At 48.3% G+C, this 288,358-nt stretch overlaps 2 protein-coding genes and 1 pseudogene across 3 annotated transcripts; 2 read left to right on the top strand and 1 right to left on the bottom strand.

Annotated features, from left to right (window-relative positions):
* Positions 1-50,982: 50,982 nt before the first annotated feature.
* On the bottom strand, positions 50,983-87,534 carry UBE2QL1 (ubiquitin conjugating enzyme E2 QL1). The gene is made up of 2 exons (XM_036104217.2): positions 86,228-87,534; positions 50,983-52,296 (listed from the first exon to the last, which is right to left on the bottom strand). The coding sequence occupies exons 1-2, from the start codon at positions 87,008-87,010 to the stop codon at positions 52,165-52,167; spliced, it is 915 nt and encodes a 304-aa protein (XP_035960110.2). The 5' UTR covers positions 87,011-87,534; the 3' UTR covers positions 50,983-52,164.
* Positions 87,535-135,286: 47,752 nt separating this feature from the next.
* MED10 (mediator complex subunit 10) lies at positions 135,287-271,415 on the top strand. Of its 2 annotated transcripts, XM_078066542.1 has the most exons (5): positions 135,287-135,502; positions 136,678-136,761; positions 139,986-140,088; positions 195,423-195,532; positions 271,355-271,415. In XM_078066542.1, the coding sequence occupies exons 1-5, from the start codon at positions 135,381-135,383 to the stop codon at positions 271,398-271,400; spliced, it is 465 nt and encodes a 154-aa protein (XP_077922668.1). In that variant the 5' UTR covers positions 135,287-135,380; the 3' UTR covers positions 271,401-271,415. The 2 variants fall into 2 exon arrangements, with proteins under 2 accessions (XP_077922668.1, XP_035960085.1); XM_036104192.1 differs by lacking the exons at positions 195,423-195,532; positions 271,355-271,415 and adding an exon at positions 142,252-142,894 and having other exon boundaries at positions 135,293-135,502.
* Positions 170,170-170,254, top strand: LOC118543641 (U6 spliceosomal RNA; annotated as a pseudogene).
* Positions 271,416-288,358: the final 16,943 nt, after the last annotated feature.

The following is a 288,358-nucleotide window of genomic DNA, read 5'->3' as shown; positions in this document are numbered from 1 at the left end:
TTGCAAACCAGCAGCCAGCAGGGAATTGATTAAGTGGAGGATCATGTGTCCCCCATTGAAGAGTATGCCACAGTTGCTAAAAGAATAGAATGGCTCTATGTTATCAATATATATTGTTTTTTAAATTTTGGATTGTTTTTCTTACACTTGGGTATAGAAGGGATTTGGGGTGGGGGAGGGAGGCGAGGAGTTACATGGATAACCCTGTCTCTTCCACGTCCTCCGAATCAAGGGGAACTGACAACGTGTTGCACGTGAGGTCCTGTACCCATTATTCATTCTGTAGGCTGATGTCCAGTCCTGCATCCGCACCCCTCGGGCAGTCATACGAGCTGCGTCCCGGCCTCAGTTTCTCTTCTATAACAGCAGGACTGGCAAGGGGCTGGGGACTTAGACCTGAGAGCTTCTCGTGAATTCTTACCCAGTGTTCTCTCACTTTGGGTGGGAGGCTGGAGGACAGGGCTCTTGTCCCCACATGTTCAGAGGGTGGCTGAGGGCCCGTTGTGTGTGTGTTTTGCGGACTAGGGGCAGCTCGCACACCCGTGCTCCTGATGTCAGGCAGCTCATGAAGGTGGGAGTGATGCCTGCTCTGCTGGGAAGGTTAATTCTACGGTGTTTGCGGTGGTCCATTTCATGTGATGCCCTGGCTAAGCTATCACCCCCAAATCTAGGTATTGCTGTGGAGCTGCTTTGTAATCAACGAGATTACTGTCCTGGTGTGTGTGGGTCTTGTCTAATCAGTCGAAGGCCTTAAGAGCAAAACTGAGGATTCCCTGAGAAAGAAGAGATTCTACCTCAAGACTGTGGCACCAGCCCCTGCCCGAGAGTCTCTAGCTGGCCCTTCCTGCTGGCCTGCCCTGTGGGTTCCACATGTGTCAGCCCTGTGATGCAGAAGCTGCTCCTTTACCTTTCTCTCCTGCCCCCCCTTCCCTCTGCACCCTCTGTATGTATCCTATTGTTTTCTTCTCCTGTTTCTCTGCTGGAACCCTGGGTGATAGAGTCCTCCCAAACCGTGAGCTTTCAAGCTTCATCTGTAACCCAAGGTGCAGCGTGTTTATTTCTGATATGTATTTCCCCTCTAGACTGCTTTTGGAATCACTTAGGAGGTGAGAAGTGCAGGGAGGGGAATGTTTCTCCTTCTCACAGGGAGTGACTGGAGAGAAAGAAATGGTACAAGAACCTTGAAGAAGGCCGATGGGGCAGAAGAGAAGAGTTTGAGAAGATACTTTCTCTTCTAATGTCCGATGGCTGAGATCTATGAAAAACCAGAGCCTTGGGGGAATACTGTTGGGCTCTTCATTTTGACTAATGCTTTTGAGGGACAGCACAATTTTGCTTCCAGGAGCTTTGAAATAGCCTCTCCCCACAGCTGGAGCTTAGGGCCCCAGGCTACCTGCTTCAATGTTCAGGGAGGGAGCGGGTACATGGGGTCCAGGGGGGCTGAGCACTAAAGCCCCGGGGCTGACACTCGAGGTGGAAACCCAAGTTGGTGGACAAGCTTCCAGTTAGGTGCCAGCTCCCAGGCTCCGTCCACCACCACTTGCCCCATGCCCCAGCAACGCTTCTTCTGTCTTTAAAAACAATGCTTTTATTTGAGGGCAAGACGAATATCATCAGCCTGTAGACTAATCGTGATGTAGGTGCTTTACTGAACGTGGGATTTTCTTTCTGACATGGCTTGATTCGAAGCCTACGTAATACCTGGTAAACACCAGTGTGTCATCATGAGGTTCAAGTATAATGTCAAAAATTTCAGAACATGAATTAGACAATTACAGTGAACACGGATCAACGACTCATGGGCGACTAACTCAACTCGGGAGTGCGGGGAGCAGCGGGGTGGCCGAAACGGTGAGCATTTGAGGAGCAGAGATTGATACGGTCAATTGGACAAGAGATGCTTGAGAAAGCTGGATCCGGACATTCCGAACTGGGAAACAGGCCACAGGGCAGTGACGGTAGGGCCTCTGAGGACATCTTTTCTACCAGACAAATGTCATTTGCATTTTAATAAGCTAGTAGCCAGTATCTGGGAGTGTGGCTCGACTCAAGGCACAAGCAGGTGCGTCCCGGGCGCAGAAGGTAGCTGTTGGCAGGTGAGTTAAGCGCTCGCACACTCAGCGGGGCGGCGGGGGGAGGGGGGGTCTTCCAGCCTCTGTCTTCTCAGCTCACAGCCTGGATGCATCAGGAGGCTGAAGGGAAGCTGTGTTCGCTGTTACCACTTGGTCTCCTGGGCAAGGTGGGCACCCAGTCCGATGATGTGGTCAGAGAGTGGGTTGAGCCCTGCTGTGAGCTCAGTTTCCCCATCTGAACCGTGGGGAAACATGACCACACACTATTGTTTTGAGGATCAGACTCCCGACATATATGTGACCGTGTGACTCTTGGGCAGTAGGCAGGGCCCCCTTCCCAGCTTTGGGGGAGTGCAGACGTGGCGGGGATCACCCCCGGCAGCTGTGAGTGTGTGTGCTCCGTGGGGCGTTTCGGCACCCTGCCTTTCCTTCTTCCGTGAAGTCTTGGGGGTAGTGGCTCTGTTGTCAAGGGCTATCTTTTCTTGTCCCAAGTCCTCACGGGACTGAGGGGTACAAGTTTCCTCTTGGCGTGCTGGAGAAGAACCTGGAGAAGCGCAGGCGGAGGGGCCAACAGGGAGAGGCACAGCCCAGGAGAGGCCGGGGCTGTCTGTCCGTCCGAAGTGTCTGGACATGGCACCAGCAGACAGGCCAGATGGGAGAGCCTTGGGCTAGGTCTCCGGAGTTAGCAAATAAAACTCCAGGACACCCAGATACATTTGATTACCAGATAAACCATGTCTATTTTTTTAAGCATGAGTGTGTCCCATGCAATATTTGGGATATACTTATACCAATACATTATTTTTTATTTCTCTGCAATTCAGATTTAACTCCCATCCTGTATTTTATCTGGTAACTTTAGTCCTGAGACCAGCAAGGGCAGAAAGAGGAATAGGACCATGGAGGGAGGGGGCAGGTGCTTTGAGGAGGTGCCCCGGGGTGGTGGGAATGTGGGGCAGGTTTATCTGGTAATCAAATGTATCTGGTGCCATATCCCTGTCAGCCCCTTCGCCTGCGCTTCTCCAGGTTCTTCTCCAGCATGGTCAATAACTTACGGAAGCTGTGAGTTATTCATCAAGTGCAGTCCACGAGCCTCCTGGGCCGTCACTAGCGACCGCAGGCTGACTTCCCGCAGGTCTGATCTGGAGCCCCGCGTGGGGGCGGCGCTCCCAGCCGCACGCGGGGACTTCTCGCTCGTGGCATGTGACGATGCTCATGGTTTAGAAGTTCAGTGTTGCAGAGGGTCTTGTCATCAACAGTGGTCCTTGGCCTCCCTCTGAACTCCGCTTTTGCTTTTTTCATTTACCTTTGAAGTTTTAATTGCAATGTTCTTCTTTTGCCTCTTGATTCAGCAATTGAATTGTTAATTTTTTTATTATGGGAAATTTCAAACGCACGTGTGTGGGGAGGATGGTGCAGTGACCCCTCCTCGCGCGAGCATCATCCAGCTCTGACAAGTGACGTTTGGGCTCGTCTTGTTATGTCTGCACACAGACCCTTCTTCCTGATGCAGACAGACACACGTACACACACACCTGCCCCGGGTGATTTTAAAGCAAGCCCAGGAGAGTCTATCCTTTCCTTCATAAATGTCCTGGAGACACAGGTGCATGGTTCGTACCATACCGCGATACGGTTTCCTTGCCTAAGAAGTGCAAGGTGCTAGAGTTGAATCCTGTAGTGCTGCGGTTAGAAAAAGCCAGCCAGGCTCGTAGCAGGCTCCGGGACGCATTGTGTTGCTCCTGCACATTCCCGGGAGACCGCCAGCTCCATGAGGGGCCGTGTCGATCTCGTGCACAATTGGCTGTATCTCGAGCACCTGCACTGGGGAGTGCGCCTGTCCCGAAATAAGCCATTTCCTCCCCGATGTGCACTGAACCAATTTCTTCCCAGACTGCATTAGCACTCCCTGCAGGACTTCGCTTCTTGCTCTAATAAGCTGAATACCCTTCAATGAAATCAGCTTGAATTCTAATTTTTATCTTATTAGGACATGTTCCCCAAATGATTATCCAACCTACTGGTTCTCCACCCTGGCTGCCCGTTAGAACCACCTGAGCAGCGCTGAGAACACCCTGGAGAAGCTGGTATCGCCGGTCTGGGGGCGCGGAGCTCAGTGGCCCTGCCAGGCAGCCTGGGCGGGGGCCGCTGTCCCTGGGTCCTCTGAGCACTGAGTGTCCGGACCACAGACCCAATGATCAACAGAAATACTGCTCTGGATGCCTAAAATCATTTGTTTGGCCCAGTTTTTTTTCCTTTCGAGCCCAGGCAACAGCTGGAGCCAGATTATTAAGCCGGCCAGCACAGCTAATTGAAAACCACCAGGGGCTCCCTTTCCCAGAGAGATGGAGCGGTTCTCACTGGCCCTCCCAACAGTTCGGGGCTTGCATTTGATGCTCCCGGCAACTCCGAAGCAGGCTGGGCCCTTCAGAAGGGTAAAGACTCATTTTTATTCCCTCTGCATCCCTCAGTGAAGGCACGACAAGCCAAGCAGAGAACCTCAGTGGGCACCCGTCATCACCTGGTTATCGTAGGTTAAATCAGATTTAGTGAGACGGCCAATACACACGGGAAGGTATGGTATGCACAGTTCTAAGATGACCCCACGAGTCCTGTCCCCTGCTGGGTATGCCCTTTATAGTCCCCCCTCTGGATTGCAGGGACCCAGTGACTATGAGATATGCCTTTGAGTAGGTTACTAATCAGTTGACTTTGAGTTAATCAAAAAGGAGCTGATCCTGGTGGGCCTGGCCTAATCAGGTGAGCCCTCACAAGGGACTGGCACCTTCCTGGAGTGAGAGCTTGGCCGTTTGAGGGGCTTATGGAGGGGACCATGTGGCAAGGACCTGAGGGTGACTTCGAGAAGCTGAGCGTGGCCTCTGGCTGACAGCTCGCAAGACAACAGGGACCTCAGTACTGTGACCACAAGGAAATACATTCTGTCAACGTCCTGAGCAACACCGGTTGTAGATCTTTCCCCAGTGGAACTTTGAGACAGGGACATTGTTGGCTGCAACCCCGAGCAGAGGATCTGGCTAATGAATGCTTGGGCTCCATGGAAACCGTGAGATAAATTTGTGGGGTTTTGTCTATTTGTTTAGGTTTATTTATTGTATATATATATATATATATATATATATATGTAATTTATCATTTAAATCATCTGTAGGCATAGAATTCAGTGGCATTAAATGCACAGTACTGTGTAACTATCAGCACTATTTCCAGAAATTTTTCATCTTCCCAAATTGAAACCCTGTTCCTGTTAAACAGTAACTCCCCGTTCCCCATCCCCCAGCCCTGGCAACCTCCGTTCTCCTTTCTGTCTCTATGAATTTGACTGTTGTAGGGATCTCATACAACTGGAATCATGCCGTATTTGCCTTTTTCGTGACTCGCTTCTCTCCCTCAGCATAATATCTTCAAGTTTCATCCACGTCGTAACAGGTGTCAGAATTTTCTTTCTTTTATGGTTGGATGCTATTCCATTCTGTGAATGGACCACATTGCGTTTATGCACCCACCTACTGATTGTTTCCAGCTTCTGGCCATTGTGAATAACGCTGCTGTGAGCTTGGGTGACGAGAATCTGCTCGAGTTCCCAGGTTGCTGAATGTTTTATAGGTTGGGACGCAGCCCTAGAAAACTAATCCAGAAGGGAAACTCGATTCTAGAAGGAAGTCTTCATGTGGCATGTTGTGTTTGAAGAACATACGCATTGTCAATGCTTCAACGCTTGTATATGTTTTTCCTGCCTTACCTTGCCAGTACCAAGGGTGAGGGGCATGAGCGGGAGTGGCCCGTGTCCAGCTCTGGCACACTGCTTTGCAAGATGGTACTCGTGCAAATAGTCCCTCTGCACCCTGCGCCCCTTCCTCCAGCCTCCCCCAGCCTCTTCCAGACTGGTATGTCCCTGTGACTCCGTGCTTTGTGCTGGGGACAGTGTGACACGGCGTCTTCCCTCCATCCCCGGTCTGTCAGGGCTCACAGCCGAGTAGGCTCCCGCTTGAGCCACGACCCACAGGAGAAGAAAGGGCAGCATGTGCGTGCTCCCCAGGCTGGAGCGCAGGCAGGCTGCGGGGGGCAGCCGGCAGCTCCATCTCTCGGGGGGCACAAAATCCCGGCGCTTCATTCCCCAGCGTGATTATGATGACACCTCTTTGAAAACAGTTCTTTTGAACCCTTGGAAACAGCCAAGGGATAAATGACGTGTATTTTTAAATCGAATGGAGAGCCTGTTCCTAGAACACCTTTCTACGGGGCACGGCACGCTCGCGGGATGATGGCCACGACGGCTGGTGATGTTTCTAGAATGAGTTTTGAGGGTGTCCGTGCATTTTAACTTAGACTAATGTCAGTCTATGGAGTTCTTGCCCATGAGAACGGAGAGATTTTCAGCGTGACGGGTTTATGTATGGAACTGCTTCCCAGCTCAGAGGGAGGAGGATGGAGGGGCATGAAGGCTGGTTTTGCCCCAGGCAGTCAGTCTCTCTCCAGTTCTCTTGAACCGGGGACGGGATGAGCTTTGGGCATCCAGCCCGTCCCAGGGCTGGGGTCGATTGGCCGGGCTGGAGAAAGCCTCATGGCTTGAGGGCGCTGTCAGGGGCTGCAGGCAGGGGTTGTGGGGGTGGGGAAGCGGATGCAGGTGCGGCGGGGAGGCGGCCGGCGCAGAGCCCGGAATGTGCTCACGGGCTCCCTGGGTCCCAGGAAGAGCACACAGGGTGCTGCCGCCTTCGCCAAATGTATCGGACCCACAGTACTTGTGCTCTACAGAACTCTGGCAGAGAGCATCTCCTGGGAACAACGTTCTAAGTTCTGGCCTTAGGAAGTGTGGCTGCAGGTAATGGGGAAGCACGGAGGGGCTTTGAGGGGCTTTGAGCAGGGGGCCGGCATGGTCAGGCGGGCGGTCTAAATGGTCACCAAGGCTGTTTGCTGACCTGGGCCCAAGCGCAGAAGGTATCTGAGCAGGCCTGGCATCTTAGGAGTCAGTGCGGTCATGCAGGACAGACCGGGGAGGTCCTGCCCCAGGAGGGGGCTGTGGGAGCGGAGAGACATGGACTGACAGGTGCATAGGAAGTGGAAAGCAGGAGGGAGCTGAGCTGGGGGGCACCTATGCCCCGAGGCCCCATGTGGAATCCCAGAGGAGCGCAGGCTTGAAGGGAGAGGTGCAGGAATGCAGTTGGGGTACCCTGAATTTGAACATGGAGGTTGGCATGCGCCCCCCGACCTCTGTGCCTCATGCCCCTCATCTAGAAGTGGGGACAACAGTGGCCTCAGTGGGTCAGAGAACTCAGTGGGTCAGCAAGTACGAAGACCCTGCCCAGCAAGGACTGGCTCAGACTGAGCGCTCGATGAACCTGCCAACTGTGGAGGTACGTTCTGCAGAGAGCTGGAGAAAGGGGCTCGGTTTTCCCTCTGCAGTGGGCACCCACTCCTGTGTATGTCAGTGCGTCCAGCCCCTCTGTCTCCTCGGGCGGTGCTGGCCAGGACAGTCACATCCAGACCCGTGGTGACGGCTCAGCGATGGCAAAGGTGGAGGGCCAGCCACTGCCCTCCCCAGCCTCATGCTCGGAAGGGCCCTGGGTCCTGGTCCTCCCGCATCCAGTTCCTCCATCTGTCTTCCAAGGAGCCCATCATCTTCCCTGCAATCAGCCTGCCTACCGGCGGGACCCCTGGACAGCCAAGGTTGGTCCACGCTGTTGTGCCCTCACAGAACGTCCTGGTTCCCATCTGCCCACGGGGCAATGCTGAGGTCTACTTGCACATCATAGTCATAACACTTACTGGTTTATAGTGAACACTTGCTGAAAATTTTTAATGCAATAAGTACTTCGCTAGAAAGGTCATTCTCAAATATTTGAGGTGGTTCTGTTATGTCCCTGGTTATAAATGACAAACTAAGGCTTGGGGAGGTTGGCGACTTGCCTAAAGGATGGCACTGGAGTCAGAAGATCATGTGGCCGAGACTAGCGTCCGAGGCCCTCCACGGCGGACTATGTGCCTGGGCAGACTGGACTTCCGGGGGGCCCGAGGCAGGAGTGGGCTCTTGGAGACAGCGAGACAGGAACCCAGACAAGGGGCTGCGCCTGGATTTCCAGGTCGTACGTCCAGGCCAGCTTGACTCTGTTCCTGTCTCCATGTCTGTGAGATTCCCGCACAAAACCCCCTGCCTGCCAGACCCTAGCGTTAACACGAACCAACTTCTCATAACACAAGTGCCTTCAGTAAAATAAGTAATTCTGTAACTGTCTCATTACATTTTGCATTTGTTTTTCTTCTTTTTGCATAAGACATTTGTATGCATTTCAAACAGGCTAGGGGAAACAAACCCCATAAAATCAAACTAAAACAATTCGTGATTTCAACATAAATCAGCTGACGTGTTTATTTGTTGCTTATCCACGCAACTTTTCTCTGTATCTAAATATTTTATAACTATTTTATGAAATGTTATGATAGCACCTACCGGGTTGTCATCTGCGTGAACTGGAGATCAGTAACATCTCTGTAAAACTTTCTTTGGGTGGCTGCATAGATTTCATTGAATTAACGAGCCACGGTCTATTTGCCTGTGTATTGTTGAGTGTTAGTTGTGATCAGCATGCCGGATGTGCCAGCAGTCGGCAGATACTGGATGATAGATGGACGGACGGATCCACTAATAAGACGGAAATCTGTGAGACCACCTAATGGGAAGAAAAATTCAGAATCTTATGTGCCACTATTTCGAATTCTGGCTGCAGATTAGACTCACTTGGGGGGTTTTTAATAAATACTGGTCCCAACCCAGGAGATTTTAATTTAACTGGCCTGTGTGTGCCCGTCATATTTTTTTGTTTTGTATTGTTTCTAAAGATTTTGTTTATTTGACAGAGAGAGAGAGCACAAGCAGGGGGAGTGGCAGGCAGAGGGAGAGGGAGAAACAGGTGAGCAGGGAGCCCGACACGGGGCTCGATCAGGGATCCTGATGTGGGGCTCGATCCCAGGACCCTGGGATCATGACCTGAGCCGAAGGTAGCTGCTGAACCGACTGAGCCACCCAGGAACCCCATGTTTTTTGGGGTTTTTTTAAGGCTCATTCTAATTTGCAGCCAGGGTTTAAAAACCGAAACAGTCTTTTTTTTTTTTTTTTTTTTGATAGCTTTAACTTAATTAAAACATTGTTAAATTTTTTTTCGTCAGGCAAGTCCGTGAACACTGCCTGATGACATAGGCAGTTTTTATAAAACAGGTGCTTGTTCATAACTTAATAACTTGTAAAATGCCCCTGTTTTGTTTTTTTTTTAACTCCTTCCCATCTTACTTACTGGGATGGCCATGTTAACTTGAGGAGGTCTACCAGCCGAGATAGAAAATTTATTTGAGACAACTGTCCTTTGCTCATTTAGGAGACAGGTATGACCTTGAAACCAAACTAAACAAGGATATAGCAAGACAGCCAAAGGGCATGCCCAACTCCCTTATAAAGATGGACCCCTAACAAAATAGCAAACTGAACCCCAGAGCATATGAAAATGAAAATGACCAATACCTAAGAATTGCCTAGGGATGCAAGGAAGATTTAATATTAGAAAGTCTGAAATTGTCATTTGTTTTGAAAGAGAATCTCAGTAAATGTAGAAAAAGCACTTGGTGAAGTTAAGCATTCGTGACAAAAATGAAAACTTTCTTATTAAACTAGGAGTAATAGCAAATGTTCTTCACCTGATAAAGGATACCTAAAAATATACAAATCAAATCATTCTACTAAGGGAATATTGAAAGCATCCACTTTAAAATCAGTAACAAGACAAGGACGTCCTATATCTCTATGCTCCTTTTTCATATCATATGGAAAAAGGAATTAATAGCAGAGGATAGAAAAACAAGGAAATTTGTCAGTATTTGCAGAAATAACACAGGTCTGTAAATTATTAGAAAAATACATGTTTATCATGTGGCTGGACATAAAATTGATTTACAAATATGATAGAAAAAAATCTGTAAAAAAAAAAGAGAAAAAAATCTGTAAGGTACTTTGGAACAAATTCAAGAAGTCATCTGTAAAACTCTTACACAGAAAGCTCATGCACACAAAAACAGTAAAGAAGGACCAGATACATGGATGCATATCTATGTTGATGAGTAGGGAAACTTAATAGCATAAAGATATATACTCTCTCCAAAGAGATCTCTAGGTTCAATGCCACTCCATTTAGAATCACAACAGGTTTCCATGAACTTGACACTTGAATTCTAACATGTATAGTGAAGATGAAGGGACGAGAATAGCCAGGAATATTCTAAAGAAGAGGAAGAAGGGGAGGAAGATGTGTCTAGCAGACGTCAGGTCTTACCACGCATAGCACTTAGCAGTAATAAAGCAGTGTGCTGTTGGGCTAAGCATAAGAAATTAACCCATGGGACACAATACAGAACCACAGATGCACAACCAGTTGATACGTGACAAATGAGATGGAACATCATTGGTTGAAGGGGAGAATGTTCAGTAAATGGAGCTGGAAAAGTTGGTTTTCCTTTGTCCATACAGAAGACAGGAAAATGGGATTCCCTACCTCACACCATACAAGAAAGTTAACTGTACTTTGAGCTTCCACAAATGAATAAGAAAAGACAACTGACTTTAAAAAAAAAATGGTTAAAAGGCCCAAATAGGCATTTCAAAGAAGAGGAAATACATGGAGCCAGTAGGCTAAGAGGAGATGGTAAACTTCATTAGAAATCAGAGACATGCCAGTCACATGGTGATTACCATTACACACCATGTTTGATTGGCAAAATTATGAAGCCTGATGGTGCCAAGTCTTGGAGAGGAAGTAGATCAAGAGTGTATTTTGTTCCCATGGTGACTCTGTTGTACATGTTAAATGAATGTAACACTGTGTGTCAACTATACTCAAAAATTTTTTTTTGAAAAGATTATATTTTATGTGTTGCTGGTGAGATTGTAGGTTGTTATGACCACTTTGGAAATCAATGTTGTACATTGGAACATTAGCATACCTTGCAATCTGGTAATTCCATTTCTAGGTATAGAGCTGAGACAAACACCGATGCATAGAAGAAGTTATGAATGAGAACGTGGATAGCAGTGCTGTTTCTAATACAAAACTGGAAACATCCCAATGTCTATAAAAATTGGAGTCTATTCGCAGAATATAGTACTAGATCTGTAGCGGTGAAAAGGAATAAAGTACAGCCACATTAAAAACATGGTTGCCTCATTGGGAACATGGATGAAAAAGCATGTCTGAAAGGCTTCATATAGCATAATATCCTTTTCATATATTATTTTTTTGAGATCCTTTTTATATAGTTTTAAAAATGCACAGCTGAACAAAATATGTTTAGGCCTCCATATATATGTCCTAATAGTTTTTTCTTAAAGCAAAGCAATGATGGACCCCAAATTCAAGGCAGTGGCTGCCTCTGGGGAAGAGGCAGAGTGATAATGAAAAGCGTGCCCTTGAAGATAAATTAGTTATCTGCGGTGTTCTCAGCCTTGGGCTGGCTGCTGAGTTCAGGGTGCTCGTACGTAATACAGGCGGACGGACGTTCATTAACAAAGAGGGCCATGCATGGACCAGCACTGATATTGTAACCTGAATCCAGGATTATGCACAGACCTCAATTCTGTGCCTCTGAGCCCCAATTTTGTAAAAAAAGGAAAAAGAAATTTTACTTGAATTGAGCTCCCAGACATGTCGAGAAGCCCAGGAAGAAACACACTGTTTATAAATCTAGTGGGTTGGTCTCAGGTTGCAAATCTAACTTAAATCTACCTTCCAGGAGGGACAGATGCTGTCAGTCCAAGGGTGTGTTGTGCAAGACTGAAAGGTCCTGAGACATAATGCCACAAACATCTTTCAGGCAGTCTTGGTTATCCCCGCCCGAGTAAATGCCCATCGTGTTCTGGGCCGCTCCAGGATCTGGGGAGAGAGTCCGCATGGAGACATCAGGGAGCTGTCGACAGCTTCCTCTGGCCCAGTTTTGGTTTTGTCTTTCTGGCAACTGAAAGTGGCATTTTGTTCTAGAGCCTGTGCTCTGGAACATTCAGTGTTTGGAGAAGCTCCTGCTGCCATGCAAAGAACTTCCTTCTCGGATCTTGAACCGCTCCTTGTTTGTCGCCTGCTCTTGGCTGACACCCTCTGAGCCTCGGCTTAAGACGTGTGAAGTGACTGTCCTCTGGCCTGCTTAACATTAGGGGATTTCCATCGCGATGCTGCTAACCTCCCTCATTTGCATTCAGGCATTTCTCTTGTGCTTTGCTCTGACTTACATTCACTATTGAAGTTATTCAGTTATCAATTATTAAAGCAACCTGTTCATGCTCAAACACTGGGTCCTTGAGCAAACAGTTTTATGTTGCTCAAAGAAAGCCTGGAGGAAAATACTGTATCAGTGAACAAACTGAATAGACTCACGGAGGTATTTGGTTTGTATAGCCTTCAGGGCATGCATGGCAAATGGGCTCTTTAAAATTTAAAGAACCCTTAAATGTTCTTCTTTCTGCTTCTTTCTGCTTCTTTCTGCTCTGGCACAGACTGCTGCTGATGCCCAGTGGTATCTCTCAAAAGAGATTCAAAGGGATGAAAAAGAGGACTGTGATTTGCTGAGAAGTACGGCTTACTTGTACTTACGACGTCGAGCCGCTGAGTGGGCTTGAAGATGCCCAGGAGATGAGCTGCTACCACAACTTGGGAAACCCTTCTTAGCTGTCCCCTTGTTTTAGTTTTATTGCTGAAAAGCCAATCATCCTAAAACTTAGTGGATTACAGCGAGAACAGTGATGTTGTTTATTCATATGATTGCCCCTCTTTCTCTCCCTTGAGGGGGTAACCGGGCTCAGCTGGCTGGCTCTTGGGACCTCTCGCATGACTGCACTCGGACAGTAACTGGGGCAGGTGGCCTCAGTTACGTGGCTGGCGGTGGTCGATGCCAGTGTTAGCTTGGACCTCAGGTGGGGCTGTCGGCCGGAACAGGTCGTGTGGCCCCTCCACGTGGCCCGGGCTTGCTCCCAGCATGGCAACTGGGGAGAACTAAGGCCCAAGATATAGAGAGTAGAAGTTTCTCTTTCCTGGGGCCCGGGCTTGCCAAAACTGGAGCTCGGGGTCATGTTGCATTGACAGGATGTAAGCACACAGTGAAGGGAGCATTTCCACGGGGGCTTGAGAGTTGACAGAAAGGGGGGATGCACTTCCATCAGCTGAGTCACTTGAATGCTGGCCTTGGGGTGGGGGGGCATGAGCAATGCAGAAAATGGATCTGGCTTCATCTCTTCAGGGAGTTCAGAGCTTCATTCATTCTCTCCCTCCGCCCTCCCTCCGGGAGCATGTGGAGTCTGTGCCCACTGGCCAGGCCAGGCGCGGGAAGCACAGCAGGGGTGGACAGAGCTGGTGCAGGGGGCCGGCGGCTGCTTCAAGTCCAGCGTGCGAGAGAAGAGCCGTGCATCCTCGCTCCCAGCAGGTGAGTTACACTGTACGCGAGGGCCCAGCAGGGAGGCCTGGAGCTGGCAGCTGGGGTGACCATGCAGGGAGACTCCGCCTCGGGGGGCCTCACTATGGCTCAGCCTGGGGCGTGGTCAGCTGTGGCCGCAACGCTCCCTCCTAAGGCTGGTTCCCAGTCAGCTTCTTCCCGGCATCTTGTCCCCCCGTGGAGGAAGGTTGGGGGCCCCCAAATTAACATTAAAAACAAATCAGGCAATGAGATGATCTATTAGGTCCAGGAGCCAAACGGGAGGTAACGATTGAGCCCTGCTTCCCTTGCTGTCATCGTGCGAAGCCAGAAGGAGGTCCCGGCACCCAGGGTGCGCTTTCTCGGGGGGGGGGGGAGGCTCGGGGGACCACCTGCTGCCAAGGAGCCCCAGACCAGTAGCTCTTACCTCTTTGCAGACTCAGACTCTCGGGGAGGCTGGGGGAGAGGGGAGGGGAGGACGGTGGTGAGTGGGAGTGAAGAACAGGGCCCCGGTGAGGCGGTGAGTAAGGGCACCTGGGCTGGGAATTCAGCTCCGGGGGTCAGCACGTCTGCTTGGGGGTTTCAGTCCCAGACTTCAAGTCCCTCCAGGAACCCGATGCCCCACCCGGTCAGGTGTGGGGGCAGCTCCCCCGCCCCAGGCCCATGGGCAAACCCTCGCCACCTCCATGGCCTGGCCTGAGAGTTCACTGGTAGGATTTCAGCCCGGGGCTAGATCCTCAGAGACTGAAGCTACCCCCTCCCAAGGTAGGGCTGCCAAGGGTGGGATGGGGAAGGACCCTAGCTCCAGGGCTGGCGGCTGAAAGGAAGTCGGAGAGAGTGGGCAAGACGCCCCGGAGGTGGGTTCCACAGCCCCTCTGTCCTTGGGATGTTACTCATCAATTTGCCATCCTCCCGCCCCCCCAGCAATCTCCCCCAGCTCCCTGCCACCACCCTAGTATGAGGCCTTGCTCCTAAGGAGGCACACAGCCTTCTTTCTCTTCCCCACTCTGCAACCTGAGAACATTGCCTGCACCCCCTGCCTGCCCTTCGGGCCTGGCGTCCCTGCCCCCCCCACTGCTGCAGGGTCACTGGGCCCCCCGTCCTTCCGAAGGACCTTCTCCCCAGGCGCTCGGGGTGTGCGCCAGGGCCGAGCGCTCACCTGGCAGGGCCCTCCCTGCAGACAGCCCTGTCCATCAAGCGTGGCCCCAATCTCGGGGCGGGGGGGCGATGGGGTCCCCGGAGCTGTTTGGTGACAGGTCGGGTTTCACCTCTTCAATGTGTCACCGTGGGGGACTGTCTGAGCGAAGCACCTTCCCTGGGAAACTGGGCTTCCGGAGGCTTTGCTGGAGGGACCCCCTCGCGCGTGAGTTTGAGTGTCCGTTGGCCAGCAGTGTTGCGGGCAGGGCTGTGGGGTGGACGGCCACTCTCTCGTCTTGGCCAAGAATGCGACAAGCTCTCAGAGAAACAGCCTGTCTCGGCCAGAGCCCTTGGCGTCCAGACAGCCAGCTCGCCGGGACCCAGCGCCGGCACCAAACGAAATGAAGGAGGCGGCAGAGGGCTCGGATCTCGTTGCACAGCTCGTGGTGCGGACTCACGCAGACGCTCTGGGCCAGCCAAGGCGCCCTGGGACCGGGCACGCTCCGGCCGCGCGAGCTCAGACTGGAGGACAGACTCCCCACGGGAGCGGGAAGCCCCTGGACTCGGCAGCAGGTTTGGTGTTCGCCGGAGCTGGTGTTCCAGAGCCCTGGGGCCGGGGGGCGGACTCCCCAAAGAGGGGATGAAAGTGGGAAGCGATGATCCAGACAGCTGGGGAGGCGAGAGTGGGGTCTCCTCACCTCCCCAGTGCCCCTGGTTGCCCCCCGACATTGGCACTGGGGCCCCCACGGAGACAGGCCTCTTCCCTCTCAGAAGGGCAGCTTCGTGGGGCCTGCCAAGAAGCGGAGGGGGGAGGGGCTGACCCACCATGTTTCCAGAAGGCAGGACACAGAGCTATCTGATGAGGCCGTTTGCACGCTGGTTTTTCAGCCTGTTGAGCTGGTCAGGGCTACCGTTACCCCGGGCCGGTGATCAGCGAGTTGGGGGAGAGCCAAGTCACAGCGGGGACGGGCCGGCTGGGGACCCAGTGGGCTTGTCCTTGTGCTAGGGGTTGCCTGCCCCAACTCAGGGCGGCACGTGCTGGTCCCGCAGGCCCCAGAAAGCATCCTCTCTGCATCCCGTCCTCCCTCCTGCTCCCACCCAGGACAAGCCACCACCATGGTCCCTGGCCACCAGCCTGGAAGCTCTGAAACAGCCAGGAGAGTCCGTCTTGATCGGCATTTCCCTCCCAGCACAGAACACAGAATCGGGTGTGGGCCACCAAGCCACACGAGAAACTCCCTTCGAAATTAGTTTTCTTGGACAATTTGGAAGTGCCCCAGATGCAAAGCACTGACCATTTTATTGAAGTAAACATTAAAATGTTAATATTGGGGTACCTGGGTGGCTCAGTTGGTTAAGCGTCTGCCTTTGGCTCAGGTCATGATCCCAGGGTCCTGGGATCCAGCCCCGCATCGGGCTCCCTGCTCAGCAGAGAGTTTGCTTCTCCCTCTGCCCCTGTTCCCCCTGTGGTGTGCTCTCTCTCTGTCAAATAAATAAATAAATAATCTTTTAAAAAATGTTAATACTAAACACATAGTGCTGCCCTAGAGTTTTTAGGATTGTTTAAAAGAAATGATCTATAGCTTTTCTTGGACATTTACTCATTTTTTCCTAAGCAATCACTTCGAGCCCCTCTCAAGTACCCGGTGGCTTGCTAGATGCCCCGTTTGCCAGGGTGTGAAATGAGCAGGCTGATCACTGCCCCCGGGAGTCGGGGCTCATCTGGGGACAGGAGAGGAAGAAACCCAGAGCCACAGCTATGAAGGAGATTTTAAGGTGCGGCGTGGAGGCATTTACACTTCTGTCTGGTGGGGACAGCCAGGGAGGGATGGAGGCAGCCCCAGTTCAATTATGTCCCGACAGACACAGGCTGTGTCAGGGTCTGAGCCTCAGGGTGGTGACCATGAGATGTGAGGGTGAGGAGGGGAGCGAGGCCGGTGACGATGGAGGGCCCGTGCTGGGGGGGAGAGGTAGTTGGTGAGGGGAGCACTGGGACCACCTCGGCAGGGGTTAGCAGTGGGAGCATGGTGGGAATGGATGGGCGCGAGAGGTCGTGTAAGGCAGCAAGGACGTCCGATGTCACTGAAGGTGGGGCACAGCCGAGGAGAGGCTCAGGTGGCCTGCGGAGGGCAGGGGTCCCGGAGGAGAGAGGGGTCCCCAAACAGGCACCAATGTCCTCGTGACATGGAGGAGGGCCCTGGAGACACAGCTGGTCCTTGAGCCTGTCCTCCCCAGGTCCCACTTCACCGGGGACTAGATCTTCCCTCCTCTGTCTCCAGGGAAGGACCTGCCTCTCTTGATGGAAATCCAGTTGGGTGAAATCATCTCCTTCCTCCTCCCTCTGCCTGGTGCCCCTTGGCATCCACCCATCCCGTCAGAACCCGTGGCAACCCCTCCCACCGCGTCCAAGCAGCCCCTGACCACCCACAGGGCCTCACCCTCCACATGGCCTCTCTCCCGGGTGGGTGCCCCTCACGCCAGGCCTGGGGCTGTGGACTGAATGATTGCGGTCCCCAGATTCCTCTGTTGAAGCCATAACCCCGATGTGCCGGTGTTTGGAGCAGCCTTTGGGAGGTGATCCAGTTTAGATGAGAGGCACGGTGGAGCCCCACACTTGCTCCTCTCCTCCCTCTCCGCTCCTGCCCCTCCCCGTGCAGGGCATCACCCTTTGGGACAGCCTCCCCATCCTCCCCATTCCAGGCCTCCCGGGACATGCTGCCCTCCAGGCAAAAGCTTTTTCACCAACTTACAAACTGTTAACTAGTCACAGTAAGTTTGTGGTCTTTGACCCACTTCATCCTCCCCCCCCACCCCCCGCCTCTGGCCACCACTGATCCATTCTCTGTATTGTTGTTTTAGATTCCACACTGCCTCCCTATCTCACCTAGCAGCTTGCCCTCAAGGTCCAACCAAGCTGCCACAAAGGGCAGGATTTCCTTCTTTCTCTTGGCTGCGCGGTACCCTCCCCCCCCCCCCATGTGGTTCCGCCATCCCTCGGTGGGACTTCAGTTGTTTTATGTCTTGGCTATCGTGAATACTGCTGCTGTGACCATGGGGTCCCAGAGAGCTTTTCAAATTAGGGTTTCCTGTGCATAAGTGCCCAGAAGTGGGATTGTTGGATCGGGTGGCATTTCTCTGTCCTATTCGGAGGAGCCTCCGCGCTGTTCTCCAGCGAGCTTGCACCTGTTTTCCTGCCCACCGACAGTGCACAAGGGGTCCTTTCTCCATGTCCCTGCTCCCATCCTTTCTTGTGTCCTGCTTCTTTCTTTGTTTTCATCTGTCTCATTGGGAATTGACGGGGAGCTGGCCAGCAGGCAAGGCCTCGAGTAGACGCCATCTGCATGCCCCACACTAGCTGGTCCCTCTTCCTAGATCCCTGAGAAAACAAGATGCGGGTGAGGGGGCTGTCTGCTCTGTTTCCTGCCTGCTTCTGTCCATAGCGGGCATCACGGAGGGCATGCTTACTGCCTGGTCGTTCCGCTCCACATCGGGGGGCAGGGATGGTACAGACATAATAAGATAAAGTCTGGAGAAAGCCACTTCTTCACTTGGCTTATTGTGACAGAAAAGGAAAAAGTGCGATTTGGAAAATGTTGGGGAAAAATGCCCTGCCTGCTCCAAGTGTCCAGTTTTTAATACAAGTTTTCTCTACTCTCCTCTGCTGCTGTTCCGCCGAGTGTATGTTCGAGAGGCCCTGCCATACCCTCGACAAAGGCTTTTTACTAGCACTCAGCAATGTCCAAAGACGTGGCACTGTAAATGCTCTATGGTAACTTTTGTTGATTGCGTTCTTCGCACAAACAGGTCCCCGCAGGATCTGTGTCTGCGACCTCCGAGGCAGAGCGAGAAGGACGCGATGGCAGAGGGAATGGCTTGTTCCCTCCAGGTCGGGGAGCGAGCCGTGCTGTAGCCACCCCAGGGCTCCGGGGCGCTCAGGTCCCTAAACCTACCTGTCACTTTCAAAGTGCTTTCCTGCCCAAGCCCCGAAAACATCCAGATGAATGGGGAGCCCCTGAGATTCGTACATTAGGTGAGGATGAATTTCTCCTCTCTCATCCAGCTTTTGAAATGCTGAGATTCTGCTTCTGCAACCTGAGTCTCACACTTCGGTTTTCTGTGGATTCGTGACTGTGTGTATTCTGGCTGTGGGCTGATTTAATATCTTATTTATCTGACAGAGAGAGAGAGAGCGAGCGCGCACAAGCAGGGGCAGTGGCCGGCAGAGGGAGAAGGAGAAGCAGGCTCCCCGCTCAGCGGGGACCCCCATGTGGGACTGGATTCCAGGACCCCGGGATCATGACCTGAGCCAAAGGCAGATGCTTAACCGACTGAGCCCCCAGGCGCCCCGGCTGTGGGCTGATTAACTCCACATTTCCTGCGCTGCCTGTTCTTGCTCTTTCTCTTCTGTCACAGAAGCAAAGGGCTCGAAGCTTAGGGTGCATTAGCCAAAAGATCAACCCACGTCCTCATCCTCTGGGTTTGAGCAAATAGTTTTTATTACGACAACTAAGGGGACAGGGAGGCAGCTCTCAGAGCCCTGCCTCCCCTCGGGGTTAGTGCAGGAAGCCTGTGGTCAGTACCCAGGGGCTGGGAGCCTGCATATGCCTTAGAGGATTTACACGCCTTCTATTCCTCAGGCATCCAGGTTAAATGTGCACCTGCTGCTGTGTGCATCCTGTCTTCAACAACTGGCAGCAAACTCTGCCCAGAGGTGGGGGTCTTCGTACTATCAGGAGCTAAAGGTAACTTCAGGGAAACTCAGGGAGGCTTCTGTGCAGGTCCTCGGCTCCAAACCTGCTCAGACTGGCTCCCATCAGGGACCACCAGATGAAACGCCTCCTGGGGGTCTCCTGGGCAGGAACTACTGGCTCTGCAAAACAAACACGCCGCCTTCTTTCCCTGCTGCCTCCCCCTCTCCCTCCCCCTCCTGCGCGTAGCTCTCAGCCTCTGATGTGAGCAACTCCCATCGCATTCCAGGAACATTCCCTGCACCTGTGTTTACTTTGGAGCCCAGCAGGCTACAGGCCCGAGGGGGACTGGGGGAGCCTGGAGAGAACAGGGCAGACGCCTATGACCCGGGAGGCAACGCCTATACCTGGAGGGATTCACCTTCTGCCCTTTCCATCTCCCAGAGGCAGTTTTTCACAAGATTCTGCCAATGCATCCACGGGAATGACTTTTTTACCACGGCTTTATTGAGATATAATCACATACCATACACTCACCATTTAAAGTGTAAAATTCAATAGTTTCAGTGTGTTCAGATATATGCCACCACAATCAATTCTGGAATTTCATCACCTTCCTGCCCCCACAGTCCTCCGCCCCGAGCAAACACTGATCACTTTTGTCTCCCTGGACTCCCCTATTCTAGGCATTTCCTATAAATGGAATCACACAATATGTGTCTTTTTGTAATGGCTAATGCACTGAACAGAATGTTTTCAAGGTCACCCACGTTGTCATGTGAGTCGGGGTTTCGTCCCTTCTTAGGGACAGATACTCTGCCCCCGCATGGATGGACCACATTCCATTTGGACAGGTTTTTGCGTGGACATGTGTTTTCACTTCTCTCCGCATCTACCTAGGAGTGGAATTGCTGGGCCACAAAGCAATTCGACGTTTAACCATTTTATGAACCACCAGATGGTTTTCCACAGTGGCTGCACCATTTTTCATTCCCACCAACAGTGTATGAGGGTTGTGATTCTCCACGAAGTGACTCTTAATCGCATCCAGCCCTCATTCACTCCCAGGGCCAACATCTGAGTTGAGGTCCTCCAGGCTCATATTCAGAGGCCCGCCAGGGCAACTTTGCTGCTGGACTCGGCATCCTTCCCTGTAGTCCATGACACCTGCTGTTCTGTGGTGGCCGTCCCACAGGGCTGACGTCCTCCCCGCCATGCCCCAACATTTGAACCTCACTGGGGAAAACGGTGACCCACCAATCATGAGCCCCTGTCATCTGGACCCACTTGGCCAAGGTCACTCCAAATCTTCCCTTCCCAACCTGCTTCTTCCCCAACATGACCCTTCACTTCTAACCCACCCTCCCACTCACCACGTCATGCCTGTTGGGGGCTCCCACGGCCAGGATAAGAAATTCCTAGCATCTGGGAAGCGCCTCTGTTTCTTCTCCCTGTCTCAACACCTACGCTGCCCAAAGTAATCACTCTCCTTACCTCCAACACTGTAGTTCTGCTTGACTACATGAAGTGTGCGGTCTTGATGTTGTTTGTTCTGCTGCCCTGTCCTTGGCCACGAACACGAGCTGATGGGTGTGTCCACCCACTTCTCTCTCAAAGCTCAGTTCCCTCTCTGTTCCAGCTCACGCCATCCCTCATCTGTGAGACCGCACAAACCCCACCAGTGATCCTGCGCTCCCTCTAAGTTCCTCACCATTACGCTTCTACTGACACGCCCTCTAATACTGCACAAAATTTTATGGTGCCAAAGTATTTTTGGGTCTCCTGTGTACCACGGGGACCCCCTTGCAGGTAAAAACGGAATCTTTTTTTTTTTTTTTTTTAAGATTTTATTCATTTGAGAGAGAGCGCACAAGAGAGAGAGAACACAGAGGGAGAGGGAGAAGCAGACTCCCAGCTGAGCAGAGAGCCTGACGCGGCACTTGATCCCAGGACCCCGAGATCATGACCTGAGTCAAAGGCAGATGCTTAACCAACTGAGCCACCCAGGCGTCCCAAGATTGCATCTTATGGAAACTTTACTCCTGTCATGGTGGCAGAAAGTGAACATAGTAAATTTGCAATGAATATTTAGTGAATTTCACCAAATCACACCGAAATGAACTAAATGTCCTATGTGAGAGCCCCGGATAGAGCACATCGGAAGCTAATAAAATGGCTGGGAACTGATCTGGGAGAACCTCTAGTATGGGAGTTGTTGCATACTGGTGCGGGACGGGGCTCGGATCTGAGTTCAACCCTCTTGTGTTTCAGGTGGGGCTGGGCCCCAGCTGGGCCTCAGACTGAGCCCAGGTCACACGGCGAGGAACCACAGCTGACTGCCTTCTCCCACGCAGGGACTCAGGACACTGTGCTAACCCGCTCCCTGGGAGCCAGGGCCCTCTCCCTCCATGCATCCTGCTCACCCCAATACCCACAGCACCTCCTCCACGTGCAGTACAAATCCACATTTGTGGGACAAAAACGATTCTGTGAAGAAAGCCAACCACGACGCTGTACCAACTACCGCACTGATTTGACTTCTTAGCGGGAAGAGGAGGTGAAGCAGAGAGGGCGGAGAAAGGGCTCTTCATGGTCACAGCTCACGTTCAACAGGGACGCACCAGGTGCCCAGCACTGCTTAAGCACTTTACATGAATGAACTTATTTAACATGTCAGCAGCCCCAGGCAGTCCTGACCCTGAGGACACCGAGGTACAGAGAAGTGTAGACACCTGAGCAGGTCACAGGGCAGACAGGCGGTGCCTTGGCATGCTCCCTCCTCCCTACTCACCTCTGTCACCTGCTTCCTTGTTTGCAAACAGAACAGAAAGGACTCATGAAACACCCACAGCCTTCGTTTTGGTCCCAGTTGACGTTACGCAGCTGAACATTAAGAGCTCTGGGTCAGTTTCCAGCTCCGCGTCCACGATGCATTTTCATTGAATCATTGGTTGGAAATCGGCTTCCTGCAGTCGGGCAACAAAGAAGCCAAGGCTGGCAGGCACCTCTCTTGTCTGATGTTCTCGCCTGGCTGTCCTGGGAGGGCGATGCTCCTGAACCCACTGGTTCCCTGTCGTGGCGACCGAAAGTGAATATAGCTCCAGCGTTGGGACATGAGATGAGAAACCAGCAGCTTTTCTAGATGCCCAGATGTGTGTGCAGGGCTGCCCAGGGCTGTTGTCTATCTGACGCTCTGTGCTGCTGAGATCCATGAGGTTCTGGATCAGTTGTTGCCCCTCTGTGCATGGGGACTTTTTGCAGAGTCTCTGTGGGCCGTGGGGACAAGGTTTCAGTTGCCTGTGTGCCCGACTCCTAGGGCCTGTGAGCAGAGGCCGTGGAGGCTGACTAGGAAGGAAGATGGTGAGCTGCTGCCCAGTGCGGTGACCTCTATAAACTCTTCTCGTCTCTGCAAGGGTAGGGTGTGCAAACTGCAGAAGAGCACTGGACCAGGAGTCAGGACCGGACAGCCCACTCCAGCCGCCTGTTGGCAAGTCCTTGCCCTGCCTGAGCCCTGCTCTCTCCATCTGCGCAGTGGCCAGCATTCACACCGCACCTCAGAGCCCCTCGGGAGTCTTTAAAACATACCTCCCCCCACAGAACCTTGCTTCATGGGCTGGACAATGTCTGGGAAGCAGCATTTCAAAGGCTGCCTTGTGCAGCCAGCCCAGACGAGCTTCTCCAGCTCCACAACTAGACACTGTTTTATTTGGAAAAATAAACAGGCTCCCCAAATAGCAGATCTTGTCTGGCAAGGAAGAAACATCAATAAACTTATTTATTCAAAAAATATTTGTCAAACGTCTCCTGTGTGCAGAGTCCTAGGTTGGGTGCTGGTGGTGGGAAGTCAGAGGTGACAGATCATGTTTATCCAGGGCTTTCTGAGCACCGAGGGTTCTGCTAAGCACATCAGGGGGCTAGTTTATCTAACCTCCACAGCCCTGGCAGAGGAGCCCTGATCCCCATCATCACCTTCCCAAGGAACCACGTCTCTGCCAGAAAGTAGGAAATCACCCCGAGTTACAAGGCCAGTTCTGAGCGGCACAGGGGTGTACCCTCTGTGTCAGGAGCCTCAGGTTACCTGAGCATCATTCTGTTCTTCCCCTTGGCATAAAGAACAATGTCATTCCAGAAGAGTTACCAAAATTCTGCAGGGAGTGGGGCTTTCATCATCCTGAGACCTGAACCTTCCTGTTCCTCTGGACTGAGTGACTCTATCATCCTAGTGGGATGGAGCTTAAGCAGTCAGGCAGAGAGCCAGTAGACCTTCCCTTCTTCTACCTTTTTGTTTTATTCAGGCCCTCAAAGAATTGACTGATGCCCATCCGTATTGGGAAGGGCCATCTACTTTACTACAAAGTCTACAGATTCAAATGCCAATCTCCTCTGGAAACACTCTCATAGGCACATCTAGAAATAATAACCAGGTAGCTGAGAACCCCATAATGTGTCAAGCATTAACTATCATACCAACCAGCCAATTAAACATCCATCCAATCCATCCATCCATCCATCCATCCATCCATCCATCCATCCATCCAGTTCTTCATGCATCCATCCATCCAACAACTTTGCACTGAGCATCTGCTATGTGCCTGTCATTATGCCAGGCCCTTGATAGTGAGCAGTGGACAAAGCAGACCAGGTTACAACTTTCAGGACACTTAGAGAAAACGTTAGAAAGGAACAGATGTGAATGATTATTATCCTTACTCCTTCCTGTTAGTGATGTGTACAATGAGGCCAGGAAGGTGACGTGACCATCAAGAAGTAGGAGCTGGTAAAGGTGGAGAGAATGCATGTGTCCTGACTCCATGCCTGATGCCCTCAGAGGTCAATGCGAACTCACCAGCACTCTGCAGTCTTAACCAAGCCAAATCTTTCTGAAGGCATGAAACAAAGAAATTGCTGATGCTCTCTATTAGAGATCTCCAGAGAAATAGAACCAATAGAGTGTGGATGGATAGATAGATAGAAAGATAGATAGATAGATAGATAGATAGATAGATAGATAGATGATAGATGGATTTATTAGAAGGAATTAATTTACATGATTACAGAGGCAGACAAGCCCCAAGAACTGCAGGGTGAGTCAGCAAACTGGAGACTCAAGAAGAATTAATGTTTCAGTTTGAGTCTAAAAGCAAGAAAAAGCTGATGTCCCAGTTCTAAGACCCTCAAGCAGGAAGAATTCTCTTACTCAGGGGATGATCAGCCTTCATGTTCTAGGGAGGCCTTCCACTGACTGAATGAGGACCACTCACAGGAGGGAGGGCACTCTGCTTTACTCAGTCTACTGACTGAAATGTCAGTCTCATCTACTTGCCCTTGGAGACACACCCAGAATAATGTCCAACCAGATGTTTGGGCATCCCATGGCCCAGTTAAGTTGACAGTTAAAATGAACCATCATCTGCTCTGAGGAGATGCATTCCTGTCCAACAGGACCAAGTCGCAGGGGTTGCGAGATGTTGTTTAAGATGGGGGGAATTTTGGGAGCTGAGCTTGAGGGAACAAGCTCAGTTGATGCCATGAAAGCTGAACACATCCTCCTTCCCTTTCTGGTGGAGGATGCTATGAAAATCTGGGGTGGGGAGGAACCGGTTTTATGTATGAAGGGGAGAAAAGTTTCAGATCTCCCTCAAGTATCCATGGGCTATATTCTATTGTTCATAAGCAGAGTTCTGTGAGGACCTGGGTATTTCTCTCCAGAAGAAGATAAACGATACATATTACATAGGACAGAGAACAGCTCACATGTGCAAATTTCTAACAAGAATCTGCTTTGCCTGGAGATCTGACCTGTTAGTATCGGTACATCACAAAGCCAGGTGTAGGATTGCCGTGCTGTAGGACGTCCACCTGGGGTTACCAGCAGAGTCTCTGCCACAGACGGGGCACTCATTTCTCATTTTCCCCCACAGACTGAGAGACCGAGCTCATTCAGACATCCGGGACAGCTTGAGGACTGTGGATCTGCACTCTTGGGCAGAGGAACAGAGCGGGCCATAACTAGGTGTTGCTGGACATGGTATTCTGTAGGAATAAGGTCCAGGATAAGGAAGACCACTGGGCTCGTCCTTGTCCCTTGGTATTCCCCAAATGCCCACTTGTGATAACAGCAACTCCAAGTTCTGAATGGCCCAAGGAGAGGAGAATCCCTCATTTAGAGGGTCCTATAACATGAACAATGGAGAAACAGGGGACCTGGATGACTGGAGGCAGGACAGAGACAGTGGGACTTGCTGCAGCTGACTTCAGCTCTCCGTCCCCACAGGGGACTCCGTGACACACTAGGATCCCAGCTCTGGGCCTTGATTTGAAACCTGAGATGTTAATGGGCACAGCGGAAATCTTTGTGGAGGCTGACATGCCAGGCCGGGTTAGAAGACCCCATGGGGAGGAAAGACACAACAGTGCCCCAGCCTCTCGTCCCTCCATGTGTGAGAGGCATGCGCTTGCAGAGGGGGCCTGTCCAGCCAGTCCTCACTGGATTCTCAGGGGAGTAACTGTCTTCTTCTGATCACCAGAACAAACAGCAGGCCGGGGAGGAACAGGACAATTGGCTGTTCTTGGCTTAGGGGCCTAGAAGACAAACAGGGCACAACCCTGCCCGTTCCAGCGTCCATCGTGGCCCCCTCCTTGGCGCTCCAAGTGCTGCCGGCCAAGACCTTCCGACAGGGCCTCACAGGTGTCCCCAGGTGGCCTACCACCAGAGGTGAGCTAGCCCTGGTGAGAGCTAAGGATGTTGGCCAGGTAAGTGTTTCTGGGGAGGAGAGATGAATGAGAAACCCAAGTAGATGGTTGAGTAGAAGCATTCGAATGGGCAGTGCTTGCTCAGAGCTCTGGGACTGACTTGCACTATTTATTTCAACTATTGCAAAAGTTGCAGTATTGCTACTTATTTACTCGTCCTTTGTCTTTTATTCATCTGTCCATACTGTCTTTATGCCTGTTGATTTGACTATGGTTTCTCTTTTATAATAAGTCCCCAAAGATGCGGGCTCTGAATTAGATTCAATCAGACACCCATGACAGCCGATTAGACATGTACGTGTTTGCTCAATCCAATTTCAAAACCCAATTTGACCGAATTTTTCACTTCTGAACGGTCTCAGTATATTCAGCACATTCTTTTGATGACGTATCATTCATTTATACATCCGGTAACTATTAGTCAAACATCTCTGCACGTTTTTTTGGTGCCATGGTGGTAAAGCATGAGTCATGCATGACTCTGCCTTCTCCAAGGAGTCAAATACATAAATAACTTTGTAAGATTGGTGTTTGCAAATTATATGATCACCTTGCAAACGAAACGAAACCAAACGAAACCAGTAGAATCAGCAAAAGATTACGATGATAAGGCTTAGCAATGTTATGGTTACCTGATTATGTTAAAAAATGAAGAGCATTTCTTCACTCCAGAAATAATCAACTAGGAAATAACATAAAGATATTACCCACCATAATAACGAAAACTAGAAAGTGTGTAGGAATCATTCTGTCATCTGGGATGTGAACGTGATGCCTGGAGCTCAAGCAGCTATTTTGGACAATAAGGCAATGCACTCAAGATGGTGGAGGAGCTAGACCGAAGGAGCCTGGTCCCTGACATCCATGGGGTCACGATGCCAGTCACCCAAATAAGCCTCTGGTGGGAACCCCAGGCTTTTAATGCCAGACGCTAGGTCAGAAATTCTGCCAGAGATGAAATCTCTAAGTTGATTTTATGTGAGAGAAGGAAGACTCGTGTTTAGTTTCTGTTGTTCGGAGGTTTTCTGTTGTATGTAGCTGAAACAAATCCTAGCACCCTTGGGGAAGGGAGATTAGGGTTAATGGTGATACATCTTGGTAGCACAGGACACAAGTCTTGATGACTAATTGGTACAGAAGGTATGAGGAAAAGAGAGAGGTTTAGGTGTGGTGCCCAAGTTTTGGGCTTGATGGCTGGGAAGGCGGCAGGAGGTTCACATTAGGGACATTTGGTCGATTCTGGGCAGAGATCCCTCAGGCTGTTGGAAGTGGGGCTTAGATATTGAGGGACAGTCCTGGGTAGAGATGGTGCCCACTGGTGGGGAGCCATGATTAGTGAGGTGACCCAGCGGGTGCAAACCGTCAGCGGGTAAGCACTGCAGCCAGCAGGCAGGAGGGGCGGGCGGTGGGCGGCAGAGAGGCAGGAAGGAAGGGGCAGTGGGATGGGGAGCTGGCATGCCAGGGGGGACGGGACCGGGACCAGCCGGCCACCTGGCATAGAGCTGCTTGTCCCGTAGCCAGTGGTTGCTTATTTTTTCTGGCAAAACCCCAGAGCCTGAGGGGGCTGTAGAGAGAGGAGGTGGGTACTGCAAAACACGGAGAGTGGCAGAGGCCCCAAGGGCCACCAGGAGTGGAGTAGAAGGGTCCTGGGTGCGGATGGTGGGATTGGGGGTGTAGCTCGGAGGGGCCCAGGGAGAGGGTGCCTGGAAAGGGCAAAGGTTGGGCAGAGGATGCCATGGGTTGGGGAGCAGGTCTGGGAAGGAAAGAGGGAGGGAGGACGGGTGGAGGTGTTCGGGGTGGGGTCAGAGCGCCAGAGCTTAGCAGTGGACAGGGTTGTGGATACAGGAGCTCAGGGCCATACCCGACCCCGAGCAGTGTGCACTCTGGGGACATTTTCCTCGGGGAGGCAGCAGGCCCCACAAGAGGCCATGCTTGTGGGTGTCTGTGTGGAGAGACGAGGAAGGACCTTGTAGATCAGGGGCATTTGCAGGAGTGGTGCCCCCTCTCCTGGGACTAGAGGCTGCTCCTTCGAGGGACTCCTGTCCGTGACCTTGTAAAGCCAGGGGCTCCTCCAACCCCCAACCACCTTCCCCACGTACAGCAGTGGCAGGTCATACAACGAAAATCAGGTGCATGCTCCCTTTTTCAGACCTTACCTTATGAGCATCAGTACATCATAAGAGAGATAAGAGGTGCAGCTCTGGTTACCGTGTGGTCAGGACTAGAGCCCCCGGCCCCCCGCCTTCCCGCCGCAGCTCATCAAGCCGCAGCACCATCCTGCACAACGAGAGGGGCTTACACCCCCAAGCCCCCCGGCTTTGTGAATTGCAGTTTGAAAGATGCTGGCTCCGTGGGCTGTTCCTGAAGCCCCTGCAGAAGAAACAGTGACAAATAAAAGCGCGTATTCTGTTCTCTCTTCTGTGTCCCAGACTGGACTCTTGCTCCCTTCCGTTCCCTGCCTCAGTTTCTCAGCTCCTCCCTTCCCTTGGGTCCCAGCATCGTCTTCACCCATCTGGCTGACTTAGACCTTGGGTCCCTCTGGGTCTCAGCACGGCCTCGGCACCTCCCTGGCGGGTCCTGCGGACAGGTGGGCTTTCCAGCTGGACCTGTGGCCCCCCGGTGCCTTCCGGAGCCAGCCCGGGTCACACCAGGTACGGATTCCGTGTGTCCTTTTGGTGTGGGCCCAGCATCTTCTCCCGAAGGACTGCCGAGTGTTCCGCGCGCGTTCACTGCTGTGGTACAGACCCGAGTGGGGACTGCCCGCCAGGCTCCTTGTTAGCAGGAGCTTTATGGGCATGTAACTCACATACTCTACAAGTCTCTCACTCAGTTTAGATTCTGCGGTGTGATGGACAGTGTTCTGTGTCAGCCTGGCTGGGCCACCGTGTCCGGAGAGGTGGTCAAAGTTTATTCTGGGTGTGTCCGTGAGGGTAATTTTGGGGATGAGATGAACATCTACATTGATTGAGCAAAGCAGATTCCTTAAAATAAATCTCTCTTTCTCTCTCTATATATATCCTATTGGTTCTGTGTCTCTGGAGAACCCTGACTGATACAAGTGGTCTTTGGTATATTCACCAAGTTGTGCAACCATCGCCAATTTTAGAACATTTTCTTCACCCCAAATGAAGGGCCGTACCTTTAATTATTTCTCTCTCCAGGTTCTCCCCCTTCCCCAGCCCCTGGCGACCACTGATCTACTTTCGGTCTCTATAGATTTGCTTATATTGGACCTCTGATATAATTGGAATTGCCTGGTACAGGGTCTTTCATGACTGGCTTCCTTCACTGAGCTTATTTTCAAGGTTCATCCAGATTACAGTGGACATCAATACCTCATTGCCTTTTATCGATGAATAATGTTCCATGGAATGGACAGACCATATTTTTTATCCATTCATCATTTGGTGGACATGTGGGTTGCTTCCACCTGCTGGCTATTATGAATGTTGCTGTGAAGGTTCTGCATGGATGTTATGTCTTCATTTCCCTCGGGTGTATCCCCAGAATGGAACTGCTGGGTCATTGGGTAACTGTATTTTCACTTTTTGAGGAAATACCAGGCTGTTTTCCCAACAGGCTGCACCATTTTACATTCCCACCGGCAGCGTGAGACCAGATTCTTGATCCCGAAAGTGCTGGGGATGCTCTTGGGTTTCAGTGTCATTGAATGCTGCAGGGATGGGAGGAACCTGGGGCCCTGAGTGTGTGTGTGTTTGTGTGCACGTATGCACACACGTGCATGTCCATTTTCTGGGGACCTCCGCAGGTAAATGGATCAGGCCCTTGAGGGTGGGGACTGGGTGACTCCAGGTGAGGTGTCTTGGTGAGCAGCTGGGCTATCTGGGAAGCCTGGGCTGGAAATCTTTGCTGGTCCCGGTTGTGGACCCAACCTGCAGCCCCACTGGGATCTCTGCTCCTGTCGAGCCCCTCATTGCCTTGTGAACTCATCTTGGTGCTGACCAGGCAGGACTTGGACTCTGCTCATGCCTTGCTCTGTGGAGCTGAACCTGCCCCAAGGTGATGCTGGAGCCCCCCATGGTCAAGGAGAGAACACCAGAGTGGTGACGTTCAGCAGCCTGCAGACAAGGGTCTCGCCGTCGGGAGCCTAACTGGGTGCTTTAACACTGCAGAAAGGGTGGAGCGCATAATTTAGTTTAATTGCCTTCTTATAACTCTAATACTGGAGACCCCAGAGATATTCTGGGGCCATGACTGGAGGCTAGGCTGCTTTCTTGCTCTAAGCCACAGCTGTTTCCACACAATGACAACGTCTTGGGAACCAGCTCCTTCCCACTCAGGGCTATGTCTACACTATTTGACTGGAGAATTGAAACCCAGACAGGCTAATCCAAAGACCAGAGTCCAGAGGATCTTGTGAACCCCTGTTGGGTGGGGGTGGCGGGATGTTATTCGTCATCTGTGGCTGCGTAACAAATGATCCCAAATCACAGTGGCTTCAAGCAACACCTTCTTATTTCATGACCGTCTCTGGGGGCCAGGAATCTGGGCCCTGCTTTGCTGGGTCCTCTGCTGCCATTGGGGTGTTGACAAGGCTTCAGTCACATTGAGCTTTGCAGAAGGATTGGCCCCAACACTCTTGGTGGTTGTTGGCAGGATCGCATTCTGTGTGGGCTACTGGCAGAGGGCTGCCCTCAGGGTCTTGCCACGTGAGTCCGTCCAACATGGCAGTTTGCTGCATCAGAGTCAGAGAGAGGCTGCCAACAAGACAAAGTCGAAAGCTTTTGCAATCCAATCATAGAAGTTGACTTCCCTCAACGTGGCCATGCTCCTGAGGCTTGAGGCTGTCCCTCCAGGGGAGGGGATGACACATGGCCATGGATGCCGGGAGGCGAGTATTCTTGAGCCATCTAGAGGCCACTGCCCTACGGCTTAGAGCAATGCCATTCAACAGAAATCTGATGCAGCCTGCCTATGTGTAGTTTTAATTCTTTCTGTAGCCACGTTAAAGTAGTAAGAAAAAGCTGGTAAAATTAACTTTAATAATATATTTTATTTAATCAGATGTATCTAAAATATAATTTTAATGTGCAATCAATAAAATTATTACAGAAATATTTCACATTCCTCTTTCCTTTCCATACTCACTCTTTGACATTTGGTGCGTGTTATAGACTTTTCAGGCACGTCTCAATTTGGACAGGCCACATGTGACTAATGGCTACCATATTGGACAGGGCAGCCTAGACCAAGCTTGCAGGTATTAAGTGGGTCAGTGGTGGACTGAGGTGGACCCAGGAGGTTGGCTAGGTCCTCAGAGCCCAGGGGGATCCCTCCCTGGGAGAGGTCTAGCGTGGGGCAGCCATCTGGCTCTGGCAGGCTGACCAACCACCATTCCACCCACAACTCTATCTTCGTCACTGCTGTGTGCCTGCAGACCCTTCTCGCCACTTTTAGAAGAAGTTAAGATTTAGGCCCTAGGAACACAAGATCCAAAAGAACATTTTCTGGTTGTTAAAGTAAACCCATCTTCCCCTAACAGCACCCTGGGACCTCAGGCATTTTGAAATCTCAAGAATGGATGAGTAACTGTTGGAACAGGACTTCTGGGGGAAGGAAATCTCTCTTAGACTCCAGATATGTCTTCTTTGTTCGTTTGTTTGTTTTAGTGACATAAAATTATCTTTTTCTCTTTTTCCACTTTTCTGTCTTAGGATGTGACTAACCATATGCCATGAACTTGGCAGATGGTGATGTTTGAAAATCAAATACCCAGTTTTCTCTTTGACTATTGCAGTCCAAGTAAATGGTCCTGTGGACCTCCCCTCCCCCTGCCGTCTAATGGGTGGCCCAGCTGAGAGCCGTGGCCACTTCCACACCCTCCCTCTGACTGTCCCCAGCTTGGTGCTTGCTCCCTCCCTGAGCAGAGATGCCAGGCTGGCGACAGAACATGGCAGGATTGTTCCAGAATGTTTCTCTTCTTAAAACCTTCCATTAGAGTGATGCAATGCGGGGATTTTCATTCACCACTTAATACCACGTCTGAGTGGCAATTACAGAACAATGAAGACAGATCAAAACCTGTCAGTAGACACACATTTTAGTGGGGAAAAAAAATCCCTTTCAATATTTCGAAAGAAAGATAAACAAGACTGGAACCAACATACACCCACACAGAGTGCCATGTGCACCTCTCCGCTGAGCTGGCCTGGGGGAGGGCTTATGGTGGAGCCCTGAGCCAGTGCGCTCCCAGTGAAAGCAAGGACGCCACAGGCGGGGTGAGGGCTCCACTTGGTGACCTCATGCATGGAGCCTGACGGGGTCCAAGGCTCATTACCATCTGTGGTCCTTGAAGTCTGGTCAAGGTTGTGGGGTGCTTGGGAAAGCACCCCCATGCCACCCACATAGAGATGGGCGTCTGGTCAACGTGTTCCAGAGAAACAGAACCAGCAGAATACAGACGCAGAGGACTCGATGGTGTGGTCCTGGGTGTGAATCCCGCAGGGCAGCTAGCAGGAGGGTGAGGCGGGTTTTCTCTGGGCCAGTCTTGAGGCCGAATTGCTTCTCCTTTGGGAAACCTCAGTGTTCGCTGTTGAAGCCTTCAGGTGGTTGGGTGAGGCCCACCCACGTTATGGAGGGTCATCTGCTTCACTCAAAGTCGGCGGATTTAAATGGCTATCCCAGCTAAAAATACCTTCAGAGCAACACCTAGCTTGGCATTTGGCCGAACAGCTGGGCACCCCGGGCAAGCTGACACATAAAGATAGCCATCTTAGTGGACAGCCTGCATCTCTGGACCACGGCCTGGTAGGCAAGTTTTCTCATTTCATGTCCTCTTCTGGGAAACCTTGGGCAAGTCTCATTGCACAGCCACACCTCCCTTTCCCATCCCCAAATGGGGTAATGACCGTACTGTACTCGGGGTTGTATAAGGGCTGGTGAGGTGAGGCTGACCAGCACTCGCCCGTGGCTTCAGGGGCGTGGGCTGAGTCACCTGACGTGGTCAACAGCAGAAGCTGTCCGCGAGGATCCTCCCTCCCTGTATTTGGGGAAAGCTGAGGCTGAGGGTGCTCAGAGGAGTGGGCCTCGTAGACGGAGGACTTGGCGTCCCTGGGGAGATGGCTGGGTGGCAGAGGGAAGAGCTACAGGCCCTCGAGGGGGACCAGACCCAACCAGGGCCACTGGGATCCCTGTTTGGAGACAGCAGAGTCTGGGGCCCATGGTGACCAGTGCGGGGGACTGAGTGAGGTTCTTTGAGGACCCCCAGAGTCTCATGGCCTTGGCTGAGACCCAGTGTCCTGCCCCCACGGCAGACGGGCGACCCAAGTCAGGATTAAACAGAGTTAAAGAAATTTCTGCAAAGAAGTGGGTCGGTCTTCTGTGCCCAGGTTCATGGACTACAATGTCTGTCTGCTTTCACGCAAACGCCACACAGAGGTTTGTGCTGAATCGTGCAGACGGTCCCCTCGCCCGGCGCTGTGGCCTTGTCTGTGGCTTCGTGGGGGAGCCCCGTGTCATCGAGACCAGCGCCAGGCAAACCCGCATGGAGAGGTGGGGGTGCTCTGCCCACCCCCTGCCTCAGGGCCCCTGGCTGAGGGCCTGCTCTTGCCTGCTCCTGCCAGACAAGCCAAACAGGGACAGGGCTGCCACCCGCGGAGGAAAGCTGGTGAACACTGGGAAGGGGGTTACCTACTTACCTTCCTCCCGAGGGCACACCGATGGCTTGCACTCTGCAGGGCACCAGCCCCGCTCCTCTGGCTCCCCTTTCAGTGTGTCTCTCTCTAAATCCCAGGCTCCCTTGCGTGCGCTCCCTCTTTCTCCCCACGCCCAGCAGCTCCCCGTGAGCCTGTGCTTGCTGTTTTCACCCTGTTGTGGTGTGGAGGCCGAGGGGCTGTCTTGTCCTGGCTCCTGGAGGTGGAAGATCCCTGGGGCCTCCCTCACCCCCCCACCTTCTAATTCAGAGACCTCTTTAACACCCCTCCCTCCCTCATGGTTTTCTAGCCATTGAGTACCCTCCAAGTTAGGGAGCTTCCCGCTACCTGAGGGCGATTTCTTCCTGGGCAACTGCTCCCTTCCTCTGAAAGTTCTTCCTCACATCGGCCGGGGTTATAATGGGTCTCACTTCAGACACCTGAAGGGCCACCCGCCTTCAGGGGGCCGTTCCTCTAGTCCTGAAGACGCCCAGTGCCTGCAAGGAGGAGGTCTCTGGCCCGCGGCCGCGCTGCTGACTGAGGACATGACCCCAGCCGCGGAGCGAGCAGCAGAAGGCCCCAGCGCCCACCTACGAGCACCCTGAGGATGTGCGGCTGTTCCAATACCTAGAGACACTTGATGTTCCTCTCTGCCCAAGTGCACCATGTCGCAGAGAGCAGAGTCTGAACACGCGTGGCTGTCCCCGGGACAAGGGCATGGAACCAGCCTGCGGGAGGATCGGCACGTGCTCCGGGGGGAAAGCAGCCCAAGTGTCCGTGGGTGGAGGAACAGATAAACACAAGGAGCTCATATGTACAATGGCGTGTTATTCAGCCTTCCGAAGGAAGGGAATTCGGGCAATCAAATTGAAATTGAAATAAAAGGGAAAAAAATCAGAAGTTAAAGAATAAAACAGAAGAAAACCCACCAGAGGGAGCGTCCCTTCGAAAGCAGGGTAGAAATGCTCTCCCTGGTCCTGTGGCAGGTGGGTGAGAGCGCACGTCCCCCGGGTCACGTGGCCGGGACACCGGGACTAGGCTTCAGCCGGGGAGCAGTGGAACCAGGGCACCAGGGTGCGGATGAGGGGCAGAGCGTCTGGCCCGGGACAGGCTGGGGGGCATGCGCCATCCTGGGGGCAGCCCTGTCAGCCCCACTCAGGGCTTGCTCAGGATGCTGGAGGGCCGAACTCTGCTGCGCTGTATTGGCTCTCAGCACCAGGCCATCCGGGGCCCACCCTGACCCCATGTCCTCTGCCTCAGCCTGTGTACAGACCGAACTATTGGCCCCCAAGTTCCTGTGTTGAAGCCCTAAGTCCCAGCGTGAGTAAGAGGAGATGGGGCCTGGTGGGCGGTGGTTAAGGCTAATGTGGGCTCTGAGGCTGGGCCCCAACCCCGGAGCACGGTGTCCTCCTAGGAAGAGGAAGTGAGAGCGGGCACGCGTGCAGAGGACCGTCCGTGTGAGAAACAGGAGACCGTCCCCTGTGGGCCAAGGAGAGCGGCTTCCGCAGAAACCAAGCTGAGCCTTGATCTTGGGCGTCCAGGCTCCAGACGATGAGAACATGAAAGTGCGTGCTGCTGACGCCACCTGGTCTGGGGTGGTCTGTTGTGGCGGCCGAGAAGCTTCCTGAGACAGCCCACCCCCGGTGTCTTCCGCTGGAAGCTCGCTCCCCGTCCTGGGCTGGTCTGGAGTGAAGCACGCTCCACCCATAAAGCCTCAGACGCCCGTGTGGGGTCGAGTCAATCACATCACGTTCTCAGCTCTGCTTCCAGCTCGAGGGCCCCACTGGGACCAGGCCAGTCTCGCTGCTGCCCGTGCCCGGGGCCCCGTGCACCCCAGCCCTGCTCCCCATCTCCTCTATCAGCCCTGCCCATGGGACTTGTCCCGCTCAGAACACCCGCTGGGGTCTGCTGGTGCATCCTCTGGCGGAACCTGGGCCCCCTGCCTGAGCCCCTGGCCCCGTGTTGAGCCCCACATTCTCTTGAAATGTGATGCAAAGTGTGTGAGACCCTCAGAGCTTGGACGTCACCCCGTCCCCCTCCATCCCTATACCCAGCCGGGCTGGTGACCCCCACCTCCACCGACGACCTGTTTCCTGCCTCCTGGTGACAGAGCCCTCCGGCCTTCGACCCCAGTGCAGCAGATCCTGGGATTTCTCGGGGCGGTGGCGTGGCCTCCAGCGTTGGTGCCCTTGGCCGCCATTGCCGAGTACCCTCCGGTGGCTCTGTCCCCCCTCCCATGCCCCTTGAGCCTGAGCTCTCTCCTCCCTGCCCTCCAGGAGCTTCTCCCAGGTGCCGCTCAGTGCGTCCATCACTCAGCTTGGCCTCCCTCCCCTTTACCGGAGGGGAGTCCCTCGGGCGTCCGGGCTGTGGGCAGGTGTCTCGTCAAGGCTTTGAGTCCTGTCCCCACGGATCCAGACAGACACCTCCGGGGACAGGAATCACGCAGGGTTCTGGCTCAGGGCCTCCTAACTTCTCCAGATTTGGGGTCTAGCCTTATTTGTTTCTTCTGAATTTTTCCTTATCGTCTTGTAAGCTCAACCACGCATTGGAAAACCACGCGCGGCGCAGGCTCATTGGGTGCGCTGGAGCGGGAGAGGTTTTAGGATGTCACCGCTCCTGGACAGCACGAGCAGGGAAGCATGCGGTCTGGACTTAAAATCAACTCCCTTCCTGTGGTCCCGGCAACGCAGATGTGGTGGCTGTTTCTCCCGGATCCACGTGGACCCGTCTATACCACGGCTGCCAGCATCGGCCCGGGAGGCGCGAGCGTGTCTCTGTCGGATGCCATTTCCTTCCTCCGTGAGTGATAGAGTCATCCACGTCACCTGCATCCAGGAGTCCACGCAGGCGCCAGCTCTGTTCCAGCCAGCTTGCTCTGCAGAATCCGTCTCCGGGCCTTCGCTCTGCGCCGCGTGGAACCAGCTCTCGCAAAGCTCACCGTGCTCGGCGCCTGGCTCCCGGCGGCCCTGGCCACCAGGCTCCCCGGGGGGAGGCTTGGGGCCAGCACCCCTGGAGGTGTCAGTGGGGAGAAACACCTTGAATGGATAGGGCGCACTGGGGGGCACTGGAGGACACTCGGGGCTGACATCAAGCTGGTCATCAGCACTCCTGGTGGTTGTCCCCGGCTCAGACACCACTGGCCCGACCCTGGACACCGGGACCTCAGGACCTGGGGAGAGACTCGGGAAATACGGCCCCGAAGCAGACGTGCCCTGTCGGCCTCACGCTACCTCTAGACGTATCGCTCAACAGAGGACGGAGGTCATGTTGCGCTGACTTGTGGAAGGACCACGTGGGCCTTTGGGAAATCATCAGAAACGGTCACAGGCAGGCCAAGGTTCCAGAACTGTGCTCTGGAATTACAGGGCGCCAGTGCCACATGGAAAGTGAGTCTGTATTTGCTCACTTCTGATGTTCCTGGACAGCTCCTGCCACGGCTCCTGATTCTGGAAAGTTCCTAGCAGTGACTCTAGGCAGACACATAGGTTCTTTAGGAGAGCCTCACTCCATTACCCTCCCTGTGAAATGGGTCCTGTTGAGAGGTCTGCAGGACAGAGAGACACATGGTCATGGGGTGTGGAGGCCTGGGGGGGAGGGGGGACATGTTGGTCATGGGGTGTGGAGGCCCGGGGTGGGAGGGGAGACAGGCTGGTCATGGGGTGTGGAGGCCCAGGACAAGGGGGGGCATGTTGGTCATGGGGTGTCGAGGCACGGGAGGGAGGGGAGACAGGCTGGTCATGGGGTGTGGAGGCCCGGGGGGGGGGACATGCTGGTCATGGGGTGTGGAAACCCAGGGGAAGTGGGGCACGCTGGTCATGGGGTGTGGAGGCCCAGGGGAAGGGGGGACACGCTGGTCATGGGGTGTGGGGGCCCAGGGGAAGGGGGGACACGCTGGTCATGGGGTGTGGAGGCCCAGGGGAAGGGGGGACATGCTGGTCATGGGGTGTGGGGGCCCAGGGGAAGGGGAACACGCTCGTCATGGGGTGTGGAAACCTGGGGTGAGGCTGCCTGAGCTCAGGAACTGTGGGCCCATGATGCTCTTCCTGAGCAAGAAGAAACAGCCTCAGTCTCCTAACTCACCACTGCTCCACTCCTGAACATGGCAGAGGATTTGGGGTCCTGCCTTCTCCCACTTCCAGGGCCGGGTCTCAGGATCTCCCCTCTGCCGTGGGGAGCATCAAGGTGACCAGAAAGCAGGGCTTGTGCTGACTTCAGCTCGCTCTGCCAGGCACGCCGCACCGAGCTTCATGGGTCACCTGCTGCCCCTGAATTATCCCAACCGCCTGCTGTAGGCACTTTGGGGCTGCACATTTTTTAAAGGTAGCTTAGGGACTTGCTGCCAGCCCCCCTCCCTGCACAGGGAACAGGATGCAGAGTGGCAGCCCAGGTCCAGGGTGCGGTGGGCAGAGGGGCTTACTGCAGCCAGCCTGTGGGTGCCCTCAGACCGAGCACTGGGACCTGGTGCAGGGAGGGGAGGGCCCTCCGTCCTGCTGTGCTAGGGAGCCAGGGCTGTGGGGTCAGACAGGCAGTGAGGCGGGAGCGGGGGACGGAGGGCGAGCCAGCCGTCCTGTCGGGGCAGGGCCTGAGCTCAGCTGCTGTTAGACCTACGTCGTCACGGCGCTTCCCGAGAGTCTTGCTTCTGCCCGTCATTGGGATGCACTGGGGGGACAGGTGAAATAAATTGCCAGATAAAATATGGGACACCCAATTAAATTCAAATTTCAGATTAAAAAAATTTTAATATCAGTATTTCCCATGCAATACTTACACTAAAAAGTTATCCATTGTTATCTGAAGTTGAACTTTTAACTGAGCTTCCTGTGTGTTTTCCTTTTTTTTTTCCACTGGATCTGGCAACCCTCCTGGCTGCGAAGTGCATCCCTGTAGGAAGAGATGTGGTTTAATAATCCAGGAATCCTTTTCCGAGTTTCTATAGGGCCAGCCCTCTCTGCGGCCCCATCAGAACCCCTGGGAATTCACTTCCTTAACCTTTGTTCATTCTTCTCACAGACGCTTACTGAGCACCCGCTGTGTGTTGCCAGAAGGGAACCCCCACGGTCCCTGCCAGGGTGGACGCTGTGGCCTCCAGGTCAGGTGCGGTGATGGGCGGGGTGCCGGAGGAGCGCGGGCAGGAGGGCCCTGGGCGTGGGGAAGACGATGAGGGCTGGAAGGGCAGGACCAGCCAAACACGTGGAAGGTGGCCCACAGCCCCCACTAGGGATAGAAGGAAGCCCACATTCGTAGGGAGGCAGACAGCCAGAGAAGGGGTGAAGTGTAGGGAGGCATTCCTCCAAGCCAGGCCCTGTTCTGGGCTCTGGGGGTGCACTGTGGACGCACCCCATTCTAGAACCCCAGTGAATGCTGTGAGGAGCACAGCCATCAGGAGGGGCCCAGGAGCGGGGCGGTGTGGAGGGAGATTGTGGTTATAGATAATCAATGTCTGGGGGGCCTCGCTGGGCAGATGAGGTTTGATCCAAGGCTTGCAGGGAGGGCCCTTGGCTCTCAGGCAGCTCACAAAGAGGTCGCACCCTCCACGGTGGCCTCCTCTATCCGACCTGCTCCCCTAGGTTTGGGCTTAGGGGCTGACAGCTCAGGTGTTCCTAGCCCCGGGTCCCAGAACGGTGCCTGGGCTCCCCTCCCCCTGCCCCGTCAGCCTTTTCCTGGGATCAGCCTCCCCTGCACGTTCCTGTGTCCTAGGAGCCCGGCTGGGTGACAAGGAGAGCATCACGGACGCGCCTGCCCGTGGGGGGCACTCCATGCACGGCCCGGGCTTGCGACTGTCTGGGCCCTTCCCCGAGCCGGCCACGCTGCCCCGGACACCCGCGGGACCTGCAGCTTTGCCAGTGGGCTCTGGTGCACCCAGGGGTGTTGGTGTCCTGGGGCTGCTCTAACAGGACCACATTTGTTATCTTACACTTCTGAAAATCAGAAATCCGAAAGTCAAGACACTGGCAGGACTGTGACTTCTAAAGGCTCTAGGGAGGAGCCACATCCTGCTTGTTCTGGGTTCTAGAGGTCGCCTGCCCTCGTTGGCTGGTGGCCCCTTCCTGTGTCACTCGCGCTTCTGCCTCTGTCATCATCCCATCTCTGTGATGCTCCGGCCCCTCTTATAAATCACACTTTTGTCGCACTGGACCCACCCAGATAATCTGGGATCATCTCCAGCTGAAGGTCCTTGACTGATCACAGCTGAGAAGTTGCTCTTGCTGTGGAAGGTCACAGAGCAACAGGTTCCGGGGTTAGGACGTCCTCTGGCACGTCTCAGGGGGCAGTGATTCTGCAGTCCCACTGGCTGGGCTCTGCCCCCCGGGGGCAGGGTGTGCCTGACCCACAGTACAGGCGTGTCCCCTGCTTTAGCACTGAGCGGTCTGTGAGCCATCTTCTCATATGCCGGGAATTCCACCGGGGCGGGGGGGCGACTGACCAACGGCTGCCCGTGGGTAAATGGGCCCCGAGACTGCGGACCGCAGGCTGGCCTGGGCCTCGGGTGGGGACCTCCAGGCGTCCTCCCCAGGCTCGCCCCACCCCTGCACGAAGCGCACGCAGGGCCGCAATGTTCCTGCAGAGGCCGCTGGGGAGCGAGGAGGATCTCCAGCAGGAGCCTTTCTTTATTTCCTTGTCCCTCAGCCCCCTACCAGCCCGGGGTAAACCAGGGGATCTCCCATCCTTGCTCCCCTTTATTTGCCTGGTTCAGCAACAGCACCATAAGTACTCCGAATTTCTTCCCTACCCTCCTCGCTCAGACAGACGCCCTCTGGGTGTCCTGTCACATTGTTTCCTGTCCCCATCTCCTCTCTCATTGCTCTGGCACCTTTTCTTTTCTTTTTTTTTCTTTTGCTTTTAGTAAAAAATTATAGGATATATATGGCCTTTCCCTCTACTGAAATGGAAAAAAGAAAAAAGAAAAAAGAACCCACGCGAATAGAACCTTAGGAAGCTCCCGTGGGCACCATGGGCCCGTTCCGTATGACTTCTGTGGCTTGCAGGCCCACGCAGCCGTGCTCCCTGCCAGGGCTCATGTCCTGATGGCCCCGTCGGCCCACCTGAAGTGTGGGTCCCAGCCCGGCAGCCCCAGCAGGACAGCAAGCCTTTGTTGGTGCATCTCCTACTCTGCCCAACATGTAAATTGTGGGAAGGAAAGAAAGCTTTTGAAAGAAACAAAACACAGTTCTCCACGTGAGCGAGGAAGTAATTACAGGGTGAGCTCTGCACAGGCCCTGCTTATGTGGCTGGTTTGTGGGCTGCGTGTGCTTGAGAAATGCCAGTCCTGTGTGTCAGGCTTGGAACCGACAGGCAGGTGCCCTCCCACGGCCCGTCTCACCAGCAGACCCCGCAGGGCCAGGGGGCCTTCGTGCCAGGTGCACCCCTACCCCTGGGCCTGCGAGTGGGCATGGTCGCTGGGACCATCGGCTCCAGAGGAACCCGTCAGAAGCAGATCCAAGTCTGGAGGCACTGCTCCTCCCTCCTTATCTCAGTGAGAGAATTGGACCCGACCACAGTTTGATGATTTCACCAGTACTCAGTGCTTCATTTAGCGCCACCGGATCAGCTTGGGGAGGACAAGGAATTAACATTGCCTAGAACCACCCACGCGTTCCCACATGCCCCTCAAAGCTGCCAGCTGCAGAACAAGGGGGATGCCGAGCCTCTCTCCTTCCCTGGTCCCTATTCCTGACCTCCCTCTAAGCAGAATGTTCTCTCGTCCTGGTTAACCCTCCCCCAGGCCTCCCAGCGTCGACAGGGGCCCATCAGGCCCTCAGGACTATGCATAAGGCTGAGTGCTGGCGGGCAGGTGAGAACGGGTGATGGCTCTGAGAGCCACGGAGTGTGGGGGGCACATCCCGTGTGGGTTCATCCTGGGAGAAGTCCGGAGTTTCTGCTGGTGGAGAGAGGAGAGCGAGTAGCAAGGGTGACCAGGAGCACGTGAGGGGAAAGGGGAGAGGGGCCTTAGTCTCCGGGTCTCGGGCAGCGCCGCCCTTGGGGTCCTGGTGCCTTTAGGCCCGGCGATGGGTGGGCCTGCAGTGGGCTCGAGGGGCCTTCCGGCAGGTTTGCTTCTCAGAGGGCAGCAACGCCTCCTAGCAGTTGTTGGGGATGAATTTATAGGGCTGGCGGTTTTTCTTCCTGGAGGAGATTTATCTTTTTATAGCAAAATTAATGTCCTGCTTCTCTTTCTCCTGATGTTGTCATGTCCCCAAGATGTCGTCTGTTCACAGCCAGGTGGGGGGCCGGCCGCCGAGGCGCTGAGCCAGGACCGTGGGAAGGCATCTGAGGACCCCACGGCGGGACGATTGCCCTCAGCTGGTGACTCAGTGAACACCTCTCTGCAGGTCTGCATGACTCAGAGCAATTTGATTTGGTCGAGGAAAATCCGCTTAAAGGGAAGGTGCACTTGGGCAGTTGGTGATTCACTCCCCCCAAGGAGTTGATGTGGGGTTTCCTAGTAAAATGAGCTGACCTGGGGTTGCCTTTGGTGGATGCTTACTCAGACCAAGCAGAACCATGTCAGCTTCTCTTCCTGCTTCCTCCCCAGAGAAGGACCCCAAAGAAACCACAACTACACATCTGGGCAAGGCCCACCCTCCTCTACCAGAACCTTCTCTTCACCATGGAGTTCCATGTCTCCGGGTAGGGGTAGAGCAGGGCAAAAACGTGAGGTTTGACTGATATATTCATTCTTTATTACTGTGTAACTTTCAGCAGTTAAAATTACACACATGTGTTATCTCACAGTCCCCGTGGTCCAGGAGCCCAGGCCTGGCTCAGCTGGTCCCCGGTTCGGGGTCTCACCAGTTTGCAATCCAGTTGTCAGCTAGGCTGCATTCCTTTCTGGAGTCTGGGGTCTCCTTCCAAGCTCAGGCAGCTCTTGGCAGACTGTCGTCCCTTGCACCTGTGGGACTAGGACCCCTGTTTCTTGTTGGTGTCAGCTGGGGCCTCTCTCAGCTCCCAGAGGCCCTTGCGTTAGCTCCACGTGGACCCTCATGACTTGGCAGATTACTTCTTCGAGGCCAGCCGAAGAATCTCTCATTTCAGGGAAGATCTAGACCCCTGTCTCCTTGCCGTATAGCAGGAAAGAGGACTGTTCAAGAGTGTGACCCTTCAGGTGGCTGACTCAGTGGGGGTATCTTTGTTCCTGGTCTGCTCTCCGTAAGCCTTTGACTTCCTCCGGCTCTCTTCCTTCCACCCCTGGAGCCCACTGTCACACCATGGTGACCTTTCCTCCTTACTTAAGCACCGATGTCACTAACATCTTGGTACTTAAACATTTTGGGAGATTTAAAGAGAAAAGCTCAAAGGGATAGCTTTTGGTGAGAGAGCATCAGATAAGCTGCCAATCCATGAAGGAGGGACACCAGTCCCAAATCAGGCATAGTTCCTTCTGGAGGGTCGGAGGGCGAATCCATCGGATGCTTCCCTCCTGGCCTCTAGCCTTTCTGTCGATCCTTGGTGTTGACTCATCCCTTCAGTCTCTGCCTCCCCATTCATCTCACCTTCGCTGTGTGTCTGTGTCTCAGATCTCCCTGTGCCTTTCTCCTATATGATGCCTGTCATTGGATTTGGGCCCCAGCCAGAATCCAGGATGATCTCGTCTTGGGACCCTTACCTTAATTGCATCTGCAAAGACTTTTTTTTTCAAATAAAGTTGAGTCCACAGGTTCTGGGGCTTAGGATTTGGACATATCTTTTTGGGGACCACTATTCAACCACTACTATGTACTTATACATATTTTTTCCTTCATGCTCTAAGATAGCCCCTAGTTCTTCGATGCATCACACGCGTGTGCACATGTAGATATATTTTACACTTCCAAGGTAACACCACTAGAAATAACAAGGCCCCCATTTCTGGCCCCAGGTTTATAATATGTTAGATGAAGACCCTGGACTCTGTAACTTCTTGCGCCTTAAAACACCATCTGAAAAATGAGGTCTCTGGGTTATAAAGTCCTTTCACTGTTAGGAGTCTTGGAATAGCCTCATTTAAAAACCTCTGTGTGCTGGGAAAGAAGTGTTTGAACAGACTCTGAGCTGAGGACTGAGCCGGGGGCAGATGGAACTAAAGTAAATGACAGGGTTATTTCCAGTGATCTCTGAGGCCCTTTCCAGTTCATTTGTTAAATAAATCATTGGCACGAAGACTGGGAGTGGGAGCCTTTGCTTTTATTTCCGACACTTTCTAGAGTAAATTTAGCAAGCTCCAAGCCATCATTTACTAAAAACAGCTTTTATTCCCCCATTTAAGTGTGGTGGGAAGCTCTGACCCTGGATGCCATGAAGTCCAGGGCTCCAGGGACAGGACAGAGGACACCAGCTCCCCAGCAGGTGACAACAGGGATCCCAGGGAGGTGCTAAAGGCAGGAGAACGAAGGAGCAGCATGGGATTGCATGGAACTGTACCTCGTTTGGGAAGCTACTATGCTTTGTGGAAAAGCAACACCGACAAATGTGGAAAGCAGAGTCAAGTGAAAAAATCTCTGAAACAATGAGCATCAGATTTCATAAATCAGGCGTCTTCCCGTGTGTGTACGTGTGCGCACGCGTGTGAATGTGGTAGAAGTAAGAAGTCCTGTCACATGAAGAGTGATCTGCATTACTTCAAAGGGGCAAACTCTGGAAAGTCACAGCCAGAAATATTCCCTGAAGTTAGAGACTTAAATGTTGTTTTAGGATTGACTTCATGTAATGTTTTAGTGACACGGGAAACAAATTGACCATGTTTAAGTAAAATCAGATTAGAAAAATCAATTCACACTTTTCACACCTGTTTCCTGGCTCTGAGCTTGGCCAGGGCTGCCTCAAATCTTCCTCGCAGCGTTGCCTACGGAGAGGATATGAGAAGGTATTTCTAAGAGGTCTTTGAGAAATTAAAAGCTTTGTAAATGTAGGAACAGAAAAAAAAATAGGAATGGTTTGCTACGGGAAAGTTTATTCATGTTGTCTAGAATTATTTAATTGGTTTAACCTTTAAAATCATTTATCAGAAAACCTTTCATGGCCCTCCCAAAAATCTTTTAAAAATGCTCTGGGAGGGCACTTGGGTGGCTCAGTCAGTTAAGCATCTGTCTTCAGCTCAAGTCATGATCCCAGGGTCTTGGGATCGAGTCCTGCATCGGGTTCCCTGCTCAGCGGGGAGCCTGCTTCTCCGTCTCCCTCTGCCCCTCCCCTCCGCTTGTTCTCTCTCTCAAATAAATAAATAAATAAATATTTAAAAATATAAATAAAAATGTTATGGGATAAATTTAAACAAAAAAAAGTTATACTTCCAAAACCACCGTATCCTGACCCTGTTGTCTCTACCCTGGCCAATCCCTGCATGGTTGTCCAGGATCCCTCCCCATGTAGGCAGAGCAGACTAAACACCATCCGGCTGATAAAAATCTCCGTTTTGGCAGTCAGATTGTGTAGAGCCACATCAGTATCTCTACCACTTCCCCGTGGAAACAAGGAAAAATACCTTGTTTCTATGAATATGTTGTGTTTATTCTGGCAGGAATAGAACTCTTTAAGATAAACACTTAAGGGACAAACAAAGCAGAGGTCAAGCACATGCATTGTGTGCGGTTTTTTTTTTTTAAAGATTTTATTTCTTTATTTGAGAGACAGTGAGTGTGAATAGGTGTGGGGCGGCAGGGGAAAGGAAGAGAAGCAGACTCACTGCTGAGCATGGAGCATGCGGCCCAAGGTGGGGCTCGATCCCAGGACCCTGAGATCATGACCTAAGCCAAAATCAAGAGTTGGATGCTTAATGGACTGAGCCACTCAGGCGCCCGCATTTTGTGCTTTTTGACCAGCCCCTACCTATAGACTCAGAAACCATACCTTAAATTCTTAGTGTCAGGGTCCAGGTGCAATCCTGTTGGGTCTTTAACTTCTGCCTTGAGAAAACTATGTCCCTGGACAGAGACTACCCAAGCCGCTGCCATCCACTCCCCCACCCAGCAGGAGCTTAGTACGTTCTGGGGAGAGTGTCCAGTCACATTCTCACCTCCATTGCCCAAGAGAGATTCAGAACCAACAGCCTTTTGAGGATGGCTCTACCATGCCTTCCCCCAAAGGGATGACATGGACAACCTCAAGTAGATTCCAACATGCAACTCAAGCTGTTGATTTGGTCATGCCAGATCACTCTCACTGTTATCTCTAAAATAACATATTGAATATCACTTCCAGGCCATGCACAGGCTTCATGCTTCCTACGTACTGCCTGTCTCATCATTGCCACCCTCCACAGTGGATACTCACTTCCTAGTTTAGGTGAGAAAGTGGCAGCTGAGTGTCTCGGAGGCTAAGTTCCTTGTCCACGTGTGAGAAGAGGCAGAGGGTGGATTCAAGGCTGTTTGATCCCAGAGCCCTCACCTACTCAATACTAACACAGTCACATTTTCAGATTTTAAAAGAAGAATGTGCTCTTGATTGGAAAATGATTTCAATATTGACATAAAGGCTGGGAAATTTCTCTGATAAACAGTTTAAAATAAAAACTAGAAGCCAATTTATATACTAGTGTGAAAAATTAGCTGTAATACCTTTTAAACAGATTGAACTTAGGGTGTGTGAAAATTGTCACATTCTAGAATTGCTACTCTATAACAGTTTTTCAGAGGAATGTCTCTGTAATTGAGCCTTAGTTTAGGCTACAGTATTGTGCTAAGCACACAATTTCAACTTTAATGGGACTCTTTGGCAAACATGTTCAACGATCTTTATAATGCAAATGGAAGCTGAAGGAGAAATCTAAATCATAGTGATGCTTAATTAGATGTGGTTCAGTTATATTTCATTGATTTTTGTAGAGAATACTCGTGACATGCTTCAAAGTTCTGAGTTAGCAAACCACAAGTAAATCAAGCACAAAAGATCAGAGGGCAGCACATGATTGGAAGCCACCCGAGATGGACCACGTTGGAAAATGCATACGGAGACTTAGAGACATTCCTGCGAACACTGAACATAGACCAGGCAAGGACTTCAACAAACGTTCAATGGAAAGACACTTATTGGTTTTAAAGTCTTGCTTTTCTGAATTGTTGTTTTTCCCCTGAGGGCAGGGCCTCTAGATTGACTCATGCATGCATTCACCCTCTTCTGAAAGTCAACATTTCTTTCCTATTTCCTATTTCCTCCCCCTCCTTTTGAGGACCACAGAATTGGACAACTTTAGAAAGAGTATACACCAAAGCTTCAGTGTGAATTGTGAGGACAGTCTGAGAGTTCACAGGAGCCCAAGATGTGTAGATTGGCATCCTACTACGGTCATAATGGAGACAATGTGCATGAAACAAGGTCATGTTGGTGGAACAGGTGAGTAGGAATAAAACCAAGCACATCCAGCTACAATGGTTCTATTGTTGCTCAGTTATTGACATCACCAAGATCTATCGATATAAAGTGAATGCATGTCTACAAAGCAGACGACCACTTAATTTACCTCCAGTGGAAGAAAAGAGGAAGCACCCTCTGTAGGAGAAACAGGGTCAGTCTGCAGTGGGAAGCAGTGCAGATATTTACTCCTTCAACACATACCGCCTTACTGACCCAAGAGGATGACCTTGGAACCTGACTCCCTCCCCTGGGCACTCTGCTATTTGTCTAGCCCTCTTATGACCTTGAAACTAAACCTTGCTTCCCTTTGTATCTACACTCTATTCAAGTACTCTGCCTTGATTACATCTCTTTGCCAGCATACTTCGTTCCTCTGTTTTTTCTGGAACCAAGGGAATATCGTTTATTGCCTCCCTGGATGCCAACAGTGTTTGTTTGGCCTTTCCAGTTCGTTGGCCACATCGTGTGGGTCAGATGGATCCTGGGGTTGAGTGAAACTCTGTATTATGTAAACTGGAGGTTGCAAAAATCACAAAGATAAGGTAGAGCATAACATAAAGCTAAGGAAAACTGCATATTATATTAATGTCTTTGGAGGAAAAGAGTATTAATTATGATCCCGCGGGCTGAGCTCCAAGCCATAGCTCCCTAGAGCACTTGGAAGTGCAAACTGCCTTCTCACCAATTTGGTTTTGTTGTGTAATGGATCATCACTCTGGGTGCTTCCCAACTAGCTGGGAAGGCCTGTGGCTCAAGGTCAACCCAACGGTGAGCTCAAAAGTGTGCTCTTGAATGTGGGCCATGTGAATTGCCTCATGGTCCTTGGGGAGCATCAGGGAGGATCAGAAAGCACCAGGAAGAGGGTGGCCTTGGCTTCACCCCTCCAGTCGACTTTGGAAACGCCACTCAACCCATCTGGGCTTGTTTCCTCCCCTGCAGAGTGTCTGAAGGTAGACTAAGTGACATCCCAGATTCCGTGGTTCAACCCTCACTGCACTTGGGAAGCCAGTTCTGCCCCTCTAGAAAGCAAATTCCATTAAAATTTTGCATGTTGTTAGAAGGGTTCAGATAAAACACTGAAATATAATTCTAGAGAAGGGGCCAGCCCCACACCCCAGGTTAGGCTGTAAGTTTAGCATGTGTCTTGCCTCCTAAAATCATATCTATAGAGAGGCCACTGCAGGTGAGAGTGGCAAGGAGCTGCCCAGGCGTCCCCTCCAGGGCCAACGGGGACGAACATCGTGTCCCCTACAAGGGCATCCCTGGCCCCCCCTCACTTCTACACCTGTCCTTCTTCCCTCTTGCTCAGCTGTCCCTCAGCCCTGACTTCTCCATGGAGCCTGGCCTGACCACCTTCAGGGAACCTCTGGGCTCGGACAAAGTCTACAAGGTCCACAGTGCAGTGTAGCAGTTAGCTGCCTCAGGTCTCCACTCATTCGTTGGTGGCTCCTGTTATTCTTTTTTTTTTTTTTTTTTAAGATTTTATCTATTTATTTGACAGAGAGTGCATAAGCAGGGGGAGCGACAGAGGGAGACGGAGAATCAGGTTCCCCACTGAGAAGAGAGCCCAACCCGGGACTCAGTCCCAGGACCCTGAGATCATGACCTGAGCCAAAGGCAGATGCTTCACCGACTGAGCCACCCAGGTGCCCTCCTGTGTGTTATTCTTGTCTTTTAAGTTCCTCTAGGGAAGGAGGCATGTCTAAAATTTGTCTCTTCCCTATGTCAGAGTGAGTGGAGAGATGGCCAGTAAGTTTGGTTGACTGACTTACAGTAGAGGACTGGGGACAAAATACCACCATATGATCACAAGTTAATTCTATTTGAATCATTGTAATTATTCAATTAGAGCTTTTATTTAAATGTGTTCTAATTAAAGCCCGTTGTTTAACATAGAGTTCCCCATACTGGAAAAGTGACACACAATGTTCACGTGACAATTTCTGGATTTCCCAAGCACTTTCCCTCACGGCTTAGGTCAGTTCTCACACAAATCCCATAGGAGTTTACAGGCCAGGAAACTGAGGCTCGAGCAGGTGGACTTACCTGCCGATTCACACAGACACGGAGGGCACCTGTCCTTCTATCGGGTCTTTGTCACTAGTCCTCAGATTTCCCTCTCAAGAAATAAGGTTGAATTTTGATAGAGTGAACTTGGGAACTAAAACAGTGGGGCCTAAAGCCTCTTTTTTTTTTTTCCTGAGTCATGGATTTTAGAGACTGTGAGTCTTCCAGGGCATACGTGTGCGTCCTGTGTGCGTGTGCGTGTGTGTTGGGGGGGGGGGTTGGGCCAATCATCTTCCTGCACACGTGGAACTTGAACAGCCCGTGGCCTGCAGTGGAGGGGCCACCCAAGGACGGCTGCAGGAGGCCCAGGAAATCCTCCGGGTGCGCAGGAGAAGCATGCATGACTTTTTCCTTCCTCCGGCTCTGTAGCCTCTGGTGGACATGAATGTCTGCAGCCCCGTCCAATCGTCCCCCGGCTGTCTGTCTGAAGAAGGACGGCGCTCTCGGCCTATGTGGAAAGGAGACCCCCGCCAGGCGCTTGCTGGGTCTGCAGGAAGCCTCCCTCCACCCTGGGCTCCGAGGCAGGCAGGCCCCTCATGCGGGGTCAGCGGGACACGGCCACGGCCAGGCTCCCCTGTTGGCTTACGATGCCTCCAGCCGCTGAAAAGGGAGTTCTTCCAGCTCAGAGTCAAAGCAATAGTCGCATTTTTAACTATTCTCCACTGCTTTGAAAATGAGAAAAACTTACCCATTTAAGTGAAAAATGGCACTTCTTTCACTGAAGAATAGTTCTTCTACAGCTTCCAGTGCCTGGCAAACTTAATGGAAGTCACATGCAAAAGAAATCAAATTCAGGGTGTGCGGGGGTCTTGGGATTGGGCGGGGTGTCTCCCCCCACCGCTGTTGGCAGCGACCGAGCCCACCCTCAGGGGGTCACGAACCTCCTGGCTGCCCCTCAGGTGGGACATAACCCACAAACTGCTGTGGACACGTTCTCTAATCAGCTAGCAGCCAGCCTGGAGATACGCTGCATACGGTTCTATACACGTTCTATACTTTATGTGTCTATACACATCCTATACTCTCTATATATCCAAATGCATCCATATGGTTCTTAAAAGAAAGTTGCTTTACATTTTGCATCAGGAGAGGGAAACATCTGGAAAGAAATAAGCTCAGGTGCTTTCCCCAGCAAGCTGCTTCTGTCCTGTATCTTGGGAACCCACAGAGTAATCCCATGACCACAAGTAGCCCGAGGGCCCAAGACCATGCGCTAAATGTCAGGTTTCCAGGATGGAGAATTCCACTCGGGAGGATCAGATGAAGGAGTGTCATCGAATTTCGTAACTATTATTACTCAGAGGGAAGGTGAGCAGGCAGCCACGCATCCTCAATACGCTGCCATCTTGTCCGGACAGAGCTGCGTGTGAATTAGGGGCACATGAGAAAGTGTTTAAAAATATAAATAAAAGCAGCGGGAAAGGGTAGATTTGGTGAATGGCCGGTCGTGCTGGGAGCTGACCCCTGTCCTCTGAGGGCAGGTCTCTTGGACCTCTGACAACCCTGGACAAGTGAACAGGTCCCTGATTTAGCCAAAACTGCCCAAAGAATTGTATGTAATCAGCAAAGATTTCTTTTCCCTCACAGTGGGAAAATATAATCAGCAAAATCCAAGTTTGGCCAAATCAACCCTTCACACTTCCTGTTAACTCCCCGGTTGCTGCTGGGGACCATGTTAACACACTGGAGTTTTGCTCGGACCATGGGTTCCTAAGACTCATTTTTTTGTAACTTGCGGGAAAATGTCATCACGGTATTTGGAATATTGAATTTTAAAGACAGATGGAATGTTTTAAAGGGAAGGCGAGCCCCCAGGGATTGGATTCTCGAAGCAGTATGTCAGGTATGGATGATTTTATTTAAAATGCGTCCAATAAGGTTTTCCACCTGGGATGAACATTTTACCTCTTCCCATGTATTGTTATAAACAGTGTTTCCTCACTTCATGGAGTTTCTTAGAAAGTTCTAAGTAACTTAACAGAAGAGAAAAATGAAAGTGTGGGCGATGGAGTAACGGGGAGTTGCTATCACGGCGAGGGTGCTCACGCATCACGCAGCCCAGCCCCCGGGGCACACAAGTGACAGGAGGGTGAGGAACAGACCCGGTCATGCAAGTCCTCGGACCATCCCTTGGTGTCCTTTGGCAGTCCTGGCATTCCCTGTCACTAGCATGGAGAGTAAAATGAGTCCGATGACTTCAGGGAACGGGAAATTGTCTCTTGCTCGTGGTGGTGGGTTGACCAGCTGGGAGGAGACAGGAACACGGATGCGGTGTCGTGGGAGCGTTCCAGAATACCGAGGAGGCTGTCCCACCGCGGAGCCCCGGGGAGCCCACGGCGGCTCCAGCAGCCCTGCCGTCCGTCCCCGGGCCCTGCCTTGCCAGGGGACAGCGGCTTGCGCTGCGCCGGCGGACAGAGCACATTTTCACGAAGGGGGCAGTTGCTGTTCTAAATCACGAGAACCTGGCGATATGAAATTTGTGTTTTCAGGAGCCAAAGGTCATAGCACGAATGAGGTCTACATGTCGTCACACGGGGCCACAGAAAGACACGTCTCCAGGTTATGTCGACCTGCCCGGGAGAGAAACAGAGACAAAGGGCACAGCGATGCAGGGCGTTCCTAGTACACGGGAACGTGCCGTGCACAGTAAGTGGGTCGAGCAGCAGGCCCTGGGGCTCCTGCCTGCTCTTTGGAGCTGCGGTCTGGGAAGAAGCCAAGGGCAGTGTGAGGGGGCGGGCGGAGGGGCAGGCGGGCTGGGGAATGTCACCATCTCAACACCGGTTCTAAAGTGACTTCGAGATGGCCGCTCATTTACAGTCGAAACCTAATCCCGAACAGCGTTGGCTCCCTCGTTCTCCCTGTAAACACATCTGTTCATAAATAACTTAACGTCTCCTTGGCATTCAGGATTCAGTTCCGGCTGGAGTAGAAAAGGGTGAGGATGCTCGGCGTTGAGGAGGAGATGTCGGGAACTCGTGTGTGTGGACAGGTGGCTGGAGCGTCTCCCACACGTCGAACACATCAGCCATCGGACACGGGCGGGGTGACCCAGCCGTACTTTTCATGCGTCTTCACCAAACTCTTAAAGGTAGCTTCGGCTTCCTTGCGGCTGAAGGACTTTTTTGATTTGCCCGCCTTTCTACAGATCCGCCCCTGTGGGAGAGGGAAAGAAAAACCAGGTCAGAAGCCCCCTAGATGGCGCCAAGCAGAGCAGGGGCACAGGCTGGTGGGGAGGGAGGGGAGGGCCCGGCTTCCTCCGACACCTCATTCCGGGGGCTGGGAAGCACCTGCTCCTCACCACCCCCCCACCACCCTCCGCTCTCTACGGCCTGGGAAGGAAGGCCGGCTGTCCCAGGAGGGCACCCGCCATCCGCAGAGACGGTGGGGTGTCCCTGGGGCAAAGTGGGGCTCCCACGGCCTCTCCCCCACCGGAGGATGCTGCGCTGTGACTTCCAGCCCTCTCCCACAACAGTGGAGACAGAGATTCACAGTTAGATGTGTACATTTATATATTTACACACACATTTCAAAACTCTTAAAACTCAAGCCCAGGAACAATGGGTGAATTTCTTGTAATTCACGTCACGTGGGAGCCACTTCGTGAGAAGACAGGCGGGCGGGGGGGCCATTTTCAAGGAGGAGGGAGGTTGTCCAGGGCTCCCAAGAGGGAGCAAAGGTGAGGGGCCAGCGCTCCTTACACAATCCCTGGAGAGGGGCAGGGGCCCAGGCCCACCCCCCTCACCGGGAACAGGTGTTTCTGGCCGGAAAGATGGGACATGAACGTCTGCAGTGGACAAGAGCGTCTAATCCATCTTGGAACGGACACAGAAGGCTCTAGATCACGAGGGAGAGGGAACCCAAAGGCACACCTGATGTGACCGTGTCTTGGGCCAGGCCCTCCTTTCCAGAAAACCGTGGGAATGAGGTTTATTTGGCAACCGAGGGAAGGAGCAGACTGAAGGAGAAGAGGAGCTTGCCGCAGTGCGGGGGCCTCCGTCAGCGAGGGCTGTCCCCCCCGGTCTTACCCCCCAGCCTCGCCACCAGCCGTCCCGAAAGAGGCGTCCTGATGAGCGGGCACTCCTACAGCCTCTCCGCACACTTCCTCGGGCGGACTCCCCTCAGCCCCCCGGGGGGTCTGCGTGTCTTCCTGAGCATCTCATGCACGCGTTCTGCAGGTGGGGGGCAGGAGCTACCCCAGAAAGACCTGGCTGAGTTTGACCCTCCAGCAAGCACGCGCACTCTCCCCAGCAGCCTCCCGTTTGCAGACCTTCACCAGCAAGTCTCTCTGCATGCCCAGCACGGAGCGGCTTTGTTACAGCGCACCTGTGGGCCTGGGCCGGCACCAGGCCTCGCCACCAGTGGCCGGGCTGGTGCTTCCTTGGACAGGCATCCGGACGACAGCCACCTGGGCCTGTGTGACCACAGGCAGGCAAGGCCCGCCCAATCTCAGCCGTCCCGGATAACCCACGGACAGTGCTGCTGGGCACACAGCCGTATCGGCCTTGCCATTCACGGGGAAAAGGGCACCCAATCACTAAAACTAGGAACGGAAGACTGTTCTGTGTTCTTAAATTCAGGACATATGGTTCAACATCTGTCCTTTCAACACTGGAGACGGAGACCCACGCCCAGGGAAGAAGCCGGAGGTCCCGGGTTACAGCTGTGTCCTGACCCCTCTGGACATCTTTCTGGCTGAACTTGTCCATCTGCCGATGAAGGGCAACGCCACCTTATCTAATCTGCTGCTCGGTTCACACCAGATGCGCTGCTAAAGGGGCGAAGGAAGACTGGGAGAGAAGAAGGCAGGAGATGGCCATTTACCGGCTTCCAGAAACTTCCCCATGCCTCTCCAGGATATGACTCCTAGTTTTAATTTTAGAACTTCCTACTTTGCTTATGTGGGATCGTTATACTTGATAAAAAGGGACCACGGAAAGCTAGTACACTTATAATTACCATGCTGATGGGTTGAGATCAAAGTCTGAAGTTGTTTCATTAAACACAAGCACATGCATTTTGCAGGGGGGCTGCATCAATCTCCACATCAAGGGGGAGCAAATATCAGGCTATATTCTTGTGTATAAAATGCAAATTCGAGCCATCTCTATCATTCTTGTCTAGAACACTGGAAGTTTGTGGCATGCTTGGTAATTCTGAACTGAAAACAGCCAAATACAAGCTTACGATAATCTTGGAATATTCCGTCGTTTTTGGCGTGAATGCACACTTTGCCTGTTCTTTGTGGAAGTCCCAACTATTACAAAAAACAACAGACAAAATGAACCCCAAATGAACAGACCACTCTTTGTTTCCCTTTCTTCCCAGGAAATAGTATGAAAATAAAGCCGCAGCACTCAGTCAATTCAGCGACCAGGAGACAGAGCCTGTTCTAAGCCCACCGGAGCTCTCTGGGACTCCACTGCCCTCAGTTGCCCATGAAGACTTTCCCCTCCTCTGTGGTCTCTGGCATTTTAGTTTATAGTTAACAGATCTCTTTTCATCAATTGCCCGTCCTCTTCTGATGGGCTGTTTAAGTATCACCCAGGGAAACACTGAGCTTGGAAAGCACCACTTCCACTGGCTGGTCCCCCGCAGGGTGGCCGAGCTGTTCTTGCTGAGATGATCTTGAGATGCTCACTGCACCAAGAAGGGGGGTGCTCCATCTGCCCGGGGCCCCTGATGTTCAAGGCCACTCTGACCGTGAGCCAGCTCCCACTCTTCCCTCCAGCTGCAGTCCCTTGCAACACGGACTTTGGGGAAACCTTTGGCCCAGCTGTTGTGACCTCTGTATTTTCCTCTATAAAGCGGGGACAGTACTCGCTGCCCAGCATCATTATGAATGTCACATAAGATCCTGAACTGTGAAAAACGTAAATTGTGTTACAATTAATTGAGAACTGTTTTTCTCATTGTCATGACATTCATATTTCTTCCTTGTCTGTTTCCATTTAACTAATAACCAAAGAGTCTTTTCTGGAGGGTTTCCCGGAATAACTCTTGTTTCTCCACTAAAATACCTCTACTTGTATTTAATGTGAAAAGACCTGGATGTGACAATTTACTCAACCCACTGTGAAATTGTGTGATCAGTAAGAATTTAGATGAGTAAACACCCTCTCTCTCCCGAGCCCCAGACAGTAAACCAATAGTTATGAGCAACCAGGGAGTTTTTCCCTAACGACCTTAAAAACCTCAGATGCAGAACAGGGCTAATGAGAATACAGTTCTCTAGGGCCGTGTTTGTCAAACCAAACCATTAGTGGGTACTTTGGTTTGTCTTTTTTTTTTTTTTTGACCTCATAGCTTTTTTGGGGCCAATCACAATAATCCAGCATGAACAATTCTATACAGACACACACGTCTACACTTTTCTACACAGCTAATAAGCAACTCCAAACTCAGGTCCTCAGTTCAATCCCCTGATCTTATGTGGTTTCCATGACCCCAATGTGCACACTGAGTTTTATTCGTCCATTCATTCATTCATTCATTCATTGTGTCAGGTGCACGGTCTAGAAAGACAAAGTAATAGTGGCCCCTGCCTGTAGGGGCTCCCAGCCCATCACGGCATGGGTCGCTGAGACAGAAGGCGCACATCGGGGCTTCCCAGCCTCAGTCCTGTTCGCATCATGGGCAGGTCCTTCTCTGTTGGTGGCGGTCCTGTGAACTATAGGATGGTAAGCCGCGTTGCTGGCCTCCACCCACTAGATGCAGTGGCCCCCCCCAGAGTTATGACAATTGAATTGTACCCAGACACTGCCAGATGTCCCCTCGGGGGTAAAATCACCCCTTTGGGAATGGCTGGCGTACCGGATAAAGATGGCACAGAGCAAGGAGGAGTCCGTTCGTTATCTATTTGTTTGGCAAAGGATTGCTACAGTCTTCCTCGAGTTAGGAGCTTCTGGCTCCTGGGACTGCAGGGTTTTCTAAGGTGGAAACGATTCTGGTCCTCATACAGCTCAGAGGGGAGGATGGGTCCCACCACGGGGCTGGGGCAGGGGAAGGGGGGTAGAGCTGGTTGTAATCGAGAAAGCCTTCTATGTTTCATGACATTTTAGCTGAGCCTTGACATGTGGGTGGCAGGCATAAGGGGTCCCAGAGGAGAAGCTGAAACAGTTGGCTATATTTAGAGAACAATGGAAAAGACACTCGGTGAATTTGGGGCATGGAGCCTGTGTGTGTGTGTGTGTGTGTGTGTGTGTGTGTGTGTGTTGGGGTGAGAGTGCAGAGTTCAACAGACCTGGCTTCAAATCCCTGCTCCAACACTTCCTGGCTGTGTGACCTTGGGTGAGTTACTTAACCTCTCTGAATCTCAGTTTCCTCATCTGTAAAATAAACCTAAGAATAGTGTGATATGACACTGGATTTTTATAGGGATTTAATATGTTAAAACATGTAAGATGCTTGGCACAGTGCCAGGCACAGGGTGGACACAATAAATGGGGCTTTTATTTTTGGAACAATCACAGAAGATCTCACCCCCTGACAAAGTTAGCTTCGTTCTGGACTCTTGAAAACACACACACAAAAGTTCTGTCTTTCGTGTGGATATTATGACTTGGTTTATTCTGTCACAGAGTGTTCTTCAGGCAAATCCAGTATTTTGCATTTAGGTGGCTCATTTCCCAGCTTTTTCAATAACGTCTATTTTAACAGGTGGAGATAAATACACTCATTCTATGTTTCTCCCTTGATTAGATTTTTTTCTTACTACTTTATTTTTCTTTGCAAACCTACTTTTGTGGCATTTCTGTGTTTCATTTGCCCATGAATTATAGGCTTATGTTCTTTTAAAAATAGAGTTTCCAGACGCCTCATGTGAAATTTTGGGGTTCTTTCACTCATTTCCTGGGCTGAATTACAGAGCGGCTACTTGTTTTCAAAGTCTTTGAACATGTAATTGTTAGTCTAAAAGCGCTCACAATCCTTAACCCCTCCAACACGGGCTTCTAATGTGTGCTGTGTTGGGGCGGCCTCGCTCCCTAACGTGGCTCTCTGCAGGAGAAACTCGGAGCAAAGGAGGTGCTGGGCGTGGGGGAGATGAGAAGGTGAACCTCCGGATCTTTGAAAGGAGCCCGTCCTGGAAAAGCAGCCATGATTTTGCCTCTCTTTAAGCCTAAAGTGCAAAGCCGATCACCTTACAAAATTCTAGAGCACAGATAAGACCCTACAACAGATAAGGCAGCTTCAAAGAAATGATTCCAAATCCAAACAGTTACAGGAGCTGCTGGTCAGCGAGGGAGGGACTTGAGCTTGATCCTGTCCAATGAGGCATCAAACAGAAGCTGGGAGCGGCAACGCGCTGATGTGATTCTGCAGCATGTACCACGGGTCCGAGAATGTGTGTGTGCATGAGTGTGCATGTTGGCATGCATGCATGCCTGTGCACGCATGTGCTCACACGTGGAAAACTGGGTGTGTGTGCGTGTGCTCACGTCCGAGTACATGTGTGCACGAGCACGTGTGTGTCTGTGCACGAGCGTGCACACGGATGCTCGTGTGTGTAGTGACCCGTGTGTGTACGTGTGAGTGTGGCTGTGGTGGGGACTTTCAGACTGCAAGCAGGGCTATGAGGGTCCCTGCGGTGGAATGACCGCTGACGGAAGCCCACAGTAACCCCGAGGGAAGCCCCAGGCCGCATGAGCCCGTTTGCAGGGTGGTCAGTTTATAGTGGGAGATGCCCCCCGCCTGCCAGGGAGTCTGCCCAGCACCAGCCAGGGCAGGGAGGGGGAGTGCTGAGGGGCTGGCAGGGCAGAAGGGGAAGGGGCAAAATGATGCAGTCCTACAGACATCTGGGGCTGGACTGTTCTCAGCTGTGGGGTTGAACCACGCACTGTAGGATGCCTAGCAGCGTCCCTGGCCTCAGCCCACCAGATGCCATAGTAGCCCCATGCCAGTTGTGATAACCACGATGTCTCCACAATGGCCAAGTGTCCTCTGATATCCCCCACTCTGCGCTGAGCAGGAAGCGTGCTGGGCGAGTGCACACGGGTGCACTTACCATGGTCTGGGGGCTAGACAGGCAGGGAGGACTGCCTGGAGGAGGTCCTCAGGGGGTGGACTCAAAGGACAAGTCGGGTAGTGTGTCCAGGTGGTCCTGGGAGGACAGAGAGGGAGGTGGCGAGACAGGAAGTGTATTCGTTCCTGGGGCTCCTGTAACAGAATGCCAGACCAGGGGCTTAAATCAACAGAAATTTATTTTCTCACAATTCTGGAGGCCAGAAGTCCGGGATCAAGTTTCCTGTTTCTGGGGGGTTTTTTTAGGAGAGAATTTCTGCCATGGCTCCCCTAGCTTCTGGTGGCTTGTTGTCCCTCGTCAGGAACCCCTGCCTTGCAGATGTATCACCCCGATCTCTGCCTTCATGTCCATGTGGCTTTCTCCCCATGGGTCTGTTTCCAAACTTCCCTCTTCTTACCAGGACACTGACCATGCATCAGGGCCTACCCTAATCCAGCATGACCTCATCTTAACTTTATGTGTGCTAAGATCCTTTGTCCAAAAGAGGACACATTCATAGGTGGGGGGTGGGGTGGTCAGCACTTCAGTATATGTTTGGGGGACACAATGCTTCTCACTCCAGAGATAAGCGTGATAGACCTCCAACCACCATCCTGCAGTGTCTGGACCTCTCCCGTGGGTGGCAAATCACCAGGTCAGGTTTTCTTTTGGGATGCGTCACTCGGGAAGTGGGTGGCTGGTCAGGTGTGAGATGTTGGTCAATTAGAGAAGAATCTGTCCTGTGGCTAAGGAGGCCCGGGGCACTCCAGGAGGAAACAGGTTTCCAGGATCAGATTCTGCGTCCCTTTCAGTTGGGGTTTCAGGATGTGTATCAGAAATGTAGCACCCAGGGCAGGAGGAGGCTGCTGGACGTAGTGCTTAGGGCTCTCTCAACACAGGGTCCAAATGATAGACGTGGGGAGGATCCCCAGGGGAGAGAGGAAGGAGGGGACATGGCCACTGGCTCTTGAGTGACCTGCTTTCCCTGTGCCTGTCTCCACACTTGAGTCCCACGCACACTGACACCTGCCTCGGGGGGGAGCCTTTGGAGAAGGATAACCAGGAACTGGACCGTGTGCAGTGGGGCATGGTGATGCGGAGGGGGTACCACACTGTCTTAGCACACGCCCCAGGACAGGGAGAGGGAGAGGGGGCGGGCGGGGGGTCAGGCGAGACTAGAAGCAAGGAGCTGAGGCTTCAGTGGGCGGGGGCAGGTAAGGGGGGCGTCAGTCGGCAGTGGGCATGCAGGTGCCCGGTGAGTGCTGGAAAACCACCCACGGAGTGTGATGCTTCCTTGATTTGTCATGAAATTGGAACATAAAAAACTCTTCTTGGCCTTACACTTAAGCAATCTCTGTACATCGATATCAAACAAGCCTGGTTCGTAAGTACAGCTTGGCTATAAAAAAGTCCCAAGAAAGTAACCTGTATTTCCCAAAGCTTTATTAAGTGCCTACCACCCAACAGGTCTGGTGCGGGTTGCTGGAGGCACCAGGTGAGACCAGGTGAGGGGGATGCACAGGGCTTAACCCAGGAGCCTGGGGGGCAGAGGCAGGAGTAAATGAATAAATAAGCACTTCTGGCCAGAGTCAAGCTCCCTGTCCCGGTAAGACCACTGACCGGCTTTCCCATGGCATTAACTCTCACCAGGGCAAAGTTCCAGAATATCGCCCAGGATACAAAGCCTCTTCACTCAAGAAGAACTGTTTACTTAGTGGAACATTCCAGAATTTTCCATTGAGAAATCTTAGGTAACCTATTCTCTGCTAGAGTTTCTAATATTTTCCCAATGAACAGGTAATAAATGTACTCAGATATTTTCTCTCAAATTTGAGAACATCTCAGGATGTCAAAGCCAGGATCAGTTTTATATAAACTCGGGTAATATTCAGGAGGAATTAAACCGGAGCTACCTTATTGAATCTGATCGTAAGACATCCTCAAGCCCCTGGCAACACCAAAGCCATGGTTCGTGGATATTTTTGATGCTTGCAAAACACAAGCATCTCTTTCCTCTACACTTTAAAGAAAGTTCTAGCAATTACTGAATCTTTTTTTTGAGACAGATGGTCTTTTCCTGGAAGAAGTAAGCAGAGAAAAAGAAACTTTTTGCTAAAAATTTAAATTATTTCAGATAATCATTTCAAAAAAACATTTTTTTTGGAGATTCCACTAGTACTTATACTTCTGCTTAAGCAGCTGGGTCCCCGTGGGTTCCATTAGCGGCACCAGAACACAGTAAGTGACAGCTAGACGTACTTATTAAAGGCAGTCAGGGTGGCTGTCTGCCAGACATCGTTCTCAGGACGGGGTTTGAACACACGGGTTAAACCCTCCCCGAAAGCCCACCAGGGAGGCTTCGCTATAATCAACCCTGGCTTTCAGATGAATAAGCAGACACAGAGAAGTCAAGTAATGTGCTCAGAGTCACACAGGATTTCAAAGCAGTGCTGGAGCCTAAGGCAAGGCCGGCTCTCAGAAACAAGGAGAACGGTTGCGGATGCAAGTGTAGGAAAACAAGATACTGACCATAGACTCCATAAAATGCTGCCCAGCCTGGCCTTCTCCCACTGGACAGGGGACGGGCTGAGGTCACTGAACCCCCTTCGTCCCTCTGCACCCGCTTTATAAAATGGGGCTCCAGGCCTGCCATCCCATAGTTACCACGGTTTGTCTAAACCCCGAGCTGATCAGTGCCCTGGAGCTGCCCATTCTTCCCGCCACACTGTGGACCTTGGTCCCCTCCTCGACTCTGGTTCCTCTGTGACCCGGGCAAGTGGGCCTTCCTCAGGGAGACACCTGTTCACGCACGGTCGCGGTCCCTCAAGACGGCTGGCAATGTGTAGTTTCCACCTTCGCTAGACAGAGAAGGCAAAGGGAGCTCGTGGGCGGGCCAAGCCAAGGACAAGGTGTTCCATGTTCAAGGCTAAAGGATTTGTTCAGCACAAAACAGCCACTCCTTCAGCGTCTTCGACTTACGAGCTAAATCCAGCTGCCTATGTGTGGGGTTCTAGCGAAGTCCCAGGAGCACGCCTCTGTCCCTGCTGTCAGGGACACTGGTCACTGGACGCTCCACGCATTGGCATATCTCCATTCACGTAAATCTCCCTCCCGAGGACCTGGCTCCCCTGGGACGAACAGGTGCGTGTTAACTGTATCAGCCTCAGCAACCCTGGCCTTCTTACGGACAATTGCTCTGCATCCTTCTACCCTGAGTGAGCGACTGGCAGGAAACGTGGCATTTTCCTACCAGCCTGACCTTCCAGGTCAGAATCCAGGTCACTCATCAACCCCACACCCTGGACCTTCCTTAGGGCACCCTATTTCCCCCTCTTCTTGGAACACAGTTTGAAAAGGATGAGGATCAAAGTTCTTCCCCCAGGGCCCACAGGTGTCTTAGTGCACCTGTTCATTCCTGGTGGCTCAGTCCTCAGTGCACCCTCCTTTCTGGGGGCCGGGACCCCACTCACGCTGACGTGTGGCCACCCACCTTCTCCAACTGCCCGAAGCTGCAGGAGCAGGCCCTGGGGACCCGGAGCCTCTCGGCTGCTGCCCAACAGGATGAGGAGGGAGGCACTCGGGGCTGGGGGGAGCTTGGTGGGAGAGGCCGGGTCGTCCTCTCTCCATGGCTGACGCCCACTCTGCTCTCCTCGTGCCTGCCGACCCACAGAAGCCAGGTCTGCTGACATGGGTCCCTCAGTCCTCTAGCTTTACCCCACGACAGTGAGAGGTGACCTGCCTCCGGCCCGCGGTCTTCTTGACGTTATGACCCCCCCGGAACCAGCAACACCCTCCACCCACTCCCGCCGTTCAGCGTCGCGTGGAAGAGCGCTCTCTTGCGAGGACAACAGTGACAGCCTCACGGCCCTGCAGGGAACTCCAAAGAGATGAGGGAGACCAAGAATGTCACTGGGAAGTGTGACAGGAACCATCACTGGGGATTCACCTGTCAGAACAGGGGGCAGCCGTGTCCCACTCTCAGGGCCTACTGGCAGGAGGTCCATGAGTCTGACAAAATAATCCCAAATTGGGTTGTTCTGGAACAATCACATCAAGAAGTAACACAAGGGTTTCACAGGCGACCGAGGTAACACATGCTTTTGGTCTCGAGACGGTTTCCGGTTCCAGGAGGCATGCGTGTCTTTGCGACGTAACGGCGGCCCTTCGGAGCTCTGCAACCTCCCCAGGCCGTGCCATCTGTGAGAACAGAGGAAGCTCCAGCCACATAACACGGCGGGCACCGGACCTTCCAAACCCTACAGGAAATTCTGCAACACTAAATAAACAGAGCTCATGACACTTTGAAATCACTGGGAACCTTGGGACTATCTTCCAGAAAAACTTAACCATGAAAAGGCTACGATTTGGGCTCTGATTCTCTGAACTCCCTTCGAGGATGGGTGGAGGCGGGCATTTCTGAGTCCCTGGAGAACTGTTAATATCCACACACCTTAGAGTAAGTAAGCTTGAACCCCGCCTGCATTTGCCCTGAGAACACAATTTTGACTGTTTTGTGCACTGGTTGTAATGAGGTGTTAATGAGGTGCCAGGGCGGTGGATGGGAGGAGGCAGGGCTCCCTCACCTCGCGGCCACTATTAGACCGAGTGCTGCGGGGAAAGCAGAGAAGGGGGAGGGAGACCAGCTCCCCGGAGATCTCCAGACACTCACCCAGCACCTGGGCAACACCGGAGGCGCGTTGCCAGCCTGATCCCAAGGACTGCCAAGTGTTCCGAGCCACGTCAGTCCACAGTGGGTGATGAACTTTCCCCCTAACTCAAGCAGTCCTAATGCACTGACTTAAAAAATGAAGAGCATTTTCATACATCACACATTCTGGCAGGTCCCGAGGTAAAATCCAGCACCCATGACAGAGGCAGGTTCCGGAAAGCCTGTGCATTTCTGCACCGTGAACATGAATCCACCGGATGTCAGCATTTTGCTCCCATGGCTGGGCTCTGCTGCTCCTTGCATTGCAGTCCCTCTCCCACCCTGGCCTCCTGTGCCTCCCCGCCGGCTCCCACCCCTCCATGACCCCTGAGCCCTGCCTTCCTACCCCCACCCTCTGCTGAACACTGGTCTCTCATTAAATTAAGAGCTCTGAGCATTTAGAGTCCACTGGCAGTGTGCTATGCATAATGGGATAAAAGTAAAGGATTCAAACCATTTCAGGCTACACACCATCATCCCAGCTTCCTGTATCTGATGGTGCATTCAGGTAACAGTCCCGACACTCACGTTTTCTGTTTGTAAGAAAACGCAGGGCAAAGATACGGCATAAAATAGCTAAGTGTTGAGAAAGCAAGGAGCAGGGATCTTTCTGGAAAATGCAGTATTCTAATCATAAAATAGTCTTAAGATTGCAATCAAGAACAGAAGTTGGTTCTAAATTCAAATTTCTAGGCTCTGGCTGAACAGCTTAGAAAACCGAGGGACTGATTTTGGCTGACCTAATAAAAATCAAAAAGTGATTTTCTATAAGCAACTGGGATGGCTATTATTACTTTTAGGTCATTACTTTGGGGATGTTCTGATTTCCACTCTTTTATTTGTATAATGGTGTTGCCATAGGATCTTTTCTCTCTGATTAAGTAAAAATTATAATAAGCGAAGAATTCAATCAGTGATTTTATATACATCACTGGGGATCTTCAAACAGTGCATACTTTATAACACAATATAGGTAAAGCTTGTGCCAGTCACTGTCCTAAGAGCTTGCCACGTATAGACTCGCTCAGTCCTCATGGCTGAGGAACTGCTATGACTCCCCTTATGATGGGGAAACCAAGGCCGAGTTCAATTGCCGAGGTCACAGAGAAGGTAGGTGGTAGAACTGGACCTTGAACCCACGAAGTTGGGCCCCAGTGTCCATGCTCCCAGCCACTCTGCTGTGCTCGAGACAGCAACACCAGGTGATGGGAATAGAAATACGGGGTGCCCACTCTAGTGGCCCACACCCCAAACGTGCCTAGATCATGAGCACGTTTGTATGATATTGGCACAATTTTTAATTGAGCATTTCCTAATCGTATTTAAGTACTACATAGATTTTTTAGGCAGCATATCCAATTGTGCCAGTCCCTTGAGGGAAAACAAAGGTCACTTTATTTACTTACATCAGACGCACAAGTCCTTTTCTAGGCCCACCCCAGCCCCACCCTACCCCTAATCAGGATTACATTTGACTCATTTCCTGTTTTCTCCAAACAAAGTTTCCTCCTCTGTAGGAGGGCACTGAGCTTTGGGGCCAGAGGAGGTCTTTCTCTTCCTCCAGTCCAGTCCCTTCTGTGGTGACACTGAGTTGTTGCACACATGGGGGCGGGGCTCATCTCTAATCAAAACCCAGGTGGATGCTGAGCACCGCAGCCTCAGACCCCGGGGGTGGAGGGGCACATCCTTGCTGTGGAGCGAGCACGGGAAAGCACCAGTGGCCGGAGTGGCACGCAGATGGAGTGGTGCCCAAGTTCTCACCTCCAGCCTCGCGCCGTACATACCCAGCACCCAGTGGGTGCGCAAGCATGCTTCTGGAGGGGCGAACGATGAATCTTGAAGCATTATCAACGTTGACCTCAAGGCTACTTTACGTCCCGGCTAGAATTCCAAAGCAAAGGTAGTACACACTCCCCAACCCCGGTCCTGCGTGGTATTCTGCACACGTTAGCTCATCTACGCCTCACGCAGAGGCACACTTGTTGCAGTTTTGCAAATGACCGGGTAGAGCAGGAAGACGTCTCAGTGGTGTAGAAATGGTAAATGACAGTGTTCCTCCACACCCCCAGCCTACTTCTGGAACAGGCTGGAACCCCATGATGCAAAATGCTGGGAAATGGTGCATTCTACAAACTGTGATTGGATAGTCACCGGACATGCCAGCATCCCATTGGCTCTAAGAATTGTCAATTCCTCTGCGTAAGCCCAGACATCCCAACCTCCCCTGCAGTGGACTGCCCCGTTCCCCCCACCCCACCCCCGGCCCACACTCGTCGTTAGGAAGAGCCTAAGAACCAGTGTTACGTGGAGGACAGGTGCCCCCCACGGATGCACAGAAGGTGACAGTGGGCGGTGCCTGTTAGACCCCGTGTCCACTGGCGCTGGCAGGCTAGAAACTTCAGCCCGCACCAAATTTCCGGCACAGCTTTCCATCAAGTGTCATTAATAACGTGAACATGTTCAGAAAACTGGAATTTCAAAGTCAAATCTCTCCTGTTTACTGAAAACAACTCCTGCAATATGTTGTCCTGTTTGCAGTCAAAACGTCTGTGGGGGCTGGTCACAGGGCATGCTAACGAGATGCGGAGGGAGTTAGGAGCAAACCACCCAAACGATCGCTCCTGGCGACACAACAGTTGACCCCAGGTAGATTCTGCAGTGATGTTTTAAACGGTGGAAGGACAGTTTCTCAAATGAATCGTCCTGGCTTTGTTATTTCATATTTATGTTGGCTTGTGTTAAGATCCAAATACACAAAAATCAAGCTTCTTCCGTCTTCATATTTGAACTGGCGAAAATAATAGTTTTGCTCTGGTTTTGTTTATCTGCCTCTCATGATATTGAGAGTTTTTCTGTGCCACCAGGATGGAGTATTCCTCTGACCTCATTATTTGTGGATGGTACAACTGCCCACACAGAAAATCCTAAAGGCTTAGCTATTTTTTTCTTTAAACCACTTATTGAGGTATGACTGACATACAAAAAGCTGCATGAATTTAATGGGTACAACGTGATGAGTTTAAAACATGGCCATTTTTGATGAACTTGACGTGGTGGACAGGTTAAAGCTTTACAAACAGCCATGTGCTTCCCAGCTCCCACCATCAGCTTGTGGCCCCATGGCCAGTGCTGACCAGTGGACTGAGGCAGCAGTGACGCATGTCCTTCTGGGTGGGGGCCGTTAGGAGCGGATGTGCTGGCCCATTCTCGTCCCCTGTCCCTGTGAGCTCAAGGGCACGTGCCCCAGCTGGAAAAGGGCACCAAGCCACATGAGACCACGTGCAGGAAATATGTGTCCATTGGGTCATGCTGGATTTCAGGGGATGCTCTGTTGCGGGAAGTAAATCACCACTATGTGCAAAACTCTTGATGAGTAATTGAAAAAAACTTACATGGAACATTCATGATTCATAAAAAACAAAGAAGAGCAAAGAAGAGGTCTTGTGCTATCTGATGTTAGATTAGGAGGCTGTTCCTAAAGGCAATACAGTATTTGTCCAGGAGTTGGCAGTTAAGGGAGTCATATTTATGTGGAGACTTGTCACAGGATAAAAATGGCAAAACATAAAATAAAATAAAATAAAGTAAAATAAAATACAGAATAAAAGGCAGTGGAAAAGGGTCAGGTGGGCCGGTAGACAGGGCTCAGGAAACGTGCTCACTACACAGAGGGAAAGAAAGTTGGACTTCTACCTAACAACACGCACGAAGACAATGGGCTAAATTTAAATGCAAAGGCAAAGGTTACAAAGCCAGTGGAAGAAAATAGAAGGGCATATCTCGTGATGTAACGGTCTTCACGTGAAATACAACTTTTACCATGAAAGGATGGAGAAAGGAACAACTTCAAAAGTAGAGGGTTTTTTTTCTTCAATAAAAGATGAGAGAGACCAAGGCAGAGAAAATGCGTATATTGGGAGAAAAGATTCACAACATCTAAAACCCACACAAGAAATTACATCTGGAAATCAGAGAATTCCAAGAAAAAGCCAGATAACCAGAAACCCAAAGAAAAGTAGGGAAAAATATTCAGAGAAAAGAATCAGAACAGCTGAAATTTATAGAGGGCAACGTCCAAACTGACCGATTATCAGAGAACTACCCTTTAAAACAGAGGTAAGATACCACATGTTACCTGTCGAGGGCAAGACTCAGGATGGAGGGTAACACCAAGGGCTTTTGAGGAGGGACATGGACTGGCCAGGGAAGCCATTCTGGAAGATTCTGGCAATCCCTAGAGAAGGTCAGTATGCACAGGCCTGATGCCAGTGAGTCATGCCTGGGCATCGCTCCCAGGAAAGTCTGCATGTGTGTTCCTAAGAAGGCCAGCCTAAGGAGGTGAGCTGCAGAAGTTACGTGATAACACGAGCCAGAGGATGGCTGGGGTCTTCCCCAGACAGCGGATGAATAAACGTGGTCGATGACCATCCTCAGGTGCTTATTTCTGGCTGGCAGAATCACGGAGCTTGCAGTCTCTACTTTGTAAATTCAGGTACTGCACAAATTTTATACAGTAAGCATGGCTCTAATCAGAAAAAACTCGTAAGAGCTCTAAAAGTTAGACAGACTAAACATACAACATTACATTGTTGTGTGTTATCACTCAATCTATGCTTTTTCTGGCCCCTTCATGAAATATAGAACCAGTAATATTAACGGCAAGAATCCCAAATCATGATGATGATGATGATGATAAAGGCTATAATATTATAGAACTGGCTCATCGCAGGCCCTGACTCAAGTGGACCATCTGGAGATGGAAAAGGCCCATTTCCAGAACCGCCCTCTGGGAAGGGCAGGCGCTCTGAGGGGCCCGTCCAGGTCATTACACCATCCCCTGTCTCAGAAGGACCTTTGTGTATCTGGACTCGACGCTGGTACACAGTAACCGACCTGCAACTCAGTCCCACCAGGACAGCTCACTCGTCCCCGGCGCTTGCGGCCTCCGAAGGCCACTGACCGATGCAGGGTCTGGCCTGAGTCTCTACCTACGATGTCTCCTGTTTTCACTTTCATTGCAGGAGGGCATCTGATTCCAACTCAATAAATGCTGTGAAACTGAACTGCATTAGAGCTATCCATTTCCCTAAGACACCATTATAATCGAGAAGGCAGATCAAAGTCAACAGAAACAGAGAAAATCAGTTTCTTTCTCACTTAATTGCTTTGTTTGGTTAAATGCATGTAGTGGAAGAAAAAAAAATACCCTATAGACCATTTTAATTATGATATTGTGAAAGTCAGGGATATCATCCTGAAATTAAAATGTGAACATCAAAGTGTATACTGTTTGAATAAGAAAACTACATAAACACTTTAATATGCCTTTTTATTTTATAAAAAGCCTTGGATTATATATATTAAGGACCCAGTCTTTTGATATTTTGCTGGGCTCTGATATTTGTGACATTTACGGAAAAGCCCTCTGCTCGTGGAAGCTGTGGGATCAGCGGGCCTCTGCGGTCGGGCGTGGGAATGATGCCTGCGTCAGCTGTGAGTCTAGACGCAGAAATGAGGAGCTCGTGACTGAGGAGCTGCGGGAAGCCTCAGATCACGCTGCTTCCCACCCCCCAATGCTGGTGACAGAGCCAGGATGCTTACTCTAGGGTCCAAAGTTCTGGGAAGACAAGACAGGAGGGATTATTTAAGGGTGGACCGTAGCCCCACAAGGAGTCCCAGGAAGCTGGGAGAGAGGGCCATGTCTCTGCATGTCAATTTTGTTAGCTCTGCTGGGGAATCCTCCTGGAGGGGGATCCCTGCCTGTTCTGGGGTCTTGGCAGCAGGCCAGTGGAGAGATTTGGGCATATTTTGGTGGATTCCTCTTTGAATAAAATAGGAAAGCATGCAAAGTGCAAACCACCCTCCCCATAAACTCTACGATGGACATCATGTATCACCAATACCAGCCGAGTGCTTGTTTCAAACAGTTTGATCAATAAAATTAACAACTAAGAATCGTTTCCTGATGCAACTCTAATTTGAATGAGTAAAATTACTCTAAAAATGGAATTGAGGGTTTTCAGAAAGCATCCTACATCTGGGTTTGATGAGGACCTCTAAAATGATAAAAGTAACTTTTGATTAAAAAACGCATCCACTTGGGTGTTTCAGAATAAAAACCAATTGGCTTAAAACATATTGACTCTAGCTTTGATCTTTGGGCGTCTACTACTGTGGAGTTCCTGGATCACCGACTCTCAAGTGGATGTTTGAAATAACCATCAACCTTCTGGTCCTCCTGAATTATCTGCACCCCATGCCCCCTCCCCACCCTCTTATTCACCCAACATCCTCTTTCTCTGCTGCCCCAGACAAACGCATGTGCTGGGGCGTCCCCTCTCCGAGCCACCTGCCCCCAGGGCTGAGCTGATCTGGCTCCCCTGAGGCAGACACAGATCCTGGGGGAAGAGGAACACAGACACGCGAGCCAGAGAGGAGCCACAGGACGGGGGACAGTCCAGTGATGGCAGGCTTGTTGAGACAGTATGGACTGGAGAGAGAGAGGCGAGAACACGGGACACACGGGGAGAGTGGCATGGAGCAGGGGTGCGGCGTCTACGGAGACTGCAAACCAGTCACGTGGGGCCAAACAAATAGGGCCGAGGAATGGGGGGCCCGGGGGGAGTGCCCCAGCGGATGGATGGGGCCCCTGCTCCCCAGCTGGATAAAAATACAGGGAGAAGAGTCCCTACAGGTGGGAAGGAAAAGGAAAGCGTGGAAAAGTAAAGACAATCAAGGGGCGCCTGGGTGGTGCAGTTGGTTAAACGACCGACCTACTCCGATCTCAGCTCAGGTCTTGATCTCAGGGTCATGAGATCAAGCCCTGTGTTGGGCTCCATGTTGGGCGTGGAGCCTGCTTAAGTTCAAAAAAAAATAAATAAATAAATAAAGGCAATCATGATTATCAGGAAAAAGTAGAAAAGAAAGACATTCTCGGAAAGTCAAGAGAAACAAAGTGTTCTGGAAAAGCTGGAACTCATGAGGAGGAATGTGAAGTTACAGGAGCCCAGTGGAGCCCAGTTATCCCACGCAAGACCCCAAGGCAGCGTGGCCCCAGCACCAGGCCCCTGGCAACCAGGGAGGTGACACTCCAAGTTCACGGCACAGTGGATACTCATGCATGCTTTGAAAGAAAGGTTCTGTTTTGGGCTCAGTTGTGTCCTCAATATTTATATGTTGATGTCCTAACCCCCAAGGACTCGGAATCTAACTGTATTTGGAGACAGAATCTTTCCAGAGGTGATTAAGGTAAAACGAAGCCATGGAAGTGGGGGGGGGGGTAGCAGTCCAATCTGACAGGTGTCCTTGTAAGAGGAGATCAGGACACAGACCCACATAGAGGGGCGCCCAGGTGAGGACACAGGGAGAAGAGGGGGTTGACAGTCAAGGAGAGAGGCCTCAGGGGAAACCAAACCTGCCCACACCTGGATCTCCATGTTCCAGCTTCCAGATCATGAGAACATAAATGTCTGTTGTTAAAGCCACCTGTCTGTGGTACCTTGTGATCCCAGCAACCTTAGATAATACAGGCTAATACAAGCTCCAACCAGAAAAGTTACAGCCTAATGGAAGGAGGAGAGGAGAGGAGACAGAGGAAGGGAGGGAGAGAGGAGGAAGGGACAGAAAGGGAGATGGAGAGGGAGGGAGACAGAGGGAAGGAGGGGAGGAGAGAAAGGCAGAGGAAGGGAGAGAAAGAAAGGGAGGGAGGAGCAGAGAGAGGGAGGGAGCCAGGGGGAGGGGAAACAGGGAGGGAGGAAGGAGGAAGGGACAGAAGGGAGGGAGATAGAGGGAGGGAGGGAGGGAGAGAAGAGAGAAGGAGGGAGGGAGAGAAAAGGAGGAAGAGGGAGGGAGAGAAAGGGAGAGGGAGGGAGGGAGGAGCAGAGGGAGAGGGACAGAATGAATTTACACAGTGGCACAGAAACCTCCAATCAGGACGAGGCCAGGAAGAAACGAAGGAAGAGATGTTGGTGGACAAGTTCTTAAAATCACACCCTTCACATTAAAACTGCTGGACAAAAGGAGCAACCACCGGGAACAGGATGGATGAACCAGGGACGAGAAGCAGGGTCCCTCACTATCTTCTGCAGCCCAGACCCCAGCCTCCGTCAGGCGTCCACCTCCTGGGTTTTCTGGCAAGTAGCATGATGACATTTCAAGGGCACGTGATTAGAAACAAAAACAATAAAACCAATTCTCCTTTCCAGAATCACCATGACCAGTAAATTTGGCGTTGAGAGAAGAAAAGAAAACTCAAGTCATGTGGGATGCACACGGTGCTGGGGGCGAAATTATTTTGGTACTTGGTGTCAACGAGTGAACGCCTTTTGATTGAGTGTCATTTTATTGCTAAAAATGTCCACTTTCCTGACACTGCAATTACAGTGCGCTCAACACCCGTAATCTTCCTTTGATGATTCATGGTCCTGCAGTACCTGAAGGTCATCACCTCAGTCTCTCTGCAGTCGCTGTGGAGTGACTACCAGCTGCAGGGCTGGACCGTCTCCCTGGTCTCTACGTGCCCCCTGGAGCCCCACCACGGTGCTCCTCCGCTGTGGAGGTGCTCCCCCGGGGGCAGGTGCTCCATTTATGGGGAGGTGCTCCCCCGGGGGATCCCGCTCCGCAGGCTGGGAGACACCGCAGGGATCGCTGGAGGAAGCATGTGCCCAGCAAGCGGGGAGCAGAATGCTCTGGGGTTTGCACAGAGAAGGGAGACGGCAGGGTGTGAGGCGCAGATGAGCTTGCATGGATGCTGGGATGCCAACAGGAGACTTGGCCTTGGGGTGCCCGAGGGGAAGCCAAATTCCTGCCTGGGGCAGCTCACTGAGTCCTCCCACGGACGGTTCCAGTGTGTGAGGAGGACGTGCGGAGCGGAAGGGACAGGCAGACCCACTGCTAAGACACTGAGCTGGGTCTCCCTAATCCAGTCCCTCAGTCAGAGTGCTCACCGCCTTCCAGCCTCCCTGCTGTCCAGGGACCTGAGAGGGTGGGGAGGGGGCAGGGGAGAGGACTGGGAGCAGAGGGGAGGACCTAGGAGCAGAGGGGAGGACAGGGAGCAGAGGGGAGGCTACCCTAGGCCTGAACAGCAGAGAGCGACAGCTGGGAGTGAGCCGGGAGGTGATAAACACAGCGGTGGATTAGATGAATGCTCAGAACAGGAGGAAAGAGAGAGTTCGAAGTTGGGGAAATGATGAGTCAAGACTCCATTTTCACTGAAGCCCGATGGGGGTTAACTTGGGAAGTCCGAGTGGGCGTCATGTGGTACAGGAAGAGCTCGTGGGGAGACCAGGTCTTGGGTTTCCATGCTGATTCCCACGTAGGACTCGAGCTGGCTCCTGGCCTCCAGCTGTGGCCCCCCTCCTCACCCTGAGTCTGAGCTGCTAGGTCCTGGGTCCTGGGGGAGCGGTTGGGGGGCACGGAGAAGCACCTCAGGGCGCCCCCCAGAGCACTGGTGGTAGGGGGAGTGCAGGGTCCCCCACCCCCCTCAGGCTCCACAGCACCTCTCCTCTTTCGGGGCAGTGGAGGCCAAGGCCGAGAACACTGGGTCGTGGGACAGCAATTTGGTGAGTTCCATTTTTCTAATTTCCTGGTGTTCTGTTATGAAATTAAAATATTCGCTCTTCTTTAGACATAATCTCAGTATTGCTGCTACCTCACCTTGCTCTGAAATTCCAGTACGAGTATGTGTGAAGAAGACTCTAAGGAATGACGCCGGCATGACGTGAGGTCAGCTACTTCCTATGACGACCTTACAGTCAGACAGAGAACGTGTGCTGGAAAGTTCCTTTGTAATGGACTGGGGGCTATTTCTCATTTCTTTGCCATTGATGGGATAACAACTCACCACTCTGACCTTGGAATTTAGGAATTTTGGAATTGTCTGGTGTAGGATTTTAAATCTCTTGCAGAATTCGATTTAAATGGCAAAGAAATGCCCATGTTGTCACAACTCAATAAACATCGGTGAAATCTTTGTTTACGGGTGAGCACGTTCACTACGCCGACTTTTCCCAACCCTGCTTAATGATGTGATTCTACAAATTAAAACAACAACAACAACCTTAGAATATTGTGGAAAAAAACGTCAGTTTAAACTCACAGCACAAATGCTAAGCTTAAGCTTGGGCTTTGGGAACTCTTTGGCTCAAGGCTCAGCTCCAGGTCCCTTGTGTCCTGACCGGGGCCTGAAGCCCTCGGAGTGTGGGAGGGGGTGGTGGCCACACCACGAGCCAACAAGCTCTGATGTCTACACCAGCATGGAGACACGGAAGGGTGTCCTGCCCGAGGCACCCTGCCCAACAAACACCACACTCCTGTTCATCCATGTGGTTCTTTCTCGTCTCTGCAGGCATTCCCAAACCTGCATCTTTCCCCAGATTTCTTCAGATTACCATGTTAGAAGTTTAACATATGGCACATGTGTAAGGTTTTATTTATTCAACCTGAGTGATACCTTCTAGAATTTTCTGAAATATTTTCTAAAATGCGACCTACACATAAATATTGGGACTTACTGAATCTGAAGAATAGCAGAAAGTAGTGAAATCAAGGAGACTGGCAGGAGATGAAGGACAAGAAGACTGGGTACACACACAGTAGCAATATTCACTGGGGCCGTGTAGACAGGATCACATGAGAAGGACAGGACCATGTGGACCAGCCAATAAATGGATGATGGAGAGAGTCATACTTCTGAAAGCAAAGATGACTGGAGAAAGTCTCCCTTCTTGTCATTCTCTTAAACTATGCCTGACTCCTCAGGCTAGTTAGCATCACTGCATCCTTCTTCATAAGACCAAACACACTACAAAATAATAGCCTTTCCTGGTAGATTTAGGAGCCGGAAATGTCAGAAGCATTTCCATCCTGCACAGATCTTCACATTTCCCTGAACCCTCCGGGGCAACTTAATTTCAAAGCACAGAGTGATGTTTCCATTGGGCCTATGGGGGCAGCCCCACAGGGATTTTGGATGAGGCCCATTCTGTCCTGAGTGAAGGCATTCCTTTCTTCCTCAGGTCCTGTCACCAGCTGCTTCTGCCCAGGCCTTCACGGAGGCCACCTCCTCTCGAATCAGTGGTCTCTCCAACTTGGGTCTTTGACAACTCCTATTTGATGGTGCTACAGAAATGAGACAACAGAGAGGGAAGAAGATGCGCCTTGGAATTCTAAGTCCCCAGTTCCTGCTTGAGAAGCAGTGGTCTAGTTCAATGACGTTACCAGCGGGAGCTCTAGAAAACAGGCATTTGCCTGGCCCCTCCTGGCTGCCAGCCCATCGTCTTCCTCATGCTAGAATCCCTCCCTGTCTTGGACTTCCAGAAAGCCATGCCCGTGGAAGGCCTCTGGAAATGGTGAAGGTGAATGCCAACAATGCTCTGGGATGGGGGTCTGTCTTGCTCCCGCCGGCCCACCCCAGACGCTGCCCCTGGCCGGCACCTGTTGGCGGGACCTTCACACCTTTCCCCTGCACTAACGCCTCTTAGAGACGTCTCCCTCCTTCCTACACCTCCTCCCACGCCTGGGTGTGAGAGCCTTTCCTGGTTGGGTGCTGACCTTGACGAGTTCTGAAGTGGCACCCGCTGTCCCTTTTCCCACAGGCCTTAAATGTTAAACAGGGGCACCTGCCCTCGTGCAGCTTACGGCCCCGTCAAGGGCAAACATCAAGTGCTGACTAACAGCGAGCACACAGCCTGCTGGCTTGTCCCTCCAGTGAAGCCTGGAGAACCATGTGGCACCTCTGATCAGGAGACCAGCAGGCCTCCGGACGCAGGGGTGTGTGGTCGGGGCCAAGGTGTGGACTGAGGTCCTTTCATAATTTTCTCAGGATCGGGCAACTGACATGATCTCAACCAAAAGAGTTGATGACCAGAGAGAAAAAGAAATATACAGAAATGTGAAAAATCGGTCTGAGCCACAGTGGGTAGAACTGTTTCTGTTTGCTCGCTATGATGCTGAAGACGGTCCACACCCACCGAAGCCCATCCACCGATTTAGATATTACAGATTCACTTACAAGAGAACACCCCTTCTTAGACCGGCGTGGGCAGCAGGCTGAGAAACACGGGGTGGAGCACAGTCAGGCCTCTAATGACCTCAGAGGTTGGGTTTCAGATTTCGGTGTGGCTCAACTATGGGAAAATCATCAAGAGTACAACAGAAACAGCGTATAGATCCTGGGGGATCAGCGAGCTTCTGCCATCCCCTCTCCTTTCAAGAATGTTGTTCCTTCCCACTGGAGTCTTAGGGGTCACAAGGATCCTGGAGACATCCAGGTGCTCTCCTACCCAATTCAGGAAGACTAACCCTAGTTTTGGGGCCAACACTCGGGGCCCTAACTGAGCAACGAGAAAGTGAGGCAGACACCGTTTTCACTGTTGGTTCGATTCCAACAGTCACAATGTCACGTATCCACTCCCGGAGGTTTCTGAAAAAAATGCAAATCCTGTGGGTTGAACATTTCAACTAGATTTCCCTTAAATTGCACTGAAGGAAAAGCCTTTCCTGAAGGTATTTAGAAAGGCAAAGCATGCCTGACTACAGTGAAATTCTCTGTGCATTATAGAGAGGTGATCCAGCTGAACTGTGGCCACGACTGGCGTCCACAGCATTTTACACAATTTTAAATTTCACTTCTGAGCCAGGTCTTCATCTTGAAACAAAATGGTAGCCCAAGTGTTCCAGTGGCTATCATATTCCGTAATGAAGATAGCATCTCCATATTTAATGGCTAACAAAAACATTTGGTGTGCACCGAGATACGATGAAATAAATGTATTAAATAATGTTTTCATGTGTAATTTTTTCACTTAGCAGCGCCAAGAAAATTAAGCTAATTTAATGATACTGATAACAAACAGGATTCTTAAGAGAGCAGTCATAAAGATGAACGGTAGTCCTCAGACCTGTGGTTGGACAATAAACAGTCACGGTTATGATCAGAAATCAGCTCCCCACGGAGCATGATGACTCAAGGATGGAAAACCAACAGACGCCATGACAAGAGCCCGCAGTGAGCGGCAGCGGCAGGCTATCCTGAGATTTTTGTGATTATTTGTAAGATCATGGGCAAGCGTGAAACAATTTGAGCCAAATGAATGTCAATATTGCCCTGAAATGCTAAAAGTTATGAAAGCAGATCCTTGTGTGTAATGGATCTGAATGTGAGTCCAATTCTGGGTCTTTGGTGATACTTCCCTTGTGTGTTTATTTCACTACTTAGTCTACTTCTGTGGAGGAAGAACCAGCTACTGATCAGCTCCTCTGCTTGGGGCGCTTGTGTACATCATTCCCTTTGGGCATTACGATTCACCTGGGAAATGGGGTTACAGTTCTCATCTTCAGGTGAGGCATCTGAGGCTTGAGGAGGTGTCTACCTGCCCGGCAGCAAAGCAGGTTGGAAAGAAGGGATGGCATGGGAGCCCTGTGCTTGCCTTGCAGTCCATGGCTTTATCCCCACTCCACCCAACAGGATGATGGTGGAACTGACATCCATGCTGGACTCCTCAACCTCAATCCCAGTGTTCTGGCCAGAAGCTGCATTATAAGCTTTCAGAGCTTTCCCAAGAGAGCAATGGACACTGAGAGCCACGTGCTCTCTGGGGTTCCTGACCTGGGGCCATGCCCGCATCCCCAACGGTACAAGGGTACCTAAACTTGGATGGAAAAAATGACTTTGTTTTCACCATCTCCTAATTGCAATCCAGCACTTCATTTAATTATGATTGAAGGTAACAAACCCCAGCAGTGTTAGCAATGCCTTGACTTTGTCACTAACAGAAAACAAGATTTTAAAAGAAAATCACATTCCAGTTGGTGTAGATATCTTGAAATGCCACTGCTATGTCCAATTATAGGAGCTGTCAGACCTGTCTCTAGATCTCAACATTACATATGTTAATAAAGATGTGCTTCTTAATGTCCTATTTTAGTCCAACACTTTAAAAAATGTGATAATGTATTTCAATATAATTGATTTCCTTTGAAATTCTGTGAATTTTATTTTGTGCATTAAAAAAAATTATTCTGAGGAGGGGTCCACGGGTCTCCCCAAATGCCAAAGGGGGCATTCAGTAGGCCTCATCAGAGACAGAGTTGGCAGGAAGGGGTTCTGAGGTCTCTGGTTCCTCTCTGACCCATTGGGAGAATAACCAACAAGAGACCTTTATCTTTCCTGACCATGAGAAGGCAGAGGCCAGTATTCTTCTTTCAACAAAATTACTTTAAAAAATCACCTAATTCAATCCAGCAGACTTCAAACTCACTTTTTATTAGATCTGGTTTATTTATGAATGATAATAATTTCCTTTAAGCTTTATATAACTCCACTGGTGGATCCTACAGTTAGAGAAACTGTCTTCCATGAGCTAAGATGATGATGTTTCACCATATACATTGTACAAGTGATCAAGAAGAAATGAGCAGCTCTGTGAGGGGTGGGGTTGCTGGGACCACTCTGGGGGGCTCCTCTGTGCTAGTTTCAGGTTGGCGGAGGGCACTTCCCCAGAACCCTACCCCAGTGTGCTCTGCTTTCCCCAGGTAGGACTGCAGGGGCTCCCAGCCCAGGGGAGTGTTCTCTGCCTGTGGGTGCAATGCTGAAGAGCAAGCTTCCCTGAGAAGCAGCCCCCGTGCACAAAGGGAGATGAAAGCAATTATTATTTTGGTAATCTGATGACTTTTAAAAGTTACATTTTAAAGGCTTATAATATTCAACTAGTTACAATGAATTTAAGCTTGTAACAAATTCAATTCCAAGTTTCCTCCACAATATTTCTACATTTCCCTGGCTGGGAAGCAGAGTGAAGTAGGGTATGTCATTATCCTGAAAGACCTCAACACAGATTAATCCTTGCAGCAATTAATATTTATTTTGTACCATTACATCCAATTTCTGACTGGTGTCTCCTGGGAAGCAAAATGGGCATCCAGCCTGACACTCAAAATTCACCCTAATTCGTATGTGTCAACAAGGCAAAAATAATTGTTTTAATAATTATGTGCACAACACATCCAAATTTATAAAATAGTAATAACTGCTTTTTATTATAACCAATATATAATCAATTCTGTAACTCCATATTCTGATTTTTGGAAATGTCTGATTTTCAAGATCAAAAAACAGAAAGCACTACCTTAATATTTTTATGTAAATTCTTCCTTTGATTCCCAAGTGAGCTGAGTACCTTTCAACTTAAAATGTAACCTAATCCATCCTAAGATAGTATTTCCTTACCTCTCTCATCAAAGAACTTTTAATAATAATAATAAAAAACTCTCGGGACTGCCTGCCAAATATTGTGATGGAGAATTAGTATTTATACTACAGAAATTATTTTTATAGTAGTAATTCCTTCAATCTGAGTTGTTTCACCAATGTAGCAATTATATTCAAAAAGCATTTCTTTCTTGAGTTTTTCAGAAATGACAGCAGCCTGTCCATAGTGAGTACCCAATCCATAGTCACAATCTTTTTTTGCAACCAGGGACAAAGCGAAGGGAATGGGGTGTCTGCTCGGATCAGGAAGTTGCGTGACCAACAATTCACTTGGCACACAGGATGCGTGGGGCATTGTGCAATGGGAGGGGCAATACAGTTGTCATATGTAAATGCAGTCTAGCAGGATAAGGACAGAGAACAGTGTCCTCCGGAAAATGTGAGGTCGTTGAGAAGATGGCCTGGGTCTCACCGGGTGAATGTTGGGGAGGGAGCTGGCCTGTGAGCTAAGGGCTGGGAGGGGCTGGGAGAGGGTAGACCCTCTTGGGGCCAGGGCAGGTGGGTCGGGCCACCATGCGTGGAGAGCACCTGGGGGCTTGTGGGGTATTCCATAAGGGTCATAATGAAGGATGTGAGAGCGCCAGGTCTGTGTCTTGGAGGAGCCAGGAAGGCTGCAGCAGGGAGGACGGAAGGGGACAGAGAGACTGGGTGGGGCACCGCAGGAGTCCAAGCAGGAGGTGACAAGCATCTAATGAGGCAGGAGAGCAGGTGGAGAAGAAAAGGCAGGTGGGAAAACCTGAAAGGAAGAGTCCCCATTTATCCTGCTCCCTGCCCATGCCCAGGCCTGTTGTGCGGGGAAGAGGTAGGTCTGGTGACTTCTCTCGGCTCCACGATCATGCCCTGCCCTCTACTTCCAGTCCTTTGCCCCTTGGTGGGTCCCAAATCAGTTTCCTCCCCCAACGTTCTCAATTTGGGATCCTGGGTCCTCCTGCACCACTTACTCCCCCCCGGCTGGGCAGGGAGCCGGCCGGGAGGAGGGCCGGGGATGACACATAGGATGGTGAAGGAGTGCCACGGGAACACCAGGGACATCATGGCTGGGGGGGCCACGGCATGGTAGACCCTCCACAAATGGGAATGAAGGAACAAACCAATGAATGAAGTGTGATGAGGCAGAATTAGTGAACAATTAACCCTTATTGTAGTCTGCTGACTTGCTGGGTAGGAAAGCGTGGAGGTTACTGGAAACATTTCTGCCATTACAACGACTCCTTTGTGTGTTTTTGGGAATGCCTGATCTTCCTATTTCTTGGCAATGGAATAACACTCAGAAACACAGGCGAGCCCTGAACGCTGGGGTCCCACCCGCCTGGAAGGAGAATGTTCCCTCTGCGAACATCACGCAGAAGGTTTGAAGACCCTGCTGACCCCAGGACTCCACCTCTCGCAAGTCCCCAGTGCACACACGGGCCACTGCCAGTGGTCAGGTCCATGGATACTCAACGAATGGGCACTTATCCATGCAAGGTCTGACTGGCATGGCCCTGGCATGCCGAAGACAAAGATGAATGGGTTTCTCATTGTCCCCACTGGGTACTTCTCCGTGGCAGCCACTTGCTGTGAGTCTTAGGCACCACTGTGTACCCAGGAAATGTCTAGTATACAGTAGTCTGTAGGCACTCAATCCCGTGCCGTAAGAACTGGTTAGTCCCTACTGGTCACCTCTGGGTAGCCTGAGCTCCCGAGCCCTCCCAGCTGTGTCTAAGGGGTCAGTGAACTCTCTTGAGCACACGCCCTTCTTCCGGGGTCGCACTCCCCCTCGGTCCAGGGAGGAAGGGCTTGGTTTTGTGATGGCTCTTCTAAAAAGGAGGGCTTCCAGGGGGCTCCGCCAGGGGTGGCCCAGGACAGCGAGTCCACCAAGGCGGGAGGAGGGAAGGAGAGAGGTCGATTACATCCCGCCACCTGCAGGTCCTGTGTGGCTGCTCATGGGGAAATGTACGCAGAAAGTGGACACGTCCTGGTCCTCGGCGGCTTGTTCAACCCCAGCCACACATTAGACTCACACGGGAGTTTTTCCAAGCCTCTACCGGGGCCCGACTCTAGACCCATGACGTCCCACTCTCTGAGGGTCGGGTCCCAGCACTGGAATAATTTCAACCCTTCCTGGACATCTAATTTACCGGGGGGCTAAGAACCCCTGGCAGAGAGGAAAGAAGTGACACCTGCCACCATCCCTCCTTCTCACCTCCCCATTACTTTATCAACCCAGCGAAGATCACACTTTCACCAGATCTGAAATGCAGCTCCAAGAACCCACTATTAGTGGGTGCTTTAAAACAAAACAAAACAAAACCAGCATGAAAGCCATTTTGCTGGTTCCTTAGGGGTCCCCAAAGTGGTCGGGCTGGGTCTGCCTTACTTGTAAACATGGATTCATACACGCCTGTTCCTAGGGAAGGAAAAGGGCAGAACTCTCGGCTGTGGGCCTCAGGCTTTAAAGTGAACTTTGAAACATTGTTAACTTATTGGCATTTTCTATTAACAAATAACCCCCCACCCAAACTATGCTGTCCTTTAACTAGAAAAACAAACCTCTCACATCCCTTCATCTAAATCAGAAAAATAAACAGAAACGCACTGACATTGTCCTCTCGCAAATTCAGATTCTCGAAGGTCCCCAGCTCAGGGTGAAGTGAGTGGCTCCTATTATTAACCATGCCCTCAGCCACAGGCTGTGCACATCCCAGGGAGCGAGCTGTGGGAGCCCGCCAACTTGGCATGGGGCTATTTTTAGGATACAGAGTCCTGTCTGTGTCCTCCTGCCCGTCCTACTTGATATCAGAACAAGCTATTTTTTCTTCAAACAGTCAAGCACATGGCTACTTCAAGCTGCAGAGTCATCCTGGGTGGGCAATTATCTCTGTCACCTACACTTGGCAAAGGGCAAAATGACAGAGTGACTCATAAGGACTCCCCTCCAATGCATTCTCCTCGTTGAACCCATGGCTTCACCCACCCCCTGGTTGTCACTGTTGACACTCTCCCCTCCCCCCACCGCTTCCCCTACAGGGGCTGCCGACTCTGTTCCAAGTTGGTCCTGCTGGGCCCTCCTCAGTTTGGTCCTGTGTTCATAGGGATTGGCTTCACTTACACTACTTTGCAAACCAGCCAAAGCCTCTAGGAGGCTGAATTAGTTACAAAATTCCTGTTTGGGCTTGTTCTGGGCTGCACTGTGGCCCCACACAATTCCCGTGTTGGAGTCCTCATCGCCCGAGCCTCGGAATGTGACTGTATTTGGAGACAGGGTCTTTATAGAGGTGATCAAGTTAAGCTGATGTCGTTAGGGTGGGCCCTAATCCAATATGACTGGTGTCCTTATGAAATTAGGACACAGACACGCACAGAGAGGGACAGGCCTCTGAAGACACAGGAAGGAGACAGCCATCTCTCAGCCACGGACCGTGGCCTGGGGACAGATGCCCCCTCACGGCCTCACAAGAGCCCTGCCCTGCTGACACCTGATTTCCGAAGGCTGCCTTCCAGAACCGTGAGACCGCGAATTTCTGCTGGTTACGCCACCCAGCAGCCCGAGTAGACTAACACAGGCCTTCAAACCGTGTGTCAATGACAACAGCTTGGAAGCCAATACACGTTGGGACCCAAAGGGCTGGTCACCTTCATCGCCTTTTCTGACCAGAACTGGAGATGTCACAGTCCTAAGTAAAATGCCGTTCCTAGGCCTCGTACTTCGGAAGACGTTCTGAAGAAGGTGGTATTTGTGTGTGTGCACGTGTGTGTGCACACAATTCTCAGCGACACTCATGATGCACAGCACCTGAAGTCCTGAGGTCGAGCTCAAGAGATGCACCGTCTCATCAGAGGGCCGATGTGCAGAGCCCGTTCCTTTTCTACCACATTCTGACACCTGCCATCTTCCATTACTCAAAGATCCCAGAGACTAACTCGGAGTCTAACTCTGAGACGAACTCTGAATTGCTTACCAGTTTGGAGTTCGAACACTAAGATCTGAGGATGTTTCAGTCCCGCTGCTCTCGCCATTCTGCTGACACCTGACCGGGTATCTGGTCTCGGCAGACACACACGGTTATCGCGCTGGCCACAGGGAGCAGACCACTGCCCGGGGACAGCCAGCAGCTTAGGCGGCCCCCGGCTTGACTCTGCCCTTCCTGACCGGCTTCACGACCGGGGCTCGCTTTCCAGCGCCTTGGCACTCATTGCTAGAATCAGAACAGGACGTATTGGTTTCACCTGGCTGTGTGGAGCTATAGCTCCCTCCCTTTACAGAGACCGTCGGAAGAGGGGCACCGAGTTGGGTGAAGCGGCCTCGGCGCTCGCTTAGCCGGCGGGGGCCCGGCGAGGGGCGCGTGGCAGCTAGCCACGGTGGCTGCCTGCTGGCTTGCGTCGTGTGGCTGGCTCTGGGAAAGCAGAGGAGGAGTGAGGAACAGCTTTCCAAGAGCCATCTGGTTCCCTGCCCCTGGCGATGTCTAACTAATTGCAAAGGAGACACTCAGGAGGTACGGTGATGAGAAAACAGAACGCTGAGCTAGAGCCCCCCTCGAACGGCTTTTTGGGGACCCTTCTGCTCGAACAACTGCAAATAGAGGGTCTCTGTGCAGTCATTCAATGATCCCAGGCTCCAAACCCGGTGTATGAGCCAGGGAACTCCGCCGCACTTCCCAGGCCAGGCCCCTCCAAGGTCGGTGCTAGTGAGCCTAGGCTTCCAGAGCCTGTTCTTGGAAATCTCCGCAAATGGGTCCACCCGTGGGGCTATCTACTAGGTGCAAACACAGCGCTCACACTGCAGCTGACCAACATCTTACTGCTTCTGAATGTGGAGAATCCTAGCCTAGAGCTAGGGATCTTCTTCTTTTGGTTCAGTAAATGATAAAGGATATAAATAATGGCCCAAAGTTTTAACATTTTCACCAGTTCACTTTAAAAGTATGGGAATTTTTCATTCAATTGCAGAAAACCAAAAGAATTACCAAAAACGTCTCCATTAAGTCAAAAGAAGGATTTTAGTAATAGCCAAAAAACAGGCAAGGCAGGTGAGTCACTATCTCTGCATAGAATACAGCATCCAAGCAACATATACGAATTTCATTTAAAACAACCACAATCCATAAAGCAGCACTGAAGAGATTGATAACACGGGCCAACAGTCAGGTAAAGTCTCGTGAAATGACTGAATTTATCATATCATGTGATAACCCCAAACTTTTTATTTTGTGCACAAAACTGTTAAGCAAATCTTTTGCTACTCTTACCAATGAAACCTTTAAAAGATTTTACGATTTCTCTGAAGGGATAGAAAGAAAATCAACTTAGTGTATCCTCAATTCAGAAAGTTAAGCTGAGTAGTTATGCAAGAGGAAAACAAGGCTTTCTTAATTTTGTCGCTTAAGAAAAACGAATCCTAAAAAAGAAATACCAACAGATGGAGGAACTGAACTAGAAGAGAATGATTCTTTCTTTTAAACTAATTATTGGTTTGGTAGCAGTCCCGGTTCTCTTTGAATACCTAATCAGGTACTTTGATTCCTTTCCCAAAGCCTATTACCTTTAACTATGGAAATAATTTGGTAACTACAGTATGTGCACTAACAATCTGTGGGCAGGGACTTCATAAAAGGAAATGCTCGGGTCCCTGAAACGCTATTAGAATCCCTTTGCATACAGAATCTTGAAGCGTTATGACTTCATTACTCTTATTCTCACACTGCATTCTGGAGAGGTTATGTGTATCCCACACCAGCGTCTTTTGGGTGTTGAGGTCAGCGCAGAAAATGCAAAGAAACTGAACTGGTGTTTTCATAAGTTGCTGCGTTCTTCCCTTCGGTTTAGATCTTTCATACACTAGAATTTAGAACAGTTGATAATACAATATGCTTGGTGGAGGGCCCTGAGTTCAATTAAGTGAGATTTTGAAAATAATAAATAAAAATGTTGATAATTACTTGCAACACTGAAGTCTCTAGCTTGCAAACTGTGTGCAAGACTCTTAATTTGAATTATGCAGGAAAGGAATATAGACCCAAGGACCTGCTTATTTTAAGAGAAGTGCACAGGCATGCATTCAACTATTATGCATAACATTAATTTAAACATGGAAACCATTTAATTTACAAAGATATATCTCTTTTTAAGAAACTTCCTCATTTCCCATTTGAAATTTTTATTTTCCTACATCTTTCAAAATGTAGGCTGTGATCCAAGGGATGTCTAGGATCTCTTCCAAACCTAAAATGTCACGATTCTGTGGCCCTGTAAGGCAAAACGACATTCCTCTTTCCCTGGTCCCTAAACTCATCTCACTGTGGAGAACAAAAGAAGGTAAGAGACTATTCCAGAGAGTTCTGATTAGCAATGATTTAAGACATAGATAACAAAGGCATTTTGCAGAATATTCTTCCACATCATTTGTATAAATCGTGTTCAAAAAATAAAGTGACCCCCCCATTCCTGTGGTTCGTATTAAATTTCAGTATCTTACATCAGAGCCAGCATTGAACGGAAAGAATTCAGAATGAACCTCTCACGTTAAAGCATTAAAGCTCTCTCAGTTAAAGATGTCTTTCCAGAACTGTCATATCCATCCTTTTCCTAACTCAAGAAATAAGTGGAACCTAAATCCCAGAAAAGATAGAGTGGCAGGATAGTTACTTGGTAACAAAAGACTTCATTCTTGACCTAACTCCTCCACTGGAGTTAGGATGCTATTTGAGTGGAATCCCAGGGGCTCCACCTTCAGTGAACTTGGCAGAACAAGCATGATTTGAACAGTGTGAAAGACCCTGCAGTAAAAAGGACAGAGGCAGGTGACAGGGGACTGATGACTTCTGATACGCTGGCTGCAGAATGATCAAGTCGAGAGGTCATTCAGGGTCTTCTAAACAAAACAACGATTCTCCATAAATCTACAATTGCCCATATAAAAATATGACTTTATTAGCTGTTTACTATTGATTTGGAGAAAATATCAACCAACTCAAGCACGATCAAGAGCACACAGTGTGGAAAGACAAAACCATCATGCCCCTTTCTGCAGCCAGGTGGGAACACATTTCAGAAGATCCATTCATTCTTTGCTCTCAGGTTCCCTGGATTTCTTTTGGTAAAGCTGCCCTCTGGTGCAATAGGCAAGGAGACTCAGACATCCAGCTCCCGCCCCCCTCCCCTGGCCCACATTTCACCACTTAGTTAAAAATCTTTAGCCCTGATAAAGGATTTAACTCCTGGAGGCATGAGGAAACCCAGGGAAGAAACAGATCAGAGAGAGACCAGGAGCAGAGGTGGTGGTTCTGGAAGGGGGCAGGTGCCAGGCATTTCCTTGACAGAGTCTGGCCTTGTCACTTAAGGAACCACTCAAACCACACCTCTGCTTTTCCAGTGAAATTTCTGAAAAGCACAATTTTCACCTTTGCCCTAGATGCCGCTCAGAAGGAGCCAGCAGAGCAGGGGAGCAGGTTCACCAGCAGGCCAGGTCTCCGCAGAGCACCCACCTGAGATGTTGGGGAGGAGAGCTTCCTGTGTGTGTGTGTGTGTGTGTGTGTGTGTGTGTGTAAGCGCGCGCGCGCACACACACACACGCGGGGAGGGGAGTGATAAACTCGCTTGGGCATTCAGATCCTGAGGTACATGTAAAGTTGCACCCTCAGGAGATTATGGGGGTCCAAAATGGGGAGAAGTAGATGAGGGGCAAGGGTGGGTGGGAGTGGCGAGCAGAGGGGGAGATTAAACGGGGCTGGGAAGGAGGAAAGGGAGAGAGGAAGAGGAGATGGGGGAGATGGTGGAGGGCAAAGATCGAGGAGAAAAAGATGGACGGGAAGTGGAGAAAGCCATAAAGGACAGAGGGTGCAGGGATGGGGCGCGAGGGAAGAAGGGACGCGTCAGGCGCACCAGAAACAGCGGAGAAAGGCAGCGGAGGGCCCGGGGGAAAGCCGGGCGGTAAGCGAGCGGTCGCGCCGCCGAGACAGGGCGCGCGGGCGACAACCCGCGGAGCCCCGAGACCCGCTGGCACTGACGGGGGAGGCGGCCCGCACTCCGGGACGCGGCCCGAGGCGCCCGGCGCGTCGCCCCGTCGGAGCCGGGTCCGGAAGAAGCCGCCCGCCCCGCCCCGCCCCCCGCCCCCCCGGGCCGCCCCCCTTACCTGGCCCTTGACCAGGCTGGCGGCGAACTGGCGCATGACGGCCTCCACCGTGTAGGCGCTGGACCAGCCGCGCGGCGTGAGCAGCTCCATGCAGATGGCGCCGCCGTCCAGCACGTAGCCGTTCTCCAGGCGCGGGCTGAGCACCCGCATGAAGGGCGGCGAGAAGGGGAAGTTGTCGGGGAAGGTGAGGTTGAGCAGGATGAACTCGGTGTTGGTCTCCTTCATGTCCTGCCACAGCACCGAGTCCTTGTCCACCTGGTGCAGCTTCACGTTCCAGTCGAAGAGGCTCTCGTCCACCAGCTCCACGGAGATGAAGCGGTCGCTGAGGCGCGCGATGTCCTGCAGCTCCTTCATGAGCCGCCGGCTGCGCACCTGCGTGCAGTGGTGCTGGCGCGCCGCGGGCACCAGGCTGCCGCCCCCCGCCGCCGCCGCCGCCGCCGCCGCCGGCCCCGGCCCCGCCCTGGCGCCCGCCGCCCGCTCCCGGGGGCCCCCGGCGCCCGCCGCCCCCGCCGCGCCCGCGGCCGGCTGCGGCGGCTTGTCGCGCGGGGCCAGCTCCGCCGCGCGCTTGCCCTTGCCCTTGCCGGGCCCCGGGCTCGCGTCGCCCGCGCCCCCGGGGGGGTGCTGCTGGGGCTGCTTGTGGCCGCCGCTCTTGGCGCCGCCCTTGCCGCGCAGCGACGCGCTCTGCTGGCCGCCGCCGCCGCGGTGGTTGTGGTGGTGCTTGGGGTCCTCGGTGTCCCGGTTGTGCAGGCGGATGAGCCCGATTTTGCGGAGCAGCGTGGCCATTTTAGGCTCGGCGCCGGCGGGGGGCTCCCCTCGGCTCCTGCCCCCGGAGCCCGCGAGCCGGGGCGCGGGGGGCGCGGGGCGGCGGCGACGGACGAGCACTCAGCGGGGCGCGGCGCGGGCCACCCCCGGCGCCGGCGGCCGTGGCGCAGCCGAGTGGGCAGCACGCGCGCTCGCCGGCCGCTGTGTCGCCGCTGTCATATGACGGGGCCCGCTCCGGCTCGGGCTCCGGCCGCCCGGCGAGGGCAGGCGTGCAGCGGACGCGGCGCGGCTGGCCGTCTCCCGGCCGGTCCCTGGGCGCAGCCCCCGGAGCCCGGTGTCCGCGGTCCTTTGTGCGCGGCCGCAGCGGGGCTGGCCTCGAGTCCGAGCGCCGCGCCGGGGCGCGCAGAACCGCCCGCAGCGCCCCGGAGGCAGCGAGGTGGCCGCGGGCTCGCGCCGTGCGCGCCCGCCGTGCCGCGCTGGCGGCTACCGCGGGGCCCCAGCCGCTGCCGCTCGCGTCGCCGCCGCTGCGGCTGCTGACATTGCAGAGGTGGCTGCTCCGTCTGAGCTGAGCGCGGCGCGGAGGGGGCGGCCCTGCCGGCCGTGGCGCGGGGGGGGGGGGCGCGGGGCGGAGCCGCGGGCTTGCCTGCGCCGTGCCGCCCCCGCCGCCCGGCTCCCGCGGCGACACGCCACGGCCGCTGGGGGGAGACAGTAGCGCGCGGCGGGCTGGCCGGCCGCCGGGTGCCGGGGAGCGGCGCGGGGCCGAGCGTTTCGCACGAGCGGGCCGAGGCCCGGGAGCTGCGGGAGAAGGGGCACGCGCGCGCACCAATGGGCGTCGCAGAGGCTCAGGGTCCTTCGGCCCGTGGCCCGAGCCTCCGACCTCCTTTAGCCTCGTTAGAGCAATCCGGAGGGGAAGGGGTGTCGGGAAAGGGTAGAAAGCAACCTGTTTATGGATTCCCTGGGACCAGATGGAGCTCAGTATCCCACACAGCAGTCCTGGGCCGGCGGAGGCCCAAGACTAGGGGACAAGCCGCGGGGACGCTTTCATAAAGACCCATCCAGTAATCAGGGCCTGGCGGGGAGGATGCGGGAAGCGTGCCCGCCGCAAAACCCCTAAAGAATAGCCCTCTCGAGTCATGACTTTAAGGGGTGAACGTTACGCGAATTCACCCCCTCCAGCCTGGCTCCCCTCCTGCCGCACACGCCAGGGGATCCCTGCGTTCAGAAAAGGGCAGGAGAGGCCCGCTGAGCATTGCCTTTTGGGTCTTTCCCAAAACTGCCGGAAACAGGGAAATGCATCCAGCGCTGGTGCCGGCGAGTGCTCAAGGCGCAGGGCGGGCCCCTCTGCGGCCCCCCCGGAGTCCCTGGCACCCGCGGCTAACCCTGGGATCCCCTGCGGTAGGGAAGGGGATCCTCCTCCAACCTGGAGGCTTCCACCCCTCTTCTCCCTTTCTGCCTTTAACCCATTGAAACTTATTTTTATCTGGTGAAATTTCAAGCAAAAAGCTTGTTCAGTGCTCCAGAAGCTGGGACGACCCGAAGACCAGGGAAGCTCAGAGGTTTGCAGGAAGCGCGCTACCACTCAAGCTCCAGTGTGCGTGGCCAAACTGCGCAATGGTGAGAGGCGTGTCCATCTCCTTGAAATACTGGAGAAATTACCCCATAAACTTCAATGGCTAAAAACTATAAACTTCACTGCTTTCCCAGACTTAAGCCTCTGAGTTCCTCAGCAGAGCGTGTTCATTCAGGTACCACCACGGTTTTTTTTTAAAGCCTCTTTATCATTTTCAATTTTTCCAAATTATTAAATATTTTCACCGCGAAAAATAACTCTTCAGGTCACTGCGGGAACTAGTAGAGACCGAATGGGTCTGGAGCTCAGTTTTCTGGGGTTGCCTACAGGGAAAAAGAGGTGTTAGCCTAATCCTCACCAGCTTGGGGCAGTGAGCTAGGTGCCTGCACCCTGAGGCAAGGTCCCCTGGAGAGAGGACTGTATACAAAGGTACATATCTTGGAGGCTGTATTCAGGTGGGCAGGACTCAGAGCAGTTCAGGGGTCCAGGCAGGACCAGTGGTGGTGACCTAGTCTCAGCTGCAACTGACTGAAGGTCTCTTTGTCTGGGTCTCGTGGGCTTTTCTGGTGACCTCATTTTGTCCAGCTCTGTTTTGTAAGGATAGGTTGAGAAGGAAGATGATGATGTCTGTCTGTAAAGTACTGTGAGTTCATTTAATCTGCAAGAAGAGGGGTATGCGGTGGACGGTGACATTGGGGGGTATGGGCAGGCATTACACGTTTTCTCATTTTATGGCCTCAGAAGCCCTCTCGAGTTTTGTGTGACCCATTGTACTGATGAAGAAACTGAGTTCCAAAGATGCTCAACAACTGGCCCAGCTCAGCCTTGTGCTGCGACCTACACCCTGGTCCCCTACCTCCCAGCCTTGTAGTCTGGGTTGACCAGCTGTCCCTGACAGCACAGTGCACAGCCAGGACTCTGACTGGGTGGGGTATCAACATCAGCCCCTGGCAGGTGAGAAAACCCCCACCAGAATGACTGTGACTGTCATTGCCATAGTCAGCTGAACTTGGGTGAGGGAGGCCTCAGGGAAACATTTGTGGCAGCGACAGTGATCATTTCTACCTGAAGCAGGGAGGTCATCCAGTGTGATTTGGGAATGGTGTAGCCAAAATCCCAGGTAGCTATCATAAAACCTTTATGTTTGAATGGGATTATTACTAGGGTGGTCACATAATTTATTATCTGAATGCAGATACTTTTTGAGAGTGAAATGCTGGCCAAAGCAGGACCGACCAACACCCAAGATGGTAGTCATCTATCCATCATACTTATAGCAGGACCGACCAACACCCAAGATGGTATCTATCCATCATACTTATAGCATCTCCGATCAGCTCTTGAAAGGGCTAAAGCCAAATGTTAGTGAAAAAAAAAGGAAAAAAACCCTAGATTTATAACAAGAGGGGAAGCGGTAAGTAAATTATACCTAATCCACTTGAGGATGTATTATGCAGCAATAACATTATAGTTATGAGGATTATATAACAAAATGAAAATATTTATGATCTACATAATAATTTTAAGTGAGAAAGCAGAGCAAAATTATATCCACACTGTAGCTACAACAACATAAAACTATGCATAGGACAAAAGAGGAGTTGGAGAAAAATTTACATAGTAACAATTATGACGGATCCAAACATTTGCTTCAGAGTCAGCATGGTAGGGAGATGCAGGGGTGGGAGGAGGACTGGTATGGTTTGTAAACCTCCCTCATTCTTTTGTCCCAGAAGATTCTAGAAAGTTCTACCTCCCAGCAATGTGTAGAAGTTACCTTTTGTTGATATAGTTATTTTTTTACTTTGATTTTCAAATATTCTGAAAAGGAATATATTGCAGTTATAATGAAAAACTGTTAGCAAATTTAAAAATTAGCTTATTGAATACGTTTACATTGAGACAGTTGAACTGAGAGCATTTAGTTAAATAAAATAATCTCTAAGGCAGTTGTGGGTCTCTTGCTTCTCTGTTGTCAAGTAGTTATGGGGTGGGGAAGGGGATGTTTTGGGAATGTCTGCAGAAAGGGCCTTCCCAATCTACCATGGAAGGAAGGGAGGGAGGAAAAGAAGCTGGTTGTCTTAGTCACTGATCGTCTGGGAACTGCGCTCTCCCTGCCAATGACTCTCCCATGAGCATTTGAATCAATGGTCCTAGGGGCCAGCTTTTGCCAGTTGTGGTTTTTATAGAGAGATGACGAAGTGGGGTTTGCCCATTTACTCTTTGCCTCAGAAGACTACATCCCAGTTTGTCTATTTCTTCATGAGCTCCAATCTTGTCGTCACAAAGGTGTCAACCATACCACCTCAAAATACCACTCCCAGCTCACACACACTGTTCATTCTCTCAAGCGAAGGTGTTAAGATTAGTATCAAAACTCAAAAACATTTCCTGCCAGAAGAGTTCACTCCAAGGCAGCATAGTGTGGATCTCTGATGTTAGCAGGTCACAGGGCAATTTATGCCATTCATTTATGGATCATCAAAGCTAGCACTTAGATGCACTCGCCACATCCCAAGCACTATATATATTCACTTAATTTTCATTAAGTCGGTACCTACTAGGATGTGCTATATTAGTCTCCACTTTATAGATGAGTAAATCGAGGCACAGAGACATTGAGGTCTCAGCGAATCTGATGGAACAGCAGAACTTTGGGTTAGAAGATAGCGGCCCAATGAGGGTTCGTCTTGGGGAGGGAGGGAGCCACTTCAGAGGCAGTGACCACTCCTGGGGGGCTTTGGAGCGCTCAGGGTTGACAGTTCCCTCTACATGCTTGTACCCCAGCCAGAGCAGGAAGATCTCCCTTGGGACGGTTCAGCAGTATAATTCGGGTGTCATTCAGGCCGTGTAGCCTCCAAAACAAATTTCTGACCATCCTGGAGATTCTTCGAGTGACATCTACACATTCCTTTTTGGTTGATAAACTCTATAGTTGGTAAGCAAGAACTCTGACTTCTCTAACTGGGATCTGAATGTGACTGCCCCGGCTTGGAATGGTGTCCCCACAGAGCACATGTTCTGGGAGCGTCCTTCGCCACATGCTCTCCCTCACTCCTAGCTCGTGGGGCCCTCACACTGCTCTTAGTTTTCAAAGCTTTTCTTCAGTGACCAACCCAGCTCGCTGTTCTTCCATCCAAACCTAACTCAGGGTGGTGCGTGGGTTTTATGTCCTCGCCAACTTGGATCAATTAGTAGAGGCTGCCAAGGGTGCGGTGAGGGGGGCTAACGTCGGGCTTGGAGAACGTGGTCGTCAATTACAGTTGTCTGCCGCAAGTGCAGGGCAGGCGGCCTTGCAAGTACCGGGCTGTCTGACTTAACATCAAGAATTCTGGAAGAAAACACCTTGGTTAAACGAATTCATATGAAATTTTAAGTAATGCATGGTTCCCTAGGAGTATTTATAATTTAAGAGAGTGTGTCTTGCACTAGTTAGAACACTGGTTAAGTTGCTTTAACAAAAAGTAATCCAGAGGTTCCAATAAGAAGTTAATTTCTCTGGTATGTAATGGGACAGGGCAGTTACCACATTGCTTTCTCAGTAGCTTCAGTTGCTGTCTTCTCCTGGTTTTGGAAACGATTGTCCTTAAATGTCCTGGAGGTTAGATACACCACCTTTACTCGTACCCCATGCCACACCTGCCCCAAGGGAGCCTGGGAAGTGCAATCTTGCCCTGGATAGCAGGTGCCAGCTTCCACTCACTAGAAGGAAACAGGGAGGTCTGGACTCTGGGAGTCACTTAGAAGTCCCTACCACGTGCATTCTCCTAGTAGAGTTTTTAAAGCTCAATTTAGGAGAGTGGAACTTGTGGGATGAAGGGTTTCGGAACATGCATGCAGGCAATCTTGGTTTGGCATTTCCTCTGACCTGCACCCGAGCAATTCCCCACTCTGCCCTTCGGATTGGGACACAGGTTTCTGCTAGTACAAATTAACACCATCTTGCAATTCCTTTGGGGTATATGATCTCTCCTCTTGGATCCAACATGGCATGTGTCCCCTCAGGGTGAGCCATGCTCCAGGTTTGGTGACAATGAAAAGTGGTGGCTGAGGGCTGAGGACAATAGGCCCTCCCTTCACAAGGCAACTTCCCTGGGCAAGATTATTCTGGGTCTTCAGGCAAATGGAGGTTAGTGTCCTCAACCCGGTGAGGAGAAAGTACTTCTCCGGTAAGGGACAGTCAAAGGACTCTAGGGTCGTAGGTTCTCAAAGCTTTCTGAGTCAACCCAATGGACTCATTTCATTTGTCAGGGTGATATTTTTCCCAGTTGATGCCCTAACTCTCACATCAGAGGGTCAGCAAGGCCGTGAATTCAAAGTAATATTTAATTCTGCAACTCCAAGAATCAAATTTGGGGATTGATTTTCGGTTGTACCAGTCCTGCAGCTGTAAGAGTCAGGATAGCCTTTAGGGCAATCACTGAGTGTCCTGCCGGCTCTGACCGTTCTTGAGCTCAGAGTTCAGATCCCGAGGCTCGCTGTTTTTCTCCTGTAAGCTGTCCCCCGCAGTCAGACCAGCCCTCCCGTGCATGCCCAGTGGCGTCTGCATTCCTGCTCCGAAGGCCAAGGACATAGTTACTTGCTCCCTGCTCCCTGTGTCCTTCATCTCAAACCCCAGAGGGTATGATCACAGAGTGCTGACGCTGCTACTTTACAGCATGGGTATGGAGTCCATCACCGGGCTCAAGCTCAGTGCTGTTAGGGAGTCTGCCCAGGCTTGGAACCTGCTCCTGGGTCTTAATCAAGGTCTGATGAGGAACACGGAGACACGCTGTGTTTCCATGCAAGAGGTTCAATCCAGATAACTGGTGACAGCATGCTGAAATGTTTGAGAAACAAAAGAAGAAACGGGGGTCCCAAAGAAGCCAAAAGAAAGCGGGGTGTTACCCTATGGTGTGAGCTGACCACCTCCGGGAGAGGGAGCTCAGGGGCGACAGGCGAACTGGGGAGCTGTGGGAGCTGGAAGGGCAGCAGGTGCGCCACCCCAGGGCCCCTAGTCCACAGCTGCTTGGCCTCCACTGTGGCTGGAGCATCCCTGGGGAGCCAGCCTCTCATCACAACGCCTTGGTTCATTCGGGACCTCGGAGAGTCAGGTGATCCCGTGCATTGGTGGTTCGCGTGTGCGGCTTACCTGGAGGCCCCGGGGAGAACCTCACCCGCGGCGATCTCTGCACAGCTCCTCTTGGGCTATGCTTGGCTTTTGGGCAGAGAAGGAAGGGTCTGAGACAGCTTTTGTAATTACGGAATATAGACCGGCAGTTGAAGGAATGCTTGAGTGATGCAATGAGTCATGCATTCTTTTCTGAAGAAGAAACCACTTGTCGTAAAGAGATTTCCAGAGATAATCATCTCATTTTTCCTGTCCTTTTCATCTTCGCTTGAGGCAAAGGCAACTACTTTCTGGTTGTGTGGAAGTGTGAAATGACAGCTGATATTGTGTGTCAAGGTGGCATCTCTATTCAATGTTACCTTAAATATTTGGTCTAAATATAGGTCGGAATATAGTATTCTGAGAAAGGAAAGTCAGTTCTGCTTCCTGGCACAGCTGAGGGGTGGTGAGTGGAATATTATAATTAGCTGAAACTGAGAACATGTATTATATTTATCTTAGGCATTTTCAAAGCATTAGAATGTAATGGGATCTTTTGAGCCTCTTTGCTGTTTATCTCACCAGCAGTGTAAGACAGTAAATGTCTTTTTGCCTCATGTCAGCTTTGAAAAATATAATTGAAAGTAAACCATGCGTATTTCGTGCTCAAATATAGCATCTTATTTTAAAAATTATTTTAAATAGGGGATTAATTTACATACAGTGAAGTGCACAGATCTTAACTGCACATTTCAGTGGATTTCGAAAAATGTACGCACCTGTGTAACTTACACCCCAATCAGGATATGGACTTTGGTTCCTTTCTGGTCCAGCCCTCCCCACCCCACCCTACCCCTCCACCAGAGGCACCTCTGTAGTGATTTTTATCACCATAAAGTAGTTTGTCCATGTTGTGTGTGTGTTGATAGTTCATTTTTATTGATGAGCAGAATTCATCGCGCGAACGTTCCGCGACCCGTTTATCTGCCTTCCTGCGGAAGGACCTTGGGTTGCTTGCAGTTTTGCATACGGTGCACATAGCTTCTGTGTACACTCCCGGGCCAGTCTTCCTGGACATGTTTTCACTTCTCCCGGGTCTGTGACGAGGCGTGGCAGCCTGTGTCAAAGGCCAGGCATATGTTTGACTTTACGAGGATCTTCTAAACGCTTTTCCAAGTTGACGGTACCAGCGAACACTCCCACCAGCATGACTGCCAGAAAACAAGAAAGAGGCTCATCTGTGAACATGAAGTTTGGAGGAGCCCTTGAAAGACAATAGCAGATTGGAGCAGACTGTCAGAGAATGGAGAATCCACCGCACAGAAGCTCTGCCACAAAGCTTGGGGCTGTTCCAGAGTGAGTGGAGATAAAGAACAGGAAGGGGTTCCAGAGACTCACCAAGCTGATCCTGGCTGTGTCAGCAACAGAAAGTGTTGGAAGACGTCCCCAAACTTAGGAGAAAGTGTAGGTGTACCTAGAGACCCCAGGATGAGGGGGGAGCTGCTCACCTGGTTGACCAGTACCAGCTCAGTCCTTCTGGAAGGATACCCCTCACCCTCAGTCGTGGGAGACAAGAAATTCAGATCAGCTTCCCTCAGGATTCAGGCAGGAATTCCCGAGGAATCACAGATTCACAGTGAATAAAACTCCGCCAAACATTTGAGAGAAAGCGACTCTAAACAAAGAACTCGCATCTGAAACAATGATAAAAGAACAAAACCAGAGATTTTAATATACGCAACGATTATCTTCAAGAGCAACGGGAGATAAAATTCGGTCTGCTATCTTTTAGTGGATAGCATTTTTTTTTTTAAGGATTTTATTTATTTGACAGAGAGAGACCCCGAGAGAGGGAACACAAGCAGGGGGAGTGGGAGAGGGAGAAGCAGGCTTCCCACGGAGCAGGGAGCCCGATGCGGGGCTCGATCCCAGGACCCTGGGATCATGACCTGAGCCGAAGGCAGACACTCAAGGACTGAGCCACCCAGGCGCCCCTAGTGGATAGCATTTCTGAAAGCACTCTTACTGAAGGACTGAATGCGTGTGCAGATGAATTAATCCAGGATTGCGTATTTAAGTAGAAAAGCCTGTGTCCTGATCACAGCAATCCCCACCAGGGACGCTGCCTCTCCGGAAACATGTTTTGCAGGTTTCCTTGTGTAGAAATCCAGGCGCTCCAGGCAGGGAGGGGCAAGAGTCCCACCTGAGTCGTCATTTTATGGTGGTGGTTGTTGTAGCGGTGATTCAGGCCCCCCACTGTCCTATGTATTTGCTTTTTAAGCTGGGGATTGATTCTCAATGGCAGGTGGGCAGCCAGCCTCTGAGAGATCCCACGTTGCTTGGAGCCACGTGACCCCACAAACTGTAGGACCACATGTGGGAGAGACACCACTGATTGCCCCACACTGGAATGAGCCATGACTGACGTTTGCCAGCCAAGACCAAGGCCATGCCACAGGGTCGCTGAGCTCAGCTCCTTTCCTGGAATCCCTGGCGGGGGGTTAGGGAAGGGTTATATCCATAGCGTGTGACAAGAGCCCCTGACGGACAGACAAATCAGCTGCCCGGGCGGCTCTGGTGTGGAAGTCTTTCAAACACACAGAAAGGGCTAGAGGTGGAGAGCAACAGCTTAATTGAGAGTAAGTGTGAACGAGGGGAAAAAAGATGGGACGAGTCAGTGTCCAACATCATGACAATCTTGATGGAATGCAGAGACCCTAATTAAGGCCTAAGGCTGTGACTGTCTCATCATGATTCTAGAATCCCACAGTATTCCCAAAGTGCAAGAGTGTTTAACTGGATGAAAGCAAGATATTTGGGGAATGACGCTGGTGGTTCAAGACTTCAAATATTTATTTCAGGAGCAAATGGTATTTTTGGATTTCTGTTGCTGACTCTGAGTTGCCTCTCTACCGCTAAACCCATGTTTGGGTTTCATTTTGTCCTTTATCTTGTTAAAAATGTAAATTTTAATTATAAACATTTCTGCAAGAAATGTATGTGTTTTGGACAGATGGCTTATGTGGGTGGGCTGTTACATACACGGGCACCATGACAGAAAAATCTATAGTAATTCATTAGAAGCAAGTGGACCCTTTTAAAAAAGTGTCTCAAATGTCCCATTACCGTGTTTGCAAGGGTGGTGTATTTTAGTGCACAACGATGTTGTGATGACCCTTTTCTCTTTGCTTTAGACTTGCATCTCTCTGTTGAAACCAGCTCTCTGAGTCACCAAACAAGCCTCGGCCGGGCTGTTTGTTGTTCTGTGGGCAAGCAAGCCAGGATAGCGAGGCTTTCTCTTGTGAGCATGGGCGCTGCATCCCACAGGACTCCCTGATGCCGGATGCCACCCTTGCCGCTCTAAGTGGCCTTCTTTCCCTTCCAGCGCCTTTGGTTTGGGCCTGGATGGCTCAGGGGCAGCACTCACCCTTCCTGCCCTGAGGGTGGGTGACTGGTGAGTGAGCATCCAGGCTGAATTGGCATTTAACTCTGAAAGTGTTCAAGGTTTACCATATAGCCTTTACCCTTTCTCCATGCGTGGCATGGGGCTATTTGCTTATTATTGTCCTGCCCTCATTTGGCCTAGTCTAGTCTTGTCTCTCATTATCCAGAAAATGCTAAATTGACTTCACTTCTTTCTAGTAAGCTTTGACCTACAGCGTTAAAATTCTGTCCTACATTGTCCTCCGCTAATGAAAGGTAACCCCCTCTCTCTGCCACAAAATATTCGTTTCCATGAAACATTTTATAGGCAGGAAGGCATTATTCTGGGCTATGGCTGGAGCACTTGATAGGAAGCCATCTTTTAAGGAAAGGGAATGATCCTCTAAGTCTTTGGGAGTAACCAATACTTGACTATTCCAAAAATGGCTGGAAGTCCCCCTCCCCCTGGGATGTGGCCAGACCCGGAGGCCACTTGCATCCCAGCCTGCCCGGTGTGCCGCCTGCAGACAGCCCAAACCTTACTGCTGCCCTTTGCCTTCGCGAGTGGGGGATGGGGGGGCGTATTCCACCTCCCTCTGGAGCCGTCACTCTGCAACCTCATCTTTTCGGAGAATATATTCTATTTTCCTAGCTCTGCTTTTTCAACTCGGCAGCAACATGTTTCTTGAAAAGAGATCTTATTCAGAGTTAGCCTCTGCAGAATAAAATTTGAAAAGATAGATATCACTTCCTCAAAACAGATAACTTAAATAGATAAGCCACGCATTGTACACACACACACACACACACACACACACACACGCACGCACGTATTTTAAAAAGCAATTACCATCTGCCTGATAGAGAAGAATAACTCTGTGGGAATTGAGGTTTATTGTGTAGCTTTATAATTAGGATGCCTCTGAACAGACTAATATCCTTATCAGAATTCATGAACAATGCCTTCTAATATTTTCCTTTTGTTTTCAAACTCATTATACAAACAACATTTTGGTGTTTGGATAGAAGAATTTAGAATGTTGTCCTGAAGGGCAGAGCATTTTTTGCCGATATGTTTATATTTTTTGAGAGTTGGAGGAAACACTCAAGCTGAGGTGTGGATCGTTCTCGATTGGTATCAGCCATTTTACTCTCATGAAATGTGTGTGTTGAGCTACCTGCCCAGTCCGAGCACGGGGTTCAGGTGTGGGCTGAGAAGCAGGGGGGATCCAGCCCTCCTGTTCACCTCACGGCCCCCAGGGCCCCCTCCCTCGCCTTTCTCTGTCTCTCCACCGCCCCCTGCTTCCCTCCACCCCTTCTGTTCTCTGTGCTGGAAAATGATCTCTCCTTCATCCTGAGGGGCTCACCCCCCTGAGACTCCCTTCGCTCACCTTCCTCAGTTTACCTGTGGTCCCCCAGAGTGTGGGTTATTTGGATTATTCAGCCACGTGTACATGAGTGTGGTTCAGGGTGAGGGGAAGGCTGTGTCCCTCCTCACCCCAAGACACACATCTGCAGATGTCCCTTGTTATGGGCTGAACTGTGTCCTCCCCACCTTCCAAACCCACACGGCGACGTCTTAACCCCCAGGACTTCAGACTGTGTTTGTATTTGGAGCGGGGGCCTTTGTAGAAGGAATTAAGGCAAAATGAGGTCATTTGGGTGGGCCCTGATCCAGTCCAAGCGGTGTCCTTGTGAGAAGAGATTAGGATACAGACCACACCACAGAGGGGAAAGCATGGGAAGGCAGGGAGAAGCTGACCGTCTTCGAGCCCAAGAGAGAAGCCTCCGAAGAGACCAACCCTGCTTCCAGGGTTGATCTTGGATTTCTATCCTCCAGAACTGTGAGAAAATGGTACTTGGTTACGGCAGTCCCAGTAAACTAGCGCACCCTGCTCACGGAGTGGACCCAAACGGGCCTGCGCTTGTGCAGAGCGGGGGGACACCTCTGAGTATGGATTCCGTGTCTACTCGAGGTGGCTGTGGCTTCCATTCCCCACCCCCTCTCCGGCTAGCTTGGGAAGCACTGAGTTGTCAAGGCTCACTTTGCTAGAGGGCGCCTGCCTGGCTCAGGTGGTTAAGCGTCTGCCTTTGGCTCGGGTCATGATCCCAGGGTCCTGGGATCGAGCCCCACATCAGGCTCTGTGCTTAGGGGGACTCTGCTTCTCTCTCTCCCTCTGCTGCAACCCCTGCTTGTGCTCTCTCTCTCTTGCCATCAAATAAATGGATAAAATCTTTAAAAAATAATAAAGTCTGCTAGAGCACGGAATGTGGTTGTCCTTGAAACAGTCACTATTGTGTGTGGGGAAAAGGCGCCCAGTGGCCTTTGAAACTTTAGCATATGGAATGATTTCCTGGCCATTCATTCAGCACTTGATCTCACCATCCCTCAGACAGACAGATACACACACTGAACCTCTGTCCCCAGAGGGCTCACTTGCTTTTTGTTTTGCTGGTACCACTGGAGCTTCCCCTTGCTTATCCCAGGATGTGGTGCTGGAGTTCTGGGTGGAACTAGGAGGGAACTGGGACAGAGGGGGCAGGAGAGGAAGCTGAGTCCTATAGCTCTTCATGTCTCTATTGGAAAGCGCATCACATTAATGGATGGTTGTGCTTATTCTTTTCCCCAAGTGAGTTGTGAACTGCCTATGAGCAGGGACCTCACCTTCCCTTCTGGAGCTCTCAACACTCAGCAGGACACCTGGTACCCTAGGGGCTCACTAAGGGCTTAGGGATTGTGCTGATGGGGACTGTGTCCTTAGTGGAGGGTGTAAGGGGCAGAGGGGACCTTCCCCCCAAGAGGGACCTTCCCTCCTCTCCCCTCTCCTCCCCTCTTTTCTCTCCTCCCCACTGCCCTCCCCAGCCTTCCCTTCCCTTCCCCAACATAGGCAATGCACCTAGTGAGATAAAAAGGGTTTTTTCCCTTCCCTGTCCCCTCACACCATTATTGAAGGGTGGAAGGGTCAGGCCCCCAGGGCTCTGTAAGGAAGGAAGGGGGGAGGAAGAGCAGGGCCAGAGGTGTGGCCCAACTGAGCTGAGCTCGGCACCTGTCGGGGTTGTGGAGGCATTATGGGGCTCCTGGCTCCCCTGCTCCCAGCTGGATGAGCCCCGAAGACAATCTAGTCCAACCCCGGGTTTCAGAGACAGGCTCCTAAGCCGCAAGGCCTCTTGGAAAGGCTTCAGGGATAGGAACAAAAGCAGTCCCCTGGGCCTCCGGTTAGCTGTCCCTGAGCCTAGGGCTGCATCAGGTTTGGCTGGAATCTGCAGTCTCCCACACATCTCTGCCGACCCTCCAGCCTGGGCATCTCTCCAGAGAATGCAGAAGCAAATGAGGAGCCAGCTCTGGCATGGAACCAAAGTGGGCTATTTTTAAAAGTAATACACAAAAGCTGTGCCTGGGACATAGAACGGGTCTGCATGCAGAGCGGAAAGTGTGATCCATCTCCTGACGATATGCAAACGTCACTGAGCCTGAGGTCATGAGGACAGGTGAGATCTGATTTAAAGGTCGCAGATTTGCTGAATTTTATAAAACAATAAAATTGAAAAATATTCAGGTTGGGGACAAATATTAATATATCCAGATTTGAAAATTGTGTTAAAATAGAAATAGATGAGTGGAGAAATCTGGAAACTCTGCCTGAATATATTACCCCATCTTCAAAGAGATTTCCCTGAATTGGTGGTTGAGATATGTTTATGTATTCTTAAATGTAACTACCCCAAATCCTGTCACTTCCTGAGCTGGCTTCATCCACTATCAGTTTCATCTGCTTTCTTCCTTCCTTCCTTCCTTTCTTCCTTCCTTCCTTCCTTCCTTCCTTCCTTCCTTCCTTCCTTCCTTCCTTCCTTCCTTCTTCCCTACCTTCCTTCCTCCCTCCCTCCCTCTCTCCCTTCCTTCCTTCCTTCACCTATTTCTCTTAGCTAAGAACATCTAAACTTACAAATTATCAAGCCTGGGAAAATCTGTGGCCCATTCAGTTGAATTTTGTCTTTGAGTAGAGTACCAAGAATTTCACATTAATTTGACAAGCAATTGTTGATTGACTGTTAAGTGAGAGACACAGAATTAGGCCTAGTCTCAAGGTAGTTTCTAGAAAGATATGACTGTCCTTTCTAATGTTAATTTCAGAAACATGCCATGAACAGCTTACTTTCCTATAAGAATGCCATTAACAATATTATTAATACATTTGTATAGCATCTTGTGAAGCAGTATTTATTCTTAGCTTCGAGTAACTTTTGTGAGCATTGAATTCTGTATATCTACTCATGACCGTATGAGGCTGTCTGTTCTTCTTTAAGCCTTAAACTTGCTTTTTTCATGCTTTGGCAAGGCTTTTTGATTTTATAAGTAGAAGCATTTTGGCGAGTAGTCTATTGGATTGATTCTATGGACACCATGAAAATTTGGGGCACATTATTTAACTTCAGGAAACTTAACTTTCCTCATCAATAAAAACAGGGTAACAGCCTGCCTCCCAGTGATTGCGGCGAGCATTCGATATAATACATTCTCCCAAATTCCTGGCACATATTAGTCACTCAGTCAATATTTGTGGCTACTCCCTTAGTGATCTAAAAGACATTGATGACACTCACCTTTACCCCTATTTTCATTTCAGGTGTCTAAAGCTTCATTAATTCAACCCAGGGTTTTCCAACTTTGATATTATTAACTTTCTGGAAGTTAACAAATACTTCTTTGTTGTGGGGCCATCATGTGCATTCTGGGGCGCTGAGAAGCATTCCTGGTCTCCACCCACCAGCTTCCAGGAGTAGCTCTTGCCCCAGTTGTGAGGACTACAAATGTCTCTGGATGTTGCTGGATGTTCCCTGGGGACAAAATCACCACTGGCTTTGACCCCTGTTTTAACCTAAAAGGATTGAGTTTCTAGTTAGGGACCTTCAGGCATATAGCGAGTCCAGAGAAGCCTCCAGACGCCAGGACTGCAACTCCCCATCTTGTCTCTGTGTTCACCTGTCTCAGCCCTAAGAAGGATGGGCACTTAGCATGGAAGAGACCCTGCCCAGACCTACTTTGGCACTGAGTAGTATTATTAGAGACTTGGGTGAAAGCACGTGGTTTTGAGGCTGTGACCACCCCTAAGGAAGCTATTGGGTGCTGGGAATTTACCAAATCCTCAATTCCTTTGACCATTCAATCATAACTTTGGTGAGTATTGAATTCTATATATTTACTCATGACCATGTGAGTCTTTCCTTCTTTTAGTCTTAAAAGAAGACTTCAAAGAAGTCTTTTTAGAGAAATGTTGGGAGAATTTTATGAACTGTAGTTTTATCAAGCGTGTTAACTTTTTTATAGTTCTCCTATATTAAAATGTCATTTGATTCAAGATATAGGTCTATATATCAATAAATCCTTCCATCCTTCCATCCATCCATCCATCCATCCATCCGTCAAAGATCTCTAGGGGAAAGCTCTCTAAAAAGGCAAAAGGCTAATTGTGTCTTAATCAGGTTCAGAGAGACTTCAGGGTCTCCAATATGATATACTTTTAAAGATTTTATATTTAGGTATTTATAAATATAATTACATTGTATATACATATTATGATAAAATTATGATTATTCTATAATAATTAAATAGTATAAAAATAATTATGTTTAGTGCAATTATAATATGCAATATATAATATATACCATACAATATTATTTATATGTCATTTACATACATGTGTATGTTGTCATAAAGGACATAATTAGAATAAGATGCTCTAGGTATATATTCCCCAGTAGGATGGCATTAGGCATTGCACTAGTACATGTTAGGAAGAAGGAAAACATCATTCCTGTTCTCAAGGACATTTTAATCCAGTAGAGCACAACATATGAATTAACATAGCACATTTTTAATAAAAAAAGAAGCCTAATGTAAAAACATTATTAAATATATTTTCTTGAGTAAAAAGATGGATTAGTAATAAAAAGGCTGTTATTTGCTTTATGAAAACTTATTTCCCTCTGTTCTTCCAGTCAGTGCTTTCATCATACTTTTTTTTTTTTAAGATCTTATTTATTGGGGGACCTGTGTCTCTCTCTGTCAAATAAATAAATAAAATTCTTTAAAAAACTCTTATTTATTTATTTGACAGAGAGAGACAGTGAGAGAGGGAACACAAGCAGGGGGAGTGGGTGAGGGAGAAGCAAACCTCCCACTGAGCAGGAACCCCAATGCGGGGCTCGATCCCAGGACCCCAGGATCATGACCTGAGTGGAAGAGGGACGCTTAATGACTGAGCCCCCAGGCGTCCCTCATTGTACTGTTTACCCTCTGAGAAAATGCTTTCATCTCTACCTGTGATCGGAGGTTTCTCTAGATCCCATTCCATGAAGAATCCTACACTGGTTGGTTTCACCTAACTTGTGCCTACTTTCCTTCATTACTTATACATTTTCAAAATTATTTCTTAATCTCTCGCTTGTCTGAAGGGTTTTTCCCTACTGTGCAAAGGTTTGAGTCCAGTGGGTTGAGTTTGATCAGACGCTGGAGTTTTTACTGAATGAAGACGCACCCAGTGTCACAGCGACCCCTAAAACGGTTTCGCTGGACCCCCTTTCACTCACCGCTTCCCTTTGCTTCCTGTTTACCAGAGTTGTGGCTTTTGTCTACCACCCTCTATAATCTAATTCTGAAGTCAAATTACTCTTGCTTCATTTGAGTCAGACAGGTTTGCTGTTAGTCAATTTTGCAAGTGTGAAAAATACCTTGTTCACTTTTCATACAGAATTTCCCCTTTCTTATCAAATGACAAATTCCAATGAATTAAAATGTAACAGAAAGTAACCACCTTACATCCTTGGGATTAGCAGACTGTGTTTAAAACTCTTCCTCTCAACCTGAGGAAGCCACATAAAGATTTCGTTCACTCACTCCTCCATTCACTCACTCATTCATTCATTCAAGGGACATTTGTTAAATGGGATAGACTATGCTAGGATTTATAATTGAAAGAAAGAAAGAAAAGAATGGGATGTAATACTGGGAATTCAGAGGTTTATATTCTCGTTCAGCTCTTCTCAACCTGGTGACACACAGACTCATCTGGGCGGGGGTCTTGGGAAAATCAGATGTCCACTTCCTGAGGGAAAATTAGACAGAACCTCTTGGGTAATGCTCAGCCATGGGTGGTTGAAAATCTCCCCAGGCGTACTGTGCAGCCAGGCTGGGCTTGCTGGCCCGGGTGGACAGGTGGTAAACAGCCGCCGCTGTGCCGAGCGTCCTGACTCAGGTGTAGCACGCTGGCCTTATCAAGGGGGCCCGCACCCTGCCTGGGAGCTCGGAGAACCACTCTCCCTGGCAGCAGGCATGAACTCATCATCCTCCTAAGGAGCAGCCTTTCCACACAGTCTGCCTGTCCTCCTGTTCAGTGGCCCATCCACGGTGGTGCTGTGGACAGCGCCCGAGATGGCCCGTTTGGCCGACTGAGTGGCTGGAGCAGAGCATGGCCCAGTGTGGACAGTGCTCTGCTCCAGGGCCCTACGCTGGCTCTTGCACCCCAAGGGCACCTTGCTGGTCACGGGGCACGTTCTGAGAGAGGGCCGACCTGGGTCCCTTGGTGCAATAATCCCGGGAAATGTGGGACTTGGCAGAGTCACCAAGGGTCACTCCCAGGCTAGACTCGGCTTGGTGGTAAGACAGCCATAGTCATCCTGGAGGGTGTCAGAGGGTCTCCTGCAGGACTCACACACCTGGCTGGGACAGGCAGCAAGCTGACCACCACTGCCCCTGATCACAGACTCCTGACGGGAACTCCACAGAGAGCCAGGGCTGTGGGGCTGGTGGGTCCCTGTCACCCTTGAGAAGCCTGCTTAGAAGCAAAGCTAATCACAACTTCTTTCTCCTCTGGTTTGTTTCAATCCTCTAGATTGAAAGGCTTGGGCCATTAATGGCCATTATTAAAGCAGATTGATGGGGACGCTCCTGCTTCATAAAACTCACGCTTTTTAGCTCCCGGGAGGATCCAAAGTAGTCTTAAGTGGGGCGGTAGATGGCTGCGTGTCGAGGTTTTGTCTCTTTCCTCTGGGGTCTTCCCCTCCTTGGCCCTCCAAGTGTGTGTCCTTAATTGTCTCACGGCCCACGCACGTTACCTCTCCCCAGTGAGGGCTTTGTGTAACGGAAGGAGCCGAGCCAGGCAGATGAGCAGGAGTTCAGGGAGCTGCTGAAGGAGAGAGGAGACAGCCGGCCGGTGGCGATACAAACCTCAGGCTGGACCTGCTAGCCTGGCGCCCTCGCTTGTCCCACAGCCGGCCGGGTGGCACGGGGCCCGGTGTCGCCCTGTGCCGTGGCCTGGTCTCCCGCAGTGACCCTCCAGCCCGCACTCCAGCTGCTCACTCCAAGTCCCCACTCGTGGGCAAATCAGGCGGGCAGGCAGAGGGAGGCATGTCATCTGGCCTGCCCGTAAAACTGAGGAGCTCATCCGTTCTCAGAGGAGTTTTGTTTGTTTGTTTTGTTTTTCGGCCTAAAATGAATTCAGCTTCTTACCATCAGCAAAATTTTGCTGGGATGGGTTTTAGCTAAATGGGCTGTGCCTCGCCACGGCACCCCAGCTGAATCACAGCTCGGAAGACGCCTGGCTCAGTGTCCCCGGGCTGCCGGAACAAAGTGCCACAATCCGGGTGGCTTGAAGCAACAGGACCTGTTCTCTCCTGGTTCTGGAGGGCAGACATACGGCATCAAGGTGTTGGCAGGGCTCCGAAGCCCGACCCTTCCGTGCCTCCCCCTGGCTGCGGGTTCCGGCTGTCCAGGCATTGCTCTGTTTGCAGCTGCTGGGCTCCGGGCTCCGCCAACATCACAGGGTGACCTCCCTGGTGTCTGTCTTCACATGGCATTCCCTTTTCTTATAGGGACGCTACTCTTCTGATTAGCACTCACCCTCAGGGCTTCCTGTTAGCTCCATCACATCTCTAAAGAGCCTATTCACAAATAAGGTCACATTCACAGGTACCAGGGGGCAGGACTTCAATCTATCTTTTTTGGGGGGGGGGGTCACAATTCAACCTGTAACAAGGTGAGAGAAAATAAGCTCGAATGCTTGTGTGGAGACGTCAGACCCTGAATGAAATAGTAAGAAGGGGCTGGTGCTGACGGTGAACGCCATCCTGGGGGCCCACGAGCCAACCCTGTATTCTATTAATTCGCTGATGATCACAAGCCTCTGTCTACCACTGTTGTTCCATGAAATACAATCCAATTGCCGTGAGACTGCTTTTGCATTTGTTAAGATGGTATTAAGTCATGGACATCATTTAAATTGACAGAATATGCATGTCTTGATTTGTAGGGCAAAGCACACAGTCTGTCTTGCATGAAGAGTTTTGGCCAGACTGGGAGGTGGACGTGGGTCAAGGTGAGCAGGCCGAAAAATGAGGAGGGAGAGTGATGACTTCATCAGGAGTTTTGACTCAGCCACAAGCTTCTGAGTCAGGGTCCTGGCAGCACACGGGTCCTCTGGGTCCTCATTCATCTGAGGTTCATGTGACGAGGCTCATTGCCCTTGAAGCTGTCTTCACCAGGATGAAAGAGGCAATTTACCCATGCAAGTTGTGCAGGGTCACTGTGTGCTTCAAAGACAAGAAATTCTGTATTGCGAACAAATAGAACACAAATAATCAGATACAGGATCTCCAATACCGTAATAACAACACTCAGAAAAATCACTACAATGCCAAAGGGCTGTGCTTGTCCCTTAATTGAAAATATAAAATTGTACGTGAAAGCAAGTTTCCCAATGACATGTTTGTAACCCACCAGGGCTTTCTGGTTTTCTCTAGGGTAACGGTAGAGCTCTTAGAGACTTAAAAGAGCTAAGGTAAGGCTAATCTACTGTAATTACAAGGATAAAGAGAGGTGACTGGCGGCAGCAGGTTGGGCTAGGAAAGTGGCACGTTGGAACTGGTCAGACCTCCAGCACCCCACTGTGTGGGCAAATTGTTTCAATGTCCTGCCTGCTACCTCGTGCAAAGGGGAGTAAATGCAGCCTGTGCCTGGTTGTGCAGCCCTTATATCTGAGGTTGTGCACAGAGAATTTTGCTCCACCCTCATGACCTGAGCACCTCCCAAGGCCCCCCCCCATTTCATCACACTGGAGGTTTAGGCAGGCGTCTCGCAGGTTCGGGCTCTTTGCCCGGTTGGAGCCACGTGGCGCCCCCCACAAACCGAGCATCCACTCCCTGAACGCCATGGTGCCCGAGGACCAGGGAGGGCACGGGCATTCAACGCAAAGAGGCCCTTTTAGCAGCTGCCCTGCTGTTGCTTTCTCTGTTTCTATTAGTTAGATCTATAAAAAGACTAGAACATCTTGAAGATCGGGAACGCGTTTGGGTGCAGAACAGCCACTGAAAAATCCCCCCAAAGCAGAGTTGGGAGTGTGTCTCTGACATCACAGCCTGTAACAATGTATAATTATATGAGATGTTATTAAATTGTAAAATGTGAAGCAGGAAAAGCATGTGCTTGGGAAGCTTGGTCTCCTGCGGCTGTAATCACCCACCTCTCTGCTGGGTGACATTGTATTTACAGAAGAGAATGTCGGGCGGGCTCTCTCTTGCTGTCGTCGTAATGGGAGACCCGTCCCCAAAACATGCCGAGGTGACGAAGCCAGAGTCAGAAAGAACACTCGTCTTATTTGGTAGCTGCTGTTTTGTTTGCACGATGATGTGATGAGATTAATCGTTTGATTATAATAAGCCCCCCTGGAAAGCTAATGATTCCTTCTTTCCTTCCTATTTTCTTCCGTGACTTTCTTCTGGTCTCTACAATAGAATTATTCACAGGCTTCAGCTAATGATTGGTTTAGTTGAGGGAAGCTGGGATTTGAAAACATCATAGCGACTTACAACTTGAATCTGGAATTTAAGCAGGTTTCTCAGCCCAGACTTTGGGGCAGGGTCACTCTGTGTGGACGTGGGGTGGGGGGCTGTCCTGTGCATTTAGTGGCCTCCCTGTCCCCATCAACCAAAAGCCAGCAGCAACGTGCGCTGTGACAACCAAAAGTGTCTCCAGATATTGCCAAATGACCCTTGCTCGGTAGGGGACAGCAGTGCTCCCAGTTGAGAACCCCTGAGTTATAGGGAGGGCCGAAAGGATTACGCAAGGTCAGAAGAGTTGAGGTCCATCGTGAGTGAAGTCTTGACTGCTAACACCCACTCTCAATGCTGCAGTGTGAGGGACATGAAGTCCAAGTTTTATGTCCGAACAGTCCCACTTTCGGAAGTCAATCATCTTGCTTATTTTCCCAGGTTTACTTGACAAAATCAAACACATAGTTATTGATAAAGCAGAGACGAGTGCTGAATTAGTCTGCTCGGGGCTGCCAGAGCAAAGTTTCACAGATAGGACAGCATAAACAACAGAGATTTATGTTCTCATGGTGCTGGAGGCTGGAAGTCTGAGGTCAGAGTAGGTTTCTGCAGAGACCTCCTTCCTCAGCTTGCGATGGCCCCTGTCCTGCTGTGGCCTTTCCCCTGTGTGTGGAGAGAGAGCTCTAGTGTCTCTTCCTCTTCCTATAAGGACACCAGTCCTATTGGATGAGGACCCACCCCTAGACCCCCATTTAGCCTTAATTACCTCCTTAAAAGCCCCATTTCCAAATATAGTCACATTGAGGATTAGGGTATCAACATACGAATTTCGGGAGACACGATTCAGACCAAAACAAGTGCTAAGATTGTAATTCTGTCCAGAAATTTCCAATCAATCATAGGGAATCAGGAGAAAGAGCCCCACCCTCTTTAAATAAGGTCTGCTCTTTCTAGCCCCTCTCCATCATGGCAGCATTTATTAATATCTTGTGGGGCGCTTTCTGACCCCTTCCACTGTAGCATGTCCCCTGCTTTGTGTTTGAGCATCTTGAGCAATTCCAAAGGGAACAAACCAAAATCAAATAGCCCCACGGGTGCTATACAACCAATGCTCCTGAAATAGCAGCATGCACATGGGTGTCCAACGGCCCACAGGGCCCCTGATTTCAGGCGCAGCGTGTCCCCCCTTTTCGGAGAAGCCTGCTAAGGTGGGAGCAGGGACACATGCTCTGCTCTCTGCAGTAGGAGGACTAGCCCTGCTCATTCAATGACTATGTCAGCCTCTGGGCCAAGCCCTGGGGATACAAGAGGGAGCCACCTACCTGGCTGAGTCCTTGCTGGACAGAGAGGAATCAGATCAGCCAGAGATCAAGAGCTGCAGGCTCTTGATTGACAGTGAGAAAAGTTTTACGGAGCCAGAAGGCCCTTGACCAGGGGTTTCATTTACTTTGGGGGAAGTGACAGAGGGCTCCCTGGAGGAAGGGACAGTTGAGCTGACATGCTTTTATGTAAGAATTTGTACACTTGCTTTAGAAATGTAAATGGAGGCCTTGATTTCCTCTGGGTGATTCATATTTACCAGGGCACTTTAATTACAGTGGAACAGGCTATGTTAAAATGTAATTTGGGTTTATTTATTTTAAAGATCTAATAAAATTGCTCTAATTATGAATGCCCCTGAACACAAAGAGGAAACATCAAAAGGGAAAAGATGGTCTTTCTCCTCTTTTTTGTAGAAGTGCAGATGCCACCAATGAATGAGCTTTGAAGAGAGGCCGGGCCGGGGGGTTGACACTGGGAAGGCATTTCTCATGGGAGGGTCATTGGTTTGCTGTGACCCAAAGTCAGAAGAGGTGCAAGAACCCAAGGCTCATCTCGTGTCATTCAAGGGGGGTGGTCTGTGAGCAGCAAAGACCCAAGCCATCCCAAACTACTAGGAAGAGTTAACTCACCTTCAACCCTGGAGTGAGTTCCCACCTGACAATTGTGGTCACCAATTCCAACATGGGAGGGCTCCTCACCACCAAGCCATCTGGGACACCAGCTGGGGGTCCTGCAGCTCAATTCTGACACTGTCTACCTGCAGACACCAATCACAGTGCAGGTTATCACCTGCGCTTCTGATCAACCCACTGCGGATTAGAGGGTCCCCTGACTGCCTCCCCGGGGTTCCCCTGCTAGCGTGGCACACAGAACTCAGAGGAACATTTTACTCACTAGATTCCTGGCTTATTAGAAAAAGACCTAATTCTGGAACAGCCAGGTATGCTGAAGAGATGCAGAGGACAAGGTGGTGGTGGGGGGAAGTGTGTGAAGCTTCCCTGCCCTGTCCAGGTGCGTCCCTCGCACCAAATCTCCAAGTGTTCACCAATCTGGAAGCCCTCTGAACCCTGTCCTTTTGGGGTTTTTACAAAGGCTTCATTACATAGGCACAATTGGTTAAATCGTTGGCCGTTGGTGATTGAACTCAGTCTCCAGCCCTTCTCCGCTTCCCAGAGGCCAGGGGATGGGACTGAAAGTTCCAACCCTGGAATTTCAGGGTTGGCTCTACTGAGAACCAGCCCCAGCCTTAGGTGCTTTCCAAAAGTCACGTCATTAACATAAAAAAAGACACCTTAACTGCTCTCAGCATTTCAGGGAATTCCAAGGGTTTTCTGAGCTCTATGCCAGGAAGAGAGAAAGACCAAATATTTATTTCCTGTTGTAAATCATAATATCACACCACCCCAATCCCATCTGTGAGATCATTCAAGGCCAGGTTGGGACAGCAGCTCTACCTATTTGAGAATAGAGCATGGCTTCTTATCCCTTGGTTCTTAACCCAGACTGCACATACAAATTCCCTGAGAAATAATAATAATAATAATAATAATAAGTGATTTAGCGAGAGTATCGGAGACCTCACTAAATGATTTAATGTGCAGCCAGAACAGTGAATCCTGCACTAGACTGACCTTCGGAGACAAATGGGTATTTTGGGGCCGGACAACAAAGAAGCATTCTCCCAGTGCAGAGAGTCAAAGAAGGACAGAGGCTCAGAGAATCACCTGGAGGAGTTTTGAAGACCTCAGCGTCCACGCCATAGCCCATATTAACAGAATTATAAACACTGGTGATTAAAATGTGTTTTTTGTTTTGTTTTAATGTACATCCCATTTGAGGACCAGGGTTGTAGACCAGGGTTTCTGGCACTTGATCATGCATCAGAGTGACCCAGAAGGCGTGTTACCTCACAGGTCACTGTCCCTGCTCTGGCTCCCAGCTCCTGTTGTGCAGGTCTGGGGGAGGGGCGAGGATGTGCCTTTCTAGTGTGTCTCAGGGAATCCTGATGTTGCAGCATGCCCTTAGAGAACTAAGTCCTGGGTCATGCTTGACCTCCTGGTCCCTTGAGCCCCGCTTCGAGCTGGTTCTGACTGGCACCGCAAAGGAGCCCAGAACCATCCAGGTGGGTAGGTGTTCACACACCCCAGACTAGGGGGCTACAGGCGCTGGCCTCCTACTGCTGGAGGAGTGAGTCAAGGTCTTCCTGTGGCTGTCCCATGGCCCTTGGTTAGTGGCTCCTCAGTGGTTTCAATCAGCCTTATCTGACCTTGGCTGTGGGCTGTGACTGATGAGTGGCCAGAGCCAATAGGATATCAAACAGACTACCTTCCAGCCATTAGAATTGGCACTGCCAGCGTGAGAGAAGGTCAAGCCTTTCTTTCTTTTTATTTTTTTTTAAGATTTATTTTATTTATTTTTTTAAAGAGAGAGCCTGTGCGCAGGGGGAGGGGCAGAGGTAGAGGGAGAGAATCCCAAGCAAACTCCCCGCTGAGTTGGGATTCCCAACTCAGGGCTCATCCCATCACCCTGAGATCATGACTTGAGCCAAAATCAAGAGTCAGAGGCTCATCCCACTGAACCACCCAGGCACCCCCAAAAGTCAAGCCTTTTGAAGCCAGAATGATTTTCTCGGATGCTTATTGCTGATGATGCCTTCCCCCAACCCTTTAGACATGCCCCCCCCCCCCAAATTAAGCAAGGGTTAATTAGTTACTCTGGATAAGTAGAGATAAATTAGTCAGCCAGTTAGTTTGACATTTAAAAAGCTATTTATAAAAATGATTATTTCTCAGGCAAATAAAAATAGCGAGAAACTCAAAATTGGCACTTCTAGCAGAGGGAGATAATATTATGCAGAAGGCATTTTGGGGTTTCCTTAAAACATATTTTGGGTTTATTCAGTGCTCTTTTCCATCATGGACATTCAGCTCTTCCTTAGGCAAGATTCCTCAATCTTGAAACTTTTCCCACCTTGTCAATTAAAAAAAAAAGAAAAAGCTTGTTTGTTCATTGTTATGTCCGCATGCTCATGAGCATAGGCTGCTTCCAGGGGTACTGGCTCCCCCGGGCTCGCCCTTTGCCCGGCAGCTCAGTGCAGGAGGAGGACGAGCAGGAACGTGAGTGCTCTATGCGTGGGCGGTCCGTGGCTTTACACCGGAAATGACGTAGCACTGCATGAAGGGGAGAACTTATTTTAGCTCTCAATTCAAGGAGGAGGTGACTCTTCTCCCTCAAAGAATTGAAATCTCCTTCCTCCCTCCCTCCATCCTGCCCCGTGCCTGGCTGCAATCTGTCAAGGACACAGCCAGTGAAAATGTTCATCTTTCAAGAAGACTGCAGGCATAGAATGCCCAGGGAGGGAGAGAGGCTTGTAAGGCTATGTGGCTCCTTATTGGGGTTTTTAGTGAAGGCTCAGAGTCTCTGTGGTCAGCAGGCATGGGGCCGCTAGGCAGGAGTGCCCTCCCAGCCGGTCCAGACCGGGTGTGGCCAGGATAACACAGGTCTCACCCAGGTCAAGATCCAACTGGACAATGTCCACCTTGATTTGGGGCTGGTGTCACTTCTTCAGGGATTCTTATCCGAATCCATACTGTATCATCCCCATTCGGCTGTAATTGGGAGGATCAGCCCAGGACTGACCTGCCATTTGCTTTTGTTCTTCTTTGTGGCAAGATGGTGATATCTTGAGGTCAGGAGGCAGGGTTTGTGCCTTGATGGTACTCAGGGGCTGGCAACATTTAGACATTCTATTTTTTTAAGATTTTATTAATTTATTTTAGAGAGAGAGAGAGAGACGGCACGAGTGGGAGAGGGGTAGAGGGAGAGGGAGAGAGAGAATCTCAAGCAGACTCCATGCAGAGCGTGGAACCCTATGTGGGGCTCCATCCCAGGACCCCGAGACCATGACCTGAGCCGAAACCAGGAGTCGGACACTCAACCCACTGTGCCACCCAGGCATCCCAACATTTGGACATTCTGTTGTCAAATCATAACTGTAAAGAAACCTACACGGTGGCTCTGTTCACCCCTGCTTGATCAATACTGCCAGTCTGGGCTAATTTGTTTTTCAGATCAGCTTGCTCTGGAATTGGAATATTGAGAGGAGTCCCTGTGAGGCACGGTGTTGTGCAATCCTCAAAGACGCCACCCTGATGGCGAGAAGAAACACAACTCTCTGTAAGATCTGCCAAATGTCTGCAGTTACAGAGTCCAGAGTCGGAGAGGTTGGCTTATTTCATCTCCGGGATGTCATTACTGTGTTTTCCATTTTATCAGGGAGCCGGTGTGTTCCCCTGCCTCCCTCCCACTGCCCTGCCCGCTTTGTCCGGGGAGAGGGAGCAGAAAGGCCGCAACCATGCGGGCGGGAGGGTGCGGGGCCGGACGTGCGGGCTCCGAGATCTGTGCCCTGGATTTTATTCATTCTGCCACCTGAAAACACATGCCCTTCTTCTGCATGACCACCAGCTCATTCCGAAGAGTTTTCTGGGCTGACGTTGAAGTAAATACTCTTTTCTTTCAAGACCCATGTCTTTCTTCAAAACAGAATCCTGTGAACACAGGTTGAAATGAAGGCCCGGGAGGGTTACAGGATGCAGAGAAAGTGGGGAGGCAGTCACTCTGGTGTCCTGGCTCCCACCTGCCTTTGCTGTCTGTTGTCGTGTGTAACCAGGTCACTGCCCAAGCAGCGGCTGGCTTTGGTTGAAACTGTGTTTTTCCAAGGAAACTCTGGCTTAGAACAGGCATTCCTGCAGCCGCTGGAATCGTGAGGGGGCAGGAGGCTGGGACCAGATTGCCTCCTTGCCAGTGTCCTCGATGAGGAGCGGGGTGACCACAGCTTTGTGACCTCCGGGGGCCGGCCCCAGTCCCCAGGGAGCAGAGTAGGAGTTGTGTCTGAGTCTCTGTGCAAGTCAGCGGTCATGGTCAACTGTGCCTGTGCCGAGGAATCAGGTTTACTTCCCCGTTCTCAGTGCCTGTGTCACAAACAAAGGTCGCATGTCAGCTGCGAATGCTGAGAACAATGTCTACGGGTCATGCAGGAGGTCTTTTTTTTAATCAAACTTATTTATTTAAACAATATTATCCAACTGTATTACACAACTGAAACTGCGTATTTGCACTTCCAATGTTTATAATTCAATGTCAACATCATAACTCAAGATAAAATATGACCCTGGGCTGGAGAAACACTGAAGTGGACGTGAATGCTTTTAAAAGATCTCTGAGGCACTTCTCACCAAGGCATGTTGGATCTTCCACTTCGGTGTGACGTTGGTAAAGAAGCCTGTAGGCTTCTGTTTAAATGCTCTGTACCCAGAGCCAGAAACAGCTTGTTCCTGAACTACATTTCAGAAACTTCTTTTTTTATTCGTGACATAGAAGCACAGAATGTTGGGGCTGCAACAATCCCTGGGGGGGTTCCCCCATGCCTCATTTCACAAGTGCATGACCCGAAGCCCAGAGGAGGGCAGGTGACTCACGGAGGCCACCACTAACGAGGGTGCAGAAGGCATGGCAGTGGGGTCACCATTTCTACAGGGAGATGCAGACCTCCGCTGGTCTCAGGAATAACATCTGGATCGTTTGGAGCCCTACCTCCCCTCCCAAACCCTGTTATTCTCAAAGATCCTTTTCTCAAACCTAGAAATTTCTCTCTTACAGTTTTCAATATCCAGCTACTTCTGTCAATATCCAGCTACTTCCTAAGAGTGCTGGGCAGAAATAAATCCGTCAGAAGTTCCGTTAACACAAGCAGCTTTGATCATTACCTTTAGCTAATGCAGTCCTGCTCCCAAACCACCTGTATCAAAGTGGGACGATGGCAAGGGGCCCGCTTGATGGAAATGGGACCTCTTGTGTGTGTACCAGATGGTCTGGTGAACAAATATTTGTTATTGAGATTCTGCATCCTGATGAACAGTTTTTTAAAATCAACAGAACGTTAAAGTCATTTGTGGAACGAATGCTTCCTGTTAATGTGCACCATGTAGATCCATGAAAACACTCCAAAGGAAAGGTGATCTCCCCAAATTAAATTCAATTAAGTCAAATCCTGGAAACATCACCTTTTTTCCCCTACTGTATTTCACTGAAACCCAAATAGAGGAAAGTTAGTAATAGAAGTATTTTTTTTTAAAATTATACTTAAAGCTTTGGAATCTGGAGTACATTTCTGAGAAAAGGGGATGAAAATAATAATTTCTCAAAGCAGCGGATTTGAGGAAATTCCCATCTTTAAGATCTTAAGAAGCACTCGAAGGAGCTCATCGCTACCAGAATAGTATCAAAAATCATTAATTATGATCATCTCCCACCAGCTGGTGGTGTGACCTCTGATACCACACTTTGAAAATTACCTTGGGCTTCAGTTTCTTTGTTTCTAAGATTAGAGCTTAAATTGGTGACTGCTAAGTCACTTCCATGTCTAAGACTGCACACTAGCAAGGAAAGCTGTCTGTTTTTATACATAGCTTGAGGAATGTTGATATAAAGAAGCAAAGGAAAGCTGTAAGTAGCAGAGAACACATTTGAGGACAGACTACATCCCCATATTGATGTGATGAAAGAGTTCCGTTTTTGGGGGGTTCAAATCTTTTCACGCTAGGAGCATCCCCCATCAGGGATGCCAGTGAAGTCTCATGTTCTCGTGAGCTGCTAAAGCCACACCAGCCCGCGCGCGAGGCTTGAGCTCCACTGGTGTTGTTGACATCACAGAAATATCTGATTCAATTTCCTTGCTCCTTCCTGTAAGGGATTTTGACATGGTCGCAGGAGACGCTGTACTTCTGTGAGGGTCAGATGCTCCTCTATCTCCCAGGAAGACTATCCCATCACAAAAAGAATTTATTTCCTAGTTAACAACAATAAGAACAGCACACAGTCCCCATAATCTCATCAACTTCCCTTCTTCAAAGTACAATTATTTTCAGAAGACAGTGAAACTTCCAAAGAGAAGCCGAGCTAGTTAGTTGTAGGAACTGGTTTCCCAAGCAATGTACTCTGCCTTCTCACCTTGTGGGGTAACCCCCAGCTAAACAGAGCGAGCAAGCTACCCCCACATGCACTGAACTTAGAGGGGGCTTTGTACTTAATTGGGAATGGGAGAGTAGGGTTTTCCACATCCAGGTGATGTGGAAATCCCTGCTAGTGGCTAGAAAGACCAAGCCATAGGAACAAGAAGAGACAGAAAAACCAAAAAAATATATTAAAGCAAATAAAGCTAATATAGGAAAAAAAGAACACTTTTTTTTTGTGAAAATAAAACCCCCACTATTTTGTATTCTCAGAGATTCTATATATATTGCTTCTGCTAAGCAAGAAAAAGGTTTTGCAAGAAGAGGGAGCAATCAGAAAATAAGAAAAAGCTTTTAAAATACAAAATAATTGTTGAAATTCTTCAAAAATCAGGGAAGGGTAGGGGGATAGAGTAGAGACCATCTCCTCAAGAGAATAAGAAAAAAGAGACACAATATATAAGAGAAAAAAACAAAAGACCTGAAGGAAGAATGTGTGAGGTTCAGTATGTGACTAGTAGGAGTCAATAAAAAAAATAAAGTGAAGTCATTATGTAAAAAAGAAAGACTGAGAATTTTCCAGGATTAAAGGACAAATGTCTTCAGATTGAAGCAGCCCACTGATTTCTCAGTGCCACGAGTAGGAAGACCTATGCCCAGATATATTCTTGAGGAATTTCAGAAAACCGAGGCTGCAGAAAGCCTCTTCCTAGGAATAAGAACAGGTTTGAAATAAGATCTCTTCTTATCCACAGTGGTGCCAAAAGACTCCCAGTTCTGACAGAAGATGACTTGAACCGAAATTTCTCTACCCAGCCAAAATATCAAAGTATAAAGCACGAAGGCAGGATGGAAAATGTTTCAGATGTGTAAGGATTCCAAAATCTTATCTAGCAGTCTTCTTTCACAGAGAGCTCCTTACGTTTGTACTCAAGCAAGGAAGGAAGGTCTGGGAGACAGAGGGTCCTGCCCTGTGAGACGGATGCCCTGGTGTTGCAGCCCAAGAGCAGAGTCGAGGAGTGGGAGGCTGGAGAGTTCCTGGAGGGTGTGCGAGGGATAAGGAGGACTTGACCTCAGAGCCCAACTACTAGAGAGTTTGAGGGAAGAAAGAAGAAAAAAGATATGAAGAAGGTAAATCCCTGAAAAGCATTTGAAACTCCAGAGAGAGCAATGAACAGTAGAATAAAAGGAAGCAAGTCAAAGCAAACTACCTGGCTGCACGTAAACATGATTTTGTAGTCTGGGGCAGATAATCACTGCTGCTACTTTGTGACAATTGGATCCAACTCCGCAGAGGAAGCCCCAAAGGGGTGCCACATCAGAGAGTCAGGGTGTGCAGTTTATACCAGATGGAGTAAGAAGGGCTGTACATTCCTTAGAGTTGCAAAGGAAACAATAGGAAAACTAGAAACAGCGATGTACTTGGTTGGGAGCAGTGGTGGAGTACTTAAACCAAACCCTCTGATTGCAAGGCATGAAACTGATACATAATATGGAAACTGACAACTGAAGTACTATGGACATTTCCTAGAGATATGGTGGTAACCGCCAGAAGAGGGAATGACAGGGAAGGGGTTTGGGAACCACAGGGCGGGGGGCTGCTTCTCTTTATAAGTCTTCCTGCACTATTCAAGTATCGTATCTGTGTAGTGCATTATTGGATAACAATTATACAAATGTATTCAATAAATTAAAAAAAACAACTAGGAAACCTTTACCAGGTTACCCTGGGCTGGGTAAGGGAGCAGATGTGAGATCCTCTGCTCTAAAGATTCCATTGTGATCTGAGTTTTGGTCTGAATTTCACACCCTTTCTGTCTCTTGCCCCCTCCTCTCCCCTCTCTAGGAGATGCCCAGCTTCTCCAGGCCATGACCCAGGGATGAGGGCTGCTTCAGTTTTGCAGGAGACTATTAATCCCCCAGGTCCTGGACTCGGGCCTTCATATCTCACCACAGGCCCTCCTGGGGACATGGGCCTTGTCTTTTAGTGTCTGACTGGGCTCATCACCCTTGCTTCTGAGTGAGGGGAAAACTAACCCTAAAGTTAAAGATTATTTCTCATGCAAGTGTTTTGTGGCTTTCTCTATTCTCAACATTCTTATCCACACCCCCCCCCACACACACACACATTCCCATCTACATACATACACACTCCCTTATACTCTCTCACACAGATTCACAAACACACATATGCATATTCACACATTCACACATACACACGTTCACACACGCTCACACATGATATCTATACATGCACCCACGTGCACATACCGAGGCATCCCTTGGGTCCCCCAGGGCATGACCTGAGGGGACTTTCCAGAACTCTGTCTGACTCACGTCCCAGTAAGCCAACGCCAGGGGTCCCCGGGGCACCTGCATGCAGTAATTCATCAGCTACGAGTCTTACAACCCCAGGGTTTACAAAGAGGTTCTGGCGAATCTGTGTGGAGAAACCACTGTCTCCACACACAGCGATCCCATAAAGAAAGAAGCAGTTACAGAGGAAAGAGAATATAAGAATGAGGCCAAGACGCTGCACCAAGTAATAATAAAAGGAAAAACAGATTTCTAAAATTAATTACAGTAGCATATGCAAAAACGCCTGCCATACAGCGGGTTCTTCAATACTGTTCACTTAAAAAAAAGTCCCTGTCCCCAGTTTAGAATCTATAAATAGTGCTAAGCTTTGAGAAGTGTTAATTCACCCTCTCAAGGGATGGGAATATATATGCTATTCAAAAAATATGGACTTTTAAAAGCCAGCAATGATTACAGAAGCCAAAATAAAATATATACCTTAGAATAGATTATTGATCAGAGTGGTTTATGAGTTAAGTACAAAAGTCCTTTGAGAATTTAGGGGCCAGGCAATTCTTCATTCAATTTACTGTCATGATGATGCAAAAAAAATGTTATTTATACTTTTAATCAGAGCCAAAGCTGGATAATTTCTGCAACGATAATGCTTGTGAAATATATTCTATTCAGATCAACAGACTGGAGATTAACATGTAAAGAGTAAAGGCTAAGAAATCACAGCTCCTGGGCGATGATGTTCTTGCTGTGAATTCATATACATAATTCAGCAGAGCAGACACCACAAATAGGCCCATAACTCTATTTTTATGATGGTTTTTAAAAGCAATTTTACATGGTTAACAAATTATTAGATCTTTATCTAAGATTTGGAAAAAGTATTGAAATGAGCCAATGCCCAATGCTTAACTACCAGGTTAGCTGCTGCGGAGAGTTTACAAGGCACTGGGAATGTTGTGTTAGTCGGGAGGGGACACTGTCCCCTGTGCGGAGAGGTCTTGGGTCCCATCAGGAGGGGTCCTATCCCCGTGGGGAGGGGTCATGTCCCATCTGGTAAGGGGTCCTGTCTCATGTGGGGAGAGGGCCCTGTCCCATGCGGGGAGGGGTCCTGTCCCATGTGGGGAGGGAGTGCTGTGACCCAGCCCCAGTGCCTGGGGGACACTTCAGGGCCAACTGGTGGGAGGTAGGCAGTAGAGGACAATAGGACGGGCCGTCTCCTTGAAGGCTACCCATTTCCAATCACTTCTCCTGCCATATGGCAGAGTTATTTCACATGATAAGAGTGGGTTTAAGTGATGGGAATAAAAGTTGTACAATATAAACAAAATTAGTTAACATTTGAACCTCACCAAATCCTGCACTCCGTCATGGCCTGGCCATCCTTGCTAATGGACAAGTTGACACGAAACCCCACCTCTTGTGGGTTCCTTAAAATCTGAAAGTTGTTGGTGCAATTGTCAGATGGCCAAACACTCAACACTCCTACAGAGGTGTTCCAGGTTGGATATTTCAGTTTGGGATTCCTGCCTGTGGAATTTTAAATACTTTCTGGAGACCCCACTTCCTCCTAGAATTCCAGGAGTGGTAACAAGAGCAGTGATGTTCAGGTCTCATGTGAGCAGTGTATGAACTCAGGACAGATCCTGGGACATCCTAAATGGTTTTGATATGAATGTGTTAGTCTTCTCCCCTCACGGCACTCACCCGAGATCTGCTCTGCTTAACAGAACTCACTGACCTTGCGGGGATGGGGCCGGGCCTGTGTCCGCATTCAATTTTTCTGCTTTCGTAAAAGTAAGATGGTTGTGATGGTTAATTTTATGTGTCACCTCAGCTGGGCCATGGTACCCAGATATTTGGTCAAACACTATTTTAGGTGCTTCTGTGAAAGTATTTTTAGATGAGACTAACATTTAATTCAGTAGACTTTGAGTACAGCAGTTCGAGTCCTGTGGGTCGGCCTGATCTAATCCATTGAAATCCTTAAGAGAAAAAAGACTGTTTTCAGAAAAAGAAGGAATTCTGTTAGCAAATGGCATTTAGGCTTTAACAGCACCAACTCTTCCCTGGTCTCCAGCCTACTGGTCTACCTGCAGATTTTGGACTTGCTAGCTTCTGCAGTCATGTGAGCCAATTCCTTAGAATAAACTCTATCTATTTGTGTATCTGTCCGTCATCATCTCTCACTCTATCCACCCGTCCTATCAGTTCTATTTCTCTGGAGAACCCTGACAAATACAATGGTTACAATGGTGTAAACATAGGATATTATGTTAGGTCTGGTGCAGCACCTGGGGGTCAAATTCATTTGTACTTTTTAAGAGAAATATATAAATGACACACAAGTTCATTCATATTGAAACAGACTATAACTGTCCCTCTATTGGTTCGGATTCTGCTGCTAAATGAGATGACCACAGCCTTAGGGATTCAGGCACCTTGGGATTTGGAACTGTGTAGGAAGAATGTGGAGCTGCATTCCTAGTTCACAGGTGACCCTCAGGACATCTTTGCCACATGGCCTTGTGCCAGTTTTCAGAGGAGAGAACTGAGGGTCAGAGAGGCTGATCTCCCTGCCTTGGGTCCTAACTAGAAGGGACAGAGGGAGGCTCCAGGGCTGTGGCCTCCCCTTGTGCTCTGCTGCGTCAGATCTGCAGCATGGATGTCCTCCCACAGTTTGGCTATCACCTCACAGAGACCACCCCACCCCCAGCCCTGCTGATGAGAAGGGTCCACAGCTAAGAGGGAAGGGGTATTGAGAGTACCAGAAGACACAGGCATCCATGTATCTTGCATTCCACTGCCACAAATTTGGGGAGGGAGAGACTCTACCATGTACTCTTCAACCTGAAGCACTTCTGTCTGGGACCAACACTCAACGGAATGAGACCGGGGTACAAGCAGGGCAAGTGGGGCTCTCCTGGGCCAATGGGAAGGTGCACTTCTTCCAACTTAGGGGGAGCTAACTGGCATTTGGGCCGTGGTGTGGATGGCACCCAGGTAGATTTTGCAATAATGACCGGATTATTGTTGCTAATCCTTAGCTTGTCTCTATAAAGAATGATCCTTCCCCTCACTGTCACATTTCCTACCAGAACAGCCCCCTGGGAGGAGCGTGCACTCCCCTCGCTGGGCTTGGTAGGCCATGTAAGATGCTCCGGTCACTGGGATGTGAGCAGCCAAACATTTGCAATGGCTGAGCAGAGGCTTTGCATATGACCCTGTGGTTTGGCCCAGGCCCTATAGCTCCTGCGGCTCCTGCCTTCCACCTTAGGAACAGCATGTCCCAGAACGCACTACATTTTTAGCCTGAGTTCTGGAAGGAGAAGACCCAAGTTGCACCAAGCTGAGCCCAAAAGAGCCAGGTGAGGCTAAGTCATGGCTGCCCTGTCGCCACCTCGTGTCTCATGAGCAGGAAATAACTGTTTCTGGTGCAAGCCATTGAGATGTTGAGGCTGCTTATTGCCACAGCAAAAGCTGACAAATACAAATAATTTTGTTGAAAGTCTTGTTTTTTCCTGGTTGTTAGTTGTTCTTTTTCCCGGACAAACTCTGTCAATTATCTCCCATGACTAATGAGGGGCTGACTGATGTCATGTACCGTATTCTCACATCCTCAGATTCTACATTCTGTGTGTCTTACACATGCTAGTGGGTACGGATGCAAAGGTAAGTACCATCTTGGTGAGGTCCTCTGCTGGAGACCCCCCCCCCGAGCCCTCGTTAGGGTTCGACCATGAATGTCCTCCAGCTGGTGAGCAGGGAAAGTGATTGAATGCAGGGAGTGTGGTGCATAGAATCTATGGCAGAACTGCTGGAGGACCCTCTAGGCAGAAGTCCCAGAGCCAGCTCCCAAGCCCAGAAGCCCCTGCTCTGTCTTGCTCTGGAAGGCTTGGCCCCTACAGCAGACAGGTATGGCGTGGGAAGCTGTCCACAGCTCTAACACTCTACTTCCACTCAGGGCTGCCCAGCAGCGTGGATGCCACAGGCACGCCGACTTTCTCCCTACTGGACTCAATTTGAAATTGATATCTCATGTGAGTGCTTTTCATGGATGGGATGTGTTCTTCTTCAGGGTGTCTGGGAATTGCAATTCCAGCTTTCCAGTCTCTGCGTGAGAGGGTGGCAGACTGTCTGCACAGAGGTCCACCTTGTTTCTCTTTCTCTGGGTATCTCTTCTTCTTCCACTCTCATTCTTTCTCTGATGCTGTAATTACTAATGGAGAGGGCACCTTGACATACAAAGCTAAGCTACCCCTCCTTCTCTGCACTGCTACACACCAAGCATCTTGGATTGGCAAGGCTCTAGCTGTGTTTCTAAAGAGGGCACTGTTGGTCTTCTGGGGGAAAACCCTTCATTGTGTGGGACAGTCTCATGGTGATTAGCAGCTCTAGTCCCCCACCTACTGTGTGCCCACAGTGTTCTGGTAACAGAATACTGCTTCCCTGCAAAGATACCCCAATCCTTGGAACTTGTATGTTAGGTTGCATGGCAAGGGGGAATTGAGATAGCAGGTGGGATTAAGGTTGTTAATCAGTGGACCTCACAATAGAGGGGAGTAGCTCAGATTCTCCAGGTGGGCTCAGTGTCATCACTGGGTCCTAGAATGTGAGAGCAGGAGGCAGGAGGCTCAGAGGTGGGGAAGGAAGTGCGAGGACAGAAGGAGAGGTCAGTGTGATGTGGCTGCTGGCTCCAAAGCTGAGGGACAAGCCAGAGGCTCAAGAATTCAGGCAGCCTCTGGAAGCTGGAAAGGGCAAGACGTCAAGTTCCTAGAAGGAATGCAGTTCCACTGACACTTTGCTTTTGGCCCCATAAGATTCATGTCAGAACACTGACCTCCAGAATTTAAGAGAATATGTCTGTGTTGTTTCGAGCCACTCTATTTGCAGCAAGAGGAGACTACAATTATTCCCTAGGTGCAGTGACAACCAAATGCCCCATCACATTTCCCAACAGTCCCTGCGTGACTAGCAGCCCTTGCAAGGAGTCATTTTATTCAGTATTGAGAAGGTAAAGAGTCAGCAGAAGGTTTCAAATTGCCTTCCCCTCCCCGGAGCCTGCCTTTCTCTCTTCCTGAGCATTCACACATCATCCCCCCCCCCCCCCTCTGGGAGACTTTTCTCCTCCAGACCAGGTGCCTCTGCTTCCCGACTACACCAAAGACAAGGCTCCTCGTCCTTTAAAGTGTTATTCTGGGGAAATGGATGGGAATAATGAATGCAAAGACTTTGAAAGCTGGTGTAGTGTTTGGTTGTAACTGCTCCTTCTGACTCTCTACACTTCCATTCGAAGACTCGAGAGAGATGACCAGCAGCATAAGCTCAAGCCACAAATATGTATTGTGTGCCCACTATTTGCTAGGCCTGTACAAGCTGACACAGGCACCCTGTCTGCCCCCAAACCTCACCTGGAGAAGACAGTGTGGTGGTGTGCTCCCCATATCCTAGTCCACTACCTGGTTAGTTGCCTGCACTGACGCTGGATCTCAGGCCTCCTTCTTGGGGTTCCTACCTGGCCCCAGTATATTTCTGGGGTTTCTAAAGAGTATTTCATGTGCACTGAGAAAGCCAAGATGCTACTTGACCCTTCTGCTCTGAGTATGGATGGTGCTATTTACAAATCTTCCCCACTGGAATGTAAGTTACTAGAGGGAAGGAACTTTGGTAGACATTTTCCCCCCAAAATTTTCTCCCTTGCCCTAGGATGAGAGAGAAGAATATGGTAAAAATGAATAAAAGATTCCATATCTCCCTGCCCAAGATGGTTAATTTTATGTGTTAACCTGATGGCTAGGAATGCCCAGATAGCTGGTAAAACATTATTACTTGGTGCATCTGTGGTGATGTCTCCAGAAGAGACCAGCATATGAGTGGGAATCCTGAGGAAAGATCACCCTCATCAATGTGGGTGGGTATCACCCAATCTGTTGAGGGCCTAAATAGACCAAAAAGGTAGAACAAGGGCAAATTTGTTCTCTGCTTGAGCTGAGACATCCATCTTCTGCTCCATGACATCGACACCTCTGATTCTTGAGCCTTCGGACTCCAACCAGGACTCACATTTGTGGCTCTTCTGATTCTCAGGCTTTTAGACTAGGACTGAATTACCCCACCAGCCAGGCCTCCAGCTTGCAGATGGAACAACATGGGAGTGTTCAGCCTCCATAATCGCATGAGCCAGTTCCCTATAATAAATCTCTTTCTATATGTCTATATATATCCCATTGGTTCTGTTTCTCTGGAGAGCACTAACTGACACAATCGCTTCGCCCTAGGGCTCGCTGCCTGGGGGCCGTGCAGGTTGGGTCTCTGGCCATCAGGACTGCCCAGCTCCCCCTCCTCTGGCCCTACCCACAGGTAAAATTCCAGCTATGTCTCCCTTCCAGCAAGGACTTGAACAAAGCTTTCCTGCCAGTCTCCTGCTTAGAGCAAGGTATTGGTGGGAGTCAAGATACATGTTGGTTTTGTCAAGGCTCTGAGATTCCAGCCACATGTCACCACTTATCCCCAGCCCCTCAGGGGCATGCATTTAATGAACAGGAATTGATGAGAGTGATCCTGAAGGTGTCTCTGCCAATGGTCCACTCAGATGAGATATCCTGGCCAGTCTTTGTGCTGGGCTGAGGCTACTGAGAAACTCTTTCATTAGTGTTGGAAGGGCTGTTGTCCCTGGGGCTGATCTGGGTGGAAGGGATAGAATACCTTTGTTTTGTTTGGGTGTGCTCTTAGAGTGCCATCAGGATGTGACGTCCGAGGGAAGCCTCAGAAGCAGCGTTTCTACAGCCAAAATGTTGGGTTTTCAGATAAACTCATACTTGAGGAATCATTAATTAATTAATTAATTCATTTATTAAACATTTGTTGAACATCTTCACAGTGCTCATCATTGAAGAACCAGAAGAAAAATGACTCTCTGTCCTAGAAACACTCACAAGGGAGATACCCCAATGGCTGTCTATACTATAACATGATTCTATGGTAATAGTTACAGATCTTTAGTGCTTAACAGGGTCTAGACACTGTGTTAAGCACTGTACTTCCATTATCTTATTTATGACTCCTGGGAACCCTACAACCCTCATTCTATAGATGAGAAAACAGGCACAGGGAGTTGAAATGACTTGCTCAATATCACGAGTGGTCAGTGGTGGAGCCATGATTCAAACCCATGTGCCTTAGTTAGTACAAAGTTAAGATGCTATAATGAAAATACCCCAAATTTCATACAACAGCTGAGAATTATCTAGTGGGTATGATATTCTAGATGTTTTACATTTATTACTTCATTTGATTCTCACGACAATCCAAGGTGTCACATGTACCCTTAATCTACCTGGTGTAGTGATAAGAAATCTGAGGCACAGCAGGTTAGGTGACTTGCCCAAGGTCATACAGCAATTGGGTGGCAGAACTGGAATTTGAACTCCGAAAGTGAACCTCCAGATCACTGCTATAAATATTATGCCACACTACCCTAACTGTCCTAAAAATATTGACTTTTTTCTCTCTCTTACTCAAGAGTTCCAAGGTAAGTAGTCCATTTGGGTGGAGCAACTCTGCTCCACTGATCATTCCAAGACTCCAAAGACTTCTAAGTCATTGCTCCTCCATCCTCAAGGGCCCTAATATCTGATACCAGAGCTACTGGTGGCATGAGGCTATTTTCAGTTCAATTCATTTAAATGGATTAAAATACAGTAAATCCAGTTCCTCGGATGCACTAGTGAGATTTCAAGTGTCCAGTGTTCACCATCATGGACAGCATGGATCTAGAACTCACTTCCTTTCCTCCTTCTTTCTCTTGGTGTCAGACCTTTGTCTGGATGTTTCTTCCAGCCTTTTCTGGTTCCCTCCTCATTTTCTCTCACAGATATTTCTGCTTCAAAAAATTTCTTGCATGTTTAATCCCCTCTTGAGATCTGTTTCTCAGAAGACCTGGATGAGCAGAATTATCACCACTTAGAAGGTCAAGGAGTTTAACATTGGTTCTGGTGTCCCTGGCATTAATTCACCATGTCTGTTCAAAGTGGTAGAGACCCAGACCCTGTCTCCTTCTTAGCTCCATCTTCCGTATCAGAGAATTTTAATATATTTTTACTTAGTTTCCTGACAAAAGCTGCTTCATATTTGCTTATTTCAGATGCTCTTTGCTGGACAGCATCCCAGTTATCTGTCATATCGATCAGAACCAGAAGCAGGTGTTCCAGGTCCACATGCCCTGTGATTTCCTGCAAGGTGAGACTTTGTTTTCTGGATCATCACAATTAGAAGAGCATACCTGAGCACAACTCATTTCTCTTTGGAATGTTTAAGACAAACTTAGACATCAGCTGAATGTCATTAATTTTTACACAGAGCTATGCGACATCAGGCCTTACATGATGTGCTGAAAGAGCTGACAGGGTGAAAAAAGGTACAAAGTCTAAAAAGTTTATGTTCCTCTGTTTGTATGACTTGCTAAAGAGTTAGAGGGCTCATCCTATACATCCCTATTTCTATAATGCTATCCTGCCCTCTGTTGAATTGACAACACATTTTTCATAAAAACTTGATAGTGTAAGTTAATTGCATGCTTATATTTCCTCATTGGCTCACATGCCAATCCTTAGGCCATACGAGTATAATCTTATCTTGTTGTTTTTTAACAACATAGGCTCATGGCTATGGTCATAGGCTCATTACACAGAATTCTAGGTAGAACCACAAATGTTGCATATAAAAGCAAATAGAAGAGTTTTCTTATGGTTTCTCAATAGTTTTTAGTGTAAAAACATGGTACAATTTCTATTTTTTATTGCACAAGGCATGCTCTCTCTTTGACATATGAACCGGATAGAATGAATGGAGCATCTAATTTATTTGAACATTCATTTATCAATGCATCGCTTGGGGGAAAGCAATATCAGCATCCTTTACCAGCTGGAATTATTTTGCCTCCCAATTCTGTATTTAGGGAAAATTTTTTGGCTTATATTTGACCATGTATGGTGCAAATTCTAGTAGCCTCCTCCTAGGGTTATGAAGAATAAATGAAATGATCTATATAAAATGCTCAATAGAATGCTAGATATTGCCTTCAGTATGATCATGACCATCATCATCATCATCACCATCACCATCATCACCATCATCATGATCATCACCATCATCATTACCATCATCCCTACCATCATGACCATCATCATCACCACCATCACCATCATCATCACCATCAAAATAACAGAGTTGCAAATCTTCCCTTCTGCCAGAACTGCTAATGTGCTGAAATCCGTAAAATGAAAAAGCATAAACCAGCTGTTTTGCCCTCTTGGTAGAATAGCACCCCCCCTTTTTTTTAACTTAAGCTGAATCTGGGTTTCAGAATAAATTACAATGAATGGCAAAAAATGTTCCAAATGGCATCACTAAGGGTCATGAGTGCTGATAGAGCAGTAATGTGAATAAAAAAAAAAAAAAGAAAGAAAGAAAAAGAAGAAGAAGAAGAAAGAAAAAAACAGCCTCCAGATTCCAAGGTCACAAAGTATTAGAAGTTAGGAAATTTCCCAGGGGAAGGTTAAGTCCACTTCAGAGGGAAAACAAGCAGCAAAGTCTACAGTCAACAGAGCTCTGTGGGTTTCTGTAGGTGGTGTCCTAACAGGTACACCCTCTAACTTGCTGGGATTTTCCAGCCTAATTCCATTTACATTAGGAGCCTGCAGTGCTTCTATTTTAAAACATTTCTTACAACAAATCAACAGTACTTAGAATGCTAAGTAAAGAAAAAGCAGCCACTGTGTAGCTGTTTAAGGAGAAAAGGGAGAATTTCAGTGCAGGTTTCAGTAGTTGGAAATGCTTTTGGTTCCAGCAGAGAACAGTAGTCTGTAGAGCAATAATTTTGGACAACAGGGAGATAAGTGATCTAAAAATACTTTTTAATTCTCCTGTGCTCAGTGGACTTCAACTGCTCCATTTGGGATGGTTTAAAAGTCTGACTTTACAACCTTCCATTTTTGCTCTCACTCTAGCTGATGCAAGTAAGAGTAGAGGGGAAAGAGAAAGTCTATGAAGACAAAAATGGGAGCTGGTAGACTAATCACAGATCTCAAAAATGTAGGGACTGATAGCATAGTTGCAGTCATTAGGATCTGGCCCTGAGTTAACCACCCTGTGGTCACAATACAGAAAGCAAGGTCTAGTGTTCCTGAACAGAAGAGGAAGGTGTTAGGGGTTGAATTGTACCTCTCCCTGTCGCAAAAGATATCTAATACCCAGTAACTCAGAATGTGACTTTATTTGGAAATAGAGACCTTTCAGGTGCAATCAAGTTTGAATAAGGTCGTTAGAGTGAGCCCTAACCTGGTATGACTAGTGTCCTTATAAAAGGGGGAAATTTGAACACACACACACAGGGAAAACATCATGTGAACTTGAAGGCAGAGATGGGGGTGATGCTTTTGTAAGCCAAGGAACACCAAAGATGGCCAGCAACCACCCGAAGCCAGGAGACAGACATGGAGTAGATTCTCCTCACAGCCTCAGGAACCAACACCTTGATCTTGGCCTCCTAGTCTCCAGAACTATGAGACAATACATTTTTATTGTTTAAGTTCCCAGTCAGTGATATTTTGTTCCAGCAGCACTAGGGTAACATGATCACAAGCCCAGGGCACATCATCAGGCAGGACGAAAGCAGAAGAGCAGAACAGGTAACCTCTCTTAGGACAAAGCTGCTCTTAGAAACTGGCCCGATTGGGGACTATATATGCAAATACGAGAGGCAGCGGAGACAACTCAGAAAGGCTGGAAAACGCAGCAGCACCAACACAGGACAGGGGCATGGTGCGTGGGGCCAGAAGCAAAAACTGCAGAAGCACCCATTTCTCTTAATTATCTGGGAAGCAAGTTGCTGCTAGGGTCCATCCAATAGGAAAGGACAGCTTCCTGGGGGGATCACAGCCATAACAGGAAAGTAAGCATTTGGTTTCCTTATGTTGCTTTTTTGTCTTCTTTTCCCCTGGCCTTTGAATGATCAAAAATCATTTTCGAGCTAGTTCGCCTATGTTTGGGTCACTGGGGGATGTGTACGTCTAGAATGCCTAAATATGTCTGGGATGCTAAGGCATAAAACACCCAGGAATTTTAAGGACAAGTCAGGGGGCATATGGAAGTTCAGTGTCAGAAGAGCCAGACGGAGACGATCAGCATGGCCCCTTTGCAAGGATGAGCAAATTCCTGAAGGCTTCCATGTTAGAAAAACCCAAAAACAAAAAACAAAGGCTGATGATGGGGAGGCTGAACTCTGGTGCGGTGCTTAGTAATTGGGGTGACCATGGATGTTCTGGCTCGTCCATGACTCTGACGAAAATGTTTCTGACGTTTCCTCCTTATGCTGGTGCCTCCTGGAAGTGTTTGGTGGCTGTCCTTTAATAGCTTTAGAAAGTTTCTTTCATTCTTAGTTTTCCCAGAGGTTTTTTTTTTTTTTCTTTATCACGAATCTGGTTGAATTTTATCAGACGTCTATTTTTTAAATCTACCTGAGATGTTTTTCTCCTTCAATCTTTAATGGACTTAGTTACATAATAGATTTTATGATAGCGAAGCTTTCATGCAGTCCCAGAAAAGGCCCAGTAGATCATTATTGCTTTCAGTGTGATGTGTGACCGGTTGTATTTTCCAAGAATGGCTTCAACAAGATCTCCTGTGGCACCTGCTCTTCCTACAATATGATATCTTACCTCTTCCACGGATGACTGGCTGCACGTTCCCTTCTTGGGAATCTAGATGTGCCATGGTTATGTCGGAAGTGATATAGTGGGACTTCTGAGGCTAGGACATAAAAGGTGGTACAGCTTCTGCCCACTTCTCCTGACATCTGTGCTCCTGGAACACACCACCACGAAGTGAGGAAGCCCCAAAGCCCGCAGAAAGACATGGAGGTGAGTGGTGGTCTCCAGCCTACAGTCCAGCTGAGCTCCCAGCTCCCAGCCACTACCAACGAGGTGGCCATGTGAGTGAGCTTCTTGAAAGCAGATTCCTCCATCCCAGGTAAGTCAACTCTGCTGATGTAAGCTGTGAATGCCATACAGAGCCCACACTGCAGGTCTGAGAGCCAAATAGAGGATGGTAGTATTTTAAGCCACTGAGGTTTAGGGAGTTTTAGGGAGGTTTGTTATGCAGCAATAAGTATCTGATATATATCTGATACAATGTAACTGATTTGTTGATGTTTTATTAGGATTTTTGCATCTACTTTCAGAAGAAAGATTGGTCTATATTCCCCCCTCCCTTCCTTCTTTCCTTCCTCCCTTCCTCCCTTCCTTTCTTCCTTCCTTCCCTCTTTTCTTTCTTTCTTCCCTCCTTTACTTCTTTCCACTGTACTTGTCTGCTTTTCATATACAAAAGGGTTGTATAACCCTTTAAAAATGATCTGAGATGTATTTCTTCTTTTTCTAGTCTTTGAAAGCATTCAGGTAAGTTGAAAATTATTTTTCCTTAATGTTTGATTAAAAAGAGATGAACTGGGGCGCCTGAGTGGCTCAGTCGTTAAGCGTCTGCCTTCGGCTCAGGTCATGATCCCAGGGTCCTGGGATCGAGCCCCGCGTCGGGCTCCCCGCTCTGCGAGAAGCCTGCTTCTCCCTCTCCCACTCCCTCCGCTTGTGTTCCTGCTCTCCCTATCTCTGTCTCTGTCAAATAAATAAATAAAATCTTAAAAAGAAAAAAAAAAAGAGATGAACTAGCGTAAAAAGCTGTCAGGGTTTGATACCTTTCATTTCTTTGAAAGAGATTTTTTGTTTACTGGCCAGTTTATTGAAAGGCTAGGATCTGTTCTGATTTCTGATTTCCTATTATTTCTTAAGTTAATTTTTATAAGTTTCCTGGAAAATTGTCCACATCCTCCAAGCTTTCAAAACAGGGACATATAAGTTTCATTGTAAGTGAATTATGTCCCCTTCTTCATGTATAATATTGTTGATTTTCTCTCTCTCTGCCTCCCTGATGGGACTTGCCGGAAATATGCTTGTTTGATTTTGATTCATCTTTTCACCTGTTAGCTTTTCTTTACTGCTGATCTTTTAGCTTTTGGTGAAAGTAGAAAGAGAACTAATGAAATCATTTTCATTTTCATCATGATCTGTCTTTATCACTCCTTTCTATGTAATTTCTGGGCTTGTGATTTCTCTCTTGCTTTTTTTTTTTTTTTTTTTTACTTTTTGAGTTGAGCCCCCAGCTTATTATTTCTGGGGAATTTCCTCTCAAAGTATAGCTTTAGAAGCAAAGAAGAAGTTTGATAAGAAGAGCTTGTCATTCATTTCCAAATATTTTACACTTTCCCCTTTAATTAGGATGACCTTGTCAGGCATCAACCAGATGGAGATGTCTTTGGTAGCAAGTGAAAGACTTGCCATTAGTAATTACACCAGGATGACAGCTGGCTAGTGGGTCTTGCAAATTCAGATGTATGTACATCCATAGATTATTTTAGAGAGTGTGTTTTGGTTTTCAAGTGGTGTGTGTGTGTGTGTGTGTGTGTGTGTGTAAAGAGAAAATAACTTCATTGATTTCTACTATAATTACATTGAGGTCAGAAAATCTGGTCTATGTGATAAAACTTGGAATTTGCTGAAACTTCCTTTGTGATCTAGTGAATGGTCACATTTTTATAAATATATACCTGTGCTTGGAATCCATCTGTTTTCAGGGTTCACTGTTTCTCACAGATCATATTTATTAGTCTTCTTATTTAAATCCTCCACATAGACATATATGGGCCCACTTGATTTATCCTTTTCTGATAGAGGTATTCCAAATCTCCTGTTATGACTATAGATTTTGAATGTTTCCTGATTATTTATCAATTTTTGTGCTAGGTATTGTAAGACTGTGTTAGTTGCTTATAGGTTAATATTAGTAGGTCATCTTGGTGGATTCTTCCCTTTATCATTAAAAGGGTCTTTCTACATTTTATTAATTTTTGATTTTATATGCTTTAACAACTTTCTTCTGGTTGCCTGGCATATCTTATTGTATCCTACCCCTTTACTTCAACCTTTCTGTATGTTTGTTTGGTTGTGCCTTTAGGAAACCCCATAGCTAGACTAAAATAACAACCATAACATCAGCAACATATAATACTTCCAACCTGAGAGTCTTTTTTAAAGTAAGTAGTTAAATCTGCTTATATTTATTGTGATCACCAACATATTTGTCTTTAATTCTTTCATCTTATTTTGTGCTTGTTTATTTTTCATGTTTGTTCTTTGCTTCATGCATTCTATTTCTTGCCTTCTATTGAATTTATTATGTTTTCCTTATTCCCTTCTGCCCAACTGAGTCAGACATTGTATATTCTATTAAAGACAAAACCTTAAATTTTTTAAAATAAAGACTGAACAAAGCCTACGTTCCATCAATATCTATCTCTTTCTTATGAAATGGAGGACTTTTTAAAAAAATTTTATTGTTATGTTAATCACCATACATTACATCATTAGTTTTTGATGTAGTATTCCATGATTCATTGTTTGTGCATAACACCCAGTGCTCCATGCAGAACGTGCCCTCTTTAATACCCATCACCAGGCTAACCCATCCTCCCATCCCCCTCCCCTCTAGAACCCTCAGTTTGTTTTTCAGAGTCCACTGTCTCTCATGGTTTGTCTCCCCCTCCGATTTCCCCCCTTCATTCTTCCTCTCCTGCTATCTTCTTCTTCTTTTTTTTTTTTCTTAACATATATTGCATTATTTGTTTCAGAGGTACAGATCTGTGATTCAACAGTCTTGCACAATTCACAGCGCTCACCATAGCACATACCCTCCCCAATGTCTATCACCCAGCCACCCCATCCCTCCCACCCCCCCCACTCCAGCAACCCTCAGTTTGTTTCCTGAGATTAAGAATTCCTCATATCCAGTGAGGTCATATGATACATGTCTTTCTCTGATTGACTTATTTCGCTCAGCATAACACCCTCCGGTTCCACCCATGTCGTTGCAAATGGCAAGATCTCATTCCTTTTGATGGCTGCATAATATTCCATTATATATATATACCACATCTTCTTTATCCGAGATGGGGGACTGTTAACTTCTTATCCTGATCTCTTCCCAGTCATCTTTTTCTTCTTTGGCAAATATTTTATTTCTGCCTTGTTTTACAATTCCCCTGAAGTTAGCTGTTGTTAAATAGGGAGGGACGTATTTTACCTAACATTTCTGTGTATTCAGAGCAGAACAGAGGCTTTCCATATCAGCTTAGTACACCACATCGATTGGAGTCCCTGATTTCAGTAAGTCTGACAAATCAATTACCTTCACTGGGTTCCCATTTTTGGTCACATCTGGGAGAGATCATCCAGAAAAAGAGCTCCCTCATTTTCCCTAAGACTCTAGGAACTGAATAGTGAGGATGATGTGTATTATGATATTCAATAAAGAAAGAAATCACTGTGGCCTGAGGAGTCCAGAGAGGCTATTGCAGGAGCAAACATCGGTTAGTCCTAGAAGAATGTGCAGGGAAGTTCCTTAGGAACAAAAGCGATGTGACCAAGATGGAATTCTAGTGAGATTAAGGAACAGCAGTTTACTACAGTCTCCGTGCAGTAGGGGGGTTATTCTTTAGAGACAGGAAGCCCCATAGGGTGGTGTTTTATTCGAGCTGGCAGGAGAAGGCCTGACTTCCTTAGGTGGCAGGACTTAGGGAAGTAAGAGCTGAGTGGGAGGTGGTTAGAAGGAGGAGTTAGAGGAGGTGGGTGTTAGGTACACACCAGATGAAGGAAGGGGGCCACTGCTGACCTCTACGGCTCTAACTGGGGGGCAGGGAAAGTACCTTTGTTGGGCTGTTCATGCAAACTTTAGGATTTCATCTCCGCGGGTGTTTGTGAAGATGCTACATTGTATGGTGCATGTTGGTGACTGAGACCTCTCGTGAGACTGGCAGCAGTTAGTGCTAGAAGGCCTCCATCTTGACAGGAGGCTTTAGTCACCATGAGCTGTCCTGGCTGCCAATGTACTCATTTGGGGAAGGCAGATAGATCACTAACGGGAAAGTCACAGGTCTGAAGCCCAGCTTGAGCTGCCTTTTGGGTCAGGGCCAAGGCTGGGCGGCTCCAAGAGGGCCTGGGTCTGACTGAGGGAGGCCAGCCTCCAGGGGAGCAGGCAGAGGCCCGGCTGGACCCTGAGCATCAAGAAATGCAGGAATGGTGGGTCTTTAAGATCTCAGAGATGGCTTATGTCAGAGGGCAGGATTTCAGGTTTCTCTTCCCCATTCTTCATTATATTTTTTCCTGTATTGTTTTAATTATTTACAATGAGTACCTGTAATTTGTATATTCAGGAAAAAAGAAGCCATTTTCCTCGTGGGCATAAGCTACTCTTTCCAAGCACTGCCTGCTGTACTTCAGTTTTAACCAGTCTAAGCTCAAGTAGCTGTCCGCACTCATTATTCTAATTTGATGGACAAGAACGGAGCCTCAGAGGCTAGGGGACTTGCCCAGGGCCAGTGGAGGCAGAACGAGGTCTCGCAGGTCCCCACCGCTGGCTCTTGGTGGCCCTAAAAGCATGCACCGCAGTCCTGTGAACTAACACCTGCAGGATCCCACTCACCGGGGCGGCTCAGGGCTGGGGCGGGGCCGAGATGACGTCCGCCTCGCCCCGCGCTCAAGCCCCGCCCCACACGCCTGTCCAGGGTGCGGACCACGCCCCCACGGGCCCACCCCGCCCAGCGCCTAGGCCCCGCCCCAGGCCCGCCCCCCAGGCCCCGCCTCCTGCCGCCAGAGGAAACGGAAGTGGCGGCGGGCCCGGGCGGAAGCAGGAAGCGGCGGAGCAGGACCACTCGCGGGGCGGTGTTTGCTGCAGGCCATGGCGGAGAAGTTCGACCACCTGGAGGAACACCTGGAGAAGTTTGTGGAGAACATCCGGCAGCTCGGCATCATTGTCAGTGACTTCCAGCCCAGCAGCCAGGCCGGGCTCAACCAGAAGCTGTGAGTGGCGGCCTGAGTCCTTCGGCGTCTGCCGGGAGCCCGGGCCGGGAGCAGGGCGGGGGAGCCGGGCCGGGGAGCCGGGGAGCCTGGGGAGTGGTTTGGTGGGCTGCCAGGCCAGGGAGCCGGTGGTGGGGCTGGGGAGCCGGGGCCGGTGAGCCGGAGGGGTGGGTGGGGAGCCAGGGCCGGGGACCTGGGGTGGGGGCGCGGACCCGGGGCTTGGCCGAGAGCCGCGCCTCTCCGCCGCCCTCCTCGGCCTGGGCCCGCCCCAGGCTGCGCACAGTTGGCGGGCCGGGCCTCTTCCCTCCCGCTTTGCTTTGCTGGGACTTTTTCCTGAGGGCCCATTTGGAGACGTTGTCATGGTCAGATGGTGCCTCTTCTGGGCCTGATAATCAAAGCCCTCCCTCGCGCGCGCGTGACTCCCAGAGTTTTCTCCTGGGCCCTTCTGGGGAGTTCAGTCCATGTCCCCAGAGGAGGCCGACTTCAGGGGGAGTGCACTAAACTGGGTCCCGGAAGGAGAAGGTTGTGAAGCTACCTGCTGCGGAGCCCTGGATGTGGAGGAATTGGAAGGGGGATGGTGGCGAGAAAGGGTGCAGACCGTTTAGTAATTTTTTTGGCAACAGCCCTGTGCTGGCCTTGGTGCTAGGGCTAGTGCTGGATGGACCAGAGGCAAGTACGCATAGAATGAGTGCTCTGGAGAAGGTCTGTAGCTTTACAGCAGGTACAGACCTCAGACGTAACTGCAGCCCAGTGTTACAGACCTAGAGCTGGGGGACTGGCCTGCTGATCTCATTAGGCTCCAGAGGAAGGCTTTCGTCCTCTGAGATTTGGAGGGTGGGTCAGGCGGGAGTGCACTGCCCCATGTGTTCCTTGATACTGCACACAAAACCAGGTGCACATCAGGGTCATTGTTTTTGAGAGAAGATGATCATTTTCATCAGATTCTCAGAAAGGTTGGTTTCGATCCCCCAGTATTGACAGTTCTGCTTTAGAAAGAAAATCTGATATGTGAGGGTATTCTCTAACCCCAAAACTTTCCTAGGAATTCTGTAGCTAACCAAAGAGCTACTCGCCTTGCTTGTGTAAGGAACTTGTGTGAAGCTCTCATTGGCCAGCCAGGTGGGGTTCCTGCTGCCATCTGCATTAACCACATGCCCCATTTTTGCTTTTTCCTGCAGGAATTTTATCGTTACTGGCTTACAGGATATTGATAAGTGCAGGCAGCAGCTTCATGACATTACTGTGCCTTTAGAAGTTTTTGAGTAAGTATCATTCTTGATATTCATTTGAGTATAATTCTTGTTTTATTGTGCTATAATGACGCCTTCAACACTAGCATTTAAGTGCCTGCTCTTTGGCAGGCACAGCCTAGGTGCTGGGGATAAGCCAGTGAAGAAAATAGACAAAAACCCCAGCTCTCAGGGAGCTTATGTTTTAATAGGATTAAAAATTAAAAAAAAAAAAAAAAACCCTCAGTATTGTATTGTTGAGAAAGAGTTACATGTGAATAAAGGGTTATTAAATATGTGAAAAACATCATAAGCTCTCAAAGTCCTGCTTAGACAAAATGGTAGCCATATCACTTTCTTTTTTCTTGAGAGGTAGAAAGTCTTATATGGGCTCTATTATAAATTAAAAAAAAAAATCTAGGCAGAAACAAACTGAGAAGTAATTTGGTGTGGTGTCTTCCAAACTGCCCTGGGAGTGCTAATTCTAGGAGATGGTAAATATCTGCTCTTTTGGGCAAATCAAAAGGGGGTGGTTCTTAGGCCAAGTAAATTTGGGAAGGGTGGTCACTGCTTTTTGCTGGAGAGTGGTGTGTGCCTTTCACAGTTGTGGCCCAGAGAACACCTTCAGGAAAGAAACTTTCCAGGTTGGTTTCATTCAGGTTTTATCACACTGATTTCACCGGTGAAGAACTGGTAAGTAACTGCGACAGGCTGTTTGGCTAAGTGTCAGAGTTAAGCCTGAAATTCTGGACTTGTCCATCCTTGGCCAGCCCGGATTTCTTTTTTTGTTTGTTTGTTTGTTTTTGTTTATTTATTTATTTATTTATTAAATTTTATTATGTTAGTCACCATACAGTACATCATTAGTTTTTGATGTAGTGATCCACGATGCACTGTTTTGTATAACACCCAGTGCTCCATGCAGTACGTGCCCTCCTTAATACCCATCACCGGGCTAACCAATCCCCCCCTCCCCCATCCCCTCTAAAACCCTGTTTGTTTCTCAGAGTCCATAGTCTCTCATGGTTCATCTCTCCCTCTGATTCCCCCCCCTTTATTTTTCCCTTCCTTCTCCTAATGTCCTCCATGCTATTCCTTATGTTCCACAAATAACTGAAACCATATGATAATTGACTTTCTCTGCTTGACTTATTTCACTTAGCATAATCTCCTCCAGTCCCATCCATGTTGATGTAAAAGTTGGGTATTCATCCTTTATGATGGCTGAGTAATATTCCATTGTATATATGGACCACATCTTCTTTATCCATTCATCTGTTGAAGGGCATCTCGGCTCCTTCTACAGTTTGGGCCAGCTGGGATTTCTGTGCCAAGCATTCCCCCCCGCCGCCAGGTGGAGTCAGTTTGGAATGGCAGGAATGTGCTACTCGTTTTTGCATTAAAACCACAAATGTAAGTCACCAGATTTCCTGGAACAGTAAAGGGAAAGGTGACCCTCTTATGTCGCAGCGGGTCAGAGATACGAGGCCTAGTTACAGCACAGCTCAGCAGCTGCCCCCCCCAGGACACATGGGCTGCACTCTTCCCGGTCTCGGCTCTGTCCTCACCGCTGGCTGTGGTGGTGCGTGCGCCCACCGAGTTCTCCGGGCGCAGGTGGGAGTGAAGGTCTTGTGCGTGTGGTGCAGCTCCTGACTCGATGGCCGCCTGCCCGAGAAGGGCGCGCAGCTGGAGGCCGATTTGTCTTCCTCGCAGTATCCTCAGTGGTGCCGCTCTGGCCTTGAATTTGTGGGATGGATGTACTGACAGATACCCAGTGACTGAAGGGCAAACGAGGGCAAGGGGGTTGGGGAAAGACTGCTTAGGGGCCACAGGCAGTGAAGCCTGGGCCACCAAACCACAGCCGGTGGGCAGAAGGGGTGGTTGAGATTCATCTGGGGGTTGGGGCCGAGCTGGCCTCTGAGCTCTGGTGGGCTGCAGATGCAAACCGTCCATCGAAGTGCACGGTGCTGGAGGAATTTCCGGGTCCCAGTGGCCTTTCAGCACACACTTTTGGACACATTGTAGCAAAGATGAAAACTACACCTTGGCCTTCTGTCCAGAATTAGGGGTTGATGTGTTGGCAGAGTGGCCCTCAGCCTTTGGGCCTTAGAAAAAGAGCCCTGTCCGAACGCTGTTGCTGTTGAGGTGGTTATTTGTTTAGGACACTCGAGCCTGTCAGGTGTTTTCTTCAGAAATGGATGTATTTTATTTAGAATGAACCATAATTTTGCTTCTTTCATTCCATCATTTCAAAAACATTGCAATAAAATGGAATTTCTAGAACATGTGACTTACTGATTTTTTTGTTACCTGTCATAATTAAAGGCCAGTTTTAATGCCATTAACGGTAACTTAAGTGTTTTTGATCTGAAGTGACTTTTTTTTTTCCTACTGGAGTGTAAATTGGACTTTGGTGGTGGTGATTTCTTTTTCTTTGTAATGAATAATTCAATTCAGCTGAAGGATATGAAGGTCTGTAAGGTGCAGAAGCAAGCAGGTGGCCCAGTGGTGGTAAGTGGGGATATTCATCTAGGTAGTATGCTCGATGAAGTCTGTGGGTTAATGACATTTTGGGGACAAGTGTCAAAAATTTCAAAAACAGTTTTATATAAGTTTAGAAATAAGTGGATAGAACCTCTGTTAAATACATGTTACTTGGGTGTATTTAGGAAAGTAGTATATCAGGACCCCCACCCCGAAAAGGTGGTGGACCGGTTTGCAAATCGTCTTGGGGCTGGCAGGGCTGGGGCTGTCCTGCCTGTAGGCCCCTCCCCCTCCCGCAGCCCTGAGGCTCCTCTCTGAAGGGCACCCCCAGGGCCCGAGGGGGTGCACCTGGAGCGGAGGCTGTGTCTTGGCCGGCTCCCCGCTGTTGCGCAGCCTGAAACCCCGGCCCACGTTAGTTCTCTCCTGTTAAGAGCTGCCTAACCTTACAGGTTATCGTGAGGATCGGGGGTGGTGGCTCTGAAACCGTTTGAAAACCACAAACGCTAAGACTGTGAAGTTGTAGCGCCACGAACTTGCTTGGTTAGAAGTGATCATTCCTTGATTTCGTGAGTTATTCACATTATTAGAAGTAATGTGAAGTCAAATCATCTGTACTTGCATAAATGGAAGAATCCTAATGCACGTTCCTGGACACAGTTTCGTCTATACAAGGCCATGTGCGGTTATACGGAGCTGACTTTTTTCCCCATCAGAAATCGTTGAGAATAGGTATCGGCCATGAGAATGTTAATTGAGATGTTTCATGTTTCCAGATACATAGATCAAGGACGAAACCCCCAGCTCTACACCAAAGAGTGCCTGGAGAGGGCTCTGGCCAAAAATGAACAAGTCAAAGGCAAGATCGACACAATGAAGGTAAGGCTCTTAGAAGCAGAAAATACGGTCAGAACATAAATACTTACAGAGCACATTTGGCTGATAGACCTTGTTTTTCTCCATACTTGGTAAAATGTAAGCTGTCTCACATGGTTACCCAGCTGAGATTTCTGGGTGTAACGGGCAGTAAGTGAGGTCAGCTCTCCGGGAGCCTTGTGGGGGTGAACACAGGGTAGCAGAGTGTAGCCATCCTTGGAGGGAAGTCCGGGCTAATTTCCATGATTGTGGGCGCTGGCTTACTGTTCGCGTTTGTAAGACTTTCATGTCTCGTGTTTGCACGACTTTCATGTCTCGTGTTTGCACTTGGATGCTTTTCGCTTCCTTCGTTAGGCCACTTCCTGAAGCTCTGGTTGCAGCATTTAGAGCATTCCCTTCTGTTTGTCCAGTGCTTGTCTCCCGCGCCTGAGTCCAGACCCCTTCGGACCCTGTCCCCCGTCCTGCAGTTCTCCACAGAGAGCTTCCTGTGTGTTTCTTTGCTTTGATGAGGACTAGAAAACTCCGTGCATTGTGAACATGAAATATGTAGGGTTTTGGTTTTGGTTTTGTTTTTTTCTTAAATTGACTGCACTGTGGTTCAGCTGGGGTATGTGTGTGGTTTTTCCTTCGGCCGGTGCCATCCCTGTAGCGACCCCACGTGTGTTGGCCTTGCGCCAAGCGCCCTCCTGTCTACTGCCGGGGATCCCCCAGACCCCTGTCCTTCCGTTTCTTTGTGTGGAACTCTGGCGTGTTCTCTGCACACCAACTGTCCTTCGGGCTCAGCGTGTGTCGCCTCTCAGAGGCCTTGCAGACCAGCCTTTCCTAAGTCCTGATGAAGATGCCCCCTCCTCTTTGTCTGCGGCCGCGTAGGCTCCAGGACCTCGGGGCACGAGTGTGGTGTCCCGCGCATGCCCCGAGCCCAGAGGGCGCCTCGCCGTTGGCCGAGGTGTGCAGGGATGGCCGCACACTGACCTCCGGGCTTCGGGCACTGTGGCCCAGTGTGGGGAATGAGCAGAGAGGCTCTGTCCGGGTGACAGTGACGGGTCTGTCCCAGGCTGCCCTGGGGTCGCAGGGCTCCCGTCCCCCCGGGTGATCCATGCTGATGCTCAGTAGCAGGCCCTCAGTGGTGATGCGGTGGCTGTCAGTGGAGTGCCCGCAGCCTCCTTTCTGTTTGGTCATTTTGGGACCTAGTTGCTGTTGAGCTCAGCGTCACCCTGGGGACAGGATGCCGCCTTGATCGATAGGCTGACTGTACTGTCGTGCGAGTGAGCAGACATCCCTCTGTCACAGGCCGTGGGCGCTGTGCTTGGGCTCCCCGTGCTGCCCGCTGTGCCGTGGGGGCACCTGCTGGCGGTGACGCACGGGACGGTCGCCTTCAGTGGGCATCTGTTGCGCTCGCTGGCAGTCTGCGTCACCTGCGATCTGTGCAGGTCTCGTGGCGCAGTTCTGTGGCCTTCGTTGGCTCCGTGGACCAGGTATTCAAACTTCTGAAAGTTGCAGCTCCCACGGTGGTTGTCTGTGGAGGTGCGGTGTCCCTGGAGGATGTCTTCTCACTGCTCTGTTTTTGTTCGTGTCCGTGGTGCTGCGTTTCAGTAGGACTTAGACGAAGAGGTTTTGAGACAATACTTAGCTGCTCTTAAGATCGGATTCAAACACGTGTAATGCTGGTAAGTAGGATCGAGAAGCCGCAGCATTTGTAGTAGACAGGTTTCCAGGTGCTCTGAAAGCTTTGATCAGCTGTTTGCACACTGAGTTTGATATGGTTTGAGTTAATAATTGCTTAATTAAATATTACTTGAAGATTCCTGTTACGTGCGTCGTCTACAAAAGTCATTTTCAGGTGTGTGCATGGCTGGCGCCTTACGAGAGGGGCTTTCTCTTATCTGGAGGATTTATTTCGTGTTGGACTGAGCGTTTCTCTTTCACATAGTTCATCACGTAGCTCTGACGCAGTTCCAGGCTCGGGGGCGTCTGTTGGCAGCCAGGGTCCCGAGTGCCTCCGTGGAGATGAGCCGGCCGTGCGGGAACGGCTGCTTGCCCAAAGGGAAAGCACGCTCTACTCTCTGCTCTCTGCTGAGTTGGAGGCTTTGGGGGTGGGGAGTGTCTTTCACTTGAGTGATGGGTCACAAACAAAGATGTTTTGATGTTGTATGTTTTTCTTCTCAGAAATTTAAAAGTCTGTTGATTCAAGAACTTTCTAAAGTTTTTCCTGAAGACATGGCTAAGTATCGAAGCATCCGAGGGGAGGACCACCCCCCTTCCTAACTTCATCGTCCTGCCGCCCGAAGACCCTCCTGGTCTAGTGTGAGTCGCCGTGACCTTCAGGCAGGCTGTGACTGACAGGGGCACCCATGTCCTCCAGCCGCCCTGTCCTTGTCCTTGGCCTTGGGGGACGGCGGGGCGGGGCCTGGAGGGCTTGCAGAGTTGTGCCCTGGCTGCCCCTCTGTCCCTGATGTGCGTCTGTTCGGTCCGCAAGTTCTCAAACGGCCCGGAGTGCACGTCTTTGAGTGCGATGCATTTGATTCTCCCTGGCAGAGTAGTCTTGAGAATATTAACTACGCTAGGTACATTAAGTTTTTAAAAATTCCTAATGGTTTTGTTTTTATGTACTGTTTCTTTTCCATTTTATTATGGTGTCAAAGAAAGCTAAAAAAAGAAAAAAGAAAAATTGGCTTAATCCAAGAAGTACTTTAAGTTGGTGTCTTATATTTTCAAGTATAACGCATAAAGAATGTGTTCAGTGTAACTGTTTACATGGATTTCAATTAGACATAAGCGTATAATAAAGCCTTTAAGTATTTGTGATTTATTCCATGTAATTATTTTTATAACACTTTATAGTATAGTACAGTGTATCTTGTAAACAGTCAATTATTACTTCCCCAAAGTGTGAATAATATTCATAAAATTTGTTCTCCAGGCATTTAGGCAGAACTCTGGTTCCCCTGCAGCCAGTCTCCTGAGGGCGGGACAAACACTGAGGGAGGTGGATGCATGGCCCTAGGGAGCTGCCCCCCCGGGGCTGCGTGTTCCCCGCCGAGGGTGCACACGTCCCCATGAGTCAGCTGCACACTGTGTAGGCCTGTCCCGATGGCCCTGGGGCCTGTGTTCCTGGTAAGCTTGGGGCGATGCTGGCTGTGGTCTGGGCTGTGTTCTGAGTCACAGGCCTACGGCGGCAGCATTTCTCAAGAGTGACCTGCAGGCCACCTGCGTCCGGGTGACCTGGACTTCTTTATTAGAAAGTGGGCCCTGGAGCGCCTGGGTGGCTCAGTCGGTTAAACGTCAGACTCTGATTTTGGCTCAGGTGGTGATCTCAGCCCTTTGTCGGGCTCTCTCTCTCAAAATAAGAAAGAAGGAAATTGGGTCCTATGGAATCAAGAGGCTCCAGGCTGGGGCCCAGGAACCTGCATTGTCAGTTTGCACCCCCGCCTTGTCTAGATCCGAGAACCACTGCACTGAGGACTCTGACCGCCCCCCAACCCACCTGTGTGCAGTATAAGGGTGTAGTGTGATGTGGGCTCCAGTGGGCTCTGTCCCATGAGTGGGGGTCAGAGCCCACCTTTCACCATCCTTCACTGACCACTTCTTGTGGAATTAGGGGTGCTTGGGCATGCCATTGCTTGCCAAGGCAGTCTTTTTTTTTTTTTTTTTTTTCTTTTTTAAAGATTTTGTTTATTTGACAGAGACACAGTGAGAGAGGGAACACAAGCAGGGGGAGTGGGAGAGGGAGAAGCAGGCTTCCCGCGGAGCAGGGAGCCCAATGTCGGGCTTGATCCCAGGACCCTGGGACCATGACCTGAGCCGAAGGCAGACACTTAACCGACTGAGCCCAGGCGTCCCTCCCCAAGGCAGTCTTGCCCAGTCAGGGGCCAGGCTCCTTAGGAAGCTGCTTCCTCATTGGTAGCAGTTTGATTCTTCGAAACTACACCAGGAAGGCAGCCCCACCCTGGGAACAGGTCTTCTAGATAAGGGGTGCTCCCAGGCCGCGAGGTCCTGGAGCCACCAGCCCCCTCCTGCATTGGTTTTCCGCCCTGACCAATAGCGCCTACGTGAGGGCCGGGGGGCGTGGCTCACGAGCACTTCCCAAACCCCGTCCCCATGAGTCACTCAGTGGACCCTCACTGTGGCCCCTGAGCTGCGGATTTCAGAGCAGGGACTGGGGCACGGGGAGGCCGAGTGGCAGAGCTGCGACACAGGCCACCTGCCGAGCGGGTGAGCCTCAGGGCTCCCCTGCCGCTGGGACATCAGTAGGCAGGTGCCCCGGACCCGTCGGTGTCCGTGTCAGAACACGGCGCCATGACTCCCGGGTGCTGGTGGTCTTGTCCCTGCCTCCGTGAGAGCTGCGTTCCCGTCCCCTCTGCAGTGCTGCCTGGTGCGTCCAGAGGCGTCGGGGTTCCCGCCCCTGGCTCCGAGGCTCACAGGACGTAGCTGGCGGTGGGGCGCTCTTCACATCCCGGGCCTCGGAAGCATCGTGGCCTTCGGCCCTTTAATACCCATGTCTGAACCTTGGGACGAACGGGTCCTCATCAGCTGGGGGGGGGATGTTGTCTGGAGGCAGTGGGGAGGGGCACCGTCCCACAGGTGGTGGGGCTGCTACCCCGGGCCCCGCGGGGGCAGCTCACTGGTTGTTCCCCAGTCTCCTTTCTGGGAGCATCTTGCCCTCTTGGGTGTGTGGCCCGGCTGCCTGGGAACCTTTAACTCGCGCGTGTGTGTGACGCCCCGAGCACCGCAGCGGATCCCCAGTGCATCGGCATCTGGGCTCGGGATGCTGCGACGTCGCCTTGCCGTGTCCCTGGGCTCGTGGCTGGGTCCCCGCTTGGCACCGCAGCAGGCCCTGTGCTCCTCGCGAGAGCCGGGCGCACTCAAATCCTCTGCCGGCTGCTGGGCCGTGCTTCCCCCAGAACCGCCTTCTGTCACTCTCGCGAGGTCAGAGGGGCCTTGGGGGCTCCGCGGGTGGCCGTCCTGCAGTCTCACTGTGGAGGTGGGACCTGGATCTCCCGCGCACTGTCCCCAGGACTTCTCCACCGGCAGGTCCAAGACCCCACCTCAGACTCAGGAGGCGCCCACCTGAGCTCACTCTCCCGAGGCCTTCGGCTGCTCTCCAGGGCTTCCGGTCAGTTCGGACCATAACCAGGGGGCTCCTCCCGATGCAGGATCGACCGTTTTGTGATTGCCTTTTCTCTCTGGTATGCCTACCCATGGACCACCCCCCACCCTCCGAATTGCCAGGTCCTTCTTCGATTTTAAGCTCTTCTCCCCACTGCTTCCCAGAACGGATCAGCCAACCGACCCCAAAGCCCAGTCATGTGTGGTGGTGCATACTTGAGTCTCTGTACCAGCCCGAGGCTGGCCCTGGTTCGTGTGTGGGGCCGGGGCTTCAAACGCCCGCTCTGGTCCTCTGTGCTGCCTCCGTGGTGAAGAAAACAAAACACAAAAAGCGTAAGCCCACTTTATGCAGAAATAGAACGTCCTTCATCTCTTTGGGGGCACAGGCGCACCTCGGACACGGTGGGTTGGGTTCCAGACCGCTGCAGCAGAGAGAGTCAGGAAGTTTCTCGGTTTCCCGGTGCATGTCAGTTATGTTTGCACTATACCGTAGTTAAGTGTACAATAGCATTCTGTCCAAAAAAAACAATGTACGGACAATGAAAAGATCCTTTATTCCTGAAAAATGCTGACCATCATCTGAGCTTCCACAAGTCAGAATCACCGATCTCCAATCCCTGTAACAAACAATAATAAAAAAGTCGTTTCAAGTACTGTGAGAATGACCAAAATGTGACACAGGAACACAAAGTGAGCAAATGCTTTTGGAAAAATGGGGCCGATAGATGTGCTGGACAGAGGGTTGTCCCCACCTTCCCTTTGTAAAAACGCAAAATCTGATGCACGACAAAGCAAAACGCGATGAAACGAGGTAAGCCTGTGAAACAGATGCGTCCAAGACCTAATTTCTGTGTTAATGTCAGAATTTTGATCAGTCCCTCTGCAGAGGTCCAGGTAGAGCGGAGGATTCTCCAGGGATGGGAGCAGGCCGTGGGGAGGGTCCTAGGAGTGGGAAGGGCTGTCCGCGCACGTCCCCACTCCGCGGCACCTGCTGCCCCCGGGAGCTCTGCGGCTGCCCGAACAAAGCGCCACAAATTGGCCGGCTTGAGCCAATGGAAATGTGGCTGACGGTTCCGGAGACCAGAGATGACGGTGTTGGCACAGCCGCACCGTCTCTGGAGGCTCGGGAGGGTCCTTCTGCCTCCTCCAGGTTCTGCTGGCTCCAGGTGTTCTGTGGGGCCGCCTCCTCTGGTGTCGGCCTGTCTTCATGTGGCGCTCTGTTCTCCACGTGCCTCACCACTGTGTCTCTCACCGTGATGTTTATTGCTGGACTCAGTCCCCCCTGACCATCCAGGATGATCTCATCTCGAGAGTCTCAATTGTATCCGCAAAGACTCTTTCAAAGGAAGGTGACAGTTACAGGGTCTGCATGGACACAGCTTTTGGGGAGCCACCATTGCCCCCGTCACTGTGCCCTTTTGGGCAGGTTCGGCCGCCCAGTGTCCAAGCTTTGCTGCTGAGGGGCTGCCATGTCTGTACCCCCAGATCCGTGCAAAGCCCGGCTAATGCCCATGTGACTGAGCCCCTTCTTCTCGGGACGCTGGCCATGAGTTGAGAGTTTAAGACCAAGGGCTGGGGGGCGCCTGGGTGGCTCAGTTGTTAAGCGTCTGCCTTCGGCTCAGGTCATGGTCCCAGGGTCCTGGGATCGAGCCCCCCATCGGGCTCCCTGCTCTGCGGGAAGCTGCTTCTCCCTCTCCCACTCCCCCTGCTTGTGTTCCCTCTCTCACTGTGTCTCTCTCTGTCAAATTGATAAATAAAATCTTAAAAAAAAGAAGACCAAGGGCTAGTGAAGACAGTGAAGTGTGTGTCTCCAGGTAGAGACAGAATGCTTTTTGTTGTCTTCCCTCTCCCATAAGATCATTTTTTATTTTTTTAAAAGAAAAACATGATGCAAAAAGAAAGAAAAAAGACACAGACCTTGTGGTTTGGTGATGAGGAAGAAGCATCGTGGGTGACAGTGAAGTTTCGAAGCTGAAGGCTGAGACACGCATCAGCCGCACCTCATCGCTGCAGGTGTGTGGAGGCCGGGTCCGCGAGAGAATCGGCCGAGCGGGGCAGCTGGAGCCCGGCTGCAGGGTTGGGGGGGCTCGGGCAGCTTGGGGAGCTCGGGGAGGGAGTTCACGGAGGGTCTTCACGGCGTCCGCGGCGCTGCCGCATAGGCTCACGGAGGACGGAGCAAATGTGGCGAGAAGTGACCAAGCCGCACTTCCTTCGGACACTGAGCCTCCCCATTATTGTCTTGAGCCCCAAGGACACACGCTCTCCCGTGTCACATGACACACGAGCTCCCGCTGATCGTTTTTATCAACATGGTCTCTGAAAGCAAACATTTATAGTGGGTTCTTGTTTTTTGGTAAGTGTACCGTGAACACAAAGATGTGGGACGCACACGTGCATTTCATTGTAAAACGTTGGAAGTAGAGGGGCGCCTGGGTGGCTCAGTCGTTAAGCGTCTGCCTTCGGCTCAGGTCATGATGCCAGGGTCCTGGGATCGAGCCCAGCATCGGGCTCCCTGCTCCCTGCTCCGCGGGAAGCCTGCTTCTCCCTCTCCCACTCCCCCTGCTTGTGTTCCCTCTCTCACTATGTCTCTCTCTGTCAAATAAATAAATAAAATCTTTAAAAAAAACAAAAACAAAACGTTGGCAGTAGAGGCAGAGGACATGTCTTACTCGAGGGCCGTCTTCAGCTGCAAGTACGGATCTCACGGGCCGCCCGCCTGCGTTCTGTGCGCACCTGCAGCCTGCTCAGCGGGGCTGGGAGGGGACGGCCGCCTGCGGTAGGGACCGCGTGAGCAGCAGCTCCGGCCCGAAGCGGATTCCTGCTCCAGCGGCCGCTGGCGCGGCGGGGGTGTTCCAGGATGACCCGGAGGGGCGGGGGCGGGCTCGCAGGTGCCAGCAGCAGTCAGCGGTTCGGAGGACGGCACCTGTCCTGGCTGGGGCGGAGCCACGCAGATGGCGGGGACCTCAGGGAGCCCCTCGTGGGGCTGTTCCAGGCCCAGGTCTCTAGCTGTCGATGGCGGCCTGGAAGTAGTAGAGGGGGACAAAACAATGATTCCTGTCACTGCAGCAGAACCACACAGACATACATACACGTATTTCTACCCTGGAGAGCGCGTCGTGAGCGCTGTGTGTGTACACGTACGCCCATGTACACACGTGCACGCGCTGAGCTGTGACCCCTCGTGCGCGCGGCCTCACCGCCCACGTGCCGGGATTTCGGGATGGGGCCGGTGAGGAGGGAGGGAAGCGAGATCACAGGTGGGATCCCGACAAGTAGGACGGATGGCGCCGGAGGGCCGGGTCTGCCTCCACACGCACGCGCTAAGGGAAGTCCATGTGCGGACGTGGCGGGGGGGGGCAGGGGGGGCTGTCTACGACCCGACGAGGGCTCTCACCAGGACCCGACCTTGCCAGCACCCCGATCGCCGACTTGCAGCCTCCAGAACTCTGAGGACTGGGTACCGGGCGTTGAGGCCGCCCGTGTGCTGCCGTGGTCACGGAGGCCACGCCAGGGCACAGCTGTCCACTCTGAGTGCCTGGGACATCGCATCATCAGTCAGCCCATAATGACCAGTCAGTAAAGAGTCACGCCCTTTTATTATTTCTCCGTTAATTTGATGTGGTCTGATTGCTGGTCTCGGGTCCCAGAGCAACCGTCTGATTATTTTGTCCGCTACGCCCAGCTCATCTGCCCAGTGGGGTGCTTAGTCCCGGCCTGAGGAGGAGGGGGACGGCGGAGGGGAAAGGGGGGGGCGGGGAGGGTGGTCCTGTGGCGTCTCCGTGGTGGGCAGTGGCCCGCTTAGAGAAGCCAAGGCTCAGGTCCTTTGTTACCTTCTTGGAACTTTTCTGTCCACTCAATCCTGGACAGAAGGGAGGCAGGCTGGCTGCGACCCCGAGGTGGGGCCCAGACCAGTGCGGGTCACAAGAGCCCTCTTCCTGGCCATTCTTATGGAGTAGCCACAAGGATGACGAGGGTGGGAAGGGAGTCCAGCCTCACTGCAGCTGAACACACAGGCTGTGGAGACAAGGGATGTGCTGATGGAATATTTATTCCTGGCTTTATTTATAGCATCGTCTGGTGCAGAATCAGAAATCAGCTAAGCGGCAGATAGGTGGGCCCATCCCTCACGGGGCCCGGGGCTGCAGCAGCTTTCCCGGAGCTCGGGCTCGCAGCACACAGCCCTGTTTTCCACTCTGTCCCTGCCCCTTGTTCTGCTCCGGACTTTGTCAGTTGTCCTTGGGCTCCTGCCATCAGACCCTGGGTTCTGTGACCCTGTGATGTTCTGCAAGGCCTTTTGGTGCCCATGTGCGAGACAAGCAGGGTTGTGAGAATCTCTGTTTCCGGAGGGCTTTTCCACCTCTTCGTTTCTGATGGGGAATAGCACTCCCCCCGCACCCTGCCCCCCGGGCCAGGATTTCTCACAAGGATCCAGAAGCACTTTTCCCACTACCTTTGATGTTTCAAAGGCTTTTAGGGGTGAGCCATCTTACGCAGGATACTAGCATCAATAATACTTTAAAATTTAAAGACAATTTTATATAACATATCCCATTTGATAATTTAAATATACATTGAAAATGATTATATATGCATGTATGTGCATGTGTATTTCATTACAGTTTTATTTAATTACAGTCATTATCAGCCCTTATCTAGTGTTTCATGTGGGTAGGCAGCAAATTAGGGAAGGTTCAACTAACAATAAGTGAAAAAAGATAGGGGTTAGATTTTCTCCTGTGACAGCAATTCCAAGTGTCCGCCCAGAACAGCTGTGGCTGTTCCCGAGCATCAACCAGGCTCCACGCTGATTTGCTTTTCTGTCTGCCGCTTTCAGCAAGTGGTTTTGCCTTCACATCACAACATGGGTGCTGTCTCTCCGGCTACAACATCTGCATTCCAGGCTGGGAGAACGTAGAAGAGGATGGGCAAAGGGTGATAGGCAGAAAGTCCTCTGCTGTAGATGCTTTGCCATTTCCTTCTGGAGGGACTGTCTCCCTTAGGGTCTTCTACCCTCATCTCATTGGCCAGGATGGGGTCTCTTGGCCACCCCAATTTGCAAGGGAGGTGAGATGAGCTAGATCTTAGCTTTCACAGCCTGTGGAGCACAGACAGGCCAGAGGGGAGGGGACTGGGAAAGGGAGCTGTCAGGTGACCTCCTGGGCCTGTTCCGGCACATTCAGGACAGAGACCTGGATTCTACATCCCTGGCGCTGATGTGGGTTCTTTCCCGCAGAAACTTACTTGTAGGGGTAACTTAAGGCCAAACTTTAAATTTCTTGTAACTAAATTTAGATCCCAGATGCAAGGCTGTGAGTTTTTCCAGTTTAGTTTACTTGGCAAATACGTGGGGTCTTTTGCATCGAGAGCCAAAGGTACAAAGCTACATGACGCCCCCCTCCATGGACGGCATGTGGAAGGAGGTCAGGACGCAGGGCCCTCCCCAGGCTCATGCTGCGGTGCTGGGGAAGAGCGTGGATGGCAGAGGCTAAGAGCAGAGGTGGAGCTTGCGCCCATCTCTCCTGGCGTCCGGGAGATGAGTGGCAGGGGCAGTGCCTTGCCTGAGGTCCATGCCACACCTCTGCTCCTGGACTTGCCGTGGTCCCAACCCATGTAGTCCCAAGTCAGTGGCTTCAGATGCTGCTGTGGCCCAAGTGCACTCGCAGGCGGGGAAAGCAGGGAGGGTGCTGGCTTTGGCCCTGAGAGGCCAGGCAGAGGACTCCCGGGTCCTGGGCTGCAAGAGCCTCCCACGCTCAGTGGTTCTAAATGCTTCCTGCAGCGGGGTGGGGAGAAGGAGGGGAGCCAGAGGACAGCCATCTGCCTCTTCAGAGCCTGCCGCCCGCTGCATTCTCAGCTTCTCCCCTTCTTCTGCCATCATCCCTTCCTACCTTCCTACTCCTTGTGCTTTCCCTTCTGCACGCTGGGCACTTCCAGGGTCTGCAGCCCTCCCAGCGCGCCTTTTCCTCCTCCCCTCCCTCCCACCCTTCCCCTGGAGAAGGCCCTGAGCTCTGTCCAGACCCTCTCAGCTGCCCCACCAGGGAGGGACTGGGTGTGAGATGCGCTCAGGATAAAGAAGAGACTGATCCCCTTGGCGCCTGCCCTCTCTTTCCCGCTCTCTCCATGTGCACCCCAGGCGACACTGCAGGACCCTTCGGTTAATGTGGCACTGTATTAGGGGACGATGCACATATTTTAAGGCACCCGCTGGGCAGCCTGTTTATTAATTTGCAAGTGTGCACAGACTGGAGCGTCCATGTCCCAAAGGGATGCTAACACAGTTGTCTACGGATTTAATCAAAAGAAGCAGCTGGGGCTCCGGGTGAGGCTGAGTTATGAAATTAAGGCACAGAGCAAAACAGAAGATGGGCCTTTTATGTAAACTGTTGTCTGACCCCTTTAAGTTCAGGATGTGAGTGAGCATCGAATGCCCATCTTCAGAAGAGTATCGTGCCCCACTGTGAAACCAATTGTGTTGCAGGAGCAAATGGAGGCCATTATCACTGTGATTACTGATGAGCATTTATTCACTGTCTGCAGCGTGCATCCAGAGTCTCTCTCAGCACACAGTCCTGCAGCCTTCCCACATACATAAGGCGGTTAAACAGTATCGATTTGCGATTTGGGCCGGTTTTTCTTATTGCATCTCTTGTTAAGCTTCAGTAGTCTCGTTTGTACAGATGTTATACAGTGAGCAAAGCGGAAAGCACCGGAGTGCCCGTTATTTCATGTGCTCGTTCTCCACGCCGAAAAATGCAGCCGGTACGGTGTGTTGCATTTCAGCCCCCAGCCTCTTCCTTATTAAAGCCATATACCTTCCAACAAACTGGAAATTCCCTGTGCATATATTCAAGTTTATGCTTATAAAAATACCAATAGGATCACGTAATACACACGGTTCAACATTTCCTTTTTTTTTTCACTTTCGGTATCTCTGGAGACCACCCCTTATCAGCATGTGTAGGGCTCCCTCCGGCTGGCGGGCAGCGCCCCGTCCCCAGTACCGGCTCTTTCTCAGTTCAGCGGCCTTCGGGCCCTCCTCTCTTTGCTCTCGCCACAGTGCCCCAGGATGCACCATTGTTCAGGATCAACAGCATCTGAGGCTGTCCCTTGAGATTAATTTCTTGAAGGGGAATTACATGTGATATCCATTTTGGTAATTATTGCCAGATTCCTATCCAAAGAGGGGCCCCAAGAGCTCTTCCAGAATCGAGCTTGGAAGCCCTGAGCCCAGGCTGACGTCCGTGTTGCTGAGCTCAGGCCCCTCTGGCGAAGCAGGCCAACCACTCACACTAAAATTTGCTGGGTGTCCTTCCAGCGATCGTGTATGCACGCTGGGACCATAGGCATGCTTACTCTCTTAGTTCTCCCGAATAGTCGTGAAAATTTCCCCAAACTGGGACTTGCTGCGGGGGTCCCCGAGAGCCCTGGGAGCGCTTGGGGGAGAGCGAGGGCTGCGGCTAGCCGGGGGAAACAGAGACATGCACCACCTCTCGCCTGCCAGACACTGGAGCCCAGATTCCTGCCGCCCAGCGCAGCAGGCGTGCCGGGAAGGAGGACGGAGAGGCTGACCAAGCCGGCCCTGGACTCCGTGGGGCTCGGAGCGGTGGTTGGAACAAGGGGAAGGACGGCTCTGTGTGCACTTGGCTGGCTCATGCCAAGGACAGGTGGAGGCGAGTGCCAGTACTTCCGTTTCTGCTTTCAAATAGTTTCACTCTTGGTGAATGGAAGGGAATAAAGTTTGCATCCCCATCCACGACCACATACCCAAGGTTTCACAAAATAATACCTGCTTTGGCCATACGTGTGAACCTTGACCTGTCCTGACCTGTCCCTGTCCTCCCCCCCACTCCTGGAAGTGATGGTGATCCACTAAACTGGGGACACAGCCCACCGAGGGCTGCTACCTGCTGGTGGGAAGTAACCCTGAGCTCCCATGGTGCTCTTGGGATCAAAGGAGCCGTGTCGATCTAAGTGGCCAGATCTCACAGCTCTGTTATCATTTCTCTGTCCTTACCCGTGTCCACCCCCACCGGCTGGCCATCCTCCAGCCAGCTGGCCTTGGAATGACCCATGGCTGCCGTGGCTCGGGCCATCTACTGCGTGCTCGTCAGGCTGTGGTGAAGCCTGGGCTGCAGGGTCGCCCAGAAACACGCCTGTGCTCGTGGCCTCGCCACAGCGGAGGGGCCCCTGGGACCAAGGAGCCAGGAGAGGTCCCGGTTTCTTACAGTGGGAGCGAAGCAGCACTGCTGTGTAACCTCCCCTGGGAAAGGGAAGACTGCCCTATCATGACCCCCCCTCTGACCAGACGGCCGCCTGCCTCTGGAGATGTCCTCTGAGGGGGCAGGCCCGTGGCCTTATCGGGCCCCAGTCCATGCCCACTGCACACAGCTCCGACCTCAGGCTGGGGGCCACGGCGGGTGCAGCGCCCGGGACCCCTCACTCAGACGGAAGAGACGGAGGTCCAGGCGGACTTGGCAAGAAGAGCTCGGGTGGGTGCAGAAAGGTTGTCTCTCAAGATGGCACAAAGAGGTATTTTTAAAATCCACCCAGAGGTGAGCAATTCCAGCAGCAAGGAGGGAGGGGGGCAGGCTGCTCCCAGTCCCGGGCCAGGGTCTTATCAGAGGCAAGATCCTGCACTTTCGTTCCCAGGCTTCTGTGGTGCGAGAAGCATTGGACATGCTTCCGCCGGCCCGGCAGGACCAAGCTTCTCAGCTCCGTGGCTCTCTCGCGGCGTGGGCCGTATTAATGACCTTATCTGAGATGCTTTGAGGTTCCTGTCTTAGCCACTCCGACTACTTGTCTTATCCAAAGCACCCCCTATCAGTCCCTTAAATGTTTGTTTGGTTTCGATTGTAGAGCAAATGTTAGATTTGTCTTTCTCCTTGGTTTCCAGTATCAGTGACCCCGGTGTGGATCACCCCGCCACCTTTATCTCCCACCCAAATATGGACTTGTTGCCTGGTTGCTGTCTTAGCAGCCGGGGTTATCACGTTAGAGATAGTCACCCCTGCCGGAATCCTGCAAAGCCATGATTGCTTCTCAACTCGGTATCTTTGATAGGCTGGGATCTCTTTATTTTTGAAGGAATCCATCCTCAAGACTTTGGAGATAAAAGTCCAACTTATTGGCACCTAGACCTGGAAGAGACCTGGGCCTTCAGGTCGCACCGCGAATGCTTGCTGAGATCCTTCTGCCGAGTAGCATTGACGTCCACATGGCCTTTCTGTGAAGGCCAAGGGAAGGGACCTGGTCCCTCCTCGGGCCACCCCCTCCTTCCACCTCCGGACGCTGGATTGTCAGAACCTGCTCTTATGTAGTGAGCAAAGTGTGTTTGCCTGCAGCTTTCCTCTGTTGGTTTTAATTTTGCTCTCTGAGGAACAAGTTATCTCATGTCTACTGCTAGTTCCAATATAATATATTTTGGGGTCTTCTCATTAACTTTTCATTTGAATGAACTATCTACCTACCTACCTACCTGTCTATCTCTATCTCCATGTCTGGCAGATATACCCTAAGATGACCCTCAGTGAGTCGCCCTCTTGTGTAATCCCCTCCCCCTTGAGTGTAGGTGGAACCTTGGAGTCCTAACCAATAGAATATAACCAAGGAGAGGGCATGTCCCTCCCAAGACCACGTTATGCTATCTAAGACTCCGTCTCCCTTCCACTGGCCTAGAAGATGCAAACAGCCATGTTGCGAACTGCCCATAGACCTGAGGTGGCCTCTAGTGACGGCCTGTAGGAAGTCAGGCCCTCAGTCATAGCGCTCAAGCAGATGGATGCTGGAGCTGGAGCCCTTGGCCAGGGTGGCATAAACACAACACGTTCAGAGGTGGGAGACCTGAGTGATGACCGGTGTTCATGTCATCCATCGGAGTGCACAAGCTGTAGCAGTCGACCCTCCGTGAGCTCACATGGAAGGCAAGGACCTGTGAATTTCTTCCCTCCATGGGTGGGGTGGGGGTCCCTCTGCACACAAGGCCTGTGGTTTCTGCATCGCAGCAGCCGTGGTCTTGATGAAGAAGAGGGCTGGAGGAGGCTTTGGAAGACCTCCCCGCCCTTCCTCTGCTCTGCTCTCTGGTGCAGGAGTCTGGCCCTCCACACAGCATTGTTCCACATCCTTGCTGGTGGAGCGAGCCATTGCTCCTGTGGAGGTTGAATGTCCATGCTCCAACCCCCAGAACCAGGGAATGCTAGTCTCATGGCAAATGAGACTTTGCAGATGGGATTAAGTTAAGTATCTTGAGCTGGGGAGACTATCTGGATGATCTAGAGAGGCCCAGAATAACAATACGTGTCCTTGTGGGGAAAAGAGAGGCAGGAGATCAGAGGAGGAGGTGGGCAAGTGACAATGGAAGGAAGAGGTTGGGTTGATAGGAGGGAGGGGGCCATGAACCAGGGAATGTGAGGAGCCCCAGAAGCAGAAAAGGGCAGAAAGTGATGCTCCCCTCGCACCTCCAGGAGGACGCCCCCTCCCCCCCCCTCCGCCCGCCCCTGCAACTCCTTGACTGTAGCCCAGTGAGACTGATTGCAAAATTCTGGCCTCCAGCACTGTAAGAACATAGATTTGTGGTGTTTTCTTACTGCAGCCACAGGAAAGGAAGACAACCACCCTTTCTGCCTGTGGCCATGGGGCAGACCGTGCCCCTCTGGGGAGGCGGAGCTCTCTCTCTCATCCATGTCAGGCCAGCACGTGACTTGCCTCATCCCACAAAGTGGGGCAGAGGGGATGTGGGGCTCTAGCAGGGCCCAGCAAAGCCCCACGTGGTGGTCCTTGGCCAGCTGTTGCTACCCTTGTCCGCCGTGAGGACAGCACACCTGCTCTTCAGCTCAGACTCAGGAATGATGGCCAGGTGAGGCGGAGCAGAATGAGAAACAGCCCTTCCTTGTTAGCCTCGGAGATAGATTGTTCCTACACACAGTTGGCTCCTGGCCTGGGCTGGCCCACGGTCGACATTGGCAGGAAGGTTGCACCAGCCAGGGAGTCTCTCTTCTGCTGTCAGCTCCGGGAGGTGTCCCTGGACCCTCTCTCCTCTCTTGGGCTCCAGGAGGTATCTCTGGCAGCCGCTGAGTATTGGCTGTGGTTCCAGCTTTCCCCATGCAGCCCCTCCTGAGGACCCAGCTCCTACAGATGGCCTGGCCTCTGGGCTCTGCTAACACCTACCTCTTTCTCTTTCTGGCACCCCTCCAGCCCTGGGGGAGAGTTCTCCTGCTTTGGCCAACCCTCATGGTTTGGTTTTCCATCTCTTCTAACATCTTTGTAACCAGTTTTCCATATTAAATGCTGTCTTTTGAACTGTCTGGTATGGTCCTTGTTTTTTCTGGCTAGATAGAGCTGGAATATCTGGTGAGCGAATTAAAAAGAAAAGAGAAAGACTGGCAGCTATTGACAAAGGACACAGGATCCAGCATGTAGATGCGTTTTGGTGGTGGCAGGGAATATAAGGAATGCATGGAATCTCCAACCAAGGAACTGCGATTGACAAATGCTTCATTCTTGCAAATGGTGCTAAAATCCCTACTCTCTTCCTTAAGCAAACATTTGTGCACACACAAACACGCACGCGCGTAAGTCTAAGGAGCCTCCAACTGCGCTTACTTGGGAACCGTTATGAGGAAGCTTTAATCTAGAGATTCTGGACTGAAGCATGGACGAAGAGCAAAAACTGCATGGTTGCAAAAAATGGCTGCAATGATCCCTCCCTGTCTGCAATGTGACTTCAACGCTCTTCCATCAAGAGGTTGCAGTCTGTATTTCTGCTCCTGAATCTGGGCTGATCTCATGACTTGCTTTGACCAACAGAAGGTGGCAGAGGTGATGCTCTGCCAAGCGTAGGCTTCACGGGGCTGCCTGTGCTTCTGCTCTCTTCTGAGAACCCTGCGCAGTCGCCATTGTGAACAGCTCAGGGCTCGTGTGCTGGAGGATCAGAGACCTCGTGGAGCAGACCGAGATAGCCAGCTGAGGCCACCGGGACCGGCCAGCCCCCAGCTCACCCGGCAACTGAGCTCAGATCCATGAGCGAGCCCCACTGATCCAAGCCAGATGTCACCGAAGAAGACTTCTTGAGCTGGCCTCGGGTCCCCATGAGCACAAACACTGTACTATATTCTGAGAGGAAATTAAATGTAATCGTAGATAGCCTGAGCCCAGTCCTGTGGGCATTTCCAGTTATACTGGGGAGAGGCTCACAGGCCACAGATGGACACAGCTTTCAGCGTGTCAGACCATTGCGGCTGGGCAGGAGTGGGGCACGGGCAACTGCTCAGTGTCTTCAGACCTTTTCACCAAAGCATCTCTTCACATCAGAGAAGGACTCTGGCCCAGATTCATAGTCTGGAAGCAGGGATAAAAGACCTGCTTCAGCAGATTAAAAACAAAACAAAACAAAACATTTCTTGCCTCATTTAAAAAATATGAATACTCTATAGCTTATTAGGCTTGCATTTGCTATAAATAAGAGAAGTTACAATTTATTTGCATTGAGCAAAATTGTTGGCATGGAAAGCACTCCGTTGTTTATCCTGATGCTTTTTGTCTCTTTGGTGCACTCATTGCCCCGGTTGAAAAGCATGGTGGCAGGGCGGGGTGGGGGCGTGTCGAATCATGGAAGAATTGGCTGCTAAGATTTTAAACCCGGTTACCAGTTGGTTCTTGGACCCAGGTCTGCATTTTTAGCAATGAGTATTGGCTCATTGGGCCAATGGGATCTTATTCTAGTGGTACCCTCGAACTCATACAGAGCAGCAGGATCCATCCCTTTCTAGACCCTTTCTAGAACTTTCCATCGGTGAGTGCCCTCCAGGACAGCCATGGGGCAAGAAGGAAGGAAGGGGAGGGCTTCAGCTAGAGGGCAGCAGGAGGGCCCTGCCCTTGCAGGAGCTGTGCTTCTGGGTAGCAGGGGCAGCCCTCTCCAGGAACAGCCCAGCAGGAAGCAGCATGGGAGACCCTCCAGGCACCTGAAGGCAAAGTAGGCAAAGCACCTGGAGTAGTAGGAGCAAAATATTAGGAGGAGGAGGAGCAAAGTAGGCAAAGCACCATTAATAGGTGCTTAATATGCATTAGTTCATTGCCCTCTGCTGGGAAGAAAATAAGAGCTTTGGCTGAGAATGAGGTGAACAGGGTACATTAGCAAGCAATGACCTCGCATCTAACAGTTGTCCCAAGTGGCTCTGGAGGGGGTGCAGGCTGGCCCTCAGCTGTTCTCCTTCTCTTACGAGGAAAGCCGTTTGGCAGGAATGTCGGCCACATCTTCATCCTGCTTCTGCTCTGGGGTCGGCTGTGCCCTGCCCTTCTTGCTCTTCCACAGTCTCTGCCTTGGAGCGCAAGCCGCTCCAATCTGGTGGGGTTTCGTTCTCCTGGTGGTGAGTCAACTTGGGACCCATGCACAAATTGCAGAAACTTTCCAGTCTTTAACTGTGAGTTTTAGAATTTCAGGCTTTTTGGCAACTGTGTTTCTAGAGCTCTCATTGCTTGTTGATGATGCTGGTTTCTGTACCAAGCTGTGCAAGTGTCATGGGGAGGGACTCTCGATGATGATGTTAGTCTTATGCAGGTGATGCTGGGGAAGCCCTTCTTTCCTTGCTGTTCCAGGAACCAAATGGAATAGCAGAGGCTTGGAGAAGAGAAGAGCTTGCCTCTGAGGTGTGATTGGCAGAATAATGGCCCAGCAGAGATGTCCACATCCTAATCCCTGGAACCTACGAATATGCTAGGTTAGTGATGAATGGGAATCAGGGGTGCAGATGGAATTAAGGTGCTAGTTGGCTGGCTTTAACATAGGGAGTTAGCCTGGATTATCTGGATGGGTCCAATGCAATCACAAGAGTTTAAAAGTGGAAGGGGGACAGAAGAAGAAAGTTGGAGGGAGACGTTGAGTATAGAGGAGACAAGACACAGAGATGCAGTGTTGCTGTCATTGAAGATGGAGGAAGGGGCCACGAGCCAAGGAATGCGGGCAGCCTGGAGAAGCTGGGGAAGGCCAGGAGATGGATTCTGCTCTAGAGCCTCCAGACAGGAATGCATCCTGCTCTCACCTTGAGTTTCACCCAGTGAGACCTTTTCTGGAGTTCTAACCAATAGCACCTGAAGATAAATTTGTGTTGTTGAAACTGCTAAGATTGTAGTAAGTTGCAGTTGCCTGGAAGAGTCTCCCCCACCTAAGGTCATTCATTTCCCACCAGCCAGGACCATCTTGGCTTCCACAGAGGGGTGGGATCTTATTCTAGTGGTACCCTCGAACTCATACAGAGCAGCAGGATCCATCCCTTTCTAGACCCTTTCTAGAACTTTCCATCGGTGAATGCCCTCCAGGACAGCCATGGGGCAAGAAGGAAGGAAGGGGAGGGCTTCAGCTAGAGGGCAGCAGGAGGGCCCTGCCCTTGCAGGAGCTGTGCTTCTGGGTAGCAGGGGCAGCCCTCTCCAGGAACAGCCCAGCAGGAAGCAGCATGGGAGACCCTCCAGGCACCTGAAGTGCGGGCCCACCTGCTCGCCCCACAGAGAGCAGCCACGGGCAAGGGGTCTCCCACAGAGGGGCTCTGCACCTCACTTGCCTCCCTAGCCAATGTCACACAATAGGGACCCAGGAAACATCCCTTGGAATGGGACAGACTCCTAGCTCCAGGTCATCTATAAGGGGGAGCCATAACAGAAGCTTCTTGAAAGCTTCTGGAATATGCCATGGAGTAAGAGATTGGGAAGCTGCTTCTCTCTTGCTGTGTCATACATTTGTGGGGTATTAGAATTTCCGTGGGTGAGGATCAGTGCCCATTTTCTCCCTAATGCATTTCATTTCAAACTCCAGAGACCTGTGTGCAGAAGCCCCTTCAGGGAACGGAAGGCTTGCTTAGCAGAATTAGCCTCCATCTGAGGCTTCTCGAAGGCAGGGCATTCCGTCTCTCACGTCTGTGGTCCCCGGGGGAGTGGGGACCCTCCTGGCTCCCCATCGCTTCTTCCCTACATCTTCTCGTCCTCCAAGTCTGTAGCCCCTCCCAGCAGGTGTCCCCTGGCCCCCATGCCTGACCTGCGGGCCTCTCCCCATTCCCACCTGTGTTCCCTCCATGTGCTCTCCCGTCCCCATTTTATGTCATTGGGCTCCTTGAGGATAAGCCATGGAATGCCTGCTCTCAGTTCTGTGACCTCCTTACAGCTCTAGCTATTGCCCCCCAGCCCACCTGGACCACATCCCCCGGGGCCATGCTCTGGGCCTGTCCTCTCCACAATGCCCTGGCCTCCAAAATCTCCATGCAGACTGTCCCCTCTGATGCCTTCCTCCACCTGCCCAGTGCCCTGGTGTTCCCTCACTGTGGCGCCTGCCTACCCTTTTGGAGGCTTCCTTCTGATTCATTCATCCAACCACGTGTCTGCTCTGCTACTCCCCATCCCTGCACCCCTTCTTGTGCCACTGGACTCCGTGGTTCTCCCCAGGAGCACTCCTCTTAAGCACTCTCAATTCTCTTGCCCTCTTCCCTCTGTTTTGTGATGCAGTCAGAAACATCGCAGCCCTGATTAAACCCATCCATCTGCCCCCGGGGTCCAGGCATCCCGGGAGAAGGTCGCACCATGGGCCAACACCCTCTCTGGAGATTCCTGCCCGCCAGGCTCAGAAGAGCCCCCATGCAGCTGCGGTCTGCCGCCTTGTCCTGGCCTGCACCCCCTCTCCAGGGGCCTTTCCATGGGCTCAGCCACTCTGCCTTGTTTTTTTTTCTGGGGGTGCTCAGGCATTAGGTCTCACTCTTTCTTTCTTTCTCCGCGTCATTGGAGTAGTACTTTCCTGTGCTTGCTGTGACAAATGGCCACACAGGGAGGGGCTTAAAACAACAGGCATGTATTGGCTCACAGTTCTGGAGCCCAGAAGTCTGCCATGAGGGTGAGGGTGATTGACAGCCCGCTTATGAGCGTTTGTGCTTGGATGTGTTTACTGAGCCTGGGTATGGCTGCGGTGAGGGCTCCCTGGTATTTACCAACTGATGCCCTTCCGTAGTTCTTCTAAAATGAGGCACAGACAGAACAAGAGCAACAATGACCCCCTACAGCAGGTCTGCTTTGCCTCTTTATCAGAAGGTTTCAGATCCTGTGTCTTTCCCACCTCCCCTTTCCTGCCCTCAGCCAGTGGCCGACGTGATTTTAGGGTTCCAGCCATAAAAAGAAAATTCTTTAATTTAGAGATGACTGTCCAGGCCCCAGGCATATTGCTTTTACAGTACAATATTGCTTTTGGGGGTGGCAGGTAATATTGTCAGAATCATCCTGGGACCAAAAATGAAGGTCAATGAAATGCACCGTCTTATTAAACAGTTCACTAATTGCATACTATTCCACTTATATTAGCGGCCCCGTTTGACGAGGGTAGTGATTTTGAAGCTACAGAAAGAGGCAATATCCCATATATACTTGCATAATGTAGGAGAAAAAAAGGTCATGGGTTTTCCTAGCATTTTTGATCAATCTGACAAGTATGTGCAGATTCCAGGTAAGTGATTCCAGACTGGCTCGTTCCCTTGCACACTTTGTTTTTCTGTTGTTTTAACATGACTGTGTACTACTTCCTGTCTCTTGCAACCTGTTGTACGTTAATGGCCAATTGATAATAGGATTCCCAAACACGAATGCAAGACAGATAGAGCCACGAGCTCGCCGGAGGGTGTGTTTCGCCGCTGTGCACCTCTGTCTGATGGCACATGTTTAACATCAGGCCCGTCCCGTCTCAGAGCTGGTGTGCACCGCTCGCTGGCCTGCCAGTGGGGACAGCCAGGCGTGCCCCCGCCTTCCAGGGTGTGAGGAGGCGTGATATCCAGTGTGGGACCCTCGCAGGGCACCAGGGTGAGGCTGAGCTCCGGGTGTGGGGCCCTTTGGGCCACGTTCCAACCTCCTTCTCTGTGGGTGACAGTACCGTGCGGTTTCTCACAGGGACACGTGCTTCTGGAGATAAAAGTGAAGCAGGAAACGTGTGTTAGGGATCGGGGCCCCTCTGCTGACCACCCACCCACCTGCTCTTGCCGCAGCTTTGGCTAAGCCACATTAGAAGCTGGAGCGGGGTTTCTGTTCTGGGCTGGAGCCATGGAAGCAGCTTTCCCGCGCCTGGGGGGCCGCTCTGAGGCCTCTGCTCCTTGGGTGGAGGGTGTCTATGAGCTAGTGGTAGGAAGGTCAGGGGCCTCTGGCCAGGATGACAGCGCCGCTGGTGCAGAAGGTCATCCTCAAGGGAAGATCAGGCCGCTGTGGAGTTACAACGTTAGTCAGCAGGAAAATGGGATTCAGAGCGGTTTAAAGCGGAAATCACCACAGAGGTTTCACACCACAGCCCTCCTCTTATAGATCGGAAGGCTGGCCCGAGAGGAAACAGCTCGGGGGGCACAGAGCTGGGCCTGGAATCCAGGCGTCCGGGTCCCAGCCCTGGGGTTTCCCACCACACCGTCGGTCTCTCTTTCCTGGGAGAGAGAGACGGGTTCCTCAGTCAGGGTCTCACGGCTGCCACCCCCACCCCAGGCTCTTGTTGGGTGGGTTCGGGGTGGGGGTGGTGGGGAGTGTCGATGATCCTAAGGAAGTAGCGACAGCGTCAGGTGGAACATCGGCTGTCATCTGAGGCTTCCTGCCCTGAGCAGGCCGAGCCACACCCCCCCGCCACCATGCCCGCGGGCAGCACCCCGAAGCTGGGGCTCCTACTCTGGGGCTCCAGCCCTGGCTTCCTGCCCGCCAGCCTGGCTATCGGCCATAGCCCTCGTCTGCCTTTGCCCCCTGTGGCCTGCCAAGCACTGAGGCTGTTATGGGTCGAATTTGTCCCCCAAAAGCCATGTTGAAGTCCTGGTCCCTGGTGAATGTGACCTTATTTGGATAGAAGGTCTTTGCACATGTCATCAAGTTTAGATGAAGCGATAGTAGAGGAGGGTGGTGCTCCACCCACAAGTGGTGTCCTTCTAAAAAGAGGAAACACGGGGACAAGCACGGCGGGAAGAGGATGTGAAGTCATGCAGGGAGACTGTCACACGACGCCAGAGGCAGAGATTGGAGCGACGTGTCTACAAACCGAGGAACGCCCAGAGGCATGGGACAGATGCTCCCCTGGAGCCTCACACAGAGCAGGGCCATTGCCACCACCTTGATGTCAGACTTGCCTCCAGAACTTGAGAGAAGACGCTTCTGCTGTGTTTGGCTGCCCAGTTGGTCCCGTTTGTCACAGCAGCCCCAGGGACTCGTAGGGCATCCCCCGCACTGAGCACCTCTGTGCCCGCCATCTGGCCACAGCGCTGCCACCTCCTGCCCGCCTCCCTGTACCTACACCTCTCCCCACCCCTCTCCCCACCCCTCCCAGATCCGTCCTCCTCGCGCTGCCGGAGCCGCTCGCCAAAGCACACCTGGGGTCCTGTCCCCTCTGCTCAGCAGTCCTCAGACGCCCCAGCACTGCAGTGCAGTCGACAAGGTGCAGTGTGGCCACCCACCCTCTGTGAGCCTCCTCTCACCCAGGCCCCCGTGTCCCTGTGTCAGCTGTCCCACACCACTCCGTCTGCAGGTGCACTCTGTTTCCATGCCGGAGAGCTGCTCCCTCCTTGCCATGTTGTACACCTCTGCCCGAGCTTAGACGCCCCAGCGGGCTGCCTTCTTGCTCTGCACCATGTTCCTGTCTCCACGCTGAGGGCAGAGGGAACGGCGCCTCCTGTCCCCACCCGCCTGCCCTCCGCAGAGGTGTCTGAGCCCAGGTCACGGGTGGCTCCCCAGGCCATAGCTCTCAGTAAGCGTTTGTGCTAGAGGTCTGGTTAGGCTTGCTACACAACCACAAGTCAGGAGGACTGGGGAGAAGGTTCAGTCTGCATGAGCTTTGCTCATCTTGGAACACTGGATTTTTGATGAGTTTCATAAAACTAAATCAGTGACCTTTAGGTTTAAGCTTTTTTTTTTTTTTTTTAAAACTATGCTGATTATAACTCAAGGGAGAAATAAATCGGTGCTACACACTTGTGCTGAGCTGAGAAACTTTTACACAAAAATGCTAAAGGCAACCTCCCTGGCATCCCATCATTCACTAAAAAGCCCAGTGAAACAGTATTGAAACTCATATTGAGAAGTTTAGGAATTCAAAGAAATCAACTTAATTGTAGTAGTCACATCTCCATTAGAATCAGATCAGTTTCATTGAAAACTACTGAAAATATACCTTAGTATTAATATAGATTCCACATTATCTTATTTACAGAGATGCGGTTCATATTCTGGGTAGAACAGCCCCTTAGCATGTGTTTTGAGATGCTTTTTCTAGCTTGAGAGGGGACACGTGCTAGATTTAGGAAACTGAGCATATTATATTCCTTGGACATTAGGGGGTGTTATTCTCAGTCTAATTTCCCTATTTTCAGGAGCTTATTTTTCTAGAGTCTGAATGCAGCATTGAAAGCCGGGGCCTATCTTCTGATGGTGTAGGAGAAGGCTAGGAGTTGGTTCATTTGTCCACTCGTTCATTCATTTGGCAAGCAGTAATAACAAACACAGTGCAGATGTGTGGCCAGCTTTAAGCAAGGACCTGGCTCCATGTCTATGGAATGACTCAGCATGATCAGGTTAAGAGACACATTCAGGAACAGCTGTTCTCCAGCCGCTGTGCACTGGTCTTGACATCACTCCAAACTGGAGTGGGAAAAGCAAACTTGGGTGTCCAGTGGGGATAGAGCCTCTTGGTGGGCGCTGATGGGTGTGGTGAGGTGAGTGACTCTGGACTGCAGCTGTGCACAAGCCCTGCTCTCTGAGAGTTCAGTGGGAATACAGAGGCAGGACACAGAGTAGTGGAACAAAAGAACATTGGAAGAGTTTTGTGCAGCATTTTGTGGTATGACATCAGAGGTGCCACCTAATTTATCGAAACTAAATTCTACAATGCAAAGATAAAGACTATAGAAAGAAACGCTTTCATTTCACAGATGGGTAAGTGAGGTTATTGTTAGTTTTAGGTTCAATTTAGTTGGAAAGTTTATTATGGAGTGTCTCTCCATCTACCCATTCATCCACTCACCTTCCCACCTATCCATCCATCCATCCATCCATCCATTCACTCACCTTCCCATCCACCCATGCATCAATCCATGATCCATCCATCCATCCATCCATGCACCCATCCATCCACTCACCCTCCCACCTATCCATCCATCCATCCATCCATTCATCCATCCATCCATCCATCTATCCATCCATCCAACCACTCACCTTCCCACCTATCCATCCATCCATCCATCCATCATCTACTTTCATACTCACTGGAAAATTAACAAAAACATTTAAAAGGTTTGCATGTATCTTTTGTGGTTTCTGAAGTAAAAGCAAACAAAACAAAACCTCAGGGAAACAGCATGTCACCTGACAGAACTAGCAGCTTCTGTTCAGAAAGCCAAAATATTTTAAGTTCTTGGGTGGCAGTTTGTTTCTTCATGTATAGGCTAGCTCTTTTTGTTTCTCATCTCCAGGGACTTCACATATTCTTCAGGAGTATCATTTTGGCTATAACTGATACAATTTAACATGTATGCTGTTCTGAGTTGCTAATAGATCTACAAAGACATGGTCTCTCCTGTGGATTTGCAAATTGAATAAATGGTCAAAACCAAAAGCATTAAAAATATTCAAAGATGAAAAAAATTCAAAGATGCCTGTAAGACCAGCCAGTATCAGATGATTCCAACCTTGTCCTCACTGATTCATCATCATACCCTCTGTCTTGTGCCACTTTAGAGCATGAGATTCGGAATCCTTCCAGCTACAGGCCACCTTGAACTCTGTACTGGTTTCAGTGTATCACACGTAGATACACACAGTGTAGGACCCAGGGTTCCTGGTTGGTTGCCACATCCACTATCCTCAGAATCAGACTCTGCAATGTGACAAAGCCCCTCTCCTGGCTCTCCAGGCCTTAGCACTCATTCTCCTCTTCCCCAGTTCCCTCCCCGGAGCATCCATTTCCCATAAGTGTCTTCCTCCCAACTCCTCAAACCACATCATCTGGTTGCTCCCCACCATTGGCCTCTGGTTTCCTACCAGAGGGCCACCCAAGACCCCTTGCTAGCAGAACCCAGGGCATTCCTATTCCTCTGCTAGAACCAGTTCCCAGGGACTGTAAGGCCATCTGTGTGCCCTCTCTCCCTCTCTGGTAGCATGCCAGTCAGGGCATCCCGTTTCTTCATTCTTGCCATGTCTTTCTTGTTTGTGATTGATGAGGTTCCCAGGCTCCAGGGCTCCCTGACTCCACCCCTGGCATGGTGTAGCTTTTTGTCTCTACTGACTCCTCTCTGTTTAAGGGACAGTGGAGTTGATGTTGAGTCATAACAACACACTCCTACTCAGTGCCTAGAATGACTATCACCTTCTAGCCTTTAGGGTCTAAGCATAATAACCGATCAGCATGTGGTGCTGATGATGCTCCTGGCACTTTTAAAAATGATTTGCAGATTTCAACTCAGATAATCCTCAAAATAAGTGCTATGGACTGAATATTTGCGGCCTCCCCAAATTAATACGTTGAGACCCTATCCCCATTGTCATGGTTTTTGGAAGTGTGGGCTTGGGGAGGAAGTAAGAATCAGGTTGGGTTATGAGGGGGAGCCCCCATGATGGGGTCAGAGCTCCTGTAAGAGGACAAGAGACCAGAGCTTGCTTTCTCGGCCATGTGAGGCTACAGCCAGGGGCAGCTGCCTGCAAGGCAGGGAGAGGCCCTTCACCGGACGCCAGATCCACTAGCTTCTTGACCTTGGACCCAGCCTCCAGGAATGTGGGAAATAAAGGCTTGTTGTTTAAGCCACCTGGTCTATGGTAGTTTTGTTCTACCAGACCAAAATGCCTGACACAATACTCTTAACAAAGACATTATTAAACCCATTTTACAAACAGGAAACTGAGGCCCAGCGAGGCTATGTGACTTGCCCGAATCACCCAGCTGGTAAGTGGTAGAGCCCAGTCAAACCTGGGTTCAAACCACCAAGCATCTGATGCCCTTCGATTGCTCCTTTCTTCCTCACTGCAGCAGAGCGCCCAGAGGATTCTCCGGCCCCAGCTGGCACTTTCCACCTCTGCCCCTGTTGTTCTCATGCTTTTTCCTCTCTCCTCCTCTCCCCCATGCAGCACTACACCGTACCTCCTGCCCCTCCTGGCCGTCATGCCTTGCTTCATCTGGTGAGCTATCTTCTCCCAAGACCATGTGTAGAACAGGCTGTGAGCTTAGAAAGGCAGGGCACTTGCATATGGCCATTTATAATTTGTGTTCACAATTCCTCATCACACCAATCATACTGCTTTATAGATGATAATGGTTCAACATGTGTGGATTATCCGGGGAAAAGCTTGCTTCATGCTGACTCTGCCAAAGGAGGGGTGAAGTCATAGTTACATAAGCAAAATGAAGTGGAAAATGAAGGCAATTATGTAGGTAATTCAAAAACAGGAAAAAAAGAAGCACTTTTTGGGTGGGGGGGCTTAATTATGTGGATTTATCAGATGTGAGTTAAAAAAATGTATAATTACCCAGACAATGGGCTGAGTGTTCCACTTAACTTTGAGTGGGTCAGAGAGAGCGTGAATCGGGCGCTTTGTGTGCCAGACTCGGCTTAGAGGAGAACTCATTGTCAGATTCTGGGAAACCCAAGTGGCTTCTCTGAGCTCTGGTTTTTCTCCGTGACAGAGCTGGGCCCAGCGATTGGCACAGCTGGTCTGAGTTACATCATCACCCTCCTGTTAAATGTCTCGTCTTGGTCCCTAACCCTCTGCACTCCACACTTTGGCATTCATTTTATACCCTGCTTTCTCTAATTGATACTTAGGAGTTTTGTCTCTCTGATGAGGTTACAAAGTCTGTGAGGCTGAGATCCATCCCCTGCTTTCTTGGCTGAGCTGCCCACCTCCTCAAATCCTACAGTGGAGGATCAGGGCCAGGACAAGCATGGTGTTGATGGATGGGGGCAGGGAAGTCGCTGCAGACCCGGTGTCCTGAAGCAGTGGTCCTCACCTGGCTGCTCATTACTGTCACTTACAGAGCCTCTGATGTGGTGGATCTGGGTTTGGCCCCAGAATCAGTATTTCATTAAAGGCCTCATGTGATCCAATGGGGGTCGTGAGATTCTGCAGTGGTTACAAATACACCTCTGCGGTGGGCTGTGGACACCTGGCTCCTCCATCTTACCAAGGCAGTAGCGGCTCACCATCAATGATGATGAAGCTGACAGAGACTCGTTATGAAATCTTCCTCAAGACCCAGGGGCCTTGGCCATGCCATGGAGGAAGCAGTATGGTGGCCAGGTCTTCCTGTCCTTAATAAAACATCGCTTTGGGTTGGTCCATGCTCTAGAGGAGAGATATATAGTAAATTTCCAGCATATATTGACTTTAAGTGTTATGGTCAAAAGTAGAAGATTGATTTTTTGAATCAACCTTTAAAAAAACTCCTTTTTAAAGTAGCGAGTCACGAGATGAGCACAGTCTTGTGAGAGCCTGGAAATTTAGAAGCAAACTGTAGAGCATCATTGGTTCCAGGCTGAGTGGCTGGCATGCACCCGCATGGGCTATTTTGGGCGTGAACTGGTCTTGGAGATGCTATCAAAATATGGTGTTGGGCCTCATCCAATACTAGCACTTCCATTTGGTTATTAAGCAGAAGCCCCAGAAAGGGCAAGGCTTGAAATAGGCAAAAACTTGCAAGGTTTGAGATTCTTTTCAAACTTCCCATGGCCAGCCAGCCTTGGAATCATCAAGCATCAGAATCTGGTGAATCAGCATTTGAAGATGGATCCAGGCTTGATTTGGAGATTTTGACTCAGCCATCAGTGAAATTCAGCGTTTTCTCTTGAAGCTTTTGGTGACCTTTGGCTTCATTCAAGCTCAAACACCAAAGGCAAAGGGAGAGGGGATGGATTCGCAAACTCCTGAGTGAAGATCGTACATCTGAGATGCTGAGATCCATTCATCCACGGTAGAACCAAATGACATCTCCTTTGCCCCTGGGTCTTCCTCTCCCATAACTGAGGCAGGAGGGGTGGAGGCGGGAGCAGAGGCCCTCAGAGAAAGGTCAAGGATAGCTAGGAGCCACACAGAGACCCCATCAAAGCCCCCCCAGGCAGCAGGCTCCATGCCAAGAGCTCCACAGAGCTCAGAACGGCCCCCAGTCCTGTGTCTGCTGACACATTCCCGTAAATCTCTAGTTGAGACTTGGAGGTACTGTGCAGCTGACGCTAAGTGCTTTCTGCTCTGAGAACAATTATGTACTTCTGAATAACACTCAACACACCCTTTGAATGTGAAAATGGGTTAGATCAAAACATCAGAGTGTACCTGCATCCCTGATAATCCTTTTTAATGTAGCTGTGGTTTCTGACATTAAGGAGAAATGTGAATTTAGCTGCGTGCTTTTATGTCTCTAGCCTGCGACTTGCTCATTCAGGCTGTAGATACTCGTAAACAGGGAAACAACAGAAGAACATCAAATATTAATTCTGTATCGGTATTAAAGTATAATAAGCAGAAGTGAGCATGTGTTAAGCTGTCAGGAGGCATGCCGGACTGTAGAGTGTGAGTTGGGGCGGGATTCTTCAGTATCCTGTGGACCAAGAGCCTCCCTAAGGATGGTATTTAGTCTCTTTGAGGCCCTTACTTTGGTGTCGAGATGTTTTCCTCAGGCTTTTCTATATGAATGATTTCCTCTTCTACTCCTTTGTAAATATCTTTATTGCTGTTGTTTTTTAATTATGAAAAATCTATGTGTTTATCTTTAAGGTTTAAGTGATGTAGAAATGAGTAATAGGTGCTCACTTCGGCACATATAAAATTGGAACGATACAGGGCGCCTGGGTGGCTCAGTTGGTTAAGCAACTGCCTTCGGCTCAGGTCATGATCCTGGAGTCCCGGGATCGAGTCCCGCATCGGGCTCCCTGCTCGGCAGGGAGTCTGCTTCTCCCTCTGACCTTCCTCCCTCTCATGCTCTCTGTCTCTCATTCTCTCTCTCTCAAATAAAAAAAAAAAAAAAAAAAAATTTAAAATTGGAACGATACAGAGAATATGAGCGTGGATGTGCAAGGATGACACACACATTTGTGAAGCCTTCTATATTTAAAGAAAAAGAAATGAATAATTAGAAATTCGCATGGGTTTATTTCTTATTTGTAATTTAAATTAACCTATGCAGATATCTTTATGTACATAATATTTATTATTAAATTTAATTTTAATTATATCATACTAAAGATATTATTTTATATCTCTGGCTTTTTTCACCTAATAGTGCATATTTAACAACTTTCTATGAATGTATATTATTTTTAATAGAAAAACTATATTACAAAAGATTAGGTAAAAACACATTACAATATTCATTGGGCAGCCATTAAAATGTGAATTGTCCCAGATTTCAAGATATACTACAAAGCTGTAGTGATCAAAATAGTATGGCACTGGCCCAGAAATAGACACATAGATCAATGGAACAGGACAGAAAATCCAGAAATAAACCTGATTATTTGGTCAATTAATCTTTGACAAAGGAGGCAAGAATACTCAATGGGACAAAGGATGGTCTCTTCAATAAATGGTGTTGGGAAAACTGGACAGCTACATGAAGAAGAATGAAACTGGACCACTTCCTTACACCATACACAAAAATAAATTCAAAATGGATTAAAGACCTAAATGTGAGACATGAAACCATAAAATCCTAGAGGAAAGCACAAGCGGTAACTTCTCTGACACTGGCCGTAGCAACATTTTTCTAGATAGGTCTCCTGAGGCAAGGGAAACGAAAGCAGAAATAAACTATTGGGACTATATCAAAACAAAAAGGTTCTGCACAGCAAAGGAAATAATCAACAATCCTTAAAGACAATCTACTAAATGCAAAGAGATATTTGCCAATGGCATATCTGATAAAGGGTAAGTAATCAAAATGTATGAAACCCAAGTAATCCAATTAAAAATGGGCAGAGGACACGAACAGACATTTCTCCAAAGAAGACATACAGATGGCCAACAGACACATGAAAAGATGCTCATCATCACTCATCATCAGGGAAATGCAAATCAAAATAATGAGATGTCACTTCACACCTGTCAGAATGGCTAAAAATCAGCACCGCAAGAACCACCAAGTGTTGGCGAGGATGTGGAGAAAAAAAACACTTGTGCAGTGTTGGTGGGAATGCAAACTGGTGTAGCCACTACTGAAAACAGTATGGAGGTTCTTCAAAAAATTAAAAATAGAACTCCTATATGATCCAGTAATTCCACGATTGTGTATTTACCCAAAGAATATGAAAACACTAATTTGAAAAGATATATGCACCCCTATGTTTATTGCAGCATTATTTACAATTGCCAAATTATGGAAGGAGCTCAAGTGTCCATTGATAGATGAATGCATAAAGAAGATGTGATACACACACACACACACACACTGGAATATTTTATAGCCATAAAAATGCAATCTTGGCATTTGCAACAACGTGGATGGATGGACCTAGAGGTTATAATGCTTAGTGAAATAAGTCAGTCAGAGAAAGACAAATACCATATAATTTCACTCATATGTGGAATTTAGGAAACAAAACAAATGAGCAGAGAAAAAAAGAGACAAAAAAATCAGACTGTTAACTCTAGAGAACAAACTGAAGGTCACCAGAGGGGTGATAGGTGGGGGATGGGTGAAATAGATGAAGGGGATTGAGTACACTTAATTCGGTGGGAACTGAGTAATGTATAGAATTATTGAATTACTGTATTGTACACCTGAGACTAATATAATACTGTATGTTAATTATACTGGAATTAAAATTTTTGAGACAGTGACAACTCAACAATTTTGAGTTGTCAAGATTATATGATTACATGGAAATACGATAGTCAATAAATGAAATGTGATATACAGTTATTCATAAACCAAATATCCAACTGGAGTTTTCAAACAAAATATGTTTCTTGTCTTGTTTAAGATGGATTTGTCTTGGGGCCCTGGGTGGCTCAGTCGGTTAAGCGTCCAACTCTTGATTTTGGCTCAGGTCATGATCTCGGGGTCATTGGATTGAGCCCCACGTTGGGCTCTATGCTGGGCATGGAGCCTGCTTAAGATTCTCTCTCTCTCCTTCTGCCCCTCCCCACCCCCTGCTCATATGCACTCCCTCTCTCAACAAAATTATAAATAATAATAATAATTTAGAAAAAAATAAGATGGATTTGTCTTGATTTAAAAAAAATGAAATTGCTTCACTGGGAGAGAGTCTCTTGGTCATCTTCACAATGGGCTATCCATGTGGATTTTGTTTCTCGCAATGAGCCAGGTATGATTTTAAGGGCAATCCCTTCCCCACCTTGACCTTAGTAGGCTGTTCCCCAGCAGCCTCACCCAACTGAATGACAGTGGTGAGATGGGCAGAGCATGGGTTTCATCCTTTCATGACCTTGTTTCTACCTTTCAGCTCTTTAGAACCTCTTTGGGGAAACTAGTTTTAACTCCAAATGCACTTTCTTTTTGGATAAATGTGAACTAAACAATTTCAGGGAATAAAATGTTTGACAGTGAACAGATTGCATATAAGGGATTTAAAAATTTATTTGGGATGTTAAATTACAAACAGAAACAATTTGAAACAATTTGATTCTCCTACAAATGCAAGGAGTGTGTCTTCCATAAAATAACTGGTATTCTTATTTGTTAAACGTGTTCTAAAATGAAATCTCAATTTCTACCTTCCACCCCACTTGTCAATCCCTAAATTGGTAAACTGAGCTATTACGTATACAGTTGCTTAAGCCAAAGATCTAGATGATATTCTTGTAGAGGGTAGCTTCTGCCATAGCAACAATTAATCCTGGAATCCCTGTAGCTCACAGTGAGAAACATTGACTTCTTGCTCATGGGTCTATTTTGTCTTAGACTCAGTTAGGCCTAGTTGGGGTCTACATGTATTCCCATCCAGGACCCAGGCTGTCAGAGAAGTCACCCCTGGATGTGCCTGATTTACAGTGTAGAGTCCACGCTCAGGAAGGACAGCAGAAAGAAGTGGTACCTCCTAAACACTCCGCTGTATCTGGCACACTTCCATATAGATCTTGTGGGTCAAAGGAAGCCATGTAGCCAAGTCCAGAGTGAATGGGGAGAGACTTGTACTCTCCCTGCAGGGTGACCAGGCTCTGGTGGGATGGATTAACTGAAGATAAATGATTCAGTCGACCACAGCCCTGGTCTCGTTCAAGTCCTGTTGCCCGTCTGTCCAGAGCATAGGCTACACCTGCTCTCTTCTCTCCCCCTCCACCACTGCCCTCCAGAGCAAGCCACCATATTCTCTCCCTCTCTCTCTGTTTCCACTCTTCACCTGACCTCCCACAGTCCATTCCACATACAGCAGCTTGAGTGATCTAAAAACAACCCAACAAAATGCAGAACAGGCCACGATACTCCCTTGCTTAATGCCACCCTTTGGCTTCTCACAAAAACCCATGATCCTGCTCCAGATTATAAAGCCTGATGAGATCTGGTTTCTGCCCCTCCCCTGACATCACCTTGGGTAGTTCCCCTCTCCTACATGGCCTCCTTCCTTCATTTCCCCAGTGTACATACTTATTCTTGCCTTGGGGTCTTCATACCAGCTGCTCCCTTGGCCAGGAGCATATTCCTCCTGGTCTCAAAGATCTAGATGATATTCTTATAGAGGGTAGCTTCTGCCATAGCAACAAATAATCCTGTAATCTCTGTAGCTCACAGTGAGAAGCATTTGCTTCTTGCTGATCTTTATAGAGAAGCTTCTGTTGGACCCTGGTCTAGCACATTCCCTGTGTGGCACTCACAGCAGCTTGATAGCTTGTCTGTTATCCTGGTTGATTGTTGTCTGCTTGTCCTCTCCCACGATGCCAGCTTAAGAGTGCTGGGCCTTTGGCGTCCCCCGTTCCTAGGAGTCTTCCTGCAACGTCCCAGGACTTGGTGAATATTCTGAATGAATTTTAAAGTCTCCTAATGGAGTTCATGGCACAATATTTTCTCCTACTCTTAATGTACTTTTTAAAAAAGTGCACTGTTGTGGGTGAATCAGTGTGAATGGGGAGTAGAGTATCAGTTCAGCGTTTGCCTCACTGTGGTATTAAAAGCCGGGTCAAATGATAGGATGAGAAATAAACCCACAGGAAAGAAAGACCTAGCACCTTCCATGAGGAGGGGCCATGCCGTGTGGTGGAATCAACAAGATGCATGGGGTGAGACCCAGGGAGGTGGGGGTGATGCCAGTCCTATTTCTTCCCAGATATGTGTCTCTGGCTACATTATTTTATTCTCTTTAACTTAATCCTTGGGAGCCTAATGAAGGAGGTATTTTATATACATGTACATATGTATGTGTGTATATATCTAAATATATATTTCATAAAGAAGGGAGTTGAGTGTGAGAGAATATATGTAACTGGTGTGGTGTCTGGCCCAACAGAGATGTTCAGTAAATGCTGACCCCCTATGAAAACAATTCTAAGTTCTGCTGTAAGATGCCTTTATAAACATGTGATGTATTAGAATTCTAAAACTCTACAATCAGAAATAAAAACCAGGTAATTTCTGAAATTCTAAAAATGCTTCTCTGTGGAGGGCTTCCCCTCAGGGAATCTGTCATTGTAACACCATGTATTACATTATACTGTGATTACACTATAATGCAGCCCCTTGGCCGGCCACCGAGGAGCAGGCCCTCCCCATCTCGTTACTTATGGGGTCGCCTTGTGCTGCCTCTGAGCGAGGCCAACGGGGCAGAACCTGTCCTGTTATCTGTGTTCCGTTCCTGGAGTGCTGGTGAATCGGTGTTAGGACTTGGCCAGACCCGCCAGGCCGGCTCCGTGGCCCTACGCTGGAATTCTTACTGGCTTCCAGAACTCCTTCCCACGGGGGCTCATTATATTGATTTAAAGCCATATATGTGATTATTGAAAAGAAAAGCAAATGTTTACAGATATTCAAGCAATGTCTGTGGGTAACAATTAGCAATTTCTGTCTCAAGTTCAAAAAAATCTTAATTTCCCCCCCTCAGGCCCCTTGAAGTCAATAACATAACCCAGACTTTTCTTGCTGTTTACAGTTAATTAGCCTGACTTCACGAAGCACTCACAGTCATCTTGGAGGCATGACTGCAGGCGTTTTAGAAATGGGAAGACAGAGACTCAGAGCGGTTGACAAAGCTGTCCAGGGGACACAGCTTTCAAGTGGCTGGAAGTGCGGGTCCCGGGACTTGAGACCACAGTGGACACTGACGCCGGTCATCTGTATCAGTTACCTGTGGTTGCTGTCACAAAGCACCGCAAATTTAGTAGCTCCCCAACACGAATGTACGATCTTACCGTTCTGAGAGGTCAGCGGGGCCTGTCCTTCTGCGGGCTCCAGGGCCGACTCGGTGTCTTGTCTTTTCCCCGTCTAGAGCCCATCCCTCGGCTCCGGGGTGCTTCCTCGGGCTACACCCCCGGCTCCGTTCCTCGCTGCAACTGCGTTTCCCGTAGTCACACCTCCCTCGGGCTCCGCGAGCCTCCTGCACTCTGGAGGACCCCCGTGTTCCACTGAGGCGCCCAGGTGATTCGGGATGACCTCCCTGTTTTAAGGCCAGTTGATCATCAGCATTAATTCCATCCACGAGCAGTTCCCCTTTGCCGGGTCGCCCACCATATTCACAGCCCCCAGGGATTAGGAGGTGAACGTCTAGGGGGCCCACTGTGCCCACCACGTCTGTCTGTGGCACTTCTGGCGGGTGCTGAGCCGAGGCAGGAAGGGGGCACCCTGCCGCCCACCAGCGCGGGGAGGCGGTTTCCAGGGCGCTGGAACAGGGGCAGAGGCTTCCCCTGTAGTCCTCGGGACACAGGCGCCCCTTCCCGTGAGCTCCATGCGCGTGCTCGTGAGGTGCCGTCTCTGGGCGCCCCTCCCCCGTCCGCACGGTGGGCTCAGCCGCGTGCCTCCTTGCCCTGCTGACTGGGCCCCCAGAAGGTCTCGTCCCCAAGGCCCCCGTGCAGGCAGTGAGCTCCTGAGAGGGCTGGCTGCATGAACATGCTTGCAGCAGCCTCAGCGAGGCTCTAGGCCTGTGAGGGCCTGTGAGGGCCTGTGGGGTCAGTACGCAGTGGCCACACACGCCTGGCTGTCCCCTCCTTCTGGCCCCAGGGTCCTGGACCCTTGTCCTTTGCTGGGTCCCCAGGACTTATTCTAGAAGGTGGCACCTCAGGTCAGAGCGTTAATTGTTTTCCTCCGCTTGAGCCCCACTCTACAGTTGGGGGTGTCCCCCAAGGAGGTCCCTGCAGACGACTCCATCAGACTCGAGTTCATGCCTTGCACCTTTCCCAGTCTAGATGCACAAGGGTCTAGTAGGGACAGAGGAAAGAGAGGGCTCGGCTGGCAGATGTCGGGGCTGGGTGAGGGGTGGGCTTCCCCACTGGGAGAAACACGTGCACTTTCTCCTCTCTTCCCTCTCCACTCCCAGTGTCCCCTCTTCTGAGGGGGTTCCTGACCCTACTGGGCTGGGTTCAAAGCCCTCACGGAAGGATTTCTGAGACAGGCAGGTCACTGCTGAGCTGAGTTTTGCACACAGCCCTGCTTGGAGGCTCCGGAGCACCAGCCGACATGACCGGATCTGGTTCTTGTTCACTTAGTTGATGATGTTTCTGTGAATATGGGAAGTCTTCCACAATCTGATGAAAGGGTCTAATTCCTCACATACTGCTTTTGAGAAACAGGGCTTACGCTGATTACCCAGAATTGCAGAGCTAATAGCTGGCCCAGCCATGATCTGAACTCAGGATTTTTGCCTCCATGTTGAAGATGGGTGCGTTCATCAGGATCTTGGTGAAAACAAGAGAACATTTCTCCGTAACTAGTTTTAGCCAGCATGGCTCTTCGGTCATGAGCAGAATCTCCAAAGAGGCTTGCGGGGCCCTGAATGGGAGCTTTGTGTCCCCGCCCCCCGCCCCCCTGAAGAAGTGGTTCGAGGGACCAACCGAAGGCGGGTCCTGACACCCCTGCCCCTGGGTCTCAGGGAACTGGGTAAGGAGGCACCACTCTTGCTGGATTGTCTCCTGCCCACCTGCTTCCCTGTGACAGACACAAGGTTTCAGTGCAGAGCCCAGGATGATCCTGCATGGTGTGGAGGCCTGGAACCTGGGATCTGGCTTCTCGAGAGGGGCTGACTCTGCTTCCGTTGTAACGGCTTCCCTGTCGAGCAAGGGTACTCAAGGGTGCCAGGGCTCCCCCCAAACAGACGCTCACCTGGTGCATTTAGTCATGGCCTATGGGGGCTGAATCCCAGGCAGGGTGCCTCCTGACAGACCCCCGGCTTCCCTTCCCACTTCCCAGAAGAGAGGGTTCGAAGAAAGTGAGCATCTGCGGAGCATGGGGGACAGGCACTCTGTGCCTGTCGCTCATGTCTTATTTGAATTTCACAAAAACAAGGAAAGTAAATGTGTGAGACATTTTTCTATTCAATTTCCAAGTACTTTCTTAAAAGTGACTTCTGACAACTGTCATTAAAAAGGAAATAGACACAGTATGAAAAACACCCTGAAATCTCATAATATAAAAATTACTTGATTTCTTCTGCTTTGCTGCTGGTTTAGAAGGAAATAACAAGCTCTTTTTCTATTTCGAGCTAGTGTGATCCTTGAATTCGTGTTGCTTATGTCCCTGCTGGTCATGATGCTCAATATATATGTGCCTAATAGAGTCAACCATAAAAGCAAAGAAAGTACTTCTGGAGCCCACAGAGCGCAGCTGAAAAAAGCCATCACTTATGTGGGGGCCATTATTTATCAGCTTTAATCCAGGGTAGCTATTTCTTGCGCTGTGGTGATGAGACCAGCTCTCTCTCTCTCCCCCTCCACATCCGCCCAAGCTCTGTGAACCATAAATCATGGTTCAGGTCTCTCTGTACTAACCCCAGCCGTAGCCACAGCCTCTCAGAAATCCCCGGTGAGCATGCCTTTGGTGTCAGATTCCCTTATCCGAAATTTGCTCACTCCCCTACTGCACCCCCTCTTCATCCCACCACCTCCAGGGTACCTCCCACCAGAGGGAGGATCAACCTGAAGGGGGGGTTGTGACCACATATGTGGGGGATGGGCTCCAGGGCAGAGCCAGTGGACACACAGTGCTGGAGCGGGGGTCCACGCAGAGATCTGATTTTCAGTACCATTGGGTCCTTTGCAATCTGAGTGTTTTGTTTTATGCATTTTAAAACAAGCGCCACTCACCCTTGCCAGTGCGATAGCTTTGAGCGCATCTCTATTGTGGTGCTCTCTGCTAGGGACCGTGAGAGACAGTGAAGCTGGAGAAAGCACCATGCCTGTTCCCCAGGGACTGCACGCCACGGTGGGCAGCTGCAGAGAGACAGAGAGAGGGAGAGAGAGGGAGAGAGAGCAGAGAAGGCAGTGATGAGCATCACATTCGTGATCCGAAGTCTATAAAAGCAGATGTAGGAGTGAGGGGAGGAAGGACTCAGGCTCACTGTGGGAGGGAAGGCTGGGAGGGCAGGTTTTCTGCGGCGGGGGGGGGGGGGGGGGCCCTGGAAGGTGGGAGGGCGAGGGTGCTGTGGGACAGGGACGGGGTTGACAAGAGAGGGGAATATACCTGCAGTGAAGAGCTGAGCTAACGCGTCAGGTGGGCGCTTGCGAAGCCGGAGGCAAGGACTAAGAAGAGGGTCGGGAGAGCCCTGGGTGGGTGCTGCCCCTTTACTCCCTCGGTGACCCCTGCCGAGTCCGTGCTTCAGGCGGCCCGGGCTCGGTGTGGGAGATCTGGGCCCCGCTGCCCCCGGGTGCTCGCAGCCCATCACAGCATACACTCACAACACTTTAGGAGCAGCGCCTTCCGGAGACACGCGTGAGCACATACGCGTGAGCACATACGCGTGAGCGCGGCGCTCGGCTGCTCCCAGGCTGCGCTGGGTGTGCGCCCGCGAGCAGAAGGCCCGGGGTCGGGAGGCAGGAAGGAGGGAGTTTCCAGACACTTCCTTATCCTCCCAGCTCCGCTCTGTTGAGTGGTCCCTTCTCCCTGTGGGCCCCCGCCCCTCCCCCCCGCGGGTCGCACGGTACCAACCTGCTGTGGAGAGCGGGGCCCCAGGCCGCATGGCCCACAGCCGCTGTGTCTGCAGCGCCGAGACCCGCGGGCACGCGCGTGCGCAGACTCACCCAGGCCCGGGCTTCGGCAGCCCTGGGGCCGGTGGAGAGTAGGGGGTCTGAGCTCAGGGTGAGGAGCCTCTGGGTGGGGGGCGGTGGGAACCTCCCTTGGGGCTGGGGTGCGGGCAGCGCTCTAGGAAATGCTCGTGTCTGAGTCCGAGGTTCAGCGTAGAAGGTTTCCTGGGCTCCCTTCAGCCACCGTGTGCATAATGGCCCTGTGATCCTGTGACAGTCACCTGCTTGGGAATGGTATCACTGCACGGTGACAGCTGGATCAAAGGCCTGTGATTCTCAAAAACAGTCCTCGTATGTTTACTAGTTCGAGGCGGCTGGCCTTTGGAGTGGGCGGTCTGGGGCTCCGCAGCCCCTCCCAGGCGGCTGCCCCTCTTCCCGCAGCTCATCTAAGTCCAGCTCACTTAGTGTGCGCGTGCGCGTCTGCGTGCGTGCGTGCGCATGCGTGCGTGCGTGCGTGCGTGCGTGTGTGTGTAGTATATAGTATCTTAAAGTTAGAAAGGCTGAGCTGTGTGTCAGAGTGAAGGAAACAGGGAACAGGGAACAACCATTAACACCATCCGAGGGGAGGTCGGGTAGGCGGGAAGGCGGAAAGCAACACCCAGGTGCCGGGTTCGCAGGGGGCCGGCGAGGGAGCAGAGAGGAGCACGGAGCCACGTGTCACCCGGCAAAGGCCTTGGATCCGGAGGGGGCCGGCGAGGGAGCAGAGAGGAGCACGGAGCCACGTGTCACCCGGCAAAGGCCTTGGATCCGGAGGGGGCCGGCGAGGGAGCAGAGAGGAGCACGGAGCCACGTGTCACCCGGCAAAGGCCTTGGATCCGGAGGGGGCCGGCGAGGGAGCAGAGAGGAGCACGGAGCCACGTGTCACCCCGGCAAAGGCCTTGGATCCGGAGGGGGCCGGCGAGGGAGCAGAGAGGAGCACGGAGCCACGTGTCACCCAGCAAAGGCCTTGGATCCGGAGGGGGCCGGCGAGGGAGCAGAGAGGAGCACGGAGCCACGTGTCACCCCGGCAAAGGCCTTGGATCCGGAGGGGGCCGGCGAGGGAGCAGAGAGGAGCACGGAGCCACGTGTCACCCCGGCAAAGCCTTGGATCCGGAGGGGGCCGGCGAGGGAGCAGAGAGGAGCACGGAGCCACGTGTCACCCGGCGAAGGCCTTGGATCCGGAGGGGGCCGGCGAGGGAGCAGAGAGGAGCACGGAGCCACGTGTCACCCCGGCAAAGGCCTTGGATCCGGAGGGGGCCGGCGAGGGAGCAGAGAGGAGCACGGAGCCACGTGTCACCCCGGCAAAGGCCTTGGATCCGGAGGGGGCCGGCGAGGGAGCAGAGAGGAGCACGGAGCCACGTGTCACCCCGGCAAAGGCCTTGGATCCGGAGGGGGCCGGCGAGGGAGCAGAGAGGAGCACGGAGCCACGTGTCACCCCGGCAAAGGCCTTGGATCCGGAGGGGGCCGGCGAGGGAGCAGAGAGGAGCACGGAGCCACGTGTCACCCCGGCAAAGGCCTTGGATCCGGAGGGGGCCGGCGAGGGAGCAGAGAGGAGCACGGAGCCACGTGTCACCCCGGCAAAGGCCTTGGATCCGGAGGGGGCCGGCGAGGGAGCAGAGAGGAGCACGGAGCCACGTGTCACCCCGGCAAAGGCCTTGGATCCGGAGGGGGCCGGCGAGGGAGCAGAGAGGAGCACGGAGCCACGTGTCACCCCGGCAAAGGCCTTGGATCCGGAGGGGGCCGGCGAGGGAGCAGAGAGGAGCACGGAGCCACGTGTCACCCGGCAAAGGCCTTGGATCCGGAGGGGGCCGGCGAGGGAGCAGAGAGGAGCACGGAGCCACGTGTCACCCCGGCGAAGGCCTTGGATCCGGAGGGGGCCGGCGAGGGAGCAGAGAGGAGCACGGAGCCACGTGTCACCCCGGCGAAGGCCTGGATCCGGAGGGGGCCGGTGAGGGAGCAGAGAGGAGCACGGAGCCACGTGTCACCCCGGCGAAGGCCTGGATCCGGAGGGGGCCGGCGAGGGAGCAGAGAGGAGCACGGAGCCACGTGTCACCCCGGCAAAGGCCTTGGATCCGGAGGGGGCCGGCGAGGGAGCAGAGAGGAGCACGGAGCCACGTGTCACACGGCAAAGGCCTTGGAGTTGCTGAATCAGACGTCCGGGCTGCCAGGAATCAGCGTTGGAGCCGGTCGCGGGGACCGTGTCTCAGTGGTGCGCTCCACCACCATCACCACCGCACAGGATTCTCCCTCCTCCTTAGTTTTCAGAAGAAGAAACTATTTTCTCCCCGGCTTTGGTCTCCTCTCTGTCACCCCCAAACCACGGGGGCAGGCTTTTGGGAGGATTTGCGTCTGTCTCCTGATACACACGCGGGGCTGCTCTGGCCAACACTTGAGGGTGGTCTAACGCCGTGTGGTACCCGAGCTGAACGACAGGTTTACTTATGTTCAAAGTAGCTCTTAGAGAATGAGTAAACGAACCGATAAAAGATACAACAAATAAGTAACCGTGGAAGCTTGGGACATTTTCCCAAAATTCCTCAACTTGTTGACACTTTGGACAGAGATGGAGGTGGGGACCCCGCCCCTTGGACCTGGGTTTGTTCTGCTTGGACAAGGAGTGGGGATGGCAGTCTCACTTCTCAGAAAGTGGTAACTTCTACTTCCCGCCTCTTGGGACACGTCGCGTGGAACCCCAGCCGCTGTTCTGTGAGGCCGTCAAGCCACCTTGTGGAGAGCCCGCACACAGTGGATCCCTGCTGCCTGGCTCTGGGATGTGTCACCTCAGGAGCAGGTTACCTGTTGAGTTGTCCCAACTGATGCCACGTGGAGCAGAACCAAGCTCCCCAGCTAAGCCCCTGCTCAGCTAAAGAGTGAACAAAATAAGTAAGTGTTGTTTTAAGATACTAAGCTTTGGGCTAATTTGTTCTGCACCCACAGATCACTAAATCTGATTTATGAATAAGTTTTGTGCTATAGGACAAAGTGTTATGATCTAGATCTGTGGCTTAACTGCAGTTTTCACAGATATTTTATTACCGGAGTGCAGGCTACATGGCCTTGGTAGTCAGATGCAACCAGAGGTTAGCACCACAGGCTCCTTATCTGTGGAGAGAACTGTCCATCTTCTGCTTATGTTGAGAGCATGAAGGTCCATGTACAGAGTGTTGAGCAATGCCCTCAACAGAGAGCACTCCTCAACAATGTTGGTTCCTTCTTTTCTGCCCAACCCCATTCCCCACCCCTGGGTGATCAGTGATTAATTTTTTGGTTTGTTTTCAGAAGTGACCTAGATAGGTACCTTGGTGAGAGTCATTGTCTCAGAGAAGAGCAGGGGGAGGGCTAGGGTTCAGGCCTGGGCGAGAACAGCCTTCTGTAGTTTGGACACTTTTCAGTGAACAGTTTGCACCACCTTTCAACAAGAGGGTGTAGGAAGGGACTCATGAGTGTGTGTCAGCTGGCTTCTAACTCTCGCCCATCCTACCAGTGGGCGCTCGCTCATCCACGAATGGCTGTGTGGTGTGAACACTGAGGGCCATACAAAGTGTGGAGGGAGTTATCTGACCTGTGAAGGTTGCGGTTGGGCTGGAATACAACATTCCCCAAAGGATAATCTCAGGAATGCCAGTGCCAGAGGGTAGAGGGCAGTTCCCAGTGGACAGGTCGTGTAGCCCTCTTTGCTGCAATACTTTTCAGAGCCTTTAAATCCAGTGGTGTATCATGTTCATGTTGACCCAAACTTCCATGATCAATGTCTGGGTATGACTTGAAGGACTGGGGGCCTCATGGTTATCAGTTGGCAGCCCTAATATCTAGGGTCTGAGATGGTATTAAATTAAAAAATTACAGAGGACGTCAGGTTTATTTTTTACCTTCTCTTTGTCCTTCTTCACAGCTCTCCTAATTGGCCTCAGGGGGCTCCTGCTCCCCTCTTTCCATGCTACCTGGGCATGGGTGCTCTTCCTCCTGGCTTAGGGTTTCTCCTCTGCTGGGAGGACCCTAACCCAACTGACCTGTCCCTCCACGAACCCCTCCATCAAACATATATTCCCTTGCACCTCATTGCCTCAGAGCCTGACTCCGCCTGCCGATTTCTCCCCAAGACTTCAAAGATGTCCCTCACCATTGTGGCGGGGGACTTCGGTATCTCTGTGCCTGCTCCGGCATTCTGGAATCTACCCACATGGAGCCACTGAAGATCTGCAGCCAGAGGCTCACCTTTTCTCTCCTTGGACCCAAGGGTTTGGGAATTTATGAGTCTTTTTCTGTAAAGGGCCAGATAGTCTGTATTTTCAGCTCTGATGACCATCTGGTCTCTATTGCAACCACTCAGCTCTGCTATAGCAGTGGGAAGGGACCACAGGCAGTAGGTAAAGGAGTGGGCATGACCACATTTGTCCTGAGTGCCGTAGTTTGCCTATCCTGGCTCTATAATGTATCATGGGTCCCCTTGGGGCATCTGAACATTCACCAAATTATTATTTTTCCTCCCAGCCACAGGCTGGATAATAAGCTATAGAACTTGACTTACCTTTTATTTCACCCAAGGATTGGAACCTGAGCCTGAACTCGAACCCTAAGGTATAAGGTCTTGACTCCTGGCTGGTCGTTGAGGGCCAGTGAGTGGACATGGATAGGGAGGTTTGGATGCAGTATTCTAACACTTCGGACTGTCCATCAGTGGTGGCTCATTTGGGAGACCATGACTGAGGGGTCAATGCCCTGACATGGGTGGGTCACCAAGCAATGGTTTCAGGTGACTTTGTTCTGGAAATTACAGATGGACTTTGACGGGCTCTGAAGGCAATTCCAGTGCTGACCTTCTGACATGGATTCAAAGCCTGGCTTCCTTCCTCCTCACTCCCACCCTCTTCCTGTGCGGGTTCTTCCCCTGGCTGCTGGGGCTTGCCATGCCTGGTGCTAACTTGCCTTACTTAATTCCCTCTGCCCGATCAAATAGGAATCAATGCCTGTTAGAAAAATGAATTGAAACTGGGAATATAATATTGAGCTATTGAATTATTTTGATGGACTCCAAAGCGTGATACAGCCACACCTGGCAGCCACAGCCTCGGCTTTGTCCAGCTGCTTATTAGCTTTGGAGTGAGCTGTCACAGAATCCCTGCTTGCTCCAGGGACTGCTTCTTTGCCCTGAGAGCCCGTCACCCTCTGCATCCCTAGCGAATGTTATACGTGAGGCAGGGTGGAGACACTGGGCTCAAAGCTCTTTTGTTGCCCCTGCTCACTGTGCATGGAGCTGGTTTGTCCTGAAGTTGCTCTTCAGCACATCTAAGCATCCCAGCTGGTGGACATCAATAGATTGGATCCAAAGAACAACATTTGTCCCCAGAATGGAGTCAAGAATGTGAAGGGTCTGAGTTTTTACCCTACTGGCAAGCTCACAAGTTAGCCTCGCACAGTTGGTATAAGACGCAACTCCCCTGGCTTAGGGACAAAGGAGTTTGTTAAATGTGGCAGAGCAGTTGCCCTTGCCTGCAAGTCCCATGGGCTCGGGGCAAGTAGGTCTGGAGGGACGGTGGATGCCTGTTCACACAGTCTGGTGTGTTACAGCTGAGGAACTTGAGCTTCGGGACCTGAATCTTTTAGTAATGGCAGTAAGCATGCCTGCTCTTTGCTCTGGAGGGAGAGACTACTTCTGCAGAGAGTTTCTCAACCTAGGCTTCCTGAGCATTTTGGGCTGGATAATTCTTTGTGGTTGGGGACTTTCCTGTGCATCATAGGATGTTTGCTTGGCAGCGTTCCTGGCATCTACATGCCGGGTGCCATTAGCATCCTCATCCCAATTATGACAAGCAAAAATGTCTCCAGACATTGCCAAATGTCCACTGCTGGGCAAAATTGCCCCTGATGGATTACCACTGCTCTGTAGTATGTACAAACATATACTCACTATTTCAATATACTTGAGAACAAAGGGCATTCTTAGAACAAAGGGAAGTCAGTGTCTCTGATCATAAGGCAAGTGGAAACATGAAAGACCCATAAAGAACTATTTCCCAACAAGGGGCAGGTGAATGTCATGTTACCTGGGTGGGACAGGATGGCGTGATGCTCAGCATCTGGTCTATGGCCCAGAGGTGGACTATAAGACATGCTCACGAGCTGTATACCCATCCCTGAACGCAAGACATTTCTTTGCTGCTATGGATGAAGGGAAAGTAATTTGGTAGACTTTTATTTTTACATGTGATTAAGGCCTACTTGCTAGTACCCTACTAAGTTATTAAGGGCCAATAAAATCTGGTGTTTAAATCAGAGAGGCATCAAATGACAACACACCAAATGTTGAATCTCAACCATCTGCTGAGTGTTGCCATCACAGAATAAATTTCTAGGATATAAGAATAAGTCTGAATTTTGTTAAAAATGTGATCATTGTTATTTTTTGGTGGTCAGGCTTTAAGTTTGATAGATTGCTTTTGTGATCCTTCTAAAAGTGTGCATTTGTGATGTGAAGTGCTTGCTTGCTCTCTGCTGACAATGACAGAGTGGAAGCGTGACCAACGTGAGGTGCTGCTGACCACAGCCACTGAGGTGAAGGTGGTGTGGTGGTCCTGTTGCTGAGGGTGATGCTGCCTGTGTTGTGTTTTATGATTACAATTGTAAATTTACAGCTCAGCAGATTTTAACGTATGAATGACAGAATTTTAACATATGGAAACCACTAGGAGATTTTAACTCCAGGATTTCTCTATTATACATGATTTTGAAAGTTGATATTCAGATATTGACAATAAATGTAAGTAATATGATTTGTCCATACTGCTGACTGGATATGATGGTGGCCTATGACTCATGTGACTGTCGAGCATTCACAAATTTGGGATCCAGCAATGGCCCGGACATAGGCATTTGACCAATTTCCTTCTGAAGGCCAAACATGAGTCAAATAGCAGATTTTGGCCAAATGCTGAGGCTTCTACCCTAGTTTACTGACAACTAATACAGGTTCTGTGAGAAACCAGGCTCCACACAGCTGGGCACCATGACCATCTCCTTCTGCAGGTGAAATGCTTAAGATGATGGTGCATTCTTTTGTGTCTCTTGAGTTGCTCAAAGTTTTTACTGGCTGCTCTTCTCCACTTTAATGATAAAATACTATTTATTTAGATTTATCCTTATTAATAGAAGTTTTATTCCATAACTCTTTTTGTTAACCTGTCAGGATGTAGTGTTGCCATTAAAATTAATTATATATTTCTTTTCCTTAAAATCCCATATGGAAACTTAAGGACACATGCACTACAGTTTAAATGGTATTCCCTAATCTTCTCCAGACCATGGGGTGCTGACATTTGGTCAAGCATTTTTCTTTTTTGATCAAGCATTTTTTCTGAACGTGTCTGTGAGGGTGTTTTTTGATAAGATTAACATTTCAATAGGTAGACTGAATAAAACAGGTCAGTTTGCCATCCCTAATGTGGGTGGCCCTTATCCAATCAACTGAGGGCATGAATAGCACAAAGTGGTTGAATAAGAAGGAACTTTGCCTTCCTGACTGAGTTGGACATTAGTTTTCTTCCGCCCTGGGATTGAAATTTACACCACTGGCTCTCCTGGGTCTCCAGCTTGTTGACTACAGATGATGGGACTTCTCAGCTTCCATAATCGTATGAACCAATTCTTTATAATAAATCAATCTCTTTCCATCTCTTGCTCTTTTCCTCCATCTCTATCTCATGTTACTGTTTTATAAACAAATAGCTGTATCGATATCATCTATATCTGTATCTCCATTTGGTTCAGTTCCTCTGGAGAACCATGGCTGATAAAGGGACCATCTCAGGGCAATAGAAGTGAGAGAGTGAGAAGGTCCTTTAGGGAAAGTAGAAACATCAACAAGAGTTTTCTTATTACGTGGGTTACCACTGAGAAAGGCTGAACGTCAACCTGCTGGAGACTTGAGGAACCATGTTTTTACATTTGTTTTACAGGAGGACAATGACACTAGAACATTTATCAATGGATTTGCATCTCCCAAGGGTTTCCCTGGGACACGGATTTTTTTCCCCACTTCCAAGCTATGTCTGCATGTAGCTCAGCACCTTCTGCAGCTTTGGGATGCAGAGCAGTCAGATGCTGAGATGCTAGTGCTCTTAGCCTGGGAGCACCTGTAACGAGATGAAGAGCTGTCCAGCACTCAGGTGCTGAAGTTTCCTGGGTCAGGAGGATGTGGTGGGTTATCCATCTAGAGGATCTATACAACACAGGTTTAATAAAACTTTAAAATTATAGGGCATAGTTTTATAATGCAATGGAAAGCTTTGTAAGGACATGGGATTTAAAAATTTTTGTTTATGGATGTGTATCCAGTGCCTGACACATAAAAAACAATAAATTTTTTTGAATGAGTAGATATAAAATCAGAGGTTTGAACTAACATTATTCTCTTATGAAGCAAATAATAAGGCTTTTCTATGTGTTGCTAAGAAGAAGTCTACTTCAACAGTTTGTTTGTCTCCAATTCTTTGTCACTTGATTTCTTTTCTTCCTGAAAAGGAAAAGAGGTGGGAAAGATAGGTCACAGGTTCTTGTGCTCACCTGGGGCAACTTACTCTAAACCATCCCCACCAGCAGGACTAATGCTGAGCTCTGACAAGACAGTCTTTGCCTGCAGGTGGTGATCTTGGAACCTGAGGCAATGAGATACAGGACAAGAGGGGTCATTGGAAAGGCCTAACCAAGGGTAATGGGGAGCCACTTTCTTTATATATTAGAGTGAAAAGTGTTTGGATGCTCACCTTGCTATTTAACTTTTACAATCCAATTTTGTGATGATCAGCATCTGTAAATGTTAATCAGAATATGAATTGGAGTGGCTTTGCCTTGTTTTCAATCTTCACTATTCTTTCTCCCTTGGGTCATAGATGGAAATCTTTCAGTGCACAGGCCAGTGGGATATGAATGCAGCCTTTCCCAAGAAAAGACTCTGTGTAAGCTTAAAAGAGCTTATTAAATTAGTACGTGGGATATGATTTCATCCACATAATAGAAGCTGCAGCTGCTTTTAAAGAAATGAAATTGTATTGCACATGATGTTCAATCTTCAGCCCTACCCACACAGGTGCTCTCTTCTAGAGATGCATGGCTCCCAGAGGGCCTTCCTCCAGGAGGGACATCAGCCAGGAGACAAATAAGCCTCCCTGCTTTTCATACTGTACATGTTGGCTCTTCACTAGTGGAGGTTGGAAGTCATGGATTTCATTACTGCAGTGCATTGAGGGCCAGGGAAAAAATCCAATTTGCTGCTGCCTCAATGTCTTTGTGTTTTAATCAAATGGATAAGAAAGAGTCATTAACTGATGCTCAGGCTGATTAAAATTCCAGTGAGAGGGAATGGAAATGAGATTGTGATACAGCCTTAGAAGGTCACTTGGCCCCTGGTAGTCCCGAGCCAATAAAGTCTCACTTGTTGGTCGTTACCAAGTTGTTCACTGAGCACCCGTGGCAGTTGCGGACAGTGGGGGTGGCAGTCCTGTTGCCATCCCTATACCCAGGGCACTGGCCATGAAGGATGGTGCCTGCCCTTCCTCGGATGATCCAGTGAGTGGATTGTATAAATCTCCTTCTATATCCTGATAAAAGCTTCCTTTTCCCTGTGCCAATGAATCTTGATTTAAAAATCACAGGAACTTTTAAAGATGTGGCCACAGTAGTGATTACCTGTATATGGCAGGGTCAGTGGAGGTGCGGAAGGGAGCAGCAACTGCATTTGAAAGCACTCTGAAAGCTATGAAGTGCTACTCAAATTTAGATGCCTGTTATTATTGTTATTATTATTATTTTTATCCCTATCATTATTATGGTTTACTGCCCCTGGTGCTATGAAGTTTAAGATTGCATAAACTTCCACAGGGCTTGTCTGCTTGACAGGCAGAGATCAGAGGGGTGGTTGGTGAATGGGAATCTTTCCTATGGCAGGATTTCCCTTCCTGGTTCACATGCAGCTGTCTCTGGGGCAGCCCCAGGGCTCCAGCAGAATTCGTCCACAGAAGGAGATGGATTCCTGAGCAATTTCACCGGTGCCGCCATGAGGAGTGAGGCAGACACTTGGGCCCCGGAGCAGGCTGGTGGCCTTCCTTCCTTCTTTGTTCACTCACTCATGCCTTCCTTCCTCATCCCTTCAATAGTGAGTAGCTCCTTCATGTCAGGCACTGTTCTTCCTGATGTTCACAATTCCCATTTTCCAAGAGGGGACAAGGAGGAGCACCCATTCTTTAGTGTAGTGAGACTCTGCAAGTGCTGGTAAGATTGGCCACACTCACCGGGCAGTGCACTGAGTGACCTGTGCAGGCTGGGAAGCAGGACAGACTTGTAAGACATGGGGGAAGGGCAGACAATCTTCAGACTAAATCAGGATCTGAAACAGTTTGTGGAGAGCATGGACAAGTCAATTATCACATGGTTTCACTTATTTGTGGAACATAAGGAATAGCATGGAGGACATTAGGAGAAGGAAGGGAAAAATGAAGGGGGGAGGAATCGGAGGGGGAGAGGAACCATGAGAGACTATGGACTCTGAGAAACAAACTGAGGGTTCTAGAGGGGAGGGGGTGGGGGGATGGGTTAGCCTGGTGATGGGTATTGAGGAGGGCACGTACTGCATGGAGCACTGGGTGTTATACGAAAACAATGAATCGTGGATCACCACGTCAAAAACTAATGATGTATTGTATGGTGACTAACGTAATAAAATAAAATTAAAACACACATACACACACACACACACACATACAGAAACAAAGGATATACAATGGTCAGGCAAAATGCAAATTAGGCCCAGAGGCCAAGGTCAGTGGGAAAACCAAAACAGAGACATACAGGGTGTAGTGTTTTGCTGCCACTGAATAAAGAGCTGGTCTTGACTATGGAAGACAGTATGGAGGTCCCTCAAAAGCTCAGTGTCCTTGGCCCATTTACCATCCAGGTGGAGGCCCAGTGTGTTATGTATCTTCTCCTGTTCCAAAGTCTGAGATTAGAACTGTGGTAGCCATCTCAAGAAGAAATCACCCTGCTCTTGTCCCTGCAGCCACGTGGGGATGTAGTTGACCAGGCTCACTCTTGGTCTGTCTTGCTATTCAGTCTCCCAAGAAACCTCCTAGGATCAGAAGGGTGGCTCCTAGGATCAGCTCAGCCATGCTGGGAGTGGCTCCATCTTTCAGAGGTAGACTCACATTAGCCAAGCTAGCAAGACTGATCTGTGGAACCAGCAGGCTGCTTTGTTTAATTTACAGTGAAAACTCGGGCACGGCAGGTGCACGGTGTGGGTGGTTTGAAGTTGAGGTCAGCATACATTATATCCACAGGCAGTGGAATCCAAAGCTGGATGGCTGAGTAGTTTAATGGTCCTGGGCTTAGCATGATTTTACACCGGGAGTCCCCTCACCACTGAGAGGGAGGCCAAACAACCTGCCGGGGCCTTTCACTGATGTGGGCCAGCTTCTCTCTGGGTCTCTTTCCTGCCTGCCTTTTGACTGGCGTGCTGCGATCCTTCTCACATCTGCTCACCTGCTCCCAGTTGGCTCTAGGAGGCCCGTGGCTTGGGAGCTTCTGCTCTTCAAGGTGATTCCAGCCTCTCTGCTCTATTCACTGCAGGCATTACAGACCTCGTGGTGAGACCTCATGGGCCTGTCTAGTTCTCAGTTACTGGCGGATGCTTCAGTTAAAATGAAGATCTCTCAGCACAGGTGCACCAGTCCTGGGGGTTGAGGAAGTAGGGAAGGGTGAATATTGAAACAACACATGGCATTGAAATGCCTTTGTGCATGTGCTGCTTACTCACTGACAAATATCTTTCCTAGGTTGATGCCACAGTGAGTTCACGTCCTCCCATGCATTGCTGTCTGAAAATAATCATGAGTATTGCTAGTGCATTCATGGGCGCCCTAATGTGTTGGAGGGCTGGAGAGCGCAGAACTACAGAGGAACAGAACACAGTGGTTCACTGAGGAGGTGGAGGCCTTGCAGGAAGCAGCTCCAGGGCCTTCTCTCCGGTCCCGGCTCAGGCTGGGTGACAGAGGAGCGAGGGTGCCAGGAGTGACCGTCAGGTGAGCCCGTGTGACAGGATTAGCCTGGAGGAAGTTGACCATGTTGGCACTTCTCAAAAGTGTTCTGTTACTTGCTTTCCATGATTAAAAACCCATTAATTTTTTCTTTATATTCTGCCATCCAGTAGATGACATAATCTGACTTTAAGGGGATGTATTTCTACCCCCTTTGGATGCCTTTATAGAGCTCCTTTCATTTTCAATTTAAAAAAGTGATTCACACACACTTTTTTTTTTCCTTCTGAATTGTCTATTGTGCAAAGGAAATTTGCTCACTGTGCTCTAAGGGAGATGCCTCTATTCAGTATCCCCAGGGGTATTTCTCCAGGGTGACCTCAACTGACATCCTTGGTCCTCATTATTATTAATTACAGTGTCTCTGATAGGTTGTTGGACATCTGGAGCATTTGCCATCCATAGCAGAGGTGAAACGGTGTGTGGTTCACCTCCCCAGGAGTGTGTTACCAAGGCTGCACACCACTTTGTTTTGTTTTGTATTGTTTTACTTCAAGAGTTCAGTGTTTCTTTCTTTAAATCATTTGTACCTGCCCTATAAACACTTTAATGAGCATATGCCTTTTCTTTTAACATCGCTTTTTCTTTAACTTAGCAAAAATCAATTTCTCCTTCACCCATCGTCCCCCTCCCCGGCGTATGAAACACAACCCAGTAACAGGCATTGGCTTTGCAAACAGCAGGATGAGCGATGGAGCCGCCATTACTGGGGCGGGGGTGGGGCGAGTTCTCAACCAGCTTTTCTGCTTCTGAAATTTCAGTAGGAAGTAGCTTTTGACATAGACCAAAAGTTCTGAGGGAGCACATCTACTTTTATTTTCATTTCTATAGTGGTGAATCATGATATATTCCAGATCTATAACATGGCTTTTTGAACATTGTAATCATAGGAATAAAAACGCTTTTCACTCTTTTACTTTTGATGTAAAAACATCAGTATATCATGGTAGCTATACTTAGCCTTCAAGCACTCTGAACATCCAGCTATTTTCATTAGCACAGAAAATGATATTTATTTCATGTAGAATCATAACAATTAACTTATTTGATCCAAGAATCCCTATCATGGATTGGCCAGACATAAATATTTAATTACCTCTGATGTTTGCTACAAGGGAAAACTTCAGGTAGATAAGTTCTATTTCCATTTGCTGTTCTATATTTTTATTGATTTTCTGGAAGGATTTTGGAATGGATCAGCAGTGTTAATGCACGAAGAACATGTATCTTTCTGAATCCGACACCCTGGTGTGAAATGGAAGAGTTACAAGCTCAAGCATAAGAATATAGTAATTAAAATGCTCACCCATGCCACCCTTGCCTTCCCCATCCTCCTCCTTCCCTGGGTTGTTGGAATAGTTCGAGATGCTCCCTTCCAGCTCATTCTCCAGGCTTCTGGGAGATCCCTGATCTCGAAGTGCCTCTCTGACCACATGTGGTTCCTCCCCAGAATTATAATAGCTCACTTATTCACAGTGGTCCTTTCCAAAATCCTTAGCTTGTAACCCAAGGGCACCCATGCTCCCACCCACTTGGTCTCTGAACTTCCTCACACACCTGGGTGTGTCCTCCTCCACCTGGGTGCCTTGGACAGCGCCCAGTGCTCACTTCCAGCCACCTCAGTCTGCTGTTGAATCCTATTGATTGCTGGGAGTCCATTCAGTGCCTTCTTCAGTACATCCCCAGTGATGCCACACCACATACAGTAGACGAGCTCATTCTCCGTGGAATCCCCGTGATTATCTTGTTGTATTTTCTCACCTTCCTACCATTTTGTATATCCGTATCTGTCTATCCATATCTGTATCTATCCACATATATGTAACGTATGTATATAGTATAGTATAGTATATGCATAGAGTAACTTTTCAAAGTTTGTGAGCTCAAAGCTCTAGACATTACCTAGAGTGGCCATATGTTGTGGGCTGAATTGTGTCCTCCCCAAATTCATATATTGGAGCCTTAACCACCACTGTCATTGTATTTGGAGATACGGCTTTTAGGACACAATTAAGTTTAAATGAGGTCATAAGGGTGAGGGTCCTAATCCAATAAAATTGGTGGCCTTATAAGAAGAGGAGGAGGGGCCTGGGTGGCTCAGTCGGTTAAGTGGCCAACTCTTGGTTTCGGCTCAGGTCATGATCTCAGGGTTGTGGGATCGAGCTCTGAGCTCAGCGGATAGTCCACTTAAGATTCACTCCTTCTCCCTCTGCACCCCCTCAAATAGTAAATAAATAAATAAATCTTAAAAAAAAGAAAGAGGAGGAGAAAGTGCTCTTTGTTTCTCTCCCCACACCGATACACCAAGGAAAGGCCATGTGAGGACACTGTAAAGAGGTGGCCATCTGTGAGCCAACAAGAGATCCCTGGCCACACCCAACCACGCCAGGACCCTGGTCTCAGACTCCCAGTCTCCAGAACTGTGAGAAGTAAATTTCTGTTGTTCTGGTCTGTGGTATTTGTTATGGTTGCCTGAACTGACTAATATACTATCCGTGGTAAAATCATTCAACATTCATTCAACAAGTGAGGGCTCCGTGCACTTGGGGGGAAGACATTTATTCCCACAATTAGACTTTGGAAGCAACAATAGCACTGAGATACAGTTTCAAAATTTCCTATTAATGTTTCTTTCCTGTGGATGACTTTGACCTTTAGCCGTCACAGGCTCACGAATTGCTCAGAAGCACAAGGTCTGTGATGAAGCTGTGACAATAATTCAAAGGATTTCTTTTTCTGCTCTGGCTCTATCCATCTGATTACATTGTAACCAATATTTGCTGCCATCTCTGTGGACAAAATTTGTTCATAAACTACAAAGAAATTGCACAGCCATGGAAGAAATCAACTTGTTAAATGGGCCATGTTTTTTCTCCCTAAGCAAAGGCAGCCTGTAAAACACTCTGTTGTGCTGGAAAAAAAAAAAAAAAAAGAAAGAAAAGAAAGGAAGAGGGGGGAGGGGGCGGGGACCTCTAGACACTGAAGAAACTTTCTTGGACACTAAGTTCCCAGACCATTCATGTGACATCCTCCCCTGCACAGGGCTTATTTTAATAGGGGGCATGATCGTGTAACACTCTCCCTCTTGGGACATTTTTTAAGCACCTATCGGGGAAGAGAAACAGCTTCATCAGCAAAGGCATGCACACGAATCCATTGGAATTGATCCATTCTGAAGGCAGATAAGCTGGCGATCAGCAGATACCAGTAGGAAGGGCAGATGTAACGCCCCGGGTATGCTGCTTACCTGTGGGGCTGAGTCACACCCTCTGCATTGAAGAGCTAGACGTAGGTGCTTGCTTATGTTGTCTGTCTGTGTCATCAAATGAAACGGGGATGCAGGGGCGCCTGGGTGGCTCAGTCCATTAAGCGTCTGTCTTTAGCTCGAGTCATGATCCCAGGGTCCTGGGATCGAGCCCCATGTCACGCTCCCTGCTCAGCGGGGAGCCTGCTTCTCCCTCTCCTCCCTGCTCATGCTCTCTCTCACTATCTCTCCCTCTCTCTCTCCCAAATAAATAAATACATAAAATCTTAAAAAAAATGAAAGGGGAATGCAAATTGTTCCACAATTCTTTAGGAGAAATCGAGTAACCATGTGACCATAATCATGCAGCAAGGAGTGGGTCCCCGTGGGGTCTCCACCCAGAGGGCACCAGGTGTCCTGTACGAAAGGAGTGGCAATAGTACTGTAAGCTTCCATACCTCTCTGCCGTCAGTGCCCTGACTCCTCGTAAGCCTCTCCTTCTACTGCTCTCACCCATCCCGGGAAATGCCACCCTGCCTCAATGCCACCATCTGCCATAGGTGGCCCTGTGTATTCTGGGTAACTAAGGGAAATCACATACCAGCTTTATAATTAGAATATTGCATTTTGTCTATTGGGACTCCATAGGAGCTGGGAAAATGGTCATCTCTGGTTTGACTCAAAAAAGAACATTCTGAAATTCTTTCTTAAGAATTCTTTCTCTTTCTTAAAGAAAGAGAACTGCCCCTTCCACCACTGCAACATGTCACAGTCTCTTCCCCACTTCCATTCCTTCCCAGTGTCCCGGCAACCTACATCTGACGCCACCAGGTCCCGGAGACACAAGGAAATGCAGAAGACTCAGCTGGTTCCCGGAACCTTCTGTCTTCGTCATGACGTGTTTGCTCTGGTATGTCTTGGTCTTTGTCATTCTCTGCCCGTGTGCACCATGTGTTTCTGGCCTGAGCCCACATTTCAGCACAGATGCAGTTGCTTAGCTTCCACTAAATGGTTAGTATCTGCTGACTGGAAAAATATCATTGCTTGTAATGAATCATGTTGAGGGGCAAAGTGAAGCTAAGATATTCTTGGACAAAAGTGAATGCAGGTTATTGTCTGAATAGAGAAGGAAATACAGGGGCCTGGGAGGAAAATGGGAAATGAGAACAGCTTTAATCCAGGCACACACACACACAGCCTCACTAGAGTCTGGGACTGCCATGCAATTTGCCTGAAGGACAGTTCCCAACACCTCTGTCCTTACTCCTGCGTCTGAGCGATTGGGTGCTGTTGGTGGTGCTGAGTCATTGAGGGTGATGTGTGGAGGTGCATGCGTGATGCTCCTCAGACATCCCTCTTTCTCAGAACGTCTCCTTGGCCTGTGTGTGGAGAGCTCCTGAGATGAGAGGTTCATTCCTCTGTGCTTCACTGGGTCTTCTGTCTCATGCATCAGCTTTCTCCCAGAGCTCCCTAAAATACCTGACAGGCACTGCCCTCTCGTTAGGAGGAATTATGAAATCTGGCATAGGGTGAGCTTCTGAGCTTGGCAAGGAAAGGAGAGACAGGCCCTCAGCGAGCCCGTGCCCCTCCCTCAGGACATTGGAATTAAGAGCTGCTCACAATCCCTCAAACCAGCTAAATACAACTCTGAGATCTTCCTGGGAAAATACAAAATCATTCAAATGGCTTTTGAATGTATGCAGGGCTTTCCTTTCCTCTGAAGTTATTTCTTTCAGGCAGAAAATGATTTTGTTAGCATCTTGGGAGAAAGAGCAGATGGAAGTGGCTAGATTAAAGCCCCTCTGTGTAAGCAAAATAATTTACAGCAACACTGGAATTGCTTTATTCTTTCTCTGAATACGGGAGGAATAAATCACGAGGTTGTAAATTTGGAAAGTGACAGGATAGCTAAGACTCCAGCAGCATTGTCATTTTCGGGGCTCCCCGAGACGTGCGCCTGAGGCCGGGGGAGGCATGTGGCAGGCTTTCTGGTCTGGGTGGTGGGCCGCCTGCTCAAGTGGCAGGATGTTTTCTCCAAGCTCCCGATGAAGAGCCGTGAGTCAACGTGCGAGTGCTAGCCTGGCGTTTCCTCAAGATCCACCACGAGTTTCTATCTACGGGTCACAAGCGAGGGGAACAGAGTCCAAGAGAGACAGGCTTGAGTTCTACAAACCTACCAAGTGACTCACCACAGAGCGGTCACCTTTTAATTTAAGAAAGTGGCTGCCCACGTAGACGAGCCCGTGAGGGTGGTGGCTGGGAGCCCCAGCGTGCCGACGCACTGAGCCGTTTTCATGCCATTTGATTGAGCATAATCCCTTCCTGGGGCTTCAGGTGGTGCGAGTTCTGATCGGCCAAAGTGCTCCGGGTGATTTCATCATTTCAAATTGAACTGTCCCTTGTCTCTTTATAAGATTTTCTTGTTATTTTTAACTACAGAGCAGGTCAGGCTGTTTTGTTCTGTTTTGTTTTGGAAATAGCATCCGAAGCACTGGGCAGTGGGAAGGAAAGGCGAGTAATGAGCTGTCCGTCAGGGAGATGCCCTGGTTGAGAATCTGGTTTCAAGCACGGGTGCGAGGGAAATCTAGTCCACCCTTCTTGCTGCTGCTGGAGTGGGCGACAGTGCCTGGTAAAGGGAACGCTTTAGGGGGACACTAAAGGGGCAGGAGTGGGCTGAGCTGGTCCAGCTGTGTCCCCGGACCGGGGTCCGTTTCTGGGTTGAGGGAGGCCGTGGCAGCCAGCCTTCATGGAGCTCCGTCTTCAAGGTCTCTACTTTTCCCGTCCTGGGGGAATAAAGAAGGGGAGGATGGGGACAATGCCAATCAGAGCAGCTCCGGGCCATCTCAGGCTCAGACCTCTTGGTGGCCCACCATCCTGTCCAGTAGAGTAAAACCCATACCTCACTAAACACGGACGTTCGCCCTCCGATCGGGGCAGGTGACACGAGCAGAATAGTATTTGGAGATCTTACCTGACACGTTTTTTCCCTTGTAATTCTCTCTCACCCTGTGATTCTTCTGCCCTTAGTCTGGACAGTGAGACCAAGGCTCATGGTCTTGGGAACAGAAGACACATAGATTTACATTTGTGGCTTTGTGCTCAGAAATGGTCTCGGGGAACTCTAGCTTTAGATTGCAAGAGGTTGCGAGGATAGGGATGTATTTTATGTGTTTACTTGTTTATTGGGTTTTGGGTTTTGAATGCCAAATCTTGGCTCTCACTATTAGCAGTGACGTCCAGAAGACTCAGAGCGTCAAGGCTGTGCCGTCTACCATAAAGATGGCAGGAGTTGGGGGGTGTGAGGGCAGTTCCCCTGCATGGAGAAGGCCCAGACCTTAAGGCCTAAGGGACATTGGCAGGCACAGTAGAGGGAGTTGGGCCTGACCAGGGCACCTGACCCCACCCCCCGAAGCGGAAGTCCCTGTTGGAGAGGGGCACAAGAGCCTCTCTTTGATGTGGCACAACCACCACTGAACAAGGCAGATCTAAGCAGAAACGGGTGACATCACACCCCCTACCCCTGACCCAGCCCTCAAGACCTCACACTGGGCACAGAGGAGAGCTTGAAGGTTCCCCACAAACATCTGTCACCTCAGGAGAGACACAGGTACTGATGGAGAATGGCCAGGATCAGGCATTCGGGCCTCAGGACCAGAGGCCATGGGAGCACCGATGAGGGAGGACGTGCTGAGGCTGGAGCACAGGAGAGGGAGCTGTGGAGGGCGCGGGAGCATCACTGGATCTCCCACCATGGTGCAGAAGGCACTCTGCTATGGACACCTGCCAGGAAACAAAATAGCCACAGACCAAACAAACTGTCCTTCTTCCTTGGCACCATGATGTCATTCCATAAGTTCACCTGAGCCCTGCACGTGGGAAGGAAAGGGATGTGGGTGGAATGCGGTGGGTGGGGTGGAATACACAGGTGCTCTGAACAGAGTGTAAAGTCAGTGGAAGGCCATGATGGAGCTGGAACCATCCGTTTCTGAGCTTCCAAGTTTGTGACCACAAATACTGAACTTACCGCATTAAGAATTGACACACAACTACTTTATCTGCCATTGGACAAAATTTTCAGTAGACCCTAGAGTCTTCCAGTTGGGTCTTGCAAGAGAATTCTCAATTAGTTTGATGTAGGATATGTTTTGCCTCAAGTGTACTCACCGTGGACATCAGTGGTGCTCGGCTTAAGGAAAAGCAAACATGACCCTCAGTGGCTGCACGGCACTAACCGAGCTGTAGCAACACACGTCTGCGGTGTCCGAGCCCGATGCTCGGGTACCAGAGGGCTTTGGCTGTGGAGAGTGGGGACGGCCACCAGTCTTCTGGAAGCAGCCCTGCAGGCTTGACAGACGCCCACTTTGCCTTCGGGGCCCCACCAACCACAGGGCCCCATCCTTATTGATTGAAGACAGTGGCCTTGTCTCCTGCTAGCTCCTGCCCCCCCCCCCACCCCAAGGGCTGCTCCACCTGCTTCCCATGGACGGCTTTGGTCCCATTCACACACCTGGGGATGTCAGCTAGAGCCCTCCCCTTGGCTGCCAGTTGGGCTGGCTGGACCTCTGTGTTCTGGGGGATAGTCTAGGCTCCCCTGCTCTTCCTAATTGACTCAGTGCATTCTTCTTCTCCTTTTCTGGCTTGCATGGCCCTGTCTGGTGTCAGAGTGCTGGCCTCCCATCCACTCTGTTCCTTTGCAGCCTGAACGCTGGTTCTGAGAATAGTCCTGGCTCAGGGCCTGGAAAAATCACCGAGTCAGAACCCCAACAGAACAACTCACAAGGTTGCTTAGTGAGCATAAAATTGGAGCTGAGAGAGCTGGATATTCTTAAGGGATGTGTCCAATGTGCTGTGGTAGCAAGATATAGTGCCCTTTCCAACTCTGGGGCTATTAGCAAAAGAAGGCCCAGGAAGAGACATCTGAAATTGGGGCATCCATCCATCCTAACAGGGCCAGAAGAGCATGAATGCACACCTCCCTCTCCCTCTTCCTTTTACAATATTCCAGCATTCACCCCAGGACCATGGCAGTTACAGAGCTCAAATTACAGGTTCAGGACCTTACTTCATCCCCTTGGCATGACATCTTGAGGAGGAGCCTTAATCGCATCAGTGATGCATTCATAGATCTTGTCATTCAACGGATTGCTTCTGCGAAGATTTTTTCTGATGAGTGAATCTGATCCCCAGTGTCAAGTCCTGGATTTCCCGATGGAGAGCGACACTTGTTGACCCAAGTTCACAACCTGGAGGGGGACCGGTGGTCTGTTCCCCTTGGGATCATGGGTCCTGCCCCTGCCCCTCTGCCTGTTAGCTCCCAAGACAAGTGTGGCCTCCTCAGAGAGGTGGTCCCTGAGTCTTCTGACCAGGAAAGACCCTCTGATATTGACCTATACAATGCTGTTCCCTGCTCCCCATCAGAGTGCTCAGCAGTGATAATTTTACCCACATTTGGGGTTTTATTTGGTTAACGTGTGTATTAGTCTCCTAGGGCTGTGGTAACAAAGTACCACAAACTGTGTGGCTTAGAACAACAAAAATGTATTGTTTCACGGCCAGAAGTCTGAGGTGGCAGCAGGGCTGTGCTCCCCCTGAAGGCACCAAGGAGGGGACTGGTCCGGGCCTCTCTCCTGGCTTCCAGTGCCCTCGGGTGTTCCTTGGAATGTAGATGCATCACTCCACCCTCTTCATAGGGCGCTTCACCTTGTCCTCTCTGTGTGCTTGTCTGTCTGTGTCCGAATCTCCCATTTTATAAGGTCACCAGTCATAGTGAATTAGGGCCCAAACCTAATGGACTTATCTTAAGTTGTTTATCTCATAGAGATCCTATTTCCAAATCAGGTCACATTCTGAGGTACTGGGCGTTAGGATGTCAACATAGGAATTTTTAGGGGACAGAAGTCAGCCGATAGTGTGTTGCCTCCGTGAAGGCAGGGAACTTGTTTGTTATTACTTTCAGGGTAGCCTCTGAGCCTAGCGTCCTGTCTGGCACAGAGGGAGTGCCTAATAGCTATTGCTGAATGTATGATTTAAGAAAGAATGAATGAGAGCTGATTCTCTAGGATCACCCCCACTGCCCACAGGCGCATGGGGCAACCTTTAAGCAACAACTGCTTACAGGTATCTTGAGACAGTGCCAGCCACACAAGAATCAGACAGATCACCCAATCTATCCCGCCTTTCTTTTCCAGTCCCGATGTTTGAGAATCTGAACTTGTGGGAAAGCGCAGTGAATTTGCTCTTTTCTCCTCGCACCCGGATTAACGAAAGGTACAGAGAAGTAGAACAATAATAGAAAGAGTTTGGTCCTGGTAAAGGGTAGGCTTGGCAGATTTAGCAAATAAAAATGTAGGCTGCCCAGTTAAATGTGAGTTTCCCAAATACTGCATAAGACCTACTTCTACTAAAAGTATTCATTATCTATTTGAAATCCAAACTTAACTGGGGACCTTGTGTTTATTCTGGCAACCCTGCTGTGGTTGCCATCTAGGTGGTGCATTAGATTTTTGAAAATTGCAGGAGATTCCTCTGGAGATCAGAGTAGGAGGTTGGAGGATGGGGACTCTTGAGTGAGGAGAGGCGAGGAGGGCCGAGCTCCAGGTTGATCTGCTGTGGCTGTTTTCTGCCGTATCAAGCTCCTCCTCGTTGGGTACAAACAGCTCTGGAGCACCTTCTCACTCACCACCTCCCCCTCTCCTTTGTCCCATTTCTTCTCCTCTGCCTCTTCCTTGTTTACTCTAAGTTGATGGTCTTCCTTAGACAGTAAGCGTTGTGGACCTATGCAGGGCTTACGCTGAGTACTGCCTGAACAGTTGTAGGGTTTTCTGCCTGGCATGTACCTGGCCTCACATCAGAGGCCCAGCGCTCACTTGTGACCTCCAGGGCGTGTGCCCATGGCTACTGAGCTCTCACTGGTGGTGGAAGACTGCAAATTCTCCAGACTCAAGGCTCATCTGGGTCTGAATATCCTCTCTGTCTCTTCCTAGCTAGGTGACTTAGGCCTATTATAATTCTCATCTATAAAATGGCAATAATAATAGACCAACCTCATACATCGTGAGCATTAAATCCAATAGCTTAATTAAGGTGCCATGGATCTAGCACATAATCAGCATTTTTTTTTTTTAAATATTTTATTTATTTATTTGACAGAGAGAGAGCGAGAGAGGGAACACAAGCAGGGGGAGTGGGAGAGGGAGAAGCAGGCCTCCCGTGGAGCAGGGAGCCCGATGTGGGACTCGATCCCAGGACCCTGGGATCATGACCTGAGCCGAAGGCAGACGCTTAACGACTGAGCCACCCAGGCGCCCCATAATCAGCATTTAAAGATATTAGCTATAGTTATCATCATCACCAACATCCCCATTATCATTAACATCACTGTCATCCCCATCCCACCATCGCCGTCATTCTCAACACCACCACCATCATCTCCAATATCACCACCCCACCATCACCATCATTCCCATCAACACAACCATCATCTCTAATATCACCATCATCACCATCATCATCATTAACATCCCCATCATCATCACCATCACCTCCATTATCACCATCACCATCATCATCCCACCATCACCATCACCATCCCACCACCATCATCATCATTCCTGTCATCACCACCATCGTACCCAATATCACCATCATCAGCATCGTCATCATTAACATCCCCATCATCATCACCATCACCTCCATTATCACCATCATCATCACCATCCCAACATCACCAACAAGATCCCACCATCATCATCATCATTCCTGTCATCACCATCATCGTATCCAATATCAACACCATCAGCATCATAATTATCATCACCACCATGTCATCACTGTCATAACCATCATCACCACCATCATTGTAAAATCATGTTCATTATCATCACCATCATCATCGTAATATGGTAAAACCATATTACTTATATATGCCCATATTACCCATATGCCTCCATTCCCTCAGCTCTCCCTTCCTGCCGCCTGCCTCTTAGAACCTGGATTGAGTTGTTTAAATCCTTATTTCACTGTTGTGGGAGTACAGTGCTTTTGCCAACATTTTGATAAATTCTCTAGAGGCATATCTTCTCAGGGCTGCCTTTGGTCCAGCAGGAACCTGCTTGCCCTGACTTAGTTGAGTGTAGCAATTATCTTACCGGTTAGCATATGGGATCCTCCATCTGTGTAGCTTTGATCTTGACATGAAATTCATCACTCACTGGAGCATTTCAATATGTAGATGACTTTATAGAAACTTGGGGAGTATTGAGAGTTAATAATGTATCAATGCAAACAGAATTTTTCATAGTTCTATTCACAAAGCTCCTCTCCACTCTTTCAACTCATTCCCCACTCTTCTGCCATACTGTCTCTGATAGTCACCTTTTCTTCTTTCTTTCTTTTTCTCACTCTGGGTCTCAAATTCCTGTTCATGTCTGCTGCATCTCCTAAAGACTTCTCCCTCAAAGTCTTACATTTCTTCCAAGTAGCTTATCAAAATGTTTTCCTAAACACACTTTCCTTTCTAAAAGAGTCTGGTGCCAGCTACTCAAATGATAAAAGTTTTTTGTTTTTTTATTTTATTATTATTATTATTATTATTATTTAATTTTATTATGTTATGTTAGTCACCTTACATACACCATACAATACATCATTAGTTTTTGACGTAGTGATCCACGATCCATTGTTTTTGTATAACACCCAGTGCTCCATGCAGTACGTGCCCTCCTTAATACCCATCACCGGGCTAACCAATCCCCCCTCCCCCCTCCTTCTAAAACCCTGTTTGTTTCTCAGGTCCATAGTCTCTCATGGTTCATCTCTCCCTCCAATTCCGCCCCCCCCATTTTTCCCTTCCTTCTCCTAATGTCCTCCATGTTATTCCTTATGTTCCACAAATAAGTGAAACCATATGATAATTGACTTTCTCTGCTTGACTTATTTCACTTAGCATAATCTCCTCCAGTCCCATCCATGTTGATGTAAAAGTTGGGTATTCATCTTTTCTGATGGCAGAGTAATATTCCATTATATATATGGACCACATCTTCTTTATCCATTCATCTGTTGAAGGGCCTCTTGGCTCTTTCCACAGTTTGGCTATTGCGGACATTGCTGCTATGAACATTGGGGTGCATATGGCCTTTCTTTTCACTACATCTGTGTCTTTGGGGTAAATACCCAGTAGTGCAATTGCTGGGTCATAGGGTAGCTCTATTTTTAAATTTTTGAGGCACCTCCACACTGTTTTCCAAAGTGGCTGTACCAACTTGCATTCCCACCAACAGTGTAAGAGGGTTCTGCTTTCTCCACATCCTCTCCAACATTTGTTGTTTCTTTCCCTGTCCATTTTTGCCATTCTAACTGGTGTAAGGTGGTATCTCAGTGTGGTTTTGATTTGGATTTCCCTGATGGCTAATGATGATGAACATTTTTTCATGTGTCTGTTAGCCATTTGTATGTCTTCTTCAGAGAAGTGTCTTTTCATATCTTCTGTACTTCTTTCAAGATACATCTCCAAAAGCTAGTGAAACAAAAGCAAAAATGAACTTTTGGGATTTCATCAAGATAAAAAGCTTCTGCACAGCAAAGGAAACAGTCAACAAAACAAAGAGGCAACCCACAGAATGGGAGAAGATATTTACAAATGACACTACAGATAAAGGGTTGGTATCCAAGATCTATAAAGAACTTCTCAAACTCAACACCCAAAAAACAAATAATCAAGTCAAAAAATGGGCAGAAGATATCAAATGATAAAAGTTTTACTCAGCTACAATTAGTTTGAAAGGTGCAGGGAAGAGCTTGAGCTGACTTCTTTTAAAGTACATTCTCCCTTTTTGTCTGAAATAATTATTCTATTTAACTTTTGCTTTCAACATGTGGAACAGAGTCACTTTCGTCCCAGGAAGTCAGTGGCCTCTTAAAATAAGATTCCAGAAGCATCTTTCCCTAATATGCTTAGTTCAGTTATCAACACTGCATTGTCTCTAACGTATCTAATTATCATCATACATTTTTATTTGCACTGAATGAATGAAAAGCAATGATAAGAAAGAATCCCATCAAAAAATCCTTCTCAAGACAAAGTTGGGAAAATGGAAAGATTTAAATGTGTGCTGGCTGAGGAGCCAGACTCAAGTCAGCCTTGGAGGATGGACTTCCCTCCACGAAGTGGCAGCTGAACAGGCTGCCTGGAAACTTTCCTGTGATTTAGTCCCAAGGCTCACATGTCAGCATTATTGTTGGAGATTGGATTTGCTTCTACAGGAGCAGTGAGGCTTCAAGATGCTGGCGCTGAGCCCTATCGATCTGTTTGGATGATTTTCGCTCCCCAAAGCACACGCTCTCTAAGCCAAGGGATGTTCTTAAGGCTCTAGCATTAAAATCGCTCATTTTGACACCTAGGAACCATCCCCCACCTTGCAGAAGTGTATCCAAGAAAAATAATTACACTTACAACTATAAGTGGATATACCTTTGGGTCAACAGAGGTTTCCAAACTTCATTATTACTCTAATATTTTGACATTGAAGAATTGGATTCTAACATTGTGCTTAGGGTTAATGACAAAGGACTCTAGAAAAGTTATAAATAAGGCCTTTATGGGGTAAATTTCTTTAATTAGGGAGGCTGTGTAACTCGCAGTTTGGCAGCACAGTAGATAGAGTTATGGTGAATTTTCACTCAGCGTGAAATCAACCATGCCATTGCGTTTCCAGTGAATGCAGTTTGACGATTCAAGCCAGCATCAGCTCCGGGCAGTGGTATTCAGCCTGGGTGACAGAGGAAGGGGACCAAGGGAGAGCATGCACTGCTGCACAGAAGGGAAGGCATTTCCTGTCTCCATCCTTCCTCTTCTCTCCTCACTGGCTTCTGCGCTGGGGCAAACTTAGGGCCTGGAAGCTGCCCTGGGCGAATGATTTGCAAGGGGCTTCCAGAAGGCTGGACCCAAAAGGGAAGGGATCAGCAGAATGTTCTCACTGAGCCCAGAAGAGGCAGCTGTCGGGGGTTGGGGGTGCTGAGGTCAGGGGCAGGGGCCACTGCTTGTGTGCTGCTTCTCTGACTCCTCTTGAAGCATGGGTGCTTTTCAGCATAGTGGGTGGAATGATGCCCCTTATCCCTCCTAAAAATTCATGGCCAACTGGAAACCTCAGAATGTGACCTTATTTGGAATAAAAATCTTTGCAGGTGTAGCTAAGATCTCAAGATGAAATTGCTCTGGATTCGAGTGGACCCTGCATCCAATGGCAGTGTCCTTTGAACAGAGAAGAGCAAGAGACATAAACAGGGAGGAGGAGGCCCTGTGAAGACAGGCAGAGACGAGAAGGATGTATCTGGAAACCGAGGCCCCCCCAAAGACTGCTGGTGACACCAGAAGCTACAGGACAGTGTGGAACAGACTCTCCTTCAGACCCCTCAGAAGGAACACACCTTGTCGACACCTTGATTTCGGACACCTGGTTTCCAGAACTAATAGAAAATAGATTTCTGTTGATTGAGCCATGCAGATGGGGGAGCCAAGGGGGCAGGAGACACACCACCCACCATCACACCCTCAATGCCCCTAGAAAGGCTCAGAGCCCAGTTTGGGTCTGACTTGGGGCCAACTGGGTTTGCCGCTTTCCTCTTCTCTCTCCTTTCCATGATGTGCCCACACCCCAGAACATGGCTCACCTGCCCCTCTTCACACCTTCAGGAAATCTTCATGGTCCTGTGCACATCCAGTGAGACATGTGTTTAGAATTATTGGTTTGATTCCATTGTGAGACTCTTGCTGAAAAAAGGACTTCTTCATCTCTGTTAGAATAATGCACTCCTATTCAGGGTATAGCTGAATGATCACCCTTTCCCTAATACTTCCGTGTACATTCTTTTGTGCCTCCTTAGCACCCCATGAGGTGGAATGCTTTTCATCCCTGCTTTGTAGTTGACAGCGCAGTGGGGCAAGCCTGTGGTCAAGGCAGTCCTGGTGAGGGGCTGAGCCTGGATGTGGACAGAGACTGGATCCAGGGCAGGTGCTTTCTCCCTTCACACAGAACATCTCATTAATCCACAGAGCCTTTTAGAAATAACGTTTCCTTGGTGATAAAATGATAAATGTTCATTATTGAAAACTTGGAAGATATGTAAGGGTACAAAAGGAACACAAACACCAACTCTTTTCCCATCACAAAAAAAATCATTATTAATCTTGAAATACTTAATTTTCTTCTAAATGTCCTATTATATCTTTCCAAAGTATACACAAGGTCGTTTCATATTAAGTTTATTTTTCATTCTCTCTCCCATTTTGCAATTTGTTCTGAGCGTGGTTACATTCCTCAGTACTGTTTGGAAACACCACCGCCACATGGTTTTCATCTTGAGGATAAACTGCAAGGCTTCAAACCCAGGGTTATACATTCAAACTGTCTCATTTTCCCTTTCAGAAGCCATCCCATTGTGATCCTCTTTGTACACAAATGTTTGTCTGTGTTTTTGACTATTTTCTTGGGACAGCATCCTAGAAAGGGTCTTTTCAAAGTGTTTCCAAGCCCTGCCTCCTGGCTACGATGTCAGTGCTTCTAAGGAGTATTTATTTTTCAAAACAAGACATTAGGCCATATTATGTCTTGTGATACAGAAAGAAACTCTAGTTAGAAGAAGGCTTAGTTGATGGAAATCTCTGTTGATGTGCCTGTTTACCATTCTCCTCCATCAAATCTGGGCAACTTGGAGACTCATTTCCTCATGCTTTTGGAGAGAGCTGCTCTAGCAGGTCTGGCAGCTGAATGGATGAACAAGCTATTATGTCCCGAGGGATCAGAGGTCCACCCTTCCCCAGCCAGGTTGCTTCCAATGTTAGGGTGGCATAGATGTCCCTTGGTCCCTGTTTGGTGAAAGCATGGAGCTTTCTAGGGGTGAGGTCCCTGCCTACTGCATGGGAAACGCACACCTCTGCAGGTAATGAACTCAAAGGATCGCACATGCTCCATCACTTCCCCCTTGGAGATTTTCCAATTAACCCTATTTCCTGTGGCACCAAATCCTGCTAGTGGTGTGACATGGAGCCTCCTTTGAGTGACAGGGACGGTAACTTTTGTGGAGTCTTCTCAAATTATAATGTACCGAGTAACCACATAATGTTAGGTGAATGCTCCCAATGATGCCCTGGTCCTCTGAAGATCATCTTTTGCTTTGTAACTTCCTGGGGTTGGTGAAACAGCTGTTGGCTATGGAACACCAAGACTCTCCTTGGGCTCCTGGGGATGGTACTAGTGACGGGTCTGTGAGAACAGGACTGGCCAAATGAACCCGCCCCTCCCTGGTGATCCATTAATTAACATAAGTGAATGCCTTCTTATTCAAGGTGCTGCATTAGAGATTTTATATGCACTATTGCATTTCAATTTCAATAACAATGATACTAAAAGTAGCCATAGTAATGAGAATTTTAAAATTACAAAGATTTGAAAATAGGAAAATAGGAATTTCTTTCCAGATAACATGATTGTGTACATAAATACATTGTTAGAATTTATAATAAGGATAACCAGGTTAATGATGTATACATTTTTTTAAGTTACTACATATAAGCCACTGAGACAAGCTGGTTGCCCATTAAGCAAACTATTTTCTGGGATTAGGCTTCTGGAACTTTGCTGGAAATGGGCAGGGTAATGAGGGCTTCTCCCCTCCCCTCCCTCCTCTTACCCTCCCTTTCCTCCTCCCCTCCCCCTGCTCTTCTGCTCCTTTATCTGTTTCTTTTCCCTTCCACCTCACCTTCCCTCCTCCACCTCTCTCCCTTCCCTGCCCTCCTCCTGACCAAACCCTGGATGCCAGTGAGCAGGGCTGGTCTAGTGCATGGCTTTGGGAGGTGATATGCAAGCTTCTGAGAGAGCTCTGACCAAGGGTGGACCCTCACACTGGGGTTAAAGCATGCTTGCCAATGAACTGCAAATACAGAGCCTAGGAGCACCAACACAGCGAGTGGGAAACACCCAGGACCACGTGAGCCACAAACACCTTGACGAGCTCACCTTGCTCAGGTCGCCGTCTTCACCTGAGGTTCCTGTCCTGGTTCACATTCCTACATACAAAGAAGCAAAATGCCCACTCCAGTTTGACTCCAATGGGGATTGCGGAGATTAGTTTTAACTAATCTTACTTACTTTGAGTTCCTCCGAGGAGGGTTTTAACTTATACAAAAGAGCAAGAACAGTACTTCTAATTGGGATAATATCAGTGAATGGTAATGAAAGAAATCCGAGATTATGAGAATAATAATTCCATTAAAAGGGGCTTTCTATAAATACAAATCTGAAATTAGAACTTTCTTTCTAATTCTCTTGACTTTTAAATCTTTGAATTGTACTTAAACATTATTTTATTGATGGTGGCAGGCTTTAACTTAATAATGTGCTCTTTTAAAATCACCTGTTATAGGTGCAGAGTTTTAAACAGGGTAAGTGTTCTTCAGATAATAGGCTTTTATAGATATTTGAGCCTGTATCTTTGTAATAAAATGTACTTAATCCCCTAAAGTGCACAATCTTTCTATAATGTCTGGGGGGGTATTCGTAGTTATTAAATTAGCTACAAGGGGGTTTTGAAGCATTCTCTAAATGCTGTAAAAAGATACTGAGAAATTGAGAAAGATATTGAGAATTAGAAGAAAAAAATTAATAATACCAGATAGTCTACTAAGATTCAAGTATGGTTCATTTTTTAGTAAATTTTCTTCTTATTTGGACTTTCCTGAGGAGAAGGGACTTGCAGGATGTTTCACTGCTAGAGTCAAAAAGTGGTTGTTTACGACTGAGCTAGTTTATGAAATTTACCCATCCAGGTATTTCAGAGGATTTGAATTCATCTCCTCTGCTTCTCTGGCAGAGGGCAAACTGATCGCCTGCACTGGGTCTGGAATTTCAGCTACACACAGTCTACAGTCTTTCTGTATTTCCTGAATATAATAGGATTGTGGGGATTATGATATAAACATTCATTTGAACCTGGCTTTTGGTGTCCATTTGGGATTATCAAGAAGCTTGTTCCATTAGAAAGTAAGTTGTCCATCATATTGATTTAAGAAGAGTAGTGATGTGTGGTGTTTTGTCCCACTGGAAATATGAGCAATGATTTCTCATATTGTATTTTAAATTTGGGGGCACCTGGGTGGCTCAGTTGGTTAAGTGTCTGCCTTTGGCTCAGGTCATGATCTCAGGGTCCTGGGATTGAGCCCCAAGGCATGCTCCGTGCTCAGTGGGCAGTCTGCTTCTCCTTCTCCCTCTGCCACTCTCCCTCCCCCCCCGCCCCGTGCTCGCTCTCTTTCTCTCAAATAAATAAATAAAATCTTTAAAAACAATAAAAAATAAATTTCTTCACTAAGATCACTTGCTTAAATAATAAATTCAAAATTAAGATGGTAGAAACCCCACGCAAAACTGACAGATTTTTAAGAACAAGGGAGATTTGAGAAATCCAGTGTTCCTCATTCTAGGAGATTCTGCACCAGGCCAGTTCTAGATGGTGGCCGTGTGTTCCTCACGTCCCCTGCCCCTGTGGGGAATGAGGGCCACGAGGCTGCAGGGTACTTAATGAAGGATGCTGACAGGGTGACCGACGCATGCCTGCATTTTCTATTTACGGTCTGATTAGAATGAACCTGGATCCTGGCCTTTCTCAGGAAGGGCAGGCTCTGGGTTGCAAGGTGTGGACTCGGATGTCTTGCCTTGGCCGTATTTCTGGCCACAGCTGGGAAGAGATGAGGGACTGTCCAGGGACATCTGCTTACCGGACAGAGCAGAGCCTCTGATGCTGAATTTGCTTCTGAACATTTTGCAAGGAGCCTGGCCCACAGTGTCGATAAATATTTGCTGAATGCATGATTAAATCAATTGTCTAGACTGTCTCTCCTTTTTTTTTTAACTCTCCGTTCACTTAAAAAAATATTTTCTCTTAAAGTATTATGCACAGAGAAGTGCACAAGCATAAATGTGGTGTTTAAGAAATTACACTGTGAAACAGCCCCATGAAACACCTGGTCACCGCCCAGTGAATTCAAACAGAGAGTTGTCTTCGTCCGCTCGGGCCACTATAACAAAGTACCGACTGGGTGACTTACAAGCTCCACCTTAGGAACTTAATCACCTCCCAAATGCCCCACCCCCTAATAACATCACCTTGTTCATTTCCAACACATGAATTTGGGCGGATCACAAATGTGCAGACCACAGCAAGAACATTTCCAGCCCTCCAAAAGCCCCCGTGTCCCCTCCAAATCACTGCCTTCCCCTCCCCATAAAGACCATCAACATGCTGACCTTTGTGGAGACCCCTTCCTGGCTTCTCTTTCTGGTTCCACCTGACAGGCAGCATCCTAAGCCCAAGCGCTGTTCTTGGTAAATGGAGTCCATCAGTATGTTTCCCTCTGTGTCTGGCTTCTTCCGTTCCCCTTACATGAGTGATGGTCGCTGCGTTGTTGCACGTGGTTCTTGAATTTCCTTGGCTGCTTGGTATTCTATTCTATGCACGACAAATTCTTCGGCTACCCTACTGTCAATGGACATCCGGGCTGTGGACATCATGGCTTTGGCTCTTATAAAGATCCCTCCCTGAGCATCACTGTGCATGGCCCCTCGTCACCCGTGTGTGTGGCTCTGTAGGGGGTACACCTAGACAGTGCTGCACCTGGACCAGGGCAAGAGGGCCCTATGCTGGGCTGTGCATAGAACAACCACAGACAAACACATTTATTTAGGGACACATGGCACCTCTCCCATTCAGCACCTGTCCCTTGGCTCTGCACAGCTTGGCCCTTAACCCTGGACCTTTTACCTGGTGGCTGACACCATCAGGCCCCTAAATAAGCTTTTCTGCATCGGCTCTGTGTTTTCAGAGCAAAGGAGTCTCTGAGTGCCAGAAGAGGGGTGTGAGTTGCCCCAGACTTTGTGGTGTGGGAGCTACTAGGGGTTGAGGGGCTTGGGGAAGTATAGGAGTATACTGGGCCATGATGGGAAGCATGATGGCATGTCTTCTCACTGGCATCTAGAACGATGTCAACATTAGAACTGCGAGTAACTTTCTATCTATAAAACCTAGAGGGGGGTGGGAGGGATGGGGTGGCTGGGTGATGGGCACTGGGGAGGGTATGTGCTATGGTGAGTGCTGTGAATTGTGTAAGACTGATGAATCACAGACCTGTACCTCTGAAACAAATAATACATTATAATTTAGTAAAAAAAAGAAAAAAACATTTAATATATTAAATTATAGTTTTAAAAATTGACATAATTACAGCTTTATTTACATAACTTTGATATACAATTCTTGAATTTATTATGATTTGTGTTTGACCTTTAATTAAAAAATTGGTGTAAATAGAAGAAAAATAACTTTTTTTGAGAAAATACAAGTATTTTAAAATTGTAAATTCTTAATATTATTTCAATACATTTATAGACTTCCACATTTCATTTTTTAATTTATATTTTGGTGGAAGTTTATTCAAATGTACACATTCAAATAACATTTCATTGTGTATTTTAATCTGAAATATATATTGTAAAGTAGTGGGTTACTTTAGATCATGGAGAATAAATATAAGTTAATTTGTGTGTGTGTGTGTGTGGAAACAAAATACAGAAGTGGGGCTCAGAAATGAAAAGCTTAAAAAGAAATAAGAAATTTTTCAAAGAGGGAGCTCTGCTTAGATTAAAAAATAATCTGGAAACAGGGAAATTAAACAGACTTTTGTCAAGTGTGACTCACATGAAATTTGCAAACAGGATATTATAAATTTTATAATTAGTCAGATTTAATTACTGAAAAAATAATGAAAATGAGCAAGAAAATTATTCCCCAGCAAATAGAAAACTTAAAGAGGTCAGATAGAATCTCTTTATATTCATTATTAAGGGAAGATTGCAGTTTTGATCAAACACTGAAAATGGAAAGGACTAATTCTTATCGCATCCACAACTAGAAGTCACAGACCGACCCCAGCCTGCTGCTAGAAGACAGGGTGACATTTCGTGACATCAGTAAACTGGGCAAGAAGGTGGCAAGCTCAGCACATTGTCTTGACAGTGTGCAAATGTTTCTAGCAAACACAGTCTGATCAAATTGATGATTCTGATTTTCCCTTTGGTAAGTCTGTGACAGAAAACTTAGTATTTTACATCAAAATTATTTCAAGTGGAAAAACAAAGTACAGAAACCAACTTTTATACTTCAGGTTTAAAGGCAAAGTATTTTATTTTTGTGTGTGGTGTAAGGAAATGGTCCAGTTTCATTCTTCTGCATGTGGCTGTCGAGTTTTCCCAACACCATTTTTTGAAGAGACTGTCTTTTTTCCATTGGACATTCTTTCCTGCTTTGTCGAAGATCAGTTGACCATAGAGTTGAGGGTCCATTTCTGGGCTGTCTATTCTGTTCCATTGATCTATGTGTCTGTTTTTGGCCAGTACCATACTGTCTTGATGATGACAGCTTTGTAATAGAGCTGGAAGTCCGGATTGTGATGCCGCCAGCTTTGCTTTTCTTTTTCAACATTCCTCTGGCTATTCGGGGTCTTTTCTGGTTCCAGACAAATTTTTGGATTATTTGTTCTAGCTCTGTGAAAAATGCTCTTGGTATTTTGATAGGGATTGCATTAAATCTATAGATGGCTTTGGGTAGCATAGACATTCTACAATATTTGTTCTTCCAATCTATGAGCGTGGAATTATGTTTCCATTTCTTTGTGTCCTCTTCAATTTCTTTCATCAGTGTTTTATAGTTTTCAGAGTTCCTCTTTCACCTCTTTGTTTAGGTTTATTCCTAGGTATTTTATGGTTTGGCACAGTTGTAAATGGGATCGATTCCTTGGTATCTCTTTCAGCTGCTTCATTATTGGTGCAGAGAAATGCAACAGATTTCTGTACATTGATTTTGTATCCTGCAACTTTACCAAATTTGCGTATCAGTTCTAGCAATTTTTTGGTGGGGTCTTTTAGATTTTCAATATAGAATATCATGTCATCTATAAATAGTGGAAGTTTGACTTCTTCCTTACTGATTTGGATGCCTTTTATTTCTTGTTTTTTGTCAGACTGCTGTGGCTAGGACTTCTAGTACTATGACAGTGTTGAATCACTAACTTGTACACCTGAAACTAATATTATGTTAACTAACTGGAATTTAAATAAAAACTAGAAAAAATGAAGGCAAATTTTATTTTGTAACTTTTCTATATTTTATGACTTAACTTTGGCCAAGATGCTCTCTGTGGCTAGAAACATCCAAGTTCTTAATTATAAGAACACAAAACATCCCTTGCACATAAAAATCACACAAGTGTAATTATTTTTTTTTTTAAAGATTTTATTTACTTGACAGAGAGAGACAGCAAGAGAGGGAACACAAGCAGAGGGGGTGCGAAAGGGAGACGCAGGCTTCCCGCTGAGCAAGGAGCCCGATGTGGGGCTCGATCCCAGGGCCCTGGGAGCATGACCTGAGCCGAAGGCAGATGCTTAACGACTGAGCCACCCAGGCGCCCACAAGTGTAATTATTACCATGTAAAGAAGTCTGCATAAAGAGCAAACAACCAGCAGTGTTCAAGAAAGATATGTGAACATTGAAATACATTGAGGTAATGTTCTTAAAGAATATTATGTCCAATATTTAGCAAGCATGATCGTGTGTTTTTTTAGCATGATGCCACCAGTATAATATTTAAAGAAAACAATAGAAATGTCCTACTTTTGTAGATGTGATTTCAAAATTAAATGATAGAATGATTGAACATGGAATATAGACCAAAATTGAAGCATATGAACATTATCAAGGATGGAAAATTCAAGTGAGATCCATATTTTAATGACTAATAAAGTGAGAGAAAGAATCATACATAAATGTTTACAAAAGTAAATATTACTCAGACTACATTGTACCAAGGACTAATGTTCTGTTGAAAACTAACATTTATTGTATGTGGTGTTAACTACCATACAAAAGAAAACAGGGACACCAAAAGAAGTGGCTATGTCATTGGTTTAAATCCATCGTAAAATGTACAGGTTTTGACTTACAGAAAAGACAAGATGAGCCACTTTCAATTTTAGGCATTGCTTTAAAAGATAGTTGAGGGCCTATGGTAAAGGCACTTATAATTCTGTATTAGTAAAGAGGAGAGCTTAAAAACCAGAATTTTGGTTGAAAGTCCAAACTGGGAGTCATGACTCAATTATACCCATAGTAACATTTTTTGGAGCAATGAATGCAATAATTATACATGCTGTTTTCTGGATCTTCCCGAAGATGGAATATCTTATCAAATTGGACCTTTCAATCATTCTTTTTTTTTTTTTTTTTTAAAGATTTTATTTATTTATTTGACAGAGAGAGACACAGCGAGAGAGGGAACACAAGCAGGGGGAGTGGGAGAGGGAGAAGCAGGCTTCCCACTGAGCAGGCAGCCCGATGCGGGGCTCGATCCCAGGACTCTGGGATCATGACCTGAGCCGAAGGCAGACGCTTAACGACTGAGCCACCCAGGCGCCCCTGGACCTTTCAATCATTCTTAAATACTTGAAGGGAATAGCAGATTGATGTTAGAGAAATCAGATTTTATTTTGACAAGATAAAATATTTACTGGAAGAATTACGTGAAACAACAGTTGACACTCAAATAAAAATTAATATGGTCCTCAGCATACAAATGAAATAAATGTTGAGTCTGTACTAGTCACAGTCATGGGGTATGAACTCTTGTTTGCTAAGGCTATGTAGCAAAAAGCTTACACAAAAGCCAACCCTAAATTTAGGATTAAAATAATTTGAAATGTTTTTGTTTAAAAAAAGTGGATTTTGCTCATGTAGAATATGCACTGACGGTGCCATTCCAACAAAACTTGAAAACTTAGAACCAGGAAATGAAAATGTCTGCATGCCTATGAAGAACAGTGTGTGTTAATGATTCTGAAATGAATTATACCCATTGTGACGTATGACACAGTCTCAAATGAAGAGACTTTTGAATAAGTTGGGCAGCATTCTATCAGTTCGGTGTTCTTTATAATGTTCCAGAATTTTCTGGATTCGGGAAGAATTTTCTTCTTTAAAAGAACTTACATGATTCAGTTCAGTAAGAATTAAGTAAATAAAGTAAATGACAGATTAAGGAATTCATTGATTGTATATTTTTATAGCTTATTTAAACAAACCAATATTGATATGTTATTGTTAGCTGAAGCCCAAACTTTATTCGGATTTTCTTAGTTTTTACCAAATGCCCCTTTTTCCGTTCCAGGATTCTGTTCAGGATATTGCATTTCATTTAGTCGTCTTACCTCCTTAGGCTCTGCTAGGCAGTACTGTCTTTTCAGACTTTCCTTATTCTTGATGACCTTGACAGTTTTGAGGAATGCTGGTTGGGTATTTTGCAGAATGTCTTTCAACTGGGATTTGTCTGATGTTTTTCTCATGATCAGACTGGGGTTATAGGTTCTGGGGAGACAGACCACAGGTGTTAAGTACTATTTGCACCACATCATATCAAGGGGACACACTGTCAATGTGACTTGTCACTGTGGATGTTAACTTTGAATACCTGGGGAGGTCATAATTGCATTTTTTACCGTAAAGTTACTCCCACCCCTTCATACTGTTCTCTTGGAAGGAAGTCACTTGCTTTAGAGTGCAGAGTCATGCTCCATCTCTTTGAGAAGAGAGTATCTCTATAAGTTATTTGAAATTCTTCTGCATGGGACACTTGTCTATTCTCCCCCATTAATTTAGGTATTCAGTCATTTATTTATGTCACTGTGGAGTCATGGATATTTATTTTATAATCTAATAAGACTTTATTCACTTTTTGCTCAAATTGGTCCAGCTTTGACCATTGGGAGCTCTTTTAATTGTCTCCCGGGACTTTTTGATATATCCCCTGGTCATAGTGTTTAATTAATTAATTAATTATATTATTATTTAGCACTTCCTTGCCTCTTGCGCTCTACAAGATGCTCAAGGCCCATCTTGTGCATTTCTTGCCCTAATCCTAGAATCAGCCATTTCTCCAAGGATCCCTGGGTCCTCTCATTGCAGAGCAGTATTAGAAACCAGGATGTGGGTGCTAGATGTGTTTACTGCTACGGGGTGGTGTTGTTCTTAGGTGCTCTCATCTGATGGAACAAGGAAATATATATGAGAATATTAACTTATGCATAAACATTTGGCTGTAGATATTTCTTGATGAAACCATCTGTATCTGTAGTGAGCTAAACATGGGTTTATGGGGGCGCCTGGGGGGCTCAGTCCGTGAAGCGTCTGCCTTCAGCTCAGGTCATGATCCCAGGGTCCTGGGATCAAGCCCTGCGTTGGGCTCCCTGCCCAGTGGGGAGTCTGCTTCTCCCTCTGCCTCTGCCACTCCCCCTGCTCGTGCTCTCTCTCTCGCTCTCACTCTCTCTCTCAAATAAATAAATAAAATATTTAAAAAAAACCCATGGGTTTTTATCTTTTTATATTGTAGCTTTTTACATGCAGGCCCTGTATATATTTTTGTTAAATTTATACATGATCATTTCATTTTTTGTTGGTATTGTATTTGTTGGTATTTGTACTAGTCAGAGTTCTGGAGAGGAATAGAACCAACAGGATGTGTGTGTCTATATCTATCTATCTATCTATCTATCATCTATCTATCTATCTATCTATCATCTATCCATCTATCTATCATCTACCTATTTTTCTATCATCTATTGAGAGAGGTTTATTTTAAGGAATTGGCTCACATGATTGTGGAGGCTTGTTAAGTCCAAATTCTGAAGGGTAGGCTGGTAGGCTGGGAACCCAGGGAAGAGTTGTAGTTTGAGTCCAAAGACAGTCTGCTTCTAGAATTCCTTTTTCCTTAGAGAAACCTAGACTTTGTTCTATAAAATCTTCAGCTAATTGGATGAAGCCCACCCATCTTATGGGGGTAATCTGCTCTTCATAAAGTGCAATGACTTAAGTGTTAATGTCATCCAAAAAACACCTTCACAGAAACAGCTAGTATAATGTTTGACCAAATATATAAACACTGTGGCCAAGTCAAGTGGACACGTAGGATTAACTATCAGAGTATTTTTAAGTTTCAGATTCCAGTTGTTGATTGCTGGTTTATAAGAAAGCAATTGACTTTTGTGTTTTAAGCATGTACTGTGGGACCTTGTTTAACTTGCTTATTAGTTCTAGGACTGTTTTTTGTTGGGCTTTTCTTCATACACAATTATTATCTGTGAAAAAAGACAGTTTTACTTATTTCTTCCCAATGTGTATGTAACTATTTCTATTTCTTTCATTATTGCACTAGCTAAAACTTCCAGTGCCATGCTGAATAGGAGTGGTGAGAGACGACATCACTGCCTGGTTCCTGATCTTGGGGGGAAGTGTCTAGTCTCTCATCCTTAAATAGGATGTTAGCTTTAGGTTTTTAATAGATGTCCTGTATCAATTTGAGGATGTTCCTCTCTCTTCCTAGTTCGCTGAGAATTTTGTCATGAATAGGCATTGGATTTTGTTAAATTAAGATTAAGGTTTTTCTTCTTTAGCCTGTTGATATGAGAATTATATCAACTCATTGATAGATTTTTGAATGTTGAACAAGCCTCATATGCTTGGAATAAATCCCACTTGGTTTTGGTAAGTAGTTCTTTCTATACATTGATGGATTTGATTCACTAACATTTTGTTGAGGATTTTTGCATCTAAATGCATAAGAGATATTCATCTATAATTTTCTTTTTTAAAAATGTCTTTACCTGGTTTGAGTATCAAAGTAATGCTGAGTTCATAGACAAGTTAGGAAATGTTCCTTCTGATTTTATTTTCTAAAAGATATTATGGAGAATTAATATTATTTTTACCTTAAATGTTTTGTAGAATTTACCAATGAAACCATCTGGACCCAGGGCTTTCTTTTTTGGAAGGTATTAATTATTGATTCAATTTCTTTAGTAGATATAGGGATAATTATGTTACCTACTTCTCTTTGTGTGAGTTTTGTTATTTTGTTCCTCTCAAGAAATTCATTCATTTCATCTACATTATCAAATTTTGGGGCAAAGAGTTGTTAATAGTATTCCTTTATTATCCTTTTAATGCCCAAGGAATCAGTAATGTTGACCTCTCTTTCATTTCTTATATTGGTGACTTGAATTCTATCTTTTTTCCTTCCCTCCCTTTCTCTCTCTCTCTCTGTCTCTCTCATCCTGGCTAAAGATTTATCAATTTTATTTAACTTTTCAAAGAACTAGCTTTTCAATCCCTTGATTTTCGTTCTTTTATATTTTCTCTGAATCCCACAAATTTTGCTGAGTTGTATTCTCATTGTTATTTAGTTCTAAATATTTAAAACATTTGCTGAACTTCCTTTTGGCCTATGGGTATTTAGAAGTATGCTGTTTAATTTCCAAATACTTGGGGGTTTTCCAGCTATCCTTCTGTTACTGATTTCTAATTTCATTTTGTTGTGGTCTGAGAATATACTTTGTATGATTTCTATTCTTTTAAACTTGTTAAGGTATTTTTCATGGCTCAGAACGTGGTTTATCTTGGTGAATGTTCCACATGAGCTTGAGAAGAATGTGTGTTCTATTATCACTAAATGAAGTATTCTAAAATGTGTCAATTAGATCTAGTTGATTAATGGTGCTGTTCAGGTTATCTATATATTTACTGATTTCCTGCCCACTTGATGTATCAATTACTGGCAGAGGTTATTCAAGTCTCCAACTATAATAGTGAAGTTGTCTATTCCTCCTTTCATTTCTTTCTTTTCTCACATATTTTGATGCTCCGTCATGTGGCACATTCATGTTGATCATTATGTCTTCCTGGAGAATTAACTCCTTTATCATTATTTAATGTCCCTCTTTATCTCTGTTAATCTTCTTTGTTCTGAAATCTACTTTCTCTGAAATTATTATAGCTACTCCAGCTTTTTTCACCCATTAGTGTTAGCACAATATAACTTGCTCCATCCCTTCAATTTTGTCTGAGTCTTTATATTTCATGTGGGGATTTTTTTTGTAGACAATATAGAGTTGATTTTTTTTTTTAATTCCACATGAGAATCTCTATGATTTAAGGAGTTTCTGAGGCTATACACTTTAAAGTGATTATTGCTATATTTGGATTGATATCTACTGTTCTTAACCATTTTTATATTCATTAATTATTCATTTTATTCCTCTCTTTTCCTGCCATCTCTGGTTTTAATTGAGCATTTTATGTAATTCCATTTTATTTCTGAGCATGCCAATTTTACCTCTTTTAAGAATTTTTAGTGGCTGCCTTAGCATTTACAATATACATTTTTAAGTAAACTAAATCAATCTCCCAATAGCACTATATGCCACCATGTATAGTGCAAGTATTTTATATGTGTAGGGCAGGTACTTCTTATGTGTAGTGCAATTCCTCTCTCCTCCCCCTTGATACATACATGCCTGTCATCTATGTGCTGTACTCACACACCACATTACTATTATTCCCTTAAGCAAATAATTATCTTTCAGATCAATCAAAAATCAGAACAATACAAATATTTTACTTTCCTTTATTCCTTCTCTGACACTCGTCCTTTTTAAAAAATGTAGACCCAAGTTTCTAATCTCTATTGTTTTCCTTCTTCCAAGAGAGAGAACTTCTTTTAACATTTCTTCCAGGGCTGATCTACTGACAATGAATTCCCTCGATTTTTGTTTGTCTAAGAAAGTCTTTATTTTTCCTTCATTTTTGAAGGATTATTTCCTTGAGGGATGGAATTCTAGGTTTTGTTTTTTTTTTTTTTGGAATATTTCAGTTCTGTTTTCTGATGAAAAACACTGAAATTCTTATCCATGTTTTTGTATAGACAAGTTGTTCCTCCCTGACTTCTTTCAAGATTTTCTCTTTGTCTTTGGTTTTCCACACATAATGTGATGTGCCTAAGTGAGTGTGCATGTGTATGTTGTGTAAACATGTGTTTTGGTTAGTAATACTGCTTGCTGTTTTCTGAGCTTTCTAGATGTGTGGGTTGGTGTTGTCATTAGTTTTGAAAAAGTCTGATCCATTATTGCTTTCTATATTTCTTTTTTTTTTTTTTTTTAAAGATTTTATTTACTTATTTGACAGATAGAGACACAGCGAGAGAGGGAACACAAGCAGGGGGAGTGGGAGAGGGAGAAGCAGGTTTCCCGCCGAGCGGGGAGCCCAATGCGGGGCTCGATCCCAGGACCCTGGGACCATGACCTGAGCCGAAGGCAGACGCTTAACGACTGAGCCACCCAGGCACCCCTGCTTTCTATATTTCTTGTGCCCACTTCTGTCTTCTCCTTTTGCTGTTGACATATCCTCAAGCTCTCTGACTCTTTCCTTGGCTGTTTCTAGTTTACTGATGAGACCATCAAAAGTGTTTTTCATTTCTGTTACCGTGTTTCTGATTTCTAGCATTTCCCTTCAATTCTTTCTGAGCGTTTCCATCTCCCTGCTTACATTAGCCCTTTGTCTTAGTCTTTTCAGGCTGCTATGCCAAAATGCCACAGACTGGGTGGCTTTTAAACAATAGAAATGTATTGCTCACAGTTGTGGAAGCTGGGCATCTGAGATCAAGGCACCAGCAGATGTGGGGTCTGATGAGAGCCTGCCCCCTAGATGGCTGTCTTTTTGCTATGACCTCATATAGTGGAAGGAGCAAGGGAGATTTTTAAGGTCTTTTTTTAATCGGGGCACCACTACCCCTTATGAGGGCTCTGTCCTAAAGACCTGATCACATTCCAGAGGTCCCTCCCCCAAACATCATCTCACTGAGGGTTAAGATGTCAACATAGGATTTTTGGGAGAACACAAACATTCAGTCCATGGAACCATCTGTTTTTGCATGTTGCCTCTTTACCCACTTAACATACTAATCTTGGTTATGTAAACATACTAATACTTAACATACTAATCATAGTTATTTAAATTTCTCTGGCTGCTAATTCCAACATCTTTGTCACATCTGAGTCTGATCCTGATGCTGCACTGCTTGTTTAGACTATTTTTCTCTTGCCCCTTTGCATACCTTATCTGTGTTTTGAAGGCTGAGTAACAAGAATGGAGCTAAAGATTTATGTTAATCAGGGTAGGAGCTGGGCTGTTTTTTGTGGACTTGTTAGTTTGTTTTAATGTTTGCTATAAACTGTAGACGCAAGGGGCTTACAGTTCCTCTGGTTTCAGTGTTTTTGTCTCTTCTGTAGTCTTTAACTTCCCTTAGAACTCTTCTTAGAGTGCGTTTTGCGGTGGTCTTGGCTCTGTTCCACGCTTATACTGGAGTCCTGGTGGAGTTGGTGGCAAGGCGTAGGGGATGGGGAGTGTTCCAGTGTTCTGTAATCTGATTGCAGTGATTGGAGCCTGGGTCTTGGGGCTGTGACTTTCACCAGTGTCTCTCCATTGGCACAGGTTACCCCCATGGCCCTTCTTTGCTTCCCTCCTTTTATTTCCTTGAAGGCTGGCCCCGTTGACTATTTTCCCCCTTAGGTGAGACAGAAAGGCTGGCAGGGGCTGGAGCAGGATGAAAGCCCCTGACCCACCTGGGATAAGGTTCTGGCAATCTGTTTTTCCCTGAGGCGTAAGCCTTTGCTATGGAGAGGGCCTGGGCATACTTCTTGATGATTATTGTTGCCTTCTCCCTGCCATGGCCATGAGGGGATCTTTCTTAGGTCTTCACCATGGAAACCCAGTGTGGCTTCTGGTTGTAACCCCATGAGAATGTGCGCACCCGCACCCAGAGGTGTGGTTTCCAAGAATTTCTTACTCTCTTGCTAGTCCACCCTTCGCTTCCAGGAGTTCAAATTGCTGTTTAAGAGTTTCTGCCAGTTGACGTCTCCAGGGACTTCTGCTCCTGGCAAGCAGATCTTGGTTGCCTATCTCGCTGGTTGTGCCTATCTCCCCAGATTTGGGGGTGTTGGTCTGCCCTTCAAGCTCAATTTTTCTGTTAGGTTCAAGAAAAGTTTTTGATTTTCAGCAAAGGAGAAAGCTGCACAGTTGCACCAATTTGGGCTACTTTTTACTCTGGATCTCAGGTGTGATGCAAATGAGAGCAGCCTGCGTCTGTTTCACTCCCATTTATCCTTGTCTTTACTCCTCCACTAGCTCCCTTTTGCTTCTGGGGCTGGGACCCATCTGTTTCCTCTCCCTAGTCCCTTCTCCCCTGTAGCTTTCTGGAAAGGGATGTAAAAGCCATTCTTAACTGCAGTTCCAGGGTAGAAAAAGCAAAGCTGAACCTGCATCAGTGGATTGAAAATGGGAAAAGGGGACATAGCACAGAAGTCTTTCTGAGGGACCACCATGGGCCTTGGTGACCAGTGAGGTGGGATGAGGGAGAGGGGGTGGAAGTAGAGGTAGGAGAAAGGATATCGCAATTTTAGGCTGTGTGACTGGGTGGATTAATCATTGGTTAGGTATGCCCTGAACATATCTAATAAGTGGATAGATATTCCCACAATGATGGGAAAGTCAAGCCAGCTGTTGCAGCTGAAGCAGAAGAATTGCTGTGATCACATCTGTGCTTTTACAGGGAGACCTCAGGAGGGTGTAAAAAGGACCCATGGTGGCAGGTCATTGGGAGATATATTGCGGGCAGGTAGATGCCAGGCTTCTCTTGTCTCCCTTCTCCTTGATGGAGACCCAGAGGGGATGGGCCAGTTCTGAGGCCGAGCAGGAGATGGAAGCAAACAGCAAAGTTGCTCATAGATCTCCTTGCAGTGCTTTGCTATGAAAAGAAACTCAATAAAACCTTCATTTTCAGAAAACAGTAGGCTTCTCTTCTGAGAAATAAATGTTTCTTTCTTTCTTTCTTTCTTTCTTTTTTTCTTTTCTTTTCTTTTCTTTTCTTTTCTTTTCTTTCCTTCCTTCCTTCCTTCCTTCCTTCCTTCCTTCCTTCCTTCCTTCCTTTCTTCCTTCCTTCCTTCTTCCTCCCTCCCTTCCTTCTTTCTTTCCTTCCCTCCTTCCTTTCCCTGCACTAACAGGAAACAGAATTAAGGTTGAGCCTCATGCCCAGGGCTGCAGTTATAGATATAGTTGTTCACATTCCTGTGATCAAATATTGAAGGTGCACTTGAGGAAACTGATGCCCAGGTGGAACCACAGAATCCCCTATGGGCCACGGGAATGAAATATTCTGCACCTCGAATCACGAGCAGGCTTCCAAATCCCAGATCCACTTCTACTTGAATCTATTTTGGGATTGAGAGAAATCAATATGAAAACGTATATATGCTGGGAGCAACTTTGAAAAAATGTCTTCACTCACCTCAGAAAGCCGGACTTGAAGGCCTCCTCCCTGTTAGTGTGTGGTCCAGGTGTGTTGCTGCTCTCCACCCTGAGCCACGAGATGCCCATCCTCCTTTCAGATCCTCCAAGCCCGTGATGGGCACAAATGGTGTCAGTCCGGAATCCCCAGCTATTGGGGTTCATGGGAACATGAAGGAGCAGGTGTAGCAAAATTGGGGGGAAAAAGGTGAACTTTAGACTTTGATAAAAAGAATTCAGGTTTATTACTTTTAAATATATGGACTAACCCTGGCTAGGGTTAAAAGGGCTACTCATTTAAAGGGCTTGACTTAATAAGGAATCATTTTAATTCTTGTTCATATTCCGGTAACCCTGTTTACATGCATGATCTGTTCAGGTATGTCTAAAAACAATTCATTGTCTTGACTAGTAAGCTTTTCTACATAATTTACACATTCTAGCTTAGACACTGGTTTTTCAGATTGCAAGGACGTGACTCTTGCACTGGCCTTTTGAAGATGGCTGCTAGAGAGTCCCATGCTCTGGATGGCGAGGACAGTGACGGATGGGCACCAGCTCCCAGGACACACCGTCAGAACCCCCTGAAGGCCTGTCTGCAGACGCTGATTAACCTGACAGGTTTATCCTGCTCCCAGAAGACCCTCCTTCCCAATTAACACCACATATACAGTTAGCATTGATTGAGGACTATAGAGATAGATATCCACCAGTCCTGTCCTCCGGCACCAAGAGTCTAGCTGGTGGAGGCGGCGGGGTCGGGGGGGAGCTTGTGCAGATGACGCAGGAGGGCCATGGCAGAAGTAAGCACAGGGTCTATGGGGATGGGGTCCATGGGGACGAGTAGTCAATTCTGCCTTTGGTGGAAGTGAGGCTCGGGAAAGTTACACAGAAGTGACTTTCGGTTTGAATTATGATAAAGGAGTTGGTTGAGAAACAGGACCCAAGATGAAGGAACAGTGAAGGCCCAGGGCCGTGGTGGGTAGGAAGCATGTGCTGCCTTGGGAGCCTGGGACTAGTGCGGTGTGGTTGGGCAGGGACGGCGCTTGCGTGTGTGTGAGGGGGAGGGGCCTTTCATCAGCGATCGTGACATGTGGAACCAGACAGACAGCAGCGGAAGCAAGACCACGGGGGGCTTCAGTGCCCCGGCAAACAATCTAGACTATTCTAATGACCTTGGCAAGCTGGCTAATGGCCTTTAACATTTTTTTTAACTTTTTACTTGAAATAATTTTGGACTTAACAAGAGAGTTGCCAAGATAGCACACACGTGTGTCCTCTTCTGTTACACATCCAGTGCAGGTTTCATGCTGCTCTGTGTGTGCGGAGTGGTGGCGCGGTAAGGGGGGCAGACGTGGTGGCCATGCTGTGAGGGCACAGACAACGGGATGCACGGGACACAACGAAGGAAATGCTAAACTCACACTGCAGGAGGGAGCTTCCTGTGCAGCCAATCAGAGGAGAAACAAACAAAACAAAACCCTTCAAATAGACACCCGAACATGGACCCATATCGAAAAACCGTGTGTATTGAACATGGGTCTTCTAGGCGTACACGTTAAAAACTACAGTGGATTTAAAATGTTAAGCCAGCAGAGAAAACACGATCTCTCTGTACAGTACACACACACACACACACACACACACACAAATATTTTATAATCGATATTATATATTTCTATAATTGAATAGAAAACAATAATTTTTTGGAATAAGTCCCATTATATATATTATTTAGACTTATTTTTTATACTTATTTTTAAACTTATTTATAAACTTCTTAAAACTCTCTCAGACAACTTTTGAAAAAAGTCTAACAATTATCCAATAAAGAACTAAATTCCCACCTTCTGATAGTCATCCCACCTACCTGGGTTAAGATGGAGACAAAAAATGGAATAAAATGATTGCAAAACCAAAGGCTAAGAAGTAGCTGACATGCCCATAGTCCCTTGTCTCTGGGACCAAGGAGGACCTGCAGTGACACTGGGCCTGTCCCTGGGACTTGCATTCAAAAGAGGAGCAGTGGGGGACAGAAGTAGAGCCATGTGAGGCAGGAAAAGGGATAACGTGATGCCTTCCATCTAACTTCTTTTAAGGAGAATATTTAAAATAAGATTTCTTGCTTTTGTTAGATCAGTAAGGGTGACAGGGTACCAGAGAAATCTACAGAGGAAAGGAGGAGGAAGGGTCTCAGGAAATAGCCTGGGGAAACCCCCAGGAGAGACTGGAGACCTGGGCCAAGGTCTCAGAGGTACCGCTGGGAGGTCCCGGCAGAGCCGCTGGGGTGATGGCTGCTGAGGACTGGGTCAGCCTGGGAGACCAGAAAGTGGGCATTTAAGAGGGCGAGACTGGGGAGGTCAGAACAAAGTATGCACAGAATCTCTGAGAAGGTCTCGGCGGGAGTTTACTCCACAATAGCATATCCAAGGCAGTGATGGAATTAGGACCCCCAGAGAAGGCACACTGAAGATGAGCCGTTCAAGGTGCGCCAGGATGTGAAACACGACATTAGGAATGGATTGGATCAGCTCTGGTGGGGACTGTCCCCAGCTAGGATTATCCAACTCAAGAACACATCGGCAACATTCCTCTGAGCGGCCGACGCCTTTGGCATATTCTGAACTTCCTGATTTCATCTCCGCCACTGTGGGGTACTTCACTAGATGAAATCTGGTGGTATACGCTTGAAAAACAAATGTTAGAAGTTGGAACCCTAAAAGAAGATGAAAGGAAGGAAGATTTGGAATTCCAGCAAATCGGGCTGACTTTCCATTTCATGGAGAAGGCACAAAATAAGAAGCAGGTTGAAGTGTTAGAACTCGGCTGGGCCTTCCTGGAAGTAGTGGCAAAGAGAAGCTGGAAAGAAAACACAAGACGCATACTCCCGCATTTCAGGAAGAAGACGGCTGTGACAGAGACAAGCAGAGCCTGGAGCACAGGTGAGCTGAAGATGCGTCTCTAGAAGGGCAGGGTGTCTGCAGCCTTACAGGCAGCGGACTCCGGAGGTACGGATGGGAACTTGTTCATGAGCCTGCTGGGGATGGTGCTTCAGTGGGAAGACAGGTGGGGACCGGGGGAAGGTGTCCAATGGGGCGTGTTTGGCAGTCCTCCAATTCCACAGCAGGAAGGGACAGTGGCCATCACCGTGGTCCAGCTGGACTCATAAGAGAAACCATTAAACATTCGACAGAGCCCATGGTCCCGGGAGCCCTGGGGCAGGAAGGAGAGAGGGAAGTCAGGAGGAAATGGGAGATGGAAAGCATTTGTATATGCGGAAAGGGAAGGGGCCTCTCAATGAGACCTGGAGAACGGTGCCCCGCCGCTGCAAATTTCTAATCTTCGCTGGAGGGACAGCGTCTGAAATATGATTCTCTGAAATGAAGGGCTGGGACACATTTTCCCCCTACATTTGGTAAGAGGAGTGCCAAGAGCAGGAATGATGGGAGGCTGGATTCATGCGGGCTCACGTCACAAGCTGCAGACCACATGCAGGGCTGGCTACACGCCCCGCACTCAGCAGGGCCCCATACTTGTTCTCATGCTCCGTGTGGTCACCAGTTTGAAATTATTAATAACTTTATCTTTGAATGCGTGCTTTGTGCGTGAAGTCTGGTGGGATGACGAAGCATGCATAGGAACAGAGAAGATCTGAGCAATGAGCAGGGCCACCATCCCTGCCACCTTAATCCCATGTGGTGTTGGCGAGGCCCGCGAGCCCAGAATTCCCATGGGCTTTCTGCATGTGGGATCTGAATTTTCTAAATTTTGTGGTGTGCCTCCAGGCCTGAGATTGTCTTCTAGTTTTGGTTAAGTCTTTAGATTCTCTAAAGAGTGAGGATTATGAGCACGTTGATGTTGAACGAACCTGATCTCTGAGGTCTTGTGGGACCTGTGGTAACTTGTAGGGCAGACGACTCCAGCCCAGCTTCGGAAGGAGCCTCACGATGCTTGCATTTGGGAGGGAATGTGGCAAATTACAGTACTTTTTTTTTTCCCATTTTAATTTCTTTAAACTTAAATTTTTCTTTAAAGTACTTTTGTCCTTAGTAAAATTTTTCTTAGATAGTAGATTTTGGATTTTAATTCCTTTGGTTTAGACATTTTTCACTTTCATTTCTCTGGATTTTAACTGATGAGTAAAAGGGAATTTCATCTCTGGAAGTTAATCCTGAGAAGTTGTTCCATGAGACGGTTTATATTCAAATTGGAGGCATCTGTGGACTGCAGGCATTTTATTATTTGATGGTTTTCATTGTCACTTCAGCTCTCCGTGCCACCAGGCCTCCCCCTGGTCTGACGTCATGGTCCTCTCCACTGAGGGGCACGCACACTCACACACACACGTTCTCTGCTCCCGTCACCCTGGACCCCACGTTGCCTGAAGAGGCCTACCGCGTGCCCTGGCCCACACTGTCCCCTCTCTCTGGAGGATCTTGCCCTCCTCCTCTGTCTTGCAAACTCGAGGCTCATCTAAAATATCACTTCTCTCCTGTGACTCACTGCTCCTCTCCTCTCTCAGCCACTCTTGCATGCCTCCCCCGTATGCAGAAATGGGGAGTCCTGCTGCGAGGTGTCTACTGTGACCCCGCAGCCCTGCATGCCCTTGGCCTTGGCCTTCTTGGGGCCTGGCCTTCAACTCTGCCCTTGGCCAAGGTTTTCCGAGCTCAAGAGGAATGACGTCTATCACAGGCATTGCTGATTTCTTAGTTTATAATGAGTTGCCTCTCTCTTCGGGGCCTGGACATCCTCTCACTGCTTCTGTTCAGGTCCCTTTTTGGGCAGCGACGTCTCTGCTCTGTTGGTGACGATTACTTGCTTTTCCGTGTCCTCTCTCCACCCTTCTCCACCTGCTGTGTGCTATAGAAGATGGACCCGCATAGGCCAGCTCTGCTCTGTCTTCCCAATGGATTTGGCTGGTGGCACTGGCAGATGATCTTCTGGTTCCCATTTAGGAGGTCTCAGAATCTCGGCTAACTTCTCTCTGGGTTCTGGCAGCCCCCCACCCCTTTGCCTGTGGGTCTAGTCATTAGGGCGTCCTGGAGCTACCAGCTGCAAGGGGCTGCACCTTTCCCTTGTTGGCTTTTCTTACCTCTGTCCACATCTCTGCAAACACCTCCCTACCAACTTTCCTTAGGGTACTCGTTGACATGCTGCTTCTTGTTGGGACCCAGACCAAGATATTTGAGAAGCCTAATAATAATAATAATAATAATTACAGCGGTGCCTGGGTGGCTCAGTCAGTTAAGCATCTGACTTTGGCTCACGTCATGATGTAAGGGTTCTGGGATCCAGCCCTGAGTTATGTCCGGCTCCCAGCTCAGCGGGGAGTCTGCTTCTCCCTCTCCCCCCCCCCCAGTCATGTTCCCTTTCTTTCTCTCTCTCAAATAAATAAATAAAATCTTTAAAAAATAACAATAATAATTACAGCAAAATGAGGTGAATTGTCTCGAGGAGCTTTGTTTTAGTTTTCCATTGTTGCATGGCAAACTAAACTTGGCACTTTAGAACAACACCCATTTATTACATCATAGTTCTGTAGGTCAGAATTCCAGGCGCAGCTGGGTCATCACGGAAAAAAAGAGCTGCTGACACATGCCAACATGTGGGCAAGACCTGCTTCCAAGCTCATTCAGACTGATGGCAGAATCCAGTTCTTCGTGGTTGTGGGACTGAGGTCTCCATTCTTTTGCAGACTGTCAGCTGGGGGTTATTGGCTCAGAAGCAGCGCATGTGACCCTCTCCATCTTCAAAGTCGGCAGTAAAGAATTCCTCTTGCATCAAATCCTGCTCAGCTTTGAACATCCTTCTCCAGGAAGAAACGTATCCGTTTTAATGGCTTATCTGATTAGGTTAACTGTGCCATTACAAACTTCAACCTTTTTCCATTTTAATTTCTTTAAACTTAAATTTTTCTTTAAAGTATTTTTGTCCTTTAGTAAAATTTTTTTGGGTGATGTCCCACTGTGGTCACAGGGCCCTCCCAACTTGAGAGGACGGGGTTCTGTAGGGTGTATGTGAGCCATTACTGGGTCATTTTAGAAATCTGCACACCACAGACTTGATGAGTCTTGATCGATCATGAACTGCTCATTTCTCCAGTAACAGTAACATATGTGTCCCTTGGATTTCGAGTCTTTTCCTTGGAAAACTATGGACAAACCCAGTTACCTTCTGAATCTTTGTCCTAGCTTTGGAGTGCTCCTGATTCTTATTTGGAGAGTTATTGCTGTCCTAGGAAGTATTTGGAAAATAGAGGGGTGATTTTTATTTTCCTCACTTCTGAGGGAGCTACCGGCAACTTGATGGGCTTTGGCCAGGGCTGCAGGACACACACATGATGTGAGGGAGAGTCCTGCACAATAATTGCTCCTGACCACATGGTTTCTCAAGAGAGAACACTATACCATAGATTAGGTTTCTTTTTACTGAATTATAATTACATTCCATCTGCCTCCAGAATACTTCCAGGTTATGCTTTGGGCAAAACTTTTTACCTGTCTTTGTATGAAGTGACCATTTTTAGATAGCATGTAAGATAGCATATAAGTGGAACCCAAGGGAAAAAAAGCAGCAGCTTTCAAATGACACAAATAACAGAGGGCTGGGGCTTAGACTTTGGAAGAGAAAATGATTCTAGAAGAGTTTTTCTATGGCTACTTGATGAAAGTTAAACCCATCACATCACTGTCAATACTGGGTTCTGCAAGATTGATGTGGTATTTGGATAGGCTGATCACTCCCCAAGTCAAAATAGCTCTGACTGCATAATTTTTGGGGGGTCCCCCTAATCCAATTCATTGATGAGCCCTATAAATTTTCCTTTCTTCTTCTCTCTTGGATCTGTCTCCCCTTTTCTACTGCCACTTCACAGTCCACTCTACCAACGACTATTTCTTGACTTTATACCACGTGCCAGCCACCATCCTAATTACCTCTGGCTTAAGACTTGCCTTTTTGGCTTATTTGGTTTCTGTCTCCCAGGCTAGGCCCGCTCCAGTTAATTCTGCATTCTTTATAATTTTAAGTAATAATGTCAGGTTATTGATCAAAACCCTTTAGTTCTTCTCCTGTGCCTTCTGTGGTTCAGAATCCTGGTGGGCAAGAAACAGCCTTCTACAGCATGATTCCAAACCACCTTTCATGTCTTATCCCAAACTCGCAGCACACTGCCCTTCCAGAAGGATCGGCTTCCCTGAGCTTGCTTTCATCTTCACTGTGTTTAATCCAAGTTTTCTTCCTAAATTGCTTCCCCCATCTCTGTCCATTGAAATAGAACTCATCCTATAAACACCTTGCTAGATCATTTGTGGTTCACAAAACTTTTGAAATTTTTCCTAAAGAGACATAATTTTTTCCCTGTTAAGGTGGAGAGAGACTTCCTTCCCCTACTTTATGTTTCCATATGGACTGACTCCCACCAGGTAGCACTCCTGTGCCTTTCCTGTGCCCATATTCAGTAAGTATTTGTTGAATTGGAGTCATTAGGGAGTTGCCATAGGTCTCTGAATGTTGAGTGTCATCAAGGACAGGAGAGGTTCTTTGCTTCTCTTGGGATTTTGAAAATAGGACCTGAGACCTTGTGGCATCAACAGACTGATATATTCAAGTGTCAGCACTCCCCTAGTCTTGCCGGATTACAATTGTGCTGTGCTTTCTCACACGACATAGGGCTATTCACCCTCGCACATGCTCTCAGTTAGAATCCACATTTGTTGTGTTTTATGGTCACTAAGGCATTTTAGCAGAAGCTCTTTTGTTTGATGCTCTTAATACTGTCCTATGAGATTTGTGTAATATGAATAATATGTAGGAATAGTATCTGTAGTAATCAATTTCCTACAGCCTTAATATTGATGGGATTATAAAGCCTTTCTTATTATGCATCATAAATAACATACAATATCATGGCTGTTTACCGTTTGTTTTTTACTAACCACAGCTAACAGATCTACACACATACAAAATTGGTGTGTGTGTCACATGATGCATGAGCCTTTACTCAACATATATTTTTTACTGAAATGAATGTATCTTTGACCATGGCTGTTTACATTTGAGATAGAGGAAACCAATGGCTTCCATTTATTAGTGTTACTCAATGAATAGCATGGCTTTTGAGACCGATGACCCTTTGTGGTCTTTAATTAAGGAGAAATTGGTTTTCCCCTTATGCTATTGACTAATGTTATTGGAATTAAAGATTATTTTTTTCTCCACATCTCTGTTTGATAAAGAATGAAAAACAAATCCGTAGAACCTGCCTAAGTTGCCACATTAGGGACCTATGTTGGAGAATCTAAGAGAGCCTGTTGCCAGCCACCATAACAGTTACTCCCATTTTGGGGACATAAGGGCGAAGAGGGATCTCTCCTAGCCCAGATCCATTATCAGGAAGAAACTGGAGCAGTGATGCCAAGATATTTTCTGCCAAAAAGAATATCTTTGTGTGCCAGATCCTGTGCTGAGTGGAAAGTTGTTCCAGGTCACCCCTAGAGTGATAACAAGTGGGGGATCTGCAAGAAACGTGTGCTTGGCCTGGCTCTTGTTCAGGCCGATTCCCCCAGTGTCCCAAGGTTGAGGTCTGAGCATGTGTGCTCCCACCTCTCCACTCTTTTTGCAGGTTTGGCTTTCCAGAAGCAGACTCCGAGTTAGAGTTTAGGGTGCAGGACATTTATTAAGGAAGCCCCCTGGGATCAATAGCCCTTGGAAGGGTAAAGGAGGAAGCAGAATGGGGCAGAGGAAGAAGCTGGGCTGAGTGGCAGCCTGAGGATGGCCTTGGCCAACTCCACGAGAGCTCTGAAGCAAAAATGGCCCTTCAATGTTGTCCTGAATTAGCTAAAGTAGCCAGGGTCCTTTATACCCCTGCCTCCACCAGGCATTAGATGTGGTCCTGCTCTGGGGAAGGCGTGATCTTGGGTGGGGAGATTCAGTGGAGACCTTCATGTCCACCATGTATGAGCTAGGAAATGGTGCCCCCCTGGGAAAATACATGTGGGACCCCCACCAGTTTTGGGCCCCCACTTGTCCAGGAAAAGTGACTTTGGTAGGTTAGCCCCTTCTGGTGCCTCTGAGGTTCAGACCTCTTTTATGGGGATTGGAGATATTTTGGGGGTAGGGTTGTTTTGGGGGTCTTTTCAATAATCCTAAGCATCCCAACTCAGAAACCCAAGAGTAAAGGTCTTGGAAGCTCTGTCCTTGAGATATGTTTCTGAGAGCATCCAGCCTCCTTGAGATTCAAATAGGCAATTTGCTGTCAGACTTGATCTGTTCTGCTTAGTGCATCAAGTCACATTTAAAGAGACTAAGGTAAAACCAGAAAGCCTTTTCATATTCCAAATAAAACTTACAAGTAAGATTCCAAGGGAGGTCAAAATGATTCTCTAATTGTTTAAACACAGAGCTGACACTGTGTATAAACACAGTTTGAGACTGTCATTATCTATGCCAGTTCTCAGGGAGCTTCTGCTGTCAACTTCCTGTTGCCTCCGCCAGAATGAGTGACATTTACAACCTTTAAACACATGGATGAAAGAGGAATTGCAGCTGCTTCCCAGGGTGATGTGACGCTCCATGGAAATGTCAATCAGGAGTGATATTACTTCCATCCTCCGGATTTTATTACTCCAGCTTAAATTTCTATTTCCATTGAAGATATTCTCTAACATGAACTTCAGATTGGTAAGTGTTTCATGGAGCTTCCATGCAGAAGTGCATTTTTAACTACTCGTTAGAAATAATTTCTCCGTGCACTATAATGAAATCGGATTAATCCTGGTTCACATCAGATATTTTTTTTAAACAGATTTAAAAACCAAATAAAACGTGCATGACCATGGCCATTTATATATAACCATAGAATTAATTGTGAGTAGTTAGAGTTGAGGTCATTTTATTCAAGACTACTTTAACAAACAGAGGAAATAAGGACCTTGGAGTTTAAATAGTTACCAACACCTCACGACTCTATGCTCACCAGTTTTATAATCATTTTACGTGCAGTAGATTCCTTTTCGGTGGTGAAGATAGCATTTTGTGTTGTGCATGGAGGCAATAATGGGGAGAAAAAAGCAAGTGCCCAGTTTAGGGTCTTGGGTTTGCCTGGTGCCAGACAGCGGGGCCCACGGGTGGACTCGACCACTCCCCTCTGGCCAGGGCTTCCTTTATGTTGCACTGTGTTATGTTTCAATTCCAGATTCCTCCAACTAGAATGTTAAAGCTATGCCATTGCAGAAATGCCCTTGTTGTCCGTCGCCCCTGCCCTGCGCCTGCGCAAGTCTGCGGTCATTGCTTGGGAGGCGAGCACACTGTACCTGCATTAACCTCAGGCCCTGTTGGCTCTGCGGGAGATGGCGTTTCATTTATTAATTGGATGTGAGGCTTGGATTCGAGCCTTTTGGATGACAACTGGCCATTGTCTGTTGTATGTGCTCTTAAATGATAATTTTAGGAAACAGTAAAATAATGATTCTCATAAACATAAAATTAACACACATCAAAGACTTTATTTCACTCTTTAATTAACGAGGAAATCAGTATGATGTCATAACTGGTAATCAACTGGCAGTAATCAAGTGCATCTCCACCTGACACAACTTGCTTCGTATGGGCAAGAATCACTGACGTTACTGTCACTCCTTGGTCACCTACATCGTTGTGCAATTGCTCAGGCAGAGATCACTTGGGAGCAGGCATATTTGCTCACTTCAAAGCCTTTTATGCTTTTTCCTGACACTATATTTTAAATGCTACCTCTGGATTCAGCTTTAATACCTCACAGAAAGTTTGCCAGTGAAGTTAATATGCTTACATTTTTCTACATTGAATTCATATGTAATTAAATACATCTGATCTTAGCAACATAGTGATTCTGTTTTACACAAATAATTTTGTTAGCTAAAATCATAACTTTTCCTTCTTCCAATTGGATGTATTTAGAATTAGTAAAAAATACATCTAGGTTAGGATAATATAGCAGTGTAGGATTTCCATCCCCAACCTGCACAGGAAATTCCAATAAAGTCACTAATGGTGTCCAGTAGAGAAGCCTTAAATGGAGGTCATGAGACTTGCATGTTCCTTTCTGAATGGCTGCATGACCTAGAAACATTTCTTAAAAATTTCTCTGGACTTTGGCTTCTTCGTCCATAAAGAAGAGTGTGTTTGAACTCATGATTCTTTCAGCACAAGATTGAGTGATTCTCTTTACCAACTCCACTATGAGTACTGAATGCTGAGCATGCTCCTCAGAAAATGTCACACAGTCCCTGTCTAGGGTCATCAGAAACATCTTGGAGCCCTGGCCCAGTAACCACTGTCCTCACCAGCTCTGTTGAATCTTTGTTTCTCCTATCAAATTCTCGTCTTTGCTTTTAGCTATAATTTTGGGGAAGACATAGATTTACTCACCAAGGCACTCCTCTTCTAAAACACTGAGAACAAAATAATTACCAGTGGACAGTCTTTCTCCCATTTATGTGAAAAATGTGAAATGCTAGCTTACTCAGAAATAGGAAACAAAAACAGCCCTGTCCTGTGCCATTCACACCTTCCAAATTACAGTTCCAATCAGCGTTCCAATTGAAAGTCTTTTATTTTTTTAACTTTTTATTTAAATTCCAGTTAGTTAACATACAGTGTAATATTAAGTTTCAGTTGTACAACGTAGTGATTCAACACGTCCATACAACATCCGGTGCTCATCACGACAGGTGCAGTCCTTCATCCCCATCACCTAGGTCACCCCTCTCCCATCCCCCTCCCCTCTGGTAACCATCAGTGTGTTCTCTAAGGTTAAGAGTCTGTTTCTTGGTTTCTCTCTCTCTCTCTCTTTACCATTTGCTCATTTCTTTCATTTATTAAATTCCACTTATGAGTGTAATCATATGGTATTTGTCTTTTTCTGACTTATTTCACTTAGCATAATACCCTCTAGCTCCATCCATGCATTACAAATGGCAAGATTTCATTCCTTTTTATGGCTGAGTAATAGTCCATTGTGTGTATATATATACCATATCCATACCACTGTGTGATATATATATATATATATATATATATATATATATATATATGTATGTATATATAATACACATACACACATACACACCATATCTTCTTTATCCATTCATCAGTTGAAGGACACTTGGGCTGTTTCCATAATTTGGCTATTGTTGATATGCTGCTATAAACATCGGGTTGCATGTACCCTTTTGAATCACTATTTCTGTATCTTTTGGATAAATACCTAGTAATGCAATTGAGGATTATAGGGTAGTTCTATTTTTCACTTTTTGAGGAAACTCTGTACTGTTTTCTAGAGTGGCTGCAGCAGTTTGCATTCCCACCAACAATGCTAGAGGGTTCCCCTTTCTCCGCATCCTCACCAACACCTGTTGTTTCTTATGGTGTTGACACTTTGACAGGTGTGAGGTGATATATCATTGTAGTTTTGATTTGTATTTCCCTGATGATTGGTGATGTTGAGCATCACTCTCTTTTCTGGGCTTCTTGATAGGCACTTGACACCTGTTATCTATTTTAAGCCCCCAGGATTCAGTTATTCCATTTTATAGAAGACGAAAGTGATTTTTCCTGGAACTTAGGAGACCTGCCAGCACTCTACTCCTAAGGTCCAGATCGGTCACTGGACTGAGAATATGGGGACAAGACGTGGAGATGTTTGAGTTGATGCTGTACATGTGGCATCTGCTGGGCATGATTCTCAGAGGCCTGATTACTTAAATAAAGAAAATGAAATCCAAGGTTAAGTGAAGCTAGAGCTTTCTGAGAGATGCATTCCTGTTTCCCACTGCCTCTTGCTATGAACTGCTCTCTAGCTGCAGGAAGAGCTCAGGACCCTTAGGCATGGTGAGCAAATATGCCGTGACTAATGGTTGTATTGCTAAGTAATCTAATTAAAAAAAAAAACCTTAAATGCTTAAAAATATTACTACCCCTCCAATTAAAATTTGTGATATAAGGAGTTGATTGATGACTATCTTTATCACATTTTACATGTCCTACCTTGAATTATACAGACTATTAGCCTTTCTAAGCTTTCCAAATGTCACTTCTTGCTGCCAAGAGAGTAAACCTTGACCATTCCTTCCTGACTCCAAGCTTGGTTATCAGTCTGGTGATCTTGCGGACAAGAAAAATATTTTCACATTTGGATTCAGAAAAAGGATTTGAGCAGAACATAAACATGGTTTTAATAAATTCTGAGCAGCAGGCTGTCTGCTTTTAGAAAAAAAATCTCTTTGTCAAAGGAAGAGAACATTATTGCGAAGGCATTGAATTCCTCAGAAAGCCGTGTGTTGGCAGCTTTTTTTTCCATGATGACATCATCCAGATTAGAGTTATACCCCAAATGATTTTTTTTCCTTCCATTTGAATTATGAAAATAAATTTTTAAAAATTCACTTTAAGTTATTGGCTTTTAAAAAAATAAAGTCGAAATACAGAAGAGTGTTAAGATAGTCTAGTTTGATGGCTTAGTTTCATACCCTGTCCTGGCTAGTTTTGCTGTGGGGCCTTGCGCAAGTTATGTAACTTCTCTGAGTCTTGTTTTCTCATCTGAGAATGGCAATAGTAACAGTTCTTGTCTCCCTGGGTTGCTATAAGAATTTTAAAAATTAACATCAGCATATAACAAATACTCAATAGATATTTTTGGTAGTAATTGTCATTTCTTGCTTAAGGTAGATAAGGAGAACAATCCTAGATTCAAACAAACATGCTGGACAATGTATTTAAGATTACTGAACAAACATGTTCACTGTTGTGTCTTAGCACAGCGCACAGCTGGTAAACCGGCCTAATACAGAATCAGAATCACATCACCCATTTGCAGGACTGCAAGTAGCTGCCTGTTGCTGCTGGTTCTTCACTTGGGATTTTCTAGGGAGCAAGGTTGAGCTCCTACCCTCCAGTTACATCAAGCATCATTAGCTCTGGACTGATCTAGTATGCTTGTCTTCAACAACTGTTCAGAGGTTACAAAGTTCATACATATGACTATCAGAATAAAAACTAGGAATCCATATGCTGATGATTGCAAATACAAAGAAGTTTAGCTCCCAAATAATGCACTATGAGCATAGGTTGACAAAAATTTGACCCGTCTCTTTTTTAGAGTAGTCCTTAGCTGCTGCTGAGTTTGGGACCCCTGTGCATCCAGAAAGACTCAATTAACAAAGCAAAAGTTAACTTGTAAATTATTTCTATAGTTTGGTAGTTTTGAGCATGATATCTTATTGATTTCTAATCATTCATGAATATAGAAATGTTGACAAATATTAAACAATGCACTGATCACACAAGATATTTAGACTAAAGTTGTTCTTTAATTATAATCAGTGAATAGTTTCTATTTTCCTTGTAGAGATCTTAATTTTCACCATCATTATTTTTTTCTCAGTGTATTATTTATATTCACTGAACAGTAACTATTTAGCTTCTATTGTATTTTTGTCCTGTGTTAGTGTTGGAAATACAACCGTGCTGAGAAGTAGACACTAGATGGGATTAGACATGTAAGAGGTTATCAGGACAATTCCCATGAAAGAGAACAGTGGGGGCACAAGGAGGCAGGGACAGCCTTCAGACTGTGAGGCAGGCCTGACACCAGTGAACAGAGAGGAGAAAGAAAGGTTGAGCAGAAAAGCTTTGTACCACCATGCAGGTCAGAGAAGGACCAGATTGATGAGGTATTCTCTAGCTCAAGCTGCTTGTTGGAAGAGTCCCTGGTTTGTCAGAAGTGGGCAGGCAGAGACTGAGAGAATCCCCGGGAAGCATGGCCTTGGTGTGAAGGCAGTGATGGATGCAGAGGGCCACCTATTGGGCCCTTAGTCAGTATTGCTCCCCCCAGCAGGCGAGCATAGCAGTGCATTAGCATGGGGACCAAACAATCTGCACCGGGACCCAGTCTTCTATTTCAAGAAACTTAGAGCATGGTTGGGATACGGAGTATGGTAACTTCCTTGGGGGAATGTCCAGGGTGTTTATGTAGGCAAGTGGGAAATAACCATTTGCATGGCTTTGGGAACAAATACTTGACCAATAAAAAACTAACTTGGTACAATAGCACATGATTATTACTGGCAGGATCCAGTGTGTTCGTTCAATTCAGTGTATGCTTGTTGAGGGCACATAGTGTCCCAGCACCAAGGAACACAGTGCGGAGCTGAGTGACCGAGACAGATGGAGGGCCATCACTGCTAGCCTTCCCACACACAAACTCTGGGGCCTTCGAATCTGTCCACCCATGGTGCCTTTGCTAGATCGCGAGCTCTTTGAAGACAGAGATGATAATGTAGTTTCTCTGCATTCCCATGCGCAGTGCCTTGTAGGCACTTTATAGATTTGTTCTCATTGTCGATGAGCAAAATGTCAAGACAGTGATACATCATTATCATGATCACCGTCACAGTTGTCCCAAACCCCATCTCCATTCCATATCATCTCTCCCAGGGCATCCTTTTAGGGAACAAGAGAATCACCGCCTCATGGAAGGGCCACTCACGGCTCAGTGTAATTTGTAAAATAATGGCTGGCCACATGTAATGAAATAGAGGACAGATCTCTTCCCTTCACCTGGATCTCCTTTCTTGCTGACTTGGGCTTTTTCCATTATTCCTGCCATTTGCCTCCAACCTTCTTCAGGTATGAAGGGTTTGACTCCCCCAATAAAATCCCTACTCAAGAAAAAATTGGACATCAGACTTATGTGGCCACCTCCTGGGGTTCCAATCTCTGGGCTTCCTCTCCCAGGGCTGTTTGCCGTCTGGTAGGAGAGCATCAGGGGAAGGTGAGCTGTACTTGACATACTCTCCCCTGAATCACCTCAGGGGTGTCTTCCTTATAGTCCATCCCTTTTCAAGGTAGTTCACTTTAAGAGTGAGGAAACACATAGAAAAATATAGACAACAATGTAAGAGACCACCACAAACTGTGACACAGCTATGTCAAATCTTAATACTTCACCAAGTTCTCTTCATCCCTTTAAAGGTATAAAATATTGTGGGCTAATCTTGTGAACATTCCTGATCCCCTCCACTCACTTACTACTTCTGGGTATGTTTATTTTTTAATTTTTTAAAAATTTATTTTATTTTTTTAAGTAATCTCTGCACCCAACGTGGGGCTTTGGGGCTTGAACTCAACACTGAGATCAAGAGTCACTTGCTCTTCCAACTGAGCCAGCCAGGCATCCCTCCTGGACATGCTTTTATCTTTTCATATCATACATGTGTCTCCATAAACAATGAATAATCTTGTTTTGCATGTTCTTAAAACAAGTGATATCATTCTGTTTGTGTTCACTTTGAGGGTCCCCAGACCACCCAAGTTTCAGTGCTTCCCCAAGGATTTGGCATGTGGTCATGCTCGCGGCTGTGATTTGTTACAGTCAGAGATGCAGAGAGCAGTCAGCAAAGGGAAAGGCATGGGGGTGAAGTCAGGAGGAAACTGGGCACAAGCTTGCACCAGTCTTCCCCCAGCAGTCACGCAGAACACGCTCAGTTCCTCCACGTGGGAAGTGTTGTCTGCCAGGAACCCGTCAGAGGCTCAGGACCCAGGGTCTTCGTTGGGGGCTACTCACATCAGTACCCCTGCCTAGCATGGTACCTAGACTCCAGACTCCCCAAAGGAAGCAGTTTCCAGAATAAACTGCATTGTTTGCACATATAGTTTTGTCATACTGAGCCTTTGTTGTCCTTAGGGAATGGCGGGAACCCTCTGGAAATCTGAATTCCCAGATGCAGGTGGGTCTTTCTGAGGACAACAGGCCCAGGTTCGCTGTGTTGATGCTTTTTTGCATAGTATTCATATTGTGGAAGCTTTTTTTTTTTTAAGATTTTATTTATTTGACAGAGAGAGACATTGAGAGAGGGAACAGAAGCAGGGGGAGTGGGAGAGGGGGAAGCAGGCTTCCTGCTGAGCAGGGAGCCCGACTCGGGGCTCAATCCCAGGACCCTGGGATCATGACCTGAGCTGAAGGCAGACGCTTAATGACTGAGCCACCCAGGCGCCTCAGCTTTTTTTTTTTTTTTTTTAAATTCAGCATTATCGTTTTAAGATTCATCTAGTTGATACATTAATTCTGGTTAGCTTATTGAATTTTTACAGTATTTTACTGATGAACATTTAAATTATCCCTATTTTCCAAAGTTGCAAATAATATGCAACAACCATCCTTTTAAATGTCTTCTTGGACATCTATGCACGCATCTCTGGACTGTAGTGTGTGCACGTCTTTAACTCTGCTGGGTGCAACGACAGTACTTTCCAAACTGTGCCTACCTTATGATTCCACCTGGATGTGTCTGAGCACTCATTTCCTTCCCCCCTCACCAAGGCTTGGCACTGTCAGGCTTTTTTACTGATCTGATTAGAACGAAAACGGGGGGGCCCTTAATTACTGTGAGTGAGATATACGTATACCTGGGGAGTAAGGGACGAGCAGAGCAAGGACTCAGAAGTGCTGGAAGCAGTCTGTGCAGGCTCAGGACAGACAGAAGAGACAGGGCGGGACTGTCCTCCCCACCCATTTCCATCTCTGGCAAGGATGCTCTGGGTAGCACTGAAACAGCATCAAAGGAAGTTACACTTCGTGATCCATTACGTTTATCCATCATCAAATACTGCCAGTTTCTGGGTAAAAAAATAATCAGGATTTCTTCCTGTGATTCATACACTAGTCAGGAATCCTTGGCTTCTTAGAACTCCAATAAAAACTCCAAATATCTAAGTAATAATTCTTAACAGTACTTTCTTTTTTGGCTGAAGAACACCAGGCACAAAAGTAAATGTTCTACAAATCTCTGAGGATTTCTAAAGGGGCTCCTTTCCCTGAATGGCCCGTGTCAGTGGAATGGATGTGTGACGCCTACTCATGTGCTTCAAGGGTATTATGAAGTGTGGGTTGGGGGCCATGCCCTCCCTGGGGAGACTGGGTCCAGTAGATGAGGTGTTCCCAGACCCCTGGGGGGCAAAAAACACCAAATCAGCAGTTCCCTTGCTGTCCTGCCTGGTGACCTGCCTAGGTCACAGAGAAGGTGAGGATGCCCATGGTTTATAGGAGACCTTTCGACCAAACAAAGCAATTTATTATGACAATAGTGAGGTGTTCTATGGGCTGAACAGTGCCCATAAAAGCATATGTTGAAGTTCTAATCCCCCAGTGTCCCAGAATGTGACTGTGTTTGCAGAGAGTGTTTTTATAGAGGGGATTAAGTTAAAGTGAAGTCATTTAGGTGGACTCTACTCCAGTATGACTGGTGTCATACTGAAGAGGAGATCAGGGCACAGAGGTAGACAGGGAGGACCATGCGAGGGCTCCATCTGCAGCCCAGGAGGAGGTGTCAGAAAGAAGCAACACTGTCAACATCTGGATCTTGGACTTCTAGTCTTCAGAATTGTGAGAAAATAAGTACATTTCTGTTGTTTAAGCCATTGAGACTGTGGTATCTTGTCATGGCGGCCCTGGGAAGCTAATGCACAATGCATGATGGAGACATGAAGACAGGAATGAGCCGGCCTCAGGAAAGGCGTGCAGGGAGAGGAGAAGGTGTGGAGGAAGGAGAGTCTAGCTGGTATCCATCTCTTTGGTTGCTTATCCCACCCCCTTCTCCTTATCTCTGAAACACAGCGCAAAACACGTCTTTGGGAAGTCCCATGTTTCACAGGTGGAGATCTAGCTATCCAGAGAGAAGACCAGTGTCCTCCACCCAACCTGAGTTTCAGAGTCCCCTAGGGCAGGACTTGGATTGGTTCCACTTGGGTGGGGGTCCACCCCAAATAAGCAGCAGTGCTGGGGTGAGAAAGGACAATGCTGGGGTAGCCATGAAGTTGACCTGGCAGAGCCACGCTATAGGCAGGAGAAGGTCCAGGAAGTCAGGGACATAGCTGAGCAGATTGCAAGGTGGTCTGAGAGGGTGGGTGGTGGGAGGACTTCTAGCTTGAGCTACGCTACAGGGTCAGGAGGAATGAGCTTGGGTGTGTTGTGAAGGCAGCAGACCCTGTGAGTGGAGCCTGAGATGCACCTGGGGAGTTGGGCCCAGAGCACCCTGGCTCAGCCTGGGGATTTTAATCTTTCTCTTCGGAGCATGACTGAAGGTGCTGAGCTGCAGAATGTCACGTTCAGGGTCAGATTCCAGTTTGCTCCTTGGACCAACTGCTTCTGAATCAAGCAAGGCAGTGGCTAAAAATTGAATTTATAGCCACACATGAGACCTACTAAATCAGACTTCCTGGGGTAGAAGCCAGGAATCTAAATTTTTAACAAGCTCTCTAAGCAATTTGGAGACACACTGGGGATTAAGAATCATTGATCAGGTGTCTGGAGGAGTAACGTAGAAGTTGCTGGCAAAGACTTTCCCTGCCCTGTCTCTCTTTCTTTCTTTGTTATTTTCGACCTTATTCTAAGTAGAGCAACATCTTGGTTATTTTGCAAGGTTGTATTCCCTAGCTATAAAAAGTGCGTCTGTGTGCACACGTGCGAGCATACGTGTGTGTGCATAAGACTATTCCCTATGAAACCCTTGAGCATCTGCTAAATGAAACCAAGACTGTTTCCCTGGGGAAGCAAAAGGAAGCAAAACAAAACAGCTCAAATAAAAGGATCAGAAGAGCAGAAGCAGTTTGGATTAACAAGACATTGAGCAGGGCTAATCTGTAGCCCTCTAAGGTCAAAATCAGGCATGCAAGGCACAATTCACCGTGAGGAAGATAGGCAGCTCTCCTGTGGGCAGGGGCCAATTTCAGGTGGAACAAGATCCCTTCTCCTGACTTTGTTGAGGATGTAGCCCTCATTACTGGGCCTCCTGTTTAGGTGACCATGTTTGGGTGAGGGCTGTTCAGGATATGGAGTGCATCACTCACAACGCACAGCACCTTGCATGTTACTTGGCAATACATTGCCTCCACTGGTGTTGCTTCCTCACAGACCTGAGACACATGCATCTATGATGTGTGTTCTCTCCAGGGGCTATTTATAAGGGGACGGTAATCAGGGCTCAAGCAATGATGGAAGGAGGGTCCTGACAGTGACGTCTAGGATGATGTAGGACTCAGGACCATGGAAAGGTGGGTAGAAATGTGTGAAGGAGAAGCGATTGTCTTTCTCTGGACCAGTTCTAATCCATCTTTGGAGTGTCATCTTTTGCTGAACCATACAACTCTTACAATTCACTCTGCTTGTCTGAGGCTGTGTGTTGAACCTGTGTCGGCTCAGTGCATTCCATGAGCCATTCCTACTCCTTTTCCAATCAAGATTACAAATCGATTAGGGAGGAGATCTGTGTCAGCTAGGCTTGGTGGCTGTGACTTCCCACAAACATCTTTGCAGCATTCAGGAATGTATGTAAAATGCCTTGAGAACTCAAAAGCTCCAGATTAATACCAGCAATAATTATTATTACTACTGTTTTCATTGGTCCTGGTCATCTCCTTAAGTCTAGCAAGGAATTTGTCAGATGCTGTTGATGTCAGTGCCCAAAGCTCTTCTCACGGGGAGGGCATACCTGCACCAAAATATCTACTCTGCCAATCTGCTAGCCCTCCAAGGGCAGCATGAGTTCTTGGGTTCAGACTTTTGATTCTCTATGAAAATATGTTGCCAGTGAAGAGACATTCATTCAAAAATTGGTTATTGGTACCATTGGGTACAAGGGTGGGGGAAACTGGGGTTGGTCCCACCATCTTGGAGCTCACACTTTGGTGAGGAAAATCTCACTAATCAATCACATTGAAGAATATATTAGATGTGCTCTTTTGAAAAGAATGGAACAAACCATGAGATGGGCACCTATAGATTACAGAAGTCTTCCTTGTGTGGTCGGTGCAAGAGGCCTCATCGCTCAGGTGCAGGGACCCTGGGGCAGACCTGGAGTGTGGTCATCAAGGTCAGGCATTTTTCCCTCCAGGACTTGAAGAGCCTGTAGCCTTAGGGCTCTGGGCTGGGCAGTCTCTGATTGCTTCTGGTGAAGCCCCCTCCCTCTGTCTCTGGGTGGGACATGTGAGCCTCCAGCAGCCCAACACCACTGCAGACGGGGAGAGTAAGTGACCAGCTTTGCTTTTGGGCCAGGAGTCCAGGACACTGTGCAACTTCTGGGATGAAAGCTGTTAGGAACAAATCTGGATAAGATGGGGCATTTCTGACTGTTTCCAGTCCTGACCTCCATCCAATCTCTAAGTCACTGGACTATTTTTAAAGCATTTTTGGTTGGGGGGAATAAATTCAGGTGTTTCACAGTTTTGATGTAAGAATCTTCTCCCCTTTCTTCCCCACCCCCTCCTTTTTCTCCTTCCTCCTCTTCCTTCTTTTCTTCCTCCTCTTTCTTCTGTGGAATCATTTACCTCTTTTCTCTGGCCACTAATTCATCTATAGAATCTTTGGGATAAATTCTCATGGTATTTGCAGCACTATTAGGCTCGGTGACATAAATCCAATCAAATTGGCCTTGATTTTCTGCTTTATCTTTTGGGGACTTTGTTCCTGTACTCTTGCCTCTGATTGATTTAAGACAAATGGTGCTATCTTTAATTTGCATTTGGCATTGCTTCCCTGATTGAATAACCCGTGACCTCATACTTTTCCTGTGAAGAATTTCCCTAAAGGTCATTAACGCAATGGTATCAAAAGTCATTTTCGAAATCAAATTTATTTCCGTTGGTATAAATCTTCATTTTGATCCCCACAAGAGCTTCCTGGAAATCTTTTATGGTCCATTTCAAATTCAATTCAGATTTGACATAGTTTTCTTTTTTTAAAATTGTTTTTATTAATATATAATGTATTATTTGCTTCAGGGGTACAGGTCTGTAATTTATCAGTCTTACACAATTCGCAGTGCTCACCATAGCACATACCCTCCCCAGTGTCCATCACCCAGCCACCCCATCTCCCCAGCCCCCTCTATCCCAGCAACCCTCAGTTTGTTTCCTGAGATTAAAAGTCTCTTATGGTTTGTCTCCCTCTCTGGTTTCACCTTGTTTCATTTTTCCCTCTCTTCCCCTATGATCCTCTGTCTTGTTTCTCAAATTCCTCATATCAGTGAGATCATATGATAATTGACTTTCTGTGACTGACTTATTTCGCTTAGCCTAATACCCTCTAGTTCCATCCACATCGTTGCAAATTTTTTTGCATCATTTTTTTGATAGCTGCATAATATTTCATCATATACATATACCACATCTCTTTATCCATTCATCTGTTGATGGACATCTTGGCTCTTTCCATAGTTTGGCTATTGTGGACATTGCTGCTATAAACATGGGGGTGTGCGTACCCCTTTGGATCACTACATTTGTATCTTTGGGGTAAATACCTAGTTGTGCAATTGCTGGGTCATAGGGTAGCTCTATTTTCAACTTTTTGAGGAACCTTCATACTGTTTTCCAGAGTGGCTGCACCACCTTGCATTCCCACCAACAGTGTAGGAGGGTTCCCCTTTCTCCGCATCCTCACCAGCATCTTTGACATAGTTTTCAAAGTGCCTCAGAATGACAGGACCAAAACTTTTTGGATATTGTTGCCAGTAAAGTACCTGCGTGGCCCAACAGAATTATTTCTTACATTATGTTCATTTACTTTCTGGATTAATTTTATGGTGGAAGAAACTGACTGCTGATTTCTTCTGGGAAACACATAAGGAGTCCAGATTTTAATATATTCTTTCCTTCTGCCAAGAAAACTTCACGAAGTCTCAGCTTTGTGAATATATATAACCCGATCTCAGAATTAATTTATGGAGTAGTCTAAATTCAATTCATTAAGCCAAATCCTAAAGTCCCTGTGTATGCAAAACTCTCACTAGAGTTTAAATTAATTGATAAATACTTACATCTTTATGTTTCAGATTATTTCAGAAGGTGCATGTGTTGCCTGCCATTTCTAAGGTGGTTAGTGATGAATGGCTACCTTTAACAAAGAAGCTTACATCAGTCATCAAACACTTGCCAATTTGTCATAGTTATTAGTAAAAATTGAAAGCCACTGGATGGATGACCCAAACCTTATAGCTGTTAAAGAAATGACAATTCATGGAACAATTAACCTGGTTGCTGGGAGGCTTACTTCTCCAATAAAGAGCCCGGAAGTGCAGGGCGGCTATAGTGGGCTCATTTGGGAGTGTCCCCAGTGAGTCTCTCTTGGGAAACTCTGCCCAGATACAATAGGAAGACTGCTTCTTCTGAATGCACTGATTCTGTCAAACCTTAACCATTGCAAGGTACAAGGTACATGCCTATGCTCTTGGTTTTGGCATGAACTAATCCCTGCATTCTTTTCTCTTCAAATGTAGTATCACGTTTCCCACTTACTAAATAGAATTTTTAAAAAAGATTTTATTTATTTATTTTAGAGAGAGAGAGAGCATGAGTAGGAGGGGCAGAGGGAGAGGGAGAGAGAGAGAATCTCAAGCGGCTCCATGCTGAGCGTGGAGCCCCATGCGGGTCTCGATCCTAGGACCCTGAGATCATGACCTGAGCAGAAACCAAGAGTTGGACACTTAACCAACTGTGCCACCCCAGCACTCCCCACTAAATAGTATTAATAAAAAATCACAACTAGGAACACGGAAGACTCCACTTTCCGCCCTACATGCAGCCAGGGGTGGCCATATGACAGGTTGCACTGATGGGAAGTGAGGCTGCCCCTCTGGGTTTGGTCCTTCATGAACTTAGAAGCCCCAACATCATGTGTCCCAGACTCTCTCCCATCCCTTCCCACTGATTGGAATGTAGATGATGGAGCCACAAGGTGGAACAAAACTGGATTCCCACAGGATCCTGTGGAGCAGAATGGTTCCATCTGCCCGGGGATGGACACAACATGGTGGGCTCATAAGGAACTTCCTTTTGAAGGTACTGCATTTGGGGTTTCTCAGGCTAGAACTTATTAACATGTACTTTAATGAACACACTGAATCAGTTCCTAAGGCTTCTGTAACAAAGCACCACAAACTGGGGGGCTTACACAACAGAAATTTATTATCATAGTTCTAGAGGCAAAAGGCAAAATCAAGGCATCAGCATGGCCATGACCTTCTGAAATCTCCCCCTGCAGAAGGTCATGGCCAGGAAAGGAAAGTCTTCCTTTCCTCTCAGGGTCTGGGGGTCCCCTGACAGTCTTTGGTGCTCCTTGGCTTGTAGATGCGTCACCTCCATCTTCACCTGGTGCTTTCCCTGTGTCTTCACATTGTTTTCGCTCTATACGTGTTGGCCTCTGTGCCCAAATTTCCCATTTTGTTAAAGGCACCAGTTGTATTGGTTTGGAGCCCATCCTAATGACTTCATCTTAACTTGATTACCTCTGTAAAGACCCCATCTCCAAATACGGTCACATTCTGAGGTACTGGGGGTTGGGACTCCTACATTTCTTTTGGGAGACACAGTTTAGCCCATCACACACACCTGAGGTGTGTTTACTGAGGCCTTATGGTGCTCCAGGCATCTCTCTGAGCACTTATACGGATTACCTTATTTCGTTACCTTGGTGACTTCATGAAGGAAATACTCTTGCTGCCCCTTCATAGGGTAATGAAACAGGGGTGCAGAAGTATGAAGTAATGCTCCAGTTCACATAGACTAGAGGTGAGCCCTTGTGTGTGTATCCAGAACCCACACTGTGTGGTCTTTTCTATCTCTCAGAATGGAGCTCTGGCCATCAGGAAGAAGAGAGGCAGGAAGACAAGCCTGTCCCTGGGGATCCTGTGCCCCATGAATACTCCCTGATGACTTGAGACATGGGACTGCTTTGCTCTGAGAGGCCAATATTCCAATATGCATGTGCTAACCGAGGTGAGTGGACCAGGAGCTCCCGACTTTGGTCTTTTGGGAGCCCCAGGCAGGCCACAGTGAAGTTCTCCATCTTGAGTCTGGTTGCCTCCCTGTGGCTGTGGACTTCCTTTGTAAGTGGTAGTAGGCTCTTGTGTAACATCTGTCCTCTCCTTGTGGCCACCTCTGTTTCTCTGGGAGCTTCCCTTTCTGTTTCTGCCAAGTGCCCATGGATGGGTATCTAAAGGGTCAGAGTTTAGCTTCAGGAATCCAGGCTCTTCTATGTTTGTAGTGGAGCTACTTGGAGGTGAGTACACCATGTGGGGTGTGTAGTGGTGTGACTGCAGAGTTCCACAGGAGGTGGATAACAGAGAGCCGAAATGCTAATGGGCAGCAATGGGCCATTTGGGACAAGATTCTCACTCCATGTACTTGAGGCTAATTGGGACTTTGGAGATGCTCAGAGTCCGCTTGCTCCAAGAACCCACTGTAAAGATGGCATCTATTGATTAACGCCCAAGGGAAGAGTGTGTTCCAGCCTTGTTTAGATGATGATGTTCTACCACCAAGTTGCCCACTGCCCCCACATCCCAGCTTCCAGCCCAGAATCTTGGAAAGCAGTTTCAATTACAAATGACATCAGATCCAAATCAGGATCTGAGGAAAGCAGCCTGCTTTTAATCAATCACTCCAGTTCACTGCTTTATGCGCGTACTGGCAAAAAATAGATTCAGGCCGCCTAATAAGATGGCTCAGCCAAGGAGCTAGCATGACCTGTGAGTTCCTCACTCAGGAGCAGCAGGCATGACTCTGGGAAGAGCCGGCACCTGCAGGGTGGTGGGAAGTTCCGGGGACTTCTTGGCAGAGCCGTTTGTGACCACGGGTTTCTGACTGACATTTCTGGTTTACAAGGTGACCCGAGCACAGAACCTTTTAATTAGCCCACAGATCCGGCGCGCTTTGTGTGGGTGACTGTCAGTTTCTTTGCCTTCTGCGGCCCTCTGTTGCCATGGCAACACTCTCCCAACAATGGATCAGGCTGCGGAGGGGCAGCAGAGAGGCAGGCAGCCCTGTGCCAGCTCCCAGCCAGATAGTAAATATTCATGATAAGACCGCGAGGTTAAAAACTGCATTGCCGATGAGTTTTATGATTCAGGGTCAGCATTATGTAGTGCTGGGGGCAGGGTAGAGAAAGGGAGCTTGTTTACTTTAAGGCTGAGACACAGAAGCAAAAGTACCAAACTCTCAAAAAATTACCCAGAAAGTGTGAACGCTCCTCAGCCGTTGTGTCTTGTCTTCTTTATTAATATCAAATATTTCCATGGAGGTAGAAAGAATATGGGATTATCTTTATTAACAAGTAATATTACTGTAATAGTGTCTTGCCATCTATTTGTTTAATAATACTGAGTCACAAGGGAATGTGATTAAAAAGCTGAGATCCAGTCAACATGTAATTAATAGTCTTCTGAGCAGTATGGGCATATTCAAGCTGCTCTGGTCCTAATGAACATATTTATACCTTCCTGGGAGGACATTTCAGGATGAACAAATCTGAGGGTCGATGCTATGTCTATGAAAAAAATCTGCTCCTCCAACACACTGCAGATATTCATCTTTCAGATAGTTCCAGAAGAGAGGTAACGGCAGCTGGTCACAGGCAAATTCAGGTAAAACCGTTCTCTGTCCTCTGGTCACTAGGGTCTTGGATTCCTAGAGGGCTGTCAGGTGCTGGTGGGTCCCACTGCTGGTTGGCAGGGCAATAGTGGTGCCAATGCCCAGTGCAGTCTGGGCCAGAGGCTGAGAAACTGGGCTTCCTTTCACCTGAAAATTTAGTTCCATGAGGGAATCATAAATTGGCAGTTGGATCCTTAGATCCTCATGGGAAAGTCATTCCATAGTAATGGGGCTGCTTCAAGATAGAGGGAAAAGACTTGCCACATCAATACTTACAGGAGTATTTCATTAAGTGTTAAATAACTGTTGTAATTACATTACCTGCAGCTTACTTGATTATTTAATTCAGCCTGTTGAGGAATTAATTTCTGTTTAATCAGTGCTGTCATTTAGAGGACAGACATAATCACTGAGGCTCTGTGCTGGTAATGACACACTACCGTTCTTTCTCTCGGTCTGAGGTGGTCTAACAGCTGGAGCCACATCCCATCAGCACGTTGGATCCTCCAGATCCAGACGAATGTGGGCTGGGTGTTGGCAGGGCACCTGCAGGGAGCCACTCAAAGTGTATCTGCAGGTCTCAGGGGGACACTGCCGGCTCATCCTGGTGCTGTTTCTAGTGCCTCTGGATGGAAGGGTCAGGAGCATCTTCCATAGTGAATGTCACAGTGGAAGCCCATGGCTGGTCAAGGCTATGGGAGGTAGAAAAGCAAAGCCATATTTTAAATTTTCCAGTAGGCCAGTATTGCTTGAAGGGAAAAGCTGATAAATTTTAAAACATCCGTTCTGTGAAAGAAACTGTCAAGAGAATGAGAAGACAAGCCACACATTAGAAGAAAATATTTGCAAAAGACACATATGATATATCCAAAATATACAAAGAACTCGTAAAATTGAACAATAAGAAAATGAACAGCCTGATTAAAAAATGGGCCAAAGACTTGAACAGACACCTCACCAAAGACGATACACAGATGGCCAACAAGCATGTGAAAAGATGCTCCACATCATGTATCATCAGGGAAATGCAAATTAAGCAACAATGAGATACCACCGTACACCTATTAGAAGGGCCAACATCCAGAGCCCTGACAGCACCGAATGCTGGCGAGGATATGGAGCAACAGGAACTCTCACTCACTGCTAGTGGGAATGCAGCATGGCACGACCACTTTGGAAGACAGTTTGGCAGTTTCTTATAAAACTGAATATACTCTTACCATATGTTCTGGAATTTGTGATCCTTGGTATCTGCCCAAAGAAGTTGTAAATTTATGTCCACACAAAAACCTGCACACAAATGTTTATAGCAGCTTTATTCATAATTGCCAAAACTTGGAAACAAGCAAGATGCCTTCAGTAGGTGAATGGATAAGTAAACTGTGATACACCCAGACAATGGAATATTATTCAGTGCTAAAAAAAAATGAACTATTAAGCCATGAAAAGACATGGGGAGCCCTAAATGGATACTACTGAGTGAAAAGCCAATCTGAAAAGACCATATACAGTATGATTCCCAACTATATGACATTCTGGAAAAGGCAAAACTATGGGACAATAAAAATCAATGGTTGCCACGGACTGGGGACTGGGGGAATAGGAGAAGCACAGAAAATGTCTAGGACAGTGAAACAACCCTGTATTGTACTATAATGGTGGATACACATCATTACACATTGCGAAAGAATAGAGGCGCAACATCAGGAGTGAACCTTAATGTAAACTATGACTCCTGATGATGGTGGTGAGTCACTGCAGGTTCATCATTCCAACAAATGTGACTGCTCTGGTGCAGGATGTTGATGAGGAAGGGCGTTATACACGTGTCAGGGCAGGGGCTATGTGGGAACTCCATACTTCCCACACAATTGTTCTGCGACCCTAGAACTGCTCATAAAAATAAGGCTTACTAATTAAATAAAATAATACACAAGAGAAAAGGCATGTAACTGAACAAAATTACAATGGAGACTTCAAGATTACTGAAGAATCATCCCCTTTTGTTGTGTATAGCTACATGTTTGTGGCTCTTTGCACAGAGCGGACCAAGGCTCAGGACTGACCATGTAAGATGGATGTATACGCAAGTGAGGACCCAGTGGTGAGCCAGCTTCTTTTCACTTCTTGTGAGGCTGCTAGAAAAATCACGACGCTGGCTGAGGGCTCGGGCCAGATCATGACGGAGTTTTCAAGTGCTCTTGGGTTCTGTTGGTCAGCAAGATCTGGAAGAAAGATTACTGTGGAAGTTTCAAACTCAAGAAAGGAGAGCATCTTTCCACATCATCTTTGGGCGTCTGCTCCCTGTGCAGAGTGAATGGTTTCTCTTGTGATTGGCATGAGAGGCCAGCATTAAATCAAGAGACACCTAGAAAGTGCTGAGGAAATTTTTCTGTAGAAAAATTTTCAATTATATTCAATACACAGCAGCCTCAATTCACCTGATTATAATGGCTATAATTTATTGAGTGCTTTCTATGTGCCGGGGATATTTTTTATCAAACTGAGTGGGAAAGTACCATCCTCCCTCTTGCAAATGAGAAAGGGAGGCTCACAGAGGCTAAGTGACTTTCCTAAGGTGCTATGTATAGTGAGGATAAAGTAGAGATTCCATCTCTCCGGTGAACTCCAAAGCCAATGTGGTTTTCAGCACGCCTCCCATAGTCTTCCTCCCGCTCTGACTCAGCACGGGGAAATTCCAGCCCAGCCACTCAGTATTCTTTAAACCACCTGGCAGATATTGTTGACCATCTTCCAGAAGGGCCTGCTTTAGCTATTAGAACTCTATGTGGTGATGACACAAACGAGGATAGAGCCAAATGTTGAAGTCAAAGCTCTCTTTCCTTCACCTAAGAGATGCCATTTGTCGCCAGTGAACATTCTAGCTCTATTACCTGCTACACCCAACTTGATAAAAGAATGTCTTGTTCAGGACATCCTGGGATTCCTACCAACCCCCACAGCACTAGTCAACATGCAGAAATTCCCCTGTAGGATGCTGGAATCTTGGAACTCACATCACACTGAAGATGGAAACACTATCTCTCTTCTGGAGCCAGAGAGCCCAGTCCCTCAACAGCCCACTTTCTTTTCAGCATCTCTAAGTGTGAGGAAGCTCTTCCTTTACGGTCAGGTGAAACTCCCTTCCCTGTATTTCCTGTTGTTAATAGCTGTTCTGCTTCTGTAATCACACAGAATAATGCCGCTCTCCACTACCTAGCAGTTAGATGGATTTTTGGCCATAAGGTTCAAGATGTTCCTCAGGTGTCCTCAGCAGTGTCTCATGTGCTGAGGTGAACATCCTAGCTGAGCTTTGAATTAGGAACTCAGTTTCAGTGAGCACAGACAAGTACTGTTTGCACAAGCTTGCTTAGAGTCCTATCATTTCAACTCACCGAATATACAAGACGAGTAAGCGGAGGGTGACTATGTGTACAAGACAGCCAAATTCAAGTTCATCCTTAAATCAAGATGTGAGAGGTCTTATTCCAGCCTCCCCCAGCTGGCCTAGACTCTCCCTAAATTCCATACCTGTTTGACTTCTTAACTTTCTATTGTTGCCCTTTGCATCCCAGTGGGGACCATTACACAATCTCAATATTGAGAGGCAGAAAGTGGACAGGCTGATTTAACTTGCACAGACATTAGCAAGAATGTATAAAATGCCTCACCCTTGGTTTCACATTTTTAAGGGAATTCAACAAATCAAGTGTATTTCTGCTCTAATACCTAGGTATAGAAGTGCTATGTGTAGGAATTAATAAGCCCGACTGCCCCCCATCTTCTCTCACTCTTCCCATTTTATCTCTAAACTGTGAGGAAATGTGAAATAACTATTTTCCTTTTCAGGGAATTCATTGTTTTTTCAAAATATATTTTTTATTTTCTTTCTCAAAGTATGCTCTGGAAGATAGGAAGATTCCATGTGCCTTAGATCCTTCATTAGTACAGGGTGTGACTTGATCTGGGAATTTCTTTGTAGGTGTAATGATACTTTTAAAGGTAAAATTCACGTTTTTTTCTGGTGATGACCATCTGGTATATGAATAGCACCTTTTACGTGGATGTAGGAAAAAAGCTTTTTCTTTAATAAGTAAAATAAACAGCTGACTCATTCTTCCTCTCTAATTGTAATTCATTGAAATACTGTATTTGTATCACCTGACATCTTTTTGTTACTGCTGTAACTGTAAGACGAATGAGGCTGCGCCTTTGTACCGTTGGAGCCTTATGTCTTATGAGCTCCAAATTCCAGAATGATGACAGATCGGTGCAGATTATCATAAATGCAAGTCTTAAGTGCACTGGAAAAGATCTTAAGTGCAGAATTTGTGGTGTTGCTTATAGGCAATTAATTTCAAGATTCAAATACCGGTATTTTCTAAAAAGTTCAGAGGAAGAAAAGAAGCTTGCTGTACTGGAACTGCAGAATGCATAAATTAGTAGGGAACTACACAGGCAGGATCATTTTGTATGTATGATAATCTGTATTTCAGCACTTATAGTTGCCTCATATAAATGAAGGGCAGTTTCGGTTCTGCCATCCCTGCAGGAAAGGCTGACGTGTTTCGGCGTCTTCATTTGGAATGTGCGGGCTGTGTTCAACAGGACATTCTACCCTAGGTTTGTTAACCTGTCATAATGAGAATCTATAATGCACAGGGAGTTTTGGGTTTTGTAGCTGGATACAGGGTGCAATGAGATTGAGAATACATTTTCTTGGCACGGAGCATGAATTATGATTTCTATAATGGGCTGCAGTTCCCTGTAAAATACTTCCTATTTATTGAAAGTAAATGTTAAATTGTTAACAGTGTATTTCTCTGCATTTCTCAGATTATTATTTTATGGCAAGAAATGAAATATGGATTGCAGTCTTAAAAGCCTTTATACTCAGCGTCAATTCAAAACAGTTTGCTGCAGCAAGGCATGAATCAATGGATGGCATTAGTGTGCATCCAGCAATCCCAAAGCCCCAAATTGCAGACAACCTGTTGGCTGTCGCCTTTGGCTTGGGCCACTAGCCCATATCGTATTTGTTGAACTTGGCTCAGGGGAGCTGTGAACCCAAATGATGGCCACGTCCTATGTAAATGCAGTTGAACTCTGTATGGCAGTTGGTAAGTCAGGTGGGTGAGTGAGTGTGTGTGTGTGCACGCGCATGTGTGTGTGTGTGCGCGCATGTGCTGTGCATGACAAGCCTGTGATTCATGTTTAATTTGACTGTGCAGTTTCCATGGCACCCTTGTGATGCTTTTGTTTCTCCCTGTGGAGATGAGCTACATTTGCAGCTGTCACTAGTTTGAACCCTAGCACATACATCCAGGCTGCACAGACATGGACCCATGGGTGTGAAGGGCAGTTCTGGTGAACTACAGTGAGTCTAGGAAGAAGGACAGTGGCAGGATCGCATGGTTGCCCCAGGAGTGCAACAGAAGGCTCATGCTAGAGATAACTGGCTAACTGATTCCATGCATATCGCCCATCTAAGTGCCTTAAAGCTGAGCAGAGCCACAGAGATGCGGATTGGTTTCCTGTGGCCGCCATACAAAATAACACAGAGTAGCACCACTGGTGGCTGCTAGCCAACCTTGGGGATACTTGGTGTCCTTCCTTGCGGTCACATCACTGCAATTTCTGCTTGAATCTTCACATGGTGTTTGTGTCTGTGTGTGTGTGTGTGTACGTGCGTGCCCAAATTTCTGCTTTCTAGGAATAATCATTGAGTTCTAATCCACTCTGACCTCATTTGAACTAGATTACAATGACCCTCCCCTCCCACTGATACATCCACCATGACCCTCTGCTTCTACTCATGTTATAGGTTGAAATTTTAAAACTCCCCCCCAAAATTTTTAGCAGCATTTTTGAGGCAAAATTGATGTAAAACACTACACATATTATGACTTTGGAAATACATGAACACCCATGTTACCACCACACAAATCATATACATACCTATCACCTCCAAAATTTTCTTTGTGCCCCCTCCCTTTTTTGTGGTAAAAACTCTTATCATGGGATCTACTCTCTTAACAAGTGTTTAAGTATACCATACAGCATTGTTGACTGTAGCTGCTATGTGCACAGGAGATCTCTAGAGTGTATTCATCTTGTATAACCGAAACTTTATACCAATGGAATAATTCCCCATTTTCCTCTCCCAGCAGTCCCTAATAGCCACCATTCTATTCTCTGCTTCTATGAGTTTGAGTACTTCAGACATCTCATAGAAGTGGAACCATGCAGGATTTGTCTTCTGTGACTGGTTTATTTCACTTAGCATGATGTCTTTCAGGTTCATCCATGTTGTTGCAAATGATGGGAGTTCCCTTTTAAAGGTTGAATAATATCCCATTGTATGTATAGACCACATTTTCTTTATCCATTCATCTGTCAATTTGGGACATTTGGGTTGTTTCCATATCTTGCCTATTGTGAGTAATGCTGCAAAGACCATGGGAGCACAGATATCTCTTTGAGATTCAGATTTTAGTTCTGTTGGGTATATGCCCAGAAGACCAATGGAACAGAATAGAGAGTCCAGAAATAAATGATGCATATACGGTCAACTGCTTTTCAACCAGGGTGCCAAGAATACATAATGGGGAAAGAACAGTCTGTTCAAAAAATGGTGTTGGGAAAACTAAATATCTAATGTGAAAGAATGAAATTGGATCCTTATTTTACTCAGTACAAAAAAAAAAAAAAAAAAAAAAAAACACTTCAAAATGGTTAAAGATGTAAATGAAAGACCTGAAACTAAAAATGCCGAGGAGAAAACAGGGGAAAAACTTCATGACAGTGGGCTTGGCAATGACTTCTGGAGTATGACACCAAAAGCACAACCAATAAAAGAAAAATTAGACAAGTGGAACTGTGTTCATCTAAAAAGCTTCTGAACAGCAAAGGAAACAACAAAGTAAAAAGGCAACCTACAGAATGGGAGAAAATATTTACAACCTATATACCTTATAAGGGATTAATTTCCAAAATATACAAGGAACTCCTACAATTCAATAGTGAAACAAAAACAAAAACAAAAAAATCTAATGTTGAAAATGGGTAAAGGACCTGAATAGATAGCCAGAGAAGACACACAGCAGACCAGCTGGTGAACGAAAAGATGCTCAACATCACTCATCATCAGGGAAATGCAAATCAAAACTACAACAAAATGTCACAGCATACTTGTTAGGATAGATGCTATCAAAAAGAAGATAAAAATTGTCAAGGATGTAGAGAAATTGTACACTGCTTGTGGAAACGTCAAATTATGCAGCTGCCATGAAAAAGAATACAGAGATTCCTCAAAAAATTGAAAATGTAAATACCCTATGAGCCAAGCAAAGTCAAGCTAAGGGTTTGCTAACCTTGTTCACTTTAACCAAAATCATAAATAGACCAGGGGGGCACCTAGGTGACTCAGCCTCACTGAGCATCTGACTCTTGATTTCAGCTCAAGTCATGATCTCAAGTTGTGAGATCAAGTCCCAAGTAGGGCTCCACACTCAGTGGGGAATCTGCTTGGGATTCTCTCTCTCCCTCTGCTCCTCCCCGCTGCTCACAGTCTCTATCCCCCTCTCCCTCTCTCCCCCTCTCCCCCTCTCTCTCAAATAAATAAATAAATCTTTAAAAAATTGTGAATAGACCAAGGCTCTTTTTCCAAATAAGATCAAATTCACAGGTTCCTGGAGACATTAATTTTGAAGGGATAATATTCAACCCACTACAGGCCACATATCTCGTTCTTGCCAGTGGGCTTAGGTGGAATTAATGTGTGTCATTTCTGAGCTGAGGCGCTTAGTTGGGTGCAAGGCCCTCTAGTGCCCTCTTTTGCTAAGTCTACCGTGGAAGCTGCATGCTCCAGGTGGGCAATTATAGGATGGCAGAGGCTCTGCAGAAGAGAGTTACAATGGATGGTTGCCTGGACTTGCACTGGACATTGTTAAGAAAGAGTGAAAAACAAATGTGAGCTATGTTAAGCCACCCAGGGTCAGAGGAGCAACTGCTCAGGTTGAGGAGGTTGAGGGCCATGTGGAGCAGGTATGGCCCACCCCCTTCTTTCAGATTAGCATGCTTGAAGACCTGTGTCCTCTCCTCTCTTAGTCATGGGCCAAGCTCAGGGCACAGGTTCTGTCTTTTCCAGGGGAGCTCTGTGTGGCCCAGCCCTGCCAGTGATGGTAGCTAGGTGAATCTGGCTAATTCTGAGGCTAGGGATTAAGACCACTTGACAAGATGACTGAAACCAGGGTCTTCAATGTCGACTCAATGGTAAAAAAACACTATCTTCATATCAATAATTTCCCCTGGTGTTTTCTCCTAGATCGTTTAGAATGTGGGTGAGGAAAAAAGAGTGACATTCATTAGTCCCTTCAAATCATCCTAGAAATATTATATCCATAAAACCAAACCAAAGTCTTGCAATAGAAATACTCAGAGTAGTAAATCACTTTTAGGATATAAAATAATAATAAATAATAGTATTTTCATAATGCTTACTGTGTGCTGGAAATTGTTCCAAGCACATATGTCTGTCTGTCTCTCTCCACCCATCCACCCATCCATCCATCCATCCATCCATCCTCATTTAATTCCCATGACAATCATCAGAAATAGGTACAGTTTCTCTCCTCACTTATTAAAGATTACAAAACTGAGGCACAGAGTTGTAGTCTTTCTGTAGTAACTAGTTTCACAGTCTACATTTAACTCTATTTTCTTCTAAAATGTGAATTGTTAAAATAAAAATTCCAGTTGAATGACTAAATGAATTCAAGGAAATTGTCTACTACGTAGAGGAAAGGACAAACAGGTGATGCTGCAGGTTTTTCAAGCAGCCTTTCCCATCTCTAGATCAAAAAGTACTTCTCACCATTCTTCTTGTAACTTGCTAGTTTCACCTGTCACATTTGAGTCTCTAGTCCATGTATGAGGTGAAGTATGGATCCAGTTTTTTTTTCACCATATGTTGAGCCGGGTTACCAACAATCCTACTGAACAATATTTCTCCAGGATTCGTGGGACCATTACTATCACATAAGTTCCCACATATGACCTCTCTGTTTTCTTTCCTTGGTCTTCTTTTGCCTTTGATTGCACCAATAACTTATGGTTATTATTACTAGGTCTTTTTGAATACCTTAATGGTTGAGTTATTTCTTAGATGCTTTATAAAATTGTGGTTTATGAATGGTATCTTATTTTTAACATTTTTTTTGGAGATGAATTACATAATTTTTTAGATTTACCCTATGTTTTGCCAGCTTCCTGAACACTCTTGTTCTAATAGATTTGTTCTAATAGATTGCTGATTATGTTGGCTTCTCTGGGTAGATGTTCATGGCTTCTTGAAATAATTGCAATGATATCCCTTCCTTCCCCCATTTTTATATTTATTTTTCTTCCTTATCAGGAAGTATGTTCAACTGTAGAGATGACAGTGGGATTTCTTCCTGATCTTAAATTGAATGCTTGTAGGCTTTTCCTTTCTAGTCTCATATTTTTGTTAGATTTTTATTTGATAAGTCTTAACACCTAGTTATAATTATGCTTTGCTTGATTGGGGTGCTCATTTGATTTTTTTCTCTTTTAGTCTATTGATGTTATGTTAGTAACTTTTAAAGTAGTGAACCATTTTTGCATTCCTAAGATCAATTCTCCTTGCTAATGATGTTTTTTGTATACATACGTATATAAAATATATATGCACACATGTATGTATACACATAATTCTTTTTTAAATTTTTTTATTATGTTAATCACCATATATTACATCATTAGTTTTTTTTTTTTTTTTAAAGATTTTATTTATTTATTTTGACAGAGAGAGACACAGCGAGAGAGGGAACACAAGCAGGGGGAGTGGGAGAGGGAGAAGCAGGCTTCCCGCGGAGCAGGGAGCCCGATGCGGGGCTCGATCCCAGGACCCTGGGATCATGACCTGAGCCGAAGGCAGACGCTTAACGACTGAGCCACCCAGGCGCCCCTACATCATTAGTTTTTGATGTAGTGTTCCATGATTCATTGTTTGCGTATAACACCCAGTGCTCCATGCAGAACGTGCCCTCTTTAATACCCATCACCGGCCTAACCCATCCCCCTGCTAATGATGTTTTCTTTTCATTAATATACTATTGGATTTGGTTAGCCACTATTTTATTTAGGGATCTTTGTATCTACATTCATGAGTGAATGAGACTATACATTTTATAACTTACATTGCTCTCCTTAGTTTTGGAGTGAATATACGCATGTTTAGAGCTTTGTATTTGTTCTGTAACAACTGTTTTCAGGTGTGGTGGAGCACACTTAGAAAGAAAGCTAAGCCTGTTTTGGTTTGTTGTGCTTTTTTTTTTTAAAGAGAGGCCAATTTGCTTAAAATTTATGGATTTATACAAGATATCTATTTTTCTTGTGCCAATTGGCATTTTGTATATTTCTAGGGATGTAAAAATTTGAATTAAATTTTTAAGTTTTTATTGCATAACTAGGTTTTCAAGTTTATTACTGCATAAGTACTGACACTGACACTATTCTATGTTATTATTATTATTTTAAATCTCTATTGTATCTGTGATCATGTCCCCTTCACTGTTCCACACTTTGTTTTTGCATCTTTTATTTTTTGCACTGTGATGATCAGTTTGCCAGTGGCCTATCTTAATAATCTTTAATACATCAGGTTTTGATTGCATGCTCTTTTCTATATTTCTGTCTTTTTTTTCTAACCTTCCTGTTTATTTCCTATATATTACCTGTTTTTTTTCTTTTTCCGTCTCCTAAATTAATGCAAATATTATTTTCTACTGGTGGTCAATGAACAGGAAGTTAAGTTAAATGCATATTATTGAGAGTTTCAGAGGCAACCCATGGAAGAGCCAGAGATCACTTTGTGGGATGACATTGTGAACACTGTCTGGCTTCATCCTCTAGCTCCACCACCTCTGGCCATGTCTCAGTGCCTCTTGGTCTTGTTTCCTCATTTGGAAATTAAAATTAGAAAGGTATCTACTTCATAGGGCTATTGTGCAGTTCAAATGAATTAACAGAACTTTAGGCTTAAAACAGTGCCTCAGCATAATGATGCTCAGTAAGTATTAGCAAATGATGATGATGACAGTGATGATGGTGATGATTAGTATTATCAATCAGCTCTCGAACACTGGGAGGAGACCCTCCTTACAACTCTCCCTGTGTGCTCACCAGCATCCATGTTCTCCTCTTTCTAGGTCCACAAATATTTTCCAGATGTTGCATCTAAGTGGGGCCACATGACTTTGTGAGACAAAGTGAGATGTGAAATATCCAGGTCAAGGCCAGTAAATATGGATGTGCTTTCTCCAGGGGCCCCCTTTCCCCACTCACCAGGGGAATGCTAGGGAGGATGAGGTCCTAGAAGTTGGTATAAGATTTTATAGAAGGAGTGCCTGTCCCTGACTGCATGGAACCCCTCTGCTCACACTTCATGGATATGATAACAGCAGGAAGTAAATTTTACTTGTGTGAAGCCATTGAGTTTTAAGGAAGAAGATCCATGCAACATGAAGGAGCCTTCAGAATTCGTTGGGTCCAGTCACCTCCCAAACTTGTTCTGTATCAGCAACCTGTGGTGCTTAAAAAAAACAGATTCTGGGACTGATGTCCAGACTTCTGAATTTCACAGTGTAGGTACTGAAAGTGTTGGAACTTTCTAAAAAGTTCCCTTGGGGAAATTAATGAAATCAATTCACTGCATGATATTTGGGAATCACTGACTATATAACAACTTTTGGTGGAAGCAAATATCCCCTCTTCCAGGTTGTTAATGGGGTGAGGTCTAAAATTCTCCTGAAGAAATGATTTCACAGTACAAAGCAGTTCTCTCCATGTGCTTCCTTAATGTGTTATGCCCTTTCATGAGTCAGCCTAGCTGTGTGTCTGATTCCCTTCCTTCTGTCAAGGGTTTGCTTAAACACTACCTTCTCAATGAAGTCTACTCTGACCACCCTCCTAAAATTGTACCCAGGTCTCTAGTAAATGTCTACACTTTTCATTATTCCATTGCATTTTTCATTTTCCTAATACTTCATATAAATTCTTATATATTGTATCTCACCCTGGGGGGATAGGAGCTCCACAAGCAAGAATTTCCCAATGTTTGCTGATGTGTTCAAGTGCCTAGGACACTGCTGTGCACATGGTGGCTGCTTAATAAGATCTGTTGAATGGATAAGTACATGGCTTCATGGTTCACATACTGTTTATAATGCTTGGCCTCCTGAAGGCTTCTCCAAACCAAACCAAAGACCTGGTTAACATTTAGGGTGAAAACAGATTGAACTACTTTTGCTTTCGGCTTTTCCCTTTCTCTGTTTTTGAAGATATTTTTGGAGACTCAGGAGTAAATCTGTCTGGTCTGGACTGAACACAGTATTTCATTTTGGTTTTAACCTTATTTGGGGAATAAGCTGGGTACGTATTTTGACAAGTTGATGAAAGAAACACAATTCTATATATTCTAGTGAATTCTTTTCATATGAATTCCTTAGTGTGTTCTGTAATTTGTCATCCCACAAACTTGCATTTTGGGTAAAAAATGTAATATTTAAGCAGCTAAAACTTTGAGCTTCTAAAACTTTGAGCCCCTACTCATGTATTCATTCAGGCATTGGTATTTTGAATGCCAACTGCATGGCCAGTGTTGTGCTGGGTGTTGAGGAAGTGTCCCCACAGCTTATGAGCAAGTGTGTGTGTGTATGTATATGAGGATTCTTTAAACAATACATTTTTTAATTTCTATCAACTGATTGGCTATGTATGATTTTGAAATTGCTCAAGAGTTCTAAAGGGCAAATTGTTGCACTGAATTTTAGAAGACATTAGAGATGTGTTTTACTGGCCTGAAGTCAGAATTCCTAGGCTCTGTGAATGGTTTTACTGTGACATTTGTTGTGGCCAGAGTAAGTGCCTTAACCCCCCCAGGGTCGTTTTCATTGGGTGTCCTTTTCTGCTTCACAGAGAAGTAGAGGAGATGTGGGATGGGCCTTGGATCTCTAAGAGATGCTATTTCAAGTATTTTATTACACAGTACACTAATCCTAAGCAATATCAGAATGACAGTCCATGCAAACTTGCAACATAAATAAAAATGTTGTTTTGGATGGTTATTAATAGAAAAAAAGAGACTAGGAATAAAAATGCCTTTAATAAAGCAATCCTTCATAATTGCAAAATCTCCATGCACTAGAAACTCTCCAGCTCACTCTAGTCACTCAATTCTTGCTCATATTGACCTAAAATATCTCACCTATGGTAGGAAATGACACTTCAGACCATTTTAATATGGAAACATAACTGCTTTGTCATTCTTTTTTTCATGCATTAGAGTGATGGAATATTAATATTTTTCTTCATCTCTGGGAACTTTTAAAAGTAAAGCTATTCTTGGTAGTGCTTTGGCTGTGAAAATGTTGGCTCTGGTTTAACGTTGCTAACCCCAGAGGGAGGGCTGGAGGACTATGGGAGAAGTGGGAGCCAGGAAAACAGGTGAGAGGACAGGTTCTCTGGGGCTGAGCAGCCTGAGAAGGGAGGAGGATGGTACATCTTGGAGCCACCGTAGTACATCTTTGGTCTCTCAACCTGCTCCCCAGTGTAACCACCCACACTCTGGCCGTGAGAACCACAGCCTGCATTGGGATTTCTAGACTTTCCAATGACTTCATGTCCCCAGTATAGCATGGAAGCCCCCAAGCAACAGAGGTCTCAAGATACTTCTCAGACAGGAACAAAGGACATCTCATGCTAACCAATGTGGATTTATAACCAATAAATTAGGAGGCCATCTGAAACTGTGGCCAAGCGTGGTTTCCTGGAGTCAGAGTGACCAGGAGAGAGAAGGGCCCTGATGATGACTGGGATGGGATGATCTCTGTCTCCATCAAGATACTGTCTTAGAGTTAGAAGTAACATGATTTAATAGACATTTAAAAAATGTTCTTTCTTAACCTCTTGAGTTTTTATTTTATTTTATTTTATTTTAAGATTTTATTTATTTATTTGAGACAGAGAGAATGAGAGAGAGAGAGCACGTGAGAGGGGGGAGGGTCAGAGGGAGAAGCAGGCTCCCTGCCGAGCAGGGAGCCTGATGCGGGACTCGATCCAGGGACTCCAGGATCATGACCTGAGCCGAAGGCAGTTGCTTAACCAACTGAGCCACCCAGGCGCCCAACCTCTTGAGTTTTTAGACTGAGATTAATATCTGGTGTCATTGACTCATTACATCCCTTGGCATGTCCAACAATGAGGACATCAGAGGCTAAGCCTTCCAAAGGAAAATCAAGAGAACTATACCTATGCCATGAAAATCCATATACCCCATTGCCACCTGAGTGTATCCAAACACTGGACATCGGGTCACATGAGAAGCACATCAAAAATTCTCATCCTACTTTGAGAAGACAAGAAGAATCTCCTGACATGAGCTTTGGTTGTGTTCCCCGCATGCATGGTTTGCTCGTGGGTCTGGGCACTTCACATGTGGGTGAGACTCCTCTGTTGCCTGAAGTGATTTGGCAGTTATTCTTGCAGGTGTTAAGGCACAAGCGCATTTTGACATTCTTAAAAATTAGCAGTGACAATATCTTGATTGGAAGGCTCTTTTTAGTTTTTGTTTAGCGTCCATGAAACAAAATTCTAACAGGGTGTGATTTTTCATACGTGGACATATTAATGTGGCTGTTAATATTTTTGTCTGTTTTGCGTAGAAATTCTCTTGATCTCCAAAAGCACATATACAAATGCGATTTTAAAACAAAATTTTTTTTTTTTTTTGGTCTCACAAGCACCATTCATACACCATGCAAAATTTAAAGGCTTTTTTTTCTGGCAGGTTTTTTTGTTGCCCCACTTCCTTATTCTTCATGATAGGTCAGGTGGGGTCAGTGAGGGTGTGGGCAGGGCTACTCCTACAAAGGTGCTGTTGATAAGCCAGTCAGCAGATAAAGTTATTTTGTTATTTCTTGGGTTTGAAGAAATGGGCCTTATTCACTTGACCTGAGTCCACCTTCGCAGATAAGGGAGATGAGGTAACAGGTTTTCCTGATCAGGCCAACTGTGTGAGCTCCATGGTTTTGAGCGATGAGCCCGTCGGCAGACCTCCACTTCGTATGGCATGTCAGTGAATGTGTAATGCGCCCCTAAGATAAGTGATGGCTAGCCGGTGTTAGGTCAGGTCAAAACTCTACACAAAGCAAGTAATTTCTGAGGTTTTAAACAATGAAAAGCAGCCGCCTGAAAGTCCATCTATTTCACCTCTAACAATTTAGTTGATTATTGCAACTAAAATGAGGAGCTGAGGTAAGAGAGAAAGTCAAGACGGAAAAATTCTTTGCTGAGAAATTAGCTAAGGAAGACTCTATCAAGCTGACTGGATAGGTAGAAATAAAACCCAGAGACTATGCCTGATAGGGAGGAGGGAGTCACAGCATCCCTCCCAGGGGAGTTCCCAGAACACCGTGGCCGTAGGTCCTATTGTCCCTGCCCATCACAACTGGGCAGTCTGCTGTTCTTGAAGAGTTTGGGATCCTCCTCCAAGTACCCCCTAAGGGCCAGCCTCTGGCTCCCAAGCCTTACCTCTGCTTATCTGCTGCTCCCCACCCCTGTCTCTATCTGTGGCTTTTTCAAGTTCCCAGCAAATGTCTCAGTCCCTCTTGGTCTAGGTTTCCTTATCTGAAAACTGAAATTAGAAAGGTATCCACCTCATAGGGCTATTATGGAGTTCAAATGATTTAATAGACATTTAGTCTTAGAACTGTGCCTCGGCATACTGAGGCTCAGTAAATGCTAGCACGTGATGATGCGGATGCTGGTGCTGGCAGCGACGGCAACGGCGGTGATGGCGGTGATGGTGGTGATGAGGATGATAGCGATGATGGTGATGGGGATGAGGGGGATGAGGGGGATGATGGTGGTAATGATGATGGTGGTGATGGTGGTGACAGTGGTGATGGTGGTGATGGCAGTGAGGGCGGTGACGGCAGTGATGGCGGTGATGGCCATTGGTCTCTCAACCTGCTCCCCAGTGTAACCACCCACACTCTGGCCGTGAGAACCACAGCCTGCATTGGGATTTCTAGACTTTCCAATGACTTCATGTCCCCAGTATAGCATGGAAGCCCCCAAGCAACAGAGGTCTCAAGATACTTCTCAGACAGGAACAAAGGACATCTCATGCTAACCAATGTGGATTTATAACCAACAAATAAGGAGGCCATCTGAAACTGTGGCCAAGCATGGTTTCCTGGAGTCAGAGTGACCAGGAGAGAGAAGGGCCCTGATGATGACTGGGATGGGATGATCTCTGTCTCCATCAAGATACTATCTTGTGACGGTGGTGACGGCGGTGATGGTGGTGATGGTGGTGATGGCGTTGCTGGTGGTCACGGCAGCGGTGGTGATGGCGGTGATGATTGGTACTATTAGTCAGCTCTCAGTCACTGGGAGGTCACACTCCTTACAGCTCTCCCTGTACACTCACCTGCATCCATGCTCTCTTTCTAGGTCCACAACTAGACTGTATTTTCCAGATTTTGCATCTAAGTGGGGCCACATGACTTTGTCAAGGCCAGGAAATGTGGGTGTGCCTCCTCTAGCAGCTCATTTTCCCCACTCACCAGATGAATGCAGGGGACGACAAGGCCCTAGAAGTTGGTGGCCGTTTAAATGTGTTTAGTGGTTATAGGGTATTTTAGCTTATCGTTTTCCTCTTGACTGAGTTTAGTAGTTAGTGGTTCTGAGGAATTGGTCCATTTTCTAAGTTGTTGAATTTATGATCATAAAATTGCTTATGGTATTCTCATGTTATATTTTTAATGGCTGCCGGATGTATAGTGATATCCCCTATTTCATTCCTAATATTTTTGATTAACTTTTTTTTTTAAAGAGAAAATCTCCAAAGTCATAAACTTGCTTAAAATAATGCAATGAAGGGGCGCCTGGGTGGTTCTGGCGTTAAGCGTCTGCCTTTGGCTCAGGTCATGATCCCAGGGTCCTGGGATCGAGCCCCGCATCGGGTTCCCTGCCCCTCGGGAATCCTGCTTCTCCCTCTCCCACTCCCCCTGCTTATGTTCCCTCTCTCGCTATCTCTCTCTGTCAGGTAAATAAATGAAATCTTTAAAAAAAAAAAAAATAATGCAATGGATCCTTCTTCCCCATGATAAAACTCCAGCCCATGCCTACCGTCCAGCACACTTCCAGCCTCCCCCTGCCTTTCCTGGTGGCCTCCCTGTTCCTCAGGCTCCCTCTTCTTTGCAAACTTCTGGAAATATTTGCAGTTCAGAAGCCCCAAGTGCTCTCCTTCTCTGAGCCTCTAAAGCACTACTTCCTCCCCACTTCTCCTTCTTCGTTTTAGCTCCTTAAGGATTTTTTTTTGCAATGACTTCCTTTATGAAGTCAAGAGTCTGCAGAAGCAGAGAAGAACACCAGACAAGATCCGGTGGTCTTTATGTGAATAGTCTTTCCCTGCTTTTCAGACTTTGTGCTGCGACATCGTACCAGTGGCATCGTCCTCTTTCTTTGAGGAGGTAGATGATGACAGCGTCAGCAGCCAGCATGTAATGATGAACTTTTATGTCCTGAAGTCTGTGGTTAAAATGTCTTCTATAATTTAATCATAACCACACAGGGTAGGCATTATCATCGTTCTTATTTTGCAGCTGAGGAGTTGAGGCTTGGGGTTGCTAGTTTCTCTTACGGAATGTGCAGGTTTCTGACCTGTTGGCTCTTTGCATCCTCAATCCTCCCTGTTCCCTGGCTCTCTGACCTTGGCTTCCGTTTGGGTCTGCCCACTAGGAGGCTTTGACAGGAGGTAAAGGTATTCTCCTGGTGTCCTCTCTGTGAAAGCCCCTGGGCTGACTTCTCTCCAGGTGACAGAGCTACAAGACTCCTCCGCAGCTTGGCACCTGCTCCCTCCCCTCTCTTCAGACCTGGGCTTGGCAATGGCTCTTCTGTGTTTACCGAGCCCTGCCTTGTGGTGCTCCTATACCGAACCTTTGTCAATAATCCTTGGGTAAAGAAACTCTCCTCAAATGCCCCAGTTTCCAGTGTGCCATCTAGTTCATGTTGGAACATGACAGAATAGAGCAAATGGAAGAACTGGGAATTCAATTCTCTGACGGCGTCTCTAGACTGTGCCACTTCCCATGCACCTTTCTAGGTTCCAGCCATGAAAACAGACTTCTGGCCCCTTTCACTGCCTGTGTTGTTCGCTGAGCTATTCTATGGGCTTGGAATTCCTTCTGGGTGACTATGTAAATGTCACCAAAACAAACAAAAATAGTACCATCACCAAATTCATATCCTTCTTTGGTATACATTTTTATTGGTACTTCAAGGGCTAACGGCTATCAAACAAGTTGGTTAATTGAAACCTAAAACAAGGGAGTCAACTTTCCAGCTAATTTCCGGGGGGACTTAATGCCGAACCTAATACACCCTCTGGATACAAAATATTCGGACAGGAAATGTATGAGACAAAAGGGGTGGTGATCATCTGAGTCTTGGTATCGTGACGTTACAAGCATGTACAAGGAAGAGGACAGCATTCAAAAATTAACTGTTGTGTGGATGATTTTGCAAATAATCCTGTAGTGACTGGTAAGAACAGCATGCATTGTTCCCAGCCTGCTCTAGCATCCACAGCTTTTTAAAAGAAATTATTGTTTTCCTTGTTTGGAACCTCCTGTATTTCCCACACTCTGTCAGGTGTCCCTGCTTCCTCTCACTTAATCTAATGACAACTGTACGAGGCAGGTGTGACTGTGCCTAGTTCCGGGGAAACAAATAGCTTGGAGGTGAAATGACTCATTCTGGGGCACAGGGCTGGAAGTGGGGGAGCTGCTGTCAAATCTGGGTTTTCTGAGAGTGTCCTTGTCTTTCATCTGAGGATCTTATCTAGCCAGAAACAGAAGAGGAGTTCTAGGAGAAATAAATATTTCAAGAAACCCATGATAAGACAGATGGTAATGAGGTAGTTCTGCCATGGGACAAATATCTTCCTGAAACATAAAAATGGGAAAGAGCTGACGAAAACGTACTTCATACAAAAGCTGTCAGGAGCTGGGCACCCACCACCCGAAGCTTTAGTGGACGCCATAACAGGGAAGGGACAGTCATGAACACGCTTATTTTCTGGCCACTTCCTCTGGAATGAGTCACACATTCGGAAACCAGGGGATGTATGTCCATGAGCAATAATGTGTGGTGCTTATCCAAAGAAGCAAGAGGTTTGCTTTGCTTTGTACCTTAAAAACAATTATGTAGGACAAATACTTTATGGAGGGACACTCAATTGTTCCTGAAAAAAAAATTCTAGATACTTATGGGCACTGCATTTTCATAGTTTTAGTGGTTTATTGTTCTCTGTCACCAGGGAATTCTTTCTTATCCGTTAGTCCTTTTCACGGGTCCTTCTGTCTTCTGCCCCTGACAGCCCATGGACGTAAGTACCTATTTCATCTTCACTGTAACTGCTCTTGGTCGAGCCCTAACTGCTCAGGTCCGAGCTCATATTATCCTTTCTTTCTTCAGCATCAATATCTCCTCCTGCCCTGGCTCATTCCCATCAGCTGAAGACTGTACTGTGCTCTATCTCACCTTAAAGAAAAACAGAAGATAAAATAATAACAGCCTGAGATTCTGCATACCCTTCTCCTCTGGATGTCTTTGCTTCTTATTAGAGCAAAAGCCTCACCCACTCCTGTAGGGTTTGACTCTCCTGCCCTGTGCTCTCTCAGGCTCCTTGATTTGGTCCTCCTCCTCTTTGCAGCCCCGTGGCTCACTCCTTGGACTGTTCTCTCGGTCTATCCTCATTCCTAGGTGTTCTCACAACACCTTGTTTTAAATGCCATTATATGCTAGTGACTCCCAAATTAGTCATCCCATTTCCCCTTGAATTTCGGGCATTGACATATGACTGTCTCCTTGCTGTCTCCATCTCTGTGTCTGAGGGATATTTTGATGTCTGAAAAGGGTCTCATTATTTCCCACTCTAAACCAGCTCTTCCTTCATCTTCCCTGCTCAGACGAGGGCACTCCTGCTGGTGGCCAGAAGCCCAGGCCTAAGACCCTGGGGTCCTCCTTGGTTGTCCTTCTCTCATACCCACCTCCAATCCATTAGCCCTGTCTTTCAGTTATGGCTTCAAAGTATACACAAATCTGAACCTGTCTGGCTCCTACCATTATGTCTAGTCTGTCAGGACTCACTGGTATCGCTCACTGGGTCACCAGTGATAACCTCCTGTCTTACCTGCATACCTCTACCCATACTTTCCTGTGATACCTTTTACAATGGCTAAAATGTCCTTTTGAGATGTGCACATCCTTGTTACTCCCTTGCTCAAGGTCTTCAATGCCTTCTCAACACCTTTAGGATAAAATCTAAATTCACTGCAATGGTCTATAAGACTTGAAATAGTTGGGCCCTGCATGGACCTCACCAATCAACCACCCCACCCAGCTCCCTCCCTCTGTCCACGCTAACCTGCAACAGGACAGGTGTTCACTGTGCTCCTCTCACGTGCCAAGCTATGTTCTAGGCTCTGGAGACATGAGTTTAGATTCAACTGGGGGAGACAGACACAACTACACATAGAGTGGGTGGGGTGTCTGCTGTGAAGAAGACAGCAGAAGACAAGGACCCAGAGAGATGGAGGAAAGTATTTAATCTCAGATGAGAAGGGGGCATCGGGGCACAGACCTTCTGGGAATGTGTGGGGAGCCCTGAGAAGGGGAGCCCTATTGTGGGGCTCTAGTGGGCTGGGCAGTTCCTTCTTGGACAGGTAGGTGGCACAGGGCTGTCCCTTTTGGATTGTGGAAAGCCCCATGCTTCTGGAACAAAGGGTAGGTGAGAGAAAAAGAGGTTAAGGGAATGAAACACCGGGTTATAGATAGTTTGTTAGGTGATGGGACAGAAACACAAACAGACCATGACTTTATTCCTTAACCGGATGATGCTGTCCGTTCTTTTAGGAAGAGACTGGAGTATCACTATACCCATAGAACTCAGGATAAATAGAAAGAACGGCTCCTCTAAGAATTGGGATCATCAGCTGAAAGACTGGCAGTTCTGATCATGCAATCCTCATGTACTTTTCAGGCATCTTACAGTTAGTAGCTTTTCAAAAAATGTGTTATTTAGTTCCATCCCTGACTCGTGGATTTTGATTGCTTATTGTTAATCAGAGCCTCATTTCATTCAACTGAATGTCAAAAATAAAATAAACAGAATGGGTTTATTTTCTCCTCTTCAGTTTAATTCCCATGAAATTAAATAATGTCATCTGAAGCCAGTCTACTTTCAAAGGGACTCTTCCAGATGAATAATGTTTTTGGATATATTTGTTTCTTTTAAAATAATTTCTTAAACAAACAACCACTTCAAGCTTTTATGTTTTATTTATAGGTCTTTTAAATTTTTTTAAATAATGAAGTCATTAACTTTGATATACAATTATGATTTTTATCCATATCTAAGGCTTTTTTTATTTGAATTTTAATGGACATTAATATTTAGTTTGGGGGGTGTGGGTTAGATAGAGTAACTAAAAAAGAAAGGTTTATAAAATGTACAAATCTGAAATATCATGCTCATGCAATCAACATTTATTTAGCAACTTCTGTGATCCAGGCACTGTTATAAACAGAAATCCCTGCTCGCGTGGAGCTTATAGTTTTTTTCCTACAAAATAATTCATTCATTTCTTTCACAGAAAGGTAAGTAATCCATAGCTTAGATACATAGATAGACAGGTAAATGTATGTATGTGTGGATGGATGAATAGATGGATGGATAAAGGGGCAAATGGATGGTTGGATGGAAAAATAAATATGTAGATTGGTAAGTAGGTGAGATAGGTGGATAGGTAGACTGACAGCCTCCATATATTCTTTGCACTCTCCACTGTTTTCATTACCTGTAGTTTGATTCTTAACCTAAGGGAGAATTCTGTGTATTATACTGAGATGTACAAAGACGTATATGATTCAACTCAGTATGTAATTGAAGAAGTTACACAGGTCTACACAGCTAAGAATGCCTCATCTTCTCTGTGGGGGACTGCCATCAGGCACAGTCAGATTGGCAAAATTAGACAAGTATTGGGGTACACATGAAACAATGTGGGTCATAAAAGGGCCCCAAAAGTTGGCTTGAGTTCAAGGAAGTGGCATGTCACTGCAGTTGAGTTTGGTGAGTTGTGGCAAATAAGTGAATATGAAATCTCTCTTTTAGCTGTAAGCATTTGTAGTGGGTTGAATACTGTCCCCCTAGAAGTCACATCCTCCTGGAACCTCAGAATATGACCTTACTGGAAATAGGGTGTTTATAGGTGTACATAAGGATCTTGAGATAAGCTTATCTTGGATTGAAGATGGGCCCTAAATCCAATGACTGGTGTCCTTATAATAACAGGAAAGACCACATAGGGAGGCAGAGCAGGTGATGTGTAGATGGGGACGGAGTTTCGAGTGATGCATCTCCAAGACCAGAGAGGTCACAGATCCCTGGACACCACTAGCAGCTGGAAGAGTCATGGAAGATTCTTCCCTCGTGCCTTTGCACGGAACATATCCCTGCTGATGCCTAGATTCCGACTTCTGTCCACAAGAACTGAATATAAGAAAATAAGTACCTGTTTTAGCAAGCCACTGGTTTTGTGGTAATTTGTTAAGGCAGCCTTGGAAAAAACTCAGCATTACAGAAAAGTAAGGCATTTTTTTTTCTCTCTCTCTGATTGAGCATTGAGAGGTATGTTTTGAATGGACCTTGATAATTGAAAACTGGGAGAAGCAGGGTCTGTATTAGTTTCCCATGAATATAGGAAAGACTTGTCTGACCTTAGGGGACAAAGAACCTCTCAACGTCTCAATTTCTTCATCTGTTTAACGGGAAGAGTAATAGTACTAACCTTGTAAGGTCTGCCTCAGAGCCCGCCCTCTAACCATTGTGCTGTGTTCTGCTTCTCTCTGATGGTCTCCAATAGAACCACGTGGAGCCGGGGGTAAGTTTGCCAAGAGGTGGATGCTCTTCCCAGGAAGAGACAAGCAAAGCAGTAGATGTAAACTCAATACCACAAATACCAATCTTTCAATAAAATAAATAACCTAAAATGAATATTTAAAATATCTAGACATGTTAGTAACATAAAAATAAATAAGTAATAATTGCTATGGTTAAGTGAAGACACACATATTCATAATTTATGAAAATATATCTATTTTAATTATTTACAGCTTTTATAAAATTGTCTCCTAGTTATAAACTATTCTGAAATCTTTGTCCAAGTATATGCCATAGATACTCAAGTTGAAAGCAGGAAGTTTCAGTAAATCCAGGATGGGCTAATGTTTTTAGTGACGATGGGGAAGTGATCAGAAAGACGGGGAGTTAGTGGTAAGCAGGTGGGTGAGGGGCCTTACCCACTAAAGCCAACCCGAAGAAGGGCAGGCAAGGCATGTGTAGGGTAGAATTGAAATTCAGACTTAAGGAAAAGAATGGAGCGCCCTGTGTTTTCCCATAGGCACTTGGTGTGCACTTCGCAGGTTTTTTTCTGTCTGATGGGCCAGTAGGTGAGCATGACTTACCATCATCTGACATCAGTGAAGCACTCTGACTTTTTGTTTTTGTTTTGCTTTGTTTTGTTTGTTTCTGCTGTTCAAAAGCTAGAGGTGCTCTTAAGTAGAACAGATTGCGTTTCCACCAATGGGTGAAACCGTGGTATTCCCAATGCCTCCATACTGACCACAGGTGAAAAGTTGTTTGTCAGTCAGATGTCCACAGCCACTTCTGTGACCCAGGAAGTTTGCTGCGAACACATGTGGTCTTGTTAAAGAAAGCTGGAGCTTTGATCTGGCTGCCTGAGGGATGCTAATAAATAATAGAAAATGTCTCTCTTCTTTTTTTCTTATCATATTAAACAGACATCACGAATCTGAGCTTCTCTTTGTTTTCTTGTCCTCCTTTCTTTATATTTTGATCTTGTTAAATAATTTTGAGGATCCCCTGACCCGGACGACCGCAATAAAGAGAGATGCTGGGGATTTTCACTGATGTTTCAGGCTGCTTTCCTTTTAGAAGACTGATTTCCATTAGTGGAGAAGGGCTTTGTCTCAAGTCAAATCTGCTCTTAAACAGTTCTCAATATATTTTGTCTTGGATATAGACATTGAAGCCCTTATTGACCTGATAGTATGTACAGATGGAATCAATAAATGAATGAGTGAGTGATGAGTGAATGAACAGCATCATTTTGAGCAAAGGGACTGAGAGAGAGGAAACTAACTTTGAGGCAAGGAGGGGCCAACCTCCCAAAGTTCTCATAGGCCAAGTGCAGAGCCATGTCGAAACGAAGCGCTGGCCAGGGTGATGGAGGAGGGTAATGGGTATAGACCTATGAGTGCCTATACCAGCGACGGGGAGTGAGCTGTTTCCCCAGGAACACCTGGCTAAATGAATTCCTGAAAAACACATATTCAAGTAGAAATCAAGAATAGAGAGGGATAGAACATAGTTGCTGAGTAAAAAGGCAGAAGTGCCTGCAACAGGCTCTTGTTACCTTTGTTGCATATGGCATTTTTAGAGTACAGAAGTCAAATTGTTTTTAGACATAGCTCTGTTTTCCTTCATGGTTTCCAGTTCAAGCTTGAAAGTCTTGATGCCTAAGATCCCCAAACAGTTTCTTGTTTTATTTTAGACCACATAGTCTAACGTTTTGTACTTAAATCTTGGGTTCATTTAGATATCATGGGAGAGAGAGAGGGATCTGCGTCCATCAGGGCCCCTTAGTCAGTAGACTACAGAGGTGCGGTCGGGTTGAGAGAATCAGCACCTGCTGCTCAGGCCCCTGGGGAGGAGGAACACTGGAGCTGTTCCCAGGCTCTGCTCCATTTCGGTGGTGGCTGGAGCTCCAGAGGGGAGCAGTGGGGTGGAGGGTGGCAGGATCACACTCAGCAGGGCAATAGGGTGGAGCAGGGAGAGAGTGAAGAAGAAATACCTTGACCTTTCTCTCTCCTTAGTCCCAAATCTGTCAGTAACTCCCTGGCTGAACCTAATATCAAGCCAGAGGTCAGTTGAGGCAACCTTGAAGATGTAGTCCAAGGACTTCTGCCCCCAGGGCACAGAGCTGGGCAGAGAAAGGGTCTGCTGGGGGTGGTAGGGATGCAGAATAATCACAGTAAGTGGTTTTCAGCTACTTGTAAACTTGTCCCCAACATCACTTTTTTCTCTACCAATAAATTCTAAGGCTTGTGTTGTGTCTGTCTGTATATTTCACTAAAATGGTCAGAGCTAGACAGAATATCTGATTAAAATTTGGAAAGTGTGAGTATTGGGGTTTTTAAGTGAGTTTCTGGAAAACCATTATGAAGGCTGAGAGAAGAGGTGATGGGAAATCCTGTTGTTTTCAGGAAGGCATACTTGGTCCATTCATTCATTCATCCATCCATCACTATGCACTGATTCCATCTGTGTTCCTGCTGGCCCGGGATGAGGGTCTCAGTGGGGCGCCTATGGGGAGAGGCCACAAGGAGGCTTAGAGCCTGAGCTGGGAGTTCATGGGTTCGTTCCTGGTCATGGTGCCTGGAAACAGTCATGATGGGATGCACGTGCCATGGCACACACGAGCCCCTCCTGCTCTGAGATCAGACTTTATTGGCAGATGTTGTTGCCAGGCTGCATCTAAGTTCCAGCTGTTTCTTCGGCGAGGGCACTTTATGAAGCAAAGGCCCACAGGGCTCCAGAGGCTGTGGAGGGCCCGGCTGCACCCTGGGGCACCTGGAGGGGAGACACTGGGAGATGCTGACCAGCCTCCTCATGAGAGCAAGAACCAGAGACCCTGCAGCTGAGAGCTGAGGTTAGCACAGCCGCCCTTCAAGTTCTTCTAAAACGACTGAGTGTCCCCTCATTTTACGTAAAACCAAATCTCTGAATGCAAAATGGATGTTTTGGTAACATCCAATTTAGAAATACACATTTGTGGTGGCTTCTAGCAGGGGATGCAATGAATATGTTAATGCGAATGACTGAGCGTTGGCTTCTGTCCAAGCACAGACTGAAATTTAGCATAGTTTTTTTCTCCATTTTGTTTTTTAAAACCATAAGCTACTTATTATTTATTCAAAATATTTAACTTTCAGTGTAGGCATTAATTATATTAATCTAAGAAATTGTGTTTGAGTTGGAAAGGATTTTTTAGAAATATTCTGAAATCCATTCCCCTGAAAGGCAAGTTCAGAAAATAATTTCAAAAGCTAATACCTTTATTCTGTCTGGGGTCATTATTCAACTAACTTTCAGTTAGTGGGTTAGAATTATTTTTAAAAATGGGTAATTCATGCACTAAATAAACCCATCCTTCTTTCTTGAGGATTCTAAGAAATGAGGCAGTACCATATTTTTCTGTGATTAAGGATAGTTTGTCCTGGATCCAGAATGTTTACTTGGAGTGGACGATTTCCCGGAGGAAATTTTGCAATGAGACTTTCTTCCTGGAGGACAGGTGATGGAGGGAGCGCACGGCTAATACTCCTCACAGGAGCCTCTCAGGTGACAATACCAAATGCAGAAACCAGCAAAGCCAACCTCAGACGCAGGGCTGGACGAAGAGTCAGTGAGGGCTTTCTCTTCCTGCATACAAACGATGTGTTAGAAGAGACTTTTACACATGGAATAAATATACCAAGCCACTTAGCCCATTTCCAGAAAAAAAAAAATGGATTTTTTATAAATAGAAAAAATATCATGGGGGCAAATGGGACTTTGAGATTCAGTCCAGAGAAGACCAAACTATCACTTAATGTAAAATGCACAGACACTTACAGGAACCCATAAATATTTGATCAACAAAAGAATAAATCATGACTCTCTAATGTATGACAATCATGATTATGATGCAAAAGGCCCAATTTGATCTGACAATCTCATTAAAATCTTGCTAGTTAAGGGTAAGAAAGGAGAAAAACCAAAGCAGCATCATCAGGAATCTCAACTGGCCTGAGGGAAAAGCAGGGAGAGCTGGTCAAATGTTTTGAAAAGCAAGAGCAATCTCATCTCTTCTTTTCATGGAAAACCTCCTGAAAAGGACGTGCTCCTAGAACCAGGCTGGGCCCTGGGCGCTGGGTGCAGGAGGACGCTGGGGCCAACAAACCCAGGGGGACCTGCCTCGAGGAGCGGCCGCCGCGGCAGAGCCCAGCCGCCCTCCCCGCTCCTGCCCTGCCTGGAGCCCGCACACTTAGGCCGAGCAGGAGGACGGGGGAGGGCTAACAGACAGGATTGGTTCAGGTCAGGGAGGAGCTCCTGTGACACGAGACACACTCAATGCTTTTGTCAGAATCAATTTATATAGTGAGGAAAAACTCCCACAGACCACCCGTGCTTGGGGAGGTTGTTAGCTCCGCATTTTCTGGATGGATTGATCCAGGTCGTCACCAGACTGGTCCAGGTGTTCACACCTAAATCTTGGCTCCAGGCACATGGCAGAGATTTCTCACCCATTTTGGGAGAACCAGCCTGCCTGCCAGCCGAACAAGGAGGGGAGGAGCGGCACGCCAGTCCCAGGCTGGGCACACCTGGCCGAAAGCAGGTGTGCAGTAAATACAGCGTGTCGGTGTTCACGATGGTGTGCTGTATGCGGTCCATGTAGTATATTCTAGAGCTCGGAGTCCCAGCCCAAGCTGCGCGTGCATATCCTATCAGAACGCTTATCTTCTCGTTTAAATGTCCAGGAAATGGAGTTCCACAGGATTTGCAGAAGGGTGCTTATCGGTAGTGCATGTTCACAAGTCTCTTCTAAGAAAACAAATAGAAAAAGAAACATTCCAATGGGATCTAATCACTTATTAACTATTATCTTTGGGCACTTGCTAGTTTGATATATATTAATTCATTATTTCCTACTCTCCTCTTTTTTTCAAGGGTGCTATGGACTATGTCCCTCAAAACTTCCTATGTTGAAGCCCTGTAGAGATGGTGCCGTTCGGAGGTAATTAAGGGTTAACGAGGTCATAAGGACAGGGCCCTAATCCAGGGAGATTGGTGGCCTTATAAAAAGAGGAAGAGGGGCGCCTGAGTGGCTCAGTGGTTAAGCAGCTGACTCCCGATTTCAGCTCAGGTCATGATCTTGGGGTGCGGAGATCGAGCCCCATGTCAGGCTCTGTGCTCAGTGAGGAGTCTGAGGATTCTCTCTCCCTCTGCCTCTGCCCCTCCTGTAGCTCGCTCTCTCTTAAACAAAAAAATAGATCTTAGAAAAAAAAAAAAAAAAGAGGAAGAGAGATCTGTGTCCCTTTCAGTGCTGGCACCAAGAAGCAGCCGGCTGAGCCGAGAGAAGGTCCTCACCACACACCCCCCATGCTGGTACCTGACCTCGGACATCCAGCAGCCAGAACGGTGATAAAACAACATTTCTGTTGTTTCAGCCGCGCAGTCTATGGTGTTTTCTTAGAGTAGCCTGGGCAGAGCAATACAAAGCCTGAGCATTGTTTGTCCTGGGCAGGCTGCTCCGTGTGACTCTGGAGACTCCAGGGCATGGGGAGCCCGGCCTGCTGTTGGGCACGTCCAGGGCACTGAGCTCCCACGAGTGCTGCCTGAGGGATCTCCAGCCGCCTGCAGCTTTCTTCACATGGCCCCCCAGCTTCTTAGGGGTCCTCCCCACTCCGCTCACCCTCCTCAAATCCCGTTTTCTTAGCCCGTGTCAGAAAGGCTGTTCCCATCCCTTCTACTATTTGCATTTCATCTGGACACAGTTCTTTTCTATGCCATATAATTTCTGTTTCCAAGTGTGCCTCATGAAGGCCCTGCCCGAGGAACACTGTGGGGCACAGCGTCAGCGCCGTGCAGATATAGACCCCAGGTGGGTTGAAAAGCCTTGTCCTTCAAAATGCTTTGAACCCAATGTTCATCAATTTGCCCCACGAGAGTGGTAAAACCAAAAATGGAATCAAGGGTTATCACTTGATCTCTGTAACGGATCGAATTGGACTGGAGTGCACTGAATTGAATGAGATGAAAAGACAAACAGTGCCCCAAAGGTTTGAAGCTCTGTGAAAGAAATGGACTCAAAACTCCAAACAAGATAATGAATTCTTGTGGTCTTCTTTTTTTTTTAATTTTATTTTATTATGTTATGTTAATCACCATAGAGTACATCATTAGTTTTTGATGTAGTGTTCCACGATCCATTGTTTTCGTATATCACCCAGTCCTCCATGTAGTACGTGCCCTCCTTAATACCCATCACTGGGCTAACCTATCCACCCACCCCCTCCCCTCTAAAACCCTCAGTTTGTTTCTCAGTGTCCATAGTCTGTCATGGTTCATCTCTCCCCCCCTTCATTTCTCCCTTCCTTCTCCTAATGTCCTCCATGCTATTCCTTATGTTCCACAAATAGGTGAAATCATATGATAATTGACTTTCTCTGCTTGACTTATTTCATTTAGCATAATCTCCTCCAGTCCCATCCATGTTGATGTAAAAGTTGGGTATTCATCCTTTCTGATGGCTGAGTAATATTCCATTGTATATATGGATCACATCTTCTTTATCCATTCATCTGTTGAAGGGCATCTCGGCTCTTTCCACAGTTTGGCTATTGTGGACATTGCTGCTATGAACATTGGGGTTCATATGGCCCTTTTCACTACATCTGTGTCTTTGGGGTAAATACCCAATAGTGCAATTGCTGGGTCATAGGGTAGCTCTATTTTTAATTTTTTAAGGCACCTCCACACTGTTTTCCAAAGTGGCTGTACCAACTTGCATTCCCACCAACAGTGTAAGAGGGTTCCCTTTCTCCACAAGCTCTCCAACATTTGATGTTTCTTGCCTTGTCAACTTTTGCCATTCTAACTGGTGAAAGGTGGTATCTCAATGTGTTTTTGATTTGGATTTCCCTGATGGCTAATGATGGTGAACATTTTTTCATGTGTCTGTTAGCCATTTGTATGTCTTCTTCAGAGAAGTGTCTGTTCATGTCTTCTGCCCACTTTTTGACTTGATTATTTGTTTTTTGGGTGTTGTGTTTGAGAAGTCCTTTATAGAGCTTGGATACCAGCCCTTTATGTCCTTGTGGTCTTCTTGTGTGAAGTTTTGCTTTTGTGGATTTGTGTTAAAAAACAACCCCCAGGTGAGCAGATGGAGAAGTGAATGGTTGGGGGAGGCCACCATCTCCCTGGTCCCCGGCGCAAGGCAGCACTGCCTATCCCCACCTGCTCTTCAGATGAAGCGACATCAGCCCAGCAACGTCAGAGTCTGGACAGCTCCCCGGCCAAGGTCCGCGAGAGGCGCGTCCTCAGAATCTCACTGCCCGGTCCCTGCAGGTTGCCCTGCGTGGATTCTCTTTCTAGAAGGAGTTGAACATTGTCTGTAGAGTATCTGATATTAAAAATACAATGAAACATAAAAATCTCCTCATTTAAAATTGTCTGAGGGCTAAAGAAGAGTAAACTGGAACAGGGCATTTCTACACGTGGAGCGTGCCGACATCACGGGACCCTCATAACGAACCGTGAGGCGGGCATTATTATCACCCAGATTTCAAAGCTAAGGAAACTGGAGCCCAGAGAAGGGGCAGGATGTGAACAAGACCACATCGTGAGTAACAGGCAGAGTTGGGGTTTGGGGCCACTTGGCTCCAGAGCACCAGCTCCTTGACACATCAGCGCAGCAAAGACTCCTGTTTGTGTCGATGCTGGGCAAGGCGAAGATCCTCAGGGAACGTTGATGGAATGTTCCAAATAATCTTTCTTCTCAAGCGCTCTCTGATGTCCCTACTCATTCCTTCTATGGTAATTTCTGGGGAAAGACTCACTGAAGTGTTTCCACAGTTCTTTGTGCTTGTTTTTTTTTTTTTTTCCTTCTCCTCTTGGTCATGTGGACAATGACGTGCCTCCACGAAGACCTTTCTCGGCGGCCTGGAAGGCTGGCTTGATCTCCTTGCACTTTTCTACACACCCCTCCTCCGCTCACCACACCAAGGAACAGGGGCACCTTTCTGATGACCGATGACTGATCTCATGCTTGCTTGTCCTGAGGTCGAGCCAGGGCAGCAGGGGTCCAGTTGGAGATCACGCTGCCACAGTGTGGACTCTGCTGTGTGTGGGGCCACTGGCCTGGCCAGCAGGGAGTCACCAGGGCTGCCCAAAGGACTGTGGTGTCACCTGAGAGAGTAAATGCCTTGAGGGATGAGGGGTGTGGCTGCCCGAGCACTCCAGGAGGAAGGCCTCAGTCCCTTGAGGGTTCAGGAGCTCTGACTCCACCTTGCTTTGTCCCTCCAAAAAGCCCTGAGTCTCCTTCCCCATGGACTGGGTCTAAAGACAGGGTGGGGGTTGCTTCATGAATAAGAGCTCTTTTTTTTTTTTTTTATTTTTAAGTAAGTTCCATGCCCAGCATGGAGCCCAATGTGGGGCTTGAACTCACGACCCTGAGATTAAGACCTGAGAGCTGAGATCAAGAGCTGGACACTTAACAACAGAGCTACCCAGGCGCTCCTAGGAGCTCTTTTATTAAAACAAGCAGCAGGGCTCGGGTTATGGTAAGGCCAGGGAGGTGACCAGACACCCAGTGCAAGAGACAGCTTCCTTCTCAGGGCCCACCTGTGCTCGTACGGCCCTGACGGTGGGGGGTCTCTTTCGCCTCCCGCCAATACTAGCTGTTACGGATTGAATGGTGTTCCTCCAAAAAAAGTATGTTGAAAGTCCTAATCCTCAGTACCTCAGCTTAGTGTGACTTTATTTGGAGATCGGTTCTATACGAAGGTCACAAGTTCAAATGAGGCCAGTAAGGTGGCCTTCATCCGATATGATGCGTATCCTTATGAAAAGGGGTGATTTGAACCCAGATGTGCACACGGGAAGAACGGCACTTGAAGGTGAAGCCAGGGATCAGGGAGATGCGTGTAGAGGCCAGGGAATGGCAAGGATTGGATGAGCACGGGCAGCTGGGGAGAACCTTGGAACACACTCTCCTTGGGGCCTCAGGAGGACCTGACTGTTCCCACCCCTCCATCTCCGACCTCTGTCCTCTGGAGCTGGGGGAGGGCACACTCTGGTGTTCACCCGCTCAGTGTGGGTGCTTGGCTAGGCAGCCCGAGGGGGCTAAGACACGGGAAGGGCAAGCGAGGCTTCAGGGCAGGGGGGAAAGTGTGTCATCCCCGATGGGCAGGGCATGAGGACCCCGGCCTGTGTCTGCAGGACGGCGTGTCCTGGCATTTCCCAGACTCTGGGGGGCCCGGTGAGGTCCGGGCTGAGGAGCAGCCATGGCGGGAGCTCATCGTGGGCCCGGCGTGCCTGGCAAGGAGGAAGAAGTCATGTGGACACTGAGCCAAGGCTCAGTGGTGCCCCAGCTCAGCTCTGGAAACCACGATTCAGCTCCTGTCGAATGCAGCGTCAGGGAGGCTGAGGTCTCACGGGCGCCCCTGTGAGGGTGGCAGGAGGCATGGTGGCCCGACGCTGTGCAGCGGGTGTTCCTGAAGACGCACTGGGGCCCCGAGACTCAGGGGGAGCCAAGCGGCGCCAGGGGGCCTTGCAGGGGCTACGTGGTTCCCAGAGCCCAGAGCAGACAGACGGAAGTGACTTGCCAAAGGTGCAGATTCCATATGTCCTGTTTCCTCCTTCTGAAGTTGGATACAGGGGATTTTGAGTTCACCAGGGAGGTGACTGCCTGCATTGGATTGAGTTTGTCCCGTGCTGGACACCAATACACACTAAGGGAGGGTTGTGCCACGTGAGGTCTTGAGACCCGTAGGAATGGGGACGTTGACCAAAGTCACAGACTTGAGCTCCAGCCCACGAGCCTCCCTTAACTCAGGGAACATCACACTGCCTCGCTGGGCGTGGTTTACCCAGCCGCACGGCCAGGCCCCTTCCCGTGTAACATCTCATGGTTTTATGACACGCCTGTTGCTCTCTGAGACTGCGCTCTGGACACTACCAAGAGACACATCTTTGTGTCCTCAGGTGGCAGTTAATTGTGACTGGAAGAGCGAGTCCTGACCGGCAAGGGTATGCTCCTACCAGGGCATGCAGTGGTGGGGACCCTGCTGCGCAGAACCGCATGCCAGCGCCTCGGCTGTCCCCTGACACCTGCAGCCCAGGTGTGTGATCGCCGGAGCCTGTGGGCAGGTGCCGGGTGGAGTCGGGGCAGGCATCGAACAGGGGTGGGGGCCGCCTGGCTCGCTCAAGCCCCTCTGCAATCCCAGTTTCCGGCATCGTGCCTGCGCTCAGCCTGCCGCGGAAATAGCCCCCCGAGGCAGGCATCACTTGGTAGCTTACAGCGAATTCCACCTGCTGGGAAGCCAGGTTGTGCTGTACCGAATGACATGTCAGCGTGTCCCGGAATGTGATAAATAGTTTATGTGGCACCACAAATATGAAGGAATACCACTTGGATGAAACAAATCAGCTCAATCACTCCTTAAGCATGGGTTACTAAATTGACACCTTGCACTGGATTTTTATCTAAACCCTTAACCCTTGGTTAAGGTCTCTATTTCTCTCTATCAACCAACCGAAAACCTCAAAGATCTTCCCACTGTACGCTGTGCTGGAAATGTGATAAATGATCCCTCCTACTTGATTTTGCGCGGATACCAGCGAGTCATCATTTCAATTCATCTTCTGTCTCCTTGGTGTCAGAGCTGACTTGTTCGCTGCCCCCGTGTTCTTTCCCTCCGTGCTAGCGGGGACGGCTTCCTGCAGCAGACAGCGGGGCTGTGCTCAAGCGCTTTGACAATGAGGAAGGGGCAGGACGCCCGCTGGCTGCCCGGCAAGTGGCCCTCCAGCCAGGCTCACCGGTCCTCCGAGCCGCACTCCTACCGCCGATAACTGAATTCTCAGTGGTAGCCCATGCGAGCATGGAAAGCCTGCGCTGAAGGTTTTCCCATGTCTTCTCTTTCCCACCCAGCCCACCTGATCCTGATCGGGACTTGAGAAGATTGGCCCCCTGCCAGCGCTTAGAGGAAGTGAAACAGGGAAAAGCAACCACAGTGATGGCGGCCCCCGGGAGCTCAGGTGGAGGTTGGCCCAGAGGGGCCCGGGTGTGCGGGCCAGGCCAGGGAGGCTGCGGGCCCACGGAGAGCGCCGAGGCAGCCTCTTGGCCCGTGGCTCGGCCTCTCTACTGGGAGACACGTTCGGAAGCCTCTGGCGGCTAGGGGGTGGAGGCCAGCAGGTGAGTCAAGAGCCACGCAGAGCCCCGGGGCCTGGGTGAAGGTCCTTTTTCTCAAGGGCCACTATCATCCTGCCCCTTCCCAGCCATGAGCCAATTGTCATCAGTGTTAGAGGTCTGGGTGCCTTTGAATCAAGCAGCCCCTTTCCGGGCAGCCAACCAAACTAGCTCGTTGTCCTTCCCGCCTGCAGGCCTGCGCGGGCCCGCGCTCACCTCCTGTCTCCCAGTGCTTGATCATGGCTCTCGCAGGCGCTGTGCCGAGCACCCTGGGGGACCTGAACCTGCACCCCCCAGCAGCACAGCACCCCAGGGCCCTATCCACAGGAACAGACTGAGGAGATGCCCTCTCTGAGAGGGTATTTGTGTAGTCCTGGGTCGGGGGCAGGCTGCAGAGACACAGTGAAGGTAAAAGCCCTAATGGGAGAGACAGTCTCCTTCGCTCAGTCTCGATACCCCCGTCTTGGGCCACCTTAGAATGAGCCCTAGGCCTGGAGAATTTGTCATCATGAGATGGAGCCCTCACAGCTGGGCCGGGCTTGTCACCGTGGCCGGGGGGAGTGTTTCCCGCATTCGACTCTGCGTCTGCTGCCTCGCTCTGCCTACGTGTGTGGGCCAGATGGGACCTGGCCAGCCTCACTGCCCTCTCTGTCCCCTGTCGGTGGGGATGCGGGCCCTGCTGCCGCGGCACAGGCAAGGTGAGGCAGGCCAGATGTCTGCACTGCCAGCTCCGGTGACCAGTCCCACCCCGAAGCAGATCTTGCCGGCTCACCTGTGTGAGCTCCGTGTAGCCGCGCCTGGCGCTTCGCTGTGTTTCCGTGGTGACCCCATGGGATGATGCAGCGGGCAGAAGCGCTCCCATGTCTGCTCCCGCCACAGGCAGCAGATGCCACCTGCCGGGCAGCCCCCAGAGGCGTCCTGCACAGTGCACAGCGCCTGGGCCCTCCTTGGGGCCCTGGGAGTCGGCTTCCAAATCACAGGGAGTATGTGGGGCCATGGGGCTCCCACCCGTGCAGAACAGCCCCTCCGCTTGGAAGCGCTTTCTGCAGTGCCCCCCGCCCCCACTGTGGCTGGCTGGTCAGTGCCCTCACCCTGGTCCCCTCTGGCTTTAAATCCTGACAACCCCCCCCCACCACCACTACAAGCGTGAGGCAGGCCTTGGGGACAAAACCCTCACACCTGGGCAGGGTATAGAGTATCTGATGGCCCCTTTTTGTGTAGCCACGGGACGGTAGTCTTGGAGCCCCTGAATGCTCTCTTCTCCCCCGTGAGGAAATGGCTTTCTTCTGCTTTTCTGGGAATATCGCTGATTCATGCTTGTCATGAAAGACAGACAGTAAGCAACATTGCTTACGAAGGCAGAATCGCCAGCACCCCAAGAAAACCATGGTTATCAGCAAGGGCCCCATCCTGGCACATCCGTCCGTCCGTGCTTTTCTTCCTTCTACACTGGCCTTAGAACTGTGGAGCCAGAGGGCTTGGTTCCAGGGCTCCAGTGTGGAAAGAAGAGTGTGAGGAGGCCGGTCCCTGGTCAGGTCACCCACCCTCCATCAGTCCTTCCTGCATCCCTCTGGCCCCTCGCCCCCGACCCCTAAGACCCTGCATGGCTCCTCGGTGTGGGAGGACACAGAACGAGGACCTGGTGTCCCTTCACAAAGGTGGGTGCTGAGCCAGGTGCAGGCAAACCATGGTTTGAGTGGGCTTCTGTGAATGGCCAGCTGGCGAAGCCCCAGCATGGGAGCAGCTCCCCGTGGGGGTCCCCGGCCCCCCTGCTGCCCTCCCCAGTGCTCCCCAGGGAGCGATGCTGGTGGACTTCTGTGCTGCCTGCGTGCTCGTGTTAGGTCGGGGGAGCCTGGGCATCCTTCTCCACAGAACGTCTGCTAATGGGAAGCAATAGTCTCGGCCCCACCAGCCGAGGCATCCCCCCACATTAGCCACCAGAAATGTTAGTCTCCGTGTCCCAGCTCCTTGAGCTGCTGAACCACGGCTGTCCTCAGGGTGCCAGTCACGGCCAACCCCCCCGGGGTTCAGACACGGGAGGGTGTCCATGCAGCCTTGGGACGCACCCCGCCTAGCTTCAGACCTGTCATGGTGTCGTTTTGTTTCAGGTCAATGGTGTCTATGAAAATCTAATAAGACCAGCTCCCAGTAGAGACCAGTATCCCTAATGATCAAGTGCGGTGTTACAGCTACTCTGGGAGACAGACGCTGAGGGGGAGCTGTCTGCAGAGCTTTCTGCCCCTGGGAGCGAGGCTCTCGAAGTGAGGGCTCAGGCCTGGCCGTGGGGGTGGGGGAAGCAGCTGGTGCTGACTCTCAGGTGGGGTCCCCTGAGCCCTGGGGGGGTCCCTCTGAGTTGTCACAGAGGGAGGCAGGGAGGTGGGTGCCTGAGCCTCTTCCTCCTTGCCGCGGCCCATTGTCACCACCGGCCATCCCCGGGGATGCTAGCCTTGGGCAGAACTGCTGTTCTCTGTAGCGAAGGGCAACACCCAGTGTGTTAAATTGCCAGCTACCTGGGGGCTTGAACAACAGACATTTACTGGCTCACAGAGTGCGGAGGCTAGAAGCCCAAGGTCAAGTTGTCATCAGGCGGGTTCCTTCTGCGTCTGGGAGAATCTGTTCCAGGTTTTGCTCCTTGGCTTGTAGACATCCTGTGTCTCCTCACATCATCTTTCCTCCCTGCATGTCTGTCTCCAAGTCCAAATTTCTCCTTTTCATAAGGACACAGGCATATTGGATTAGGGCTATGCTATTGTGATTTATAATAAGAAATATTTATTTGCTCTTTGTCTCTGGTTCTGGCACAGAACTTCTAAATCCCTTGGAATTTCCTAAGTGCTGAGAGCATAAAAGTGTTTTTGTTGTTGTTGCTGTATTAACGATGTGGCTTTTGGAAAGCACCTAAAGATGGGGCTGGTTGCCAGGAGAAAAGCAGGTGCTTAAAGTGTCAGTCCTATGCCCCGACCTCTGGGGAGAGGAGGAGGGCTGGAGGTTGAATTGATCAATCACCATTGGCCAATGATTTAATCGGTCATGTCTGTATAATGAATCCTCCATAAAAACCCAAAAGGGTGGAGTTCAAAGAGCTTCTGGGTGGGTGAACATGTGGGAGAGTAATGGCCTAGAGGGATCGTGGAGGCCCCATACCCTTTCCCCAGACCTTGCTGTGGAGAGCAAGATGGAGTCACTCATGTCAAGCAGGGGTCTGCGTCGCGCAATGAGGCAAGCCGTGAGGGCCCTACCGCAATCAGATCTCGCCAGACCAGCACCAGCTGGCCACACCCCGGGACTGACAGCAAGCAGAAGCAGAGAAGGTCCGCAGGGACCCACGACTGATTAAGTCTCTTTGAAAGGGGAGGCTTTTTGCAGCAAACTGTGAGACCCCTCAGACACTGACCCCTCTATGCTGTGTCTGACCACTTCAAGGACCCAGCTGCCGCTGAAGGCGCTGCCCAGCTGACCTCCGCACGGAACTGCGATCCTTTCCTGCCTGAACATAGTAAGTGCTGAGAGCTGACCGCACTGGACTGAAGCCTCATCTTAGCCGCGAGCCCACAGGCTGACTTTGCTTTTGGTTCCTTATCTTTCCACCCCCTGTTCTCTCGTTTGTCGTGTGGCCTGTCTTGTGTTCTGTTTCATGGGCCACGGGAGAAGCCAAGTTACCACGTGGAGAGATGTCATTGGGTTCGGAATCCTGCTTTACGATTATGTTAACTTGGCTGTGTGACCGGGGAGGACCCAGCCGGTGTGTGCCTTCACAGGGTGCTCGTGACACCTGCTCCACGCCTCTCTTCCATCTGGCCCCTCCTAAGTTCTGTCCCTTGTA

The sequence above is a fragment of the Halichoerus grypus genome, chromosome 2 (assembly GCF_964656455.1).
Source record: "Halichoerus grypus chromosome 2, mHalGry1.hap1.1, whole genome shotgun sequence".
Classification (NCBI taxonomy): Eukaryota; Metazoa; Chordata; class Mammalia; order Carnivora; family Phocidae; genus Halichoerus; species Halichoerus grypus.
Note: the sequence above shows the minus strand (reverse complement) of the source record. Positions and strands in the feature narration are given on the sequence as shown.

Coding starts and splice junctions, on each gene's coding strand:
- UBE2QL1 (XM_036104217.2), bottom strand. CDS start 87,010: ATGGCCACGCTGCTCCGCAAAATCGGGCTCATCCGCCTGCACAACCGG. Junction 52,297..86,227: donor CCAGCCTGGTCAAGGGCCAG/GTAAGGGGGGCG, acceptor CCTCTCCCACAG/GGGCGGATCTGTAGAAAGGC.
- MED10 (XM_078066542.1), top strand. CDS start 135,381: ATGGCGGAGAAGTTCGACCACCTGGAGGAACACCTGGAGAAGTTTGTG. Junction 140,089..195,422: donor GCAAGATCGACACAATGAAG/GTAAGGCTCTTA, acceptor ATTCCTTCCCAG/TGTCCCGGCAACCTACATCT. Junction 195,533..271,354: donor GTCATGACGTGTTTGCTCTG/GTATGTCTTGGT, acceptor CCGTTCTTTTAG/GAAGAGACTGGAGTATCACT.